The sequence below is a fragment of the Corythoichthys intestinalis genome, chromosome 1 (assembly GCF_030265065.1).
Source record: "Corythoichthys intestinalis isolate RoL2023-P3 chromosome 1, ASM3026506v1, whole genome shotgun sequence".
Lineage (NCBI taxonomy): Eukaryota > Metazoa > Chordata > Actinopteri > Syngnathiformes > Syngnathidae > Corythoichthys > Corythoichthys intestinalis.
Genome location: NC_080395.1, coordinates 4,288,873 through 4,569,016, shown reverse-complemented (window position 1 = coordinate 4,569,016; position 280,144 = coordinate 4,288,873). Strand labels below are relative to the sequence as shown.

At 41.8% G+C, this 280,144-nt stretch overlaps 10 protein-coding genes and 1 non-coding gene across 21 annotated transcripts; 4 read left to right on the top strand and 7 right to left on the bottom strand.

Annotated features, from left to right (window-relative positions):
• Positions 1–4,941: 4,941 nt before the first annotated feature.
• On the bottom strand, positions 4,942–21,673 carry LOC130927744 (NACHT, LRR and PYD domains-containing protein 12-like). The gene is made up of 8 exons (XM_057853740.1): positions 21,418–21,673; positions 16,783–18,622; positions 9,219–9,389; positions 6,837–7,004; positions 6,498–6,671; positions 5,951–6,124; positions 5,440–5,613; positions 4,942–5,119 (listed from the first exon to the last, which is right to left on the bottom strand). The coding sequence occupies exons 1-8, from the start codon at positions 21,671–21,673 to the stop codon at positions 4,942–4,944; spliced, it is 3,135 nt and encodes a 1,044-aa protein (XP_057709723.1).
• Positions 21,674–31,447: 9,774 nt separating this feature from the next.
• On the top strand, positions 31,448–66,543 carry LOC130920779 (NACHT, LRR and PYD domains-containing protein 12-like). 2 transcript variants are annotated; one of them, XM_057844238.1, is made up of 8 exons: positions 31,448–31,512; positions 34,898–35,197; positions 54,213–56,034; positions 57,218–57,391; positions 60,164–60,337; positions 60,676–60,849; positions 61,978–62,151; positions 62,225–66,543. In XM_057844238.1, the coding sequence occupies exons 2-8, from the start codon at positions 34,942–34,944 to the stop codon at positions 62,232–62,234; spliced, it is 2,784 nt and encodes a 927-aa protein (XP_057700221.1). In that variant the 5' UTR covers positions 31,448–31,512; positions 34,898–34,941; the 3' UTR covers positions 62,235–66,543. The 2 variants fall into 2 exon arrangements, with proteins under 2 accessions (XP_057700221.1, XP_057700229.1); XM_057844246.1 differs by lacking the exons at positions 60,676–60,849; positions 61,978–62,151; positions 62,225–66,543 and having other exon boundaries at positions 57,467–60,314.
• Positions 66,544–71,815: 5,272 nt separating this feature from the next.
• Positions 71,816–88,004, bottom strand: LOC130920756 (NACHT, LRR and PYD domains-containing protein 3-like). Of its 6 annotated transcripts, none has more exons than XR_009064214.1 (11): positions 87,869–88,004; positions 84,080–84,352; positions 81,732–83,667; positions 80,900–81,070; positions 80,577–80,750; positions 80,045–80,215; positions 78,890–79,030; positions 78,643–78,816; positions 72,683–72,729; positions 72,485–72,618; positions 71,816–72,394 (listed from the first exon to the last, which is right to left on the bottom strand). XR_009064214.1 is itself a non-coding variant. In XM_057844202.1 (11 exons), the coding sequence occupies exons 3-10, from the start codon at positions 84,108–84,110 to the stop codon at positions 72,720–72,722; spliced, it is 2,808 nt and encodes a 935-aa protein (XP_057700185.1). In that variant the 5' UTR covers positions 84,111–84,160; positions 84,231–84,352; positions 87,869–88,004; the 3' UTR covers positions 71,816–72,618; positions 72,683–72,719. The 6 variants fall into 6 exon arrangements, 5 of the variants coding, with proteins under 5 accessions (XP_057700185.1, XP_057700176.1, XP_057700167.1 ...); XM_057844202.1 differs by having other exon boundaries at positions 71,816–72,618; positions 84,080–84,160; positions 84,231–84,352; XM_057844193.1 differs by having other exon boundaries at positions 71,816–72,618; positions 84,080–84,191; positions 84,280–84,352.
• Positions 88,005–88,582: 578 nt separating this feature from the next.
• LOC130920850 (ADP-ribosylation factor-like protein 8) lies at positions 88,583–89,406 on the top strand. Its single transcript, XM_057844359.1, has 2 exons — positions 88,583–88,668; positions 89,087–89,406. Exons 1-2 carry the CDS (start codon positions 88,606–88,608, stop codon positions 89,297–89,299), a joined length of 276 nt encoding a protein of 91 aa, XP_057700342.1. The 5' UTR covers positions 88,583–88,605; the 3' UTR covers positions 89,300–89,406.
• A 4,835-nt stretch (positions 89,407–94,241) lies between these two features.
• Positions 94,242–124,135, bottom strand: LOC130920727 (NACHT, LRR and PYD domains-containing protein 12-like). 3 transcript variants are annotated; one of them, XM_057844132.1, is made up of 9 exons: positions 124,053–124,135; positions 120,323–120,625; positions 117,945–119,856; positions 113,331–113,501; positions 112,780–112,950; positions 110,835–111,005; positions 101,352–101,522; positions 101,105–101,278; positions 94,243–95,062 (listed from the first exon to the last, which is right to left on the bottom strand). In XM_057844132.1, the coding sequence occupies exons 2-9, from the start codon at positions 120,576–120,578 to the stop codon at positions 95,026–95,028; spliced, it is 3,063 nt and encodes a 1,020-aa protein (XP_057700115.1). In that variant the 5' UTR covers positions 120,579–120,625; positions 124,053–124,135; the 3' UTR covers positions 94,243–95,025. The 3 variants fall into 3 exon arrangements, with proteins under 3 accessions (XP_057700130.1, XP_057700115.1, XP_057700124.1); XM_057844147.1 differs by lacking the exon at positions 124,053–124,135 and having other exon boundaries at positions 94,242–95,062; positions 120,323–120,613; XM_057844141.1 differs by lacking the exons at positions 94,243–95,062; positions 101,105–101,278; positions 101,352–101,522 and having other exon boundaries at positions 110,936–111,005; positions 112,760–112,950.
• Positions 124,136–127,600: 3,465 nt separating this feature from the next.
• Positions 127,601–135,861, bottom strand: LOC130920804 (NACHT, LRR and PYD domains-containing protein 12-like). The gene is made up of 7 exons (XM_057844261.1): positions 134,691–135,861; positions 131,621–131,791; positions 131,276–131,449; positions 130,939–131,112; positions 130,596–130,769; positions 130,251–130,424; positions 127,601–129,785 (listed from the first exon to the last, which is right to left on the bottom strand). Exons 1-7 carry the CDS (start codon positions 135,704–135,706, stop codon positions 129,773–129,775), a joined length of 1,896 nt encoding a protein of 631 aa, XP_057700244.1. The 5' UTR covers positions 135,707–135,861; the 3' UTR covers positions 127,601–129,772.
• A 10,522-nt stretch (positions 135,862–146,383) lies between these two features.
• LOC130927716 (uncharacterized) lies at positions 146,384–201,152 on the bottom strand. The gene is made up of 26 exons (XM_057853687.1): positions 200,945–201,152; positions 198,468–198,770; positions 196,096–198,007; positions 191,583–191,753; positions 191,073–191,243; positions 189,601–189,771; positions 189,096–189,266; positions 187,232–187,402; positions 186,985–187,158; positions 184,590–184,717; positions 183,320–183,494; positions 179,209–179,406; positions 174,491–174,779; positions 174,258–174,446; positions 173,297–174,132; positions 169,051–169,373; positions 164,323–164,583; positions 162,471–163,861; positions 161,743–162,191; positions 160,605–160,775; positions 160,080–160,250; positions 159,527–159,697; positions 158,429–158,599; positions 148,595–148,765; positions 148,348–148,521; positions 146,384–146,462 (listed from the first exon to the last, which is right to left on the bottom strand). Exons 2-26 carry the CDS (start codon positions 198,721–198,723, stop codon positions 146,384–146,386), a joined length of 8,544 nt encoding a protein of 2,847 aa, XP_057709670.1. The 5' UTR covers positions 198,724–198,770; positions 200,945–201,152.
• Positions 201,153–209,729: 8,577 nt separating this feature from the next.
• Positions 209,730–231,300, top strand: LOC130920705 (NACHT, LRR and PYD domains-containing protein 3-like). Of its 3 annotated transcripts, XR_009064205.1 has the most exons (13): positions 209,730–210,587; positions 212,504–212,806; positions 216,437–218,273; positions 220,916–221,086; positions 222,153–222,326; positions 222,658–222,831; positions 223,167–223,340; positions 223,883–224,056; positions 224,390–224,563; positions 225,506–225,679; positions 225,753–227,488; positions 230,304–230,477; positions 230,551–231,300. XR_009064205.1 is itself a non-coding variant. In XM_057844098.1 (11 exons), exons 2-11 carry the CDS (start codon positions 212,551–212,553, stop codon positions 225,769–225,771), a joined length of 3,327 nt encoding a protein of 1,108 aa, XP_057700081.1. In that variant the 5' UTR covers positions 209,730–210,587; positions 212,504–212,550; the 3' UTR covers positions 225,772–227,874. The 3 variants fall into 3 exon arrangements, 2 of the variants coding, with proteins under 2 accessions (XP_057700081.1, XP_057700091.1); XM_057844098.1 differs by lacking the exons at positions 230,304–230,477; positions 230,551–231,300 and having other exon boundaries at positions 225,753–227,874; XM_057844108.1 differs by lacking the exons at positions 224,390–224,563; positions 225,506–225,679; positions 225,753–227,488; positions 230,304–230,477; positions 230,551–231,300 and having other exon boundaries at positions 223,861–224,050.
• A 713-nt stretch (positions 231,301–232,013) lies between these two features.
• On the bottom strand, positions 232,014–232,154 carry LOC130928390 (small nucleolar RNA SNORD71). Its single transcript, XR_009066675.1, has one exon. It is a non-coding gene; the product is annotated as a small nucleolar RNA SNORD71 (small nucleolar RNA).
• A 2,324-nt stretch (positions 232,155–234,478) lies between these two features.
• Positions 234,479–248,096, top strand: LOC130920753 (NACHT, LRR and PYD domains-containing protein 3-like). Its single transcript, XM_057844170.1, has 9 exons — positions 234,479–235,717; positions 236,364–236,611; positions 236,978–237,280; positions 239,533–241,354; positions 244,411–244,584; positions 245,907–246,080; positions 246,426–246,599; positions 246,875–247,048; positions 247,295–248,096. Exons 3-9 carry the CDS (start codon positions 237,025–237,027, stop codon positions 247,473–247,475), a joined length of 2,955 nt encoding a protein of 984 aa, XP_057700153.1. The 5' UTR covers positions 234,479–235,717; positions 236,364–236,611; positions 236,978–237,024; the 3' UTR covers positions 247,476–248,096.
• Positions 248,097–256,796: 8,700 nt separating this feature from the next.
• On the bottom strand, positions 256,797–272,958 carry LOC130927675 (NACHT, LRR and PYD domains-containing protein 12-like). The gene is made up of 12 exons (XM_057853632.1): positions 272,882–272,958; positions 269,599–269,898; positions 266,209–268,042; positions 263,024–263,197; positions 261,130–261,303; positions 260,617–260,790; positions 259,908–260,081; positions 259,463–259,567; positions 258,886–259,059; positions 258,376–258,549; positions 257,116–257,289; positions 256,797–257,042 (listed from the first exon to the last, which is right to left on the bottom strand). Exons 2-12 carry the CDS (start codon positions 269,852–269,854, stop codon positions 257,012–257,014), a joined length of 3,444 nt encoding a protein of 1,147 aa, XP_057709615.1. The 5' UTR covers positions 269,855–269,898; positions 272,882–272,958; the 3' UTR covers positions 256,797–257,011.
• Between the last annotated feature and the right edge of the window lie 7,186 nt (positions 272,959–280,144).

The window sequence follows — 280,144 nt, the reverse complement described above, 5'->3', positions numbered from 1 at the left end:
TTCATCCACCACTGCCTTTTGGAACTCCCTTGTTAGTTTGTTTGCCACAGTTGTGGCTCAAAGTGACTTGTTTTAATATACAAAATACCCAACAATATATTTAAAGACAAAAAATACCAGAATCATATACCAAAATATACCCGAGTGGTAGTAACGCGTTACATGTACTGTTACATTTACTTGAGTTACTTTTTGAGGAATATTTACTTCTAACAGTAGTATTATTAAGTTTTAGTTTTTACTTGTGTGATTTGTGAAGAAAAAACGTTACTCTTACCTTGCTAATTTGGACTACACAAGAGTCGTTACATTTTTCCTCGTTAGTCTACATATTAGATTTTAATATGGTCATGTAATGTGTTATTGTACAGTATTATAGCAATACTTGATATAGATAACTTTGTGCTCAGAAAAAATACCATTGTTTAAAAAAAAAAAAGAACCAAACAAAAATAAGCAGTTACTCAAAATGTTACTCTTACTTAAGTACTCTTTTCACCAAATACTTTTTTACTTGTACTTGAGTACATTTTTTGGATGACTATATTTACTATTACCTGAGTATTATTATTTTGAAGTAACACTACTCTTACTTGAGGAATATTTTTGGCTACTCTACCCTGAGTTAACTTGAGTTCGGTTCAGACGGCAAGTCTTAGGCTACGTTCATATTAAAGGTCTTAATGCACGAATCCGATTTTTTCGTGTTTTTCCGACTCAAGTGAGGCATTATCTTGACGGTCTGAACTGGACAAGTCGCATAGGAGTGGACCATTTCAAATCCGATCTGGGTCACTTTTGTATGTGGTTTAAATCCGATCTGGGCCACATTTTTCCAGAACGTCGTGCGCGGTCTGAACTGGCAAGTCTCCCAAAACGGAATTCATGCAGCAATTACGTCATCAAAGAGCGAGAGAGACGGCGCGCTACGGTAGCGGTGGAGCAGCGCGTTAGCGCCTAGCTTGCCTAGAACACGCGATCGATCCATATAAACGTTGAATATAAGCCAAAATGGGGATTATTTATGTCTGTTATTTGTGACGCATTGACGTCAGCAAAGAGCTAAAGCGGCAGGCAGGACCGCAGCGATGTGTGGATTGTCTCGCCCTATGTTCGTATATTTGTATTTGTTGTTAATAAAGTTGAGAAAAAAAAAACGACAGGAGCGATGTAACTGTGCATTAGCTTCTAGCTTTAACTCTGCTTTTAAGCACGAAGCGGGCTGACCACAGTCATAAAAAAATAAAATGAAGAAAAGGATAAGCCTGACAATTTAGGATTTTCATTCTGTGCGCTGAATGAGCAATATTTCATTATTGCTTACATGGCCGAGTTGGGGCAAACTGACGCACCCACGTCATTTCACGCACAAACGTCAAGTGCGTTCTATAAGTCCATTTAAAAACTTTGAATATAAGACTAAACGGGGATTATTAATTTCTGTTATTAGTTTCCTGTTTTTAGAAATCAAAATATGATCACCCTGGAATGACATACAGTAAATGCGGGTCACTTTGCTGAGCGCATCTCGGACTGCCAATTAGTGCGCATGCGTAATACTTGAACAGGCTCAATGAACGAAGGCAGTCTGAACGGGCACGCCAAACAAAAAGATATGACAAAAAAATATGAATTTTGCATTAAGACCTGCGGTTTGAACATAGCAACAAGGAAATCCATTCCAAGCGGCGCCAGTGAGACGTGACACAGCTTCTACATACCATAATAAATTTTGGAACCTGCTTAAGGAACCATGTCTTTAAAAAAAAAAAAAAGATGTCAATATTCTTCAAAGTCTGCAGCTTTGCTTGTAAACAAAGGCAGAAGATTATGCCTTGGGCAAAGTATAAGTGGGTATTTCAAGGCAAAAGTTTAGGTGCTGTGATAATTCACACGGTAAGCTGACCAAAGGAGCAACCTTTGAACAAACTTTGGAGCAAACAAACTAGCAACTATTTTTGTTTCCGTGCCTTTCCGTTCAATTTCTTAGAAAACCTACACTTCCTTGTCGTCTCCTCATATCCTCTCGTCTGAGTAACAACTGTCCCAATCCTCCTTGACGCAGCACCCTTGGTGTGTCCTTCTGTGACGCCCACACCGCCCGTGTGTGCAGTGTTGCCAACAGTGTTGCACAATTCTATTCTCAAAGACTTGGCGCGGGAGAAAAATGCACTGAGCAGCTTGATCAAATTTGGGCTACTATTGACAAAATTCAGCGGTTTAGGAAGGAATCGTTTTAACACTTAATTTTTTAACAGTTTTAACTGTTAAACTCGGACATCAACAGGGGCAGACTTGAGGGGGGCGGGTTATTACAGTGCAGTTGCACCTGGACAGAGTTGGGTAGTAAAGCGTTGCGTTTACTCTGTTAAATTTACTTGAGTAACTTTTTCAAAAAAATGTACGTCTAAAACAATGGTTCTTGACCGGGGCTCGGTGAGTAAGCCTCAGGGGTCAGTGATATATTAATGACGGCGTTCTGGCCGAATTAACCCTGTGCCCCTGTTTAACACACCAATATCCCTGTCTACTCTAGATATGATACTACAGGATAGATTAGAATGTCGTCATAGAAATCGATTGATTGGACTGCTAGCAGTACATCTTGTTTTGTGTGTATAATATATCTATGGGCGCTTGTCCTTGATAATAATGTATTACAAGGCTGCAGGCGCAGCACATTTGTTCCCGGAAATAATTAGCCCCCACACGAGCGAAGATGACTGGAAAACAGACGCCTTTGGAGATATTTTTTATGGCGAAAAGGGCACCTGACGAGCCAGAAGATGAGCCTACAACCTCGAAGACCCACGAACGGTGAAGGAGTGGATTCGTAACCCGTTTGTGAATAAACCGAGTGATTCGAGCATGTCTGTGCAACAGGAGGATCAGCTTATAGAGATCGCAAATGACGTCGACCTTAAACGTACATTTGAAACAACAACTCAACCGAGGTCCTGGATTTAAGTCATTCCGGAATATCCTGACACCGCAACGAGAGCACTGACAACCTTGCTACAATTTCCATCATCGTATCTTTGTGAAGTGGGCTTCTTAATTAATGCTTAACTACAAGGCGAAGTCGTTAATGGTGAGAGAGCGGTGTGGAGTTGTTGTGTGCAGCTAACATGGCAGGATGTATCTGAGGCAGGGGTCGCGTTAACCGAATATTTTCCGTCCATCCGTCATTTTGACAGGTTGCAATTCCCACCCCAGACCACAGGATGGCGAGTGAGCGTATTAATTAGCTATTGTCTCTCTTGATGCATGACGTCGTTGGCCTTACTCGGAAAAATGTCCGAACTAGCATTCAGGTGTAGCAAACACGGAAACGTTAGGAAGCTTTGGAGAGCATTGTCTAAGGCTGCGTTCATTCTACAGGTCTTAATGCACGAATCCAATTTTTTCGTGTTTTTCCGACTCGAGTCAGGCATTAACTTGACGGTCTGAATGGGACAAGTCGCATAGAAGTGGACCATTTCAAATCTGATCTGGGTCATTTTTGTATGTGGTTCAAATCCGATGTGGGCCACATTTTTCCAGACAGTCGCGGCGGTCTGTACCATCCAGTGTCCCAAATCCGATTTCAGCTGTGCGTTATTAGCGCCTAGCTTGCAGTGAACACGGCTTTTAGGGAAGGGCCGGGCTTGACAACAGTCATAAAAAAATAAAAATGGGTTGAGGATATGCATGAGAATGATCGGTTTTCTCTCTGCTCTATGTGAGCTATATTTCAACATTTCCTACACGGCCGAGAGTCGGGAGAGGGGTCTGGCTGCAGCCCGTCTTGGAGAGTCGGGGCTAACTGCCCGTATGCATGTGTGACATGCACGGACAGTGCGTACATGCTATTGATCCATTTAAACTGTGAATATAAGCCTAAAAGGGGATTATTTACGTCTGTTATTTGTCTCCTCCTTTTGAAAAGCAAAATATGATATCCCTGGAATGACGGATGACTTGTCATTTGTTTTGATGCTTCTGCGCACCGGCGCGTGTCGGACTGCGAATTAGAGCCCATGCGTAATACTTGAATGGTCTCAATGGACAAAAGCAGTCTGAACGGGCACGCCAAAAAAAATGGATATGACAAAAAAATCGGATTTGTGCATTAAGACCTGTAGTATGAACGTAGCCTAATTGAATGAGCAGGGACAAACAGCTTGGAGTCAGAAGTACGTGCGCTATTCTCCAACCTGAACGCACCCCGAGTCTTGGATGACAAATCAACAGAGCAGAGAGTAGACACAACATGGCTGGTAGTTTCTTCAATTTATTTAGAGTTGAGTAAGTAACGCACCGCTTTTGACCAACACTGCTATTGAATATGTCAATATTATCATTTTAAAAATTTAAGTGACGGGTAAAAATAGATTAGGACCGGATTTTTATGACCCTGTCAGTCAAAATGACAGACAACGAAAAAGTGCAAAAAAAAAAAAGCGCAACCTCTGATCTGAGGAGAACTTTTCTACATGTCCTTCCATGATCAAACGTAAGTTATTCCTTTCTTTAAAGAAAGTTTGTAGTGTTTACTTTGGAATGGCTGCATTTGCGACCATGCTCAGAACCACATTGTTGCAATTTTTGATGGGTTGCAAAATTTGTCAGAACACCGGTCCGTGAAAAAAAGACCCAAATAACACCGGTCCATGGTGCAAAAAAGGTTAGGGACCCGGGACCCCTGATCTAATGGGAAGATAGATCGGTTTGCTCGACGGAAGGTTGACTCGCACTTGGTATGAGGAAGTATAACAGACCTAGAGGCAGCATGATCTGCATAGATATAGATACAGTATATGTTTTTTTAATTGCGTCATTTTACGTCTTGAAAATAGTATGTGATGCAATAATGTTACAATAAAATGAGAAAGTAGACATGAAAACAAAAAAAGGAACAGTGTGAAACTGTCGAAATTGATAAGCAACATTGTTTGGATCCTACCAGACAGTCTTCAGGCTATAGCTGGGATCCTCCTTGATCTCCAATAAGACCCTCACTCCTCTTTTTCCTATTTGATTGCCCTTAAGGTCCAGCTCTTCAAGATGTGAAGGGTTTAACTTGAGAGCCTCAGCCAATGACACACATCCCTCACCTGTGATCTTGCACTTTAACAGCCTGCGACAAATGAGGTAATTGCCTGAAGTCAAGAAGGGAACCAGGTTAACGTGACAAAGGTTCTGCTGAAAGTAGCATCGTGTCTGCCTTTTCCTTGACTAATACAGGGTTTATTAAAAAGCATGGAAAGTCATTAAATGGATTTTGTTAAACTTCAGGCCCTAAAAAGCATTAAACTAAATGTTTGAGGCATTAAAAATTATGTTAACTTGACTTTTTTTTTCTTACATAATTTATTAAAGTTTCTGTTAATAGCAGCAGTACTCGTTTGATTAGTCGACCGGCTCCGTGGAAGATTACAAACTGGATGAGGTACTTACTTGAGGACTTTTACATTGCAGTGTGGGCAGGCCAGTCCTTTCGAGAGGATCTTAACCCCCTCGTCCGACAGATCGTTGTAACTCAGGTCCAGCTCTTGAAGCTGGGAGGGGTTTATCTTGAGAGTCTCAGCTAACGAAACACATCCTATGCTGGTGATCCCGCAGTCGGACAGCCTGCAACAATTGAGATAATTGTCCAGAAAAAAGTCCAGAAAGGAAACTTGTTAAAGTGATGAAGGTTCTGCTAAGGTAACATTGTGTCCGCCTTTTCCTTTGCTAATACAGGGTTTATGCAGCCCATTAAAAGGCATTAAGTCATTATAAAGATTTTGTGAAAATTCAGGCTTAAGCATTAAACGAAATGTTCGAGGCATTAAAAACTATGTCAATTTGATTGGGAAAAATAACTATGTTTGACATAATTTATGCGAGTTGCTGCTAATAGCAGTAGTGCCTCTTTTGATTAGTTGACCGGATCCACGGAAGATTACAAACTGGCGGAGCTTCTTACTTGAGGAGTTTTAAGATGCAGTGTGGGCTGGCCAGTCCTTTCGAGAGGATATTGATACCTTCGTCCAACAGTTTGTTCTCGCTCAAGTCAAACTCTTGAAGATAGGAGTTGTTTAACTTGAGAGCCTCAGCCAATGAAACGCATCCTCGATTCGTGATCCAGCACTTGGACAGACTGCAATAAATGAGATAATTGACTGAAGTCAAGAAGGGAACCTGCTTAAAGTGATGAAGGATCTGCTGAAAGTAACATTGTGTCTTCCTTTTCCTTGACTAATACACGGTTTATGTGGGTCAATAAAAAGCAGTTAAAGTCATAACATTTTTTTTTTTTTAAATTCAGGCCTTAAAAAGCATTACATTTATCAAACATTTAATAACCGGATTTTGTGAAAATTCAGGCATTAAAATGCGTTAAACAATGTTTGAGGCACTTGAAAATTATGTAAACTTGACAGTTAAAGAACTTTTTTTTTTTTTACATAACTTATTAGAGTTGCTGGAAATAACTGCAGTGAATATTTCTACAAACTGGATGAGCTCCTTACTTGAGGACTTTTAAGTTGCAGTGTTGGCTGGCCAGTCCTTCTGAGAGGATCCCAACCCCCTCGTCCGACAGATTGTTTTTGCTCAGGTCCAGCTCTTGAAGATGGGAGGAGTTTAACTTTAGAGCCTCAGCCAATGAAAGGCATCTTCGCATAGTGATCAGGCACGCTGACAGGCTGCAACAAAAGAGATAATTGCCTGAAGTCGGGAAAGGAACCTGGTTTAAGTTATGAAGGTTCTACTTTAGGTAAAATTGTGTCTGCATTATCCTTGGCTTGTAGCAGCAGTGATTCTTTAGATAAACGATGCACAGAAGATTACAGAGTGGAGGAGCTGCTTACTTTAGGACTTTTAATTTGCAGTGTGGGCTGGCCAGTCCTTTCGAGAGGTTCTCAACCCCCTCGTCCGACAGATCGTTGTGACTCAGGTCCAGCTCTTCAAGATGGGAGAGTTCTAACTTCTCGGCCAATGAAAGACATCCTCGCTTCGTGATCTTGCAGTTTTTCAGCCTGCAAAAAAATGAGATAATTGCCTGAAGTCATGAAGGGAACCTGCTTAAAGGGTATGAAAACGCAAAGGGGGTGTGAGACATCAATAGAACTGTTATGTGCCAAGATAACAAATATTGATAAAGTTAACAAAAAAATCAATCACATTATTGAGCAATTATCGAAAATAGATCGAAAATGACGAACATTTCCGAAAGTGTTCCGGAAACAGCCGAATGGGGCGGAGACGTCATAACAAGGAAACAAAAGGTCGAGGCAGGTGCCATCGTTGTTTATCAACGAGAGAGTTGCGTTCGTGTTTTATCAAAAAATCGCTAATATGGCTCAAACCTGTCATGCTATGTGGTTTACAAATAGCCATTTGTCGCAATGTAGTACCCATGAGTTGCCGAACGCGAGAAAAAGAGCTGGACTAAGCAGACAATGAGTAAAGTTCGTCAGTGCTAAGAGGGCTGATTTTGCAATTTTACAGGGAAACGGGAACCTGACGAGCCAGAAGATGTGCCTACAACCTCAAAGAAAACAAAATTTATGCTACTTCCCAATCAGAAAAGACCCATGAACTGCGAAGGAGTGAATTCGTGACCCGTATGTGAATAAATCGAGTGATTCGAGCATGTCTGTGGAACAGGAATATCAGCTTGTAGAGATCGCAAATCACGGCGACTTAAACGTACATTTGAGACAACAACTCTACCGAAGTTCTGGATTAAAGTCATTTCGGAATATCCCGACATCGCTTGGAGCGCGCTGAAAACTGTGCTACAATTTCCAACATCGCTAGCTTGATGCTAGCTTCTCTCACTCTCCCATCTCGTCTCAACGAAACAAACTCAGCCCTCCCACTGATTCAGCCGGTGAGTTGTATTTTTTCCCTGCACTTAACACGACGGGGCTAAAAACAAATGCTATTTTATATTTGCTGTATTTTTCTGCCGCACATTGCCGATGTTCTGACAAAGTTGGCATGCGCGTAACGTTAAAAAGGACCGCGAATGCAGTGATTCCTAAGTACACACTACAAACTTTCTTTAAAGAAAGGAATATTAACTTACGTTTGCCATGTTTGGCGCACACAACAACTGCACGTAGCCCTCTCACTTAACGACTTCGCCGTGTCGTTAAGCGTTAATTAACGCCATTTTCGCGTTGCACATGTATGTTTGTGATGTAAATAGTTTTTTAGCACCATTGGATAACATTGAGAGTCCAACTGAATATAAAAGAGGGACACCGGTCCGTGAAAAAAGACCCACATCACACCGGGACCCCCTGCTCTAATCCCATTCATATTTGTGTCGGTTGGCAGGGCGAAACCGATGATAGCATATTAAATGATAATTATTCTATACATTACTTTATTTTGCGATCACGGTGTATCAGCTTCACAAAAAGAAATGCAAAACATACCATTTGGTGTTTCCCACACGAACCGTTGTCGGGGTTTCATCAGTGTGATTGCTCCCCTCAATGATCCTTTCATTAGGCTGCATTGGCTTTCGTTTGGGCTCAAACTGATAACCCAAAACACCAAAGAAAGGTTCATAACTCTCCTCGTCACCATTAGAAGAATGTTCGTTACGTCGGATTCGTCGCTGCAACTAGAAACGTAACTGTCCGCCATCATCGCCGCCATTCAGTACTAAAGCACCGAGCCGGTTGTTTCCTTGTTTTGATGTCACGCCCACAATCTGCCAGATTTCCGGGATCTCGGGGGCGGGTCTTTTTTGCTTGAAATTGACCCAAATTTCTCTCATTTTCTTGGTGTTGTGACATGATATGAATCCAAAAGGCATTCGTTTATGGATAAATGATGGAATATTAGCATTTCCCCAGGTGTTGACATACACTTTAAAGTGATGAAGGTAACATCGAAAGTAACAATTTGTCTGCCTTTTCCTTGATCAATACAGGGTTTAAACAGGTCATTAAAAAGCATTAAAAGTCATTGAATGGATTTTTTTTTAAAAATCATACTTTATATATATTACATTTATTCAAACATTAAATTTAATTGATTATGTGTAAATTCAGGCCTTAAAATGCATTAAAGTAAATGAGGCATTTGAAAATTATGTATCAAAACTTTGAGGTAAAAAAAAACAATTTTTTTTTTTTACATAATTTATTAGCGTTACTGGAAATAGCAGCAGTGATTATTTTCTAACCATCATGCAGATCTATGGAAGTTTACAAACTGGAGGAGCTCCTTACTTAAGGACTTGTAAGATGCAGTGTGGACTGGACAATCCTTTTGAGAGGATCTCGACCCCTTCGTCCGACAGTCTGTTGTAGCTTAGGTCCAGATGCCTGAGGTTGGCTTGAGAGTTGAGAACGGAAGCCAGCAGGTGACAGCTGCCTTTGTCCAGCTTACAATTGGCCAGACTGAAGCAAACAAGCAGGAGGAAGTCGTGAGAGCGAGCCAAACCTAATGGCTTCTGACTTAAGTATGGTGCCGTAAATAACAATAATAATAATAATAGATTTTATTTCAAGATGCAAAACAAGACAACAAAAAATAAAGAGCAAATTACAAATCCCAAAGATATTATGCCATAGACTTCACTATTAATTGACGGGGCATGGGCCGATTCATAGGAGGCCTTTTTAAAAAAATATATACAGTGCCTTGCAAAAGTATTCGGCCCCCTTGAATCTTGCAACCTTTCGCCACATTTCAGGCTTCAAACATAAAGATATGAAATTTAATTCAAGAATCAACAACAAGTGGGACACAATCGTGAAGTTGAACAACATTTATTGGATAATTTAAAGTTTTTTAACAAATAAAAAACTGAAAAGTGGGGCGTGCAATATTATTCGGCCCCTTTACTTTCAGTGCAGCAAACTCACTCCAGAAGTTCAGTGAGGATCTCTGAATGATCCAATGTTGTCCTAAATGACCGATGATGATAAATAGAATCCACCTGTGTGTAATCAAGTCTCCGTATAAATGCACCTGCTCTGTGATAGTCTCAGGGTTCTGTTTAAAGTGCAGAGAGCATTATGAAAACCAAGGAACACACCAGGCACGTCCGAGATACTGTTGTGGAGAAGTTTAAAGCCGGATTTGGATACAAAAAGATTTCCCAAGCTTTAAACATCTCAAGGAGCACTGTGCAAGCCATCATATTGAAATGGAAGGAGCATCAGACCACTGCAAATCTACCAAGACCCGGCCGTCCTTCCAAACTTTCTTCTCAAACAAGGAGAAAACTGATCAGAGATGCAGTCAAGAGGCCCATGATCACTCTGGATGAACTGCAGAGATCTACAGCTGAGGTGGGAGAGTCTGTCCATAGGACAACAATCAGTCGTACACTGCACAAATCTGGCCTTTATGGAAGAGTGGCAAGAAGAAAGCCATTTCTCAAAGATATCCATAAAAAGTCTCGTTTAAAGTTTGCCACAAGCCACCTGGGAGACACACCAAACATGTGGAAGAAGGTGCTCTGGTCAGATGAAACCAAAATTGAACTTTTTGGCCACAATGCAAAACGATATGTTTGGCGTAAAAGCAACACAGCTCATCACCCTGAACACACCATCCCCACTGTCAAACATGGTGGTGGCAGCGTCATGGTTTGGGCCTGCTTTTCTTCAGCAGGGACAGGGAAGATGGTTAAAATTGACGGGAAGATGGATGCAGCCAAATACAGGAACATTCTGGAAGAAAACCTGTTGGTATCTGCACAAGACCTGAGACTGGGATGGAGATTTATCTTCCAACAGGACAATGATCCAAAACATAAAGCCAAATCTACAATGGAATGGTTCAAAAATAAACGTATCCAGGTGTTAGAATGGCCAAGTCAAAGTCCAGACCTGAATCCAATCGAGAACCTGTGGAAAGAGCTGAAGACTGCTGTTCACAAACACTCTCCATCCAACCTCACTGAGCTTGAGCTGTTTTGCAAGGAAGAATGGGCAAGAATGTCAGTCTCTCGATGTGCAAAACTGATAGAAACATACCCCAAGCGACTTGCAGCTGTAATTGGAGCAAAAGGTGGCGCTACAAAGTATTAACGCAAGGGGGCTGAATAATATTGCACGCCCCAATTTTCAGTTTTTTATTTGTTAAAAAAGTTTAAATTATCCAATAAATTTTGTTCCACTTCACGACTGTGTCCCACTTGTTGTTGATTCTTGACAAAAAATTAAAATTTTATATCTTTATGTTTGAAGCCTGAAATGTGGCGAAAGGTTGCAAGGTTCAAGGGGGCCGAATACTTTTGCAAGGCACTGTAAATGTATATATCCGAATGGTCTGAACAGTTTTAATGTTTCACATTGAGAGTATGATATACTCCCATTGTGAACATTCAACATACCTCGTTTATTATGACAAAGCAGTGAACAGGAAGGGGCTTTAGGTGAACCGAAGAATAGAAGAGAAACACAAGAAAAGAATGAAAAGAAACACAAAAAAAAGAAATACTTTGAACGCCTACACTCACAATCCCGGCACCGGGGCCCCCCACCCTAGCGCGCCCAATCACATCCAGCCCCATGCGAGCTCCACCAAACACGCGATAGCCGCGCAGACGAGCGGAGACCCAGGGCCCCGGCCCCCACTCAGCGCAGCTAATCCCTCCTCCCACAGCCCAGCAAAGGAGCCATCGTCTCCCCCGCGGGTTCCAGGGTAGTCCCTCGGGCCACCTGTACCCCCATCAACCGGCCTTCAGGGATAGAAAGAGTGGACGCACCACCAACCCCAGGCCTACCCCCACCCCGTCCGCCCACCCGGTCCAAGAGCCACAGCCGCAGCCGCAGCCCCCCCAATCAGCACAGCACGCCACGGGACCCCCAGCGGTCCTCAGGCCAAGAGCGACACCCAGCTGATACGCCGGCGCCCAGCCAGTGACCCACGACGGCGTGCAGGGCGGATACCCAAGCAGAGAAGAGAGGGGAAGGTGGAAGCAGGAGAACGCTGAGGAGCTGCCACGAGATCGGAGGCCCGACCTCCCTCCACTCCCGCGGCCGCCAGCCCAGGCGGAGGGGAGGCCACGCCCCAGGAGCCATGCCATAGAGAAAAAGTGTGGGACCCACCTACCACCCTATAACTGTGGCTGCCAGGTCCTCGGCTGGCAGCTATTACCCAGCACCGTGATGGGATTGTGTGGGTAGGGTAGTGCAATGTATGCATTAAAATAGGAGAGCTCGGCTTAGGGCAGTGGGACCGCTGCATGAAATTTCTATCCAGCTGCCTGTCCCACTGCCCTTTGCCAGAGCTCTCCCATGGATTATGATGTGTGTGGTGCGTTAAAAAAGATACAGGAATAGCTAGGCCTGCTGTGAGGAGGTAACCATGAGGCACCTCCCCAACAGGTCCCATCCATCCAACAAACTTGGTGTGTGATTAAAATCAGGGGGGAGCCGGGCCGCAACTGTATGGCCCTGTCCCAACTCTCCCCGGGGGAATGAATGAATATATAGGTGCCAGGGTGAAATATTTACAGTGCAAAGTGAGGAGTGCGTGAATTAAGAGGCAGGCGTGGCCCCGTCCGCCAGAGCCACCTGCCGCAGGGCAGGAGAAGCACCAGGGCCCCAATCAACCCCCCACCCCAGGCCACCCCCGGCGCACCCACTACCGCCCACCCCTCCCCCCGCTGCCCAAGCACCCACCCCGATCAGGCGCTACACCAGGCGCCGGAGACCGGGGGATGTCAACCCCACAGGCAAGGGACAGAAAACCCCACCCAAGGCCCCCAAGAGGCCCCGCCGACAGGAGGGCAGCGGCAGCAGCCGCGGTCCAGAGAGGCGTACAGGGCCGGAGACAGACCAAGGGGACGGAGGCGCGACCCCTCCAACCCACCCCCGGGCCAGGAGGGGTGCGCGGTATAACACCAGGGAGCACCTCCCTGGTACAAGGAAACGTGGCTCCGGCCGGGCCGACCCGGGAGGGCACTGTGCCCGCAGCATACACCCTCTCACCCCGGCCGGCCAGGAAAGGGCCGGGGCGGCACCCGTGCGGCACCCCCACCCGCCCGCAGGACCATCGCCCGCCCGATGAGATCCACGCAGGACCAGATGCAACCAGACAAGCCCAAGCTGAAAACCCCGGGGCCAGCACCAGCGACGGGACAGCACAGGGCAGGACGCCAATTCAAATATTTTTAAAACCAAAGCTGCTGCCGACCTAAAACCAAAACAGGCATCTACCTTAGGCATTTATGAATCTCTATGAGCAGCAGCATAAAAAAATTCAAAGTCGTTCAGGAATAAAATCCTGATTAATTATTTTTTATATAGCAAAACTGAAAATGGCTTAACAATTCTCAGATTTTACACAAGATGCACAAAAATCCTCAAATGCAGATTTAATCACCTATATGTTCAGGATCAATAGCAATATTTTTCAAATAATCTTTAACACGGAATAGTGATTACGTTTTTTTTTTTTATTTAGTGCAAATTAAGAAATACGTTTTTGACGGCTATTAAACTACTCAATTTTCACATCAGAAACGCAATAGTCTTGGAAAGCATGCAGAATCAATTATAAATGGCGATGGCGTGGCTCAGTGGTAGAGTAGTTGTCCCCCAACCCAGAGGTTGTGTGTTCGAATCTCTGCCCTGATGAACTCGCTTAAGTATCCTTGAGCAAGATACTGAACCCCACATTGCTCCTGGTGCTGCGTCACCAGGAGGTAGATGCCAATGTAGTGTAAAGCGCTTTGAGCACCTTGAGAGGTGGCAAAGCGCGATACAAGTATAACACCATTTCAATAATCTTCAAATAACTTATAAATTCTATATACAATCACAACTTATTATTTATTGAATTCAGAGGTCACTATGGGTCATGGGGATAGATGGCCGCATGAGGACAGCCCGGCCCGTCTCCAGCTATCCCCTGTCCACCAGCTCCACCAGGGCATCGAACATCACAGAGGGCGGGTCACCCCTCTTGAACTCTATGGCAATCTTCATGTTCTCTTGCTGGGCAAGCTCCTCGTTCGTCTGTGGGTCCAGCTGATCGTCAGCCAGCTCCCTGGCAAGCTCGGTGAAGATCTCCTCCTCATCCTCTTTCTCTTCTAACTTGGCGCGGTCTAGGTCGGCCTGCACGTCCCTGGGGAAGAACTCGACGAGCTTTAGCAAGTGCAGGCGCTGGGCTGGCCTACTGCTGACCATGAAGTTCTTTACGCTGATCCAGTAATTGATGCGAACACATGTCGTGGCGCTTGCCAAAAGAATGCTCCATTGTGTCAGAGTTGGCCTTCCCCATTCACACATACTTGACCCAGGGGATCTTGCGGAGGATGATGTCCCTGAAAGAGACGGGCATTGCACATAATGTGCAGAGTAGGCGTCAGCAGCCTGTTCCTCTCTTCTTTTTCTTCTCCTTGCTGGCCCAAACCTGGCACATTTTATAAAATAAAAAAAAATTAAAACTGAACAAGCTTGCTGTCGATTGAATTCAATTTAATCAACTAAAGTGTGGTTAGATACCTTACAAATCTCCTGGATTCACTTGCATATTTTAAACTTTTGAACAAATTACGTCAATTTCGCACAAATCTCCTGGATTCACTTGCATATTTTAAACTTTTTTACGTCACAATGAAAAAATTGGCGTCTGTAAAAAAGTCATGGATATCTACCTCATAACTGTCCCTTAATTGTATTATTTTTCATTACTGTCGCATACTCCCCGATATCTTAGACGATAAATAATCCAAACAAAGAAAAATTGAAAAAAAAAGTTTAAAAGGGTAAATATATGAAAATGAAAATCTCGATTACTCCTTGATGTCTGCGATTTCTGCATCGCGACCCTTGCTATATGACCATGTTTCACCCATAAAATCCCCCCTGTGGCCATTCACAGCTGCGTGATATATGCTACATGGAGTTTCTGGATCAAAAAGAGGTAAGTACCCTAATAATATCTCGTTAAAATCATGGCGTCTTCAATAATGCTCTCGCGTGCTCTCACTTCAAGTTAGGGTTTTGCTGTTTATTTTTTAAATGCCCTCCAGTTCAAAATTTTTCTTCGCTCAGAAAATTGAGATTTTAAGCTTTCCAATGATGTATCACACATGCATATAGGACAATTTCGAAATTTGTCCAAATTGGGGGTCTCAGAGCAGAACTTCAAGTCACCTGAGTGTTTTCCGCCATATACATAAAACAGTCTAGATCAGTGGTCTCCAAACTATTCCTAATAGGGCCGCAGTGGGTGCAGGATTTCACTTCAACAAAACAAGACCACACCTTTTCACCAATCAGGTGTTTTATCAGAGTAATCAGTTGATTGCAGTCAGGTGCTGCTTGTTTTAGTACAAACCACATTGGTTAAAAAGGTCTGTGCTTGATCGGTATGAACAAAAACCAGGACCCACAGCGTCCCTCGAGGACCGGTTTGGAGACCCCTGGTCTAGATTCTTGGATAACAGCAAAACAACAGGCAGTTGTCATACATTTTACGTAAATATTTCAAAGTATAACACTAGTGTGCAATCCAATGTGGCGGCCGTAGCGGCTAACTTTTCCCATTCATTGTATTTGTGACGCTTCAAAATGCATGTGGTGCGAAAAATATAATAATTACCTTGAATCCTCGACCAAATCACTCTTGAGAAACTCCGAGGCCTTGTTCTTGTTCAACTTTCGTCCTGTTTCAACGTAAATCCGGCGTTAGAACGCGACGTGTGTTTGAGGATATCAGCTCTCCCTGCCTGGGCCATCGGCCTCATTCGAGAAGGCGTGGCGCAATGTCTAGGGAAATTGTCCCGTCAATTAGTTATGAAGTCTATGATTATGCATTTTATTTTCTTGTAGTAATGTCACCAACATATCTTGTGCTGGACGTGACGCAGTCTTTGTTTCGGATGTCATCAACAAGGACTGCCATCTCGTACGACCTCAATGAGTAAATACTATTCTTTGTTTTTTCTTCAAGATTATAAATTGGAATTAACTCATGTTTTTACGCATTTGAGATTTTTCAAGACTTTGGATTTGCCACTTTTTCAGGACGAACTTTAGGCAAACCCGTTAAACTGGACCAGCTTTTGTTTGCTCGCATAGAGAAACAATTTCTTACCGTCCTTACTGATGTCATTAACTTAATTGGAGGTTTACACATATTGAAATTAGGGCTGGGCAGCAATGAAAACTGTTCATCTGAATTACTAGCATGCAATCCTTGCAATTAATAACACAAAGTCATCATCAACTCAAAAGTGGCAACGCAGAGACAAAGAGGCCACTGGAATAGCATCTTTCCTCTCGTCCTAACAGCCACGAGTCAGCTTTGGCACCAGTGCCAAACATTTCCGGTTTCCTAACTCATTTGCTCCCATCCATTTTTCAGAAGCCATCGCCTTTTGTTCATTTGCAATGATTTTGGCGGACCAGTCAAAAGCCAAAGAATATTGTCTTTGATTGCTATACGGACTTAAAAGAAGAAGATTCCATCTTTCATCATGAAAATAAGTTTTTCTGCTCATTTTATGTTCTTCAGTAATGAGCAGTTGAAAATCAGGAAGTATTGTTTTCATACATCTTTGACAGTGAATCTAATTATTCCATAAAACAAATCTTTGGGAGTGAATGAGTTCATTCCATTTTGTTTTCAGATTTGTTGTGAAGTTTTGTTAGAAGTCATTTATTTTTTATTTGTTTTTTAATTATATTTTTTGTGATTTGCATTTTTTTAATTCATCTGCTTTGTGATTTTTAGTTGTGCTGTTTGTTTTTTCTGCACTTGTTCTTGGATTTGACATTGTGCTTTTGGAATTTTTGCACTTCAGGAAGACTTTAGAGCACATACTCTGATTTTTTAGAAGCTTTGACCACCACCAACAGCTTCTCGAGGCCTAACCGCGATGGGGAGTAGCTGGCAAGATTAAAGGACTTCATGGTTTTGTCATCTGTAAGCAAGAAGAAGGCCAGGGCCGACCACATTTCATTTGACATTTGACTCCTGGACAAACGTCCTGACTCCTGATTTAGTTCCTGCTGGATCTGCTTCTGCAAGGAGTTGTCCTTCAGCTCGTTTAAGCAGTAGAACAAGTTGACGTTCTTCTCTGGAGTGTTCCGTTTGATCCTTTTCCGGATCAACTTGACTGTCTTTGACTTGCTTTGCCCGCAGTCCTGAGGAGCCTTCAGCAGATCCTTCACTAATTCATTGTTGCATGGCAAGGAAAGGCCTAAGAGGAAGCGTAGGAACAGGTCCAGGTGTCCTTCACTCTCCGAGGCTTTCTGGAGAGCTGACCGGTGGACCTGAGTGATTTTCTTCTGCTTCCAAAGCTTGACACAATTTTCCAGTGACCATCCTGAATCATCCAGTATGTTCTTCTTGTCGTGGAAGAAACACATCATTACGTAGAATGCGGCCAGATATTCCTGGATGGTCAGGTGGATGAACTGAAACATCTTTTGTTTCTTGCTTTTGAGCGGATCGACCTCCTTAAACACCTCTGTGAATAAACCGCAGTGTTTTGCTGCTTGGCCGTAATCAAAGCCGCTGTCCTCCAAGTCCTTGTCATAGAAGATCTGATTATTATTCATGGTGTGGTGAAAGGCCAGCTTTGCTAGCGCTTTCATGTCAAGTTTGTACTCTGTTGTATTTCTCTCCTCGGAATTTACCAGGTGGCGACCAACAAACGCTGAATACATGTCGGTCAGCGTTGTAGGAAGCTCTCCCTTCTTCCCTTTTTTCAAATAATCCTGAAGAACTCTGGCGATGAGCCAGCAGAAGATGGGCATGTGGCACATGATGAAGATGGTGTGAGATTTTCGAATGTGCTCAATGACATGCTCGTCATTTGGGAACTTTTTCCTGAAGTACTCCAGCCTCATGGAATCGCTGAATCCTCTCACCTCTGTTCTGCTGTCTATGAGGTTGGAGGGGATCTTGCGGGCTGCCCCGGGCCGCGTGCTGATCCAAACCCTGGCGCACGGAAGCAGGTTCCTATTGATGAGATGCGCCAGCAGTACGTCCAGCGGGTAGGTTTCCCCCACGTCCATGTCCACTTTCCCCGTATTCTCCAAGTCGATTTTGAAGTTGCACTCGTCCAGTCCGTCGAGGATAAACAAGATCTTGAATCTGCTGCTTTCGTAGTCCTGCTTGTCAGACATCTGCAGTTTGGCAAATATATTGTTCAGTCTCTCCTTGCTCATGTGCCTGTTTTTGCAGACATAACATCGTATTAGCTCGGCCAGCGTAAAGCTCTTCTCTTTGTCCATGTTTAACTCGCGGAAGGTGAAGGGAAATATGAAGTGCACGTCCTGGTTTTTTTCACCAGTGGCCCAGTCCCACACAAACTTTTGAATCAGGAAGGTTTTTCCTATTCCCGCGAAGCCGACAGTAAGCATCGTGCGTATCGGTCGCCGCTTCCTGTCAGGGCTTTTGAAGATGTTGCATGGCAGGATAGACTCTTTGGCCGTGGTGGCACACGTCTCCATCTGGAGGACCTCGTGCCGCCCGTCTGGGCTGACGTCTGCCCCGTAGGTGACATCCAGCTCTGTGTAGACATCCGCCAGAGGCCGATCCTCCCAGCGCTCGGCGGTGTCCTCGGAAGCAAACTTGTATGACCCCTTCAAGTGTTCTTGCAGCTCCCCCTTCAATCGGTTAATCTGATCATCATCATCGACGGAGAAGACGGCGCCTGCAAGAAAGCAACATGGACAAAACATTATGGACAAAACACCTTGCGACCAACTGCAGGGCACACAGCCACCAGAGACATGAATACGTAAAAGTCCCACCCTCACCTAACAGACAATGAGACACTTTCTGTGATTATATAACTCAAGGCAGATTCTCTTCATAAATACCTCCATGATTGAGTTATTTAGTGATGTTTTAATGTTTTATTAGTGTTTAACCCTTTACACTCCGCGCTATACAATCGGGGATGCTTGCGTCCCCTTGATTTCTGTGGCCAATAACGTCTGTTGTACTCGTCATAAAGACCTCATTTAGACCAGAACAGTGGTACCTCTACATATGAATTTAATTCGTTCCAGGACCTTGTTTGTAAGTCGAAATGGTCGTATGTTGAGCAGGATTTTCCCATAGGAATACATTATAATTCCATTAATTCGTTCCAAAGCCCAAAAACCTACACTAAATTCTGAATAAATACTGCTGGCACTGTTACAAATGGCAATTAAACATAGAAAAACAAATAAGTTATAAATAAATAAATCATAATAATAATAATTAATAATTATTCCTGTAAATAATGTAACGAATCGGATTCTAATATGGCGGACACTTTTTAATGTACCTGAAGGCACCGCGGGGCTGACGTCACAGTGAGATAGGTTGGTGCAGTAGGGATAATTCTTTCGTTTTCTTGAGAGCACAGTCAACTTCGGAGGACAATGGGCGTTTTGTGTTGGATAAGTTCTTAAATAAATGATAAAAACGTGACGAAGCTGACGATTTCCTTGGCAATGTTACCATAATAATAATTGTCACCTTAACTTATAAGTACTGGCGAACGGTGGTCGGAAGAGGACCGTGGAGCTGTATTGTTGAGCCAGCTCACGGATGCGCACCCCACGCTCATATTTTTCTATAACTTGAATTTTCATTTCAAAGGTAAGCATCACTTTCACCAACTGTATCAACTTTTTTGAAAACGGTTGATTTCTGACACAAGAAAATCCGCCGTGTGTTCGTTTGCGGTGCTGTCATGTCGTCGTATTTCGAGCATGTCGTCGGATGTAGAAACAAATGGCGAGTCAAATTTTACGTCGGATGTTGAAAAGATCGTGTGTCGAAGCGATCGTATGTCGAGGTACCACTGTATATAGATAAATAATCACTCTGTCATTGCAGCACTGTCGCATGTTAACTAAATGAATTTTCCTGAGGTGACTTGAAGATGTTGAAGTTCACATCAGTGGCCGCCATCTTGCATCCGCGATGTTTTATATCACGTCTCTGCTGAAATAAATGGAATCACAACGACAAGACAGGATTAGAATAAGGTGTAGAACACCAGTAGAAGAGCATCTAGTTCTTAGGAGGCAAGTAGAAGCAGAGAATTAAACCGAGTCGGAAGAGAAGTCCACAGAAAGAGGGGGCATGGATTCGGAGGAAGACAATGCGATCAACGTTGACATTGATCTCCTCCAAGAAGGTCATAAAATGAAAAAATATAGCCATTTATCATAAACTTATTGAAGATCAAGTCATATTAGGTAAGTTTTGAGCCCCAGAGAACTACTTTGAACAGAGTTACCCTCCCTGCTGAATCAATAACATCTTGTATTATTGGCCATGTAAACAATGACAAAAAAAAATGTGTTTTTGTCTGTTTGTAAACAGCTATATTCCATTACACACCAAAAAATTCTTTGATAGACTATGAGATGTTATTGTTGTATTTGACTTTTATATCATACTCACGTGTGAATTTAAAAATAGTGTGAAAATGGCTATTCCAGTGTTTCTTAACGTGGGTTCGATCGCGCCCCAGGGGTTCGGTGAGCAAGTCTATGGGGTTCGGCGAAGGTAAAGACAACCAGATCCCTATTTTTGTATGCTGATTAAAATCAAGGCAAAGTGGCTTTTTAGACCAAGTTTTGGACTTGTTTGCTCCCAATTTACATGCTTAATCCATTTATTTTATCAGCAAGTCCTCGATCAGGTAGGAGGTTCTTCCCCAGGGACTGGTTTGCTCAGTGGAAGGTTGGCTCGCACTTGGCATGAGGGAATACAACAGACCGATGGCCAGAGTGGTCTCAAATATTGACCCGTATATTAAACAAGCTGTCAAAATGAAGAATTTTGAACAGGAGTTTGCTAAATTATTCGCTCGCTAGCTTAGATAGATAGGTTTTGAATTAGAAATAAACTGCTTTATTATCTAATTCCGAAGGGATCTGTGAATCCACATGTGAAACTTGTGCGGTTTGGTACCTTTAGCAAGGTTAAGAACCACTGGGCTATTTGTAAACAATAGAATGTATATATATATATATATTTTTTTTCACTTTTCAGATCCACCCTCTGCCAGAGCTCCAAAGGCTGAGAGGGTGAGAGGTAGAGCCAGAGGCATGAACAGACCCCTCCCAGATGTAAAAGATGACGTTTCATTTCGTTGAAATGAATAGAAAATGTTGGTTTTCAAGTTTCGTGACAATAATGTGGATTGTTTACAAACTACTGTACTGTCAAAAAGTGCCATTTTTGGAATGCAAATGACACCGTGCTTATTTGCTCAACCTTGATGTGCAGTATGCCAAATCGAAGCTAAGATGTTCAATTTTTTTTTTTTTTATCAGTTGTCAAAACCTTATTGAGATTTATAGTTTATCAGTCATCAAGCAATGTGTGTGATTTTCCATATTTAGCATGTGAAATTCTTTTGACTTAAGCTGGTGATGACACTTTCAAAAATGTGAGAAATTTTTTCAAGTCACCTGCTTTCTACCACGGCAAGCTAACCTTCTATTTTCAGCATGTTGCTCCGCAGCTTCTCGGCCAAATTGATGTTACCGATCTTCTCCAGAAGCAAGATGGTCTGGTACAGAGTGTTCTGGCCGTGCTTCTTTATCAGCTCGTCAGCAATGTACGCCTGGCGGGTGTTTTCACGCACACTTTGAGGTAGGTCCGTGTGGAACCTGAAGGACTCGAAGTCGTCCTCCCCCAGCTCCCTCAGCGTTTTCCACAGCAGATCCCTACATCCGCTGTCCAGAGCCATCCTTCTGACTTACGTACGCGTGAGGGAGGTGACCGTGGATGAGGTATCTGCGGACAAAAACTTTTATTGACTTATTGTAACTTGAGCTCGTAAACCGTTTGAGTGATGTGACGGCCCTGTTAGCTACATTGTGGCACTACATGACTTGTTTTGATATTGAAAATACCTGACTATATCTTTCATTACTGTACATAAGTACATTTTTGTGTTTATATACTTGAGTACAAATATGAAGTAGTACTTTTTACTTCAATACATTTTACGTCACATGTATGTACTTTCTACTCCACTACTTTTCAAATTATCGGCTGTGTTACTCATTGTGAATTGATCGTTTTCATGCCTTCGGAGCAATCAATAAGTTCAGTGCAACTATACCTTAACTGAGCACTAGAGGCAGCAACAGCGTTTCCAACAGCAAACTTTCTGTCCGCTGTCTCGAACCATCCTTCCTCCTCGTTAATGTGTGAGCGGGATGACCATCGATCGGGCATCTGTGAACGACAACTTTTCATCGCTTATCGTAACTTCAGCTTGTAAAACATTTGAGTGACATGACACAAAAGACATTTCCCAGGAAAGTGACACGACATGAGGTTGGAACTCACTGCTAACTTTTTTTGAGCTACAAAATAAACTGTTTTGACGTAGAAAATATTTGAAATGAATGAAGACAAAATGACCAGTCATTCTATATTTTCTATTGCAAAGAGGTTTGATCGCAAAATTTCTGAGCAATTGCTGTATTTATGATCAGCTATATGGCGAGATATCAGCACAGGCTAAAGTCTATAGTTTTATTATCGCAGTCCAATTCCACTCATAACAGAACTTATGAGTTTATGTGACTCAATATCTGGTTAGATATCAGCCAAGGTCAAAGTCAGTTTCTTTTTTTTTTTTTTAATCACCCCACCACTTGACACACCCTTAGCACTGACGACAAAGATCAGCACAAACTATTTCCTGGGACCTAAAATTGGTTGCTTGCCTAAGCCTTTATTGGGTAAGCTCCTAAGGATTCACCTACTTTTTAAGTCAAAAAACTGAATCATCTTCCTGACCCGACGGTACAATTGATCAACTAGCGAAAAGCTGACCACCATTTGACCATTCAAACTAAAATGAGAGCACATGTAATCATCGCTAAACAACCAAACCCAGTAACTGACATATCTATGAACAGACTTAAGCTAACGATTCACTGACTATCCAACTACTAAAAGTACTTACGCGAGCTTATCGTCTTGTCCTTGTCCTCGTCTCTTCGCCGTATGAGTAACTTAAATACTGTGCGCTCAGGACCAAAGTCCTCAACGACCGAAGTACACACCCACACCGCGTGCGCGTCTCTGTGCGTATGTTTGCACAAAAAAAGCTAAGGAAAAGCATCTAGTAAATTTTGATGGTCTACATTTCCATTATATTTTAGTGATACTTTTAATGTTGAACTTAAACATTATTAAGTAACTGTTTTTGAAACAATCAGCAAATGCGAGTTGAATGACCAATCTCCAAGTAGCTCTCCAAAATAATTAGAACCAATGTTGAACAATATACATTCAAGTACAGATACAGAGGTGAAATGTCGCTTCTACGGGGACATTGGAATTGCTGGTCGTCGAGTATGTTAGGAAAGAAGTTGATGAAATAGCTACCTCATTTGAACTTTAAACTGTCTAGATTTGATCAGAGGTTGATGAGTTTTAACATGGCCTAGTTACTGTTTATAGTAGGGTTGGTCGCTTTCTGTTGATATCGGGCCACCTTCTGTTGATTACAGGTCACTTCCTGTTAATGGAATTGACGTATTTGGCAGTCAACTGCTTATTGCTGTCAATGTGATCATCAATGAGAATTGTCATTTGCTTCACCAAACCCTAAAACATCGACCTCCTGTAACCCGTACCACAGTCGTAACCCAAGTGTTGAAACAGCACAGGAAAACACACGGGAGAAAAACTTTTCTCCTGCTCAGTTTGTGGTAAAAATTTGTTCATAAAAAGGAAGCTTAAAAAGACACACCAGAACGCCCACTGGTGAGAAACCTTTCTGTTGCTTAGTTTGCGGTAGAAAATTATTTCAAAAGGGAACCTTCAAAAGCATACACTGGGGAGAAACCTTTCTCCTGCTCAGTTTGTGACCAGAGATTCCCTTTATAGGGAACATTAAAAAGGGAACGTACGAGGGTGAGAAACCTTTGTCCTGCTCAGTTTCTGTTGTTCCAGGCTACGTAACACAAGTGTGTTGGTGCGGAAAGCAGTGACGGTTGAAAGCTTTGCCTGTTACCCAAGCTGACGTTGTCGCTTTGTTTACGTGGGATGATTGCATTCTGTGCTCGGGTCCTTCTTTTAGCCCTCCTGCGGACTTGTGTGGAGAATTATTTACTGGTCTGGCGATGAACATGACTGATTCAAACTAATGGACATTCCTTTTGCTATCTTACATATAATATTACATATAATATTCGCATGTATTGGCTTTGTTGTATCATGTTATGTACCTGAGCAGACTACAAAGATGTTAACTGTTTATTCCTCTTCTTTTTTAAACTTATATTTTAACAAAAATACACAAATATATTGAAAAAATAGAAAATATTTCCTTTTTTCCTTTAAAAAAAAAATTTCTAAACAAAAACAGGTAGTTCCTGGGTTATGACGTACCCGACATACGTTATTTCGACTTTACGACGCCGATGTCTCGTCTGCCATTTTGTCTCCAGTCTTTTTTTTCTCATAGCACTCTTATGGAAACTAGAGGGTTTAGATGACACGATGCCTCGTGAGATGGCAGCAGAGGCTAAAGTCTATCGTTTTATTATTGCAGTCCAATATCACTCATAACAAAACTAGCGCATTTATAGAAATAGATATCTTGTGATATATCAGCACAGGCTAAAGTCAGTTGTTTTAAAACCTCCCACTTGACACACCCTTTGGACTGACAACAAATGTCAGCAGAGTAACAATATACAATTTTCTGAGGACCTAGAATTGGAGCTTAGGTTTAGGGTCTCACAGCAACTCGGAGCACAGTATAACGAATATACTGTAGTTTATCTATATATCATATAGAGAAATATAGTCAGTATTGTTAATCTTACTTTAAAAAAGTAATTACCAGTAATTACAGTTAGAAATTACTCCTCCCAAAATGTAATTGCGTTAGTAACTCAGTTACCTGAATGTAAAAGTAATTAATTACTTGGCAACGTAACAGGTAATAATTTTCTTTTTTGTTGTTGTTGTTGTTTTTTTTTTTTTTTTTGGGGGGGGGGGGGGGGGTGTCTGAATCAACCGTTAAGGTTGTTAAAATAGCTCCCGTTATTGCATTAGTTTCGTTCTGTCTACTTTCGACTTGTGGAAGTTTAAAACTGTTTCATTATTTAAAGATGGAGTTATGTCAAGATTTTGCCAATTTAGGAGCATTTTAAATAAAAAGTTATTTAGCTTCGCTAAGAAGGTTGTCTACAACAGAGCCTTCCTGAGAGGTCAACTGCTTTAAGATGGCGGCTGTTTACTAACGCATCTAGTTCTAAATGTATATATTTTGCTTATGCCAATGTGTCTGTCATTTGCATCTCGTTCTATAGTATGTGATATCTAACGTAGCATCATATGGGCGTAGTTTGTAGGCTATGGGCTACAGTCAGATATTATTGGAGCCACCTAGCATCGCGTTTGCAACGGCGTCCCCACTCCTGCTCTGCTCTCTCGTCTCCGTGAGTCAGTATCTCTGAGACTTTTCTCGCGTCATTCAACCAACATAGTAATGTACGCCTTTCCTGTCACAGTAACGGTGTTGCCAAGATGCGAAAAGTAATTAATTTGATTACTCACAACTGAAAAAAATTATGCCGTTAGCAGTGTTGTTAATCTTACTGAAAAAAAGTAATTAATTATAGTTACAAATTACTTCTCCCAAAAAGTAATTGCGTTACTAACTCAATTACCTGAATGTAAGAGTAATTAGTTACTTGGCAAAGTAATTGGTGATAATTACTTTTTTTTTTTTTCCCTCAAAAAAAAAAAAAAAAAAAAAAAAAAAAAAAAAACATTGGCCACACTATATGAAGTTTTTTGTGGAGGTTTTTGGTACAATTGGCCCGAGCCCAATTCTTTACCCTAATTTACCCTTTACCCTGAATCAACTGTTAAAAGTTGTTAAAATTGCTCCCATTATTGCATTAGTTCCCTTCTCTCTACTTTCGACATATGAAAGTTTTAAAACTGTTTCATCATTTAAAGATGGATTCAAGTCAAGATTTTGCCGATTTAGAAGTATTTTAGATAAAAAGTTACTTAGGTTCGCGAGGAAGGTTCTCTACAACAGAGCCGTCCTAAAATGCCTACTGCTTTAAGATGGCGGCTGTCATTTTGCATCTAGTTATATCTATATACAGTACATCTGATATCTACCATGTCTACCATATCTACAATAACATGCGGGCGTAGTTTGTCGGCTATCGGCTACAACATGTATTATTGGAGCTACCTAGCATCGCGTTTGCTCGGCGTTACAACTTTCTTGCCTCCTCCCCGCTCCTGCTCTGCTCTGTCGTCTCGGTGAGTCCGTCTCCCTTAGACTTTTCAACCAATATAGTAACGCATAGTAACGCATGCCTTTCCGTCCTCAGTAACGGTAACGGCGTTGCCAAGATGAGAAAAGTAATTAATTAGATTACCCACTACTGAAAAAAATAACGCCGTTAGTAACGCCGTTATTTTGTAACGCCGTTACTAACAACACTGGCCGTTAGTAACGTCGTTATATTCTAACGTCGTTATTAGCAACACTGTATATAGTGTGTGGTGTGGGGTGGGGTGGGGTGGGGTGGGGTATAACGAATGCATAATGTAGCCCCAGCCTCTACAGTAGCGTCTATTCTATGCACCTTATAATGTTGTACGAATATACTGTATACACAAAAATGAGTACACTCCTCACATTTCTGCAGATATTTAAGTATATCTTTTCATGGGACAACACGTACAAAATAACACTTTGACAATGAAAAGTAGTCTGTGTGCAACTTATATAATAGAGTTAATTAATATTCCCTTCAAAACAACTCAAAATATAGCCATTACTATTGGAACCCATGGCAACAAAAGTGAGTACACCCCTTAGAAACTAAGTACATCCCTAAAGGTCCAAATTGAGTGCTGCTTGTCATTTTCCCTCCAAAAAGTGCTGTCAGCATTGCTGCAGAGATTGGAAAGGTGGGGGGTCAGCCTGTTATTGCTCAGACCATACGCTACACTCGATATCAAATTGGTGTGCATGGCTGTCACCCCAGGAGGAAGCCTCTTCTGACGACGGTACACAAGAAAGCCCGCAAACAGTTTGCTGAAGACATGTCAACAAAGCACATGTATTACTGGAACCATTTCCTATGGTCTGATGAGACGGACGAAAATGCAAAGGGTGTACTCACTTTTGTGATACACTGTGAATATGAAAAAAAGTTTTAAAAAAGGCCATTCATAGAAAGTGCATCTTACGCCTTTGTTTTCAGAAAATGCGGCAACTGAATCCTCCTCCTTACCGACGGTACAATTGATTGACTAGCGAAAAGCTGACCAACATCCGACCAATCGAACTAAAACGAGATCACGTGAAATAAACGCTAAAAAAACAACCAACCGAAGTGAACGACCGACTAACCTATGAACAAACCTGGACCGATGGAGATACTGACAATCCAACAACTGACAGAACGAAGTTGTACTTACGCGAGGTTCTCGTCTCGTCCTTGTTGTCGTCTTTTCGCCGTGTGAGTCACTTTAATACTGCGCTAAGGTCCAAAGTCCTCGACCGACAGACACACCCACAATGCGGGCACGTCTTTGTGTATATGTTTGCGCACATCCGTGTGCAAATGTTGAAAAAGCTAAGGGGATTCTAGCATATTTTTACTGTGTACATTTGGTATATTTTTAGAGATGATTTAGATGATGAATACATTATTAAATAAGTGTTGTGGAGGTTTTTTTTTTAAATCAGCAAAAGTGAGGTCCATAACCTATCTCCATGTATTTCACCCGAATAGTTAGAAGCAATGTTGAGCAATATAGAGTCAAGATTCGTTATAGATGTAAAACGACGCTTCTACTGGGACATTGGAATTGCTGGCAGTCGAGTACGTTCGTACAGAAGTTGAATAGCTCTTTTACTCTTTTGAACTTTCAACTGTCTAGATTTAATCAGAGGCCGTTTTATGATAAGCTTTAACGTGGCCTAGTAACAATATATAAGATTGGTGGAGTGGTCCATCTCATAGTTTCATTTCGGTTGGGTTTCTTGAAGAGCTTGTTTTAGTGTACAACACACAAAAAAGGCAGTACCTGAAATGCTTTTGTTTTGAAAAATCTAACCAATAAAACTTGTGTAAATAAATCAAAGTTACCCATTAAGGTGATATTTCAAATAAATGACACTTTTTTACTTCAAAAATGAATGAATGAATTGAAAAAAAAATACAATGGTACGAAAAAAAAAATACAATGGTATGAAAAAGTAGCTGAACCCTTTAGAATTTTTCTCACATTTCTGCATAAAATCACCATCAAACGTGATCTGATCTTTGTCAAAATCACACAGATTAAAAAGTAGCGTCTGCTTGAACTAAAACCACCCAAACATCTATAGGTTTTCATATTTTAATGAGGATAGTATGCAAACAATGACAGAAGGCGTGAACCCTGATAGCAAAATATAACTGTCGCGGACATGGGCCAGATGTAGGGCAAATTTTGGGCCCAATTTCATAAAACAGTTTGCTCCAGTGTCTTTTTGAAACATGGGCCAAACTCAATAGAGAGTCACTTGCCGGATCAGCAACCATTTTGGGCCAGAACTGGTCCAAAGTAGCGGACATTGCATCACAGTTTTTCTCAATTGCTTTGGTACGTTTTTCAGATCACAATTGAAATTCTCAAAACTACTTGTTCAACCTGCGAAACATCGTATCACGAGTGCACATCAAACAAGCAGTTTCTCATTTCTTTAAGCAAGTTGAGGATGTTTTTGTGCAGGGATCAAACATTGTTCTTCGGTGTACAATTAAAAGCTGAAGAAAAGACACACCCCAAAAAAAATCCAAATTCGACGTGAAAATCTCTGAAAAGCAACATAGTTTGAATCCTACGTGAGTCTTCGAGCAATAACTGGGATCCTTTTGGACGGCTACTAATGCCCTCTTTCTTTCTTTTGTGATACGATTGCTTTCTAGAATCAGCTGTTGAAGATGGGAGGGGTTTAACTTCAGAGCCTTGGCCAACGAAATGCCTCCTCGCTTCGGGATGTTGCACTTTGAAAGCCTTCAAAAGAGATAGTTGCCTGAAGTCAGTGCGGGAGCCTGTTAAAAGTGATAAAGCTTCTACTGAAAGTAACATTGTGTCTGCCTTATGCTTGGCTCGTAGAATTAGTGATTCTTTTGATGAGTCGACCAGATCCCCAGAAGAATACAAACTGGAGGACTTCCTTACCTGAGGACTTGAGCAACAAAATATGAGACATGAATTAATGATTCTAAGCTAAAAACGACAGACATTTTGAATAATCAATTACTTTCGTTTTATGGCTGGGTTGAAACAGAAGCGGTTGCGCGACGTCTGTAAATGGGGGGTTTTCAGGGTAAAACGGACAAATTAAAAATAGTTCGGGGGCTTCATGCGCCCTGAATCTGCTATGGCAGCATATAGACATATTGTTCTATCAAACACAACAGTTGTTTTGGCTTAAAATACAGCAGTTTCTTTTAAAGAGGAGTGCAAGAGCAGAAAACTGCAGAAACTGCTTTTTCAGTCTTGTCTGTGTTTTCAGCTATATACAAATATAAATAAATATATATATATATATATATATATATATATATATATATATATATATATACATACATACATATAAATCAGAGGTTGCGCTAGACATTTTCGTTGTCTGTCATTTTGACTGACAGGGTCATAAAAATCCGGTCATAGTCTATTTTTACCCGTCGCTTAAATTTTTAAAATGATAATGATGACATATTCAATAGTATTTAGTTTTCATTCATTTTTAATTAATATTGTAACACTTGCTTGGCGGCGAAAAATTAGACACGGAAGTTGTGGTATTTTTCTCCCATTTTACTCTGCTTACCAACAACTCCGCCCCCAAAGAAAAAGAGGCAACGATATAGACCCCAATCACCAATGTCACACAATGATCTTAATTGTGGTTGTCAGCCCAAAATCTTCTAAATATATATTAAATGCATCTTACCAGATATAAAAAGACTACTACATAGTCTGTGGTGATCGTTTGGTGCCCAGATTTCTTGTCGAATTACAGCAGTCCATCTCGCTCTCATCTTCGCGTCTCTCAGAATACGGTAGAACTTCAAGTCTCTCCGTCTATCTTCCCAGGTCGTCCCCTCCCTTTCGTTGAGTGCGGACGTGGTTTGTGTTTGATAGACATTTTGGACCATATTGAGTGTACTTTTGCTATTATGGGACCGAAAAAGACCCCACCACAGGCTAGTGTTAAGCCTAAGAAGACATTAAAGAAAATTACGATCGAGCAGAAGAAGGAGATCACTGAAAAACACGAACGAGGTGTGCGTTTGTGTGACTTAGCGTCCCAGTACCAGTGCGCTAAGTCTACCATTGCTACCATCCTTAAGAACAAGGAAGCTATTAAGGGTGCGTGTGTCCCTCCCTCCTCCTCCCACTCCATTCCATCAAGCCATCAACTACCATCACAAAGGTAAATAAAACTTTATTATACAGTACTGTTTATTTCTTTAATTACAATACAATAGCACATTTATTATACATAAAATAAGGTAGATTTTTGTGTAGTTTTAAGGCTTATTTAGTAGAAAATTATGTTTTATGGGGACCTGGGAACGGATTATTGTCATTTTAATGGTTTCTTATGGGAAATAAATGTTCGGAAGACGAACTTTTTGCCTTACACACACTTTCTGGGAACCAATTATGTTCGTGAGCTGAGATATCACTGTAAATATATATATATATATTTATATATTAAAATCCGTGCTGATATATATGTACAGAATATAAAAAAATCCTTGCTGTTCGACGTCCTGGTCAAGCTGGTGGACAGGGGAGAGCTGGACATGGGAGAGCTGGGCTGTCATCAAGCGGCCATGAACCATAGTAACATCAAAATTCAATAAATAATAAGTTGTGATTGTATATAGGATATCTAATTTATTTGAATATTATTGATAATTGATTCTGCATGCTTTCCTCAAGTATGACGTTTCTGATGTGAAAATTGAATAATTTATTAGCTTGGGAAAACTTATGTCAAATTTGCACTAAATTAAAAAAAAAAGTTGCTATTTTGGGCAAAAACTTTAATTATATCTTAAATATTGCTATTGATCCTAAAAATATAGGTGATTATCTTTGCATTTGGTGATTTTTGTGTATTTAGTGTAATATCTGAGACTTTTAAAGCCATTTTATGTTTTGTTATACTTATGTACATAAAAAATAAATAATCAGGATTTTATTAGGGAACAACTTTGATTTTTTTTAAGCCACTGCTCATGGAGACTCATATATGCTTAAGGTAGGTGCCTGTTTTAGATTTAGGTCGGTAGCAGCTTTGGTTTTGAAAATATTTGAATTTTAAATTGTTTTTCAAAAAATAGGCCCCCTACTATTCAGCCCCGATTCCCGTCCATATGTTATGAAGTCTATGGTGCGGCACACAACAGATACACGTGCTCCCTTCGAAACCTTTGCTGCCGATTCGGGTCACCGGACCGGACAGACAAGTCATCACTCAGACGGGAGGCGACGAGGTGACAACAAGGCTTCGTAAGTTTTCTCTTATACTGAAAAGAAAATTACTAAAAACAAAAAAAAGTCGCAAGTTTGTTTGTTTTAAAGTTTTTTCTTGTTTTTTTTTTTTTTTTTTTTTTTTTTATAATTTGCTCCTGTGGTAAGTTAGCCGACTGTTTCATTTATCGTGCCGCAATTCTATCATGCGCGTAACGGGAAACACTGAAATAACTTTTAAGCCATACAGTACATTTTGTGGCCAAAACCGAAATGTCTTTTGGCTTGAAATACCTCATCATATTTTGCGTAAAACGGAATTTTCGACGCTCAGTTACTGACATTGGAGGGTTTTTTTATTTTTCAGAAGGACATGGGTGCTTAAGCAGGTTCGACAACTTCTTGTGGTATGCAGAAGTGGCAACTCGCCTCAATGACACTTGGAATGCATTTCCTTGTTGCCAGCTATTATTTGATGGTTGGAAATCTTGCCTTTTGAAAAAGAAAATTTAGACCAAATTTGGTTTATTATGTCTTTAACTATATTGTCAGGTATTTTCAACATCAAACAAGTCATTTAGCGCCACAATATAGCTAACAAAGCAACAAGGAAGTTCCGACATGAATGAAAAAGCTTGATCTGACGTCCAGGCTTTGCGTCGTGTCACTCAAATGGTTTACGAGCAGCTCAAGTTACAACAAGGTGTCGTCCGTAGATACCCGATCAACGGTCATCTAGCTCACACGTTTACGAGGTAGAAGGGTGCCTCTGGACACCGAGCGTAAGGAGCTGCTGTTGAAAACGCTGATGGAGCTGGGGGAGGACGACTTCCAGTCCTTCAACAGTTATGAAGTCACGATAAGCCATGAAAAGTTGTCGTTCACAGATACCTGATTGACTATCACCTCGCTTACATGTTAAAAAGGAGGAAGGATGGCTTTAGACAGCGGGCAGAAAGAACTGCTGTTGTAAACACTGTTGCTCCCTCTAGTGCTCAGTTAAGGTATAGTTGCACAGAGTTTATCGATCAATTCACAATGAGAGAGAAAACAATCAAAAGTAACATGTAACGCAGGCGACAATTTGAAAAAGTAGTGGAGTAGAAAGTACATATTTGTTATGTAAAATGTATTGAACAGGCATGAAAATCTCTCACCTTTCGGCGAAATTCGCCGTTTTGAAGTCAAAAAGGATGACCTACGTGAATCGTGTAGATCCGAGGAGAAAACTTTTAAGGGGGGTGGGGGGGGGGTTCGGGTGTAGGCATGTGCCGGTTACCTTCACGGTTTACCATGCTATGAAAACGTGGCGGTTACAAAACCACTAAAATTTTCCGTCATACAGTAGTACGTATTCGTTATTTTTCATGTGTCGAAAATGCAGCCAGAAGTGGCTTGGCGCGGCAGCACTTACCCCTTCCTCTGTTTGATGGTGCGAGTGTCAGTGACGCTATTCCAGCAAACCCAAAAAGAAACACTCCAAATGCAAGGCGTAAATTCTTCAATTTATTGATCTCTCAAATCGTGGTAACTGAAATATACCAAATGAATACATTTAAAACGTTGTACAATCGTATTTTTCCACGTGTGAGTCGCTTCAACAGTTTAGCTTCATGAAAAAGTTCGCCAAAAACAAAACACACATTTTCCTTTCAAATTCAATACACAAAGTTACTAAAAACTTACAAAGACGAATGATAGGCAAGGCTTTGTTAGGAGAGCAACTTCATTGGGGTTAATCACAGCCGCTGAGAGAGAATCAAGTTTGTATGTGGGGAGGAGAAAAAGAGCGTCAAAGATCGCTAATTGCGACAGATGATCTTGTCCTAAGAACAAATTCACGTTCGCTGGACGAGGTGAGGTCTCACTCCCAATTTTTTTTTTTTAGATGAATGCATTCGCCAGCATATTGAATTTGGTGAGTAATGGTTTTAATCGTTTTCATATTTTGCGGTATGACAAAGTTACTGCCGTTTGTCGCAGCTTGCGTTGAACACTGCCAGAGCGTCCAGTGAAAAAATAGCTCCCGTCAAGGTAGCGTCAAGCTTGTGTATTTAACGGTAATATAAAAGCAGTGTTGTCAGTAACGTGTTATGTGAGTAATGCGTAACTGTAATCTGATTACTTTCTTCAGTAAAGAACAATCTAACGCGTTCATTTTTCTAAATCAGTAATCTGAGTAAAATTACTTTCCTTGATGCCTGTGCGTTACTATTTTGTTATTGCCCCATAATGTATGTAGAATGAAGAATACTGTAGTCATGGGAGTGACATCACATGTCACATTTTCTAATCAAGGATGGGAAAAAAAGGGTCACGTGTATTACCATGATGCGTGAGCCGTGAGCGCTGGGAGTTTGCGGCCAAAACAACACAGCCTTGCTTCCCCTCCAGGATGCAATGAAATAGGCAGGAGATATACTACAAACGGCTGCATTTGCACACTGGAAACACAGCCATTACGTCACATTTTTGTCCAGTAAAGATGACAAAAATATCTCCGTGCGCTGCAAACTTTGCGCTGGTTCAAAAAGACTGTCGACCGCTATAAGCATCCAATTCAAGCACCACTTGGAATTACAGCACAACAGGTAACACGAAAGCCAGGACTTTTTGATACTGCTCGTGCTCAATCCTCGGTTCAAGCTCAGTTGTTGTTGAAAGTTTTGAAAGCTTAGGTTTAAAGAAATTCTAAATATCCATCTTGCCTCCTCAGCTGTAGTTTTGGCTCAGCAATGCAAACGGCTGTCTCTAAGGTGCTGTAGTCACATGATCTGTTCGAAAAATAATTTGGACCCATTATGAAATAGTTTGAAGGATTCTTGTTCATTTCATTCATTTTTGTTGTTTATTTTATTGCTCTAAAACTTTTATAGACAACATTTTAATGGCCATAGTCAATGGTCTTTATTTTAAAGGGGAAGTTCAGAATTTTTACATTAGGCTTAATCTTTGAGCTAGTCGTTGGAGTTGATTTGAACAAATTCTGTGCAGTTTGCCAGTTATTTGTTAGTTTCAGGGGTCCGGAGTGGCTAAGCTAGTGCGAGTCAATGGTGGTTCAAATCAACTCCTTCAACTAATTAAACCCCCGCTCGAATATTAAGCCTTATGTGAAAAATTAAAATGGTCAAATTCGCCACATGTAGGACGTTTCGCCGACAGAGGACATTTTGGCAGAACGCCGGAACATATTTCCTCCACACCTTTCTCACCTTTTTAACCCCTGACCCATTTTCATGCCTGATTGAAGTAAAAGTAAAAAGTACCACTTCATATTTGTACTCAAGTCAAGTATAGATACACAAAAATGTACTTAAGTACAGTAATGAGAGATAGAAGACCTGACATCTGTGTTTTGCGTCACGTCACTCAAATGGTTTATAAGATCAAGTTACAATAAGTCAAAAAAAGTTGTCGTCTGCAGATACCTGTTCGACGGTCGCCTCCCTCACGCGTATAGTCTGAAGGATGGCTCTGGACAGCAGACGGAAGGAGCTGCTGTGGAACACGCTGATGGAGCTGGGGGAGGACGACTTTGAGTCCTTCAGGTTCCACACGGCCCTGCCTAGAAGGATGCGTGAAAACAACCGCCTTGAGTATATTGCTGACAAGCTCTTGATTAAGCATGGCGAGAACACTCTGGACGAGACCGTCAAGATTCTGGAGAAGATCGGGAACAACGAATTGGCCGAGAAGCTGCGCAGCGACATGCTGAACATAAAAGGTTAGTCCCTGACGGAGCTTCCCATGGTAGAAAGCAGGTGACTTGAAAACTGTGGAAGTTAACCATGAAACAACCCGTAGCAAAAATGTTGTTGCTCATCTATTTCCCAATATCACCTCCTGAGACATAACTATTGCTCCTCATTCATTTTGTGATCATTTGTTGCTGCTCTGTTGCTCCTAAGAGGCCCTTAGGAACAATAGACAGACTTTGTTTCTCTTTGTCATCGAAGACATATCTGAGAATGGTGAGCTCTTATCAAAATCTCATCAATAGCACTTCCTCATCTCATTTATGTCTTTGGAATGCATCACCCGAGCAATAGATGAAGTCAATATTGTCATAGCAGACAATCATAGTGACTCCCTTTTTGTTGAGATAAGTGGTAAAAACCGGAAGAACCTTATTATCGGCGTGATCTATCGTCCCCCAGACGCGGACCTAGAAATCTTTAGGACCAGAATGGAGGAAGCATTATTCTATATAAACAGCAAAAGCAAGAACTGTATCATCCTTGGCGACTTCAATATTGACCTCTCTAGGCATGCTACTGCTCAGACTGAATTTATAAATGTATTATATTCTTCATCCTTCTTCCCTACAATTAATACCTATACCAGAGTCACTCAATCCACAAAGTCAATTATTGATAACATCATCACAAATATTCAAAACTCTACACTTATGTCTGGAGCCGTACTCTCTGACATTTCGGATCACTACCCCATTGTATTATTTGCTGACCTTCATATTAAATCATCACCCATACAACATGAAATAAAAATAAAAATATTAAATGAAGAAACTATGTATAATTTGAGTGAGGATTTGAAGGACAAGGCATGGAATGAAATATACAGTTGTAGTGATGCTAATACCGCATTTGAGACTGTTACGTGCCAAAGATGGCTCGCGAAAGGCGTAACATAAAACAATCCACACAAAAAGTACAAGTGGACACAAATTTATTTACACAATAATCAAACTCGCAATGAATATGTACAAAATGCCGAGGAAGCGTGACTACAGGGTAAGCCCAGGCCAAAACAACAAACAAAAGGAATTACACTCAAACCCCACCCGCTAACTAAGCCCTGATCATGTAAAAGAAACAAAGAAAAGACAGCTTCTAATCTAACTTCCTACTCTATACAAAACAGGAGAAAACGGGTTGAACAGAAATGGCGACTTACCCTTACTTGCTTCAGTGCTCTTATATACAGTGGTGAACAAAAACGATCCAATAATGAATAAACACAAAAGACCTCACCGAAAAAGCGGGAGTGTATCAAACTAGCGATCAAAATGCAAACGAGCGTGAATGGCGAGCAAACAGCTAGCGAGGAGGAACGCGACAGAATACTGCCAAAGTGCGACCTCCCAGAATGTTGACAGCGGCAGGTTTAAGAAGGTTGGCGCCTTTTTCTGTTATGAACGGCAAGCCGTTGATGTGGATCCCAAAAACAGACAAGGAGATCAGGTAGAGCTAATGTTTGTATTTAATAAGTACAACAAAAGGGAGCACGCCAAAATGCGAGTAGAACTGAGAGAGCACGCCAATAAACGCGGATATAATAAAATACAACAAAGGGAGCACGCCAATAAACGCGGATATAATAAAATACAACAAAGGGAGCACGCGAAAAATGCGAGTTTAACAAAGTACAACTAAGAGAGCACGCTAGAATGCATGAATATAACACAGTACAAGAATCTGACTACAAAGCCCAAAAGAGCACTAAAGTAAAGATGACCAAACCAGAATACGACCGTAGAACGTCGGGAAACTCGAAGGATGACGATGAACACACAGGCGGTAAGCAAGGCAAATAGCAAGCAATAGTCCGACACTTGCAGATGGTGACAAGCTTCCTTAAATACTGAGCTTTCCTAATCAAGCACAGGTGTGTCGCATTACCCCGCCAATCTGGCTCAATCAGGTGCTGCATAAAGGAAAGAAAAAGAACTGAGACACACACAAATATGACAGAACCCCCCCCTCAACGGACGCCCCCTGGCGGACCACCTGGTTTCGTGGGATGAAGGGAGTGGAAATCCCGCAGCAGCGACGGATCGAGGATCCAGGAGCGGGGGACCCATTGGCGTTCCTCTGGGCCATAACCTTCCCAGTCGACCAGGTACTGCACCCCCCTACCCCGCCTCCTAGAATCGAGAATGGAACGCACCGTATACACTGGCCCACCGTCGACCACACGAGGAGCAGGAGGAGGCACTGGCGGGGGGTTCAAGGGACTGGTGGAGACCGGCTTGAGCAGGGAGACGTGGAAAACCGGGTGGACCTTCATGGAGCTCGGAAGCTTCAGCCTGACAGAGACCGGATTCACCACAGCATCCACAGCGAACGGACCGACGTATCTCGGGCTCAGCTTCTTAGAAGTCCCAGCGAGGTGCAAATCTCGTGACGAGAGCCAGACCATCTGGCCCGGACGATAGACCGGAGCAGGCCTTCTGTGGCGGTCAGCAATCTGGCGGTTGCGGGCTGCCGTGCGGACGAGTGCATCCCTTGCGTTCCTCCAGACTCTATGGGCCCTCCGCAGGTGGACCTGGACAGACGGCACAACTACCCCCGCTTCTTGCGACGGAAACAACGGGGGTTGGAACCCGTACGCGGTCATGAATGGCGACCTCCCAGTGGCTGAGCAAATGAGGGTGTTGTGGGCATACTCCACCCACGGGAGATGTGATGACCAGGAGGCCGGATGCAGCTGACAAACACAGCGAAGGGCGGCCTCCAGCTCCTGGTTGACCCGTTCAGTCTGTCCATTCGACTGTGGGTGATAACCGGAAGACCGGCTCGACGTGGCCCCCAAGGCCTTGCAGAACGCTCCCCAAACTTTCGACACGAATTGTGGCCCCCTATCGGAGACAAGGTCACTCGGAATGCCATGACTCCGGAATACGTGCGCCACCAACAGGTCAGCAGTCTCCAAAGCAGAGGGCAACTTGGGGAGTGCGATGAAATGCGCCATCTTTGAGAACCGGTCCACGACGGTCAAGATGACAGAATGACCCTTTGATCGCGGGAGTCCAGTGACGAAGTCCAGTGCCACATGGGACCAAGGGCGAGATGGGACAGGCAGTGGATGCAGCAATCCAGCTGGAGGGCGGTGAACCGCCTTGCCTCGAGCGCAGATGGTACAAGCAGCAACATAGTCAATGACGTCTTTGCGCATACCCGGCCACCAAAACCTCTGTGAAACGAGGAAGAACGTGCGGGACACACCCGGGTGGCAGGCGAACTTGGAAACGTGACCCCACTTCAGCACTCCTGCACGTTGAGCATCTGGAACGAATAACTTGCCCGTGGGGCAGCCTCCAGGCACAGTTACACCCCGCAGGGCCTCCTCCACCAGACGTTCGATCTCCCACCGTAGTGCCCCTACAATCAGGTTGTCAGGAACGACCGGCTCGTCGGAAGGCCCTTCCTCCACTGGCTCATGGATCCTCGAGAGTGCATCGGGCTTCCCATTCCTTGACCCTGGACGGTAAGTAATAATGTAGTTAAAGCGGGTCAGGAACAATGACCAACGGGCCTGACGAGAGTTGAGGCGCCTGGCTGCCCGAAGGTACTCCAAGTTTTTGTGGTCCGTGAGTATCTGGAACGGCTCTTCTGTCCCCTCCAACCAGTGCCTCCATTCTTGCAAAGCCTGCACAATGGCGAGCAGCTCCCTGTTGCCGACATCATAGTTCGCTTCCGCCGGGCTGAGGCGGCGGGAGTAGAAAGCGCAGGGGTGCAGTTTCTGGTCGACCGAAGACCTCTGGGACAGGATGGCCCCCACTCCGGAACTCGATGCGTCAACCTCGACCACAAAAGGAAGATTAGCATCAGCATGGACCAGGACAGGTGAACTCGTAAACGCTCGTTTTAGGCCTACAAATGCGGCCTCTGCCACCGATGACCACATAAATGGCCGTTTGTTAGAGGTCAGCCTAGTAAGAGGCTCGGCCCTCATGCTATAATTACGGATGAAACGTCTATAAAAGTTGGCGAACCCGAGAAATCTTTGTAATTGCTTACGCGATGTCGGAGTTGGCCACTCGGCCACTGCCTGGATTTTAGCGGGATCGGGCCTGAGCTGTCCCTTTTCCACAATGAACCCCAGAAACTGTATTGAAACTCTGTGAAATTCGCACTTCTCTGCCTTGACAAACAATCGGTTTTCCAGAAGTCTTTGGAGAACAAGGCGAACATGTTGCCGATGTTCTTGCAGGCTTCTTGAGAATATTAAAATATCATCCAGATATACGAAACAGAATATGTTCAACATGTCACGCAGTACATCGTTTATGAGACTCTGGAACACGGCAGGTGCATTTGTGAGACCGAAAGGCATAACAAGGTACTCAAAATGCCCGAGCGGGGTTTTAAAAGCGGTTTTCCACTCATCTCCCTCACGAATCCGGACCAAGTGGTAAGCACTGCGCAAATCTAATTTTGTGAAAATGGTGGCTGATTTCAATGGGGCGAAAGCTGAATCTAACAACGGTAGCGGGTATTTGTTTTTAATAGTAATGTCATTGAGACCCTGGTAGTCAATGCACGGCCTAAGACCCCCATCTTTTTTGCCAACAAAGAAAAACCCCGCCCCCAACGGAGAAGATGAAGGGCGAATAAGGCCAGCAGCCAAGGAAGAGGAGATGTATTCCCTCATTGCCTCCTGCTCTGGTTTAGAGACCTGGTATAACCTTGAGTTGGGCAGCGTGGCATTGGGCAGCAAGTTAATGGCACAGTCGTAAGGGCGGTGCGGCGGTAAGGTTTTAGCATGCTCTTCACTAAAAACGCGCTTGAGATCATGATAATCAGAAGGAACATTGTCCAAATTAACTGGCTCTGTAGCAGTGTGTGCTTGACTGGGAAGCAGACACGCCGACCGTAAACAGTGTGCATAACAAAAAGTACTCCAAGTTACGATTTGCGTTTTAGCCCAGTCAATATTGGGGTTATGTACTTTCAACCAGGGGAGCCCCAGCACTACTGGAGCAGATTTACACGGCATTACCAAAAAGCTACGGACCTCAAAATGATTTCCGGACAGTTTTGTTTTGAGCGGAGGCGTAATAAACCTCACGTCCGCCAGGGGTCGCCCATCGAGATCTAAAACCCGTTTGGGCCTAGCGAGTCTTATTAATGTACATTTAAGAGCGTCCACAACACTCTGGTCAACAAAACAATCATCAGCCCCCGAATCGATTAGAGCAGAAAACTTAATATTAACCCCACCGTGTGACAATTCACCCGGCAGTTGCAGTCTCATAACACCTTGGGGGTCGCTGGGTTCCTTTATCACGTCGCGGGGCAATTCACTTGACTGATTACTGTCATGTACGAACCTCGGCCCCCCTCGGGCAAGGGGAACCCCTGGGACCGAAGATCCAGATAGACGCGAAGGGACAGCGTCACAGGCGGCGATATGGTGCCCCGGCGAGCCACAATAAAGACACAAGCCTGCCTCCAACCGCCTCCGTCGCTCCGCAGCAGAAAGGCGCCCGCCACCGAGTTGTGTAGGCTCCCCTCCTATCGGGACCGGACTCCGCGTCGGCGTAGAAACGAACGGCGGTTTGACGAAGCTGTCCCCATGGACCGCAGTCGGACCGCTCCGCGGCGATGACCAACGACGTCTCCGAGGCTCCATGGCACGTTCCCTCTCACGCGCTTTCAGGCGATTGTCCAAAAGCACGGACAAAGAAATCAGGTCTTCCAGATTCGATGAATCATCCCGAACCGCCAACTCGTCCTTCACCGCAGAAGACAGCCCACGCCGAAAAATCCCACACAGCGCCGCTTCCCCAAAACCGCACTCAGCAGCCAAAATGCGAAACTGAATAGAGTAGTCTGCAACAGTTAGATCGCCCTGAAAAAAATCCAACAGGCGGCTGGCTGCCTCCTTGCCTCTAACTGGATGATCAAAAACTCTTACAAACTCAGTCTCAAAAGTTTCAAAAGAATTACGGATCGCGGGCCTTGTGTTGCTTACCGCCATGGCCCATGTAGCCGCTTTACCGGCGAGGAGACTCATTACATAAGCTACACGGGATCTGTCACTCGCAAACGTACAAGGCTGCTGGTCAAAAATTAGGGAGCACTGATGCAAAAACTGTCGGCAAGCACCTGGCTCTCCCTCATAACGATGAGGGTGTGGCAACATCGGCTCCCGAAAAGAAGCCGGCGGGCTCATCGGGGGCGGGGCGGGTAGATCGGGCGCCGCAGCAGCGTCAATTATACCACCGGGCTTTACAGGCGAAGCCATATTCGCAACTCTTGTGGTGAGCGAGCCGATCACATCCACTAATTTGCGTATCGATTGCTCGTGTTTACTGATCATATGGTAGTGACCAACGAGAGCACGGCAAAGACCCTCCGAGTCCGTGGGATCCATGTGGTCGGACTATTCTGTTATGAACGGCAAGCCGTTGATGTGGATCCCAAAAACAGACAAGGAGATCAGGTAGAGCTAATGTTTGTATTTAATAAGTACAACAAAAGGGAGCACGCCAAAATGCGAGTAGAACTGAGAGAGCACGCCAATAAACGCGGATATAATAAAATACAACAAAGGGAGCACGCCAATAAACGCGGATATAATAAAATACAACAAAGGGAGCACGCGAAAAATGCGAGTTTAACAAAGTACAACTAAGAGAGCACGCTAGAATGCATGAATATAACACAGTACAAGAATCTGACTACAAAGCCCAAAAGAGCACTAAAGTAAAGATGACCAAACCAGAATACGACCGTAGAACGTCGGGAAACTCGAAGGATGACGATGAACACACAGGCGGTAAGCAAGGCAAATAGCAAGCAATAGTCCGACACTTGCAGATGGTGACAAGCTTCCTTAAATACTGAGCTTTCCTAATCAAGCACAGGTGTGTCGCATTACCCCGCCAATCTGGCTCAATCAGGTGCTGCATAAAGGAAAGAAAAAGAACTGAGACACACACAAATATGACATTTTCCCTGGCCAATCAGCGGCGGTGACGTCCTCGGTCCGTCCTGCATCGATCAGCTGTCGTCACAGGGGGAGGGGATGCAGCCAGCTGGTGGAGGCGACGATCAGCTGACTGGAAGAATCTCAGAAGTTAACTGTTAAACGGCCAGAGGCCGTCACAGAGACGCTTACTAAAGAAATAAGTGACTCGATTGAAAGGACAATTCCTGAAAAAACCATCAAATGCAGCACATTCAATCAAAATCCATGGATTACCAAGGGTATACTAAAATCGATTAAGCACAAAAATAAATTATACAAAAGATATATAAACACACCTAATTATAATAATAAAAATGAATATATTAATTATAGAAATAAACTTACACACATTATCAGGAAAAGAAAGAGTAACCATTATGCAGAATTGATAAACGCATCACAGGGTGACTGTAAGAAATGTTGGAGAGTACTACACAAGGTCCTAAGCAAAAAAACAAAAAACTCCTGTATTCCCTGCCCATGATAATAATATAATTACAGCCACCACAAATAATAGTCTTACTGACAAATTCAATGATTACTTTGCCTCTATTGGTAGTAATATATCTAGTAAAATCAGTCAGCCTCAAGATGCCTCCTTTGAAGATTATTTATCAGGTAATTACCTGGGCTCCTTCTTCCTTAATCCAACTACCTATGATGAAGTCTATAAAATAATCATGACCATGAAGAATTCAAATTCAGCTGCAGCAGATGGAATTTCTAACATAATTCTGAAACACATTTCCAACATTATCACTGCACCTCTTACCCACTGTATCAACTTATCACTACTCTCTGGAGTAGTGCTGTCAGGAATGAGCGGGCAGGCAGGTGGTGTGGACCCAAATGCAGGGAAACAAAAAAAGGCAGCAAGGCAGTGAACTCAAAAAACGTTTTAATAATAACTAACAAAAATCACAAAGTACGAACAAAAGGACTATGGATCAACAAAACTTACTTAAACGGATGGACAGGTACGCGAGGGCTTGGACGGGTCTTGACTTTGGTAAAGACAGACATAGACAATGACGCAACAAGGAGTGACAAGAAACTGGGTCATTATATACGCAGACAAGGGGTAACGAGACGAGGAACAGCTGGGTAACACAGGTGGATGCATATTGCAGGATACACTGGGAAAACACACACAGGTGAGAGCAATGGGTAATCACAGGGACAAGTCACACAAGGAGAAACCAAACACAAAACCTAACAGTACCCCCCCCTCAAGGGACGGATCCCAGACGTCCCGAGGAAACAAAAAGTCAGAAGGTTGCTCGGAGGAGGGAGCAACACCAGCCCGTCACGGCCAGTGAGGCGGACGTTCAGGACGCCAGACGTGGGCCGATCGCACGGGTCGATCGGGAGGGCGACCGGGGCGCCAGACGTTGGGTGACCGCACGGGCAGATCAGGCGGGCGTCCCAGACGAGGTAGTGCTCGGTCGTCCATACCGCCACGTTGTGGCAGGAAACGGGGAGCAGCATCGTCGGGGCGAGGGTCAGGAACAGAGTCTGAGTCGTCGTGCGAACCAGGAACAGAGTCGGAGTCGTCGTGCGGACCAGGAACAGAGTCGGAGTCGTCGTGCGGACCAGGAACAGAGTCGGAGTCGTCGTGCGGACCAGGAACAGAGTCGGAGTAGTCGTGTGGACCAGGAACAGAGTCGGAGTAGTCCGCTGGCGGAACAGCTTTTGGTTCGTCTGCTGGCGTGACAGCGTCTGGGTCGTCTGCTGGCGTGACAGCGTCTGTGTCGTCGTCGTCTGCTGGCGGGACAGCAGCGGAGTCGTCGTCGTCTGCTGGCGGGACAGCAGCGGAGTCGCAGGAGTCTGCTGGCGGGACAGCAGCGGAGTCGCAGGAGTCTGCTGGCGGGACAGCAGCGGAGTCGCAGGAGTCTGCTGGCGGGACAGCAGCGGAGTCGCAGGAGTCTGCTGGCGGGACAGCAGCGGAGTCGCAGGAGTCTGCTGGCGGGACAGCAGCGGAGTCGCAGGAGTCTGCTGGCGGGACAGCAGCGGAGTCGCAGGAGTCTGCTGGCGGGACAGCAGCGGAGTCGCAGGAGTCTGCTGGCGGGACAGCAGCGGAGTCGCAGGAGTCTGCTGGCGGAACAGCTGCGGAGTCGCAGGAGTCTACTGGCGTGACAGCAGCGGAGTCGCAGGAGACTGCTGGCGGAACAGCAGCGGAGTCGCAGGAGTCTGCTGGCGGGAGCACAAGACCGTGGGGAGCCGGCGCTGGAGGAACTTGACTGCGGGGAGCCGGCGTTGGAGGAACTTGACTGCGGGGAGCCGGCGTTGGAGGAACTTGACTGCGGGGAGCCGGCGCGGGAGGAACTTGACTGCGGGGAGCCGGCGCGGGAGGAACTTGACTGCGGGGAGCCGGCGCGGGAGGAACTTGACTGCGGGGAGCCGGCGCGGGAGGAACTTGACTGCGGGGAGCCGGCGCGGGAGGCACTTGACTGCGGGGAGCCGGCGCGGGAGGCACTTGACTGCGGGGAGCCGGCGCGCGAGGAACTTGACTGCGTGGAGCCGGCGCGCGAGGAACTTGACTGCGTGGAGCCGGCGCGGGAGGAACTTGACTGCGTGGAGCCGGCGCGGGAGGAACTTGACTGCGTGGAGCCGGCGCGGGAGGAACTTGACTGCGTGGAGCCGGCGCGGGAGGAACTTGACTGCGGGGAGCCGGCGCGGGTCCATGCCGTCGGCGTGGACGAGCACGCTGAGGCTTCCGGACGATTTTCTGTGGCAGACTGGGTGGCACATTACATGGTGAAGGAGGGTAGTAGGAACCACGGCCCTTACCTGGGTGCCCCCGCTGGCCACCACGCGGAGGTCCAGTGTAGATAGCCAAACGGGAACCCAAGTTAGGGTCCAGGGAAAAAGGCTGGGAAGGGGACGTGGTATGACCGAGGCGTGAAAAAAACAGAGGGTGAAGAATAGGGCATGGCATCAAAATCTGGGTAGGAGTCGGTGTCAGAAAGAAAATCATATGAACTGTGATATTCTTCAAAATCAGAAAAATCGGAATCTAAAAAAACATGGTGAGGCAGAACATAATCAGGGGAACGGGCGGATGAACGTCGGCGTGCACGCCGGTGCCGGATCTTTCCCGCTGGGTCCACAATTGGTTGCGTCATTATGTCAGGAATGAGCGGGCAGGCAGGTGGTGTGGACCCAAATGCAGGGAAACAAAAAAAGGCAGCAAGGCAGTGAACTCAAAAAACGTTTTAATAATAACTAACAAAAATCACAAAGTACAAACAAAAGGACTATGGATCAACAAAACTTACTTAAACGGATGGACAGGTACGCGAGGGCTTGGACGGGTCTTGACTTTGGTAAAGACAGACATAGACAATGACGCAACAAGGAGTGACAAGAAACTGGGTCATTATATACGCAGACAAGGGGTAACGAGACGAGGAACAGCTGGGTAACACAGGTGGATGCATATTGCAGGATACACTGGGAAAACACACACAGGTGAGAGCAATGGGTAATCATAGGGGCAAGTCACACAAGGAGAAACCAAACACAAAACCAAACAAGTGCCTCAAATAGCAAAAATTGCACGAATCACACCAATTTTTAAATCTGTAGATAAAAATGATCTGAGCAATTACTGACCAATATCTATTCTGCCTACCCTTTCCAAGGTATTGGAAAGAGTAGTCTACAACAAACTCAGTAACTTTCTAGACAAGCTAGACATCATTGTACCATTGCAGTATGGATTCAGAAAGAAAAATAGCACATATATGGCAGTACTTGATCTAACAGAAAAAATCCACGATACAATTGACAAAGGTGACTACGGAGTCGGCGTTTTTCTGGACCTATCCAAAGCATTTGACACTATTGAGACCGATATATTAATTAAAAAACTACAACATTATGGGATTAGAGGCCTAGCACTAGAGTGGTTCAGTAGCTATCTATCTGGAAGACATCAGTATGTCAAGATTAACAATTCCGAATCATCATACAAACTCCTCAATCATGGAGTCCCCCCCAGGGCCACTCCTCTTCATCCTTTACATTAATGACTTTGTTAATTCCTCATCTGTTTTTTATAAAGTACTATTTGCTGATGATACAAATGTATTTTTTTCCCATAAACATCCCTCTGCACTTGAGCAAATCATAAATAGTGAACTAAAGAAAATAGACACATGGTTCAAATGTAATAAACTCTCTCTAAATATCAATAAAACAAATTACATTGTGTTTCACTCCAATAAAAAACAGCCCATCACACAAATCTGCTTAAACATAAATGGAGAAACCATTGAAAGAGTCTGCTCTACAAAATATTGATGAGTACCTTAATTTTAAAAAACATATTGAGCTCACAAATAAACTGTCGAAATATGCTGCGCTGTTTTTTAAACTGCGACATTATATCCCACTATCTGCACTTCTCACCCTGTATAAATCTTTATTTGAGCCACATTTACAATATTGTAATATCATATGGTGCAACACATTTCCAACCTATCTAAAAAAGCTTGAAATCCTACAGAAAAAAGTCATACGTGCCATAACATGGTCTGGGTTCAATGCTCCTACTAAATTAATATTTCACCACCACCACCTTCTGAGGCTAAAAGAACACAACTACTTTCAAAATGCTTGCATAATGTATCAGGTCATCCATAAACTAAACCATAAATTAAGTGATCTCATCCCAATCAGTACTCCTCAGCACACATATACTACTAGAAGAAAAAATCACATCACAGGAAAAACCAGAAGTCTAAAGTCTACAAGCTTTGGCATTGTATGCAGAGGACCACAGATCTGGAATGAACTGGACGAAACACTTAAAATGTCACACTCCATCTCTATTTTTAAGAAAAAACTGAAAACTCATCTCCTTGCTATGTATGTTTAATATGCTGTCTTTGAATAACATTCCTAAGGTATCACATGTCAAATCCGATGTAATCAGAATTTTGAAATTTCCCATAGTTAATTGCATGTATGTGTGTGTTGTTTGACTGGGCCCCTACTAAAAGCTTTAAATAGCTTATTCGGAGTGTCCCTTTCACACATCTTGTCAGATGAATTGCTTGTATATATGACCATGTTCATGTGTGTACCATGATACGATGTGTGAATAAACTAAACTAAACTAAACTAAACTAAACTAAACTAAACTAAACTAAACTAAACTAAACTAAACTAAACTAAACTAAACTAAACTAAACTAAACTAAACTAAACTAAACTAATTTGAGCCACACATGAGAAACATGAGAAATGATTCAGAATTAAAAATAAATCCTTAGTTCTTGGGAAAAAAAATGCCATTGATCAGTGTAACAGTACACTGATTTTTTTCAGCACATGACAGTAGTTTTTATGACTTTAACGGATGATTCACAACAGTTTAAAGCTGCTGATACAGAAAGGGGATTTGAGTATATTATTTATCGTTTTTAACTGTTAACTTGATACTGAAATAGTCATTTATTTAAGCCTGCGAGGCATTATTATTATTATTATTTTTTTTTTTTACAGTTTTTGTAACTAATGTACAAAACATTAAAAGCATCTAACAGCGGGGGGTGGGGGGTCATCAATAATTGATTTAAAATTGAATCGTAGCCTCTGAATCGTAATCGAATCGTTAGGTGCCCAAAGATTCCCACCTCTAGTAGCAATATTCACCTCATCTGTGCACAGGAAAATGACTATTTAGTACCTCTGGCAAAATGTGCTACATCGGCGAAATGTCCTATATGAGACGAATTTGACACCCAAAGTACTACCGTGTGCTCTCAACTTGTTTTGTTTAGATGTATACAGGCAGAACGTACTAAAAAAAAAAGAAAAGACAAATGTAGTTATATCAGATAAGGACGGTTTAAATACGCAACGTGACTAACGGGGTATGGCAATGTAGTGTAAAGCGCTTTGAGAGCCTTGAAAGGTGGAAAAGCGCTATATAAGTATAACACCATTGAACACCATAACTGTGTTTAGGGCAAGATCATCTGTCGCAATTAGCGAACTTTGACGTGATCCTATTTTCCACTTCAAGCTTTTTTTCACTCAGCGGCTTTGAGACTTAAAACTTCGACGAAGTTGCTCTCCCAGCTAAAAAAAAAGTTTCTCCTCGGATATACACAATTCACGTAGGTCACTCTTTTTGACTTGAAAACGGCGAATTACGCAAATAAAAACAGAATTCGAAAGTTTAATTTCGAATAACTTATTAGAAATTAAACTTTCGATTTCTCTTATTTGCGTGACGGCAAGCGTGTCAGGCAGGCTTGTAGCGGCAATTGTAATTGTATATGTTATTGAGATCACGCAGGAGAACGTCTGTGCGCCCCCACCCCCATTCCCCAAAAAAGGCCCATAGAAATATGACAGACGACAGGGAAGCTCTCCCTCGCTATTGCAGCGGGGTGGGGAGTCAGACGAGGCGGCGAAAACAGAATGATATAGACCCTACTCACATGACATCACAACCACGCCCTCGCGCCATATTGTCCGTCAACTCGTCACTGTTGATGCATTACCGCTACGTAAATTCCTCCTATTATGGCGCATTTTTCTGCTCGTTAACATTAATAATCAAAATGGTGAAGGCGTGTGCGGCGGTCGGTTGCAATAACAGAGAAGATAGACGGAGAGACTTGAAGTTCTACCGGATTCCGAGAGACCCGGAGAGGAGAGCGAGATGGGCTTCTGCAATTCGATGAGGAAACTGGGCTCCAAACGATTACCACAGATTATGTAGTAGTCATTTTATATCTGGTAAGATGCATTTAATATATATTTAGATCATTGCTAGGCTAATCGCCGACAACATACACTCAGACGTTGTGAATGAACTACCTGAAAATATATAATTATAAGGGGATAATAAGACAGTTGTCATACAATTAATGTACAATTTCACTATTGAGGTCAAAAGCCAAAAAATAAATTCAACTAGGGACAATCTGGAGTAGTGCTATTGCACTTCATATTTATTATATATTATATATGTATGTAGTGAGAGTGCTATCGCTAAACCATATAAACATTAAAAGCCCTAGCTCCATTGACAAATGACATGAAATACATTAGACTTGACAGTGGATGTTAGCAAGAACAAAAGATTTTGAATTGAAAATTTCGTAACTCACCTTTCCAAGCACAAGATAGATTCCTGCCGAATTATCGTGGACGAGGACCTGTTTCACCCAACCAGCAACGAAGTATTTATAAGCCTCCAAGCTCTTAAAGTTTTTCAAACTTTCGTGAGAATAGGCTGATTTTGTGTGGACAAGATAGTTGTAAATATCAGGGTAGCTAGCAGATGTCAGGCAAAGACGGCGAAGACAGCGGGTCGAAAAACATCGATTTAAGCATCAAATATGGATCTGGCGAATGGACAAACTGAAGCTTTTCCACATAACGCCTTTTATGCAACGCATCCAATGAGTTTACAGCGTCAGATAACACCGGGGCTTCCATGAATTGCTCTATAAATTGCACGACTAATGGAAACCATTGAGAATAGGGTTAAAAAATGACAGACAATATGGCGGCCATATACAGCGACACGTCATTTTGTGACGTAGGTGAATAGGGTCTATAGTCTATTCAATTCAATTATATTTTATTTGTATAGCCCTCAATCACAACAGACGTCTCAAAGGGCTTTACAGAGGCAATATGATACACAATTAGAAATGAAGCAACAAAGATGAATAGATGCAGTTCAAGTCCTGGGTATCTCCTATCCTTAAGACCCTCCATGCCGCAAGGAAAAACTCCAAAAACTCCATAGTCAATTGGGAGAAAAATGAGAAACCTTGGGGAGTACCACAGTCAGGAGAGATCCACTCCCAGGACGGATAGACAGGAACCCCAGAACGGCTAGTGGAAATTAGCAAGCGAAATTATAGTCCATAAAAATACAGTGGAGTAAAGGAGCAAGAAGAAGTCCCTCTAGTCAGATGAGACGGGGGTAGCAGCGAGGACGTCTATCCAGCCAGGGGTCCGGACAGTCAGGAGGCTGCAGCTGAAAAATAGCCCCTCCCCAGAGGGGAGGGGGGAAAGGGGACACCGGGTGACTAGTGATGAAGAGACTAGACAACTAGATATTAACATTGGAAAATAGAAATAAAGTAAGACAAGTGGTAGGTAGAGTAAGAAAAGGAGATAGAACTCAGCGGCTGTACTGCCCCCAGCATTATAGCTTCTTGTGCAGCTTAGACTAAACAGTGAGTCTACTCCGACTTCAACTAGCCTAACCATAAGCTTTGTCGAATAAGAACGTTTTTAATCTTATCTTAAATGTGCAGACTGTCTCGGCTTCTTTAATACTAGCTGGAAGCTGATTCCATAAAACAGGGGCTTGGTGGCTAAAGGCTCTAGCTCCGACAGTACTTTTATAAACCCTGGGAACTACCAGTAGACCTGCATTCTGAGATCGGAGTGTTCTGTTGGGGCGGTATGGAACCAGAGCATCGGTGAGATAAGGTGGCCCCAACCCATTAATGGTCTTAAATGTAAGAAGGAGTATTTTAAATTTAATTCTAAACTCGACTGGAAGCCAGTGAAGTGCCTGGAGCACAGGGGTGATGTGCTCTCTTCTATTGGTTCCTGTTAAAAGTCTTGCTGCTGCGTTTTGGACTAGCTGAAGACCTTTTAGAGCGCTTTTAGGACAAGCTGCAAGTAGGGAGTTACAGTAATCCAATCTCGATGTAACGAACGCGTGAATTAATTTTTCCGCATCGCTTTTAGATAAAATATTTCTAATTTTGGCGATGTTCCGCAGGTGAAAGAAAGCCGTTCTACAGGTTTGTTTAATGTGTGCTTTAAACGACAAGTCAGGGTCAAATAAAACTCCTAGGTTTTTAACTGTGGTGCTGGAGGCTACAGTTACATTGTCCAGAGTGACTATCTGGGCAGCTAAAGAGTCTCTAACACTTTTCGGGCCTATTATAAGGACTTTTGTCTTTTCAGGGTTAAGTAGAAGATAGTTAGTGCTCATCCAGGTATTTATATCTTGGACGCAGGCGCTTAGTTTTTCTACTTGCCTGACCTGCTCAGGTTTAATTGATAAATACAGTTGTGTGTCGTCAGCGTAACAATGAAAGTTAATGCTATGTTTTCTGATGATATTACCAAGAGGAAGCATATACAGCGTAAACAAGATGGGCCCGAGGACAGATCCTTGCGGCACACCATAACTAACTCTAGAGTACGAAGATGATTGCTGGTTTACATTGACAAACTGGTACCTATTAGATAAATATGATTTAAACCAGCAGAGGGCTGCTCCTCTAATGCCTTTGTCACATTCTAATCTCTGCAATAAGATATTATGGTCGATTGTGTCAAAGGCTGCGCTCAGGTCCAACAGAACCAGGATCGAGACTAATCCAACGTCAGCGGCAAGTAACAAGTCATTAGTTACTTACTAATGCGGTTTCAGTGCTATGATGAGCTCGAAAGCCAGACTGGAACTGTTCAAATAAACTATTGTCCTGTAGGTACTGACAGAGCTGTTTGATTACCACTCTTTCAAGGACTTTGGAGAGAAATGGTAAGTTAGAAATAGGTCTACAATTGGCCAAAATATCAGGATCAAGAGTAGGTTTTTTCAAGAGCGGTTTAATAACTGCATATTTAAAGGACTGCGGCACGTAGCCAGTTAGTAATGAGGTATTTATTATATTTAAGATAGTTAGAGGCAGTTAGTGTCAATAGTTAGAGGCAGGGTCTCTTTAAAAAGTTTGGTTGGGATTGGGTCGAGGAGGCACATTGATGGTTTGGAGGACATTATAATTGAAATTACATCAATTTGGTCTACAGTGGTAAAGTTATTTAGTATTTTAGAGGGGTTTATAGGAGATTCCGAATTCTTTGTCTGCACTTTATCAGACCTAATAACTGGAAGTGATTCATTTATTTTATTTCTAATAGTTGCGATTTTATTGTTAAAAAATTTTAGGAAGTCATCACAGCTAAGGGTGGTTGGGATATAAGGTTCTATTGAGCTGTGACTGTTTGTCAGCCTTGCTACAGTGCTGAACAGAAACCTAGGATTATTTTTGTTTTCATCTATTAAGGATGAGTAATATCTGGTTTTAGCCGTACGCAAGACCTGCTTATATGTCACTAAGCTGTGTTTCCGGGCAGAGAGGGTGTGCTCTGTGTTGGAACGGCGCCAAAGTCTTTCTAATTTACGTGTCAATTGTTTAAGAGAGCGTGTTTCAGCATTATGCCAGGGAGAGGCTCGTCTCGGGTTGACAAACTTTAATTTGGAGGGAGCGACGACATCGAGGGTAGTACGAAGCGTAAACATAACACGATCAACAAACTCGTCATTAACAGCAAGGCCGGACATTATTCCTTCATAATTAGATGACATGGAGGCAAATATAGGCTGAATTATCTGTTTATACTCTGAAACAGAGCGATCACCTAATGTCCTTTTCATCTGAGTTCTAGTCACTAGTGGCGGATTATCTTGAAGCACAAACTGAAAAGTAATTAGAAAATGATCAGACAGTACGGGGTTGTGGGGATGGACACTAAGATCACTAATCTCCGTACCGTAGGTTAAAATCAAGTCCAGGGTGTGCTTGTGACTATGAGTTGGTTTATTTACATTTTGAATGAAGCCAGTCCCAACTAGTAGGTCATTAAAGGCCTTACCAAGCCTTATCGTCAACATGTATATTAAAATCCCCTACAATTATAATTCTATCCCAGCTTAGAAAAATACTAGATAAAAAGTCAGAGAAATCTAACAAAAACTGTGAGTAGGGACCAGGGGGACGGTAAACCACTATGAAAAGAACTGGTTTTTGGTTCTTCCAGTTAGCGTCTATAATTGATAGTGCTAGACTTTCAAAGGAGTTATAAATGTAATTAGCTTTACTTTTTGGGCTCATACCTAAACAAGAGTGTGATATTACTGCCACCCCCCCTCCACGGCCCGTGCTTCTAGCTGTGTGAAAATTCACGTGACTTGGGGGTGTGGATTCATTAAGTCTAACAAAGTCATCCTACTGAAGCCAAGTTTCAGTCAGGGCCAAAATATGAATATTATAATCCCCAATTAAGTCATTAACTAACAGAGATTTGGGCGAGATTGACCTGATGTTTAATAATCCGCATTTTATATATTTATTAAGAGCTATTTTATTTTCACTGCTATCAGGGGCTATATGTATTAAATTCTTTGGTCTCGTTCCTATAGTACTCTGTTTTCCCCTGTTCACTATACGAGGCACGGACACAGTCTCTATCTTCTGTCCTGAATTTTGGATTTGTGACAGCTCGGAAAGAGGCAAGTGGTCACTACTAACAGAGTTGTGTTTTACACTACAACACTGCGCCCGGGCCCCCACTCTGAAGTGTCACTTTGGGAGACTTAGTTTGGCGGCCAAATTTCGAGTTAAGAGAGCAGCACCGTCCCAAGTCGGATGAATGCCGTCTCGGCGCATGAGCCCGGACTTGCCCCAAAACGCGTGCCAGTTATCAACAAAGACTATATCGTTTTCTGTCAGAAGTCTGTCACTCACTTCTTAATCTACGACGAGTGGCCAATGAGGAGCCTGCGTGCAAGATAGGGAGGAACCAAGTAATGTCATTTGCCGTTCAGTTATATTGCTAAGCGGTCTTTGGTGATCCGTTTGTCAACGTCACTTCCCGTTCACTCACCAAATTATTCAATTTGGCGGGTGTGGAAGGGGAGATGAGGGGGGCGAACGATTCGGCGAACAATTTGTTTGAACGAGTCTTTTGACTGAACGAACCGGAATGGATTCGTTTCCTCATGTGAACGACATATCCCGTCACTACTTGGAGCTCTGGCAGAGGGTCGATCTGAAAAATGAAACAAAATATATATTCTATCGTTAACGAATAGCCATTTTCAAACTATTTTTAAATTTACACATAAGTATCACATAAAAGTCAAATATAATAATGTAATGTCATAATCTATCAATAAATATTTAGGCATGGAATGGAACTGTTTTGTCCTAAACTGCTGTCACTGCTGCTTTCTTGCAGGCGCCGACTTATCCGTCCACGATGACGATCAGATTGCCAGATATAAGAGGGAGCTCCAAGACAACCTGCGGCGTTTATACAGCTTTGCTTCCGAGGGCAACACCGAGCGCTGGCAGCAGCAGCCCTTGGAGGACGTCTACACGCAGCTAGACGTCACCTACGGAGCAGACGTCAGCCCAGACGGGCGGCATGAGGTCCTCCAGATGGAGACGTGTGACGCCGCGGCCAAGCAGTCTATCCTGCCGTGCGACATCTTCAAAAGCCCTGACGGGAACCGGCGACCGATGCGCACGATGCTCACCGTCGGCTTTGCGGGAATAGGAAAAACCTTCCTGATTCAAAAGTTTGTGTCAGACTGGGCTAGCGGTAGTACTAACCAGGACGTGGACTTCATATTTCCTTTCACCTTCCGCGAGTTAAACATGGAGAAAGGTGAGAGCTTTACATTGGCCGAGCTGATCCAAACTTTTGTCTGCGGAGACAGGCACATGAACGAGCGACTGAACAATATATTTGTCGGCCTGCAAACTTCTGGGAAGCGGGACTTTGAAAGCAGCGGGATCAAGATCTTGTTTATCCTCGACGGACTGGACGAGTGCAACTTCAAAATCGACTTGAAGAAAGTGAGGAAAGTGGACATGGACGTGAGGGAAAGCTACCCGCTGGAGGTACTTCTGGCGTATCTCATCAAAGGGAACCTGCTTCCGTGCGCCAGGGTTTGGATCACCACGCGGCCCGCGGCAGCCCGCGATATACCCTCCGACCTCATAGACAGCCGAACAGAGGTGGGAGGATTCAGCGATTCCCGGAAAATGGAGTACTTCAGGAAAAGGTTCCCAAATGAGGAGCGCGTCACTGAGCACATTCGGAAATCTCGCACCATCTTCATCATGTGCCATATTCCCATCTTCTGCTGGCTCACCGCCAGAGTTCTTCAGGTTCATTTGGACAAAGGTAAGGAGGTAGAGCTTCCCACAACGCTGACTGACATGTACTCAGCGTTTATTGGTCACCACCTGGAAAACTCCATGGAGAGAAATACAGCGGAGTACATCCCTGACGTGAAAGCGCTCGCCAAGCTGGCCTTTGACCACACCATGAATCAGCGTCAGATCTTCTACGAGAAAGACCTGGAGGACAGCTGCTTTGATTACAGCCAAGCAGCAAAACACTGCGGTTTATTCACAGAGGTCTTTAAGGAGGTCCATCCGCTTAAAAGCAAGAAACAAAAGATGTTTCAGTTTATCCACCTGACCATCCAGGAGTATCTGGCCGCACTGTACGCAAAGATGTGTTTCTTCCACGACAACAAGAACGTACTGGATACATCAAGATGGAAAAAATTGTTCATGCCTGTTAAGCGGAAGACAATCACTGAGGTCCACAAGTCAGCTCTCCAGAAAGCCTCGGAAAGTGAAGGAAACCTGGATATGTTCCTCCGCTTCCTCGTTGGCCTTTCATTGCAGTGCAACCAGGAAATAGTGGGGGCACTGCTGAAGGTTCCTCATGACTGGGAGCAAAGCAAGTCAAAGACAGTCAAGTTGATACAGAAAAGGATCAAACAAAACACTCCAGAAAAGAACGTCAACTTGTTCTACTGCCTAAACGAGCTGAAAGACAACTCCTTGCTGAAGCAGATCCAGCAGAAACTAAGTTCTGGAGTGTACTGGCCTAAAATGTCGAATGACATGTGGTCGGCCCTGGCCTTCTTCTTACTTACAGACGACAGAACCATGAAGTTCTTTGAACTTGACAAGTACTCCAAATCGCCTTTGGGACTCAAGAAGCTTCTGGTGGTGGTCAAGGCTTCTCAAAATTCATAGTAAGTTCTCTAAATGAAAGTGGACTCTGAAAATTCCCAAAGCACAATGGCAAATCCAAGAACAAGTGCACAAAACACAAACAAAACAATTAAAAATTATGAAACGATCAAAAATCACAAAACAAGTGAATTTAAAAAAAAATAAAACGAATGCAAATCACAAAAAAAAAAAAAAAAAAAAATTAAGAAACAAATGCTTATAAGAAAACGCGACAACAAATCGGAAAACAAAACAAAATCCCCTCATTCACTTCCAAAGATGTGTTCATAAATTTTTGGAACACCTAAGTTTACTCCCAAAACGTATAGAAACAATAATTGAGGATTTTTAACTGCTCATAACTGAAGAATGGAAAAGTGTAGAAAAACGTATTTTACTGATGAAAGATTGGAATTGATTTGTTCTTTTTTAAGTTCTAGTAGCCATGAAACACAATATTCTGTAGTGCTTGACAGATCAGCCAAAACCATTGTAAATGAAGAAAAAGCGATGGTTTCTGAAAAATGTCTGGGAGTGAGTAAGTTAAGAAACCAGAAATGGTTGGCACTGATGGCGAAGTTGACTCATGGCTGTTTGGACGAGTGGAAAGATAACTATATAACCACGTCTATTGCTACTTTTGAAGTGATGATGACAGTGTGATTCATTGCAAAGATTTCATGCTTTTACTCGATATGAAGAAATTTAATTGTTGCCAAACCCTAATTTCAATGTGTGTAATGCTCCAACTTAGTCATTGAAATAAGTAAAGACGGTAAGAAATTGCAAACAAAAAGCTGGGTCAGTGTAACAGGTTTACCTAAAGTTCATGCTGAAACAGTAGGAAATCCAAAATCTTGAAAAATCTCAAATGGGTCAAATTGTGGGTTAAATCTAATCTATAATCCTGAAAAAAAAAAAAAGACTACGATTCACACATCATGGTTGTACGAGATAAACATCCTTCTTGACGACATCCAAAACAAACACTGTGTCCATCCAGCACAAGTAATGTCGGTGATATTAACTCGGGAAAACAAAATGCATAATGTCTTTGGATTTTGTCATTTGCTCTTTATTTTTTATTGTCTTGTTTTGTATCTTGAAATACAATCTATTATTATTTTTTAAAGCACCATACTAAAGTCAGCAGAAGTTAGGTTTGGCTCACTATCACGACTTCCTCCTTCCTGTGTTCCCCAGTCTAGGGGATTGTAACCTGGACAAAGGCAGCTGTCACCTGCTGGCTTCCGTTCTCAGTTCTCCATCCAACCTGAGGCATCTGGACCTGAGCAACAATTACGGGCTCATGGACGAGGGAGTCGAGATCCTCTCAAAAGGACTGGCCAGCCCACACTGCAACTTAGAAGTCCTCAAGTAAGGAACTTTTCCACTTAGAAATCTACCTCCAGTTTGTAATCTTCCTTGGATACGTTTGACTTATCAAATCAGACACTGCTGCAACTCGCCAACGATAAGGGCCAAAATATACCGGACGCGTCTTCGGTCCGGATCAGGCAAGATATAGCGCCGGAGCCAATCTGTTTCCATTTTATTCTATTGTTCAAAGTATAGAGGACTCGTCAGTGCTCCGGATGTCTGCGAACCATCTCCGGCGTGCCGAAACCTGCCGGATGGTTTAGGCTATTTTCTGTTTTTGCCGGAGACACATCCGACAAAATGGGCGGAGCAAGGCATGGAATCAACAGCCCAGTTGCTTATACAAGGTCAAAACACCTGAGAACACGGACAAAGAACGCTTCATCATGGAGGTGGAAAGTCACAATGTGATTTATGATGCAGCAGATCATTTTATAAGGACAGCATTCAAAAGGAAGCTGCATAGAGTCTTACTTTGTGTGTTTTTCTGGCAAAGATATCAAAGCCACGACGTGCTGACAACTTTGTTTTTTATTAACACACGGCGATAACAAAAAAAACTTCCACAACCTCTCTCGGAAGGCTGTGTTTCTCTCCCTCACTCCCGCATCACATGACCAAAACAAACAAACATTCCCGTTGCGTGCAATTCAGGGTGCCTGGTGTTGAAATTCGCCCCCCCGGCGGCCCAGACGCATCCGGGGACAGCACCAGCCAAAACAAGTGCCGCTCGGCTGAAGCTGCCCCGTGTGCGCCCGCCGGGAAGGCCGAACCTCGCGCGTCCTCTTATTTTAACCCTTTGTACTGACTCCATGTTTCAAAAGCTTGAAGAACACTCACCGAAAACAGGTTGACAATTTATTCGTCGACAATGTTAAAAACAAGGCAAAAACAAACGACGGAGGGACAATTCTGGATCCAAAACAAGGCTACATGTTTCCGAGCAGAAAAAATCTGTCTTATCTCAGTGTCCAGTCTTTTTAAAGTCTTTGCTGACGCGGGTCATCTCGAAGGCGTGTCCGAAGGTGGGTCAGGGCGTTGCTTTTGGGTCTTCCCCTTGGTGGCCGGTTTTAGGCGGCTTAGGTTCGTGCGCGGATTGGGACGCCCGCTATCAACTTTGCTGTCCGGGCTGGTTGTACTTGTTTTAGGACAAAGCGCTTTGTCCTTGGAGTTTGCTGGGAGAGCTGATTGCAAGAGTTGGTGCGTCAATCTTGTGATAAGACGGCATTGTGTATCTCTTCTATTTCTTCTCATTAAACTATGGTGTGCTATTTATTTTATATTAGTAGTGTAGCCCTACCGTAAATATGAAAATGATACTATTTCCTGATTTATTATATTACGTGTGTTAGACTAATGCAAACAGTTAGACGGTGCCTACGAGAACCTGTACCATATGTATGTGTTAGACTATATATGTGTTAGACTAATGCAAACAATTATATGGTGTGTGCGAAGACGATATCTTTTCCCCTTCACTGGGAAAACATTCAATCATAATATTACACATGGAACACCACAGCAGATGCTATGAGGATGGACGGTGAGTTATTATGCAAATTATGAAATTTATAACAGAAATAGTGTCACAAACTCAAAAAAAAATTGGGAACAAATTGTTCAGTCAAATCAAGTCCACTTCTCTCTCTGCCTCTCTGATGACTACAGACTCCGTGTGTTTGTCGTTGTTTTTAATGCCATATTTTCGTGCGCGATTACCCGAGAGCTCACGATGGGACAGGGTTGCCGGACCGCAGCTGTGTGCAGCCGGTATATTTTGCCCATTTTTGACATACTGCGTCGTGCGCAGTCAACGCGGCCGGTATATTTTGGCCCGACGACAGACACAATTTTACCTTGAGTAGAACCTTCATCAATTTAACCAGGTTCCTTTTCCGACTTCAGGCAATTATCTCATTTTCATAAAAAAAAAAAAAAAACATTTCCATCAAGTTTACATAATTTTTCATTCCTCGAAAATTTAGTTGAATGCTTTTGAAGCCCTGAATTTTCACAAAATCCATTTCATGACTTTTAGTGCTTTTAAATCACCCGAATAAACCCTGTATTAGTCAAGGAAAAGGCAGACACGATTGTCATGCCTTTGTGTTAAAATGATAAAGAATTAATTAGTTAAAATTGTAAAAGTTAGTTAAAATATGAATATTGCTGTCCAAAGGTTTCATCTGAAAAGCGTTGGGAGTGCGGCCTCTCCTTTACCAGCGAACGTGCATTTATGCCGAGGGGCAGAGCTTCTGTCGCAAGGAGCGATCTTTGACGCCAACCTATTTTCCTCTTTTCAAGCACGTTTGTCAGCGCCTGTGAGGCTTAAAAGTAACTTCGAAGAACTTGCTCTGCCAGCTAAGCCTGGGCTAATCTTAGTCTTTGTAAGTTTTTAGTTAGTTTGTATATTAAGTTTGAAAGAAAAATGTATTTTTTGTTTTAGGCGAACTTTCTCACAATCCATTGATTTCACTGAGACATTCTGTTGTGTTTGTGCTAAGCTACTCACCCGCAGGAAGATATTAATGTATTACATTTTGAATGTATTCATTTGTATTTTAGTTACCAACAAACAATTTGAGACCTCCATAAACCCAAGAAAAGTACGCCTTGTCTCTGAAGAGTTTCATTTTTTGGTTCGCTGGCTGTCGAGCAACACATGTCACGTGTTATGAGGACAGCACAATGATGTTACTTCCAGCAGAACCGTCATCATTTTAAGCAGGTTCCCTTCTCGACTTCAGGCAATTATCTCATTTGTTGCAGTCTTTCCAAGTGCGGGATCACCAGTGAAGGATGTGTTTCATTGGCTGAGGCACTGAAGGTAACCCCCTCCCATCTTCAAGAGCTTGACCTGAGCTGGAACACTCTGTCGGATGAAGGGGTTGAGATCCTCTCGAAAGGACTGGCATCTCCAAACTGCATCTTAAAAGTCCTCAAGTAAGGAGGTCCTTCAGTTCGTAATCTTCCATGAATCCGGTCAACTAATCAAAAGAATCACGGCTGCTGTTAGCAGCAACTCTAATAAATTATGTAATTAAAAAAAAAAATCTCATCAAGTTTACATAATTTTAAATCCCTCAAACATGTAGTTTAATGCTTTTTAAGGTCTGGATTTTCACAAAGAAACAGTTAATGAGTTTAGATCCTTTTTAATGACCTGCATCAACCCTGTATTAGTCAAGGAAAAGGCAGACACAATGTTACTTTCAGCAGAACCTTCATCACTTTAAGCAGGTTCCCTTCTTGACTTCAGGCAATTATCTCATTTGTTGTAGCCTGACAAAGTGCAGCATCACTCAGCGAGGTTGCATTTCGTTGGCTGAGGCACTGAAGGTAACCTCCTCCCATCTTCAAGAGCTGGACCTGAGCTGGAACAATCCGTCAGACGAGGGGATTGAGATCCTCTCGAAAGGACTGGCCAGCCCACACTGCATCTTAAAAATCCTTAAGTAAGGAGCTCCTTCAGTTCGTCATCTTTCGTGGATCTGGTCGAGTAATCGAAAGAATCACTGCTGCGATATGCATAACTATAATCAATTATGTTAAAAAAAATCCTGTCAAGTTTACATAATTTGAAAGGCTTTGAAACATTTCGTTTAATCCTTTTTAAAGCCCCAATTTTCACATAATCCATTTAATGACTTCATGCTTTTTAATGACCCGCATCAACCCTGTATCAGTCAAGGAAAAGGCAGACACAATGTTACTTTCAGCTAGAGGCGCACGATACTTATCGGTCCGATAATAGGAATTATGACATCATCCCAATAAATCCGATAATAATATATGTTATCGGATGCTATTAATAATATTTTTGGCACAGTGTCGAATTGGGATCTGTGCGTTTCCAGTCCTGTTTTGCCAGTAAGCAAAGTTTTATTACTGTTCTAGAGGCAGTGTTTTTCCTTTACTGAGTTATAAACCTTACTATGGCAATTAGCAAATGTTTGCAACTTACAGTGTTATTTCTACACGTTCTCGAGAAGTCTTTTGGTTATTGATATGTAATTGCCAGATTAATTAAGTTGTTCCATGGACCAAGATGACAGAAGTCTCCTCTCCTGTTGCACCAAATGTTTTATCTGCTGACAAAGCACAATACCTGTTGGGTTTATGTTTGTTTAGCATCGGTGTTCATTGTTCAGGGGAACACATCGTCAATGATATTGACTGATTGTGAATGACTCAAATAATATTTATAATTATATATTTATTATAATTTTACATAATATATAATATATATAATTTTTTGAAAAATTAATATGGACAGTTTATTTGGAGTCAAAACTGTTCTTGTTTTGTTCATTATGATAATGTTCATGTCATCATGAAAATTCTGGTTCAGTAAAGGCAAATCTATATTGAATCAATCATTAGTATTTTTTACCTACATTTGTTCAAAAACTCAGGTGAATATACATTGAAAAAATGTACATATATTATCGGTATCGGCCTTGAGGAGCAGGAAGTTATCGGTTTCAAAAAATGGATATTGTGCACCCCTACTTTCAGCAGAACCTTCATCACTTTAAGCAGGTTCCCTTCTTGACTAAAGGGAATCATCTCATTTGTTGCAGCCTGTCACTGTGCGAGATCGCAGATAAAGGAGGCATTTCATTGGCCAAGGCTCTCAAGTTAAACCCCTCCCATCTTCAAGAGTTGAATCTCGGGGCAAATCGAATGGAGAAAGAAGGAAAGAGGGTCTTATTGGAGATCAAGGAGGATCCCAGCTATAGCCTGAAGACTGTCTGGTAAGATCTAAACAATGTTGCTTATCAGAGTGTAAATTCATGTTCAATACCTATTGTTTGTGTCTTTCTTCAGGTTTAAATGAGATTAAGAACGTTTGGTCCTTGGCGTCAAGAAGGGCGAGTCATTCCAAATGTTCATTTTTAGAAGACGTCGAGTCCATTAGGTCTCCTTCAGATTTAGTTCGGTCTCATGTACTCTCCGACGATCGCAAGAGGACCGGGTGTCGGCGCTACGGGCAAAGCGGCCTCGCTCACAGAATTCGGGGAGGTCGTCGTCGGGTTCTTTGCAGCCACATGGAGGTGGAGTTCAAGGGGAAGGTCTACGACGTTCCCACCAAACTGCTGGCAGTTGTATTCATCCATTTATTTGTACTGGAAGAAATGATAAGCAGTATATGAGTTCTTTTAACCAAATATGTTTTACTTGAGTGCATTTAATGGATGACCCCTTTTTCTTTAACTTGAGTCATATTATTTGGAAGTAATGCTCATTCTTGGGTACAATTTTCGGCTTCCCTACCCAACTTTGGAAAAGTAACAAACGACTGGTGTATGCCAAAGTAGCAAGAGTAGCATATTTTCTTCACACATCTATTCAAGTGAAATGTTTGGTGTGGTGAAACTACTGTTAAAAGTACTTTTTTTTCCTCTCCAAATTTCAATGTCCCGGAAAAAAAAAATATGCATCACTACCCGCCTCATTGACGTCGCCAGATGAGCCCTTTCAGTGCAAAGGGTTGGGTCTCCTCTAATGTCCCAACAGGATGGATAGGAAAAGAAAACATAATTTTTCAAAATATTTGTTCGTCAATGGCAGCAAATGCGATCACAGAGACATTATTGGAGTGGAAAAAATTGGTAGCAACCTGTTGGTTTCTTTTTTATTGTTATTAATTAATTAAAACATATATGCAAATAACAAAAAAAAAAACGAGAAAAAAAAAGAAGAAAATGCAACAACAGATCTCAAAAATAATAAATTCATTCACTCCCAAAGATGTTTTATAGAACACTTAGGTTCGCGTTCAAAAGTGTATCAAAAAAATACTTGCTGTTTTTCAACTGCTCATAACTAAAGAATGGTAAAGAGTAGGAAAAATGATTTTCATGATTCAAGATTGCAATCCAATTGTTCTTTTTTGGGGTTTGTGTAGCCATCAAACACAATATTCTGTGGTGCTTGACAGATCAGTTAAAATCAATGTAAACTAGAAACTGCAATTTCGGGAGAAATTACACCTGGGTCTTTCCTCAGTGGAGATACAGATCTTCGCCCCACTCAGGTGTAGCAATAGAATGGACAATAAAGCCAGTCATTGGCATTAAACAAAGTAAACGCCATTAGAGATGATTGGGAGAATTGGACGTCCATGGCCGTCAATGGCGGCACCCTTCATAAGCGTCAATGGAATTGGGGAAGTTTGGGGGACACCTCCTATTGATATCTGGTCATTTTTTGTTGATTTGGGAAAAAAAAAAAATTCCCATTGAAAATGAATGGGAAAAATTTTGGACGTCCATGGAAGTCAATGGTATCAACTTACATAGGCGTCAAGGGAATCCAAGTAAATTGGCATCAATAGAATGAAAAAACATAATTAAATGCCATTAGAAATGAATGGGAAATTTGGACGTCCATGGCCGTCAATGGCGGCGCCCTTAATAAGCGTCAATGGAATTGGGGAAGTTTGGGGGACACGTCCTATTGAGATGTGGTCGTTTTTTGTTGATTTGGGGAAAAAAAAAAAAATTCCCATTGAAAATGAATGGGAAAAAATCTGGACGTCCATTGACGTCAATGGTATCAACTTACATAGGCGTCAATGGAATTCAAGTACATTGGCATCAATAGAATGAAAAAACATGATAAAATGCCATTAGAAATGAATGGGAAATTTGGACGTCCATGGCCGTCAATGGCGGCGCCCTTCATAAGCGTCAATGGAATTGGGGATGTTTGGGGGACACGTCCTATTGATATCTGGTCATATTTTGTTGATTTGAAAATTTAAAAAAAATTCCCTTTGAAAATGAATGGGAAAAATTTTGGACGTCCATGGACGTCAATGGTATCAACTTACATAGGCGTCAATGGAATCCAAGTACATTGGCATCAATAGAATTAAAAAACATGGTTAAATGCCATTAGAAATGAATGGGAAATTTGGACGTCCATGGCCGTCAATGGCGGCGCCCTCCATAAGCTTCAATGGAATTGGGGAAGTTTGGGGGACACGTCCTATTGATATCTGGTCACATTTTGTTGATTTGGGGAAGAAAAAAAAAATTCCCATTGAAAATGAATGGGAAAAATTTTGGACGTCCATGGACGTCAATGGCATCACCCTCCATAAGCGTCAATGCTATCGGCGACGTTTGGGGTATAGGTCCTATTGATATCTGGTGATTTCCTACTGATTTGGGGACATTTTTTGTTTTGCCATTGAAAATGAATGGGAAAAAAGTTGGACGTCCATGGACGTCAATGGAAGCACCCCCTATAAGCGTCAATGGAGTTGCGGACGTTTGGGAGACATGTCCTATTGATATGTGGTCATTTTCTGGTCATTTTCTGTTGATTTGGGGAAATTTTGTTTTTTCCCCATTGAAAATGAATGGGAATCATTTTGGACGTCCATGGCCGTCAATGGCATCGACATCCATATAGTCATTTGAATCCAAGTACATTGGCATCAATAGATTCGACATGCGTGTCCGTCAATGGCATCAATGATGTAAATTCCAATGGAAATCCCATTGAAAGTGAATGGGAAATTTTCCCATTAGAAATGAATGGGATAGTTTTTAGCAAATTTCCGGGCAACCGTAAATGTTTGCCAAATTCTGTATACAACTTTTATGCCCCTCACCGTCCCGGAATTTTTGATACCCAAATTATGTGATTTGGTCAAAAATTGTAACACTAGATACATTTTGAAACTTTTTTTTTTCTCCGGAAAATTGCCGTTTACGGGCAAATGGAAAATTTTTCGGGACTGTTTGAAAAACTTCCCTGCGTCCCGCGAAAATTCCGGTCCTGCCGATACTTGAATGGTGCCGATCGGTCAAACGGTTCGGGCTGTGCAGCGCGCCGTATTTTTCATTAACAATGAATAGGAATATTTTTTGCAAATTTCCAGGGAACCGTAAATTTTTTCCAAATTCTGTATACAACTTTTATGCCCCTCAACGTCCCGGAATTTTTGATGCCCAAATTTTGTGATTTGGTCAAAAATTGTCGGACTAGATACATTTTGAAACTTTTTTTTTTTCCGGAAAATTGCCATTTACGGGCGAACGGAAAATTTTTCGGGGCCGTTTGAAAAATTCCCATCGTCGCGCCAAAATTCCGGTCGTGCCGATACTTGAACGGTGCTGATCGGTGGTATGGTTCGGGCTGCGCGGCGCGCCGAAAAAAACGTCAACAATTATTGAATAATAATAAAGAAAGAAACAAGGCTATCACTAGAATGGACAAACATGCCAATCAATGGCATTAAACAAATTAAATGCCATTAGAAATGAATGGGAAATTTGGACGTCCATGGCCGTCAATGGCAGCACCCTTCATAGGCGTCAATGCAATCGGGGACATTTGGGGTACACGTCCTATTGATATCTGGTCATTTCCTGTTGATTTAGGGAAAAAAAAAATTTCCCATTGAAAATGAATTGGAAAAATTTTGGACGTCCATGGACGTCAATTGTATCAACTTACTTAAGCGTCAATGGAATACAAGTACATTGGCATCAATAGAATGAACAATCATGAAGAAATGCCATTGGAAATGAATGGGAAGTTTGGACGTCCATGGACGTCAATGGCAGCACCCTTCATAGGCGTCAATGCAATCGGGGACATTTGGGGTACACGTCCTATTGATATCTGGTCATTTCCTGTTGATTTAGGGAAAAAAAAAAATTCCCATTGAAAATGAATGGGAAAAATTTTGGACGTCCATGGACGTCAATTGTATCAACTTACTTAAGCGTCAATGGAATACAAGTACATTGGCATCAATAGAATGAACAATCATGAAGAAATGCCATTGGAAATGAATGGGAAGTTTGGACGTCCATGGACGTCAATCGCATCACCCTCCATAAGCGGCAATGCAATCGGGGACATTTGGGAGACACGTCCTATTGATATTTAGTCATTTTCTGTTGATTTGGGGGGAAAAAAAATTCCCATTGAAAATGAACGGGAAAAATTTTGGACGTCCATGGACGTCAATGGTATCAACTTACATAAGCGTTAATGGAATCCAAGTACATTGACATCAATAGAATGAACAAACATGAAGAAATGCCATTGGAAATGAATGGGAAGTTTGGACGTCCATTGACGTCAATGGCATCACCCTCCATAAGCGGCAATGCAATCGGGAACATTTGGGGTACACGTCCTTTTGATATCTAGTCATTTTCTGTTGATTTTTTTTTTTTGGGGGGGGGGGGGGGGATTCCCATTGAAAATGAACGGGAAAAATTTTGGACGTCCATGGACGTCAATGGTATCAACTTACATAAGCGTTAATGGAATCCAAGTACATTGACATCAATAGAATGAACAAACATGAAGAAATGCCATTGGAAATGAATGGGAAGTTTGGACGTCCATGAACGTCAATGGCATCACCCTCCATAAGTGGCAATGCAATCGGGGACATTTGGGGTACACGTCCTTTTGATATCTAGTCATTTTCTGTTGATTTGGGGGGGGGGGGGGAATTCCCATTGAAAATAAATGGAAAAAATTTTGGACGTCCATGGACGTCAGTGGTATCAACTTACATAAGCGTCAATGGAATCCAAGTACATTAGCATCAATAAAATATAAAACATGCTGAAATGCCATTAGAAAATGAATGGGAAATTTGGACGTCCATGGCCGTCAATGGTGGCACCCTTCATAAGCGTCAATGAAATTGGAGAAGTTTGGGGGACACGTCCTATTGATATCTGGTCATTTTCTGTTGATTGTGGGAAAAAAAACATTTCCCATTGAAAATGAATGGGAAACATTTTGGACGTCCATGGACGTCAATGGCACCGACATCCATAAAGTCAATTGAATCCAAGTACATTGGCATCAATAGATTCGACATGCATGGCCGTCAATGGCATCAATGCAATGTCAAAAATTCAATTGGAAATCCCATTGTAAGTGAAAGGGAAATGTTCTCATTAGAAATGAATGGGAAAGTTTTTGGCAAGTTTCTGGGAAACCGTAAATTTTTTACAAATGCTGTATACAACTTTTATGCCCCTCACCGTCACGGAATTTTTGATGCCCAAATTGTGTGATTTGGTCAAAAATTGAAGGACTAGATACATTTTGAAACTTTTCTTCGTTTCCCATTAAAAATGAATGGGCCAGTTTTTGGCAATTTGCCGGGAAACCGAGGGGCATAAAAATGACCGTAAATTTTTTCCAAATTCTGTATACAACTTTTATGCCCCTCACCGTCCCGGAATTTTTGATACCTAAATTATGTAATTTGGTAAAAAATTGTAGGACTAGATACATTTTGAAAATTGCTTTTTTTTTCGGAAATTTGCCGTTTACGGGCAAAAGGAAAATTTTTCGGGGTCGTTTGAAAAATTCCCATCGTCGCGCAAAAATTCCGGACGTGTCGGTACTTGAATGGTGCCGATCGATCAAGCGGTTCGGGCTGCGCAGCGCGCCGAAGGATTCCCATTCAAAAAAAAAAACACAATAACATATAGGGGGGAGGCCGTACAATCTCACTACCTGATCTTTCCAGAGGAAAGACCAGGTAATGAACAAAAGGAAATGGCTTCTAAAAAATGGATTGGAGTGAATTTTTGTCCACAAACTGAGTAGGAGTTTTTCTCCAGTGTCTCCCAGTCAATATACATTGGACTTCTAGCGCCATCACTGGCAGCCAATGAGTTCAATTTAGGGAGGGAATCACAATTCATGCATTAAAGGTTAAATTTTTTTTTTTTTTTTTTTTTTTACAAGAAAACTCATTTATTTGAAATATCAGCTAAATGGGCCACTTTAATATACAGGCATGAAATTGGGAAGGGGGTAAAAAAGGTGGGAAGGGTGTGGAGGAAATATGTTCCGGTACACCGTCCATCCCAAACGACTAATTTTCTCCCGATTAGTCAGCCAACAATTTTTACGATTAGTCGACCAATCTAATAATCCCCCCCCCCCCCCCCTTTTTTTTTTTTTTCTAATTTGCCAATGAAATTGTTGATGGCACTTATTCATTAAAAAAAAACATTTTGGAACACTTAAAGTCTTGATTAAAGTACAAATAAACACAAATATATAATAAGGTCAAATGCTCATATAATTAATTAGTGAAAAAGAAAGGAATGTAAATAGATTCAGAACACTGACTTTGCCTTTCCAACATGATTCAAAACAATCTTTAAAAAAAGATCTAGCATTAATTTTTCTACTACAATATATAATAGTAGCACAATAATTATTCATTGCCAATCAGATTTTTTATAAAGGGTGTCATTTTAAAGCTACTCTTAGTGTAGAATCTGAATTCTGAAGTATGTGGGAATAACTCCAGAAATCGTTATTTATCCGTATCGGATTTGTGCGTGTGTATGTGCGTGTGTATGTGCTGGGTTGTGAAACTTCCAACACGTCACACGCATTGACACGACGCCAAGTCAGAAAATTGTGAAGGAACTAGAGAGGATACGGCAGAGGGTCGTAAATCGGGTCTTCCTTGACATCGCACGTCTGCCGCGGAAGCATACCTCAGCCTTTATGATGAATCTGCCTCCGGTTAGAACCCGATTGGTCAAATCTCCTCAGAATAATGTTCTTCGGGACTTACTTCCTCCTCTGACCCACTTTCAATTAGGAATTCCGACTCGTGGCACGAGCAAGTAGACGAGTCTCAACTGCCGTTTTCCCGCAAGTCAAATGCCCTCTGCCGGAATCCTTACCTTTGATGACGTCATCGGTTTGAACCATGCAGAGGCAAAAAATTGATTTATTACACAATTTTAATAGTTACGGATCCGTGCAAGTCTTGATCATTGATTTTTGAATACTCTTTGACAAGATCCAAACATTTAATTCATGTGGGGGGGGGGAACGGGATCACTCTGTTGCATTTCTCATCATTTAACACTAGCTGAAGTGAGTCACTGAATTGGTGCTTCTCCATGTGCTCAAGAGTTAAACCATTACAACATGTTGAAATCAATGTGGGAATCTTCAGTATGTTGTTTTACATAAATGAAGATGAAAAAATAACCAATGTGATGAATTGAGCTTCAGTAGCGTAAACTACATTTATATATTAAGGTAATGACAATACAGTGCCTTGCAAAAGTATTCGGCACCCTTGAATCTTGACACCTTTCGCCACATTTCAGGCTTCAAACATAAAGATATGAAATTTAATTTTTTTGTCAAGAATCCACAACAAGTGGGACACAATCGTGAAGTGGAACAACATTTATTGGATAATTTAATTTTTTTAACAAATAAAAACTGAAAAGTGGGGCGTGCAATATTATTCGGCCACTTTACTTTCAGTGCAGCAAACTCACTCCAGAGGTTCAGTGAGGATCTCTGAATGATCCAATGTTGTCCTAAATGACCGATGATGATAAATAGAATCCAACTGTGTGTAATCAAGTCTCTGTATAAATGCACCTGCTCTGTGATAGTCTCAGGGTTCTGTTTAAAGTGCAGAGAGCATTATGAAAACCAAGGAACACACCAGGCAGGTCCGAGATACTGTTGTGGAGAAGTTTAAAGCCGGATTTGGATACAAAAAGATTTCCCAAGCTTTAAACATCTTAAGGAGCACTGTGCAAGCCATCATATTGAAATGGAAGGAGCATCAGACCACTGCAAATCTACCAAGACCCGGCCGTCCTTCCAAACTTTCTTCTCAAACAAGGAGAAAACTCATCAGAGATGCAGCCAAGAGGCCCATGATCACTCTGGATGAACTGCAGAGATCTACAGCTGAGGTGGGAGAGTCTGTCCATAGGACAACAATCAGTCATACACTGCACAAATCTGGCCTTTATGGAAGAGTGGCAAGAAGAAAGCCATTCCTCAAAGATATCCATAAAAAGTCTCGTTTAAAGTTTGCCATAAGCCACCTGGGGGACACACCAAACGTGTGGAAGAAGGTGCTCTGTCAGATGAAACCAAAATTGAACTTTTTGGCCACAATGCAAAACGATATGTTTGGCGTAAAAGCAACACAGCTCATCACCCTGAACACACCATCCCTACTGTCAAACATGGTGATGGCAGCATCATGGTTTGGGCCTGCTTTTCTTCAGCAGGAACAGGGAAGATGGTTAAAATTGACGGGAAGATGGATGCAGCCAAATACAGGAACATTCTGGAAGAAAACCTGTTGGTATCTGCACAAGACCTGAGATTGGGACGGAGATTTATCTTCAATGATCCAAAACATAAAGCCAAATCTACAATGGAATGGTTCAAAAATAAACGTATCCAGGTGTTAGAATGGCCAAGTCAAAGTCTAGACCTGAATCCAATCGAGAATCTGTGGAAAGAGCTGAAGACTGCTGTTCACAAACACTCTCCATCCAATCTCACTGAGCTCGAGCTGTTTTGCAAGGAAGAATGGGCAAGAATGTTAGTCTCTCGATGTGCAAAACTGATAGAAACATACCCCAAGCGACTTGCAGCTGTAATTGGAGCAAAAGGTGGCGCTACAAAGTATTAACGCAAGGGGGCCGAATAATATTGCACGCCCCACTTTTCAGTTTTTTATTTGTTGAAAAAGTTTAAATTATCCAATAAATTTTGTTCCACTTCACAATTGTGTCCCACTTGTTGTTGATTCTTGACAAAAAATTCAAATTTTATATCTTTATGTTTGAAGCCTGAAATGTGGCGAAAGGTTGCAAGGTTCAAGGGGGCCGAATACTTTTGCAAGGCACTGTATGTCGGATGGTGATATATCACCTTATGGTCTCCCCAAAGGAAGCAGTAGGTTGCTAGCCACAATAATGTCTATTACGTCATAGGTTGCCATTGATGTCTAAGTGATTGAAACTTTTGAATTGGTGTCCACAAGTTTTCTTTTCCCCTTCATCCTGTCAGAACGCTAGAGGCTGGTTCGGCAACATCAAAGAGTTCTCTTTCTTCTCAGGGCCAGAGGTGGGTTGGGATGCGTCAAATTCATTCCGTTACATTTACTTTTCGACTAACTTTTGAAGGAAAATGTACTTGTAGGATGAAGCGGTCTGCAATGTTTTTAGAGTCTTTAGCTCAATTGCTGTATCCAGCTCTGTAACTCTCGTGCACTCTCTCTCTTTCTCTTATGAGCCGGAACGCGCGCGGCTCTTTATAGTGTCTGTCACATGACTGTGACGCAGCCGGTAACGCGCACGGCCAAATGGACACTCAAGTACGGTGGGTGAATTGTGCCAAACAAAGGGTCACCACAAGTAGTAGTTTCACCACGCCATCCATTTGACTTTTTCTTGAGTCGAAGAAAAAAATGCTACTCTTACTCTGCTAATATGGCCTAAGTTAGTTGTTTGTTACTTTACCAAAAGTAGGTGGCCAAAATTGTACTCAAGTCAGAGTAGCATTACTTCCAAATAATATTGCTTCAGTAAAAGTAGTCCTCTAAAATTATTCACTCAAGTAAAAAAGTACTTGGTGAAAAGAATACTGAAGTACTGAAGAATTATCCTTTTTACTATTACTATCATGACTATTTAAAATAATGTCATCAGAGTAGCGTTTTTTTCATTGTAATTATGATATTATGACTTTATTCTTGTTTGTCACAAAAATAACATGGACATCTGTCCAGGTAAATGTAAAGCAACATCATCATCTTTGAAATTGTCCTCCTGCTGTGATCAGGACCTATTTTTCTTTACCATTAGGAATACTTGCTTAGTGGATGAAACATTTCCAGTGTATTTTTTTTCAGGTTTTGGTGGATTGTTTGGTGATTTTCGATCTTTTATTTCAGGTCAGGGTTTTACTGTTCTCATACAAAACAACATTTAATCCTCTTTTATACATGAAGATGTGAAATCGATCCATGTTTGAGCAAAATAGGCAAAACAATTTCAAGTGTACGTGTGACGTTTTTCTTTTTAATTTGTGAAAAACATAAGTTAAACTTTCAAAGGGTCCTAATTGAACTCATTGGCTGCCATTGACGGTGATGAAAGTCCAATCCTTTTGGTCAGCCCCTCCCAGTCCAAATGGATTGGATGTCTACTCGTGACAAACATATTTCAATGCAGGTCAGAAAAAAAATGCCAGCATTTTGGCGGGAGCATCGTAGACCTTCTCCTTGAACTCCACCTGCCAATAGCGGCGTCGCAGCAAAACACCCGACCCCAGCTGGTGAACCTCCTCAAATTGTGAGTGGGGCCGCTTTTGTCCGTAGCGCCAACACCCGATGCTTTTGAGGTCGTCGGACAGTAGGTAGGTCCTGACTAAATCGGAAGGAGATCAAATGGGCTCAACGTCTTGTGATAACAAATATTTGGAATGACTCACCCTTCTTGACGTGTGGGATCAAGCGTTCTTAGTCCGACTAGTCAAAGCTAAAGAAAGACACAAAGAATCAGAATTGAACATGAATAAACACCAGGGTTTCCCCTACACATAAAATACTGAGGCGTCCCGTCACGTGTTGCAAATGAGATTTGTTTGGGGGGGAAAATTTAAAGATATATTCCAATTCATAATTTGGATAATTGAACAAATGTCTATATGAATATATATAGCTAAATAATCACGCACTATTTGCCGTAAGTCATCTGAAATAGCACGTCAAATACAAATTGTTCCTTTACACTTTTTATTTTGAAAATCACATCATTTCTCCTGTTGTAAACTTGCGCCTGATGTAGGCGCGGACTCCGCGGAGTTGGAAATCGGGGGGAAAAAAAATCCACAGAAAGGTATTTCAATTTAATGAATGTAATTTCGGTGTTTAAGCCTTTCTCTATTGAGTCCAGACTCCCACTTCGGTCCTCTTCGCAAGCCCGCCTATAGAGGCTATCCTCGGCTTGGCATCGGACAGCCACGTGCGCCGACGTTGGTCGGTTTGTCCACTGAGATTGCTCTATTTTCGGCGTTCATTCCCCTCTGCGTCCCCGGTGACGAGCACCGCCTGCCCGCCGGGGCTGCAGCAGAACGACGAGCCGAAACTTGCTCGCCACCGGGGGCTGGACAATCGGTAAGGACAATCACCCCCGCTGCCTTGTGTGACACAAGCCGGGGTAGTTTTGTATGATTTTTCATTTTTTTAAAGGCGAGAAAGAGACTTGACAGTGTCGCTCGGCTCGGGTTAGCATGTCGCCTAGCTGTCACGCCTTCTGTTTTTTTTTGGCTCTTTCCTCTGTCTCCGACGCTGAGACAGGGAAATGACAAAAGCCGGACTAAGTCCGGAGGCATAACATACCGTTCGGGAGGTTTAAGAAGTCGGCAGTTTTGACCATTATGCAGTAGTTTAGCCCTGCCGTACTGAGCAAATGCATTTTTATTATTTCATATTCCATTTAGCACAAGACTGTTATTTGTCATAACCATACCATTTATTTAGCAATTGGGGAAAATACTTAATTAAAACAAATATCCTGTAAAAATATTGGAGTAGACAGATTAAAACAATGATGAAATTTTGCTGCTATCTTTCGCATTTTCCTCGTTCTAGCTCTTCCCCCTCAATGGGCGGAGGTCTAAATCAGCTGAAATCGTTACTCTGCTGACGTCACCACCCAACTCTAGGCGCTAGAATGACAGGCGTGGCTAAACAGCAGATTGAAAGACTCATTTGTCGTCATCTGTGCTTTGCCAAATTGTTGTATCGTCATGTATGAGTCATATCGTCTCAATATATTAGAAGATATCAAACAATATATTTCCAATAATTATGAACGGTGGCCAAGTGGTAAGCACATCCGCCTCACAATTCTGATATCAAGGGATCAATCCCGGGCTCCGTCCTTCCTGTGTAGAGTTTGCATCTTCTCCCTGTGCCTGCGTGGGTTTTCTCCGGGGACTCCCGATTTCCTCCCACATCCCGAAAACATGCGTGGTAGGCTGATTGAAGACTCTAAATTGTCCATAGCTATGAGTGTGCGCGTGATTGGTTGTTTTTCTCAGTGTGCCCTGCGATTGGCTGGCAACCAATTCAGGGTGTACCCTGCCTACTGCCCGTAGTTCGCTGGAATAGGCTCCGGTACCTCCGCGACCCTCGTGAGGATAAGCGGCATGGAAAATGAATGAATGAATAATAAAGCTATTTAAGATTTTTTTTTATCGTGTCACAGGCACTTTTACCCTTTAACACCGAACGTGTCGGCTGCGACACTTTACCCATATCATCTTTGAAGCCTCGGCACGCTGTAGTTACGTCACCCACGTGCAACTGCCTGGTCACATTTGAAAGTGCAGAAGTTGAGGTCCACGTCAGTTTTCAAGTCAAGTAAAACGGGAGATAATGTCATTTGCGTTTAACTGCACTCATAAATAAGCATTCAAACGCTGCATGGACCATGTGTTTATGTCCATATTTCCATCTTTTCTTGTCCTTTTTCAAAACCGAAAGCACCACCAAAGAGCCGTTGTGGGGTCAAGAAGGACGGACGTAACGTGAAAAAATTGCCGAGCGAGGCGGCGGCCGGTTGGATTGAGCGAGCGACTTTGAAACGTGCGGAATGAATCAAAAACTAAATTTAGCGCAAGCTTATGCATTATTTCATCAGCTTATTCTGCAAACCCTTTGTATATTAGATATAAAAATGTTAGATGATACACACACACATATATGTATGTACAGTGGGAAGAACAAGTATTTGATACACTGCCGATTTTGCTGGTTTTCCCACTTGCAAAGCATGTAGAGGTCTGTAATTTGTATCATAAGTTCTCTTCAACTGTGAGGGACGGAATCTAATACAAAAAAACAGAAAATCACATTGTATGATTTTTAAATAATAAATTTGCATTTAATTGCATTAAATAAGTATTTGATTCATCACAAAAATCTAACTGAATATTTGGTACAGAAACCTTTGTTTGCTATTACAGATACCAAAAGTTTCCTGTAGTCCTTGACAAGGTTTGCACACACTGCAGCAGGGATATTGGCCCACTCCTCCATGCAGATCTTCTCCAGAGCCTTCAGGTTTCGGGGCTGCTGCCGGGCAACACGGACTTTCAGCTCCCTCCATAGATTTTCTATCGGGTTCAGATCTGGTGACTGGCTAGGCCACTCCAGGACCTTAAGATGCTTCTTACGGAGCCACTCTTTAAATGCCTTGGCTGTGTGCTTTGGGTCGTTGTCATGCTGGAAGACCCAGCCACGACCCATCTTTAGGGCTCTCACTGAAGGAAGGAGGTTGTCAGCCAAGATCTGGCGATTCATAGCCCCATCCATCCTCCCCTCAATATGGTGCAGTCGTCCTGTACAGAGAAGCAGCCCAAATAAATGATGTTTCCTCCTCCATGTTTCACAGTTGGGATGGTGTTCTTGGGGTTGTACTTATCCTTCTTTTCCCTCCAAACACGACGAGCCGGATTTAGACCAAAAAGTTCCATTTTGGTCTTGTCCGACCACATGACCTTCTCCCATTGCTCCTCTGGATCATCCAGATGGTCAGTGGCAAACTTCAGACGTGTCTGGACATGCACTGCCTTCAGCAGCGGGACCTTGCGTGCGCTGTAGGATTTTAATCCATGACGGCGTAATGTGTTTCCGATGGTTTTCTTTGAGAATGTGGTTCCATCTCTCTTCAGGTCATTGACCAGGTCCTGCCGTGTAGTTCTGGGCTGATCACTCACCTTCCTCATGATCAGTGATGCCCCACGAGGTGAGATCTTGCACGGAGCCCCAGAACGAGGCAGACTGACCGTCAACTTGAACTTCTTCCATTTTCTAATAATCGCTCCAACAGTTGTTAGCTTCTCACCAAGCTGCTTGCTTATTTTCCCATCCCACCTTTGTGCAGGTCTATTAATTTATCCCTGATGTCCTTACACAGCTGTTTGGTCTTGGCCATTGTGGAGAGGTTGGAGTTTGCTTGTTTGAGCATGTGAACAGGTGTCTTTTATGCAGGTAACAAGTTCAAACAGGTGCAGTTACTTCCGGTAATGAGTGGAGAACAGGAGGGGTTGTTAAAAAAGAACTAAGAGCCGAAATATTTACTAGTTGGTAATGTATCAAATACTTATTTCATGCAGTTAAATACAAATGTATTATTTAAAAATTATACAATGTGATTTTCTGGATTTTTGTATTAGATTCCATCCCTCACAGTTGAAGAGAGTTTATGATACAAATTACAGACCTCTATATGGCTTGCAAGTGGAAAAACCAGCCAAATCGGCAGTGTATCAAATACTTGTTATCCCCACTGTATATATATATTAGGGCTGTCAAAATTAACGCGTTAACGTGCGGTAATTATTTTTTTAAATTAATCACGTTAAAATATTTGACGCAATTAACGCATGCACGGGACGACCTACTCATGCATTGCCGCAAACAGACTAAATGGCGCCGTTTTATGTATATTGGGAGCAAAGAGGTAGAGACAAGTGAGTGGGGTAAACTCCTGTACAAAGAGTGAAGTGAACGATGAGTGCCGCCCATTCGAAGCGGCACTCAGAGAGACGCGAAGAGAAAGGGGAGGGCCGAGGGGCTTGATGCTAGGTACGCTGAGCACATGTCTGTCTGCGCAGCCACAGACAGATACAGGAGGAGGAAAGGACGACACACGAACGAGGTTTGTATGTATGCTAAGAATAGTGGCAGCAATATAACCCGGTATGTATGCCTTCAAGAGAGGGGCTGCGCTACTTATTGGCATATGCGTTGGCATCTCTTTCACAACAATTATAACTATTGTGGTGAGCGACGTGGGGAAAAATAACAGTAGATCAACTTTTTCTAAACACCCTGTATTGAACATAACGCAGAGAAGATATACCATTTGCAGCCACCACTGACATTCATTTTGCCCAAAATTTTACCAATATATTAAAACGAAAACATACAGAGGGGTTTTACTTTTAATATAAAATTACTCTAACTTGTACTCACATTTATCTTTTATAAAGAATTACAAGTCTTTCTATCCGTGGATCCCTTTCACAGAAAAATTGTTAATGTTAATGCCGTCTTGTGGATTTATTGTTATAATAAACAAATACAGTACTTATGTACAGTATGTTGAATGTATACAGTATATCCGTGTCGTCTTATCTGTTCCAAAAATAATTTGCAGAAAAATATGGCATATTTTAGAAATGGTTTGAATTGCAATTAATTATGATTAATCAATTTTTAAGCTGTGATTAACTCGATAAAAATGTTTAATCGTTTGACAGCCCTAATATGTATATATGTTTATTTTCCATATTTTGCGCTGTATATAACCTATTTTGACCATAGTATGTGTAAAGGCCAAAAACGCCTATGACCATAACTGCTGTTTCTGTTGAATTATCAAACGTAAAACTATTCAGTCTTAGTTTATCCTAACAAGTTGAATAAATATTATCAAGCTTCAAAACGAGCATGTTTGGTTGTCAATGGGACGAAGGCATTACAAATTTTCACAAAAGATTTTGAGATTTTTTTGTCTTTTTGGGTCCAAAATGTTGATTATAATTGGTCAGTCAAGAAAACAACAGTTTGGACTTGAAGATTATGGTGTCCAGAAAAAAGGACCCAAGGATCATCCCATCCCGATATACTGTAAAGGCAACATTAAAGGCATGCAAATTCGGCCAAAAAAGGCTTAGGTTTTAAAGGGTTAAGTTACGGTGTTGAAAAAGGTTTGTTTATAACTTGGCATACTCCTCGTCCCAAAAATTACAAAGCAGATAGCGAATTTGCATTGAAATATGTATTTTTCATCTCATTGAAACAAATATATTTTTATATCAGTTTGCACTAGGGACTAACTCGAAAACAATCAAAAAAGTAACTCCCTCAAAGACACTTCAGTTTTGACTTAAATTGAATTGGCTAATCTTTGAAAGCATGGATTTGAAACACTGTCGTCCTGATGGCTAATCCAGTTTATGTGTATGTAAGTTAGAGATGCGCGTGTGTCTTCATTTCCTACATCTTTTTTTGGGGGGGGGGCGGGGGGGGGGGTGAAGACAGACCTGAGGAAACGGTTGGGGACAATCTGGTAGCACGCATCACATTGACTATATATGGGCCACCTATTGCTGATTTCCTTCATGAAAGAGCCCTCAAATTGTTTTTTAAAAATCATGTGCAGGCAGGATGCAAATTTTGCAAATAGATCTTGGCTGTGGGTCGTCTTGGAAAAAATAAATGTTTTAAAAAAAGAAAAAATCCTATTTGGCATGATATGAAAACATTTCGCCACGGCACGCTGTCTGAATCCGATGCAGCCCGCCACCACCACAGCTTAAAAAAATCCTAGGGGAAACCCTGAACACTCAGACAAGCAACATTGTTTTGATCCTACCTGACGATGTTCAGGCGATAGCTGAGATCCCACTGGACGTCCAATAAGACCCTCTCTCCTTCATATCCTATTTGATTGTCCGTCAGGTATAGCTCTTTAAGATGGGAGGGGTTTAACTTGAGCGCCTCGGCCAAAAAAACACATCCTTTATTGGTGATCTTGCACGATGACAGCCTAAAGCAAATGATACAACTGCCTGAAGTCAGGAAGGGAACCTGAAAGATTACCAACGGGAGGAGCTCCTTACTCGAGGGACTCTAAGATGCAGTGTGGACTGGCCAGTCCTTTCGAAAGGATCTCCACCCCTTCGTCCAACAGATCGTTCTCGTACAGGATCAGATGCTTCAGGTTGGATGAAGAGCGTAGAACGGAAGCCAGCGGGCGACAGCTGCCTTTTTCCAGGTTACAATCATGTAGATTGGAGAAGACAGGCAGGAGGAAGACGTGAGGGCAAGTGAAAAATAACGTCTGCTGACTTTAGTATGCTGCCTTGAATCATAAAAATATATTATAAAATCTGAAAAAAACATGTTTTATCGAAGGGCTTAGGTTTGCATTGGGACGATGGGGACAAAACACGACCAACTTTTTAGGATGCTCAAATTGTCCCCATCAACTTTTAAGCAACCTTATTTGCATTATATAATGTGTTCAGTTATATAGCTCATTTAGATTGTGTTCCCATATATTGAAACGATGGAATTGACCCTACCATTATTAAGTGAATTATTTTTTATGATCATCAGACTTACATTTACCCCTTTTTCACTTGCTTTGATTGGCTGATTATTCCCACCTCCCACCCTCATTCTCTCACAGTACAAAATTATGTTCCATGTAAGTGGAAGAATCTGACAGATTCATCTGTTAATTAGCCTTGAAAACTCAAAACAAGATGAAGAAAATTATTCGACTAGATTGAAGAAAAATGATCAGATTAACACATTGTACTGTAAATTTGCAGTGTGTAATTTAGTATACATCAATACAGATTTATTTTGCATTTATCATTTAGCCTATCAATTAAATAGCTTGTTATTGGTGAGAAATGCAGCCCTGACCGCAGTTCACGCAGTCTGCTTGGTCTTATGATGATGTCCCGTCCCAAGCAAAAAGTGTACCTGCAGGTTGTGCTGTTTTATCATCCCTACCAATATTGAAACCAAACCTACGCCTTTGGTTTTCTCGATATGATGTATTGTATTTTCTTGTGATGATGTCAACAACAGGAACGCTCATGTGCTGGCTGTGACGGTCTTTATTCGTTTTGGATATCGTCAACAAGAACGTTCGTCTCGTACCAGCACATTCAGTGAATCGTTCTTTTTGCTAATAACAGCAGTGATTCTATTGATTGGTCGACCAGAACCACAGAAGATTATGAACAGGAGGAGCTCCTTACTTGAGGGACTCTAATTTGCAGTGCGTACTGGCCAGTCCTTTAGAGAGGATCTCTATCCCCTCGTCAGAAAGATTGTTCTCGCTCAGGTCCAGATGCTTCAGGTTGGATGGAGTGCTGAGAACGGAAGCCAGCGGGTGACAGCTGCCTTTTCTGAGCTTACAATTCCATAGACTGGAGCACACAGACAGGAGGAAGACGTGAGCTAAACATCAGGCCTGCTGACTTGAGTCCGCTGCGTTGAATAATAGTAAGAGATTTTAATTCAAGATGACAAATAAACAAAAGAGCAAATTACAAAACAAATCAGAAAAAAACAAATCGTTTGATTGATATGACGTATTGTATTATGTAGTGATGACGTCACCAACAGGATGCGCTGCTTCGGTCTTCATTTGTTTTAAATGTCATCAACACGGACGTTCGTCTGGTACGACCACGATGAGTGAATCGTTCATTATGCTAATAACAGCAGTGATTCAATTGATTGGTTGAACGAAACCACAGACGATGAAGAATAGTAGGAGGTCCTTACTCGAGGACCTGTAAGATGCAGTGTGGGCTGGCCAGTCCTTTTGAGAGGATCTTCACTCCCACGTCCGACAGATGGTTGCCGCCCAGGACCAGCTCTTGAAGACGGGAGGGGTTTAACTGGAGAGCCTCAGCCAAAAAAGCGCACCCTCGCTTCGTGATTCCGCAGTTTATCAGCCTGCAACAAATGTTTTTACCTGGTTAAAGCTGTGAAGGTTCTACTGAAAGTAACGTTTTGTCTGCCTTTTCCTTGGATAACAACAGAAGTGATTCTATTGATTGTTTGACTGCAACCACAGAAGATTACGAACAGGAGGAGCTCATTACATGAGGAACTCTAAGATGCAGTGTGGGCTGGCCAGTCCTTTCGAGAGGATCTCCACACCTTCGTACGACAGATCGTTCCCGCTCAGGTTCAGATGCCTCAGATTGGATGGAGAGCTGAGAACGGAAGCCAGCAGGTGACAGCTGCGTTTGTCCAGGTGACAATGGCTTAGACTGGAGAACAAAGGCAGGAGGAAAACGTGAGGGTGAGCGAAACATAACGCCTGCTAATTTTAGTACGCTGTCTTGAATCCTAATAATAAATTATATTTCAAGATGAGGAATAAAAGAGAGCAAATCACAAAACCCAATGACAAATCTGAAAACTAAACGTTTTTGCGATATTTGGATGTCGTCAACAACGACGTTCGTCTCGTACCACGACGATGAATGAATCGTTCCTTTTGTTTATTATTCAAGATCAAACCTTTGAATTAACCCGACTTTCGACGCATTTGACATTCTTAAAGATTCTGTATTTGCCAGTGTTTAAGGATGAGCCTTAGGTCAACATTTTCTTTGTTGTCATACAGATATCAAAGACTTAGTTGGGAGCATAATATACATTGAAATTAGTGCTGGCTAGCAATTAAATTAAATTAAATGTTAGCGAGCCTAAGTGTTCCAAAAACATCTTTGGGAGTTAATTCGTTCATTGTTGGGTTCTGTGAGATGCAATTGTTTTGGGCTTTTGTTGTTGTCGTGTGTTTTGTAATTTGCAGTTGTTTTGTTTTTTGTTTGGTCGTCGTGTTTGGTGACTGGTATCGCTTGTTTGGGGATTTGCCATTGTACTTTCTGATTTTTTACGTATTTTGAAGGACTTTAGAGGACTTACGCGGATTTTTGAGAAGCCTTGACCACCACCAACAGCTTCTTGAGCCCCAAAGGCGATGGGTTGTATTCAGACAGGTCAAAGGACTTCATGGTTTCGTCGTCTGTCATTAAGAAAAAAGCCAGGGCAGACCACATGTCATTTTGCATGTTGTCCCAGTCAATATATTTTGACTCTATTTTCCTCTGGACCTGCTTCAGCAAGGAGTCGTCCTTCAGCTCATTTAAGCAGGAGAACAAGTTGATATTCTTCTCCGGAGGGTTCCGTTTTATCCTTTCCTTGATCAACTTGACTGTCCATGACTTGCTTTGCCTGCAGTCCTGGGGAGCCTTGAGCAGTTCCCCCACTAGTTCTTGGTTGCACGGCAAGGAAAGGCCAAAGAGGAAACGGAGGAACAGGTCCAGATTTCCTCCACTCTCTGCGGCTCTCTTCAGGGCAAACCAGTGGATCTCAGTGATTTTCCAACCACCTTCATCGTCATCTTCTGATTCTGTTTCAATTTCTTCCTCTGTACCTTTTCCTTCATCTTCTGATTCCCTTTCAACTTCTTCCTCTGATTCTGGTTCTTCTGATTCTTCCTCTTGGAAAATGCCCTCCAGTGCCAGCTCTGAATCAGCCAGAATGTTCTTGTTGTCGAGGAAGAGGCAAATCATCACGTGGAATGCGGCCAGATACTCCTGGACGGTCAGGTGGACGAACTGAAACATCTTGCTCTGTTGGTTTCTTTTGAGCGGACGTACCTCCTTAAACACCTTGGTGAATATTCCACAATGTTTGGCGGCTTGGCTGTAATCAAAGCCACTGTCCGTCAGGTCGTTTTCGTAGAAGATCTGACTCTTGTTCATGGTGTGGTGAAAGGCCAGCTTCGCTAGCGCTTTCAGGTCATGGATGTAGTCCGTCATCTGTCTCTCCTCTGAGCTTTTCAGTTGCTGAAACACATACTGTGAGTACATGTCGGTCAGCGTTGTGGGAAGCTCTTCCTCCTTTCTTTTCAAATCCAAATGATCCTGAAGAACTTTGGCGGTGAGCCAGCAGAAGATGGGCATGCAGCACATGATGAAGATGGTGCGAGTTTTCCGGATGTGCTCAATGACACGCTCCTCATTTGGGAACTTTTTCCTGAAGTAATCCAGCCTCCGGGAATCACTGAATCCTCTCACCTCGATAATGCTGTCGATGAGGTGCGAGGGGATATCGCGGGCCGTGGCGGGCCGAGTGGTTATCCAAACCCGGGCGCAGGGAAGGAGGTTCCTTTTTATGAGGTGCGCCAGGAGCATCTCCAGCGGGTAGGCCTCCGTCACGTTCATGTCTACTTTCATCTCATTCTTCAAGTCCATTTCGAAGTTGCACTCGTCCAGTCCGTCCAAGACAAACAAGATCTTGATCCCGCTGCTTTCATAGTCCTGCTTCCCGGACATCTGCAGTTCGGCAAATATATTGTTCAGTGTCTCCTCGCTCATGTGCCTACTCTCGCAAACGTAGCGTCGGATCAGCTTGGCCAGCGTAAAATTTTTCCCTTTGTCCGTGTTCAACTCACGGAAGGTGAAGGGAAATATGAAGTGGACATCCTGATCGGTATTCCTGCTGGCCCAGTCGCACACAAACTTTTGAACTAAGAAGGTTTTTCCAATTCCTGCAAAGCCAATGGTGAGAAGTGTGCGTATCGGGCGGGTCTTCCCGTCATGGTTTTTGAAGATGTCGCACGGCAGGATAGACTGATTGGCCGCGGCTGCACGTGTCTCCATCTGAAGGACCTCGTGTCGCTCATCGGGGCTGACGTCGGCTCCGTAGGTGACGTCCAGCTCTGTGTAGACGTCCGCCAGAGGCTGTTTCTGCCAGAGCTCGATGTTGCCCTCATGAACAAAGCTGTATACACCCCGCAGTTTGTCTTGCAGGTCATCCTTGAATATGGCAATCTGAACATCATAATGGACAGTGCCTGCAAAAAAGCAGCAGTGAAACCTTTTAGACAAAAAAACAACGCCCTTGTGCCAACCCTAGAGCACATGGACACCAGAGACATGAACAGAGAAACGTCACACCCAGAAAGAGAAGAAGCATTTTTGATGAAGGCTCTTCCTCAACTCATAGTCCACCTAGCTTTTGTGCAAAATGTGCTTAAGAAGCAAAACATGCAATTTTTCAGAAAACTGATAAGGCTCCAATCATTTTACAGGGTACAGGGAGCAGGTGGGGGAGTGTTTCAGAATGGAGGTCCAACCAAATCTGTCCAACCTGAATTTCATGCAGACTAGATCGGGGTTTCAGGATAACTCATTATTCCTCGTCTCACGGTTAACAGTTTTCAAGTCTCTGTGGTTCTAACACCAGAAGCTACTTTGGGGACTAACCTCTTATTTCCAGCATGTTGCGACGCAACATCTTGACCAAGTTCTTGTTGCCTATCTTCTCCAGAATCTTGATGGTCTCATCTAGAGTGTTCTCGCCGTGCTTGATCACCAGCTTGTCAGCAATGTACACACGGCGGGGGTTTATACGTACCCTTTTAGGCAGGTCCGTGCAGAACTTGAAATGCTTGAAATCATCTTACCCAAGATCCATCAGCCTTTTCAACAGAAGCTTCTTCTGCTCACTGTCCAGAGCAATCCTTCCTCCTGGTAAACCTGTGAACGAAGTGACAAACGATCGGGTTTCTGAGATCAACAATTTTTATTAACTTGAGCTCATAAACCATTTGAGTGATGTGACTAGTGGCGTTGCTTAAGCTCCTAGCAAGATATCCCAGGGGCCCCCGTCATTGCACGCCGTAAAAAAAATTGTTTTTTGCACACATGAATGCACAATGAATAAGTAAACCATGTTTAAGACCAGATCCAAAGAAATAGTTAGCGGACAATATTTTTATCAAACATGTTGATAACGCGGCAGCACGAGCGGGACTTTAAAATTTTTGCCGGACAACTCCACTGGGTTGTTACCAGGGAAATTATAACTATTAAAGGTGAGCAAGGCGCCAAGGTCCATGCTACAGGGAGAAAAATAGGGATTTCTGTGAGGTACAAATTATTCAAAAAACAAAACAAAAAAAAGATAATGAATGAATAAATTGGTAAAATATTGACTCACTGTCCGCCATTATTGCTACTTGTGCCCCACGGACTCTTAAGAGGACGCCAATGAACGTGTTTGTCAAGTCGGGTCCTTGCCCAACCTCGGATTCAAAGACTGCTCTTGAAAAGAAGCGGCAAAGTCAAAGACCACCTGTATCTTTTTCTTCTGGTGGTGTCACACCCTATTGTGTGGGATGTAAGATACTCTGCCATCGCCTCTGTTTCGTCATCTACAACTTGAATATCATTGCCCTTTTGGATGACTTTGTCCATGAAACCCTTGAGGTCCTCATAGATTTGAGGGTTCTTCTTGGGCTTCTGTGACAAACTAGTAATGTGCTGCTGCCCTATGCATCGGTTGTTGGCCATTGGCAGTTTTTCATTCTTAATAGGTAGTCTGATGCAGTGACAGCTGTTCACAAAGGTTGTTGTTTGCCCCATAGACTACATGAGCCACTAATCTTCTTGAGACATCTCTTCCTCGTCATCGTAGTTCCTCTAGGGAAAGTCAGTGGTATATGGCTGAACAAGGAGCTCTTAATTTCCATCACTGTGATCTCACTGCATAATGAGTGTTAGGTTTTGTGTTTGTTTTCTCCTAGTGTGACTTGTCGCTGTGATTGCCCATTGATTTCACCTGATGTGCCTTCTCCCAGTGTATCCTCCTGTGCTCACCTGTTCCTTGTTGTCTCGTTACCGCTTGTCTGCATGTGTGTATATAAGCTCCCATTTTCTTTTCACTCCTTGTTGCGTCATTGTCAAAGTCTGTCTACGTCCATGTCCACGCTCTGGTCAACATTCTTGCGTCTCTCCAAGCCCTCATGTTTCCCTCAGTAAGTTTTGATACCCAGCCTTTTGTTAGTAACCTGAGTTTTGTTTTCCGCTGTGTTTTTTGGAATCTCGTCATTATTTGTTGGTATTTTGTTTTTCGCTTGCCATAATTAAATCATTTTGCACCGTCAATCTGCCTCGTCTCCCATCCCTGCATTTGGGTCCACACACAACCTGCCTGCCCGCGTTCCTGACAATGAGGTGTTTTGTTTTCACTGTCATAACATGCCCCTGGTCCATAAAAGTGTCAAAACATATTTGTCACTCTTTCTTGATTTAATTCTCACCAGTACTAATAATGACACATATTCAGATTCGCTGGCCTCAGTGATGCAGGTGGCTTCTCGTGTGACAATGTTGTGTCAATCGTTGGGGAAAACTCATGTTTTGTGTGGGGTTGCTGAATGTTAAAGTTCTACTATTGTGTTGGTAGTTAAAATTACAAAAGGAGAAAATATAGTGGATTCATGCTACCATAATAGGCCCGGCTCTCGGCTGACTTATATAATGGCCTTCTCATACACCGTTGTTTCAGGCTACCATTAAAGGTCCTGCAAGACTGCTTTCTTTGATGTTCCTGATGACTTCACCAATAAATTGTATGAATCCTTGCCGAAGCCCATGCAAGTCATACAAAATATTCAATTTGGATCTCACAGCACCACTACTTAATTCGCTGATGTTATGCAACATATTTTTGCATTTCAAGTACATTTTTTGTTCAATTTTCACACTACTTTCTGTCGATGACAAAACGTTTGTCTTGCCAAAATTTGACCTTTATGTCTTCATTAAATGATCTATCTTTTTTTCAGTGAAACAAATATATTTTCGTACATTCAACATCATTTGGAAGGGTCTTAGCTTTCATATGAGCCATTTCTGCAACCAACTGAATAATTAAAAGTCAGATTATTAGCAATTATTTCTACAAAATGGATAAGCGACAAGACTTATGTCAGGGACTGTACAGCGTGACGAGTTTTCGGAGATTAAATGTGTAATTGTGTTGGCGGCATTAAACAACGGAATGTCCTTTGTCGATAGCTAAGATAGCCCCTGTCATATTCTATTTTTGTAGAACTTTTAGCATATTGTCCTCATTGGAAACATTTGTTTGGACTCTATTTTGTGGTTTATGGTTACACTGACTTGGGTTTTGTATTATTTTTTTGTTTTGGGAATGGCTTGAGGCGAGAGGGGAATTCTATCCAGTTTCCTTCCACTTCTTGACCCTCTCGTGTTGCTAGTCCCACCAACGTCTAATCTTTCATATTCGCTGATCACTTTCAGTTTTGGACTACTTTCGGCCTACGCGGTCTCCATCTCGAGCTCCTCTTTTTTAACTTTTACTCCGGCTATTTCCATGCAATGCTGCTGCTTGGCTTCTAGTTCCAAACGTTGCAAATTCAGCTTCTTTTAGCTCTAGTTGCTGCCTTTTCCTCATTGCATTTGACACATGCGCAGCAATTATCTGTGCTTTAGTTGCTCTCATAACGTCTTTGATGTGTGCCATTTTATGTTCAAACCAACTCTGTTGGTCAAGCAATTGTTCATCTTCAAAAAAAAGATTCAATATTTCTTTGTAAAGACGCTTGAATTCCTCAATACACTCATTTTGGATTCCATAGTGCACCAAACGCCCCTTTTGTTCATTCCTCATCATGGCTTCTATTACATTCATTGGATTAGACATAGCTTTCATTCTTTGTCTTCTCAATCAAATGCGTCTTTGTAATTTTTTCTTCTCATCCATTCTCAGTTGGCCTACGACACCTTCCTTGTTCCATACTTGTCAAATGACTCCCTTCCTCTCCTCCTTCCATCATGTTAACTGCTGAGTGGATTATTTTATCTGAGTTCAAAGGTGCTTCTTTACAAAAGTCAACTTTCTTAATTAAACCAATGCAAAACAGCTTCTCATATTCTGATGCCGAACTGCATGGATGAGTAAAAGTCTTGACGTAGTCAGCGCAGTCAAAGTTTAGATTCTCTTTCATGTTCACTCAAACCTTAGCTACCTGTAGCCGAGCTAGCACATTAGCGTTATTTAGCATTAGCTTCTGAAGTTAATGCGGTCTCTCTTTGCCACATTTATTGCGGGCATAGCTAAGATTCGAGATTTTTAAAGTTTGTCTTCCTCTATAAGCTTAGCCTTGGCCAATTTGTGGCGCAAGCAACTACTTAGCTAGATCTTTTTTTTTTTTCCTAATAATGGTGCAATGAACCAACACGTACCTTGAAGCCAGGCAAACGATAAGTTTTGGCGCAGAAGACGAGAGGACGACTTTGTCTTTGAACTTTGTAATGCTGCTGTAGAGCTGCTGTTAGTAATGCTGGTCAAAAAAGCTGTCACACTTCCACATCGGCTGGCTTTATCCGCCTGATGACTTGGAAGAATGCTGCTTTTGAACTGCTTACTTGAAAGCATGCTCATTTCTCTCTATGACTAATCATATGACACTGCTTAATTTGCTCCCTCACAATCAAATGATCTTCTTGATGTTCATTTCACATCGTTACATATCATCATTGTCTCATAGCATTGCGTTTTGTCTGTTGTGTGAATACATTAGACGAGTGTACTGTTTTCTTTACTGGCACGTGCATAGGGGTCAGACCTGTTAAGTTTCACGATTTGGTCGGGAGACTCCCGATTTTGACCCCAATGCTCACGCCTCACGATTAGAAAGCCAAATCACCCGATTTTCCAAAAATGTCAATTTTTTTTTTTTTTAACGTTTTTGTTTGTCACCGTTTTGTAACGATACCATTCGGCCCGATTCGGAAAGTGACCAACAACGAATAGCCTGGCCGTCTCCGACTTCCCTGCCCTCCCTCCCCTTCAGAGCTGGAATAGCCCAACCAAACATCTGACAGGGAGGGAAGAGGCGAAGCACCACCGACTTCCCAAGATGCTGGCACTAATAAACCGGCTTTTCGACTGGTTCAAGTCTTTATTTTGGAAGGAAGAGATGGAGCTGACCCTGGTCGGCCTCCAGTATTCGGGAAAAACGACGTTCGTCAACGTAATTGCCGTAAGTCTTACCTGCCAGCGATAGCTAACTAGCCTAATGCTAATAGCATTAGAGCTAATGATGGGAGAACGATGACGAGGAAGAAGTCGCTGCTTTACTCTGTGTTTTCGTGGATCAAACATCGTGGAATATTAAACCACTGCGGTCCTACCCCCACAATATATGAATTTAAGTGAGAAAGCGTATCGTTACTTACTTGAAGTTTAATCATTTAGATTCGCTATTATTCTAAAGCTAAAGTGTATACTATACACTTTATTACATTATATCATTATTACTGTGCTGAAACAAAAAATATAAAGTTTCAATTCTAGGTTACAATTCAATTAAAAAACTGCCATGACAAAGATACTTTTAAAAACAAATATGATTAATTTTCTAAATGATGTAATTCATGTTTTTAATCTTGCTGATTTAGTCTGACGAAACCCTAATTGGAGTGATGGTTGATGAGATGAAGAGGCTGCTGAGGAAGCTGATGTCCAAATTTGTGCAAATGGATGTGATCAGGAAAGCTGGGGATATCCTTAATGTTGATTACAGGAACAAGGAGAACTGGCATGACACAGGCAACATAGCAGTATCACATGATGCCAGACAATACATGGAGCAAGTTGAAGACTATCTCTGATGCCACCAAAAAGAGGTTCTTTGACAGTGTAGTTAATTTTTACACAAGTGTTGTGACCAAAATGAACTTGGAAAAAAAATGGTTGCATTTTGTCTTAGCGATTGTCGCGCGCACGCGTCATCGGGGTTGGCAAACAGAAATCTCCCTATTTGCAATTTCTACAACTTAACAGGTATGAGGGGTGGGGGCGCGAAAGGTGCTTGTTTACTGTTATGTACTCATATTTATATGTTCACTTGTGTGCATTATGTACCCTTTTATTCTCAGTAAAAGCAACGATACATTCACATTTTGGTTAGTTTGAACATATACCATTTGGTGTCATAAGTGTTTGCAGGGTCGCCGCAGGATTGATAAATCTAAATTCAAGTAGAGCTGTCCCGACTAGTCGACGTTGTCGATGACGTAAATGCGTCGACGGGCAAAACATACCGTCGACGGGTTAAAAAAAAAAATACATGCAGATAAAGTTTAGAATGGCAGGCGTTTGCGATACAAACGGTTGTTACTGGCACCCCCAAGGGGGCCGCTGTTATTTCAATGTGACCGGCGTTGTCAGATTGAGCAAAGAGGAAGAAAGTGGGCGAGAGAGAGGGAGCGAGATCGGCGAGTTGGAAAAGTGCGTGGGTCGCGCCGAGTTGAGTGGCTACATCCCCCACGTTTTTGTTTTGGTCAATAAAAGTATCCTTAAAGAGCCATCCGACGCCTCTCGGTGATTTTATGCACGCCGCCGCCTTCCCGAGGAGGAAATCGGACGAACCCAGACGAACCGACGACAACGAGCCAAGTGAATCGCCGGTGAGGAGTTGAAAACACCGCCAATTTCCAAAAAGGGCAGAGATGGTTACACGTGAAAGCGGCATAAAGCCAAAAAAGCGGAGCAGAATAACCAGAGCCTGGAATTATTTCAAGGAAAATATGGAGGGTGCCACAGTGTGTACTCTTTGCTAAGCTGAGCTCGCATAAGCATACCATGGTAGCACTTGAACACTTGAAGCGCCGTCACCCAAGTGTAATTTTCGAAGACAACAAGAAACAACAAACTAGCGGATTATAGGTCCATACAACTCTCTAACGATATTTTAAAAGGAAGTTGCCTTTATGTGCGTCGTGTCAACGCGCATTTTTATTTAATAAAATAATTAATATAATTATATATTTTTAAAAAATTATTATTAATTTTATTAGGATCATGGAAGCTCCCACTTAGGGAAAATATATCCATATATCCTATATATACAGTGGGGAGAACAAGTATTTGATACACTGCCAATGGGTCCCGTTGGCAGTGTATCAAATACCTGTTCTCCCCACTGTACATAATATAAATAATATATATGGAAACCACTGGTCTGCTTACTGTAATCCATGACTGCACTAATTAAACTAGTTATTTAATATTATATATATATATTATAATATAATATATAACAATAATATATACAGTACATTATATATTATATATTTACATATAGTAGTGTACTATAAAATTAATACTATATACTTAATTTTTGTTACTGTGGGTATGTGTGCCTTTTATTCAAAATAATTGTGGTAATATTTCAGTGTGCCCTCTGCGTTATCTTCAAGTTAAAACAAACAAAAGTTGAACAGTTTTTTCCTTCCCCCAAAAATGCGGAATGCACACCGGAAAGAGCATCTGAACTCACACAACGTATTCTGAAAATGATTGTCCGGGACATTGCAATTCATTTTAACATTTAGAACAATATAGACAATGACATACCGCAAAAAGAGTAAGAATTGTTTTGACTCCTATTAAAAAGGTGAAATCACAGTGCTTCCTTTTACATTTTTTTTTGCACCAGTTAATGCCAGCAGCATTTGCCCTCATTGTTTGTGATTTATTATTGATATTTATGTTATTTATTCATACATTAATAAAGAATTTAGGTGTTCCAAAATGGTTTTTTGTGAATTAATAAGCTTTAACAAAAATTTCATTATTAAATTAGTAAAACAAAAAAATTTAAAAAAGATTGATCGACTAATCGTAAAAATAGTCGGCTGACTAATTGGGAGGAAATTAGTCGTTTGGGACAGCTCTAGTATTATGGTGATCATACTCAATATTTTCCTGTGCACATATGAGGTAAATTTCGCTGTCATGAATCCTCTATACAGTGACAGTTCTTTCCCCCCTGCACTGCCGTCACGCGACCGCAGCTCAGCTTTTGCTTGCTTTGTAGCCACTCGCGGAAGTGTTTTAAACTACTGTAAATTTGATAGTATGTCGTCATATGTAGTCCTGAGTAGTACACTAAACCATGCTAGCTAGGTTTGTGTGGTGTTTTTGTCTGTTTGAGCAGCATAAGATAGGCTCGCCATTAACAAATACGTGACAAAGTCATTTCCTTTCATTTTTTGACTCGTTCTCGGCGTGACTGGAAAGTCATGTTAGCAAACTCGGTCAGGAGCCGGAGGACCGCGTAAGTCAGACATGTCCAAAGTCCGGCCCGGGGGCCAAATGCGGCCCGTGGACAAATTTCATCCGGCCCCCAGCCTCTGTCATATAATCAATAACGTCTGGCCCGCACACAGACTTAATAAATTGGTCATCAGTACTGCAACCAGCATATGAAGTAGCTTACACACAAAACGCTGCTCCTCATTTACCCACTAAAAGGCAGCAGCACTTTAACCCTTTGTTCCAAATGCCACATTTGATACACCTAAAATTTCATGATTTTGAGACTAATTTAGAATTTTGACATTTCTTTTGGAAAAAAAAAAACAAAAAAACAATGGATGCAAGTCAACACATGCATTTGCAGGTTCTATGAGAAAAAAAAACATGATGTAGCATGAGTTATAGATATTAGAGCGCTTATTACACATATTCATTTTGACTTTTCGTTTTACAAATTTTTCAAAAAATTGTTTCATTAGGACGTTATTTTTCAAATTTTGGGATTCTCTGATAATTGCTTCATGTTGCAGGTAGTGAAGGGCTACGCAACATTACCCGTGTGACCCATTACTTCCATTTTCTAAAATGGCGACAATCAACAAAAAAAAAGAAAGTTGACTGTGACGGCCGACGCTTCAAGGATAGGTGGAAATTGGACTATTTCTTCACTAAAATACACAACAACTGTGTCTGCCTCATCTGCAAAGAGAAAGTCGCTGTTTTTAAAGATTTCAATGTTAGCCGATATTACCAAACAAGACAGGCTGACATGCACGGCAGGATTACAGGGAAGATCCGCAGCGAGAAATTGAAGCAACTTGAAGCTAGTTTAATTTCACAGCAGCCGTATTTCGCAACAGCCCGAGAGTCGAAAGAGAACACCAAAAAGGCTAAGAGTAAGATTGTTAAAATTATTCAATTTAAAAAAAAATAATAAAGCAAATGTGACACACTGAATGGCTTGCTAAAAGTTGCTTAAATATATTGTTCTACATAAAGGACGTCAGCCAAGGTCGGCCCCCCACATTTTTACCGCACCAAATTTGGCCCCCTTTGCAAAAAGTTTGGACACCCCTGGCGTAAGTGAACGGGAAGTGACATAACTCAGTCTTGCCCCATGCCTGCACGCTGGCTGCTTATTGGCCACACGTGGAGGTGAGTGACAGACGCTCTGATTCTGTTTTCGCTCCCTCCCCTGCCGCGATGAGGGTGGCGTCTGATTGGTCGCGCGCGATGTAAGAAGACTCTGCCGCTTGCTCAACGCCCAGCTTCCTAGAACTAATCGGCGCAGAAGGTGATTAGTTCAGTCTCGTTCACCCAAACAATTCGTTCAAAAAGAATGAATCATTCACGACCGATACAACAGTAGGTCAGAGGTGGGTTGGAATGCGTAATATTAATTCCGTTACATTTACTTTTCGACTAACTTTTGAAGAAAAATGTACTTCGAGGAGTAGTTTCACAACGCCATCCATTTGACTTTTTCTTGAGTCGAAGAAAAAAAATGCTACTCTGCTAATTTGGCCTACGATACTCATTTGTTACTTTACAGAGAGTAATTGGTCAAAAATTGGACTCAATAAGCGTAGTGTTACTTCCAAATAATATAGCTAAAGTAAAAGCAGTCATCTGAAAATATTTACTCAAGAACAAATAAAAAAATAAAAGTATTTGGTAAAAAAAAAAAAAAAAAACTCAAGTACTGCGGAATTACCGATCATGACTATTTCAAATAATGTCATCAGAATAGCGTTATTTTTCATTGTGATTATGATATTGTGACATTATTCTTGTGCTCATATTTTTTTTTCTTTGTTTGGCCATAATATTGTTAATAAATGTCATAAAAAACACATGCACATCTGTCCAGGTAATGGTAAAGCATCATCATCTTCCTTAAAATTGCCCTCCACTGGTGATTAGTAGCTATTTTTCTTTACCATTAGGAATACTTGTTAAGTGGATGAAACATTTCCAGTGTATTTATTCAAGTTTTTGTTGATTGTCAAGTTCAAAAATATCCAAAATAGACCCTTAGGTAGACATTTATAAAATTACCCAGAAATAAGGAGAGAAGACACTCAGTTTTCTTGGCCAAGGAGAGCAAAAGAGTGACTAGCCAGAGGAATGCTAGATTTCGCTGTCCAGTCACCAAAATTGATCTAAAGAAAAATCCTCCTTGGTATTTTTATTTAGGTGTTTGTCCTAATACGAAATGGGTGCCGCCCTGAGGGAGGAGGAAGCAAACTGGAGACACCCATGTGATTTTGATTGGATATGTGTGTGCATGTAGGTGGAACTAAGTGAGTACACGTGTGTAAGCAAAGGCTCATGTAAACAATGGTCAAAATGACCCAGACACTTCAGTTATGTAACGCTGCAGCCATGGAAGATGTCCTCGGATGGAAAATTGTCCAATTGTCGAAGGTCTAGACGAAAGTCCAGACGCCAGGTGCTGAAGATGTCTCGGAAGGTCTAGTTACGCAATGATGCGGCCATGAAACAAGGCAGTTGTCATCCCGACCCTCTTTGACTCTTTGTAATACTTAAGCATTATACTACAACCTAGTATAGCAAGCAATAATCATTTACTGGTTATATCAATAAGAAAAATATGGCAATATGTATTATTTATGGTATATATGAGCACAAGCAAATATTCAATCAATCAATCAAGCAAGCAAATATTTAATCAATCAAACCCCGATAATCACCTCAACATTGATTGTTCATGGTGATTTTTCAACTTGTTTCAGTTTAGGGTTTAACTGTTCTTGTACAAAACAACATTATTTCCTCTTTTTTGACATGAAGAGAAAACCATCATGTTTAATACATTGATGTCAAAATGAGCAAAACAATTTCAATTTCGAGTGTGCATTTTTTTATTTTGTGAAAAACATCAAACTTTGATTGGGTACTCATTGAACTCATTGGCTGCCGTTGACGGTGCTGGAAGTCCAATCTTTTTGGTCAGCCACTCCCCGTCCAAATGGATTGGACGTGTACTCGTGACAAAAATTCATGTTAGAAAAAAACTGCCAGCATTTTGGTAGCACCATCGTAGACCTTCCCCTTGAACTCCACTTGCCAGCAGCAGCATTGCAGCAAAACACCCGACGCCGGCGAGCGAACCTCCTCAAATTAGGTGAGCGTGGCCGCTCTTGCCCGTAGCGCCGACACCCGGTGCTCTTGAGGTCGTCGGACAGTACAACTAAATCTGAAGGAGGCCAAATGGGCTCAATGTCTTCTAAAAATGAACATTTGGAATGACTCGACCTTCTTAACGTCTTGATCAAACCTTGTTCTTAGTCATCTGCTGACTGTTCAACCTGAAGAAAAACACAAAAAAATCACAATTAAACGTGAATAAACACCAGGGTTTCCCCTACACAAAAAAGATTGTGGCGCGCCGCCACGCCTTGCAAATGAGATTTAAAAAAAAAAAAAAAAAAAAAAAAAAGATTTAAAGATACATTCTAATTTATAATTTGGGTAATTCATCAAGACGTCTAAATGAATATATATATATATATATATATATATTAGAGCAGGGCGGTAAACCGAAAATTTACCGTTACCGAAATTCTTCACGATGACCGACGTAATTTTGACCATGTCGGTAAATTCGGTAATTTAATAAAAGAAGAAAATATAGTCTTTTCATCCCGCTTTGACTCTGTGTTGTTCGGCTATGTTCATTCCCCTTTAAGGAAGCAGACAGTGTGCTTACGTTTGGAGTCACATGGTTTTCAGGAAGCCAATCAAACAGAAGCCCGGTAGGCTAACGCTAGCTGCTAACGCTAGCGGCTAACGCTACAAGTAAACGGAAGAATTCTTATTGTTTTCCAAGATTTTTATTAATACTTAATGTTTAGACTGCATGTGCAATTGTTAAATTGAAAGCTGGTAAATAAATTTAACGAGAAACTGTTAATTTGTCTTCCATGCATTCATTCAAATTTTCAAATTATATAACAGTTTGCTTGGGCGAATTTATCGTCATTTATCGTTATCGAGGTAAATCTGCTCAATTTATCGTGATATGTACTTAAGGCCATATCGCCCAGCCCTAATATATATATATATATATATATATATATATATATATATATATATATATATTCTGTTGCTAATTAATTACGCAGTATTTGCCGTTAGTCATCTGAAAGAGCACGTCAAATACAAATTGTTTCTTTACACGCTTTATTTTGAAAATCATCGGTTCTCCTGTTGTAAACTTGCGCCTGACGTTGGCACCGACTCCGCGGAGTTGGAAATCATGAAAAAAAAAAAAAAATCCACATAAAGTTCTTTCAATTTAAGAAATGTAATTCTGGTGTTTGAGCCTTTGAAAACAACCTTAATATTGACATTGGACATAACGTTGAAGTTCTTTATGGCCCGAATCGTCGGGTCCTAGTTGCACATTTGCCTCAGGCTAGTGAAATGAGGAGTAGAAATAACCAAATGGCTATGGCTAACGTTATGGATAACGTCTTCAAAAACAGAATGATGCAAGATCACATCTTGAGGCTCCGCTCAGGAAGACACACTAAGTCCAGGGAAGGAGAAATGAAAGCGAACACAGGCAATCGAGCTGGGACCCAACATGGACAGAAATGGAGAAGTTCAAGCCCTGGCTGTCCCACATAAATCAAGGTGAGTATTAAGATTTGTGCAACTATTATCTTTATTCATATTAATTGTATTGTTTTAACTTCAAGTGCCTGTGACACAAAAAACCATGTTTATTTCATATTTCACGCAGTATTTTATGCTCCTGAATGAAAAGGACCGCTTGCATGTATGTCGAAGCAATCGATATATTTATTCAATTTTTTTAATCCCGCACTACCAAAATGAGATTTATGTGAAACACTGGGATCATGGCACACGTTTTAATAAAGAGGTGGCTTGCATTTTGTGGGTGACTGTTAGGAAAATGTTAGGAAGAAAAAGGGAATTGCATTTATCCTAGTTAGTGGTTTTATTAAATTGTAACCCATATATTTACTATGAGTCTGAGTTGTAACTGTATCCAGGGGAAAGAGTCGCAGGTCACATTCCATTACCTCCCCTGGGGAAAACTTTACGAGAAACAGACGTTCGCTGAACAAAAGGTATTTCTTAAATTGCTTAAACTGCTTAGGGGAAGATAACAGTGTTATCTGACACCACATACCACATGGGGGAGAGGCATGTGACCCAGGACGATTGAAGAGGAGGGCCACTCACTTTTACCTGATTTGAATACAACCAATAGACCATTGCCATGTTTGAATGTTTATTCTGCTTCATGAATATGTATCCATGTTGCTTAAAAGGAGAATTTGCCCGGAAATAAATGAGTTTGGTCTGTAACGCATATCAAGTGCCTTATTTTCCTTCTCCCATGCGCATATCCCCGGCGACGAGCACTGCCAGCCTGCCGGGGCCGCAGCAGAACGACAAGCCGGGGGCTGGTCGATCAGTGAAGACAATCACCGCCGCTGCCTTGTGTGACACGACTCGGGGTAGTTTTGTGTGATTCTTCCTTTTCGAAAGGCGAGAAAGAGACTTGGAAGTGCCGCTCGGCACGGGTTAGCATGTCGCCTAGCTGTCACGCCTCCTGTTTTGTTTACGCTCTTACCGCCGTCTCCGAAGCCGGGACAGGGAAATGACAAAAGCCGGACTACGGTGGCATGAAATACTGTTCGGGAGGTTTAAGAAGTTGGCAGTTTTGACTATTATGCAGTAGTTTAGCCCTGCCATACTGAATAAATGCATTTTTATTATTTAATATTCCATTTAACACAAGGCTGTTATTTGTCATGACCATACCATTTTTTTAGCAATTGGGGAAAATACTTAAATAAAAAGAATATCATGTAAAAATATTGGAGTAGAGAGATTAAAACAATGATGACATTTTGCTTCTCTCTGTCGCATTTTCCTCGTTCTAACTCTTCCCCCTCAATCGGCGAAGTTCTATATCAGCTGAAATCATCTGCTGACGTCACCACCCAGCTGGAGGCGCAAGAGCGCTATAATGACAGGAGTGGCTAAACTGCAGATTAAAAAACTCATTTCTCGTCATCTGCGCTTTGCCAAAGTGTTGTATTAAGTCAAATTGTCTCAAAATATAAAAAAATATGAAACATTTTGATTCCAATAATGATGCACAGTGGCCAAGTGGCACATCCGCCTCACAGTTCTGAGATCCAGGGAAAAATCCCGGGCCTTCCTGTGTGGATTTTGCGTGTTCTCCCTGTGCCTGCGTGGGTTTTCTCCGGGGACTCTGTTTTCCTCTCACATCCCAAAAGCATGGGTGGTAGGCTGATTAAACACTCTAAATTATCCATAGGTATGAGTGTGCGCATGATTGGTGGTTTTTCTCAGTGTGCCCTGTGATTGGCTGGCAACCTATTCAGGGTGTACCCTGCCTACTGCCCGTAGTTCGCTGGGATAGACTCCAGCACCCCTGCGACCCTCCTGAGGATAAGCGGCATGGAAAATAAATGATTGAATGAATAAATGCGATTTAAGAATTTTTTTATCGCGTCACAGGCACTTTAACCCTTTAACACCGAACGTGTCGGCTGCGACACTTTACCCATATCATCTTTGAAGCCTCGTGCCGCTGTAGATACTGTACCTCACCCACGTGCCACATCTTGGTCTCATTTAAAAGTGCGAAATTTGAGGTGCACGTCAGTTTTTACTTCAAGTCAAGTAAAACGGGAGAAATTGTCTTTTGAGTTTTATTGCACTCATAGATAAGCTTTAAAACGCTGCATGGACCATGTGTTTATGTCCATATTTCCATCATTTCTTGTCCATTTTCAAAACCGAAAGCACCACCAAAGACTACATATCCCAAGAGCCATTGTAGGGTCAAGAAGGACGGACGTAATGTTAACATTTTTCATAAATTGTCGAGGGTGGCGCCACCTAAGGAGATGGAGGCGACGTCGTAAGCGATGGCCCGTAGGATTGAGCGAGCAACTTTGCAGCGTGATTAATGAATTGAAAACTAAATTTTGCGCAAGCTTATGCATTATTTCATCAACTCAAGGAAGAGCATGAGCCGGGTTTGCCGTTGTTTTACTCGGATGAGCCGGCGTCTCGGTGAGTGACAGCAGCGCGCAAATGGCGGAAGAGTGGCGAGTGGGCTGTCTGACGTAGCTCCGTGTCCTGTTCAAGAGCAAACTTTCTTAAGTCGCATGCCTGAAAAATTGAATTGGACTAGGTTATTGTCAATATTTTTTTCAGGACTTTTTTTTTTCAATGTTATATTTGAGTTTTTTTTCTTCACTATCAATCTTTTCCATTTTCATATACTGTATATGTGTGTGTTCGAGAAGGTTAATTGCATGTACCTGTGTATACTTTTGATAAGATGATGGGTACAATTCCTCACCTCACAAAGAGATATCTTCCAAACCCTTTTTATGTTAGATGAGATATATGTTAGATGATACACACACACATATATATATATATATATTCCCCACTTTACACTGTATATAAAGGCCAAAAACGCCTATGACCATACCTGCTGTTTGTGTTGAATTGTCAAACATAAAACTATTGTCTTATTTTGTTCTGTTGAATGTTTATCCTAGCAAGTTGAATAAATATGATCAAGCTTCAAAACGGTTGGTCGAGCATGTGTGGTTGTCAATGGGACCTCAACATTACAAATTTTCTAAAATGTTGATTATCATTGGTCGGTGAAGAAAACAACAGTTTGGATATGAAGATTTTGGTGTCCTGAAAAAAGGGACCCAACCTGGCCATTGAGAACATTTTTTTCTTTGAAATTAAAGGCAACATTAGAGGCATGCAAATTCGACCAAAATAGGCTTAGGTCTTAAAGGGTTAAGGTACGGTGTTAAAAAAGGTTTGTTTATAATTTGGCACAGCCCTTGTCCCAAAAATTACAAAACAGATGGTGAATTTGTATTGAAATAACTATTTTTTTATCTCATTGAAACAAATATAGTTTTATATCAGTTTGCACAAGGGACTAACTTTATAACAATCAGAAAAGTAACTCCCTCAAAGACACTTCAGTTTTGACTTAAACTGAATTGACTCACGTAATCTTTGAAAACATGGATTTGAAACACTGTCCAGATGGCTAATCCAGTTTATGTGTGAATGGAGAAAAACACTTGTACCTTTCTTGTGACCTTTTTGTGACCCGAATTGTGTTCCACATATATAAATACACACATATAGCAATAACTGCACACACATATAGGAGTAACTGTGTATTGCTGTTTTTATGTGCACACGTTCTTTTGGACTGACTGTACAACTTCTTATCAGGTTATGCCCGCTACTTTGACGCTGTTTAGCTCATTGCTATGGTTACCAAGTTACCTGATACGAACCATCTGCTGCTAAAAAGTACAACGAGTGAACCAATCATATTTGGACACGAGACTCATCTCCTTAAGAGGTTGAGCAAAACATGTTAAGATTGCCATTTTTGGGCAGGCAGCGTGCATCCTGAGAGCAGGAGCTGGCCATCTCTGTTCTCACGTGGCATGTGCCAATAAAGAGCCGGACATTTCCGGGCCATGCCAGAGTCTGCCAGAGGATTAACGTGATCGCTTGGCGTGGTTCCTTGAATGCTCAGACCCGGAGCGTTTGGCTCTCCGCTCATTGTCGACAGGTAGGAGCTTGATTCATCATCAGGGAACTCGTTGTGCTTTAACTGTGGCGTGGGGGTGTTTTAGCTTCGACAATGAATATATCTAGTGCCATTGTTTCTTGTGCTTGTGTGTATTTTAACTGCATCGTGGGGGTCTTAGGTGATGACAAGTGACAATTTAGACCTAGCGTTGTAGTTATTCTGTGTTATGCTTGTTTTTTGCTTGCCTTTGTGGGATTGTAATCAATAGACTTCATTTATTTGGAATTTCTAATCAATAAACATTGTCTATTTCGCAAAAGTGTGCCTATAGCCGACTCACTACGAACCTTGACATTTCGTAAAACAATGTGTATGTACATTAGAGATGCTTGTGTGTCTCCATTTCCTATATCTTTTTTTTGTGTGTAGGTGAAGACAGACCTGAGGAACCAGCTGGGGACAATCTGGTAGCACGCATCACATTGACTATATATGGACCACCTATTGCTGAATTTCTTCATGAAAGAGCATTCAAATTGTTTTTAAAAATCAAGTGCAGGCAGGATGCAAACTTTGCAAATAGATCTTGGTTGTGGTTCTTCTTGGAAAAAAATAAATGTTATTTAAAAAAAGAAAAAATCCTATTCGTCATGATATGAAAGGATTTGCAGCACACCACCACCACAGCTTAAAAAAATTCTAGCGGAAACCATGAACACTCGGACAAGCAACATTGTTTTGATCCTACCAGACAGCCTTCAGGCAATAGCTGGGATCCTCTTGGACGTCCAATAAGACCGCCTTTCCTTTTTTTTTTATTTCATTGACATTTAAATTCAGCACTTGAAGATGGGAGGGGTTTAACTTGAGCGCCTCGGCCAAAAAAACGCATCCTTTATCCGTGATCTTGCAATATATCAGCCTGCAACAAATGATATAACTGCGTGAAGTCAGGACGGGAGCTTGGAACATTACCAACAGGAGGAGCTCCTTACTCGAGGGACTCTAACTTGCAGTGTGGACTGGCCAGTCCTTTCGAGAGGATCTCTACCCCTTCGTCCGACAGATTGTTCCCGCCCAGGTCCAGACTCTTCAGGTTGGATGGAGAGCTGAGAACGGAAGCCAGCGGGTGACAGCTGCCTTTTCCCAGCTTACAATTCCATAGACTGGAGCACACAGACAGGAGGAAGACGTGAGCCAAACATAACGCCTGCTGACTTTAGTATGCTGCTTCGAATAATAATCATAGATTTTATTTCAAGATGACAAACAAAACAGCACATCACAAAACCCTGTGACTAATCAGAAAAAAAACTAATCGTTTTATCCAAGGGCGGAGCTTTGCATAGGGATGGTAGGGACAAAACGCTACCAACTTTTCAGGATGCTCGAATTGTACCTACCAACTTTTAAGCAACCTCATTTGCATTATATAATGTGTTCAGTTATATAGCTCATATAGATTGTCTTCCTATATGATGTAACGATAGAATTAACCCTACCATTATTAAGTGAATTATTTTTATTATTATCACTTACATTTACCCCAACATTTACCCCTCACTTGTTAATGAGCCAGTCCATGTTTTTTTCCTCAAACGCACGTTTGATTGGCTGATGATTCCCACTCTCTCACAGTACAGAATTACGTTACATGTCAACATGTGTCCGCCTCCTCTGCCCGCTTTGAAGAGGAGGGATATTAGGCTAAGTTCTTAAGGTCTTAATGCACGAATCAGATTTTTTCGTGTTTTTCCGACTCGAGTGAGGCATTATTAGGTTGACGGTCTGAACGGGACATGTCGCATAGAAGTGGACCATTTCAAATCCGATCTGGGTCACTTGCGTATGTGGTTTAAATCTGATCTGGCCCACAGTTTTCCAGAACGTGGCGGCGGTCTGAACTGTCAAGTTTCCCAAGTTAGAATTCATGCAACAATTGCATCAGCAAAGAGCGACAGGCACGGAGGACGGCAGCGACGTAGGCTTTAGCGCCTAGCTTGAACTCGGCTTTCTGGGAAGAGGCGAGCTTGACAACACTCAGGAAAAAAAAATAAAATCATGGGTCAAGGCTGAGAATGCTCAGTTTTCTTTCTGTGTGGTAAATGAGCAGTACTCTATTTCAGTATCGCTTCCATGGCCAAGAGTCGGGGCAAACTGACCGTATGTGTGTGCGTGCACGAAGTACACACACACAGTGCATGCGTTTAATCAATCCATATAAACGTTGAGTATAAGACTAAACAGGGATTATTTATGTCTCTTATTTGTGTCCTCTTTTTGGAAATAAAAATATGATCACCCTAGAATGATGCAGAGCCAGCATGTATAGTCATTTGTTTTGATGCTTCTGCGCATGCGGGTCCTTTCGCTCAGCGCCTGTCGGACTGCGACTTAATGCACATGCGTAATACTTGAATGTGCTCAATGGACAATGGCAGTCGGAACGGGCACGCCCAAAAAAACAGATATGACGAAAATTCAAACTCTAATTGTGCATTAAGACCTGCTGTATGAACCTAGCCTAATTAGAAGTTGTTTTTTTTCCAGCCGGCAGCCGCTGTAAGTAATTTCAAAAGTGAAAAGGTGGGATAACGCAGCACTAATTTTGCTACTGAAAGTCCGACCTGCATCTCAGTTTAGCATTACCATTACATTAAACTGTGTGAAGTTGCCAAACTGATAAGGAAACTGCTTCAGTATGGAGGTAGATTTGTGTCTATTATTTTATCCCAAAAAAAGTCACTTCAATCAAAATATATTTTCAATCAAAATAAAAGTCACTTCAATCAAAAAAAAAAAAGTGTTTGAATGCAAAAATAAATTCGAAAGAAAAAATATGCATTTAAAGGGTATTACAACACCTGGGTAAATGCTAATATTCCATCATTTATCCATAAACGCATGCCTTTTGGATTCGTATCATGCCACTATGTGTAATTACTAGTGTACTGCTCATTGATTTCAAAGGAGGCTTCAGTTCCATTCACTGATGTTTATTGCTCTTCAGAACACCAAACAACGTAGAACTAAATAAAAACAAACATATATTCAATTTGAACAACGCTAGCATAGCAGCAAAGACGCTAATGGCAAAATACAATACAAAGTTGCACTGACCACTTTAGCCTGCATTCAACCAATGGCAGTCTTCTCAAACGCACTCTTCTCAGTCAAAGGTGATGCTTCAACATTAAACTTGCATGAAACTGTTACATTTACAACATTGTTAACGATGAGAAAATTATAAAGATATACAATATGCATCACATGCGTGAGAAACCCGAACGCACCTGCTCTCTTTCGCTCCAAAAATGTAAAGCTTCCGGTTAGCGTCGTAGCGTGCGCACTTCTGGTTAGCGTGTCAAAATAAAAGCACGACGTATTCAAAAACGAATGCAGATGCCTGCAGCTACAACTAGGGCTGTCAAAATTATCGCGTTAACGCGCGGTAATTAATTTTTTCAATTAATCACGTTAAAATATTTGACGCAATTAACGCACATGTCCCGCTCAGAAAGTATTCTGCCTTTTGGTAAGTTTTACAGCAAGGCTTTTTGCGCTGTCCAACAGTGAACTCTTGTGGTCGCTTTGCGACATGGTTTATTATTTTCTTCTTTTCTTTCTTCATTATGGCTGCACGACGTCTCGGGCTGATAATGTTGTGCTTATATGATCCTTGGACAACATTTGTCCGTAAGTATGGTTGTTGTAAAGAATGTACATATTATGTTAGTAAGCGAAATGTTATATTTTTTGTATGAGACGCTTTTTGTTTATGTTTAGTGAACCTGTATAGCGTGCTAAGCTAACGTTGTTGCTAATGCAATGCTTGTGTACTTTTATTTTGTAGTTTTACGACGGTCTAAAGAGGACAATGGTTTGAGGCCATTTTATTAATAAATCAGATGAAAAAGGAAGACGTCTAATTATTAAGGCGTCGTTCACTAGCTGTCTAGCTTTGGAAAAAGTAGACGCTTCGGAGTTAGGACAGCATAGACAGATTTAAATGGCAGTAGAGTAAAATGCCCACTACAGTCCTTATGTACCGTATGTTGAATGTATATATCCATCTTGTGTCTTATCTTTCCATTCCAACAATTTATTTTACAGAATATATATATAATTTATAGAAAAATATGGCATATTTTATAGACGGTTCGAATTGCGATTAATTGCGATTAATTACGATTAATTAATTTTTAAGCTGTAATTAACTCGATTAAAAATTTTAATCGTTTGACAGCCCTAGTAATTACACACATCACAACACCAAGAAAATGATAGAAATTTGGATCGATTGTCATGCTAAAACGACCAGCGCACGAGATCCCGGAAATCTAGCATATTGTGTGCGTGACGTCACAACAAGGAAACACCCGGCTCAGTGCTTAGTACTGAATGGCAGCGATGATGGCGGACAATTTTGTTTCTCGTTGTAGCGATGAGGTCCCGAGGAGAGTTATGAACCTTTCTTTGGTGTTTGGGTTATCAATTTGAGCCCAAACGAAAGCCAATGCAGCCTAATGAAACGATCATTGAGGGGAGCAATCACACTGATGAAACACCGGCGACAGATTGTGTGGGAAACACCGAAAGGTTTGTTTTGCATTTCTTTTTGTGAAGCTGATACACCGTGATCGCAAAATAAAGTTATGCATTGAATAATTATCATATATTGTGCTATCATCGGTTTTCGCTCTGCCAACAGACACAAATATGAATGGGATAAGAGGATTTGTTCTATATATTTTACGAGCGATAATTTATGCACCGCATCTGCTTTCAGCAGCAATTTCTTAGCAAAACCCGATTTCATTTGTCCATAGTTCGAATAGCTTTCAGGTGTAAAATGCGCACCACACAAAACCGTGCCGTAGGCCGGGTCTGCAAAATTAGCCCTCTTAGCACGGACAAACTTTACTCATTGTCTTCGTGGTCCAGCTCTTTTTCTTGCTTTTAGGAACTCATGTGTACTACATTGCAACAAATGGCTATTTGTACAGCACATAGCAGAACAGGTTTGAACCATTTTAGCGATTTTTTTATAAAACACAAACACAACTCTCGTCGATAAACAACGATGGCACCCGCCTCGACCTTTTGTTTCCTTGTTGTGACGACTCCGCCCCAGTCGGCTGTTTCCGGAATACTTTCGGAAATGTTCGTAATTTTCGATAATTGCTCATGAATGTGATTGATTTTTTTGTTAACTTTATTAATATTTGTTATCTTGCCATATAACAGTTTTATTGATATCACACAACCCCTCAGTATTAAAACTTTTTCTTTGATTGAATTTTCTTTTTTTGATTGAAACAACTTTTTTGATTGAAGTAATGTAGTTTTGCGTTTGGGCTAGAGCAGGGCGGTAAACCGAAAATTTACCGGTACCGAAGTTCTTCACGATGACTGACGTAATTTTGACCATATCGGTGAATTCGGTAATTTAATAAAACAAGAAAATGCTGCCTTTTTATCCCGCTTTGACGCTGTGTTGTCCGGCTATGTTCATTCCCCTTTAAGAAAGCAGTCAGTGTGCTTACGTATGGAGTCACAGGTTTATCAGGAAGCCAAACAAACAGAAGCCCGGTAGGCTAACGCTAGCAGCTAATGCTACAAGCAAACGCGATGGAGTGCGGCTTAAGGGCGGTTCGCCAAACTTTCACCCGACACTAAGTAGACTCTTGGCGGCATCCAGACGGGGGTTCACCCACTGTCCTCCCTTGTTCTCACGATTTCCAGACAGGGTGCTTTCAGTGCTTTCTACTGGTAGCCACGCCACAGGCTAACGCTAGCGGCTAACGCTAGCGGTTAACGCTACAAATGAACGTGATGAAGTCGGATAGCACCTCTAACCTCGTCGAAACGGCTAAACTTAATGAGTGGATTGGGCACGGACTGCATCTAGCAATTAGTAAGTCGCGTTATTTTGTATCTCTATGTGTGATTTCTCCGATAGCTTTTGTGATGGTAAAGCATTTAGCATAAAGTACAATCCAACAGTAAAAATTATAATATGACCGTTTAATGGCCCCAGCTATTTTTCTGTATGTGCTTAATTCTGTGTCATTACTCCCATCGTAAAATCTTATATATTTCCTTTGCAGAAGATCATTATAGCTTTAATGTATGTGTGTCTGTGTGGGGGTTCATGTGTGCTTGCATGAATTAAAAATGCACTGGGGGAAAAAAAAACCTGAAACCTTGAAGTAAACACTTGTGTTGAGTAATTATGTCACTGCAGCCATTAACAACAAATTGTCTTTTTGAAGTGTACTGTTCAAGCTGTAATTTATTTGTGTTACAAAGACATGTTTGCACAGGCATATTGATTTTGACAATGTACATTGTTCAAGCCATAAAAGCTGTTAGAAATGTTCATACATGAATTCTTATTGTTTACAATGAATTTTTATATACTTAATGTTTAGACTGCATGTACAATACGAAACGGTTCATCAGTATTTCATGAATTTATTCAGATCTTCAAATTATATAACGGTCCGCTTGGGCGAATTTATCATCATTTATCGTTATCGAGGTAAATCTGCTCAATTTACTGTGATACGTGCTTAAGGCCATATCGCCCAGCCCTAGTTTGTGCCATATTTTGGCTAGGACATTTGTGTCTTTATATTCAATCAAAAAATAAGTTGCTTCATACAAACAAAAAAAAATTTTTTTTAAAAATCATTTCAATGGAAAATGAAAAATTTCCAATCATAGAAAAAAAGTTTTTGTATGCGTAAAATATTTGAAACTCAGAAATTTGCATTTGAACACTTCATTTTTCATTGAAACTGCTTTCTTTGATTGAAGCAATCCTTTTTGCGTTTGGGCTATGTTGCGGGTAGGACATTTGTGTCTAAATCATTCAATCCCAGAAAAAGTTGCTTCAATCAAAAAAAACTATTTTCAATCAAAGAAAAAATCATTTGCAAAAATAAAATTGCCCTTACCTCAAAATATATATATTTTTTGAAAATATTTTTTTAATTTGAAATATATTTTTTTTTTTCTTGAAGTGTCACATTTTTGTAGAGCATAAAGTTTTGAACTCATTTGAAGTACTAAAAGTTTTGAACGTACTTTTTTTTTTTGAAGTAGAAAAAGTTTTGATTCAATCATTTTCACACAAAGATCCAACTTCGCCGCTACTTCCGACATGTTTGAGTGACAAGTGACTCCGCCAATGGCGTAAGCCATAAAAGCATGATGACCATTCCGCGACACGGGACCCTCCAAGGAGGTGATCTCGGGGTCCCACCAGTGTGCCGCAACAGGGCACCGTACTGTCGCGGGCACTCTGGTGAGATACCGATGTTACACCCTCGCCCCGGCGGTCGGTCGCTTAAGACACGAGGCTTTACACCCCTGTACCGGCACGTCACGTCCCGGTTGAACGCCGATTGCCATCCGTCACGTCAGGGCAGCGGGTCAAGTTTCCCGTGTTGAATCACATTAAGCAGCAGGCTCCGAGCAGAGCCAAGTCCGATGGCTGGCTGGAACCCTGGTGGCCATTATTCTTGCTTCATCATGCTTTTATGGCTTACGCCATTGGCGGAGTCACTTGTCACTTAAACATGTCGGAAGTAGCGGCAAAATTGGATCGTTGTGTCAAAAAAATTCAATCAAAACTTTTTGTACTTAAAAAAAGTGCATTCAAAACTTTTAGTGCTTCAAATAAATGAGTTCAAAACTTTTTGCTCTCCAAAAAATGTGACACTTCAATAAAAAAAAAAAATATATATATATTTCAATTAAAAATATCATATATATTTTATAAGTTTTTTTGTTTTTTTTTTGAAGTGTCACATTTTTGGGAGAGCAAAAAGTTTTGAACTTAAATATGTCGGAAGTAGCGGCAAAATTGGATCGTTGTGTCAAAGTGATTCAATCAAAACTTTTTGTACTTAAAAAAAGTGCATTCAAAACTTTTAGTGCTTCAAATAAATGAGTTCAAAACTTTTTGCTCTCCAAAAAATGTGACACTTCAATAAAAAATAAATAAATATATATATATTTCAATTAAAAAAAATATATATATATATATATATATATATATATTTTTTTTATATATATATATATATATTTTTTTTTTTTTTTTTTTTAGGGGAGGGCAATTTTATTTTTGCAAATGATTTTTTTCTTTGATTGAAAATATTTTTTTGATTGAAGCAACTTTTCCTGGGATTGAATGATTTAGACACAAATGTCCTACCCGCAACATGGCCCAAACGCAAAAAAGGATTGCTTCAATCAAAGAAAACAGTTTCAATGAAAAATGAAGTGTTCAAATGCAAATTTCCGAGTTTCAAATATTTTTTCGCATTCAAAAAAATTTTTTTATGATTGAAAATTTGTCATTTTTGATTGAAGTGCTTTTTCTTTTGAAAATATTTTTTTCTTGTTTGAAGCAAATTATTTTTTGATTAGATAATAAAAACACAGATGTCCTAGCCAAAATGTGGCCCAACCCCAAAACTACGTGACTTCAATCAAAAAAGCTGTTTCAATCAAAAAAAAAAAAAAATCAAAGAAAAGGTTTTTTTGAGTTTCAAATTTAGTTTTTGCATTCAAACACCTTTTTTTTTTTTTTTTTAATCGAAGTGACTTTCTTTTAATTGAAAATATATTTCGATTGAAGCGACCTTTTTTGTTGTTGTGGCAGCTTTTTTTTTTTAATTGAATAATAAAGACACAAATCTACCTCCATACTTCAGGAGAAGTGTCTTCCTGTATGTGTATTCGACTATCCTAACGTTAATTAAACTGAGAAATAAGGTGAACTCTGCTCAGCTGTAAGAAATGTAGTGAATCAAGGTTTGCCCCTTTCTTCCCAATTTTTATCTTGCTTATGTGGTCTTAAGCAGCCCAAGGGAGCTTTCATTTTTTTGTTGAGTTTGGCTGTGCTTGTGGACAAAAGCAGTCGTGCTTTACCGAAAGGAAGGCTCCTTTTTATTTATTTTTGTTGTTCCCTGACTAAGAATTTTTGTTGTATTTGGTCTATTTATACAGACAATTTTGAATGGTATTAAGTCAAATGTTTATTTTTTGGCATTCCTGGATAGTTAAGAGATGATTAACAATTTTGTATTTTTGTATGTTAATACACAAATTTCTGTTCAGATATTGCAATTTAAATTTCCGAATGAAATCCAGACATTTATTCTGGAAGTTTTCAAAATGTTTCTTTTGTAGTTTTTGAAAACAAAGGTTTAAAACAGTGTAAATGTCAGGGAATGCGCGGGAAGGCAGGTTGTGTGGACCCAAAAGCAGTGAAACAAAAATGCAAGGCAGGAGGCAGTGAACTAAAAAAAACGTTTTAATAATAACTAACAAAAATCACGAAGTTTAAACAAAAGGACAATGGATCAACAAAACTTACGTAAACGGATGGACAGGTACACGAGGGCTTGGACGGGTCTTGACTTTGGCAAGGACAGACATAGACAATGATGCAACAAGGAGTGACAAGAAACTGGGTCTTTATATACACACACGCAGACAAGGGGTAAAGAGACGAGGAACAGCTGGGTAACACAGGTGGATGATGATTGCAGGATACACTGGGAGAACACACACAGGTGAGAGCAATGGGCAATCACAGGGACAAGTCAAACTAGGAGAAAACAAACACAAAACCTAACAGTAAATCTACGAGAAATGAGTGAAATTATCTGCCAGTGCTTCAAGTAAATTTTAATCAGATTTTCTAAAATAAGTAAAATAGCTAGCTGAAAATAAGCTTAACAGACTTATTTTAAGCAAAAAGCGTCTATATTTAATCTTTAAAAAACTTGTCAGAAATGTTCTTCATTCATTTATTGTTCAAAACATTATTTGAAAGCATTTTTTCTTGATTTAGGTGAAAAATGACCGACTGATTGGCCTAATAGGAACAAGTGGTAATATTTTCTAAAGGTAAATGTAAGAATCTGACACATTCATCTGTTAACTAGCCTTTAAAACTCAAAACAAGATAACGAAAATTTTTCTACTAGATTTCAGAAACATGAACAGATTAACACGTTATACTGTCAATTTGCAGTGTGTAAGTTAGTCTCAGTCAATACAGATGTATTTTGCATTTATCATTTAGCCTATCAATTAATTTGATTCTTATTGGTGAGAAATGTAGCCCTGGCCGCCGTTCACACAGTCTGTTTGGTCTTATCGTGTCACGTCCACAGCAAAAAGTGTACTGTACATGCAGGTTGTGTTGTTATATCATCCCTACCAATATTGAGACCATACCTACGCCAAATCGATATGATGTATTCTATTGTCAATCACCAACAGGAACGCTCATGTGCTGGCTGTGACAGTCTTCATTTATTTTGGATGTCGTCAACAAGAACGTTTGTTTCGTACGACTACACTGAGTGAATTGTTCTTTTTGCTCATAACAGCAGTGAGTCCATTGATTACTGGACCGGAACCACAGAAGATTATGAACAGGAGGAGCTCCTTACCTGAGGGACTGTAATTTGCAGTGTGGACTGGCAAGTCCTTTAGAGAGGATCTCTACCCCCTCGTCTGAGAAATCGTTCCGGCTCAGGCTCAGACGCTTCAGGTTGGATGGAGAGCTGAGAATGGAAGCCAGCAGGTGACAGCTGCCTTTGTCCAGGTGACATCTGGTTAGGCTGGAACACACAGACAGGAGGAAGACGTGAGCCAAACATAACGCCTGCTGACTTTAGTCCGCTCCCTTGAATAACAATAATAGATTTGAATTCAAGATGACAAATATACAAAAGAGCAAATTACAAAACCCTGTGACAAATCTGAAAAAACTAATCGTTTTATTGATATGATATGCTGTCATCAACAGGAACGGCTGTGACGGTCTCAGGGCCCAGCCTATAGACCCTACCCACGTGACGTCACAACTCCTTCCTCCTGACTGGTGCCGCTCAATTGTCCGTCAACACATCATGTTTACCTGTTACGGCTACGTACATTCCTCCTATTTACGACGTGTTTTTCTGCTCGTTAACATTAATAATCAAAATGGTGAAGGCGTGTGTGGCGGTCGGTTGCAATAACAGAGAAGATAGACCGACGGAGAAGACTGAGAGACTTGAAGTTCTACCGGATTCCGAGAGACCCGGAGAGAAGAGAGCGAGATGGGCTGCTGCAATTCGACGAGAAAACTGGGCTCCAAACGATTACCACAGATTATGTAGTAGTCATTTTATATCTGGTAAGATGCATTTAATATATATTTAGAGGGTTTTGGGCTGACAACCACAATTAAGATCATTGCTAGGCTAATCACCGACAACATACACGTATGTATGTAGTGAGAGTGCTATCGCTAAACCATATAAACATTAAAAGCCCTAGCTCCATTGACAAATGAAATGAAATACATTAGACTTGACAGTGGATGTTAACAAGAACAAAAGATTTTGAATTGAAAATTTCGTAACTCACCTTTCCAAGCACAAGATAGATTCCTGCCGAATTTTCGTGGACGTTTCACCCAACCAGCAACGAAGTATTTTTAAGCGTCCAAGCTCTTGAAGTTTTTCAAATTTTCGTGAGAATAGGCTGATTTTGTGTGGACAAGATAATTGTAAATGTCAGCGTAGCAGATGTCAGGCAAATACGGCGGAGACAGCGGGTCAAAAAACATCGATTTAGGCATCAAATATGGATCTGGCGAATGGATAAACTGAAGCTTTTCCACATAACGCCTTTTATGCAACGCATCAAGTGAGTTTACGGCATCCGAAAGCACCGGGTCTTCCATGAAATGCATTATAAATTGCTCGATCAATTGAGACCATTGATAATACAGACAAAAAATGACGGACAAGGGGGCGGAACCATACAGCGAGCACGTGATTTTGTGACGTCGGTGGGTAGGGTCTACACGCAGACTATGCAGCTGCTTAGGGCCCCTGACCACAAGGGGGCCCCCTATCTGGCAATTGTTTAATTTCTATTTGGTTTACTACAGTTTGCTTCATTTGATTTTTGTGAGTTTTGATACTTGATTACAAGCTTAAAAAATAAAAGTTCTTCCTTAACTTCTTTCTTTCCTCTTTTAGAAAAAGGTTTGGCACTATCTACTGTAAGTACTGACAATCATTTGGGGTGAGAAGTTTGAAGTATGCAGTGCAACAAAATCTGACAAAATATGGACGTTTGGGTTGGATTGCATGTATGGGTTTCACAGTACACTGTGACGAAATGGTGGCCCAAAAAATGGGTTCCTTTGCATTATTTTGCTTACGGCCCCCAAATGGCCTGGGCCGGCCCTGGACGGTCTTTATTAGTTTTGGATGTCGTCAACAAGGATGTTTGTTTCATACGACCACATTGAGTGAATCGTTCTTTTTGCTAATAACAGCATTCCATTGATAACTGGACCGGAACCACAGAAGATTACCAACGGGAGCAGCTCCTTACGTGAGGGACTCTAAGATGCAGTTTGGGCTGGCCAGTCCTTTCGAGAGGTTCTCCACCCCTTCGTCTGACAGATCATTCTCGGACAGGTCCAGATGCCTGAGGTTGGATGGAGAGCTGAGAACGGAAGCCAGCGGGTGACAGCTGCTTTTGTCCAGGTTACAACCGACTAGACTGGAGCGAAGAAGGAAGAGGAAGTCGAGAGCCAAACATAACACCTGCTGACTTTAGTCCGCTCCCTTGAATAACAATAATAGATTTGAATTCAAGATGACAAATATACAAAAGAGCAAATTACAAAGCCCTGTGACAAATCTGAAAAAAACTAATCGTCTTATCGATATGATGGATTGTATTTTCTAGTCATGATGTCACCAAGAGGAACGCTCATGTGCTGGCTGTGACAGTCTTTATTAGTTTTGGATGTCGTCAACAAGGATGTTTGTTTCGTTCGACCACATTGAGTGAATCGTTCTTTTTGCTAATAACAGCAGTGATTCTATCTATTGGTCGACCGGAACCACAGAAGATTATGAACAGGAACAGGTCCTTACGTGAGCTCTTCTAAGGTGCAATTTGGGCTGGCCAGTCCTTTTGAGAGTATCTCCACCCCTTCGTCAGACAGATCGTTCTCGGACAGGTCCAGATGCTTCAGGTTGGATGGAGAGCTGAGAACGGAAGCCAGCAGGTGACAGCTGCCTTTGTCCAGGTGACAATCATATAGACTGGAACACACAGACAGGAGCAAGACGTGAGTATAACATAAAGCCCGCTGACTTTAGTATGCTGCTTTGATTAATAATCACAGATTTTATTTCAAGATGACAAATAAAAAACCAAAACCCAATGACAAATCTGAAAACTAATCCTTTTATCGATATTTTGCATTTTATTTTTAAGTGAGGAAGTGAGCAACAGGAACGCTAATATGCTGGCTGTGATGCAGTCTTCATTTGTTTTGGATGTCGTCAACAAGGCCGTTCATCTCGTCCCACCGCGATGAGTAAATCGTTCCTTTTGGGGTTTTTTTTACTTTCAAGATTGACATTCGGAATTTCCTCGAATTCCGACGCATACAAGATTCTGAATTTGCAAGTGTTTCAGGATGAACTTCAGGTCAACATTTTCTTTGTCGCCATATACATTGAAATTAGGGCTGCCCAGCAATGAAAAATGTTCATCTCTATGAGCAGCATGAAATCCTCGCGATGAATCACACAAAACCATTATCAAATCAAAAGAAAGCAAGAGACCCGAATATAAAGAGGCCTCTCGAAATGAGTTTTTCCTCTCGTCCAAACAGCTGCGAGTCAATTTCGGCACCAGTGCCAACTATTTCGGGTTTCCTAACTCATTCACTCCCAGCCGTTTTTCAGAAGACATCGCCTTCTGTTCATTTGCGATGATTTTGGCCGACTTGTCAAGCACTACAGAGTATTGTGTTTGATGGCTACACAAACTTTTTTTTTTTAAACTCTTTTCCGTTCTACAGCAATGAGCAGTTGAAGATCAGGAATAATTCCTTTTTCTATACGCCTTTGGTAGCATTCTGGAAATCTGTAGATTCTGTTCAGTTACAAACGGTTGAAAGTAAAGATGCACGATAATATCGGTTACCGATAAATATCGGCCGATAATGGCAATTATAACGTCAATCCGACCAATAATGGAATCCGATAATTAGATACTTGATTTGGCCTCCAATTGTGCGCAATTGAAGCAGTTTTGTCCAATTCTGCATCGCCGCCTCCTCAACTCCTCCTCCCTCGGAAGCCCCTGATGCATGAGTGACGCGACATGTTTGAGGTAGTTGGATGTCATGGCGGCTCTGTCACCAGCGTGGGTTGATTTTTCCGTGTGCGAAACAAACGGCGCTCTCGCCATCTGCAAAAACATGCACTGCAGAAGTTCCACGAGGCGGAAAGAAAGCGTCCTCATGCAACACCACTAACCTGATCAGACATTTAAAGATGCATCACAAAGATATTTGGAACGAATACGAGGCTGCTGCTAGCGCGAAGGCTAAAGTGAACGTAAACAAACATAAACTAGGCTAAGCTACAGGGCTTGTGACGATCGAGAGACGCTTTTGGCGGCTCGGTCTCGGGGAGCCCCGCCCCACTCATCTCCGGTTCAACTCATTAAGCACCACGGCCAGACTGAGGCCTGGCGCTCCGGCTCAGGCGCTTCAGAGATATTTGTAAGCTATCAAAAGCAGTCTGTAAATGAGTCAGAGTTAGGGATGGGGAAAAACCGGGCGCATATAGAATACAATCATCAGCAAAAAAGTGGACATTACAATATTGATTAGGAAGAAAAATATTAATGTTTAACGTAAAAAGGAGTGGTCCAAGGACAGACTCCTGTGGCACCCCATTTTTAATAGTAAGTGGACTTGATTGAACATCGTCAGCAGCCCGGGGGCCAAATGCGGCCCTTGGTCAAATTTCATCCGGCCCCCAGCCTCTGTCATAATAATCATTAACATCTGGCCCGCACAGACTGGGTGGTATTGGTCAGCTGTACTGCTACCAGCATATGAAGTAGCTTACACACTAAGTGCTGCTCCTCATTTACCCACTAAAAGGCAGCAGCACTCTAAGCAACATTACCCCGTGTGACTCTTTACTCCCAATTTTCTAAAATGGCGACAATCAACAAAAACTGTTGACTGCGACGGCCGATGCTTCAGGGATAGGTGGAAAAAGGACTATTTCTTCACTAATATACGCAACAGCTGTGTCTGCCTCATTTGCAAAGAGTGCGCTATTTTTAAATAGTTCACGCTGTCATGTACGAAAAGATTACAGGGGAGAGAAATTGAAGCAACTTGAAGCTAGTTTAATTTTACAGCAGCATTATTACATTACATATAAGAGCAGTATTTCGCAAGAGCCCGAGAGTCGAAAGAGAACGCCACAAAGGCTAGTTGCGAGATTGTTGAAATTATTCATTTTAAAAATTAGGGCTGCAGCTATCGATTATTTTAGTAGTCGATTAATCGATGAACTAGTTAGTTCGAATAATCGAGTAATCGGATAAGGAACACGAAAAATTAAAATACCTGAGCTGAGCCTCAAATGGTATAAAAAAATAAATAAGGATCGACAAAAGAACAATGGCTAACTTACATAGCAAATGTCTGCTAACTTAAGTGCTGTAAAACACTAACGGTTTTTTGTTTTTACAATGCTCTTGACAAATGGTTGAGAAACATATTCCCACAAAAAAAAAGAAAAAAAACAACTGTTAAATATACCAATAAACTAAGTTACGAATGCATAAAAAAACCATTAGCTCAAACAAAAACTTGGCTTATGTTGGTTTTAACATGGAGCAGCTGGATTCAGACATCTGAAATAAGGCAGACTAGAGGGCAGTTTCTCACTTTAATTAAACGAATACTCGAAGCAGCAAAATTTAATTTGAATCTTTTTTCTTTAATCGAATACTGAAGTTAATCGATTAATCGTTTCAGCACCAAAAAATAAATAATAAAGCAAATGTGACACACAGAATGGCTTGCTAAAATTTCCTTAAATATATGGACGTCAGCCAAGGTCGGCCCCAAACATTTTTACCACACCAAATCTGGCCCCCTTTGCAAAAAGTTTGGACACCCCTGGTCTAAACCTATGGCCTGTAGTTTATGGAGTAGAATTTTATGATCAACGGTATCGAATGCTTTTGAAAGATCAATGAAAAGAGCAGCACAGAACTGTTTATTATCAAGAAAGGAGACAATGTTATTTAGGACAGAAACAAGCTGTAATTGTACTGTGACCTGGGCGAAAACCAGATTGTTGCGGCTAAAGTATGTTAGATGAGTCAATAAAAGAACGTAGTTGAGAATTGATCAATGATTCAAGAATTTTGGATACAAACGGAAGCTTGGATATTGGACGGTAATTATTGAGGTCTGAGATATCACCATTTTTATGTAGCGGGATTACAGTAGCAGTTTTCCAAGGGGATGGGATGATGCCGGAAAGAAGGGTTTGGTTAAAAATGTGAGCTAAACATGGACTGATAAAATGAGCACTTAATTGAAGAAGATATGGATCTAGATGGTCTGCGCCAGCATTTTTGGAAGCCTTCCCTTTCCTCAAAAATTTAAAAACATCAGAACTTTGAAATAAGGAGAACGAAAATTTGGGTTGAGAGTTGATTTGCGAACGTTATGATAATTGCTTTGAGTTGACATGGAGGAGTGATGAAGAGGAGATGATGAAGTCGTCATAAATTTTCAAAAAACTTTGTCATTTTTCACCTAAATCAAGAAAAAAATGCTTTCCAATAATGTTTTGAACCATACCTATTATTGAATACAGAACATTTCTGACAGACACGTTTTTTAGGATGATATATATTAATGTATTGCTTAAAATAAGGCTGTTAAGGTTATGTTCAGCTAGCTATTTTTCCTTATTTCAAGAAATCTAATTGAGTGAAATGTACTTTGAAGCGCTGGCAGATAATTTCACTTATTTCCAATAGATTTATACTGAAAACACAGGAATTTAACTGGTTTTAAGGAGGTGTGCTTTTGCAGTGTAGTAATGTTTTAGATGCATGTTAGGAATGGCTTACTTTTAAAAGCATTTTTGTGCAACATAGGTATTTACTCTGTAAGTAATTGTTGCCAAAGGTTTACCATTACACAATGTCAGACAATCTGTCATGATTTAGATGTTGGAATTTACAACTTGTTCACATTTGATGTTGAAAAAACGAGCAAAAAAATTCTGTTTTTACACAGTAATATTTGCTCTGGTGTATACTTTAACATTTTACATATAACGTTTAATAGAATTATTGGCTTGACATTATCGATCATCGGCTGGGAAGAGGAGGAAATTGTCGGTTATCGGTTGAAAAATGTATTATCGTGCATTACTAGTTGAAAGAACCGGAAGGATTGTTTCTATAAGTCTTTGGTAGCAAACCTTGGGAGTGAATGCGCTCATTTCCTTTCTTTTTCGGATTTGTTGTTGGGTTCTGTGATATGCAATTGTTTTTAGATTCTTTTTTTTTTTTGTTGCCGTTTTATGATTTGCAGTTGTTTTGTTTTTCTTGAGTCATTATGTTTTGTGAATTATTTCACTTGTTTTTGGATTTGCCATTGTGCTTTTGGATTTCCCAGTGCAAAAAGACTATAAACCACGCACATTGATTGTTGAGAAGCCTTGACCACCACCAACAGTTTCTCGAGCCCCAAAGGCGAACGGGAATAATTCGCCAGGTAAAAGGACTTCATGGTTTCGTCGTCTGTCAGTAAAAAGAAGGCCAAGGCTGACCACATGTCATTTGGCATGTTGTCCCAGTCAATATCGTATGAACTATTTTCCTTCTGAAACTGCTTCAGCAAAGAGTCGTCCTTCAGCTCGTTTAAGCAGTAGAACAAGTTGATATTCTTCTCTGGAGTGTTCTGTTTAATCATTTTCTTGATCAATTTGACACTCTTTGACTTGTTTTGCCTCCAGTCCTGAGGAGCCTTCAGAAGTTCCCCCACTAGTTCCTGGTTGCACGGCAAGGAAAGGCCAAGGAGGAAGCGGAGGAACATGTCCAGGTATCCTTCACTCTCTGAGGCTTTCTGGAGAGCTGACCGGTGAACCTCAGTGATTTTCCAATCCCATTCATCTTCTGTTTCTTCTTCTGATTCTTTTTCTCCATCTTCTGATTCTGTTTCTTCCAATACTTTGGATTTTTCTTCTTCTTGGGAAACACATTCAAATGCATGCTCTGAATCATCCAGTATGTTTTTGTTGTCGTGGAAGAGGCAAATCATCACGTGGAATGCGGCCAGATACTCCTGGATGGTCAGATGGACAAACTGAAACATCTTGCCCTGTTGGTTTCTTCTGAGCGGACGGACTTCCTTAAACACCTCGGTAAATATTCCGGAGTGTTTTGCGGCTTGGCTGTAATCAAAGCCGCTGTCCGCCAGGTCCTTGTCGTAGAAGATCTGTTGCTTACTCATGGTGTGGTGAAAGGCCAGCTTTGCTAGCGCTTTCACGTAATCAGTGTATTCGGTTGTCTGTCTCTCCTTGGACTTGTCCAGCTGGTTAGAAGCATACTCCGAGTACATGTCTGTCAGCGTTGTGGGAAGCTCTCCCTCCTTCCCTTTGTCCAAATGATCCTGAAGAACTGTGGCGGTGAGCCAGCAGAAGATGGGCAGGTGGCACATGATGAAGATGGTGCGTGTTTTCCGGATGTGCTCAATGACACGCTCCTCATTTTGAAATTTTTTCCTGAAGTACTCCAGCCTTTGGGAATCACTGAATCCTCTCACCTCGGTTCTGCTGTCGATGAGGTCGGAAGGAATATCGCGGGCCGTCGCGGGCCGCGTAGTGATCCAAACCCGGGCGCACGGAAGCAGGTTCCTCTTGATGAGGTGCGCCAGGAGTATCTCCAGCGGGTAGGCCACCGTCACGTCTATGTCTACTTTCTTCTCATTCTTCAAGTCCATTTTGAACTTGCACTCGTCCAGTCCGTCCAAGACAAACAAGATCTTGATCCGGCTGCTTTCGTAGTCCCGTATCCCGGACTTCTGCAGGTCGTCTAATATAATGTTCAGAGTCTCCTCGCTCATGTGCCTGCTCTCACAGACGTAGCATCGGATGAGCTTGGCCAGCGTAAAGTTTTTTCCTTCGTCGGTGTTCAACTCGCGGAAGGTAAAGGGAAATATGAAGTGTACGTCCTGGTTTTTATTCCCACTGGCCCAGTCGCACACTAACTTTTGAACCAGGAAGGTTTTCCCTATTCCCGCAAAGCCGACGGTGAGCAGCGTGCGTATCGGTCGCGGCTGCCCGTCATGGCTTTTGAAGATGTCGCACGGCAGAATAGACGTCTTGGCCGCGGCGGCACACTTCTCCATCTGAAGGACCTCGTGTCGCTCGTCGGGCCTGACGTCGGCCCCGTAGGTGATGTCCAGCTCCGTGTAGACGTTTGCCAGAGGCTGCTGCTGCCAGCGCTCAGTGTTGCCCTCAGGAACAAAGCTGTATAAACTATGCAGCTTTTCTTGCAGGTCTGCCTTCAATCTATCAATCTGTTCATCATCATGGATGGAGAAGACGGCGCCTGCAAGAAAGCAGCGGTGAGCTGTTATGGACAAAAAACAACAACCCTGCAAACAACCCAACCCCAGGGCACACAGCCACCAGAGACATAGATGTTACAATTTGAAAGAAACATTTTTGATGAAAGTTCATCAGCTAAAAGTCTACTTTGCTTTTGTGAAATATGAGTTTAAGAAGTGAAACACATTATTTTTTTAGGAGCTCTACATGCTGCTTGACAAGACAAACAGGCTTTCCAAATGTCTTTGACTTTGATCAAAACTGATAAAGCTCCGATTGTCTGCCAGGGTAGAAGGAACACCCGGGGGAGCATTTGAGAATGAGGCTCTACTAAATCAGTACAACCTGAGGTTCATGCAAACCAGAACAGAATTTTAGGACAAGTCATTTTTCCTCGTCTCACGGTTGACTTCCACAGTTTTTAAGTCACCGGCGTTCTAACCCCTGAAGCTACTTTGGGGACTAACCTTTTATTTCCAGCACGTTGCCACGCAGCATCTCGGCCAAGTTCTTGTTGCCGATCTTTTCCAGAATCTTGATGGTCTCCTCCAGAGTATTCTCGCCATGCTTCTTCACCAGTGCGTTAGCAATGATCACCCGGCTGGGGTTTTCTTGTACGCTTTGAGGCAGGCCCGAAAAGAACTTGAATTCCTCGAACTCGTCCTCCCCAAGCTCCTTCAGCGTTCCCAACAGCAGCTCCTTCCGCTTGCTGTCCAGAGCCATCCTTCCTTCTTGTAAACGCGTGAGCGAAGTGACCGTCTATCGGATATCTGCGGACAACAACTTTTATTAACTTGAGCTCGTAAACCATTTGAGTGATGTGACCAGTGGCATTTCTTGGGGCTCCAAGCGAGATATCCCTGGGGTCCCCGTCATTGCGCGCCGTTAAAAATTGTTTTTTCCACACAAGAATGCGCAAGAAATAAGTAAACGGTGTATAAGACCTCATCAAAAGAACAAGGTAGCAGACAAGTTATATACAGTGTATCACAAAAGCGAGCGCACCCCTGTCATTTCTGCAGATATTTAAGTATATCTTTTCATGGGACAACACTGACAAAATGAAACTTTTACACAATAAAAAGTAGTCTTAAGTGAAGCTTATATAAGAGTTCATTTATTTTCCCCTCAAAATAACTCCAAATATAGCCATTAATATCTAAACCCCTGGCAACAAAAGTGAGTACACCCCTTAGAAACTACTACGCACATCCCTAAATGTCCAAATTGAGTACTGATTGTCATTTTCCCTCCAAAATGTCATGTGACTCGTTACAGGAGTGCTGTCAGCATTGCTGCAGATTTTGAAGGGGGGGGGGGCAGTATGTTAGTGCTCAGACCATACGCCGCACTCAACATCAAATTGGTGTGCATGGCTTTCACACCAGAAGGAAGCCTCTTCTGAAGACGGTACACAAGAAAGCCAACCCGTCTCATCAGACCAAAGGACATGGTTCCAGTAATCCATGTGCTTTGTTGACATGTCTTCAGTAAACTGTTTGCGGGCTTTCTGCAGGGTGCGCCTGCATTTGCACAAACTACACATGCGTAGAAGGGAGCAGCCTGATATGTTACTTCATCCTCCGCGCGGTTTGCCTATGAACCGGAAACTCATTTCTCGCCGGCGGGAAATTTTGAAATGATTACACCTTCAAGACCAGGGGTCGGGAACTCCGTTTTGTGATCACTGTTTTTTTGTGCATGTGTTTGAAAGCATCTAGCGCACAGGTGTCAAACCGATTCCAGAAAGGGCCTAGTAGGTGCAGGTTTGCTTTCCTACCAATGAAGAGGACACCTTTTGACCAATTAGATCTTTTACATGTGTAAAAAATTAAACTTTGTCAGGTGCTGCTTGTTTCAACAGGAAGTTCATTGGTTAAACTCTCTGCACGTTATCGGATGGAACAAAATCCAGCTCCCACTAGGCCCTTTCTGGAATCGGTTTGACACGTGATCTAGCGGGAGCTAGAGTGAAGGGAGAGCATGCTTGGTTTTTACGAGCAGTCGCCAGGTTGTTACTGATATGAATCTTTAGAAAACAACAAAAGTCTGATCTTGTTACTTTGGATCTTACTATCGATGCTCAGTTGCGCACTCACCAGTAGGAAAATAACAAATAGAAACATATGGTGTGGCGCTGCGTATATTTCCTGGAAGTCGCAACCATGAGTGCTAGTGCATCACGGTTGAGGCAGTTTTGACAGGCGTAAATGTCATGAAAAAACTGATTGTGCACCTCTGTGACTGGGGGTACCACGCAGTTCACTTTTTGTGGTTTCATTTTCCCTTATGCATTTTTATATACGGTACTCCAGTTCAGTCGGCATTGACTTGGGAGGGGCCAGCCGCGCAGCCGACGTTATGCGGTAGACGAGCTCTGTCATAAAACGCTCATTTCCGTGTGATCCACGATCGCGATCGGAGGACCAACAACGGGTACCAAATTGAAGCATATTATTGCGACGCACGTTTGAAAGTACAAGAAAAATGTGTGAATGCATTATCAGCGCTTCACGTCGATCGAACGAGCCGGCTGGTACCACATTTAAAATTATGGGGTGGAGGAGAGGCAGATGCCTTCATCAAAAGAGCCAGAAATGACTCGCGAAAACATACACTACAGATGATAAACTGTAAACAATGATTGTGGAAAAGAAAAGAGGAGTGGGAATGCCAGTCTTGATCGTCCGCCTCCATTATTTACCATGCTAACGTGCCGCACTAAAAGACGTCACTTCCTTAGTGTCCAATTTTTGTATGGAGACAGCAGTCCATATTAAGCAGTGGGTAATATTACCCGCCCAAATTATCCGTGTAACAACGTATCCGGACAAGTGTTGTACTAGTGTGGCCGACATGGCCAAAGTTTAACTAATTACACGTTTAAAGCCGTTATCCGTCTTAGCATAGACGTAGCCTCAAGCTTTTGTTTCTTGTTTGACCGCACCTTGAGACTCTCAGTATTTGAGACTGACTTATTGAGCTTGTAAACCATTTGAGGGACGTGACGCAAAACAGGGACGACAGGTTCATCTTCATTCCTGTCGGAACTGCCATGTCGCATTGTTAGCTACAATTGTGGCACAAAATGACTACCGGTACTTTGGTATCGAAAACAACTAGTTTTGATGATGTAGAAAATACTGTACCTGACAATATACAGTATAGGCCAAAGTTTTGGATGCACCTCATCATTTGTGCGTTTTCTTTATTTTAATGTCAATTTACATTGTAAGTTATCAATTTAAATTGAATTGCAAATGCCCACCCCTGATATAGAATCTCCGTAAAGTATCGCCCTTCCCTACCCCCCGGTCAAAATGGATTGGACGTCTGGAAGCCCATGCTACTTTTTCAAATTCTCCAATGACTCGCGTATATACATATTCAACCAAGTATTTTATTTAAAAAATATGGGAATGAATGGCAAACGCCAGTGAGCTGAGTCATACTTCTGAAGACAACGGGAAGTTGTGTAACCGCAAGTGAAACCTTGTCTCTCTAAAAAGATGAAAAGGAAAAGGGTATTTAAGCACACAATCGTAATCACACACGACAGGAGGCTAACTGACTAAAGGAGCAAACTATGGGCAAACTTTGGAACGACTAGCGTCTTTCCTTTCAGTTCAAGGGAAAACTAACCCGGCCAGCCTTGTCACGTCGACTCTTCCAGTCGTAACGACTTGTCTCAGTGCCCTCGTGTTGTGTCGATCGTGAATGAATCGTTTGGAGGAACAAGACCAAACTAATCACCTTCTGCACTAATTCATTCTGAAGGAAGTTGGGTCTTGCGTGGGAGAGTGTTGAGAGTTGAGACGCAAGCTGCAATGTCTGACATCGCACACGACCAGACAGACGCCAGCCTCATCGCTGGCAGGGGAGGGACAGAGATTGCTGCTCACAAAGCGTAACTTGACTTCCTAGTATTGCTGTGAACAGGTCAAAAACTGAAAGGAAAGGGCTTTGTCACATATTCTTCAATGTGGAACCTATCATATGCTAGTCAAACGCACATAAACACCACGCAAACATAGTGAGCAATGTTTAGTGTACTACTTTTCTCAACTTAACTCGAGAGTACATATGCAACATACTTTCATCTTTTATCAACGTTTAAATGAACAAACTTTGGAGCGAACAAACTTGCGACTTTTTTTGTGTGTGTGCCTTTTTGTTCAGTTAAAAGACAAAACTTACGCGGCCTTGTCGTCGCCTCGTCTCCTCCTGTCAGAGTGACGACTTGTCTGTCCGGTTCTCCCAGACACGGCACGCTGGGTGTGACCTTCGGTGACACCTACAACGCCCATGTGGGCAGATTGGGTAGCTTTGTTCCCGGTTGGTCTATTTTTGAAGACTCGGGGCGGGAGAAAAACTCTAAACAGTCTGTATTTCTGTTTTTATTCATTTTCAGTTCATTTTATTGTTGATGTTGCATTAATTCCTAAATTCATTTACAATCATAAAAAATTACAATAATGAATTACTTTAAAAAAAAATTTTTTGAATGACCCAAAATAGTTCCTTCTCTAAAAAGGGTGCCTGTCATGAAATGGACTTGCAACGAAGATGAGATATAGCAACAAGCTCTTTATTAGCATCCACTCAGTAACTGCGTACATTTAACAACTCGTATTTCCTCATACGTCACATCACTCATGCTTTGCTACGGCAAGCTAAATGGAACACTAAACCATTCTCATCACAGTGCCAATATCTTAAGTGGCCACTTTTGCTGTCCACTGCTGTACCTGAAAGGGTTAAAGTGTCTTTTACTGCTTTTGCTCACATGATGTTCCAGCTTGGAGCAAAATTTGTGCTAAAATGATATTACTGAATAAGTGACAATAACTTTAGAGGTACAAGCAGGCAGAAGTACTGTAAATACAGTGGTACCTCTACTGAAGAACGTCTCTACCCACAGAATTTTCGGGTTAAGACACGCCTGAAAGGGAAAATATTGCCTCTTGTTAAGAAAGAAATTTTAGGATAAGAAAAGCTTAAATGGCTTGGACTCACTGCTCCCAGAGTTTACTGAACGTGGCATACATACATAGCTGCTCTGCCATTGGCTAATGGCTAGCATCTTTCTGGCATCCATCCAATGGCGTACCGCGCGCAGGCTATTTTTAGACCGTAACATCGCATCATAAAGCGGAAGTAAAGCCGAAGTGGGACATTATAAACCCGCCCTCGCATAGACACAACGTAATTTGTGCTACTTTTCTCCGGTAATCTTTCAAAAACGAACATGCCACTCACGCATTGCTTTTTTGGAACTTGTAGAAACGACTCTGGACATTACAACACATGAAGGATGTTTTCTTCATACGTTTCCGGAAACCAAAAACTCGGGAGGAAAAAATGTGAAGACCGAATCCACTTGCGCTGACTTTAACACCAGCTCGGTGAATCCATTCACATTTCATATGCAGTAAACATTATGTTGGGTTGGCATGGTCTTTCAGAGGACAAAGAGGTAAGCCATTTTTATATTTTTAACTTATTTTTTTAGCGTAACGCTGTGCTGTACTGCTTCTGTCTGACAATGAATGACCTGAAAAGAATTACAATGGTATCTGACTGCCACTGTTACCGTTTCTGTTTTATATATATATATATATATATATATATATATAAATATAAACTAGATTTTAAACATTGAAAAAATTATGTTTTTGAATAATTTTATATCAGAACAAAAAGTCCACAAGCAACCTCATTCACTCATTCATTACTACTTAGATTTTTTACATTATAATATATGTTCACATAATTTAAAGATATGGAATAATGCGATATGAAATCAAAGACTTGAATGAATGATGAATTGAATGATTTTATTTTACATGCAAGGTCATCAATTCTGTGCCAGGCCATGTCCACACCTAGCAGGGTTTTTTTGTTTGTTTTTTGTTTGAAAACGAGGATTTCTACTGTAATACGCCAGGAAAAAAATAATTACGTCCACAACTGCACGTTTGTAGAAAAAATAAAGCATCCACAGCCAACCGCATTTTTTTATTTTAAATACATTCATAACAATGCCAGGCCTCAAGGTGGCAGCAGATCCCCAAATCCCATTCAATCAGAGTAAGCTTCCCTTCTCGCGACGTCACTTCTTCAAATTGGAAAACATGGCGTCAGTCTCATACGCCGACACATAATTGTCAGTAATCCCGTCCTCCGCTTGTGTTCCTCTATAGACCCTACTCACGTGACGTCACAGCCACGCCCCCGTGCCATGTTGTCCGGATACTAGTCATTTTAATGCATTAGCGCTTCGTAAATTCCTCCTATTATGGCGTGTTTTTCTGCTCGTTAACATTAATAATCAAAATGGTGAAGTCGTGTGTGGCGGTCGGTTGCAAAAACAGAGAAGATAGACGGAGAGACTTGAATTTTTACCGTATTCCGAGAGACCCGAAGAGGAGACCGCGATTGACTGCTGCAATTCGACGAGAAAACTGGGCTCCAAACTAGTGTTGTATCGGTCGCGAACGATTCGTTCTTTTTGAACGAATTGTTTGGGTGAACGAGACCGAACTAATCACCATCTGCACTGATTCGTTCTATGAAGTTGGTGGCGCTTGTTCGCTGCGTGGGAGGGCGTTGAGCAAGCGGCAGCGTCTTCTGACATCGCACACGACCAATCAGACGCCAGCCTCATCGCGGGCAGGGGAGGGAGCGGAAACAGAATCAAGGCCTCTGTCACTCATTTCCACGTGTGGCCAATAAGCAGCCAGCGTGCAGGCAGGGGGGAAAGACTGAGTTTTGTCACTTCCCGTTCAGTGATTCGGTCCTCCGGTTCCTGACCTAGCTTGCTGCTAACTTGACTTTCCAGTAATGACTATGCGGTGAACGAGTCATAAAATGAAAGGAAACGACTTTGTCACATATTTGTTAACGTGGAGCCTATCAAATGCTGCTCAAAAAGACAAAAACACCACACAAATCTAGCGAGCATGGTTTAGTGTTCTACTTTTCTCAACAGACTCGGGACTGTGCCTATGACGATATACTATCAAATTTACAGTAATTTAAAACACGCGTAGCTGCGAGGCAAGCAAAACCTGAGCTGCGGTCGCGTGACGGCAGTGAAGCGGGCAGAGAACTGTCACTATATGGAGGCTTCATGGCAGCGATATGTACCTCATATGTGCACAGAAAAAAAATAATATTTAGTATGATCACCATAATACTGATTTGCAATGAAACTGTATATACATGTCAATTTTTTCCGAGTGTTTTTTTTTTTTTTTTTTCGTGTCAGAGGGTGTCGGTTGGTTTGACAAATTATGTCAATCCGTCCATCATGTGCTACTCAAGCGCCCCAAAAACAAAGCGCGCGGACACGGGAGATGTCGCAATATGTCTACATTTTTCTTAACAGACTAATGAGAGTAGAAAGGCGAAATCATAAAGCAAACAATTATTTCTCGTCAGCATTTGACGATCTGAGATGCGGGGACGACAGGGGAGCTGACCGGATTATTTTATTTATTAATACCAGTGCAAAAATTCAAAACGATCATCTTAATAATAAAAAACAAAAATACAACAGAGCGAGAGGTTAATATGATGTGTTGGCCGTTCCATAATTAGAAATTAAACTTTCGATTTATTTTTATTTTCGTGACAGCAGGCATGCCGCGTTGGCTGTTAGCAGCAGCATTGTATATGTGAGCAAGATCATGCTAAAGAAAGTCCGTGCGCCCCCGACCCCAAACCCCGACTTCCCCCTCAAAAGGAAAATGTTTAACCGTGTCCTAATTCGAAATGCAAGCACGAGCCATGACTTTGAGCCCATAGAACTAGGACAGACGACGCGGAAGTTCTCCCTCGCTTTTGCAGCAGCGGGAGGGAGACGAGGCTGTCTCTGAGAGCAGAATGATATCGCCTGTCACTCATTTCTGAAACTACGACGAGTGGTCAATGTGCAAGAGAGGGAGGGACCAAGCAATGTCACTTCCCGTTCAGTTATACTGCGAAGCGGTCTTTGGTGATTCGTTCGGCAACGTCACTTCCCGTTCACTAACCGAACGATTCATTTGGGTGGGGAGGGAGATGAGGGGGGCGAACGATTCGTTGAACGATTCGTTTGAACGAATCGTTTTACTGAACGAACCGGAATGGATTCGTTTACTCAAGTGAACGACAGATCCCGTCACTACTCCAAACGACTACCACAGATTATGTAGTAGTCATTTTATATCTGGTAAGATGCATTTAATATATATTTAGAGGGTTTTGGGCTGACACCACAATTAAGATCATTGCTACGCTAATCGCCGACAACATACACGTATGTATGTAGTGAGTGCTATCGCTAAACCATATAAACATTAAAAGCCCTAACTCCATTGACAAATGACATGAAATACATTAGACTTGACAGTGGATGTTAGCAAGAACAAAAGATTTTGAATTGAAAATTTCGTAACTCACCTTCCGAGCACAAGATTCCTGCCGAATTTTCGTGTACGAGGACCTGTTTCACCCAACCAGCAACGTAGCATTTATAAGCCTCCAAGCTCTTAAAGTTTTTCAAACTTTCGTGAGAATAGGCTGATTTTGTGTGGACAAGATAGTTGTAAATATCAGGACATCAGATGACAGGCGAAGCCAGCGGGTCGAAAAACATCGATTTAGGCATCAAATACGGATCTGGCGAATAGATAAACTGAAGCTTTTCCACGTAACGCCTTTTATGCAACGGATCCAATGAGTTTACAGCGTCAGATAACACCGGGGCTTCCATGAATTGCTCTATAACTTGCTCGACTAATTGAAAACAATGAGAATAGGTCTGAAAAAGAGGTACAATATGGCGGCCGGAAACAGCGACACGCCCATTTTGTGACGTAGGTGAGTAGGGTCTATATGGAGCAATTCAAGAGTTTGTAAATAAATGGTTGCCAACACTACCCGTCTAATAATTAGATCTAAACACAGCGACAATATCCATGTTGACTCCAGATGTAAACGTTGGTCTCATGTGTGACGTGGGGACAAAGTTTGTCGCAGCCAGTGACATTTCCATGGTTAAATCTTCGGTTATCAGTGTCCACATGATGGTGCCACAAACGCAGAATTCGCACTTATTCACTTTCCGCATCGTTCTTGCGAACTCCGGTTTAGGTGTGCGTGTGGATGATAGGCCAAACTTGTCCCGCCCCTGTCGGCCTCCAATTGGCTTAGTCCTCAGTCTATTGAGAATGGCCACAGTGCTACAGGTGTTCTAATTGGGGTCATTTAGGCTGGAGGTTCAACTAAACACTACAAGCAGTAAATACAAAAAGCAAAACATCCCAAAAACCCCCAAAACAATCAAAATAATATAACAACACTTCTACCCTGTGACATTTACTCTCGACTGTGTTTTAGTTCCGCTTTCCTTGACATATTTCAGTAATCGAAAAATGGATGTATGTGAATCAATCTCAAATCTTCTACGGCCAAATCGCGAATAATCAAAGAATCGGAAATTTTGCACGCCTCTAGTACTTACTGAACTCATTGGTTGCTGTGCACGGTGCTGAAAGTCCAATCCTTTTGGTCAGCCCCTCCCAGTCCAAATGGACTGGACGTCTATTCGTGACAAACCCATTTCAATTCATGTCAGAAAACAACTGCCAGTAGTTTGGTAGCAGCGTCGTAGACCTTCCTCCTTGAACTCCACCTGCCAGTAGCGGCGTTGCTGCAAACAATCCCGACGCCGGCGGGCGGACTGCCTCAAATTCAGTGAGCGAAGCTACTTTTGCATGTTGAGCCGACACTCGATGCTCTTGAGATCATCGGATAGTACGTAGCACCGAACTAAATCTGAAGGAGATCAATTGGGCTCAACGTCTTCTAAAAATGAACACTTGGAATGACTCGCCCTTCTTGGCGCCAAGGACCGAACGTTGTTCTTCGTTTCACCCGGTGAAGCTGAAGAAAGACACAAACAATCAGAATGGAACGTGAATAAACACTTTTTTTGATCAAGGGCATAGGTTTGGTCTCAACATTGGTAGGGACGATAAAACACACTCTTCCGCTTGGGAGCCCTGAATCAAAGGTTTGGCTTTCCATTTTTGCTGTCACCATATACTGTAAAGGCGAGGCCATTCCGTAACACAATTGCTGTGTCTTGGTGTTGCAGCGTCACCATGTAAACGGCCCTTAAGTCTGAACATAAGAAAAATAATTCACTTGCTAATATAATAGTAGGTTCAATTCAATCCTTACAACATATTGGAAGACAATCTAAATTTCCTCTTTAACTGAAGTCATGATATAATGCAAAGAAGGTTGCTTAAAAGTTGGTGAGGGCAATTTAAGCATCCTAAAAAGTGGGTTGTGTTATGTCCCTTCAGTCTCTATCCAAACCTACACCCTTGGTTTTGATCCTACCACACAGTCTTTAGCTGATAGCTGGGATCCTCTTGGACGTCCAATAAGACCCTCTTTCCTTCTTCTCCTATTTGATTGCCCCAAAGGTACAGCTCTTGAAGATGGGAGGAGTGTAACTTCAGCGCCTTGCCCAAGGAAACGCACCCTTTATCCGTGACATTGCACCATGAAAGCCTGCAACAAATGAAATTACTGCCTGAAGTCAGAAAGGGAACCTTTTTAGAGTTAAGAAGGTTCGACTGAAAGTAACAGTTTGTCTGCCTTTTCCTTGGCTAATAATAGCAGCGATTCTTTTGATTGGTTGACCGGAACCAAATACGATTTTTAACTGGAGGAGCTCCTTACTGGAGGACTTTTAAGCTGCAGTGTGGACTGGCCAGTCCTTCCGAGATGATCTTGACCCCCTCGTCCGACAGATGGTTCCGGCACAGGTCCAGCTCTTGAAGATGGGAGGGGTTTAACTTGAGAGCCTCCCCCAATGAAATGCATCCTTGCTTCGTGATCCCGCACTCTGACAGCCTGCAACAAATGAGATAATTGCCTGAAGTCGGGAAGGGAACCTGGTTAGTTATAAAGGTTTGATTGAAAGTAACATTTTGTCTGCCTTTTCTTTGGCTAATAATAGTCGTTATTCTTTTGAGTGGTCGACTGGATCCACGGAAGATTTCTAACTGGAGGAGAGTCTTACTCGAGGACTTGCAAGATGCAGTGTGGACTTGCCAGTCCTTTCGAGAGGGCCTCGACGCCCTCGTCCGTCAGATTGTTGAAGTTCAGGTGAAGCTGTTGAAGTTGAGAGGGGTTTAACATGAGAGGCTCAGCCAAAGAAACGCATCCTCGCCCCGTGATACCACACTGTGACAGACTGCAACAAATGAGATAACAGCCCGAAGTCAGGAAGGGAACCTGGTTGGAGTTATGATTGAAAGTAACATTTTGTCTGCCTTTTTCTTGGCGAATAATTGCAGCGATTCTTTTGATTAGACGACCGGATCCACGGAAGATTTCAAACTGGAGCAGATCCTTACTTGAGGACTTGTAAGATGCAGTATGGACTGGCCAGTCCTTTCGAGAGGATCTTGACCCCCTCGTCCGACAGATTGTTGAAGTTCAGGTGCAGCTCTTGAAGATGAGAGGGGTTTAACTTGAGAGACTCCGCCAACAAAATGCATCCTTGCTTCGTCATTCCGCAGCATTGTAGCCTGCAACAAAATAGATGATTGACTGAAGCCAGCGAAGGGAAACTGGTGAAATTTATAAAGGTTGTACTGAAAGTAACATTTTATCTGCTTTTCCTTGGCTAATGACAACAGTTATTCTATTGATTTTTCGACCGGAACAACAGAAGATTATGATCAGGAGGAGCTCTTTACCCCAGGAATTGTAAGATGTAGTGAGGACTGGTCAATCCTTTCGAGAGGATCTCGACCCCCTCGTCCGACAGATCGTTCAGACTCAGGTCCAGATGCCTCAGGTTGGAGGGAGAGCTGAGGACGGAAGCCAGCAGGTGACAGCTGCGTTTGTCCAGGTAACATTCGACTAGCCTGGAGATCACATGCAGGAGGAACACGTGAGAGCGAGCCAAACATAATTTTTTGCTTTAAACCAAGACTCTAGACTTTCTACACTTTGTACTTATTTTTATTCATTTATGTAAGGCTACTTATTTATTTCCTTATAATTAAAAAAAAAAGTCAATGTTTGCTTTGTCTTCAAAATATATTCCATTTCACTGTGCATAATGTAAGTCATTTGTACTGATTTTGTACAGAAAAAAAAAAGTCAATGTTCACATCCTGTGTTCTTGAATAGTTAAAATTGAGGTTTTGCTTTTAGATTTGAAGAAATAAGGGGAAAATATGGCGAAAAACACAGACAAAGCTAAAAAAAACAGTGTCTGCTCTTGCACTCCTCTTTAAAAGAAACTGCTGTATTTTAGGCCAAAACAACTGTTGTGTTTGATAGAACAATATGTCTATATGCTGCCATAGCAGATTCATGGCGCATGAAGCCCCCAAACTTTTTTTAATTTGTCCGTTTTACCCTGAAAACCCCCATTTACAGACGTCGTGCAACCGCTTTTGTTTCAACCCAGCCATAAAACGAAGGTAATTAAATATATTTATTATTCAAAATGTCTGTCGTTTTTAGCTCACAATCATTAATTGATGTCTCATATTTGGTTTAAAAAATAAATAAATAAAACTTTAAAAAATTATTCACTCACATATTTTAAACTTTTAAACAAATTATGTCACAATGAAAAAAAAATGGCGTCTGTAAAAAAGTCACGGATATCTACCTCATAACTAACGCTTAATTTTATTTTTTTTGTTATCGTTGCATTTTGTCCGATGTGTTAGATGATAAATCATCGATCCAAAAAAAGAAAAATTGAAAAAAAAATGTTTAAAAGGGTAAATATATGAAAAAGAACATCTCGACCACTGTTTGATGCCTGCGATTTCTGCATCGTAACCCTTGTTATATTACGATGTTTCACCCAGAAAATCCCCAAAAAATCCATCCAGCTGAGGCCATTCACAGATGTGTCTTGACACTCAGTGATACATGCTACATGGAATTTTTGGATCAAAACAAGGTAAGTATGCGATAATATCTCGTTAAAGTCGTGGCGTCTTTAATTCTGCTCTTTCATGCTCTCACCTCCAGATAGGGTTCTGCTGTTTTTTTTAGAAATGCCCTCCTGTTCAAAATTTTTCTTCCCCCAGAAAATTGAGATTTTAAGCTTTCCAATGATGTATCACACATGCATATCGGACAATTTTGAAGTTGGCCAAATTGGGGGTCTCAGAGCGGAACTTCAAGTCACCAGAGTGTTTTCCGCCATATACATTCGGTGGCATTTTAGATGGAATTTTGTGAATCAGTGAAAAAATACAATTTTGCATGGATATCAGTTTCTCATTTATGCCTTGATCCAGTGTAATGCAGTAGCCTAATGCATGTGTGAAACCTTTCATTCATTCATGATTTTTCCGAGCCGCTTATCCTCAAGAGGGTCACGGGGGTGCTGGAGTCAATCCCAGCTAACTAAGGGCAGTATACGGGGTACAGTCTGAATCGGTTGCCAGCCAATAGCAGAGAACAAGGAGATGAACAACCATTCGGGCACACAGTCATACCTGGGGACAATTTAGAGCAGTGGTCTCCAACCCGGTCCTCAAGACCCGCTGTCGGTGCAGGACTTTATTCCAACCAAACAAGATGACTACTTTTTCAACAATCTGGTGTTTTACTAGTGCAATCAGTTGATTGCAGTCAAGTGCTGCATGTTTTAGCAGAAAGCTCATTGGTTCAACTATCTGTGCTGGATCGGCAGGAACAAACACCACGACCCACAGCTGGCCATTGAGGACCGGGTTGGAGACCACTGATTTAGAGTGTTCGATCTGCCTACCATGCATGTTTTTGGGATGTGGGGAGAAACCGAAGTACCCAGTAAAGAACTCACGCAGGCACGGGGAGAACATGCAAACAACATACAGGAAGGCTGGAGCCCAGGATTGAACCCTTGATCTGTTGTGTTTTAATGTGTATTACATTTATAAGAGTGCCAAAAGCAGTTTTTACATTTCTGTGGTTTTAGGAGGTTTACCCCCAACCCCCCAAAAAAGGGCTCTGTGTCGAATTTTATGTCAGGGAGTTCTAGCACGAAATTCTAGCCACTTTTACCCCTGATCACAACAGAAAGAGATTGCAGCATTGCAACAACATACAACTATGGTGTCACCAATGGGAGCGTCGCGTTGCCGTATCGAGCGCACCAATAGGAGTGTCGCGCTTACAAATCCCTCCGCCTAAGGTGCCAACAGTAGTCTTACTAAAGCTACAATATGTTTTCGTTGAATTTTTCCTGTGCACTAAGTATGTGCAAGAAATGCGCCAATGCGCACGTGTGCAGCTTACAGGGAACATTGGTACCAGTGCCAACTATTTCCGGTTTCTTAACTCATTCATTCCCAGCCATCTTCACAAGACATTCTGTTGATTTGCGAAGATTTTGGCTGTTCCGTCAAGCGCCACAGAATATTGTGTTTGATGGCGAAACAAACTTAAAAACGAACAATTAGATTCCCATCTTTCATCATGAAAATAAGTTTTTCTAATCTTTTCGGTTCTTCAGTGAAAGATTAGAAACTCCTGTTTGTATATGCCTTTGGTAGCGAACCTAAGTGTTCCAAAAAAAAGTACAAACACATCTTTGGGAGTGATTGAGTTATTTTCATTTTGTTTTTGGGTTGGATGTTGAGATATGCAATTTTTTTTGTATTTGTCTTGTTTTGAGATGTTTTTTTTTTGGCTAGTTGCAGTTCTTTTGTTTTTTTGTCATCGTGTTTTGTGACTTGTTGGACTGGTTTTTGGATTTGCCATTATGCTTTTGGATTTTTCGCACTTCAGAAAAGATTTTATAGCACTTACTCTAATTTTTGAGAAGCCTTGACAACCACCAACAGTTTCTCGAGCACCAAAGGTGATTGGGCGTATTCCGACAGGTAAATGGACTTCAAGGTTTCGTCGTTGGTAAGTAAGAAGGCCAGGGCTGACCACATATAATTTGGCATGTCTTCCCAGTGAAAACTTATGACTATTTCCTTCTGGATCTGCTTCAGCAAGGAGTCGTCCTTCAGCTCGTTTAAGCAGTAGAACAAGTTGATGTTGTTCTCTGGAGTGTTCCGTTTGATCCTTTCCTTGATCAACTTGACTGTTTTTGACTTGCTTTGCCTGCAGTACTGAGGGGCCTTCAGCAGTTCACCCACTAGTTCCTGGTTGCACGGCAAGGAAAGACCAACGAGGAAGCGAAGGAACAAGTCCAGGTTTCCTTCACTCTCCGAGGCTTTTTGGAGAGCTGACCTTAGGACCTCAGTGATTTTCCAAGAACCTTCATCTTCTTTTTCTTCTTCTGCTGATTCTGTTTCTTCGTCTTCTGATTCTGTTTCTTCTAATTCTTCTGATTTTTCTTCTTCTTGGAAAACACCTCCCGGTTCCAGCTCTGAATCAGTCAGTACGTTCTTGTTGTCGTGGAAGAGGCTCATCATCACGTAGAATGCGGCCATATACTCCTGGATGGTCAGATGGATGAACTGAAACATCTTGCCTTGTAAGTTTCTTCTGAGCGGACGGACCTCCCTGAACACCTCGGTGAATATTCCGCAGTGTTTTGCGGCTTGGTTGTAATCAAAGCCGCTGTCCGCCAGATCCTTCTCATAGAAGATCTGACGTTTACTCATGGTGTTGTGAAAGGCCAGCTTTGCTAGCGCTTTCACGTCACAGGCATACTCCGTCGTCTGTCTCTCCTTGCTCTTGTCAAGGTGGCGAAAGGCATGCTCTGAGTACAATTCGGTCAGCGTTGTGGGAAGTTCTCCCACCTTCCCTTTGTCCAAATGATCCTGTAGAATTGTAGAGGTGATCCAGCAAAAGATGGGCAGGTGGCACATGATGAAGATGATTTCATTTCATTCGTCATGTCCATTTTGAAGTTGCACTCGTCCAATCCGTCCAAGACAAACAAGACCTTGATCCTGCTGCTTTCGTAGTCCCGCTTCCCGGACGTCTGCAGTTCGGCAAATATATTGTTCAGCGTCTCCTCGCTCATGTGCCTACTCTCGCAAACGTAGCGTCGGATGAGCTTGGCCAGCGTAAAACTTTTCCCTTTGTCCGTGTTCAACTCGCGGAAGGTGAAGGGAAATATGAAGTGTACGTCCTGGTTTGTATTCCCGCTGGCCCAGTCGCACACAAACTTTTGAACCAGGAAGGTTTTTCCAATTCCCGCAAAGCCGACTGTGAGCAGCGTGCGTATCGGTCGCGGCTTCCCGTCAGGGCTTTTGAAGATGTCACAAGGCAAGATAGACTCCCTGGCCGCCGCGGCACGAGTCTCCATCTGAAGGACCTCGTGCCGTTCGTCGGGACTGACGTCGGCCCCGTAGGTGACATCCAGCTCCGTGTAGACATCCACCACAGGCTGCTGCTTCCATCGCTCGGTGTTGCCCTCGGGAACAATGCTGTATAAACTATGCAGGTTGCTTTGCAGGTCTGCCTTCAATCTGGCAAGTTGATCATTGTCATCGTGGACTGAGAAGACGGTGCCTGCAAGAAAGCAGCGATGTCCCGTTATGGACAAAAATCAACAACTTCACAGCCACCAGAGATGGTTGTCTTCCACAGTTTTTAAGTCACCAGCGTTCTAACCCCACAAGCTACTTTTGGGACTAACCTCTTATTTCAAGCACGTTGCAACGCAACATCTCAGCCAAGTTATTGTTACCGATCCTCTTTAGAATCTTGATGGTCTCCTCCAAAGCGTTCTCGCCGTGCTTCTTCACCATCTCGTAAGCAACGTCCACCTGGCTGGGGGTGTCAAGTACCCTTTGAGGCAGGTCCGTGAAGAACTTGAAGGCCTTGAAGTCGTCTTCCCCCAGCTCCATCAGCGTTTTCCACAGCAGCTCCTTCCGCCCGCTGTCCAGAGTCATCCTTCTTCCTCTTAAACGCGTAAGCTAGGTGACCTATGATCGGGTATCTGCGGACGACAACCTTTATTGACTTACAAAGTTAGCTAGAGTAAAGTGAGCTAGGAAACAGTTTGAGTGACGTGATGCAAAACAGGGACGTCAGGTCAATCTTCTTCATTCCTGTTGGAAGTCCCTTGTCACTTGGTTCTTTACAATTGTGGCACAAAATGACGAGATTTGATATTGAAAATACCTGACAATATACTGTACAGTACAGGCCAAATGTTTGGACACACCTCATCATTTGTGCCCTTTCTTTTCATGTCTATTTACATTGTAAGTTGTACATTTAAATTAAATCAAATTGATATGATATGGAATCTCCGTAAAGCGTGGTCATGCGCATCCCTACCTCCCAGTCAAAATGGATTGAACGTCTGGCAGGCCATGAGTCCTATGCTACTTTTTCAAATTCTTCAATGACTGTTGTACATACTTGTACACTGCTGGCCAAAAGTACTGGCACCCCTGCAATTCTGTCAGATAATGCTAAATTTCTCCCAGAAAGTGATTGCAATTACAAATGCTTTGGCAGCAATATCTTCATTTATTTTGCTTGCAATGAAAAACCACAAAAGAGAATGAAAAAAATAATAAATCATTTAAATTTTGACAAAACTCCAAAAATGGGCCGGACAAAAGTATTGGCACCCTCAGCCTAATACTTGGTACCACAACCTTTAGACCACAGGTGTCAAACCGATTCCAGAAAGGGCGTATTGGGTGCTGGATTTTGTTCCAGCCATAAACGCGCAGAGTTTAACCAATAAACTTCCTGCTGAAACAAGCAGCACCTGACAAAGTTTAACTGATTACACATGTAAAAGATCTAATTGGTGAAAAGGTGTCCTCTTCATTGGTTGAAAAGCAAACCTGCACCCACTTTCCCTTTCCGGAATCGGTTTGACACCTGTGCTTTAGACAAAATAACTGCGAACAACCACTTCCGGTATACAATGAGTTTCTTACTATGCTCTGCTGGAATTCTAGACCATTCTTCTTTGGCCAAATGCTCCAGCTCTCTGAGATTTGAAGTGTGTCTTCTCCAAACTGCCATTTTCAGATCTCTTCACAGGTGTTCTGTGGGATGCAGGTCTGGGCTCATTGCCGGCCACTTTAGAAGTCTACAATGCTTTCTCTCAAACCATTTTCTAGTGCTCTATAAAGTGTGTTTTGGGTCATTGTCCTGCTGGAAGACCCATGACCTCTGAGGGAGACCCAGCTTTCTCACACTGAGCCCTAATTTATGCTGCAAAATGTGTTGGTCTTCAGACTTCATAATGCCATGCACACGGTCAAGCACTCCAGTGCCAGAGGTAGCAAAGCAACCCCAAAACATCAGGGAACCTCCTCTATTTTTGACTGTGGGGACAGTGTTCTTTTCTTTGAAGGCCTTGTTTTTTTCCCTGGAAACTTTATTTTGATGCCTTTTCCCAAAAAGCTCTAATTTTTTCTCATCTGACCAGAACACATTCTTCCAAAATGTTTTTGGCTTTCTCAGGTCAGTTTTTGCAAACTAGCCTGGTTTATTTACGTCTCTGGGTCAGAAGTGGGGTCTTCCTGGGTATCCTACCATAGAGTCCCTTTTCATTCAGACGCCAAAGGATAGTACGGGTTGACACTGTCGTACCCTTAGACTGCAGGACAACTTGAACTTGTTTGGATGTTAGTCGAGGTTCTTTATCCACCATCTGCACAATCTTTTGCTGAAATGTCCACATCATAGCCACAGTGCCATGGGCTCTACACCTATTGATGACACTACGCAAGGTAGACACAGGAACATTGAGGTCTTTGGAGATGGACTTGTAGCCTTGAGATTACCCATGCTTCCTCACAATTTTGCTTCTCAAGTCCTCAGACAGTTCTTTTCTCCATGCTCAATGTGGTACACACAAGGACACAGGACAGCGGTTGAGTCAACTTTAATCCATTTTAACTGGCTGCAAGTGTGATTTAGTTATTGCCACCACCTGTTATGTGCCACAGATAAGTAACAGGTGCTGTTAATTACACAAATTAGAGAATCATCACATGATTTTTCAAAGGGTGTCAATACTTTTGTCTGGCCCATTTTTGGAGTTTTGTGTCAAACAATAATGATTTAATCCCCCGCCCCCATTCTGTGTTTTTCATTGCAAGCAAAATAAATTAAGAAATAACTACCAAAGCATTTGTAATTGCAATCATTTTCTCGGAGAAATTGAGCATTATCTGACAGAATTGCAGGGGAGCCAATACTTTTGGCTAGTACTGTAGAATCTCCGTAAAGTGTTGTATCACCCATCCCTACCTCCCAGTCAAAGTGGATTGAACGTCTGGCAGGCCATGAATCCTATGCTACTTTTTCAAATTCTCCAATGACCCTTGTACATACTTTGTATGCAAGTATTTTATTCAAAAAATAAGGAAATGTATGGCAAGCACCAGTGAAGTGAGTCACACATCTGAAGACAACAGGAAGTTGTGTAACTGCTAGCGAAACCTTGTCTCTCTAAAAGAAGATGGAAAGGAAAGCACTATTTAAGCACATAATAGTCATCACACAAAACAGGAGGCTAACTGACCAAAGGAGCAGCCTATGGGCAAACTTTGGAACTAGCCACTCATGTGTTTCCTTTCAGTGAAAGAGAAAACTTACCCGGACAGCCTTGTCGCGTCGACTCTTCCAGAGTGTGCGAGTGGCCACTTGTCTCAGTGCTCTAGTGTTGTCTTGAACAAATTGTTTGGACGAATGACACTGAAGTAATCACCTTCTGCAATGATTCATTCTTAAGGAAGTTGGGTCTTGCGTGGGAGGGCGTTGAGAGTTGAGACAGCCTCATTGCAGGCAGGAGAGGGAGCGGAAACAGAATCAGAGCGTCTGCCACTTACTTCCACGTGTGGCCAATAAGCAGCCAGCTTGCAGGCAGGGGAAAAACCCGAGTTATGTCACTTCTCGTTCACTTATTCTCGGTCCTGACCAAGATTGTTGAGATGATTCGTTCTGCAACGTGACTTGACTTCCCACTACTGTTTTTCAGTATCGTTTGATTATAAGTTTTTGTTTCAGAGCAACAAATTTGAGAACTAGCTATACACACACTTTAAACGATAGCACCAAAACATAAATACAACGGCGCGTCAGGTAAATCTGATGTGCTGGTTGTTCCATATTTGGAAATTAAAGTGCCTGTGACACGAAAAAGCATGTTTATTTCATAATACACGCGGTATTTTATGCTCCTGATTGATATGGACCGCTTGGATGTGTGTGGAGGCGATCGCTATATTTATTTAGTTTTTTGAATCCCGCGCCAGGAAAATGAGTGACTTCCGGCTTTGGTCTCGCATTGAGGAGGAGGGCGCTGTGACGTGTACGGTAGAAGACGTCCTCTTCACTATACAGCGTACTGTTGTGTATGGGAAGACGAATGATTCAGCTGATTTTGCGGATTAATACGTTTATTTTTCGCATCACGCCAGCCAAACGGCTGCAGAAAAATCATTCTGTATGAGGGAGAGGCGTATGCGCCTTTTTGGAGTTTCAAAAGGTTCCCATTCACCGTGGATATTTACTGTGGGACCATTGGACTTACGAGGAAGTGAGTGAACATCTTGTTTTGTATTATGTCAAATACGAATACAGCGATTACAAAGTAAACACTACAAACTTCCTTTAAATGAAGGACTACTTACGTTTGATCATTGATAGGCATGTAAAAAGCTGTCCTAATGGTCATTAGCAGCAGCCCGTTAGCTGCACCACAACTCCAGCCACCCTCCTCCGGGGAACGAACTGTAAATTGCTCTCCGCCGGGCGGTTTGCCGATCCGCAACGACAATAGACAACCGGGTCGTCATGTCGAATAATCCAGGATAGTTATGTGTGATTTTCCGCTTTGAAGACTTTGAAACATCACTCGGTTCGGGTTAGCATGTCGGCTAGCTGTCACATCTTCTGGTTTGTTTACATTCTCCGAAGCCGGGGAAGGGAAATGACATATGTCCGATTTAGGTGTCATAAAATATAGTTCGGGAGGTGCGACATTAAAGGTGAAGTCGACAGTTTTGACCATTATGGAGTAATTTTGCCATGTCGTCCTGAATAAATGCATTTTTATTATTTCATATTCCATTCAGCACAAGACTGTTATTTGTCATGACCATGCCATTTATTTAGCAATTGGGGAAAATACTTGGATAAAAAGAACATCCTGTAAAAATATTGAAGTAAAGAGACAGAAACAATGACATTTTGCCGCTCTCTTCGTTGCGTTTTCCTCATTGTGAATATTTCAGTTCCCCCTCGACGGGCTGACTGGTCCTTCTCAAGCCATTTATATAGCTATTGGGGAAAAATACTTGGATAAAAAGAATATCCTGTAAAAATATTGAAGTAAAGAGACAGAAACAATGACATTTTGCTGCTCTCTTCGTCGCGTTTTCCTCGTTCTGAATAGTTCTCCCTCGACGGGCTGACTGGTCCTTCTCAAGCCATTTATATTGCTATTGGGGAAAAATACTTGGATAAAAAGAATATCCTGTAAAAATATTGGAGTAGAGAGACTGAAACAATGACATTTGGCGGCTTTCTTCGTCGCGTTTTCCTCGTTCTGAATAATTCCCCCTCAATGGGCTGAATAGTAAAATCAATGAGACCAGTCTACCGCTGACGTCATCCACCTGTTGGGGTCGCTAAAGCCCTATAATGGTAGGCGTGGCTAACTGGCAGATTAAAAGGCTAATATCTCGTCATCTGTGCTTTGCTAAATTGTTGTATATAGTCGAATCGTCTCAAAATATGATTCTAATTCACATAATAATGCCATTTAAGACTTTTTCTCGTGTCGTATGCTCTTTTAAAGGTTCGGTCTCTCTTTTTATTTCAGGTACACAGCAGCAAGCGTGTCACACAGAAGCATGACTTTGATCCCATGAAAATACGTGTTACGATCGTGAGCAGAGAACCCTAAAGCAGGTACATGAGATGGCGTGGTTAGGAAGTCAAAAAAGTTTATTTGTTCCAGAGCCATGGTGTTCTTCCATGTAGAGAGCCTGGGCAGAGGTAGTAAAAGACGTGAGGCGTTGGCGGGATCCTAGGACAAGGCAAAAAGGTCGATGATCAGATAAGGTCACTCAGAAACATTCAAAATGGGAGAAGGCACTAAGAGTATACTGAAAGAGACGATCCAGCGACGTGGTGGAGCTCTGGCTGGCTGATGTAGGCTGGTGATGGTGATTGCTGACAGCTGCCGTCGCTCTACCCGTCAGGTGCTGGGCCTGTAAATGAATGACACACACAGCCACACACCTGGCCAGCCCTAGGCCTGACCGACGACGCGGCGGAAGTTCTCTCTCACGACTGCAGCGGCAGGGGAAGGAGAGAGTGGAAACACAACAATAGCGTCGGTCACTCAAGCCCTTTTCACACACATATCCAGGGAAATTCCTATGTAAGGTGACGCGGGATTTACTCGGGATGTCCCGAGAATGACGCGGGTTGGACGCTTTCACAGACTTGTCCAGTGTTGCCCACTGGTGCCCTATGTGTGGGGAGGGCTGCTGGCGCGATTTTATAACCCGGACATGAGGTCATTTTTGGTCAGCGTCGGCTGTCACAACGTTGGTCAAATTGTGTTTTATTCCAGAGTGCGCGTTCCCTACGTCATCAATGCAGCCAGTTCAAGCTTATCAAGACTGTATTTCAGACCAGACAATCCAAGAGAAGATTCCTGTCGACCTACTGTCACAGACTCATTGTGTTATTCCCCCTTTTCTATCTGCAGGGCAGCAGAGGGGAGAGGCTCGCTCTCGCGGTGCGCACGGAATTCTCGGGCGCAGGTGCGAGTGGAGCCGCCGCAGGTGCAGATCTTGGTGGCGAATATGTATTTAATGGACACTTGAACGCATCTCTTCCTCCGCTCAACCATCCCGTAGCAATTTAATTTAGTTGTTTTCAGTTTAATTTAGCTATTCCCAGCTATGTTTGTTTACCACTTTTCTTCTTACTGCGAAGAGAGATGAAGTGGCGATTGCCCCGCGATGATATTAACGTCATCAGCCATCGTGCTGTGACCCAGGTATTTAAGGCCTGCTTTCACGCACATCGCTTCCCGAGAAAGTCCCTGACATGAAACTAAGACTCGACCAGTGAAATGTCCGCGTAATCTTCTTGTCAGTCCACACGGGAAATTGTTTTCACACACAACTGCTGCACAGGTTTGGCCAAGAGTCAAGAATCTGCATTGGACAAGGTGTCAAGAGTCAAGAATCTGCATTGGACAAGGTGATGATGCAAGAACTTTTGTTTTGTAATGTTCAAGTGAGATTTACAAAGATGACTGCCTGAAGAAAACATCAAAATTCCCTCAGTCCTTGATGATATGGGGCTGCAAGTCAGGCAAAGGCACTGGGGAGATGGCTGTGCTTCAATCTTCAAAAAATGCAAGTTTGCACATTGAAATTTTAGACAGCTTTCTTATCCCTTCAATTGAAAATATAATTGTCAGTGCATCATGACACAAAGCTAAAACTGTTAAGGCATTCCTTGGAGAAAGACTCATCCAGTCAATGGCATGGCCTGCAAATAGTCCAGATCTCAATCCTATTGATAACCTGTGATGGAAATTGAAAACAAATGGTCCACAGCAAGGCTCCGAACCTCAAGGATGATCTGGCAACTGCAATCAGAGGGAGTTGGCACCAAAATGATGATGAATACTCATCAAGTCCATGCCTCAGAGACTGCAAGCTGTCATAAAAGCCAGAGGTGGTGCTACTACAGATGTGTTTTGATTATTTCTTTGTTTGTTTCTTATGATTCCATGTTTTTTCCTAGGAATGGAGTGATTCCATATATATTTCCCTGCACTTGCTCGATAAAATTAACATTTCCTGACTACCACAATGTTTTTTCTTCATTTCTTTTAGTATTTCTGAATGCTAAAGAGTTGCACTTTTTGAACAAATTCATTATTTTTTTCAAGCTATTTATCTGAATTTGTTCTACATGATAAAATGTCTGAGTGAGTGCTCGTCCGAGACTGGGGATTCCATACTTTTTGCTAGGGGTTGTAGAAGATGTGGTGTGTACTTTCCAGTAAATTCCTTACAAAAGGGAACAATTTTTAACTTCAAATATCCTATGTAGAAACTCCCCAGAAGGGTAAACACCATTTATACTTTCAAAATGAATTTCTTTTGCTTTTGGTGCAATCAAAAATCTGAGAAATTTGCATCTTAAAGTTTTCGCATCCTTGGCCGGGAATGGAAATACTTGATGATAACATATATCTTGAATGCAATTGCTTCTAATATTAAAGTTTAGATGATTTCAACTGTTCACCGTGAGTGTAGGCACTTCCTGTTCTATTAAGTTGCTGATTGGTCTTTGGTGATGCGATTGGCAACGTCGATTACCGAACCATTCATTTGGTCGGGTGGGGGGCAAATGATTCGTTTGAACGAAACTTTTGACTGAACAAATCGTACTGGATTCGTTCCCTCAAGTGCAGGGTTGTCAAACCAATTACACAAAGGGCCCAGAGGGTCCTGGATTTAATTTCAACCAAGACTACGCAAACAGATTGTAAGACAAGGCCCCAAAGCCTTATATAAAGGAATGTTGTTTTTAACCTCATCAACTGACATCAAGCTGCAAGGTAATTGTTTTCAACCTTATCAAGCTGACTCATGCGAAAAGGGGAGCAAGGTACCGCCGATACCGCAAAATAGTGAACATAACATGTTTTCTCGAAGGGAATGTGTTATTCTCAACCTTATCAAGCTGCAAGGTACAGCCTGACCGCAAAATCAAAAGGGGAGTAAGGATTCTCGAAGGCCGTAAACCGTGCGAAACGTCTAAGGGAGATCCAAACATTCTCTGAAGCCGTGTGAAACTCGAACGGGAGGGGAAGTTACGAGGCGCGGTACTTGCTATAAAGAAGCGACGGCGACAAGTACACTTAGAGTCTACTGAGAGTTCACGCGCGCGGACGTCCAGTTTTGGTGTTTCCTTGCTCACTTTACCGAGGACGCCCCGGCTCTCCGTCCTTCCAGCACACGGTAATGAGATTTATGTTATTGCATGTAATCTATGAGCTGAAACACAATTGTTGCTTGCTTGCTTGTACACTTTATACTGTGGGTTAAATAAAATGTGCCGCTTGTTTAACGCAGTGAAGTGTTATTGTTTGCTGTCCATGTAAGTCGCCGACGATCCGCGATCCTGAAGTTAATAATAAGTCATAGCAATTGATTATGAGTTGTGACTATTGTATTATTTGATACTGTAATTGATTATAAGCAGTGTCTACTCGAAGAATACTTGTCTGATTGGATATAACAGACAAATTAACCCATTGTAGCCTGGTGATTGGGTATCAGCCTCGCTACTATTCATTTTCATTGATACTGTGATTGATCATAAGCAGTATCAGAATTGTTTCAAAACACAGATTAACCAATGAAATTTCTGCTGAAATAAGCAGCACCTGACTGCTATCAACCAATTACACTTGTAGGAGATCAGATTAGTGAAAAGATGACCTCTTCATTGGTTGGAACGGAATCCAGGACCCTCTTGGCCTTTTGTGGAATTGGTTTGACACTCCCGCTCAAGTAAACTGTTTATTCCGTCGCTAGGGACCACTGATGTGGCATCATGAAAGCGCTGCAAAAATGAAACTATTTGACATGGAGTCAACATGGCTGGATGTCAAACTCTCTCCCAGTTTTTATTTGACACTGAAAGACCATGGGGAAGCCAAAATGTGATCATTTTAGTTTCACGGTAGAAAATGTGTTTTTCTCCACGAGATGGCACTCCTGGTCAGGTGATAGTTCTAGTCTGAATTTGATTCATTTTGTGTATTTGTTTGGTCTAATATAGTCATGTAATGGGTTATAGTACAGTATAATAATAACTCTTCAAATAGATAACGTGCCGAGAAAAACAGTACACCATTGTTTAAAAAAAAAAAAAATCAGACACTGTAAGGAATTACAATGTTACTCAAGATATGATTTTTATTTCGGGCAGTCATAAAAGAAATACAACAAGGAAAGAAAAACAATAATGATAATAAAAAAGTATACATGCATAAATGTAGCTCGAAAAGGGGTGCGAGGAAGCCGAGCTTTTAGGCCCCACACCCTATTTCCTTCAGTATTCTTTTCAGCAAATACATCATTACTTGTACTTGAGCACATAATTTAGATGACTACATTTACTTGAGAACTATTGTTTTTTTTTTTATGTCACGATAGTCAAATTTTTGGCCACTCTATCCAACTCTGGTATTCTGTTGTTTTGATCAAAACATTTTACCGCTTTGACCAAGTGGCAAATGACGTGTTGCCAATGAAGAGTTGTTAACGATGATATTTAGAACTGAAACTTTGTTGGTCAAAAGTGCACCAGTAAAAAATCTTGCTTTAAAATTGTTTTAGATTGTAATGATTAGTTTCTCAATCGCTAGCCGTGCTGTCGTGTGGCGACGAGGGTGTCAATGGAAGATATTTACCATTCAAGCGCCTGAGATCTGATGTTAATGGAATCCAAGTTGCTTGTGTGTCAGGTGCTTACGGTTATGGTGATTCTGCCTCCGGTTAGAACCTGTACGGTCAAATCTCCTCAGAATCATGTTCTTCGGGACTTTCTTCCTCCTCTGATTCGCTTTCAGTGTCGGATTCCGACTCGAACCTAAGGGAGTTCCAAAAAATCGATTATTACATGCATCGCGATTCGGCACGTGACATTTCGATTACGATTCATAAATGTTCAAAAACGATAATTATTCCTTATAACTTTATGACAGCCGTTCGTAGCATAGCAAAATTCAAGACACGTCTGCCGCCCGGAAACCTTTAACGGACGCACGCACAAAGTTATGATGGATGCTGTCGGCTAATGAGCGAGATATTTACTCCGTTTCGAAAGACTGGGAAATAAGTTTGTGTTTGAGACAGGCAGGTATGAGACAGGCGGTTGCGCTTCTGTGCGCGAGTTATTTTTTAGAGAGAGAGGGGAAGAGAGATCGTTCGTTGCTCCTCGTCTTTCAGTTGTGCAGCAGTTTTAAATCATGTCAATTGAAAAATGTCCTGAGTGTGTTGCTAAGACCCGTGTGCGTCTATAAGAGGTTAGTACACGAACCCTCTTGAAGTGTTTAGCCTTTATTTTTGTTGTTTTTGAGATTTTAATAGTTTGTGCCGAGCGCTAACCTAATTCGCTAACATGTATACCATATGCAGAACGTGTAAAACCACTATTAAGTACAGCGGTAATACGACAAAAATGAGAAATAGTGCAGAAATCTGTGAAAACAAGGTATATTGGTTAAAAGTCTTATTTTTAAAGATACTTTGAAAGAAAATGTGGAATTCATTCCACCTGTGTAAATTTTATTGTACTTTTTTCGAGAGGATCTCCACCCCCTCGTCTGACAGATTGTTGAGGCTCAGGTCCATCTGTTGAAGATGGGAGGGGTTTAACTGGAGAGCCTCAGCCAAAAACGCCTATGACCATACTTGCTGTTTGTGTTGAAATGTCAAACATAAAACTATTCAGTCTTATTTTGTTCTGTTGAATGTTTACCCTAACAAGTTGAATAAATATGATCAAGCTTCAAAACGGTTGGTCGAGTATGTTTGGTTGTCAATGGGACATCAACATCACAAATTTTCTAAAATGTTGATTATCATTGGTCAGTGAAGAAAACAACAGTTTGGATATGAAGATTATGGTGTCCTGAAAAAAGGGACCCAACCTGGCCATTGTGAACAATTTTTTCTTTGAAATATAAAGGCAACATTAGAGGCATGCAAATTCGGCCAACATTGGCGTAGGTGTTAAAGGGTTAAGGTACGGTGTTGAAAAAGGTTTGTTTATAACTTGGCACACCCCTTGTCCCAAAAATTACAAAACAGATGGTGAATTTGCATTGAAATAAGTATTTTTCATCTCATTGAAACACATATATTTTCATATCGATTTGTACTAGGGACTAACTTTCAAACAATCAGAAAAGTAACTCCCTCAAAGACACTTCAGTTTTGACTTAAAGTCAATTGACTAATGTAATCTTTGAAAACATGGATTTGAAATACTGTAGTCCTAACGGCTAATCCAGTTTACGTGTATGTAAGTTACAGATGTTTGTGTGTTTTAATTTCCCAAAGCTTTTTTTTTTTTTGTATGGGCGAAGACTGAGACAGACCTGAGGAAACCGGCTGGGGACAATCTGGTGGCACGCATCACATTGACTATATATGGACCACTTATTACTGATTTCCTTCATGAAAGAGCCTTCAAATTGTTTGTTTTTTTTTTAAATCAAGTGCAAGCAGGATGCAAACTTTGCAAATAGGTCTTGGTCATGGTTCTTCTTGGAAAAAATAAAATATATTATTAATAATCAATTATTTAATAAATTGTTTCAAAAAAAGAAAAAATCCTTTTTGTCATGATATGAAAAAATTTCCACCACGGCAAGCTGTCTGAATCCGATGCAGCCCACCACCACCACAGCTTCAAAAAATTCTAGCAGAAACCCTGAACACTCTGACAAGCAACATTGTTTTGATCCTACCTGACAGTCTGCAGGCGATAGCTTGGATCCTCTTGGACGTTCGATAAGAACCTCTTTCCTTTTTCACCTAATGGATTGTTCCTCAGGTCAAGCTCTTCAAGATGGGAGGGGTTTAATTTGAGCGCCTCGGCCAAAAAAACGCATCCTTCATTGGTGATATGGCACCATTCCAGGCTGCAACAAATGATATAACTGCGTGAAGTCAGGAAGAGAACCTGGAAGATTACCAACCGGAGGAGCTCCTTACTCGAGGGACTCTAAGATGCAGTGTGGACTGGCCAGTCCTTTCGAGAGGATCTTCACCCCTTCGTCCGACACATTGTTACATGTCAGGTTCAGATGCTTCAGGTTGGATGGAGAGCTGAGAACGGAAGCCAGCGGGTGACAGCTGCCTTTTTTCAGGTCACAACCATGTAGACTGGAGGAGCACAAAGGCAGGAGGAAGACGTGAGGGCAAGTGAAAAATAACGCTTGCTGACTTCAGTATGCTACCTTGAGTCATAATAAGAAATTATATTTCAAGATGAAAAAAAAAGCAGCACATCACAAAACCCTGTGATAAATCTGAAAAAACTAATTGTTTTATCCAAGGGTGTAGGTTTGCATTGGGACGGTAGGGACAAAACACTACCAACTTTTTAGGATGCTCAAATTGTCCCCACCAACTTTTAAGCAACCTTATTTGCATTATATAATGTGTTGGGTTATGTATATGGCTCATTTAGATTGTCTTCCTATATGATGTGACGATAGAATTGACCCTAGCATTATTAAGTGAATTATTTTTAATATTATCAGACTTCTATTTACCCCTTTTTCACTTGCTAATGAGCCAGTCCATGTTTTTTTCCTCAAACGCACGTTTGATTGGCTGATTATTCCCACCTCCCACCCCCACTCTCTCACATCACAGAATTACGTTACATGTCGACATGCCGCCGCCTCCTCTGCTGGCTTCGAAGAGGAGGGATATTAGGAGGAGGAAGTTCATACCGCAGGTATTTATGCACAAATCCGATTTTTTTGTGTTTTTCCAACTCGAGTGAGGCATTAAGTTGACGGTTTGAATGGGACAAGTCGCACAGAAGTGAACCATTTTAAATCCGATCTGGGTCACTTTCGTATGTGGTTTAAATCCGATCTGGCCCACAGTTTTCCAGAACGTGGCGACGATCTGAACTGTCAAGTTTCCCAAGTCGGAATTCATGCAGCAATTACGTCAGCAAAGAGCGACAGGAACGGAGGACGGCAGCGATTTAGGCGTTAGCGCCGAGCTTGAACTCGGCTTTCTGAGAAGAGGCGAGCTTGACAACAGTCAGAAAGAAAAAATAAAATCATAGGTCAAGGCTGAGAATGCTCGGTTTTCTTTCTGTGTGGTAAATGAGCAGTACTCTATTTCAGTATCGCTTCCATGGCCGAGAGTCAGGGCAAACTGACCGTATGTGTGTGCGTGCGTGCACGACATACACACATACGGTGCATGTGTTCAATCAATCCATATAAACTTTGAGTATAAGACTAAACAGGGATTATTCATGTCTCTTATTTGTGTCCTCTTTTTGGAAATAAAAATGTGATCACCTTAGAATGATGCAGACCCAGCATGTGTAGTCATTTGTTTTGATGCTTCTGCGCATGCGGGTCCGTTCGCTCAGCGCCTGTCGGACTGCGAGTTAATGCACATGCGTAACACTTGAATGTGCTCAATGGACAACGGCAGTCGGAACGGCTACGCCAAAAAAAAAAAAAAACATACGACAAAAAATCGGAATTGTGCATTAAGACCTGCGGTATGAACCTAGCCTAATTAGATGTTGTTGTTTTTTCCAGCTGGCAGCCACTGTAAGTAATATCAAAAGTGAAAAGGTGGCATAACGCAGCACAAATTTTGCCACTGAAAGCCCGACCTGCATCTCAGTTGAGCATTACCGATAAATTAAACTGTGTGAAGTTGCCAAACTGATCAGGAATCTGCTTCAGTATGGAGGTAGATTTGTGTCTATTATTCATTCCCAAAAAAAGTCGCTTCAATCAAAAAATATATTTTCAATCACAAAAAAAGTCACTTCAATCAAAAAAAAAATGTGTTTGAATCCAAAAATCAATTTGAAAGGCAAAAAAATGCATTTCAAAACTTTGATTGAATTTTCTTTTTTGATTGAAACAACTTTTTTTGATTGAAGTAATGTAGTTTTGCGTTTGGGCTAGAGCAGGGCGGTAAACCAAAAATTTACCGGTACCGAAATTCTTCACGATGACAGATGTAATTTTGACCATGTCGGTGAATTCGGTAACTTAATAAAACAAGAAAATACAGTCTTTTCATCCCGCTTTGACGCTGTGTTGTTCGGCTATGTTCATTCCCCTTTAAGAAAGCAGTCAGTGTGCTTACGTATGGAGTCACATGGTTATCAGGAAGCCAAACAAACAGAAGCCCGGCTAACGCTAGCGGCTAACGCTACAAGCAAACGTGATGGAGTGTGGCTTAAGGGAGGTTCGCCAAACTTTCACCAGACACTAAGGCTACGTTCATACTACAGGTCTTAATGCACAAATCCGATTTTTTGTCATATCCGTTTTTTTGGCGTGCCCGTTCAGACTGCCTTTATCCATTGAGACTGTTCAAGTATTACGCATGCGCACTAATTCGCAGTCCGACACGCGCAAAGCAAGAAGACGCGCATGCGCAGAAGCATCAAAACAAATGACAGACGTCATCCGTCATTCCAGGGATATTATATTTTGTTTTTCCAAAGGTGGACACAAATAACAGACAAAATAATCCCCGTTTAGGCTTATATTCAAAGTTTATATGGATCGAGAGCATGCACGCACTGTCCGTGCACGTCACGCACACATACGGGCAGTTTGTCCCGACTCTCGGCCGTGGAGGCAATGTTGAAATATTGCTCACTTGGAACAGAGAGAAAACTGAGCATTCTCAGGCTTATCCTCAACCCATTTTTATTTTTTATGACTGTTGTCAAGGCCAGCCCTTCCTCAAAAGCCCTGTTCACTGCAAGCTAGGCGCTAATAACGCACAGGTGCATCGCTACGGTAACGACTCTCTCGCTATTTGATGACGTAATTGCTGCATGAAATCCGATTTGCGGGACTGGACAGTACAGACCGCCGCGACAGTCTGGAAAAATGTGGCCCAGATCGGATTTAGACCACATACGAAAGTGACCCAGATCTGATTTGAAATGGTCCAGTTCTATGCAACTTGTCACGTTCAGACCGTCAAGTTAATGCCTCACTCGAGTCGGAAAAACACGAAAAAATCGGATTCGTGCATTAAGACCTGTAGTATGAACGTAGCCTAAGTAAACTCTTGGCAGCATCCAGACAGGCGTTCACTCGCTGTCCTCCCTTGTTCTCACAATTTCCAGAGAGGGTGCTTGCAGTGCTTTCTACTGGTAGCCAGGCCAAAGGCTAACGCTAGCGGCTAACGCTAGCGGTTAATGCTACAAATGAACGTGATGGAGCCGGATGGCAGCTCTAACCTCGTCGAAACGGCTGAACTTAATGAATGGATTGGGCACGGACTGCATCTAGCAATTAGTAAGTCGCGTAATTTTGTATCTCTGTTTGTGTGTGATTTCTCTGATAGCCTTTTGTGATGGTAAAGCATTTAGCAAAAAGAACAATCCAAGAGTGAAAATTATAATATGACCGTTTAAGGGCCCCAGCTATTTTTCTGTATGTCCTTAATTCTGTGTCATTACTGCCGCCATAAAATCTTAAATATTTCATTTGCAGAAGATCAATATAGCTTTAATGTGTGTGTGTGTGTCTGTGTTGGGGTTCATGTGTGCTTGCATGTATTAAAAAATGCACTGGGAAAAAACCCTGAAACCTTGAAGTAAACACTTGTGTTGAGTAATTATGTCACTGCAGCCATTAACAACAAATTGTCTTTTTGAAGTGTACTGTTCAAGCTGTAATTCATTTGTGTTACAAAGACATGTTTGCACAGGCATATTGATTTTGACAATGTACATTGTTCAAGCCATAGAAGCTGTTATAAATGTTCATACTTGAATTCTCATTGTTTACAATAAATTTTTATATACTTAACCTTTAGACTGCATGTACGATTGTTAAATAAAATTTAAAGCTGGTAAATAAATCAATGAGAAACAGTTAATCTGTAATCCATGCACTTATTCAGATTTTTTCGAATTATATAACGGTCCGCTTGGGCGAATTTATCGCCATTTATCGTTAAATCTGCTCAATTTACCGTGATACGTGCTTAAGGCCATATCGCCCAGCCCTAGTTTGGGCCACATTTTGGCTAGGACATTTGTGTCTTTATATTCAATCAAAAAATAAGATGCTTCAGCCCAAAAAAAAAAAAAAAAAATCAAAAGAAAAAATCACTTAAATCGAAAATGAAAAATTTTCAATCATAGAAAAAAGTTTTTGTATGTGAAAAAATATTTGAAACTCAGAAATTTGCATTTGAACACTTCATTTTTCATTGAAACTGTTTTCTTTGAAGCAATCATTTTTGTCTTTGGGCCATGTTGTGGGTAAAGTTTCACATTTTTGTCGAGCAAAAAGTTTTGAACTCATTTATTTGAAGTACTAAAAGTTTGGAACGCACTTTTTTTTTTTGAAGTAGAAAAAGTTTGGATTGAATCATTTTCACACAAAGATCACACTTCGCCGCTATTTCTGACATGTTTGAGTGACAAGATACCGACGTCACACCACCGCCCCGGCGCGGAGGCCGGTCGCTTATAGTGTTGTATCGGTCGTGAACGATTCGTTCTTTTTGAATGAATTGTTTGGAGGAATGAGACCGAACTAATCACCTTCTGCACTGATTAGTTCTTAAGGAAGCTGGGAGTCGGGACTTGCGTGGGAAGGCATTGAGCAAGCGGCACCGCCTGACATCGCGCACGACCAATCAGACGCCAGCCTCATCGCGGGGAGGGAGCGGAAACGAGCAGTGAGCAGTGAAAGCAGTGAACGAGTCAAAAAGTGAAAGGAAAGGACTTTGTGGCATATTATATAACATAGCTGTTCACCAAATTGTTGCCAAAATGAATCACACACAGTGCCTAGCTCTTCCAGTCACACGCTTTCACTGGGTGTGACACTGTCTCTGCATTCGCTGGCCGAGGAAAGAGGACTGCCTGGGAGACTTTGGTTAAGTCTTTTCCAGAGGTCAATGATGCTTTCCTTGAACTCCTGTCTACGCCAAGTGAGGTCAGTGAAGAATCAAGGTTACTGCTCGAACTATCAAATATCAACAATCTCAAAAGTATCCCCAAATGAATGGGCATCCCTAACTTTGTTGGAAATGACACCTTAAGTGTCTTCCTACTCTGTTTGGTTCCAAAATGATGTGTGTTTGAACATTAGATACGCTGGACTGGCAGCCATTTTGAATTTGACCTCTCCCGGGCCTCAGGGGTCAAATCAGAAATACCTCCACATCTGAAAATAAATCTTACGGTGTGTACTAGCTATGGTAGAAATGTCATGCTTTTCTCAAAAAGTGCATAATAATATGAGAGCGAGGCCGCTGTACTATATATTTATATATGTTTTTTTTTTTTTAGGGAAGGGCAATTTTATTTTTGCAAATGATGTTTTTCTTTGATTGAAAATAGTTTTTTGATTGAAGCAACTTTTCCTGGGATTGAATGATTCAGACACAAATGTCCTACCCACAATATGGCCCAAACGCAAAAAGGATTACTTTAATCAAAGAAAACAGTTTCAATGAAAAATGAAGTGTTCAAATGCAAATTTCCGAGTTTCAAATATTTTTCGCATTCAAACATTTTTTTTCTATGATTGAAAATTTTTCATTTTTGATTGAAGTGATTTTTCTTTTGAAAATATTTTTTTTTTGTTTGAAGCAAATTATTATTTTTTTGATTAAATAATAAAACCACAGCTGTCCTAGCCAAAATGTGGCCCAAACGCAAACCTAAGTTACTTCAATCAATAAAAAGTTGTTTGAATAAAAAAAAAAAATTCTAAGAAAAAGTTTACAAATGCATTTTTTGAGTTTCAAATGTATTTTTGCATTCAAACACGTTTTTTTTTTTTTTTTAATCGAAGTGATTTTTTCCCTTCAAATTGAAAATATTTCGATTGAAGCGACTTTTTTGTTGTTGTAGCAGCTTTTTTTTTGCTGTAATAATAAAGACACAAATCTACCTATGTGTATTCGACTATCCTAACGTTAATTAAACTGAGAAATAGAGTGAACTCTGCTCAGCTTAAAGAAATGTTGTGGACTAAGGTTTACCCCCTTCTTCCCAATTTTTATTTTGCTTATGTGGTCTTAAGCAGCCCAAAGGAGCTTTCTTTTTTTTGTTGTTGAGTTTGGCTGTGCTTGTGGACAAAAGCAGTCGTGCTTTTCCGAAAGGAAGGGTCTTTTTTTATTTATTTTTATTATTCCCTGACTAAGAATTTTTGTTATATTTAGTTTATTTATACAGACAATTTTGAGTGGTATTAAGACATTGATTTTTTTGCATTCCTGAATAGTTAAGAGATGATTAACAATTTTGTATTTTTGTATGTTAATACACAAATTTGTGTTCAAATATTGCAATTTAAATTTCCGAATAAAATCCAGACATTTATTCTGGAAGTTTTCAAAATGTTTCCTTTGTAGTTTTTGAAAACAAAGGTTTAAATCAGTCTAAATCTACTGGAAATAAGAGAAATTATCTGCCATTGCTTCAAGTAAATTTTAATCCGATTTCCTAAAGAAAAATAGCTATCTGAAAATAAACTTAACAGACTTATTTTAAGCAAAAAGCTTCTATATTTAATCTTTAGAAAAAACTTGTCAGAAATGTTCTTCAATTATATATTGTTCAAAACATCATTTGAAAGCATTTTTTTCTTGATTTAGGTGAAAAATGACCGACTGATTTTTGGGCTTAATTAGAACAAGTGGTAATATTTACTAGAGGTAAATGTAAGAATCTGACACATAAACCTGTTAACTAGCCTTCAAAACTCAAAACAAGATGACGAAAATTATTCGACTAGATTGAAGAAAAACGATCAGATTAACAAATTATACTGTAAATTTGCAGTGTGTGAGTTAGTGTCAGTCAATACAGATGTACAGTGGGGCAAATAAAGATTTAGTCAACCACTAATTGTGCAAGTTCTCCCACTTGAAAATATTAGAGAGGCCTGTAATTGTCAACATGGGTAAACCTCAACCATTAGAGACAGAATGTGGGGGGAAAAAACTGAAAATTGCATTGTTAATTTTTAACGAATTTATTTGCAAATCATGGTGGAAAAGAAGTATTTGGTCAATACCAAACGTTCATCTCAATACTTTGTTATGTTCCATTTGTTGGCAATAACGGAGGCCAAACGTTTTCTGTAACTCTTCACAAGCTTTTCACACACCGTTGCTGGTGTTTTGGCCCATTCCTCCATGCAGATCTCCTCTAGAGCAATGATGTTTTGGGGCTGTCGTTGGGCAACATGGACTTTCATCTCCCTCCGCAGATTTTCTATGGGGTTAAGATCTGGAGACTGGCTAGGCCACTTCAGGACCTTGACATTCCTCTGACGAAGCCACTCCTTTGTTGCTCTGGCTGTGTGTTTGGGATCATTGTCATGCTGAAAGACCCGGCCACGTCTCATCTTCAATTCCCTTGCTGATGGAAGAAGATTTTCACTCAAAATCTCTCGATACATGGCCTCATTCAGGCTTTCCTTTACACAGATCAGTCGTTTATTTCCACCAAAAAGTTCTATTTTGGTTTCTTCTGACCAAAACACATTCTCCCAGTCCTCTTCTGGATCATCCAAATGCCCTCTAGCAAACCGCAGATGGGCCTGGACGTGTACTGGCTTCAGCAGGGGGACACGTCTGGCAGTGCAGGATTTGAGTCCCTGGTGGCGCATTGTGTTACTGATAGTAGCCTTTGTTACTGTGGTCCCAGCGCTCTGTATGTCACTCATTAGGTCCCCCCGTCTGGTTCTGGGATTTATGCTTACTGTTCTTGTTATCATTTTGAAGCCACGGGGGGAGATCTTGCATGGAGCCCCAGATCGAGGGAGATTGTCAGTGGTCTTGTATGTCTTCCATTTTCTAATAATTGCTCCCACAGTTGATTTCTTTACACCAAGCAGATTCAGTCTTCCCAGCCTGGTGCAGGTCTACAATTTTGTCTCTGGTGTCCTTCGACAGCTCTTTGGTCTTGGCCATAGTGGAGTTTGGAGTGTGACTGACTGAGCTTGTGGACAGGTGTCTGTTATAATGATGAGTTAAAACAGGTGCCGTAACGAGTGGAACCCTGTTAGACCTCGTTAGAAGAAGTTAGACCTCTTGACAGCCAGAAATCTTGCTTGTTTGTAGGTGACCAAATACTTATTATCCACTCTAATTTGGAAATAAATTCTTTAAAAATCAAACAATGTAATTAAAATTTTTTTTTTTTTTTCCACACTCTGTCTCTCATGGTTGAGGTTTCCCCATATTGACAATTACAGGCCTCTCCAACCTTTTCAAGTAGGAGAACTTGCACAATTGGTGGTTGACTAAATACTTATTTGCCCCATTGTATTTTATCATTCAGCCTATCAATTAATTCAATTCTTATTGTTCACACAGTCTGTTTGGTCTTATCATGTTCCGTCCACAGCAAAAAGTGTACTGTACATGCAGGTTGTGTTGTTATATCATCCCTACCAATATTGAGACCAAACCTACACCCTTGGTTTTATTGATATGATGTATTCTATTTTCAATCACCAACAGGAACGCTCATGTGCTGGCTGTGACAATCTTCATTTATTTTGGATGTCGTCAACAAGGACGTTTGTCTCGTACGACTACACTGAGTGAATTGTTCTTTTTGCTCATGACAGCAGTGATTCCATTTATTGGTTGACCGGAACCACAGAAGATAATGAACAGGAGGAGCTCCTTACCTGAGGGACTCTAAGATGCAGTTTGGACTGGCCAGTCCTTTCCACAGGATCTGCACACCTTCGTCCAACAGATCGTTCAGGCTCAGGTCCAGATGCCTCAGGTTGGATGGAGAGCTGAGAACGGAAGCCAGCGGGTGACAGCTGGCTTTGCCCAGGTCACAATCACTTAGACTGGAAAACACAGGCAGGAGGAAGACGTGAGCCAAACATAACGCCTGCTGACTTTAGTATGCTGCCTTGAATAATAGTAATAGATTTTAATTCAAGATGACAAATAAAAAAAAGAAATTACAAAACCTCATCGATAAAACTAATCGTCTTATCGATGGATTGTATTTTGTAGTCATGATGTCACCAACAGGAACGCTCATGTGCTGGTTGTGACAGTCTCTATTTTTTGGGATGTCGTAAACAAGGATGTTTGTTTCGTTCGACCACACTGAGTGAATCGTTCTTTTTTGCGAATAATAGCAGCGATTCTATTAATTGGTCGACAGGAACCACAGAAGATAATGAATAGGAACAGCTCCTTACGTGAGCACTTCTAAGGTGCAGTTTGGGCTGGCCAGTCCTTTCGAGAGGATCTCCACCCCTTCGTCTGACAGACCATTGTCGTACAGGTCCAGATGCTTCATGTTGGATGGAGAGCTGAGAACGGAAGCCAGCAGGTGACAGCTGCCTATGTCCAGCTCACACTTGACAAGGCTGGAGCACACAGACAGGACGAAGACATGGAGCGAGTGAAAAATAACGCCTGCTGACTTTAATCCGCTGCCTTGAATAACAATAATACACATACAGACAGGAGGATGACGTGAGCCAAACATACAACTTGCTGACTTTAGTATGCTGCTTTGAATAATAATCATAGATTTTATTTCAAGATGACAAAAAAAAGGCAAATTACAAAACCCGGTCGTTTTATCGATATAATGGATTGTATTTTCTAGTCATGATGTCACCAACAGGAACACTCATGTGCTGGTTGTGACACTCTCTATTTTTTTTGGATGTCGTAAACAAGGACGTTTGTTTCATTCGACCACATTGAGTGAATCGTTCTTTTTTTGGCTAATAATAGCAGTGATTCTATTGGTTGGTCGACCGTTACCACAGAAGAATATGAACAGGAACAGCTCCTTACGTGAGCTTTTCTAAGGTGCAGTTTGGGCTGGCCAGTCCTTTCGAGAGGATCTCCACACCTTCGTACGACAGATGGTTCTCGGACAGGTCCAGATGCTTCAGGTTGGATGGAGAGCTGAGAACGGAAGCCAGCAGGTGACAGCTATCTTTGTCCAGGCCACAATCACTTAGACTGGAGAACACAGGCAGGAGGAAGACATGAGAGCGAGTGAAAAATAACGCCTGCTGACTTTAATCCGCTGCCTTGAATAACAATAATAGATTTGAATTCAAGATGACAAATATACAAAAGAGCAAATTACAAAACCCAGTGACAAATCTGAAAAAACTAATCGTTTTATATCGATATGATGGATTGTATTGTCTAGCCATGATATCACCAACAGGAACGCTCATGTGCTGGCTGTAACGGTCTTTAATAGTTTTGGATGTCGTCAACAAGGATGTTTGTTTCGTACGACCACATTGAGTGAATCGTTCTTTTTGCTAATAACAGCAGTGATTCTATCTGTTGGTCGACCGGAACCACAGAAGATTTTGACCAGGAGGAGCTTCTTACTCGAGGGATTCAAAGTTGCAACGTGGGCTGCCCAGTTCTTTTGAGAGGATCTCCACCCCTTCCTCCGACAGATCGTTCAGGCTCAGGCACAGATGCCTCAGGTTGGATGGAGAGCTGGGAACGGAAGTCAGCAGGTGACAGCTGCTTTTGCTCAGGCCACATCTGATTAGACTGGAGCACACAGACAGGACGAAGACATGAGAGCGAGTGAAAAATAACGCCTGCTGACTTTAGTCCGCTGCCTTGAATAATAGTAATAGATTTTAATTCAAGATGAGAAATAAAAAAAAGAAATTACAAAACCTCATCGATAAAACTAATCGTCTCATCGATATGATGGATTGTACTTTCTAGTCATGATGTCACCAACAGGAACGCTTATGTGCTGGCTGTGACAGTATTAGTTTTGGATGTCGTCAACAAGGATGTTTGTTTCGTTCGACCACATTTAGTGAATCGTTCTTTTTTTGCTAATAATAGCAGTGATTCTATCTATTGGTCGACCGGAACCACAGATTATGAACAGGAGGAGCTTCATACCGGAGGGATTCTAGGGTGCAGTGTGGACTGGCCAGTCCTTTTGAGAGGATCTCCACCCCTTCGTCCGACAGATTGTTCCCGCTCAGACTCAGACTCTTCAGGTTGGATGGAGAGCTGAGAACAGAAGCCAGCGGGTGACCGCTGCCTTTGTCCAGGTCACAATTGAATAGACTGGAGAAGACAGACAGGCTGAAGAAGTGAGCCAAACATACAACCTGCTGACTTTAGTATGCTGCTTTGAATAATAATCATAGATTTTATTTCAAGATGACAAAAAGGCAAATTACGAAACCTGATTTATTGTTTTATCGATATGGTGGATTGTATTTTCTAGTCATGATGTCACCAACAGGAACGCTCATGTGCTGTCTGTGACAGCCTTTATTAGTTTTGGATGTCGTCAACAAGGATGTTTGTTTCATTCGACCACATTGAGTGAATCGTTCTTTTTGCTAATAATAGCAGTGATTCTATTGATTGGTTGACCGGAACCTCAGAAAATTATGAACAGGAGGAGCTCCTTACTCGAGGGACTTTAAGAACAGGTCCTTACGTGAGCTCTTCTAAGGTGCAGTTTGGGCTGGCCAGTCCTTTTGAGAGGATCTCCACCCCTTCGTTCGACAGATCATTCTGGGACAGGTCCAGATGCTTCAGGTTGGATGGAGAGCTGAGAACGGAAGCCAGCGGGTGACAGCTGGCTTTGCCCAGGTCACAAGCGCCTAGACTGGAAAACACAGGCAGGAGGAAGACGTGAGCCAAACATACAACCTGCTGACTTTAGTATGCTGCTTTGAATAATAATCATAGATTTTATTTCAAGATGACAAAAAGGCAAATTACAAAACCTGATTTATCGTTTAATCGATATGATGGATTGTATTTTGTAGTCATGATGTCACCAACAGGAACGCTCATGTGCTGTCTGTGACAGTCTTTATTAGTTTTGGATGTCGTCAACAAGGATGTTTGTTTCATTCGACCACATTGAGTGAGTCGTTCTTTTTGTTAATAATAGCAGTGATTCTATTGATTGGTCGACCGGAACCTCAGAAAATTATGAACAGGAGGAGCTCCTTACTCGAGGGACTCTAAGATGCAGTTTGGGCTGGCCAGTCCTTTCGAGAGGATCTCCACCCCTTCGTCCGACAGATCATTCTGGGACAGGTCCAGATGCTTCATGTTGGATGGAGAGCTGAGAACGGAAGCCAGCAGGTGACAGCTGCCTTTGTCCAGGCCACACTCTCTTAGACTGAAGAACACAGGCAGGAGGAAGAAGTGAGCCAAACATAAAACCTGCTGACTTTGGTATGCTGCTTTGAATAATAATAATAGATTTTATTGACAAATGAAATAACAAAACCCAATGACAAATCTGAAAACTAATCCTTTTATCGATATTTTGCATTTTATTTTCATGTGAGGATGTGAGCAGCAGGAACACTCATGTGCTGACTGTGATGCAGTCTTCATTTGTTTTGGATGTCGTCAACAAGGCCGTTCATCTAGTCCCACCGCGATGTTTTTTTGTTGTTGTTTTTTTTTAATTCAAGATTGAAACTCGGAATTTCCTCGAATTTCGACGCATTTGACATTCTTCAAGATTCTGAATTTGCAAGGCATTTTTGTGCAACATGGGTATCTACTCTGTAAGTAATTGTTGCCAAAAGTTTACCATTATACAATGTCAGACAATCTGTCGTGATTTAGATGTTGGAATGTTCTACTTGTTCACATTTGATGTTGAAAAAACGAGCAAAAAAATTCTATTTTTACACATTAATATTTGCTCTTGTATATACTTAAAAATTTTACATATACCATTTAATAGAATTATTGGCTTGACATTATCGATCATCGGCTGGGACGAGGAGGAAATTGTCGGTTATCGATTGAAAAATGTATTATCCTACATCGCTAGTTGAAAGGACTGGAAGGATTGTTTCTGTTAGTCTTTGTTCGCAAACCTAAGTGCTCCCAAAAAATGTACAAACACGTCTTTGGGAGTGAATGCGTTCATTTGCTTTCTTTTTCAGATTTGTTGTTGGATTCTGTGATATGCAATTGTTTTCAGATTCTTTTTCTTTTTGCCTGTTTTGTGATTTGCAGTTGTTTTGTTTTGTTGAGTCATCATGTTTTGTGACTTGTTGCACTTGTTTTTGGATTTGCCGTTCTGTTTTGGGATCTTTCCCACTTCAAAAAGACTTGAAACCACGCACACTGATCTTTGAGAAGCCTTGACCACCACCACCAGCTTCTCGAGCCCCAAAGGCGATGGGGCGTATTTCCGCAGTTTAAAGGACTTCATGGTTTCGTCGTCTGTCAGTAAAAAGAAGGCCAAGGCTGACCACATGTCATTTGGCATTTTCTCCCAGTCAATAAGGGATGAGCGATTTTTCTTTATCTGAAACTCCTTCAGCAAAGAGTCGTGCTTCAGCTCGTTTAAGCAGTAGAACAAGTTGATGTTCTTCTCTGGAGTGTTCCGTTTTATCCGCTCCTTGATCAACTTGACTGTCTTTGACTTGTTTTGCCTGCAGTCCTGAGGAGCCTTCAGCAGTTCCCCCACTAGTTTCTGGTTGCACGCCAAGGAAAGGCCAAGGAGGAAGCGGAGGAACATGTCCAGGTATCCATCACTCTCCGAGGCTTTCTGGAGAGCTGACCGGTGAACCTCAGTGATTTTCCAATCCCCTTCATCTTCTGTTTCTTCTTCCGATTCTTTTTCTCCATCTTCTGATTCTGTTTCTTCTTCTGATTCTTTTTCTCCATCTTCTGATTCTATTTCTTCTTCTGATTCTTTTTCTCTATCTTCTGATTCTGTTTCTTCTTCTGATTCTTTTTCTCCATCTTCTGATTTTGTTTCTTCTAAAACTTCTGATTTTTCTTCTTCTGATTCTGTTTCTTCTTCTGATTCTTTGTCTCCGTCTTCTGATTTTGTTTCTTCTAAAACTTCTGATTTTTCTTCTTCTTCTTGGAAGACACACTCCAGTGCCTGCTCTGAATCAGCCAGTATGTTCTTGTTGTCGTGAAAGAGGCATATCCTCACATGAAATGCGGCCAAATACTCCTGGATGGTCAGATGGACGAACTGAAACATCTTGCCCTGTTGGTTTTTTCTGAGCGGACGGACCTCCTTAAACACCTCGGTGAATATTCCGGAGTGTTTTGCGGCTCGGCTGTAATCAAATCCGCTTTTCGCCAGGTCCTCCTCGTAAAAGATCTGTTGCTTACTCATGGTGTGGTCAAACGCCAGCTTTGCTAGCGCTTTCACGTAATGGATGTACTCTGTCGTCTCTCTCTCCTCTGACCTTTTCAGCTGATTAAACAGATACTCTGAGCACATGTCTGTCAGCGTTGTGGGAAGCTCTCCATCCTTCCATTCGTCCAAATGATCCTGAAGAACTGTAGCGGTGAGCCAGCAGAAGATGGGCAGGTGGCACATGATGAAGATGGTGCGAGTTTTTCGGATGTGCTCAATGACACGCTCCTCATTTGGGAACTTTTTCCTGAAGTACTCCAGCCTCCTGGAATCGCTGAATCCTCTCACCTCTGTTCTGCTGTCAATAAGGTCGGACGGGATATCTCGGGCCGTCGCGGGCCGCGTGGTGATCCAAATCCGGGAGCAAGGAAGCAGGTTCCTTTTGATGAGGTGCGCCAGGAGCACCTCCAGTGGGTAGGGCTTTTTCACATCCATGTCTACTTTCATCTGATTCTTCAAGTCCATTTTAAAGTTGCACTCGTCCAGTCCGTCCAAGATGAACAAGATCTTGATCCTGCTCCTTTCATAGTCCTGTTTCCCGGACTTCTGCAGGTCATCGAATATAATGTTCAGAGTCTCCTCGCTGATGTGTCTGCTCCCGCAGACGTAGCGACAGATAAGCTCAGCAAGCGTAAAACTTTTCCCTTTGTCCGTGTTCAACTCACGGAATGTGAAGGGAAATATGAAGTGCACGTCCTGGTTGGTATTCCCGCTGGCCCAGTCGCACACAAATTTTTGAACTAGGAAGGTTTTTCCGATGCCCGCGAAGCCAACAGTGAGGAGTGTGCGTATCGGTCGCAGCTTCCCGTCAGGGCTTTTGAAGATGTCGCAGGACAGGATAGACTCCTTGGCGGCGGCGGCAGCACGCGTTTCCATCTGAAGGACCTCGTGCCGATCGTCGGGCGTGACGTCGGCCCCGTAGGTGATGTCCAGCTCCGTGTAGACCTCCGCCAGAGGCTGCTGCTGCTTCCAGGGCTCGGTGTTGCACTCGGGAACAAAGCTGTATAAACTCCGCAGGTTGTCCTGCAGGTCCGCCTTCAATGTGGCAATCTGATCATCATCATGGGCAGAGAAGACTGCGCCTGCAAGAAAGCAGCAGTGAGCTGTTATGGACAAAAAACAACATCCTTGCAAAAAAACCCAGGGCACACAGCCACCAGAGACATGAATGCATAGATGTTGCACCTTGAAAGAAACATTTTTGATGAAAGTTCATCAGCTAAAAGTCTACTTTGCTTTTGTGAAATATGAGCTTAAGAAGTGAAACATTATTTTTTTAGGAGCTCTACATGCTGCTTGACAAGACAAAAAGACTTTCCAAATGTCTTTGATCAAAACTGATAAAGCTCCGATTGTCTGCCAGGGTAGAAGGAGCACCCGGGGGAGCATTGAGAATGGAGGCTCAACTAAATCAGAACAACCTGAGGTTCATGCAGACTGGAACAGAATTTTAGGAAAAGTAATTTTTCCTCGTCTCACGGTTCACTTCCACAGTTTTTAAGTCACCGGCGTTCTAACCCCTGAAGCTACTTTGGGGACTAACCTTTTATTTCCAGCATGTTGTGACGCAGCCTCTCGGCCAAGTTCTTGTTACTCATCTTTTCCAGGATCTTGATGGTCTCCTCTAGAGTATTCTCGCCGTGCTTCATCACCAGCTCTTCAGCAATGTACACATGGTCGGGCTTTTCACGTACGCATTTAGGAAGATCAGTGTAGTACGTGAATTCCTTGAACTCTTCCTCCCCAAGCTCCTGCAGCGTTTTCAACAGCAGCTCCTTCTGCTTGCTGTCCAGAGCCATCCTTCCTTCTTGTAAACGCGGGAGTGAAGTGACTGTTGATCGGGTATCTGAGGACAACAACTTTTTTTAACTTGAGCTCGTAAACCATTTGAATGATGTGACTAGTGTCGTTTCTTGGGTCTCCAAGCTCTTGCACTCCTCTTTAAAATAAACTACTGTATTTTAAGCCAAAATGCGTTTGATCGAACAATATGTCTATATGCTGCCATAGCAGATTCATGGAGCATTAAGCTCCCGAACTATTTTTAATTTGTGCCTTTTACCCTGGAAACCTCCGTTTACAGACGTCACGAAACCGCTTTTGTTTCAACCCCCGCCATAAAAAGAAGGAAAGTAATTATATTTATCAAACAAAATGTCAGTTATTTTTAGCTTAGAATCATTAATTGATGTCTAATATTTTGTTTAAAAAAAGGGGAAAAAAACGACTTTAAAAAATTATTCACTCGCATATTTTAATCTTTTAAACAAATTATGTCACAATGAAAAAAAAGGCGTCTGTAAAAAAGTCACGAATATCTACCTCATAACTATCGATTAATTGTATTTTTTTGTTGGTCACATTTTCCCCAACATGTTAGATGATAAATGATCGATCCAAACAAAGAAAAATTGGAAAAAAAACAATGTTTAAAAGGGTAAATATATGAAAAACAACATCTCGACCTTTCCTTGATGTCTGAGATTTCTGCATTGGGACCCTCGGTATATTACCATGTTTACCCATAAAATCCCCCCAAAATCTGGCTATGGCCATTCACATCTGTGTCTTGACGCTGGATGATGCATGCTACATGGAGTTTTTCGATCGAAACAAGGTAAGTACACGATAATATCTGGTTAAAATTATGGCGTCTTTAATTCTGCTCTCGTGTGCACTCGCCTCCAGTTAGGGTTTTGCATTTTATTTTATTTTATTTTATTTTATTTTTTAAATGCCCTCCTGTTCAAAATATGTCTTCCTCCAGAAAATTGAGATTTTAAGCTTTCCAATGATGTATCACATATGCATGTCGGACAATTTTGAAATCTGGTCAAATTGGGAGAGCAGAACTTCAAGTAACCTGAGTGTTTTTCGCCAGATACAAAATTTATTTGTATTATTATTTTACTGTATGTTATGAATTCACGTTTGTATGTTCACTTGTTTGCATTATGTAGCCTTTTGTCTTTAGTCAATGCAATCATGCATTCACATTCTGGTTAGTTTTAACATGTACCATCTGGTGTCACAGAAGTAAGCCCAGTTATCTTAAAACTTTGAAGAAGACAAAGGAGTCACAAGACTCTCCTTAGTCGACTCAAGTCTTTGATCATCAAATAGGGGAAGTCAGATAACCCCCAGAACTGTTAAACAATTTCTTTGAATGATTCAAGTAAATGCCCAATAAATTGGAGTCAGACTCTGAAATGTCTGTGCATCCTTCATTAAGGCTTCGTCTACACTAGGACTGATCTCCAGGGTATTTTTCCAACTATTTTATACCTCTCCACACTTACGTTTAAGGTGCATTTCAGGCCCCCCCTGTATATAGTATCTGAATAACTTAATAGCTATGGGCACGTTCGTACGGAGCCCCCTGGGTGCCAGGATTGAAAAAGTAAAAAAATCATAGCTAATCTGTACCCACAGATTAGTAAACTGTACCCACAGTTTAGCAATCTGTTTGCCTGGTACACCAGACTCACTGCTGTTCCAGCTATTGAGTCTGGCCACCATTCACACGGATACAATTTCCAGGGCGGAGCAAGCCACAGCAAACAGACAGCGGAGTGGACCAATCAGCGACGGGCAGACGTGACGTTAGTGAAACGACGAGGGCAGGACGAGGGACTTGCGCGCGAAAGGAAATATACGAGGAGAGCGGAGTTTATTTACCATGGCTAGCGCGAGACAGACTGTTGTCAATGACTCGTGTCGATGTGTTTTTGGTCATTTAAAACGGATTTTTACCGTGGATTGGAACATATTCTCGGCTCTCCCATTCACCATCTGTGTCGGAGACGACTTTCGACGCGCAAGAGTGACGTTGCTCGTAAAGAACACGTCACGCAAATAAACGAATCTGATTTGTCGATTGATTTTGTACCTGCTCGAGAGGCTGTTAATCGGCTGGTTCCCAGACTATACTCTCAGTGTTTGAAAAATACAGGGAGAATAGTCTGGCAGAGCCAGGCAAGCAGTCTGTACCCACAGTTTACTAAACTGTACCCACAGATTACTAAACTGTACTCACAGTTTACTAAACTGTGCCCACAGTTTACTAATCTGTACCCACAGTTTAGCAATGACCCGGAAACAGTAGTCACCAATGTTTGGCGGGGACTCCGAGCCCAAACGCCGAGGGACCGACCGAGCAAGCATCCGCATCATTTGCCCTCGGCGAACAAAGGGGTTTTAAAAGGTGGGTACAGATTAGTAATCTGTGGGTACAAATTGCTAAACTGTGGGTACAGTTTACTAATCTGTGGGTACAGTTTAGAAATCTGTGGGTACAGATTAGTAAACTGTGGGTACAGATTAGCTATGATTTTTTATTTTTTGTCACGTCTGGGTGAGGGTTGTCATGTTATGGTATTATTGTCTCTTCCTGCTTTATTTTGTAGCCTCACTGTCCTGTTTCCACCACTCACCCTTCCTGCAGTCTCACCTGCCTCTGATTATGATTACCTATTTTTCCCACCTGTGCCCCATTCCTCATGTGCTTAAATTGTTTGCCTCTCCCTTGTCTCGTGCCAAAGTCTCTTCGCCCTTCGTTGCCACCAAAGCCAGACCATAGCCGAGATACAGTATTCTAAGTTGTAAGTTGCTCATAGTGTTTTGCCATAGCTCTTTGTTATTTCGTGCCTCATGCATAGCCCTTCGTTGTAGTTGTAAACTCCAGTGCATTTTGCCTGGCTCTCTTGTTTCTCGTTTGTATCATTTTATTTTATAGCTCGTTATTCCCTCCTTCTGGAGCGCCCTCAGTTTGTTCCTCCTTCTTATTGTTTGTGTTGAATAAAAGACTGAACTGAATTCTGCACGTGAGTCCGCTCCATTAACCAACCTAACCAAATCGCCCTGAGAGGCCCCCTCCCCGGGCATCTGAGCATCCCGAGAGGTGCCCCCCTTCTCTGCATCCTGCCCCATCGCAACGAGTAGATGTCGAGCTCATGCAGCTAGGGCCGACCGGTCTCTCCAGAGAGGAGCGCAAGCGCCGCCAGCTGGTGGGATGCTGCTACTACTGCAGGGCCTCAGGACATCTGGTGGCCGCCTGTCCTTCCCGCCGCGACCGACCTAAAGAAATGCAACGTACTCGGCAAAGTACACCACGCTCGACCACCCCTATCATGGTAACGCACAAGGCTAGAACCAACACACTCCAGGCACTCATAGACTCGGGAGCAGATGAAAGCCTGATGCCTTGGGGGGTGTGTAAACTGTTGGGACTGCGGGCTGTTCCTATCAAGCGACCTCTGGTGGCCAGGTCCCTCGACAGCACCAGTCTTTTCACAGTAACCCACGCTACCGAACCAGTGGGGGTGGGGGTACAAGGACATACCGAGACCATGAGCTTTCACCTGTTCTCAGCATCAACACATACTGTGGTTCTGGGGTTTTCCTGGTTATGTAAACACAGCCCGCAAATTGAATGGAGAACTGGGACAATTACGGGTTGGGGTAGTGACTGTGCAGGGAACTCTGGGAGGGTGTGTGATACGAGAGCTAAGAAGGTTGATGTTAATAACGTGTCTCTCTCTACCTCCTCAGGACCGGAGATCGACCTGAGCGCAGTCCCCCCTTGTTACCATCATCTAAGCCAGGTCTTCTGCAAGACCAGTGCAATGTCCTTACCTCCTCACAGACCCTACGATTGTGCCATCGACCTCATTCCTGGGTCCACCATTCCAAGGGGACGGCTCTATTCGATCTCTGGCCCCGAGAGACAAGCCATGAAGGACTATATTCAGTCCTCGTTAAAGGCAGGTTTGATCCGCCCTTCGTCCTCTGCCGCTGGGGCAGGCTTTTTCTTCGTAGGGAAGAAGGACGGAGGCCTGCGTCCATGTATTGACTATCGACAGCTGAACGATATCACGATTAAGAACCGTTATCCACTCCCGTTAATGTCATCAGTTTTCGATCAGTTGCAGCAAGCCAAGGTGTTCACAAAGCTTGACTCAAGAAATGCCTACCACCTAGTTAGAATACGAGAGGGGGACAAGTGGAAAACTGCTTTTAACACGCCAGATGGCCATTACGAGTACCTTGTGATGCCGTTTGGTCTTACCAACGCGCCGGCTTTTTTTCAGGCTATGATTAATGATGTCCTACGTGACTTCTTAGACCGCTTTGTATTCATTTATTTAGATGATATTCTTATCTACTCACCCGATTTAGCCACCCACCGGCAGCATGTAGCCACAGTTCTAGAAAGGCTCTTGGCTAACAAATTGTACATTAAGGCAGAGAAAAGTCAATTCCATGCCGACACCATCTCCTTCCTGGGCTTTATCGTAGCCCCTGGAAGGGTTCAGATGGATCCGGCTAAAATCAGCGCTGTGGTTAACTGGCCAACCCCCGATAGCCCCAAGAAGCTCCAGCAAATCCTGGGATTTGCTAACTTCTACAGGCGGTTTATCCGAGGCTTCAGCGCAATAGCGGCTCCCCTCCATGCTCTCACTTCTCCGCAGGTGCGGTTCTCGTGGACCCCTGAGACACAGACCGCCTTCCAGACCCTCAAGACCCATTTCACCACAGCACCCATACTGAACATGCCTGATCCCCTCCGACAGTTTGTGGTGGAGGTTGATGCTTCTAATGAAGGTGTTGGGGCCATCCTCTCACAGCGCTCCGAACAGAATGGAAAGATTCATCCCTGCGCTTTTCTTTCACGGAAAATCTCCAAAGCTAAGCGAAACTATGACGTGGGAGACCGAGAGTTACTGGCCGTGAAGACAGCTTTGGAGGAGTGGCGTCACTGGTTGGAGGGGGCGGAGCACCCTTTTCTCGTCTGGACAGACCACAGGAACTCGGAATACCTTAAGACCGCTAAGAGACTAAATGCTCGTCAGGCCAGGTGGGCGCTCTTCTTTAACCGCTTTTCGTTTTCCATCTCTTACAGGCCGGGGTCCCTAAACAAGAAGGCAGATGCACTCTCTCGCCTCTACGACCCTGAGCCTGTGGCCAAGGAACCTGAACGCATCCTGCCACTGAATTGTGTGGTAGGGGCGGTGACTTGGCAAATAGAAAAGGAGGTTAAGCTGGCTAATGGGAAGGCTCCGTCACCACGGGGGTGCCCAGAGAACCGGCTGTTTGTCCCGATCGACTTACGCCCCCGGGTGTTACAATGGGCCCACACCTCGCCGCTTTCCTGCCACCCGGGAGTTCGGCGGACTATTCATGCCATTTGCCGGAGGTTCTGGTTGCCAGGGATGGAGCCGGAGGTCCGGGAGTACATTAAGGCATGCTCGGTCTGCGCCCAGAACAAGAACTCCAACGTCCACGCATGGGACTGCTACAGCCACTGCCCATCCCCTCCAGGCCATGGGTAGAGATATCCATGGACTTCGTCACGGGGCTCCCAGTCTCACAAGGCAACAACACGATCCTCACAGTGGTCGACAGATTCTCAAAGATGGTTCGTTTTATTGCTCTGCCAGCCCTGCCCTCCGCCAAGGACACCGCCGAGATCATGATGAGGCAAGTGTTTCGGGTTCATGGGTTCCCCAAGGATATAGTTTCAGATCGAGGGCCCCAGTTTGTGTCCCGATTCTGGGGGGCCTTCTGCAAGCTGAGCGGAGCCAAAGCCAGCCTCAGCTCTGGATATCACCCGGAATCCAACGGCCAGACCGAGCGCCTGAACCAGCAAGTGGAAACCGGCCTCCGGTGCCTGGTTTCCCAGAACCAATCAACATGGAGCAACCACCTGGTCTGGGTTGAGTTCGCCCATAACACGCTGCCCACCTCAGCTACAGGTATGTCACCGTTCAAGTGTGTGTTTTGCTATGACCCTCCAGTTTTCACGTCCCAGGAGCCGGAGGTCTCAGTCCCCTCCGCCCACGCCTTAGTCCGCAGATGTCGGCGCGTCTGGGAGGCTGCCCGTCTGGTCCTTGCTCGTCAGGGGGACCGAATGAAGAGGATGGCAGACCGTCGACGACGCCCGGCGCCTTCGTACCGGCCGGGGCAGCGGGTCTGGCTCAACACTCGGGACCTCCCCCTTCGAGCCTCATCCAAGAAGCTGGCACCCCGCTTTGTTGGACCGTTTCCCATCTCCAAAGTGGTGGGACCGGCGGCTGTTCGACTACGCCTTCCCCGCACCCTTCGAGTCCACCCCACGTTCCACGTGAGTCAAGTGAAACCTGTGGTGGAGAGCACCGTGCTGCCGACTCCGCCCCCGCCACCCCCGCTGGAGATTGACGGTAGCCCCGCCTACAAGGTCAAGCGGCTGTTGGCGGTCCGGTCCAGGGGCAGGGGCCGACAGTATCTTGTGGATTGGGAAGGATACGGCCCCGAAGAGAGACAGTGGGTCCCCTCCCGCTTTATTCTTTGCCCTAGCCTCATCAAAGACTTCCACAGGGACCATCCTGAACTGCCTGGTCCGTCTCGGATCCGGTCCTAGAGGGGGGGGTTCTGTCACGTCTGGGTGAGGGTTGTCATGTTATGGTATTATTGTCTCTTCCTGCTTTATTTTGTAGCCTCACTGTCCTGTTTCCACCATTCACCCTTCCTGCAGTCTCACCTGCCTCTGATTATGATTACCAATTTTTCCCACCTGTGCCCCATTCCTCATGTGCTTAAATTGTTTGCCTCTCTCTTGTCTCGTGCCAAAGTGCCTTCGCCCTTCGTTGCCACCAAAGCCAGACCATAGCCGAGATACAGTATTCTAAATTGTAAGTTGCTCATAGTGTTTTGCCATAGCTCTTTGTTATTTCGTGCCTCATGCATAGCCCTTCGTTGTAGTTGTAAACTCCAGTGCATTTTGCCTGGCTCTCTTGTTTCTCGTTTGTATCATTTTATTTTATAGCTAGTTATTCCCTCCTTCTGGAGCGCCCTCAGTTTGTTCCTCCTTCTTATTGTTTGTGTTGAATAAAAGACTGAACTGAATTCTGCACGTGAGTCCGCTCCATTCCATCCAAGTGTGACATTTTTTTCTATCCTGGCACCCAGGGGGCTCCGTACGTTCGCGTTCTGCCTTTGGCAATGTGTGTTCAATTGTAGTATTCTTTTTTATATTGAAATGCATGCTTTTAGTTCGTGGCACTTTCACGCCCAAGTGGAGACGCACTTGCACTTGTTTGCGCGAAGAAGAGCGCTCACACGCTAGAAGAAGACGGACAGCTATGAGGCATCTGAGCGAGTGAGCGAGAGAGAGAGAAAAACACGGCTGCGAACCTACGTTCATTGTTTATGCATGTAAAATATCTCTACAGAGGCAACGCCTGTGTGTATGTTTTCTGTTGTTGTTGTGTGTTTTCCACCCGCGATCGGACACTTACAGCCAGTTGTGTGGTTGTTTGAGCGATGTGCTAATGCTAGCGAATGCATGCTAACCATTTGTGTCATTGCTGTAATATCAGCTAATTATCATTTATTTACGGTGATGTGAACCTGTTTGGTATCGAGGACGAAATTTATTTGTAATATTTCTATTTTTAGTTTCGCTCTTCAAATGATGTCATAACGACAGCCAAAATGAAGTCAGCCAATTATACGGGCGTCCAGCATAGTCATTTGGGAGTTTAGCTCGCTGTTTAGCCAGGACCGAGCCGTAGCATCCTGGTGAGGACAGTATATTCGCATTTCGTTGTTCATGCATCATGTAACATTATCATACTGTACACTTATTCAGCATGTTGTTCTCAATAGTATTTTTATATTAAATTGCCTTTCAAGATGACATACAGTATCTGTTCTATGTGTTGGATTTTATCAGGTAAATTTCCCCCCAAAATGCGACTTATACTCCGGTGCGACTTATATATGTTTTTTTCCTCTTCGTTGGGCATCTTATGGCTGGTGCGACTTATAGTCCGAAAAATACGGTACTCGGTCCAGACAGAGATTGCTGCACACGACGTGTAACTTGACTTCCCAGTCTTGCAGTGAACAGGTCAAAAACTGAAAGGAAAGGGCTTTGTCACATATTCTTTAATGTGTAACCTATCATATGCTACTCAAACGCACAAAAATACCACGCAAACATAGTGAGCAATGTTTAGTGTACTACTTTTCTCAACTAAACTCGAGACTACATATGACAACATACTTTCAACTTTTATTAACGTTTAAAACTCTTTCGCCAGTAGCTACAAGGCGAGCATAAGCTAAGCTACAGATACGTCATGGCAGCGCGGGGGAAAGAGAGCTGTCAGTCAATGGTGACTTCGCGGCAGCGATATTCACCTCATTTGTGTACAGGAAAAATGAATAACCCTAAGAATTTTGCTTTTGGTACACCCCTATTAATAATATACTGAAGCGGTTTGCTTGTTAAGAGTCTTTATTGCTCGAATCTCGAATTGCTGTGTCCAGCTCTGTAACTCTCGTGCACTCTCTAATGAGCCGGAACGCGCGCGGCTCCTAAGTGTCTGTCACGTGACTGTGACGCAGCCGGTAACGCGCTCGGCCAATCAGACAAACAAGTACAGTGGGTGAATTATGTCAACAAAGGGTCACCACACAGGTCCCCCCAGAATTCACCCAAACAGGACGCCAGGCGCAACCCGAATCAACAGTACGGAACGGAAGGGTTGCGCAGCCTGGGCGACTGTGGAAGACGACCGATCGGACAGTCAGGAGGCCGTCCAGGATGCCAGATGCGGGACGCCCAAGCAGAACAGTCTGGAGGACGCCCAGGATGCCAGGCAGCGGGCAACGGAACGCGACGATCAGGCGGCCGTCCAGGACGCCAGAAGCGGGACGTTCGAGCAGAACGGTCTGGAGGACGCCCGTGACGAGGAGCGCGCCGTGCAGCACCGCGCAGGCGAGGCTGGAGAAGCGGACGCCGAGAGAGGCGGCACGAGGTGCTCAGCAGCGGTCGAGGAAGAGGTCGAGACGTGCGACGAGCAGCACCACCCAGTCGAGGCAGCAAACGAGGGTGACGGGCGCGGCGGTCGGAATGGACTGGATGAGGCCGGAGACGAGGGCGACCGGCGTGGCGGTCAGAGTCGCCCGGCCGTGGACAAGGGCGACAGGCGAGACGAACCAAGTCGACCGGTCGTAGCAGGAGCGGGGGAAACGCCGAAACCGGAGCGACGCCATCGTTGTCCAAAGGCGGCGGACGAGGAGAGACGTCGGGGACGACGTTCGCTGGCGCTGGCCGATGTGCAACCTCGGAGACTTCCTGAGGCGCCGGAACAGCAGCGGGGCTAGCGGCGATGGCCAGCGGCGTAGGCTGAGGACTGACCTCGGAGACACCCGGAGGCACAGGGGCCAGGTCAGAGACAGCGGCGTCCAGCGGCGCCGGGAGAGGGGTGACCTCGGAGACTTCCAAAGGCGCAGGTGCTGGAGCGACGTCAGCAGAGGCCAGAGACGCAGGCACAGGAATGACGTCGTGAGGAAGGCCAAGAGCAGGCTCAGTGTCGACAAGAAGACCAGGGCCGGACGTGACGCCGTCGAGAAAACCAGGGCCGGACGGAACGCCGTCGAGTCGGCCCGAGGCGGACGGGGCGTCGTCGAGTAGGCCGCAGGCGGGCGCACCGTCGTCGAGTAGGCCGCAGGCGGGCGCAATGGCGCCACTGCCGGGAAAGCCAGGGACGGGCGCAGCGGCGTCGACAGAGAGCCGAGGCGAGCGAGAGCGGGGCCGGAGGCGAGACAGCAACGTCGGCGTCGGGAAGAGCCAGAGTGGAAGCGCGCGGCGGTGGCGTGGGTACTGGGACGGGAGGACGTCTGCGAGGAAACGGGGCGGAAGGGCCACCAACGCAGGCGTGAACCTCGGGCAGTCGGGCTTTCGTGGCGGGCCTTTTGGGCGCCATTGAAGTCGATTTGTACGACGGTTCAAAAAGTCTGAGGAGGTGCGCCTTGAGCCCCGTGTACTTGCCCACCTTCGGCGGATAGACCACGAAGCGCTGTGGTCTAACCGCCGTAGAGTACCCGAGCGCGGCCACCACGTGGTAGAAGCGCATGGTGTCGTCGGAAACACCACGGAGGACGAACTGCTCCTCCGCGTTAGCGAACCACGCGGCCGCAGAAGACTCGGAAAACATCGGAAGCTCGAAAAAGCTAATAGCCGCCATTGCCGAAAGTGTTCAAAATGCCTCTGAGACTTCAGCGAGGCAGTCGGGGTCACCAGTGAAGCGGTTTGCTTGTTAAGAGTCTTTATTGCTCCAATCTCGAATTGCTGTGTCCAGCTCTGTAACTCTCGTGCACTCTCTAATGAGCCGGAACGCGCGCGGCTCCTAAGTGTCTGTCACGTGACTGTGACGCAGCCGGTAACGCGCTCGGCCAATCAGACAAACAAGTACAGTGGGTGAATTATGTCAACAAAGGGTCACCACAATACGATGCTATTAGTATCATCATTGCCAAAATTCTTACCAAATAAAAACTGAAAGTTTAAAGTCCGCTCTTTTGAGTAATAGGATCATAGGATTCACGGAAGTTAGGTAGTACCTGTGTTTATCTCTACGGAGTCAGTAACAATGACACAACCAATCAGTAACAGTTGACAGCAATTCACCTACCATTATCTCTCTTTCTTTTTTCTTCCGTTGCCGTTTCAGCTCCAAAAGGATGACTCCTCTTCATTTTTTCAACCAGAAAAGTTGGAAAGTCATATACATAGGAATGGTTGTAATTCACATGCTGTCATACCCTCTTCCGGGTTTGTATCCCTCTGTGAAACTCCATTGGGTTTATATGGACCACCAGGATCTACTAGGGGGAAAAAAACCATTCCATTTTCAAAAGGTATGAAGATGAATAATTTCAACAAGGCAATATGTTGTCTTGCTAAAGGTATACATATTTCGAATGGCACCAATGTAATGAACATTTTTAGATGAGGTGGGAATGGAAGCTAAGTAACGCTAATAATGCTACCAACCTACCTGTGTATAAAGCCTATCCAGTGTGTTTGTGTCCAATCCTAATTCATTTTTTGCTTCAACATAAATTGAATCTTCCTAATTGTAATGCCTTCTTGGGAAACTGTAACAGGTTACATTTGTTTGGGAAACTGTAACAGGTCCTAGGCATGGATACTCGTTTGCCAGTTGATGTTGATTCGTGTCTGAAAATACAGGAATGGAGAAAAGAAATGCGTTGTTGCAAGAATCATCCAATAGTAGTTTTCAAAAACAAAGGTTTGAATGGAAGAGTGTATCACCTGAACCAACACACATGAAGGTTACTATAAGTCAATACAGATTTAATTTGCATTGATCATTTAGCCTGGGGGTCGGCAACCTGTGTTTTGAGAGCCGCATGCGGCTCTTTAGCGCTGCCCTAGTGGCTCCCTGGAGCGTTTCAAAAATGTTTGAAAATGGAATAAGATGGGGGAGGGAAATATACTTTTTGTTTTAACATGGTTTCTCTAGGAGGACAAACATGACACAAACAATCTTTACATTTTCCAACGCTGTAAAAATGTGTACAATAATTATTAAATTTCAACATTTTTGTCAACGAAGATTTGCGTCATAGCCTGCTACGCACGCTCCTATCAGCAGGGCGGCTGTGGTAAACGAAACGGCGGCTCTATGATGTGACATGGATTCCAAAGAGGAAAAGAAAAACGGAGGACAGAGGATTCAGCGTTTCTTGGGCCGAATCAATTGCATTCATTCATTCATTCATAGTCCAAATGATAGGTTACGCATTGTTCCGGGGCAGACCGTGCAAACCGGATGCGCTCGAAATCATTAAGTAGGACATTAAATAGGAGAATACGCAGGAGGAGGAAGAGAAACCATATTAACTCATTCACACCCATCCATTTTCACCGGAGCAAGGCCCTTCGCTCCCGGCCGTTTTCCTGGATTTTAAATGATTTGCAAGGCCCACAGAAAATTATGTTCTATTGCTATATAAACATGGAACCCCCCAAAAGAAAGATTAGACTCTTCTTTCAGCAGAAAAAAAAGTTTGGTTCATATCTTTTTCCATTCTTTAGAAATCAGCATTAGAAAATAGCTTAGTTTGAGCAATTTTCCAATTTCTGATGAAAAAACGGAGAAATTGAACTTTTTGTTAAAGCATACATTTCAAACATAACTTTGACTTTAAAGGGTATGAAAACACAAAGGGTTGTGAGACATCAATAGAACCGTTATGTGCCAAGATAACAAATATTGATAAAGTTAACAAAAAAAATCAATCACATTAATGAGCAATTATCGAAAATAGATCGAAAATGACAAACATTTCCGAAAGTGTTCCGGAAACAGCCGAATGGGGCGGAGACGTCATAACAAGGAAACAAAAGGTCGAGGCGTGTGCCATCGTTGTTTATCGACGAGAGAGTTGCGTTCGTGTTTATCAAAAAATCGCTAAAATGGTTCAAACCTGTCATGCTATGCGGTTTACAAATAGCCATTTGTCGCAATGTAGTACCCATGAGTTCCCGAACGCGAGAAAAAGAGCTCGACTACGCAGACAATGAGAGAAGTTCATCAGTGCTAAGAGGGCTAATTTTGCAGACCCAGCCTCCGGCACGGTTTTGTGTGATGCGCATTATACACCTGAAAGCTATACGAACTATGGGCAAATGAAATCATGTTTTGCTAAGAAATTGCTGCTGAAAGCAGATGCAGTTTCCGGTGAAAGAGGACGATGACTGGCTCTGATGAGACCACCTCACCACCCCAGGCAAAGCAAAGGAGGGACATGGCCAGAGTGAGTACTCGTTTATAATAAAAACATATCACGCATTGGATATAGGACTGGACACATGTATAAATTATTGATCGTAAAATATATAGAACAAATCCTCTAATCCCATTCATATTTGTGTCGGTTGGCAGAGCGAAACCGATGATAGCATATTAAATGATAATTATTCTATATATTACATTATTTTGCGGTCACAGTGTATCAGCTTCACAAAAAAAAAAAAAGCAAAACAAACCATTCGGTGATTCTGTTGCCACCGGTGTTTCATCAATGTGATTGGTCCCCTCAATGATCCTTTCATTAGGCTGCATTGGCTTTCGTTTGGGCTCAAATTGATAACCCAAAACACCAAAGAAAGGTTCATAACTCTCCTCGTCACCATTAGAAGAATGTACGTTACGTCGGATTCGTCGCTGCAAATAGAAACAAAATTGTCCGCCATCATCGCCGCCATTCAGTACTAAACACTGAGCCGGTTGTTTCCGTATAGTGACGTCACGCACACAATAAGCTAGATTTCCGGCATCTCGGTGGGGGGGGGTCCTTTTAGCTTGACAATCGACCTAATTTCTATCATTTTCTTGGTGTTGCGATGTGTGTAATTACACGAAGGCATGCGTTGATGGATAAATGATGGAATATTAGTATTTCCCCAGGTGTTGTCATACCCTTTAACTGAGCTCTAGAGGCAGCAACAGCGTTTCCAACAGCAGTTCTTTCTGCCCGCTGTCTTGAGTCATCCTTCCTCCTTGTTAACTTGTGACCGAGGTGACCGTCGATCGGGTATCTGTTAACGACAGCTTTTCATGGCTTATCGTTACTTAATAACTGTTGAAGAACTGGAAGTTGTCGTCCCCCAGCGCCATCAGCGTTTTCAACAGCAGCACCTTACGCTCGGTGTCCAGAGGCATCCGTCCACCTTGTAAACGCTTGAGCGAGATGACCGTTGATCGGGTATCTACGGACGACAACTTAAGTAACTTGAGCTTGTAAACCATTTGAGTCACGCGACGCCAGAGAATATACCAGAGAATATAGTTAAAGACATAATAAACCAGATTCGGTCTAAATTTTCTTTTTCAAAGAGGCAAGATTTCAAACAATCAAATAATAGCTGGCAACAAGGAAATGCATTCCAAGTGTCATTGAGGCAAGTTGCCACTTCTTCAAACCACAGGGAGTTGCCGAACCTGCTTAAGCACCCATGTCTTTCTAAAAAAGAAGAAAAACTCCAATGTCAGTAAATGAGCGTTGAAAATTCCGTCGTACGCAAAATATGATGAGGTATTTCAAGCCAAAAGACATTTCGGTTTTGGACACAAAATGTACTGTATGTCTTAAAAGATATTTTTGTGTTTCCTGTTACGCACATGATAGAATTGCTGCGCGATAAATTAAACAGTCGGCTAACTTACCAAAGGAGCAAATTATATTAAAAAAAAACACAACTTTAAAGCAAACAAACTTGCGACTCTTTTTTTTGTTTGTAATTTTCTTTTCAGTATAAGAGAAAACTTACTAAGCCTTGTTGTCACCTCCCGTCTGAGTGATGACTTGTCTGTCCGGTCCCCCGAGACAGGGCACACTGGGTGTGACCTTCGGTGACACCCACAACACCCGTGTGTGCATTATTGCCACCAGTGTTTCCAGATTGGGCGGTTTTGTGCCCAGTTGGTCTATTTTTAAAGACTGGGGGCGGGAGAAAAACTTTAAACCATTGTTGTTTTCAACAAAAATGAAAGTAACAAAAATATTTCGTTGACAAACAATTTTTTTCGTGATGATGACGTGTCAAGATAAAAACGTGTCTTGGTGTAACTGGTCTGTAGGGAGCCGCGCCGAACGATGTGATCTGTCTTCCTGGTCCAGGTCAGGACTCGTGCCCGCGTGTAACCTCCCTCCTGATTCCTTCAAGAGCGTGCGCTGGCAGCTGAAGCTGCTAGCTTGGGCTTTTGGCTTAGTGGTCAGCACGCTCGCCTTGATGGATGTGTCGTGCAGTGCAGTTAGGACTCCTGGCCTAGATGAGGGGGACAGATCGCGTCATGCGGCGTGGCTCCATGCAGACCAGTTACATTGGTGCCGCGACCCGGATCGGCAGTAAAGGTTTCGAGGGGAGCACGTGTGTCTGTTGTGTGCTGCGCCATAGACTTCATAAAATATGGGCGGGACACGGGAATCGGGGCAGAATATTAGGGGGCCTATTTAAAAAAGAAAACTTAAAATTCAAATATTTTCAAAACCAAAGCTGCTACCGACCTAAAACCAAAACAGGCACCTACCTGAAACATATAGGAGTCTCCTTAAGCAGTGGAATCAAAAAATTCAAAGTTTTTCGCTAATAAACTGCAGATTAATTATTTTTTAAGTACATAAGTATAACAAAACTTAAAATGGCTATAAAATCCTCAGATTGTAAACTAAATGTACAAAAATCACCAAATGCAGAGATAATCGTCTATATTTTCACAATCAATAGCAATATTTAACATATAATATACGCTTTTGCCCAAAATAGCAACTTAATTTTTATTCAGTTCAAATTTTACATAAGTTTTCAAGAGCTAATAAATTACTCAATTTCCACATCAAAAACGTAATACTTAAGGAATGCATGCCGAATCAATTATCAATAATATTCAAATAAATTATAAATTCTATATACAATCACAACTTATTATTTGATAAATTCTAATGTTACTCTGAGTCATGGGTAGAGATGGCCGTTTGAGAACAGCTCAGCTCTCCTGTGTCCAGCTCTCCCCTGTCCACCAGCTTGACCAGGACGTCGAACATCATGGATTTTATGATATAAAATCATCGTCTCGCCCACCCGGGCGGTATGGTCTCTCCTTTCAAGCTCTATGATATAAAATCGTCGTCTCGCCTAGCCTGGTACTCCAGACTCATCGCTGTTCCAGCTATTGAGTCTGGCCACCATTAAGCGGATAAAATTTCCAGGGCGGAGCAAGCTACAGCAAACAGACAGCGGAGTGGACCAATCAGCGACGGGCGGGAAGAGGGACTTGCGTGCGGAAGTAAACATACTAGGAGAGCGGCGTTTATTCAACATGGCTAGCGCGAGACAGACTGTTGTCAGTGACTTGTGTCAATGTGTTTTTGGTAATTTAAAACTCATTTTACCGTGGATTGGAACATATTCTCGGCTCTCCTCTCCTCCTGTTCGCCATCTGTGTTGTTGTGGACTGTGGAGATGACTTCCGACGCGGAAGAGTGACGTTGCTCGTTAAGACACGTCACGCAAATAAACAAATCTGATTTGTCGATTGATTTTGTACTGGGCCGAGAGGCCGTTAATGGGCTGGGTCCCAGACTATACTCTCAGTGTTTGAAAAACACAGGGAGAACAGTCTGGCCGTGCCAGGCAACGTCTCACCCATCCGGGCGGTATGGTCTCTCCTTTCAAGCTCGGGTCCTCTACCAGAGGCCTGGGAGCTTGAGGGTTCTGCGCAGGATCTTAGCTGTCCCTAGGATTGCGCTCTTCTGAACAGAGACGTCGGACGTTGTTCCTGGTATCTGTTGGAGCCATGCACCCAGCTCTGGGGTTACTGCCCCTAGTGTCCAGATCACTACTGGCACCACTCTTACCTTCACTCCCCACATTTTCTCCAACTCTTCCTTCAACCGTTGATATTTCTCCAGCTTTTCGTGTTCTTTTTTCCTGATGTTGCCATCGCTCGGGATGTCTACATCTATCACTACTGCTGTCTTTTGATGTTTATCCACCACCACTATGTCAGGCTGGTTAGCCATCACCAGTTTGTCTGTCTGGATCTGGAAGTCCCACAGGATCTTGGCTCGTTTGTTCTCAAGCACCTTTTGAGGTGTCGCCCACCTTGACTCCGGGGTCGCCAGTCCGTACTCGGCACAGATGTTCCTGTACACTATGCCTGCTACCTGTTTATGTCGTTCCATGTATGCCTTGCCTGCCAGCATCTTACACCCTCCAGTGATGTGCTGGACAGTATCAGGGGCCTCTTTGCATAGCCTTCCCGCTATATGCCTATAATATAAAATCTCAACCACTCCTTGATGTCTGCGCTTTCTGCATCGCGACTCGTTATATTACTGTGTTTCACCCATGAAATCCCCCCAAAAAACCTGCTATGGCCATTCCCAGCTGTGTCTTGACACTCAGTGATACATGCAACATGGAGTTTCTGGATTGAAACAAGGTAAGTGTGCGAAAATATCTCGTTAAAGTCATGGCGTCTGTAATTCTGCTCTTGCGTGCTCTCACCTCCAGATAGGGTTTGGCTGTTAAAATTTTCTTCCCCCATAAAATTGAGATTTTAAGCTTTCCATTGATGTATCACACATGCATATCGGATCATTTTGAAAGTTGGCTAAATTGGGGGGTTCAGAGCGGAACTTCAAATCACCTGAGTGTTTTCTGCCATATGCATATTTGTAGCTCCAGAAGGGGTGTGAAGAAGCCCAACCCCTATTCCCTTCAGTATTCTATTCAGCAAATACATCATTACTTGTACTTGAGTAAATTTATTGGATGACTACTTTTACTTAAGAACTATCTTAAGTCCAATTTTTGGCTTCAGTACCCACCTCTGGTATTCTGTTGTTTTGATCAAAACATTTTAAATTATTATAATTAATAAATATAATTATCATAATAAATTGAGCTTCAGTAGTGTAATGTACTTTTATATATTATGGTAATGGAAATATATTGGAATGGTGATAAATCACCTTGTGGTCTCGCCAAGAAGGCCTATATTGTTTTCAAAAGGTGACATGTTTAAAAAAGGAAGCTGGAGGTTGCTAGCCAATTTTACAACTACAATAATGTCTCTATTACCTCATTGGCTGCCATTGACGTCCAAATGATTGAAACATTTGAATGGATGTCCACAAGTTTTCTATTTTCCTTCATCCTTTCAGGACGCCAGAGGAGGTGGGGCTGGTCCGGCGACATCAGAGTTCTCCTTCTCTCAGGGCGAGAGGTGGGTTGGGATGCGTCAAACGAATTCCGTTACATTTACTTTTCGACTAACTTTTGAAGAAAAATGTACTTGTAGGAGTAATTTTACCACGCCATCCATTTGACTTTTCTTTGAGTCGAAGAAAAAAATGCTACTCTTACTCTGCTAATTTGGCCTACGATAGTCATTCCTGACTTTATAAAAAGTAGGTGGCCAAAAATTGGACGCGAGTAACGTTACTTCCAAATAATACTGCTTCAGTAAAAGTAGTCTTCTGTAAAGATTTAATCAAGTACAAATTTAGAAGAAAAAAAAGGATTTGGTAAAAAGAATACTCACGTACTGAGGAATTACTGATCATTGCTATTTAAACTCATGTCATGAGAGTAGCGTTTTGATTGTGATTATGATATTAAGACTTTATTCTCATACTCTTTTTTTTTTCTGTTTGGCCATTATACTGTTCATAAATGTCATCAAAATAACATGGACGTCTTTCCAGGTAATTGTAAAGCATCATTATCGTCTTTAAAGTTGCCTTCTTGTTGTGATTCGTACCTATTTTTCTTTACCATTAGGAATTCTTTTTCAGTGGGTGAAACATTTCCAGTGTATTTATTCAGGTTTTTGTGGTATGCTTGGTGATTTTTCAACTTTTATTTCAGGTTAGGGTTCTGCTGTTCTCGTACAAAAACACATTAGATCTTCTTATTTGACATGAAGAAGTAAAAACGATCATGTTTAAAACATTGATGTCAAAATGAGCAAAACAATTTTAAGTGTTCGTGTGACTTTTTTTTGAATTTGTGAAAAACATGAGTTCAACTTTCATAGGGTACTTATTGAACTCATTGGCTACCGTTGACGGTGCTCAAAGTCCCATCCTTTTGGTCAGCCCCTCCCAGTCCAAATGGATCGGACGTCTACTCGTGACAAACATATTTCAGTTCATGTCAGAAAAAAACTGCCAACAGTTTGGTGGCAGCATGGTAGACCTTTCCCTTGAACTCCACCTCCCAGTAGCAGCAAAACACCCGATGCCAGTGGGTGAACCTCCTCAAGTTAGGTGAGCAAGGCCGCTTTTGCCCGTAGCGCCGACACCCGGTGCTCTTGAGGTCGTCAGACGGTACGTAGGACTGAACTAAATCTGAAGGAGAACAAATGGGCTCAACGTCTTCTCATCACAAACATTTGGAATGACTCACCTTTCATGACGTCAGGGATTACACGTTCTTAGCGCCACAATTCAAACCTGAAGAAAGACACAAAGAATCAGGGTTTCCCCTACACATAAAAGACTGAGGCGCGCCGCCATGCCTTGCAAATGTTTTTTTTTTTTTTTAAGATTTAAACATATAGTCTAACTTATAATTTGAGTAATTAAACAAGACGTCTATATGAATATATATAGCTAATTGATTACGCACTATTTGCCATAAGTCATCTGAAATAGCACGTCAAATACAAATTGTTCCTTTAAACACTTTATTTTGAAAATCACATCGGCTCTCCTGTTGTAACTTACGCTTGACGTCCGCGCGGACTCCGCGGGGTTTTAATTCGGGGGGGTCCACAGAAAGCTATTTCAATTTAATAAATGTAATTCTGGTGTTTAAGCCTTTGAAAACAACCTTATTTTGGACATAACGTTGAAGTTCTTTATGACGTGTCAATGACCCGAATCATCGTGTCCTAATAGCGCATTTGCCTCACCCTAGTGAAATGAGGAGTAGAAATAACCAAATGGCTATGGCATTTTAATGTTGCGATAACGTGTACAAAAACGGAATGGTGCAATATCACAGCTTGAAACTCAGGTCAGGAAGACGCACTAAGTCCAGGGAAGGAGAACTGAAAGCAAACACAGGCAATATGGCTGGGACCCAACATGGACAGAACTGGCAATGTTCAAGCCCTGGCTGTCCCACATAAATTAAGGTGAGTATTGAGATTTGTGCAACTATTATTTTTATTCATCATAATTGTATTGTTTTAACTTTAAGTGCCCGTGACAAAAAAAGCATGTTTATTTCATATTTCATGTGGTATTTTACGCTCCTGAATGAAATGGACCGCTAGGATGTGTGTGGAATATAGTTATTCAATTTTTTGAATCCTGCGCTACGAAAATGAGATTTATGTGAAATAGTTGGATCACGGCACACATTTTCATCAGGAGGCGGCTTGCAGTTTGTGGGTGACAATGCTCCCTGTCCACCAAGAAGGCCACTCGGCCGACGACCTGCGGCTCGTCGCACACCATGGTTGCCGGCCGATGAGTGTCTGTGCTCGGGCAGCCACACGCTCTTGTCTGTGGTTCTCAATTGTGTCCAGACTTCCACCCTACTCCGGTGCTCTTCACAAGCCCGCCTATACAGTGTATCACAAAAGTGAGTACACCCCTCGCATTTCTGCTGATATTGAAGTATATATTTTCATGGGACAACACTGACAAAATGACACTTTGACACAATGAAAAGCAGTCTTTGTGCAGCTTATATAATAGAGTTAAGTCATTTCCCCCTCATAATAACTCAAAATATAGCCATTAATATCTGAACCCCTGGCAACAAAATGAGTGCACCCCTTAGAATGTACATCCATATGTTAGGTTTTGTGTTGGTTTTCTCCTCGTGTGACTTGTCCCTGTGATTGCCCATTGATTTCACCTGTTGTCTCTGCTCCTAGTGTATCCTCCTCCTGTGTTACTCAGCTGTTCCTCGTTGTCTCGTTAGCCCTTGTCTGCATGTGTGTAAAAAAGCACCCAGTTTCTTTTCACTCCTTGTTGCGTCAATGTCAATGCCCATGTGTTCGTCAGAGATTGTTCTAAGTTTTCGCCGTCCAAGCCCTTGTGTTCCTCAGTAAGTTTTTGATACCCAGTCTTTTGTTAGTAATAGTATTTTGTTTGCCTCTGTACTTTCTTTGGATCATCACAGCCTTTGTTTTGCACTTTGTTTTTGTTGGATTTCATTAAATCGTTATTGCACCGCCTTTTTTGCCTCGCATCCCTTTTCCTGCGTTTGGGTCCAAACACCACCTGCTTGTCCGTTCCCTGACATCCTAAATGTCCAAATTGAGTACTGCTTGTCATTTTCCCTCCAAAATGTCACGTGACTCATTAGTGTTACTAGGTCCAGGTGTGCACAGGGAGCATGTGTAAGTTCAAACTTGTAGTGCAGCTCTCACACGCTCTGATATTGGTCACTGAAAGTTCCCACATGGCACTCTCTGAGGATCTTAAAAGATGTATTGTTGCGCTACATTAAGATGGCCAAGGCCACAAGAAGATTGCCTACCCCCTGAAACTGAGCTGCAGCACAGTAGCTAAGATCATCCAGCGATTTTAAAAGAGAAGGGTCCACTCAGAACAGGCCTCGGGTTGGTCGTCCAAAAAAGCTGAGCGCACGTGCTGAGCGTCACATCAAATGCTTTCTTTGAAAGATCGTCGCAGGAGTGCTCTCAGCATTGCTGCAGAGATTGAAGAGGTGGGGGGTCAGCCTGTTAGTGCACAGACCACACGCTGCACTCTACGTCAAATTGGTGTGCATGGCTGTCACCCCAGGAGGAAGCCTCTTCTTAAAGGGTATTAAAACACTAAGGGGCTGTGAGATATCAATAGAACCGTTATGTGTCAAGATAACAATTAATAAAGTTAACAAAAAAAATTAATCGCATTCATGAGCAATTATCAAAAATAGATCGAAAATTACGAACATTTCCGAAAGTATTCCGGAAACAGCCGATTGGGGCGGAGACGTCATAACAAGGAAACGAAAGGTCGAGGCAAGTGCAATCGTTGTTTAGCGACGAGAGAGTTGCGTTCGTGTTTTATCAAAAAATCGCTAAAATGGTTCAAACCTGTCATGCTATGCGGTCTACAAATAGCCATTTGTCGCAATGTAGTACCCATGAGTTCCCGAACGCGAGAAAAAGAGCTGGACTACGCAGACAATGAGTAAAGTTTGTCCGTGCTAAGAGGGCTAATTTTGCAGACCCAGCCTCCGGCACGGTTTTGTGTGGTGCGCATTTTACACCTGAAAGCTATTGGAACTGTAGACAAATGAAATCAGGTTTTGCTAAGAAATTGCTGATGAAAGCAGCCACCAAATACGTGCAGCCACCTAAATGTCCCGAGATATCAAGAAAGAGGACGATGACTGGCTCTGATGAGACCACCCCAGGCTAACCAAAGGAGCAGAGCAGCCAAGCTCGAAATGGCCAGAGTGAGTACTCTTTTATAATAAAGACATATCACGCATTGGATATAGGACTGGACACATGTATGAATTATCGCTCGTAAAATATATAGAACAAATCATCGAATCCCATTCATATATTTGTCTGTTGGCAGAGCGAAAACCGATGATAGCACAATAAATGATAATTATTCTATACATTACATTATTTTGCGGTCACTGTGTATCAGCTTTGCAACTTTGCAAATAGATCTTGCTAATGGTTCTTCTTGGAAAAAAAATGTTGTTTTAAAAAAAGAAAAAAATCCTATTTGTCATGATACGAAAAAATTTCGCCGCGGCACACTGTCTGAATCCCATGCAGCACACCACCACGACAGCTTCAAAAAATTCGAGCGGAAACCCCGAACACTCGGACAAGCAACATTGTTTTGATCCTACCCGACAGTCTTCAGGCGATTGCTGGGATCCTTTTCGACATCCGATAAGACCCTCTTTCCTTCTTCACCTATTGGATTGCCCCACAGGTACAGCTGTTTAAGATGGGAGGTGTTTAACTTGAGCGGCTCGGCCAAAAAAACACATCCTTTATCCGTGATCTTGCAATATATCAGCCTGCAACAAATGATATAACTGCTCGAAATCAGGAAGAGAACCTGGAAGATTACAAACAGGAGGAAATCCTTACTTGAGGGACTCTAAGATGCAGTTTGGACTGGCCAGTCCTCTCGAGAGGATCTCCACCCCTTCATCTGACAGATTGTTCCCGCTCAGGTCCAGAAGCATCAGGTTGGATGGAGAGCTGAGAAAGGAAGCCAGCGGGTCACAGCTGCCTTTTTCCAGGTTACAACTAGATAGACTGGAGAACAAAGGCAGGAGGAAGACGTGGAAGCAAGTAAAAAATAACGCCTGCTGACTTTAGTATGCCGCCTTGAATCATAATAAATTATATTTCAAGATGAAAAAAACAGCACATCACAAAACCCTGTGACAAATCTGAAAAAAAAAAATATATATATATATATTTATATTATAGGGCGTAGGTTTGCCTAGGGACAAAACACTACCAACTTTTCAGGATGCTTAAATTGTCCCCACCAACTTTTAATCAACCTTATCTGCATTATATAATATGTTCTGCATTCAACACATTTTCTTTTTCTTTTTTTTGATTGAAAATATATATTTCGATTGAAGCAACTTTTTTTTTTTTTTGGGAATAATAAGGACACAAATCTATCTCTATACTTCTGGAGAAATGTCCTCCTGTATGTGTATTCTACTATCCTAACGTTAACTAAACTGAGAAATATAGTGAACTCGGCTCAGCTGTAAGAAATGTAGTGAACCAAGGTTTACCCCCTTCTTCCCAGTTTTTATTTTGCTTATGTGGTCTTAAGCAGCTCAAAGGACCTTTCATTTTTTGTTGAGTTTGGCTGTGCTTGTGGACAAAAGTGGTCATGCTTTTCCGGAAGGAAGGCTCCACTTTTATTATTCCCTGACTAAGATTTTTTTCAAAATATATATTTAGTTTATTTAGACAGACAATTTTGAGTGGTATGAAGACATTTGTTTATTTTTTTGCATTACTGGATAGCTAAGGGATAATTAACAATTTTCTATTTCTTTGTATGTTAATACACACATTTGTGTTCAAATATTTCAATATAAATTTCCTAATAAAATCCAGACATTTATTCTGGAAGTTTTCAAAATGTTTCTTTCGTAGTTTTTGAAAACAAAGGTTTAAATCAGTGTAAATCTACTAGAAATAAGTGAAAATATCTGCCAGTGCTTCAAGTAAAATTTACTTAGATTTCCTAAAATAAGAAAAATAGCTCGCTGAAAATAAGCTTAACAGACTTATTTTAAGCAAAAAGCTTCTTTATTTAGTCTTAAAGGAACGTTTTTTTGTCAGGAATGTTCTTAATTCAAGAATAGATATTGTTCAAAATGAATGATTTTTGGGCCTCATAAGAACAAATGGTAATACGTCCTAAAGGTAAGTGGAAGAATCTGACACGTTAATCTGTTAACTAGCCTTTAAAACTCAAAACAAGATGAGGAAAATGATTCGACTAGATTCAAGAAAAATGATCAGATTAACGCGTTATACTGTAAATTTGCAGTAAACTAGTAAAAGTCCATTCAGATTTATTTTGCGTTTGTCATTTAGCCTATCAAATAATTAGGTTCTTATTAGTGAGAAATGTAGCCCTGACCTCCGTGCACACAGTCGGCTTGGTCTTATCATGTCCCGTCCCTCATCAAAAAGTGTTCATGCAGGTTGTGCTGTTATATCATCCCAACCAATATTGAGACCAAACCTACGCCCTTGGTTTTATCGATATGATGTATTCTATTTTCAATCCCCAACAGGAACGCTCATGTGCTGGCTGTGACAGTCTTCATTTATTTTGGATGTCGTCAACAAGGACGTTTGTCTCGTACGACTACACTGAGTGAATAGTTCTTTTTGCTAATAAGAGCAGTGATTCTATTGATTGGTTGACCGGAACCACAGAAGATTATGAACAGGAACAGCTCCTTACGTGAGCTCTTCTAGGATGCAGTTTGGGCTGGCCAGTCCTTTCGAGAGGATCTCCACCCCTTCGTCCAACAGATCATTCTGGGACAGGTCCAGATGCTTCAGGTTGGATGGAGAGCTGAGAACGGAAGCCAGCAGGTGACAGCTGCCTTTGTCCAGGCGACATTCATTCAGACTGGAGAACACAGGTAGGAGGAACATGTGAGAGTGAGTGAAAAATAACCCCTGCTGACTTTAGTCCGCTGCCTTAAACAATAATAATACATTTTAATTTAAGATGACAAAAAAAAAGGCAAATTACAAAACCCGATCCTTATGATGGATTCTATTTTCTAGTCATGATGTCACGAACAGTAATGCTCATGTGCTGGCTCTGACAGTCTTTATTTGTTTTGAATGTCGCCAACAAGGATGTTACTTTCGTACCACCACATTGAGTGAATCAGCAATGATTCTATTGATTGGTCGACCGGAACCACAGAAGATTATGAACAGGAGGAGCTCCTTACTTGAGGGACTCTAATTTGCAGTGTGGACTGTCCAGTCCTTTCGAGAGGATCGCGACCCCTTCGTACGACAGATTGTTCCCGCCCAGGTCCAGATGCCTCAGGTTGGATGGAGAGCTGAGAAGGGAAGCCATCAGGTGACAGCTGCTTTTGTCCAGCAGACAGTGACTTAGACTGGAGAACACAGGCAGGAGGAACACGTGAGAGCGAGTGAAAAATAACGCCTGCTGACTTAAATCCGCTGCTTTGACTAATCATAATAATTAGGGCTGTCAAAATTATCGCGTTAACGGGCGGTATTTCATTTTTTGGATGAATCACATTAAAATATTTAACGCATGCGCGGAATGACCCACTCACGCATTGCCGCGAACAGACTACAATGGCGCCGTTTTATGTACATTGAGAGCTAAGAGGCAGAGACAAGCAAGTGGAGTGGATACAGGCATTGATTGGCGCCGTGCCGTTTATTGGTATAAACTTTGGCATCTCTTCCACCATAAATATATCTACTGTGGCGGCAGATGTGGGGAAGATTGACAAGAGATGATCTTTTCTTAACACACTGTATTGTACACAACGCGGAGAAAGTATACAATTTGCAGCCATCACTGACAGTCATGGTTGCACAACTTCCCATCATGCATTTGGGCAGTTAAGAACAGTTAAGTCGCTACAGTGTCATTTTTGTGAAAGCACAACAAAAATAATATTCCTATCTCTCTCTCTCAAAAAAAAAAATAAAATAAATCATGTTCACAAAAAGAAAAGCGCTCAATGCGAAGAGAACTGGCATTCCCAATCAAAATAGCTCTGCAAAATAATACTTGGTCAAACTATTCAAATATTTTGTTTAGCTCAACAAATACACTAGATGGCAATATTTAGTCACAATATACAAACTATCAAAATTACTATAACTTGTACTCACATTTATATTTTAAGAATTACTTTCTATCCATGGATCCCTTTAACAGAAAGAAAGTTATTGCCATCTTGTGGATTTATTGTTATAATAAACTAATACAGTACTTATGTACAGTATGTTGAATGTATACATCCGTCTTGTCTTATCTTTCCATTCCAACAATAATTTACAGGAAAAATATGGCATATTTTAGAGATGGTTTGAATTGCGATTAATTACGATTAATTCATTTTTAAGCTGTGATTAACTCGATTAAAGATTTTAATCGTTTGACAGCCCTAATAAAAATACAATTTAGTTCAAGATGACAAATTTAAAAAAATAGGCAAATTACAAAACCCGATCGATATGATGGATTCTATTTTCTAGTCATGATTTCACCAACAGGAACGCTCATGCGCTGTCTGTGAAGGTCTTCATTTGTTTCGGATTCGTTTGTCTCGTACGACTACATTGAGTGAATTGTTCTTTTTGCTAATAACAGCAGTGATTCCATTGATTGGTCGACCGGAACCACAGAAGATAATGAACAGGAGGAGCTCCTTACGTGAGGGACTCTAATTTGCAGTGTGGACTGGCCAGTCCTTTTGAGAGGATCTCCACCCCTTCATCCGACAGAGCGTTCCAGCTCAGATTCAGATGCCTCAGGTTGGATGGAGAGCTGAGAAGAGAAGCCATCAGGTGACAGCTGCGTTTTTCCAGGCGACACAATCTTAGACTGGAGAACACAGGCAGGAGGAACACGTGAGAGTGAGTGAAAAAAAAACTTGAATAATAATAATAGATTTTAATTCAAGATGACAAATAAAAAAAAAAGGCAAATGAAAAACCTGATCGATTTATCGATATGATGGATTCTATTTCCTAGTCATGATGTCACCAACAGGAATGCTCATATGCTGGCTGTGACAGTCTTTATGTGTTTTGAATGTTGTCAACAAGGATGTTTATTTCGTATCACCATATTGAGTGAATCGGTTTTTGCTAATAACAGCAGTGATTCTATTGATTGGTCGACCGGAACCACAGAAGATTATGAAAAGGAAGAGCTCCTTACAAAAGGGATTCTAAGATGCAGTTTGGGCTGATCAGTCCTTTCGAGAGGATCTCAACACCCTCGTCTGAGAGATCGTTCTTGCTCAGGTCCAGATGCCTCAGGTTGGATGGAGAGCTGAGAACGGAAACCAGCAGGTGACAGCTGTCTTTGTCCAGGTAACAAGAGCTTAGACTGGAGAACACAGGCAGGAGGAAGACGTGAGAGGGAGCCAAACTTTCGCCTGCTGACTTACTATAAGTATGCTGTCTGGAATCATAATTATATATTTCAAGATGACAAATACAAACAACAGCAAATTACAAAACACAATGGCAAATCTGAAAACTAATCGTTTATCGATATTTTGCATTCTATTTTCAAGTGAGGATGTGAGCAACAGGAAAGCTCGTGCTGGCTGTGATGCAGTCTTCATTTGTTGATGAGTGAATCGTCCCTTTTTTTTTTTTTTAATTCAAGATTGAAACTAGGAATTAACTCGAATTTTGATGCATTTGACATTCTTCAAGATTCTGAATTTGCCAGTGTTTCAGGATGAACTTCAGGTAAATATTTTTTGACTGCCATACAGATATCAATGACTTCGTTGGAGCAAAAGATACATTGAAATTAGGGCTGGCCAGCAATGAAAAATGTTCATCTCAATGAGCAGCATGAAATCCTCGCGATGAATCACACAAAACCATCATCAAATCATAAGAAAGCAAGAGACCCGGGGAAAAGAGGCCTCTCGAAATGAATTTTTCCTCTCGTCCAAACAGCCAGTCAACTTCGGCACCAGTCCCAACCATTTCCGGTTTCCTAACTCATTCACTCCCAGCCCTTTTTCAGAAGACACATTTTGGCCAATTTGTCAAGCACCACAGAATATTGTGTTTGATGGCTTTTCCGTTCTTCAGCGATAAGCAGTTGAAGATCAGGAATAATTCTTCTTTCTATCCAGCTTTGGTAGTATTCTGTAGATTCTGTTCAGTTACAAACGGTTGAAAGTAAAAATGCACGATAATATCGGTTACCGATAATGGCAATTATGACGTCACACGGATAATACAGATTTTTAAAAATTCAACCGATAATGAAATTCGATTATTAGAGACTGTATTTGGCCTCCAATTGTGTGCAGTCGAAGCAGTTTTGTCCAATTCTGCACCGCCGCCTCCTCCCTCGGAAGCCCGTTGCATGAGTGACGCGTTACACGACATGGTTGAGGCAGTTGGATGTCATGACTGCTATGTCACCAGCGTGGGTTGATTTTTTCCGTGTGTGAAACAAACTGCGCGCTCGCCACCTGCAAAACATGCACTGCAGAAGTTCCACGAGGCGGAAAGAAAGCGTCCTCATTCAACACCACAAACCTGATCAGACATTTAAAGCTGCGTCACAAAAATATTTGGAATGAACATGAAGGCTAAAGCTAATGTAAACAAACATAAACTAAGCTAAGCTACGGGGCTTTTAACGATCGAGAGACGCTTTTGACGGCTCGGTCTCGGGCAGCGCCCCCGCCACTCATTGAAGAGCACAGGCGGGAGGAGATACTAGGCTCGGTTGGGCGAGAGACGTTTTTTTTACCTAAGTGAAGAGCCAAAGCCCTGAATGAAAAAATATTGCAGTTTATACGACAACCATTCTTTGTGAAAAACATGCCGATCACATCAGTTTCACCACAGATATTTGGACACATGACGTCAAGTAAGCATGGTTATCGTGACGGCACAGTGGTTAGATGATCATTTCAACATGGACCAAACCACACTCTCAAGAAGTCAATCAGTGATGCATTCATTATGCTATAAATTTATGACGTCTTCATCAGATCATTTTTCTTAAATCTAGGCAAATAATTTTTTCTCCATCTTGTTTTGAGTGTCAAAGACTAGCTAACAGATGAATGCGCCAGATTACTCCACTTACTTGTGTCACATCTTGCTGCTGGTTAGATTTTGTTGTGTTACAGAGCCGGCGGCGTGGGCGTTCCCATCATCGCACCTGCGGCTAATTCCAGCAAATCATCATTAGTATATAACGCCGGCGATCCAAGCCAACGTTGCCGAGATATTTGCTTGCTGTTCGCCATTTGACACTTGTACTTTCGAGGCTCATAGATTTGCTAGTTTATGCGTCAGCTGTTTTTTTTCGTTTGGTGATTCCTCTACCTTGTGCAGTTATTGAGTGTGATTATTTTTGTCATCTTATTGGCTCGCTGCCCACCGCTTAGTTAAGTGTTATTCGATCCCCGTCCACCTCTTGTCACGGACTCCTTTTGTTATTCTCCCTTTTTCCACGATCGCGGGTTTTTTGGTTGTATGTATTAATAAACCCTTGTACTATTCCACCAGTTGTTGTCTGCTCTTGGGTCCAATCTTGTTTTCCGTGTTCGCGGACCGTAGCAACTTGAAGTCAACATTACCATTTATTCTTATTAAGCCCATACATCCAAAAAATTGTGCATTTTTCACCTAAATCAAGAAAAAAATGCTTTCAAATAATGTTTTGAACCATACCTATTCTTGAATAAAGAACATTTCTGACAAATAAGTTATTTTAGGGTTAAATATAATAATTAATTGCTTAAATAAGGCTGTTGATCTTATTTTCTGTAGCTATTTTTCTTATTACAAAAAATCTAAGTGAGTGAAATGTAATTGAAGTGCTTGCAGATAATTTCCAATGGATTTATGCTGACAATAAGGGAATGTAACTGTGTTAAGGCGGTGTGTTTTTGTAGTGTATTAATATTATAAGCGTATGTTAGGAATGGCTTACTTTTAAAGGATTTTTTTGCAACGTAGGTATTTACTCTGCAAGTAATTATTGCCAAAGGTTTACCATTACACAATGTCAGACAATTTGTCATTATTTAGATGTTGGAATTTACTACTTGTTCACGTTTGATGTTCAAAAAATGAGCAATAAATTCTATTTTTGCACAGTAATACCGTATTGGCCCAAATATAAGACGGCGTTTTTTGCATTGAAATAAGACTGGAAAAAGTGGGGGTCGTCTTATATTCGCGGTGCAGAACTTATACCCGTTCACGACGCTAGATGGCGTCAGATATCACTGAAGCGAATGCTGAACTTGAGGAGTAATGTTCTGTCGTGACAGATCTCAGCTTCTCTCAAGTTTAACCAGTTTGCATTATCTTATTGCAATGTTTTTCCTTATTCAGATTTGTTTCAAGACTACAGTTACAGTTAGACTTCACTTTGATGATTAATGCAATTACTGCAATTTTTGTTGTTTTATCACAGTAGATTGGTTAATTCACATTTCAAAAACCAAAAGCCATTGATTTATGAATATGATTGCAAAAATGTTCTGTTATTAAGATTCGAATGAGGCAAAATAACATTTTTCTCTCGAATATGTTTTTATAATAATTTTGGTTTCGGATGTACTGTAATCAGACACGGCGCTCCGCATATGCATAACAAGCACTGCGCATAGGGCACCAACTGCCTGAAGGGCCAAAAAATTAAGTTTGTAAAAAAAAAGATTTTTTTTTTTTTTTTTTTTAAACGTTTATTTATTATCAGCTACGTTTACATGACCACAATAATCTGATAACTGGGAATAACCAGGTCATGACAATAATGAGATTTGACACATTTAAGTGCACTTCAGTGATGTGATAGGAAAAACCTGGTTTACATGTTAAGTCAATAGTTCGATTTCTTTCCCAAGTACATGACGTAAAACTCTTGGTCTCAGCATAGGCCTTCCTCCATGTCTACCAAAAACCCATGCTTGCTTGAAGTTGTCCCACTGAACCTCTTCAAATGCGAGTGTGGCGATTGCGTTACACAAGCTCGCTAACTGCAGAACCATAGGCTGAAAGCGAATCAGTTTGGTGTCCCTAAGGCCTCTGTAGTGACATCCGTTTTTCCATTTGTACACATGCTCAGAGATGTAAAATAGCGGTGTTTATTCGATAAAGGATAGCGGATCATGCTCTTTACATGACCACTTGAATAATCTGGTAACTCCAGAAATCGGGTTATGATCGGTTTATTAGTGTGCACAACCAAAAAAAAAAAACCCACTCCAAAACGCGGGGGGGGGGGGGGGGGGGGGGGGCACCACAAAACATTTATGCCTAGGGCACCAAGATAGCTAGCGCCGGCCCTGACTGTAATTATTTTCTCTATAAAAATTAATTTGGTGTTCAAAAAGTCTTTTTTTCAAACTTGAGTCTTGAAAAAGAGGGGGTCGTCTTATAATCAGCGCCGTCTTATATTCGGGCCGATACGGTACTTGACCTTAATCAACCCACGTGTCCCTTAACTAAGAAATTATAAATGCTAAGTAAACGAACCCTAAATCTGGATTACTAACCTTGGATTCGTTGTTGGGTTCTGTATTACGCAATTGTTTTTAGATTTTTTTTTCATCGCCCGTTTTGTGATTTGCAGTTTTGTTTTTGTTGAGTCATCATAGTTTGTGACTTGTTGCTCTTGTTTTTGGATTTGCCATTGTGCTTTTGCATCTTCATAAAGACTTTAGACCACGCACTCTGATTTTTCAGACGCCTTGACCACCACCAACAGCTTCTGGAGCCCCAAAGGCGATGGGTTGTAAATCCTCAGGCAAAAGCTCTTCATGGTTTTGTCGTCTGCAAGTAAGAAGAAGGCAAAGGCTGACCACATGTCATTTGGCATGTTGTCCAAGTCAATATCGTCTGAAGTATTTTTCTTCTGAAACTGCATCAGCAAAGAGTTGTCTTTCAGCTCGTTTAAGCAGTAGAACAAGTTGATGTTCTTCTCTGGGGTGCTCCGTTTTATCCTCTCCTTGATCAACTTGACTGTCTTTGACTTGCTTTGCCTGCAGTCCTGAGGAGCCTTCAGCAGTTCCCCCACTATTTCCTGGTTGCACGGCAAGGAAAGGCCAAGGAGGAAGCGGACAAACATGTCCAGGTGTCCTTCACTCTCTGAGGCTTTCTGAAGAGCTGACCGGTGAACCTCAGTGATTTTCCAATCACCTTCATCTTCTGTATCTTCTTCTGATTCTGTTTCTTCTAATACTTCTGATTTTTCTTCTTCTTCTTGGAAGACACGTCCCGGTGCCTGCTCTGAATCAGCCAGTATGTTCTTATTGTCGTGAAAGAGGCAAATCATCACGTGGAATGCGGCTAGATACTCCTGGATGGTCAGATGGACGAACTGAAACATCTTGCCCTGTTGGTTTCTTCTGAGCGGACGGACCTCCTTAAACACCTCGGTGAATATTCCGGAGTGTTTTGCGGCTTGGCTGTAATCAAATCCGCTTTTCGCCAGGTCTTTCTCGTAGAAGATCTGTTGCTTACTCATGGTGTGGTCAAACGCCAGCTTTGCTAGCGCTTTCACGTAATCGGCGTACTCGGTCGTCTGTCGCTCCTTGGACTTGTCCAGCTGGTTAAAAGCATACTCTGAGCATATGTCTGTCAGCGTTGTGGGAAGCTCTCTCTCTGTGGGAAGTGCTCCCTCGTTCCCTTTGTCCAAATGATCCTGAAGAACTGTGGCGGTGAGCCAGCAGAAGATGGGCAGGTGGCACATGATGAAGATGGTGCGAGTTTTTCGGATGTGCTCAATGACACGCTCCTCATTTGGGAACTTTTTCCTGAAGTACTCCAGCCTCATGGAATCACTGAATCCTCTCACCTCTGTTCTGCTGTCAATGAGCTCGGAGGGGATATCACGGGCCGTCGCGGGCCGCGTGGTGATCCAAACCCGGGAGCAAGGAAGCAGGTTCCTCTTGATGAGGTGCGCCAGGAGCACCTCCAGCGGGTAGGGTTTTTTCACATCCATGTCTACTTTCATCTGATTCTTCAAGTCCATTTTAAAGTTGCACTCGTCCAGTCCGTCCAAGACAAACAAGATCTTGATCCTGCTGCGTTCATAGTACTGTTTCCCGGACTTCTGCAGGTCGTCTAATATAATGTTCAGAGTCTCCTCGCTTATGTGTCTGCTATCGCAGACGTAGCGACGGATAAGCTCAGCAAGCGTAAAACTTTTCCCTTTGTCGGTGTTCAACTCACGGAATGTGAAGGGAAATATGAAGTGCACGTCCTGGTTGGTATTTCCGCTGGCCCAGTCACACACAAACTTTTGAACCAGGAAGGTTTTCCCTATTCCCGCGAAGCCGACAGTGAGCAGCGTGCGTATCCGTCGCGGCTGCTCGTCATGGCTTTTGAAGATGTCGCACGGCAGGATAGACTTCTTGGCCGCGGCGGCACGCGTCTCCATCTGAAGGACCTCGTGTCGCTCGTCGGGCCTGACGTCGGCCCCGTAGGTGACGTCCAGCTCCGTGTAGACGTCGTCCAGAGGCTGCTGCTGCCAGCGCTCGATGTTGCCTTCGGGAACAAAGCTGTATAAATCCCGCAGGTTGTCTTGCAGGTCCGCCTTCAATCTGGCAATCTGATCATCATCATGGACGGAGAAGACGGCGCCTGCGAGAAAGCAGCGGTGAGCCGTTATGGACAAAAAACAACAACCTTGCAAACAACCCCAGGGCACACAGCCACCAGAGACATAGATGTTACAACTTGAAAGAAACATTTTTCATCAAAGTTCATCAGCTAAAAGTCTACTTTGCTTTTGTGAAATATGAGCTTAAGAAGTGAAACAAATTGTTTTTTAGGGGCTCTACATGCTGCTTGACAAGACAAACAGGCTTTCCAAATGTCTTTGGCTTTGATCAAAACTGATAAAGCTCCGACTGTCTGCCAGGGTAGAAGGAACACCCGGGGGAGCATTTGAGAATGAGGCTCAACTAAATCAGTACAACCTGAGGTTCATGCGAACCAGAACAGAATTTTAGGACAAGCCATTTTTCCTCGTCTCACGGTTGACTTCCACAGTTTTTAAGTCACCGGCGTTCGAACCCCTGAAGCTACTTTGGGGACTAACCTTTTATTTCCAGCACATTGCCACGCAGCATCTCGGCCAAGTTCTTGTTGCCAATCTTTTCCAGAATCTTGATGGTCTCCTCCAGAGTATTCACGCCATGCTTCTTCACCAGTGCGTTAGCAATGATCACCCGGCTGGGGTTTTCTTGTACGCTTTGAAGCAGGTCCGAAAAGAACTTGAATTCCTCGAACTCGTCCTCCCCAAGCTCCTTCAGCGTTCCCAACAGCAGCTCCTTCCGCTTGCTGTCTAGAGCCATCCTTCCTTCTTGTAAACGCGTGAGCGAAGTGACCGTCTATCGGATATCTGCGGACAACAACTTTTATTAACTTGAGCTCGGAAGCAGGGGTGAAAGTGGTTAGAATTTCTTGCCGGAACTCCCCGAAGTGAAGGTCACCACGGAGCCAGAATTTTTATTTATTCCTTTATTTGGGGGGGCTAAAAACTACTGAATTGCAAAGAAACGTTTTTTTTTTGGGGGGGGGGGGGGGTCAAAACTACTGAAATGCAAAGAAAACTTTTTTGGTCAGTTATTTCTATAACACATACAAACACTGATTTTCATTAAAAATGTTAATTTTTTCATTGATTTGAAAAATAAAAGTTAACAAAAACAGCTATAACCCCAACCTCCATCTCCTAATTTCTATTTTCCCTCACTTCCTCACATACTACATACCAAATCTCAATTTTAACTACTTAAGAACATAAGATGTATATTGAAATTGAAGATAATGTAAACATTTACTTTTTTTTGTGTTTTTTAACAATAAAGATACAAGTAACATACATTCAGAAAAAATACGTACAAATGACTTGTATTATGCAGAGTGAAATGGAATGGAAGGAATTGAAGATTGCACAAACATTTACTTTTTTAAATCATAAGGAAATGAATAGGTAGCCTAACACAAATGAACAAATATAAGTCCAAAGTGCACATTGACAGCTAAGATGTTCTGAACCTCCCCATCAGAGCAAATAAAACAAAGAGCTAACTATCTCTGGTGATCACATGTCAGTGTGTCAGCCAACTGAACGGATAAATGAGTCCAGGCGTTTTGCTTTGCTGCGTGGATTCTTCACACATAGATAACTGCAGCAGCTGGGGAAACCTCCATGCCGTCCGTTGAATAAAATAAATAATAAATATCGGTGGAAACGGATTACCCTACACAGCTCTTTATTATGCTTGTTATTAACACTTGTGTATATAAATTTGATGTTTGTAGATTGTTTTCTTCTTGGAGATGAAATGCATGTGTGGCAGCTTTGTATTTTTCTTTTTTTACATAGCGTTTTGAGAGTTGCCGTCATATTTTCATTCCGGAACAGTGTTCCTGCCCTGAATCTTCCTGACCGTTCCCGCTCACTTTCACCCCTGCTCGTAAACCATTTGAGTAATGTGACCAGTGGCATTTCTAGGGTCTCTTAGGGCTCCAAGCAAGATACCCCTGGGGCCCCCGTCATTGCACGCCGCTAAAAAATGTGTTTTTGCAAACATGAATGCTCAAGAAATAAGTAAACAATGTATAACAGGGTCCCCCCAGGATTGATAAATCTAAATCCAAGACTTTTAAGACCTTTTTTAATGCCATTTCAACTGAAAATGAATACTTTTCTCGCACCCATTATTTAGATAATATTGAATCATATTAGAAAAATAAAGCACTGAACATCAAACTTAACCTCAATTACTAAGTGTGTTTGACAAAGGAATGCACATTTGTTGAAGATACAATTAAAACCCATTTAAATATAAGGTCTTTCAGAATTTTTTTCCCAGGATAAAATGGATTTTACACTATTTTTGTAAAGCAACTTCAGAAATTACATTTGCAATACAACAGGTTTCCCTTTTAAGGGGACCTAGTCAAGGCGGTAGGTAGGTGATTGGCCAAGTTGGCCACCTTAACTGTAAAGTGCTTGGGAAAATCTTGCAATTGGCAGTGAAAGTTTAAAAAACACCCACTAAATGGCAGTAGTTTACCATTAATTACCACCAAAAAAAAAAAGCCACACATGACCATTTCCCTTGGTAATTTGTTTTTCTGATCGCATTACAAGAAGTATACTAACCACATGTTAATCCTTTGTTACCTATTGAAGACATTTCTTTTAATCAGATAGAGAAAATCCATACTCTTATTCAATCAAAAAAAACATTTAAATATACCAGGAGGTGTTTTACTATCAACTACATTATAATTTGCCTATCACCATGCCATGTTATTCAGATCAACGTTACCCCGCACTCGTTCCAATAATAGACCGTGTCAACCGTGTTGTGTATCTGAGGGTGATGGTGGATCTACGACTCCGGTTTATCCATGCTAAGGCTAGTACACCTGCCAATACCCCATTGAACATGGCTAACTCTTGAGTTAAAACGGCAAAATTCACATTCATTTGAAAGGCAAACCGTGCAGAAATACATTATAGCATCCAACACATTTTAATTGGAGATATTGGCAACTTACTTTGAAATGTTAAGCAGGTCCACTGCCTTCGCATGACCCATAAACTGCGACCCCATCTGGATGCGACTTGGTCGCCAATCCAATACCTGACATGCAGGTCCAACTGTTTGGACTTGGTTGTCTTGTTGAGGCTTTCGTCGAACATAACAACTATGAGATCTGAGCAGTTCCTTGCGTTAGCACACAGTACTGTGCGATTGCCTGCTGTTGTGATGTTGAAGCTAATGATGCTAACGGCGCGAATGCACGAGATGCGTTTAGATTTGTAGTGCAGTGCATCGTATAAATTCTACGCGTCATCATGGATAAAAAAAAAACAAACTTCGTCACGGATGTAATTTAGGTTGCACTGAGATGTTCTTGAAAATTAAAACCACTGTGAAAAAATTCCAGACTTACGACAGCTAATTTAATACTTTTAATACCTTTAATGATGGAAAACTAAATTCAATGCTTTTTTTTAACACTTTTAATAAACCGCGGGTTCCATGTATAAGACCTCATCAAAAGAAAAAGTTGGCAGACAAGTTAGATAAAACATTTGATAATATAAACCATTAACATAAAAAAAGACAACATTTGGCTTGGCTAGTGCAAAATCCACTGAAGAATGGCAGCAACGTAACATTTGAACTCTCATGGTATCCACAGGTACACTGATTTTAAAAAAAAAAAATTGCTTGCGAACATTTGGATTGTTCAAAAACATCCACAAAATAGACCAGATCCAAACATCAGCCCAAAATGTTTTCACATCACAATTCAACATGTTTTAAGTTTAAGTGTTCTCCTTGGTACATATATTTATACAAAATGTGATTTATTAGTATTCTTATTATACTGTGTGTTATGGACTCACATTTATATGTTCACTTGTATGCATGACGTAGGTTTTTGTCTTTAGTCAATGCAATAATGCATTCACATTCTGGTTAGTTTTAACATATACCATCTGGTGTCACAGAAGTAAGCCCAGTTATGTTAAAACTTTGAAGAAGACAAAGGTGTAACAGGACTCCCCTTAGTCGACTCAAGTCTTTGATCATCAAATAAGGGGAAGTCAGACAACCCCCAAAACGGCTGAACAATTGTTTGAATGATTCAAGTAAACACGCAATAAATTGGAGTCAGACTCTGAAATGTCTGTTCCTCCTTCATTAAGGCTACGTCTACACTAGGACTAATAATTTTCTCCAGGGTATTTTGCCAACTATTTTTATACCTGTCCACACTTACGTTTAAGGTGCGTTTCAGGTCCCCCCGCCGCTTCTGCAAGGTACACCTGCATTTGCGCAAACTACGCATGCGTAGAAAGGAGCATCCTCATATGTTACTTAATCGTCCGCGCGGTTTACCTATGATCCGGAAACTCATTACTCGACGGCGGGAAATTTCAAAATGATTACACCTTCTAGACCAGGAGTCGGGAACTGCATTTTGTGATCACTGTTTTTTTGTGAATGCATCTGAAAGCATCAAGCGGGAGGTAGAGTGAAGGAAGAGCACGCTCGGTTTTTACGAGCAGTCGCCGCGTTGTTACTGAAATGAATCTTTAGAAAACAACAAAAGCCTGACATCGTTACCTGGGATGTCAGTTGTGCACTCACCAGTAGGAAAATAACAAATAGAAACATATGATGTGGCGTTGCGTTTATTTCCTGGAAGCCGCAACCAGGAGTGCTTGTGCTTAACAGTGGAGGCAGTTTTGACAGGCGGAAATGTAATGAAAAAAACTGATCGCGCACCTCTGTGACTGGGGGTACTACGCAGCTCACTTTTCGTGGTTTCATTTTCCCCTACGCATTTTATAATTTTATATACTGTACTCCAGTTCGGTCGGCATTGACTTGGGAGGGGCAAGCCGCGCAGCTGACTAAACGCTCATTTCCGTGTGAGCCACGATCGGAGTACCACCAATGGTATTACAGTATGAACCTAGCCTAATTAGAAGGTTTTTTTTTCGCCCAGCAGCCGCTATAAGTGACATCAAAAGTGAAGAGTTGGGAAACGCAGCACTAATTTTGCTACTGAAAGTCCGACCTGCATCAGAGTTTAGCATTAACATTACATTAAACGGTGTGAACTTGCCAACCTGAGTAGGAAGAAGCTGCTTCAGGAGCAGTGTTCTGCTGTAGGTGTAGGTGTTAATGTTAATTAAACTGTGAGAAATATAGTGAACTCTGCTCAACTTTAAGAAATGTAGTGGACCAAGGTTTACCACCTTCTTCCCAGTTTTCATTTTTACTTTGCTTACGTGGTCCTAAAGCAGCCCAAAGGAGCCTTCATTTTTTTTGTTTTGTGAGTTTGGCTGTGCTCGTGGACATTAGGAGTCGTGTTTTCCTGAAGGAAGCCTCCATTTTTATTCATTTTTGTTATTCCCGGAGTAAGAAGTTTTTTTTGTCATATTTAATTTATTTAGACAGACAATTTTGAGTGGTATTAAGACAAATGTTTATTTTTTGCATTCCGGGATAGTTACAGATGATTAACGATTTTGTATTTCTTAGTATGTTAGTACACAAATTTTGTGTTCAAATATATAAATTTGCTAATAAAATCCAGATTTATTTTGAGTTTTCAAAATGTTTCTTTTGTAGTTTTTGAAACGTTTGAATGAGTGTAAATCTACTAGAAACAAGTGAAATTAGTGCTTCAAGTAAATTTTACTCAGATTTCTTGAAATAAGAAAAATAGCTACCGTAGCTGAAAATAAGCTTAGCAGACTCATTTTAAGCAAAACGCTTCTACATTAATCTTATTTAAAATAAAAAAAAAATTGTCAGAAATGTTCTTAATTCATAAATAGATATTGTTCAAAACATTTGAAAGCATTTTGTTTTTCTTGATTTAGGTGAAAAATGACTTTTTTAAATTTAAAACTCAAAGAAAATTATTCAACTAGGTTTAAGAAACATCATCGGATTAACACATACTGTAAATTTGCAGTGTGAAAGTTAGCATAAGTCAATACAGATTTATTTGGCATTTATCATATAGCCTACAGTATCCATTCATTACAGGCATGCAAACTGGTTAGGGGTGAAAAAGGTGATAAAGTAACATGGACACACGCACGGTATGTCCCATTTGCATTAAGCAGAGAACAGCTGTACTCCCGTCTCTCAAAATTGTCAGTCATTTGTTGTCTCGAGAAGAGAGGCGCGGTGATAGGTCTCGGTCATCGGACTAGAGCAGGGGTCCCCAACCTTTTTTGCACCACGGACCGGTGTTATTTGGGTCTTTTTTTCATGGACCGGTGTTCTGACAAATTTTGCAAACCATCAAAAATTGCAACTATGTAGTTCTGCGCATGCGCGTAACGTTAAACATAGCCACAAAATGCGCAAATGCAGCGATTCCAAAGTAAACACTACGCAAACTTTCTTGAAAGAAAAGAATATTAAATTACGTTTGATCATGGAAGGACTTGTGGAAAAGTTCTCCACAGATACATCCTGCCATGTTAGCTGCACACCGCTCTCACCATTAACGACTTCGCCTTGTCATTAAGCATTAATTAAGAAGCCCACTTAAAGATACGATGTTGGAAATTGCAGCAAGGTTTCAATGCTCTCGTAGCGATGTCAGGATATTCCTGAATGACTTAAATCCAGAACCTCGGTAGAGTTGTTGTCTCAAATGTACGTTTCATAAGGTCGCCGTCATTTGCAATATCTACAAGTTCATCCTCCTGTTGCACAGACATGCCCGAATAACTCGGTTATTCACAAACGGGTCACGAATCCACTCCTTCGTCATTCGTGGGTCTTCGAGGTTGTAGGCTCGTCAGGTGCCCTTTTTGCCGTAAAAAAATCTCCAAAGACGTCATCTTTGCTCGTGTGGGGGCTAATTATTTCCGGGAACAAATGTGCTGCGCCCGCAGCCTAGTAATACGTTATTATCGTGGACAAGCGCACACAGATACATTATATACACAAAAAAGATGTACTGCTAGCAGTCCAATCAATGGATTTCTATGACGACATTCTAATCCATCCCGTAGTATTATATCTAGAGTAGACAGGGATATTGGTGTGTTATGCAGGGGCACAGGATTAATTCGGCCAGAATGCGGTCGTTATTAAATGATTATTTCTGTCCGGCCCGGTAGCAAATGCGCACCGGAACCGGTCCACGGCCCAGCAGATGGGGACCCCTTGACTAGAGTGTAGTTTTGAGCATGGACTACGGTTATGAAGTTAACGGTTTCACTCGCTCGTTGACAGACACCCCGCCCCATTTTTTTTCTCCTCGGATCTATGTGATTCAGAACAATGACCCATTTTGATTTGAAAACGGCGAAATTTCACTGAAAAGTGGCAAGTTTGCATGCCTACATAAGGCTCTTATTAGTGAGAAATGTAGCCCTGGTGAAACGTTTACGCAGGTTGTGCTGTTATATCGTCCCTACCAATATTGAAACCAAAACCAAACCTACGCCCTTGTGTTCAACCAAGTATTTCATTCAAAAAATAAACTGCTATCAAGGAAATGCACGGGGAAGTGCCAGTGGGGTGAGTCACCCTTCTGAAGTCAACAGGAAGTTGTGTAACTGCTAACGAAACCTTGTCTCTCTAAACAGTAGACGAAAAGGAAAGGAATATTCAAGCACATGATCGTAATCACGCATGACAAAAGGCTACCTGACCAAAGGAGGAACCTGTGGGCAAACTTTGGAACTAGCGACTCGTGCCTTTCCTTTCAGTGAAAGAGAAGACATACCCAGCCCGCCTTGTCCCAACGTCTTTTCCAAAGCGTGCGAGTGAAGACTTGCCGCAACTCGTCGACGCCACACCGCACCTTGTGTGTGTTGCATTCAGGGGAGGGGAGTCAAATCTATCCAACTCGGATAATACCAGTTCTTGTGTACTTGCCTTAACCCTTCATTAGTAATGCTGTAATGAGGTGCGCCCGAGCCTTCAAAGTGCGTGTCAAGTCATGAAGGGAAGTTTCCGTGAAGTGCTTGCTTCATTTACAGGAGGTTTCGAAAACAAAGAAGTCCGAAACTCGCTGCCCCTATGTTGACAGCTAGCTACAGGATATCAAGGGCGTAGGTTTCTTCTCAAAATGTGGCATCGTTTGGGGTGTTTTAAAATTTTAAATTAAATTATAAATTTAAATTTAAAAATTTTCTTAAGCCTCCCTAAATAATTTGGTGTTTTATTTAAATGAAAAAAATAATGTTACAAAAATTGCTACCATTTTCACTATGAAGTTGCCGGAATATTAATTGAAATCAATAATCTTCAGTGTTGTCACGGATTACTTGAAAAAGTAATTTAATTACTGATTATGCCTCAAAAAAGTAATCTAGTTACTTTACTGATTACTTCATTTTCAAAGTAACTCAGTTATTTTTAAAGTAATCTATTAGTTACTTTTTCTCACTTTAAGAATGACAGCAGGAAAATGTCATCGCAAGGATTTGATTTACTGATAATTGAATTTAAAGTGGGAGATCAGAATTTTTGATATAAGACTTAATCTTTGAGTTCGCGGAGGTTTAATTAGTCGATGAGTTGATTTCAGCCACCATTGATTCGTGCTAGCTTAGGAGCCCTGAAACTAACAAATAACTGACCAACTGCATGGATTTGTTGAAATCAACTCCAACCAACGAATTAAACCGACGCTAACTCGAAGATTAAGCCTAATCTCAAAAATTCAGAATTTCAGGTTTAGGGTTATCAACATATCAATGCCAATGTAAAACAATTCAAATTGACTGCATAATAATGAACTACGCATTTATGAATTGCACAGTCCAATAAACACAAAGATGAGGGCGGGAGCGGATGCGCGTGCACAATCCGGAAGTACGCCGTACACACACGCGGTCAATTTGGCCACAAAACGTGGCGGCAACTGAGCACTTTACACTCAATCGGACTGACAACAAATCCCAAAGATGCAAAACGAACACGTCACCTCACGGCATAAAAGTGCAAAACAAATATGTAAAAAATTCTTGCCAGTCGTTGAAACAAAAGCTACGGAACGGCCGCACATTAAGGGGGTCCAAACTATCGCTGATACCCTCGAGAATGAAGGAAAAGTACTCACATTTATTCGTGGATGTACACAGATCAACATTCCCTCGCACATCTCAACACACGGCGCAAATGTGCAACCGCACTGGCAGCCTGGGCCGCGCCTTTCTCAGTCTCGACTCCCAAAACAATTAGCGCGTGCGACTCGAGACCAAAACAGGAAGCCGTTAGAACGGTTACCATGGAAACACATACCGGGGACGTTTGGAGCATTTTCTATTCAAAATGCTTTTGAGACATGACTACAATATTCTTCATTCTACAACCATTATGCGGCAATAACAAAATAGTAACGCACAGACACTAAGGAATCGAACTTTAATCAGATTACTGGTTTAGAAAAATGAACGCGTTTGATTACTCATTACTGAAAAAAGTAATCAGTATGCGTTACTCACTAATGCGTTAGTGACAACACTGATAATCATATAACCTGTTATTATTAACTTAAATATGATCATCATAAATCTGTCAATTTCCCCATAGAGTAAGGTAGAGAGTCCCTTCAGTGCTTCGCTGTCCAATCCACTTGTTCAAATAAAGAACGCCCACATCTCTGAAAATCCAGTTCGCGTTTTCCCTGTGACCTAACTAGCAGTAGGTACTACCTTTATATTTTTTCCGCAGTTGATCTCTGCGCACGTCTTTTACCTTTTGTGTTTTCCGATCAAAAGTCACATCCCAGCTGTAAAAAAAAACGCTGCTACTAAGCTGCTGCTCGCTAGTTAGTCTAAAATGCTAGTAGAGTTAAGTGTGCACTCTTGTTACCACTATCTTTGGGGTGACTTCCTTCGGGAGAATCAGCTGTGTTTCTCACTTTATGCAGATTAGTACAGGAGCTGAGCTCATTCACGTATGATTATCGTCAGTGGATAGTCATAATAATACATTAATAATAATCACTCCACTAACTATATTGAACTGTTGCAGTCAGAGTAGAGGAGGAAAAGGTGAGTAGGAGAGTAATGATTAGAAAGTAGAGAAAGCCAAGACGATTATTATATATAGCATAAATAGACACCCCCACCCCATATACATGTGTCTTAACACTCGGTGATCCATTTTCTGGGGGGGAGTTTTTGTATCGAAACAAGGTAAGTATGCGATAATATCTCGTTCAAGTCAGAGCATCTTTAATTCTGCTCTTTCACGCTCTCACCTCCAGATTGAGGTTTGCTGTTTAATTTATTATTAGTATTATTTTTTTAAATGCCCTCCTGTTCAAAATTTGTCTTCCCCAAGAAAATTGAGATTTTAAGCTTTCCAATGATGTATCAGACATGCATATCGGGCAATTTTGAAAGTTGTGGCAGAAAACACTCAGGTGCAGTGTTGTTTTCGTCAAAAAAGACTAACAAAAATATTTCGTTGACGAACAACTTTTTTCATGACGATGAAGAAACGATAACGAGCTATAAATGTATCTTGGGAGACTAAAACTTAACGACAATAATGCCAGTTTTTGTCCGACGAGACAAAAATGCGCAATAGTTTCGTCGCATGTTCACAATGTGTGACATTTATTGTGTCATTAGCCTGCCTGGTTGTCTCACTCATGTGACGTGCTGCGACCTCTCAACTCACCCACTAGCCTAGTGTCCTCTCCAGTCTCCCCATTGCTTGTTTTGAGACACACACAGTAAGATTTGTCTTCTTATCTTGGCAGCAAAGAATATGCAATGTTGTTTTAGCCTAGTAAGGTCTGTGCTGAGTGCTAAATGTAACTCGTTGCGTTAGCATAGCATTCACATCAACGTTACCATTAGGCTATTGCTAACGGCGGGCGTCCTCCTCAACTCTCGGACAACTTTTTTACATACAGGTTGTGGCGTCCAGGTGGGTATAACTAATTGAAAATAATGTAGCCTACCGTTTTCCTGCTGAGTGTGTATTATCACGTGATAGATTTGTAGATGCTACAATATGTGCTCGTATGTCATTTTTCATTGTAAATCTTCCTTATTTCTGGAGTGAAACTTTTGAATTTTACATACGAAAATATTGAGTTAAAGTCGACTAAAACTAGATGAAATTAGTATGAGTTTTCGTCAACAAAAACTAGACAAAGACAAACACATTTTGAAATGACCAAATTATGACTAAGACTAATAAGTATTGTCGTCCGAAAGGCGAAAACTAAGATTGAAATTAAAATGGCTGCCAAAAACAACACTGCTCTGGTGACTAAGAGTTCTGCTCTGAGACCCCCAATTTGACCAAATTTCAAAATGGGTCGGACAAAAGTATTGGCACCCTCAGCCTAATACTTGGTAGCACAATCTTTAGACAAAATAACTGTGAACAACCGCTTTCGGTATCCATCAATGAGATTCTTACAATGCTCTGCTGGAATTTTAGATTTTTGGAGCCAACTGCTCCATGTCTCTGAGATTTGAAGGGTGCCTTCTCCAAACTGCCATTTTCAGATCTCTCCACAGGTGTTTCAGGTCTGGACTCATTGCTGTTCACTTTAGAAGTCTCCAGTGCTTTCTCCTAAACCAATTACTAGTGCTTTTTGAAGTGTGTTTTTAGGAACGCCACTGGCAGTGACATTTGGACCCAGAGGGTGACATGTGGCCCCTGTTTCAGAAAAGTCCCACAAATGCCACTGGCTCAAAACACCCATGTAAGGTGATGCTCCATTGTTTGACTTCTCTCCAAAGGAAGGAACTGTAAAAAAAAAAAAAAAAAACAGAAAAGCCACTCCTCTCGGGGGAAACGCTATCATACCAACTCTACTCTCTGTCAGTGTTTTCTACAACTGCAGTTTGTAATAAAGAAACCTCCTCATTGTACATAGATTTTCGATGTCTTGGTTTCCCTGGGTAATACCGAGGGCAACATTATAAATCATGTCTCAAAATATACCAAATTCAGACGGTAAAAATATACTCGACGCCACGGAGCTTTTGCTTCACATGCACGCATGTGTACGCAAACATGCACACAGCGATGTGGGTGTGTCCTTACAATGCAGGGTCATTCGAGGTTTTTTCAGCTTTTTTTCCTTTCTTTTTGCAAAGAATGCAGTGAGTCAGTCAGACGGTGAAGAGACAACAACAAGGACGAGACGAGAAGCTCGCGTAAGTACAGCTTCTTCCTTCAGTCGGTCACTTCCTGGGTTGGTTGTTCAGCTATTATTTCATGCGATCTCAGTTTAGTTCGATTGGTCAGATGTTGGTCAGCTTTTGCTAGTCGATCAATTGTACCGTTGGTAAGGAAGTTGATTCGGTATCTCCCCAGATACCAAGTCATATAAACATGCTAGTTTCGTTATGAGTCGTAATGGACTGCGATAGTAAATCATGAAACGATAAATCGATAGTAAGACATGTTGTTATTTGAAATATTTTCTACATCTTAACAGGTCATTTTGTAGCTAAAAAAAAGTTAGCAATGTGTGTAGTTTTCCCGGCAAATGCCTTTTGCGTCATGTCACTCAAATAGTTTACAGGCTGAAGTTACGATAAGCGATGAAAAGTTGTCATTCACAGGTCTCCTCGCTCACATGTTAACAAGGAGGAAGGATGGTTCTCGACAGCGAGAAGAACTGCTGTTGGAAAGGCTGTTGCTATCTCTAGTGCTCAGTTAAGGTACAGTTGCACGGGGCTGATCGATCGCGCCGCGATCAATTAACAATGAGAAAAAAAGAAAACAATCAAAAGTAATGCGTCACCCAGGCGACAATTTGGAAAGTAGTGGAGTAAAAAGTACATACAGTATATGCGATGTAAAATGTATTGAAGTAAAAGTAAAAAGTACTACTTCATATTTGTACTGAAGCATACAGTGGGGAGAACAAGTATTTGATTCACTGCCGATTTTGCTGGTTTTCCCACTTGCAAAGCATGTAGAGGTCTGTAATTTGTATCATAAGTTCTCTTCAACTGTGAGGGACGGAATCTAATACAAAAAATCCAGAAAATCACATTGTATAATTTTTAAATAATAAATTTGTATTTAACTGCATGAAATAAGTATTTGATACATTACCAACTAGTAAATATTTCGGCTCTTAGTTCTTTTTTATGAACCCCTCCTGTTCTCCACTCATTACCAGAAGTAACTGCACCTGTTTGAACTTGTATAAAAGACATGCTCAAACAAACAAACTCCAACCTCTCCACAATGGCCAAGACCAAAGAGCTGTGTAAGGACATCAGGGATAAAATAATAGACCAGCACAAGGCTGGGATGGGCTAGAGGAAAATAAGCAAGCAGCTTAGTGAGAAGGTAACGACTGTTGGAGCTATTATTAGAAAATGGAAGAAGTTCAAGTTGACGCTCAATCTGCCTCGTTCTGGGGCTCCATGCAAGATCTCACCTCGTGGGGCATCACTGATCATGAGGAAGGTGAGGGATCAGCCCAGAACTACACGGCAGGACCTGGTCAATGACCTGAGGAGAGCTGGAACCACAGTCTCGAAGAAAACCATCGGAAACACATTACGCCGTCATGGATTAAAATCCTACAGCGAACGCAAGGTCCCGTTGCTGAAGCCAGTGCATGTCCAGACACGTCTGAAGTTTAACCCTGACCATCTGGATGATCGAGAGGAGCAATGGGAGAAGGTCATGATGAGACCAAAATTGAACTTTTTGGTCTAAACTCGGCTCGTCGTGTTTGGAGGAAAAAGGAGGACGAGTACAACCCCAAGAACACCATCCCAACCGTGAAACATGGAGGAGGAAACATCATTTTTTTGGGGCTGCTTCTCTGCCAAGGGTACAGGACGACTGCACCGTAGTGAGGGGAGGATGGATGGGGCTATGTATCGCCAGATCTTGGCTGACAACCTCCTTCCTTCAGTGAGAACCCTGAAGATAGGTCGTGGCTGGGTCTTCCAGTATGACAACGACCCAAAGCACACAGCCAAGGCAACTAAAGAGTGGCTCCGTAAGAAGCATCTTAAGGTCCTGGAGTGGCCTAGCCAGTCACCAGATCTGAACCCGATAGAAAATCCATGGAGGGAGCTGAAAGTCCGTGTTGCCCGGAAGCAGCCCCGAAGCCTGAAGGCTCTGGAGAAGATCTGCATGGAGGAGTGGGCCAAAATCCCTGCTGCAGTGTGTGCAAACCTTGTCAAGGACTACAGGAGACGTTTGGTATCTGTAATAGCAAACAAAGGTTTCTGTACCAAATATTAAGTTGGATTTTTGTGATGTATCAAATACTTATTTCATGCAATTAAATGCAAATTTATTATTTAAAAATCATACACCGTGATTTTCTGACAGTTGAAGAGAGCTTATGATACAAATTACAGGCTTTACATGCTTTGCAAGTGGGAAAACCGGCAAAATCGGCAGTGTATCAAATACTTGTTCTCCCCACAGTATATACACATGAATGTACTTATGTACAGAAATGAAAGATACTTTTTCTTCGTTTCATTCGACCACTGCTAAGAGGAATGAAGAAGACTGACCAGACATTTGTGTTTGGCGTCACGTCACTCAAACGGTTTATGAGCTCAAGTTACAATAAGTCAATAAAAGTTGTCGTCTGCAGATATCTGATCGACGGTCAACTCCCTCACGTGTATATAAGTCCGAAGGATGGCTCTGGACAGCAGACATAGGGAACTGCTGTTGAACACGCTGAAGGAGCTGGGGGAGAAAGACTTCGAGGAATTCAGGTTCCACACGGACCTGCCTCTATGCATACGTGAAAACGCCTGCCGGGTGTACATTGCTGAAGAACTGATAAAGAAGCACGCCGAGAACACTCTGGATGAGACCGTCAAGATTCTGGAGAAGATCGGGAACAACAATTTGGCCGAGAAGCTACGCAGTGACATGCTGAAAATAAAAGGTTAGTCCCCGACATATCTTACCGCGGTAGAAAGCAGGTGATTTTAAAACTGTGGAAGTTAACCATGAAACGACCCGTCGTGAAAATTTTGTTGCTCATCTATTTCACAATCTCAACTCCTGAGACATAACTATTTCTTCTCATTTTGTGATCATTTGTTGCTGCTCTGTTGCTCCAAAGAACCCCTTAGGAACAATAGATACTTTGTTCAGTGTTTTTCAACCTTTTCTGAGTCACGGCACGTTTTTACATGGGAAAAAATCTCGCGGCACACCACAAACCAAAACTGTTCCCAAATTACTTTCTGTACAGTATATTTAATTATGAAATCATTTAATATTTATACTTACTCAGTGTGAAACTTGAGCCTGTATGGATGAACACAAAGCCGATATCCTTCCAAGAATCTTCGTCAACAGCTCTTAGTCTCTGTTTTTATTTTTTATAGCAGTTAGGCTTGAAAAGCTCAGAATTGTCAGACGGGGACTTTAGAAATGTCTTTAATCGCAAGCATTTCACTGACAATGGCTTTGCAGGCAGGTAATATTGCCTCTTTTTGGATTCAGCAACAAGTTTAAGAACAAAGTAACTGGCTTTGAGGGCTTTCTCATTTACCTTTATAGTGTTTCTCAAAAAAGTTGCCTTTTTTCTCTCTGTGCTTTCATGGAGGCGAACAAAATAGTCAATAGAGAAAGTTGGACATCCGGGGATTAATGACGTCACCGGCCACAACAAAGCGTCACCATATTGAAATAGGGGCAAAAGACCAGTCACAAGCAGTTATTTTGTCGTGCGTTGTAATACAAACGTGTTGAACTTTCGTCGTATTTGCGGTCTTTTTTACGTCGGAATGACTAAAAGTTACTGTGTTGCGGGTTGTCACACAAGGAAGAGTTCGAAGCCGCATTTGAAGTTCTTCATTCTTCCGAAAAACAAATGGCTTAAAGCAATTAATCGAGGAACAATAAAAGAAGACGGTTCCGTGGACTATTCTACCCTGTGGGAACCTAAATCCAAGCACATTTACGTTTGCAGCCGACATTTTATTACCGGTGAGTAAACGTTAATCGATTTTTTTTTGCCCTAATTAGCTGCTAGGAATCAATAGACTGGGCAGTGGTTATTATTACCGGAACCGACAACTCGCAAAGTTATTTTTCTTTTGCCGTGAACTGCTCTGATCGGTCAATCGGTATATTATTGGCCTGGTGGGAATTGGTTATTTTGCCGTGACGTGCTCACGGCTAAATAATGCTGGGATAATCACTCCATATATACTACCAGTTTTCTTAGTTTCACAAAGTACATATTCCACGTAATTGATAAAGGTCAACTTACTGAGTGACTTTATGAGATAGTTGTAGATGTTTCCGAACTCCACTACAGGCAATTCCTTTGGATTTTTTATCCGGCTATCAGCTGCGACTTTGTAAGGGCAGATTCGCAGGCCAGTACACGCAAATTTTAAGTTGTATCGCCTCCTCGCGTCTGTCGGCAGTGACTCGTGATAATAGTAAGCCGTGTTTATGACGTTTTTATGAAAAATGACGCAGAACACACCTGAAATATATGAATTTCAGACGTTTTTCTATGAATGTTTACCTGTGCGTGCCCCCTTCTCAAAATGGCGACACGTTGCTAAGCGAGATGACGTTATCGTGACATCACGCCGACTTCTTCCATCGGCATGGTTTGAAAGGAGAGCAAATGCAACTGCTCGCATCACGTTCAAGGACTGCTAGGATTTTTAACCATCAGCTACCTTGCTGTCCTCAACAATATGTTGGAATAAAACACGGGGAGGATTGACGGTCTCAAATGGATGAAATGGAAGGGACACTTCCGTGTATATCGGCACTAGACGACTTTAATCAAATGATGTAAAGTCGACGTGCTGGGGTCCACATTTTTGCGGACAGCAAGGTAGCTGATTGCTAAAAATCTGAGCAGTCCTTGAACGCGACACCAGCAATACATTGCTCATTAGCACACGACCACAAGCTTATACCTACTCCTCCTTTCATACTGCAACTTGTACTTGTTAAGTAGGATGCGTGCATAAAAGTAACAAAAAGGGAAGAAGCTTCCACTTATGCACATTTATTCACAAAAAAATAATAATAAATCCACCTTGACCACTCGTGACTCGGGAGCTGAGCGGTTTGCACACACGCGCCAACATAAAAGTAAGCAGCAAGCCAGCAACAGAAGAAGGACATATTCAATGTAAATAAAGCAGCGCCACCACGTGGTGGATGTCGGGAGGAAGACCATTTAAGGAGGTGACTGTTACAAACTCCACCCGACGACGTAAAAAAAAAAAAAAATGCGATATTGGATAACTTTTCGCGGCACAACTGACCATCTCTCACGGCACACTAGTCTGCCGCGGCACACCGGTTGAAAAACACTGATCCAAGACATATCTGAGAATGCTAAGCTCTTATCGAAATCTCATCAATAGCTCTTCCTCATCTCATTTATTTCTCTGGAATGCATCACTGGAGCAATAGGTGAGGTCATTTTGAGCCACACATGGGAAACATGAGAAATAATTAAGAATTTAAAATAAATCCTTAGGTTCTTAAAAAAAAAAAAAAGTCATTGATCAGTTCAAACAGTACATTGATTTTTTTTTCAGCACATGACAGCAGTTTATATGAATTAAAAACAGTTCACTTATCATAAAAATTACATCATAAAATTAAATTGCTACTCCAACTAATCATTGGCGTGGTGTTTGTCTCCGCATCTCAAAGAACGGGAGGGATTTATCTCATTTTTAACCTTTTACACTCCGAGCAATTTTTGTGAAATTAGGGCTTGATTTTTCTATCAGTATTTATAAACCACCCCCCAAAAACGGTGCCTTGTTGCACATATTTTAAATCTTAAATCATCAAATGTCATGAATTTTTTTCCCAGAAATTTCTTACATTTTTGAAAGTGTCATCACCAGTTTAAGTCGAAGAAAATTTTCACATGCCAAATATAGAAAATCACACACATTGCTTGATGACTGGTAAACTATTAATCTCAGTAAGGTTTTGACAACTAATCATTAAAATTGAACATCTTAGCTTCGATTTGACGTTGCACATCGAGGCTGAGCAAATGAACACGGTGTCATTTACATTCCAAAAACGACACTTTTTGACAATATTGTGTAAACAATCCACAATATTATCGCAAAACTCGAAAAATCACACTCTCTATTCATTTCAATGAAATGAAACGTCATCTTTTACATCTGGGAGGGGTTCTGTTCATGCCTCTGGCTGTACCTCTCGCCCTCTCAGCCCTTGGAGCTCTGGCAGACGGTCGATCTGAAAAATGAAAAAAATATATATATTCTATTGTTAACGAATAGCCATTTTCAAACTATTTCGAAATTCACACATGAATATCACATAAAAGTCAACCTATCAATTAATTTTTAGATGTTCAGTGGAATTGTTTTGTCCTTAACAGATAGGAAGAGAAAGTGCCTTGATTCACACATAGAAACTGTCTGTCATTGTCTGTGATGTGAGGGTGGGACATTTACCTATTCATGTCACTTGTGGCTGTGTGCTTGGTTGCAAGGTGTTTATATTTTTTCCATAATGGGTAACTGCTGCTTTCTTGCAGGTGCCGTCGTCTCCGTCCATGATGATAATCAGATTAACCGATTGAAGGGGAACCTGCAAGAACACTTGAAGGGTTTATACAGCTTTGCATCTGAGGGCACCACTGAGCGCTGGAAGCAGCAGTCTCTGGAGGATGTCTACACGGAGCTGGACGTCACCTACGGGGCCGACGTCATCCCCGACGAGCGGCACGAGGTCCTTCAGATGGAGACCAGTGCCACTGCGGCAAAGGAGTCTATCCTGCCATGCGACATCTTCAAAAGACCTGACGGGAACCGGCGACCGATACGCACGATGCTCACCGTCGGGTTTGCAGGAATAGGAAAAACCTTCCTGATTCAAAAGTTTGTGTCGGACTGGGCAAGTGGTTGTACCAACCAGGACGTGGACTTCATATTTCCTTTCACTTTCCGCGAGTTAAACATGGAGAAAGGGGAGAGCTTTACGTTGGTCGAGCTGATCCAAACTTTTGTCTGCGGAGACAGGCACATGAGCGAGAGACTGAACAATATATTTGTCAACCTGCAAACTTCTGGGAAGCGGGACTTTGAAAGCAGCGGGATCAAGATCTTGTTTATCCTTGACGGACTGGACGAGTGCAACTTCAAAATCGACTTGAAGAAAGTGAGGAAAGTGGACATGGACGTGAGGGAAAGCTACCCGCTGGAGGTACTGTTGGCGTATCTCATCAAAGGGAACCTGCTTCCGTGCGCCAGGGTTTGGATCACCACGCGGCCCGCGGCAGCCTGCGATATCCCCTCTGACCTCATAGACAGCAGAACAGAGGTGAGAGGATTCAGCGATTCCCGGAAGCTGGAGTACTTCAGGAAAAAGTTCCCAAATAAGGAGCACGTCGTTGAGCACATTCAGAAATCTCGAAATATCTTCATCATGTGCCACATTCCAATCTTCTGCTGGCTCACCGCCACAGTTCTTCAGCATCATTTAGACAAAGGGAAGAAGGGAGAGCTTCCCACAACGCTGACTGACATGTACTCAGCGTTAATAGGTCACCTACTGGAAAACTCCAAGGAGAGAAATACAAATAAGTACATCCTTGACGTGAAAGCACTCGCAAAGCTGGCCTTTGACCACACCATGAATAACTGTCAGATCTTCTACGAGAAAGACCTGGTGGACAGCGGTTTTGATTACAGTCAAGCTGCAAAACACTCCGGAATATTCACTGAGGTCTTTAAGGAGGTCCCTCCGCTCAGGAGAAAGAAACAGAAGATGTTTCAGTTCGTTCATCTGACCATCCAGGAGTATATGGCCGCATTACACGTGATGATTTGCCTTTTTCATGACAACAACAACATTCTGGCTGGTTCAGAGCAGGATTCAGTATGGAATAAAATATTCATGACTTATAAGCAGAGGACAATCACTAAGGTCCACCAGTCAGCTCTCCAGAAAGCCTCGGAGAGTGAAGGAAACCTGGACCTATTCCTCCGCTTCCTCTTTGGCCTCTCCTTGCCGTGCAACCAGGAACTCGTGGGGGAACTCCTGAAGGCTCCTCAGGACTGCGGGCAAAGCAAGTCAGAGACAGTCGAGTTGATCAAGAAAAGGATCAAACGAAACACTCCAGAGAAGAATGTCAACTTGTTCTACTGCCTAAACGAGTTGAAGGACGACTCCTTGCTAAAGCAGATCCAGCAGGAACTAGATTCAGGATGTCTGTCCTGGCTTAAAATGTCAAATGACATGTGGTCGGCCCTGGCCTTTTTCTTACTGACAGACGATGAAACCATGAAGTCCTTCAATCTTGCCAGCTTCTCCCAATCGCCTTTGGGGCTCGAAAAGCTACTGTTGGTGGTCAAGGCTTCTAAAAAATCAAGGTAAGTTCTCTAAAGTGAAATGAAGTGGAGTCCGAAAATTCCAAAAGCACAAAGGCAAATCCAAGAACAAGTGCACAAAACACAAACAAAACAACTAAAAATGACTAAACGTTAAAAAATCACAGAACAGATGAATAAAAAAAAACAAACAAATGGAACACACACACACACAAAAAAAATCAAATAAAAAAAGAATTGCTTATAGGAAAACGCGACAGCAAATCTGAAAACAAAACAAAATTAACTCATTCACTCCCAAAGATGTGTTTATATATTTTTCGGAACACTTACGTTTACTATCAAAAACATATAGAAACAAGAATTGAGGATTTTTAACTGCTCATAACCAGTGTTGTTAATAACGGCGTTACAATATAACGGCGTTACTAACGGCGTTATTTTTTTCAGTAATGAGTAATCTAATTAATTACTTTTCTCATCTTGGCAACGCCGTTACCGTTACTGAGGCGGGAAAGGCGTGCGTTACTATGCGTTACTAAGTTGGTTGAATAAAAAAAAAAGTCTGAGAGAAACGGACTCACGGGGACGAGAGCTGAGCAGGAGTGGGGAAGACGCCGTTGCAACCGCGATGCTAGGTGGCTCCAATAATACCTGACTGCAGCCATAGCCGACAAACTACGCCCACATGACACGGTAGATATCATATTATAGAACTAGATGCAAAGGACAGACACTGCTGCATTGCCAACATGTTTTAAGGACTACATGCGTTTGTAAACAGCCGCCATCTTAAAGCAGTAGACCTCTCAGGAAGGCCCTGATGTAGAGATCCTTCCTAGCGAACCTAAGTAATTTTTTTTTTAATCTAAAATGCTCCTAAATCGGCAAAATCTTAACTTAAATCTATCTTTAAATGATGAAACAGTTTTAAAACTTACACATGTTTAAAGTAGACAGAAGGGAACTAATGCAATAACGGGAGAAATTTTAACAACTTTAACGATTGATTTACAACTTTAAATGACTTCCACACATAGCAAAGGTTACTAGCTAGTTATCGCAATACCCTTGTGTCTAGTTAAGCGGAGGGTAAAGAATTGGGTTAGGGCCAATTGTCCCCCAAACCCTTTAAGCTTCACATTGTGTGACCTGTGTTTTTTTTTTTTTTTTTTTTTTGAGAAAAAAAAAATATATATATATATATATATATATATATATCACTAGTTACTTTGCCAAGTAACTAATTACTCTTACATTCAGGTAACTGAGTTACTAACGCAATTACTTTTTGGGAGAAGTAATTTGTAACTGTAATTAATTACTTTTTTAAAGTAAAATTAACAACACTGCATGGCACTAAATGCGTTAGTAGACAGCCGCCATTTTAAAGCAGTAGACTTTTTAGGACGGCTCTGTTGTAGAGAACCTTCCTAGCGAACCTAAGTAACTTTTTATCTAAAATACTTCTAAATCAGCAAAATCTTGACTTGAATCTATCTTTAAATGATGAAACAGTTTTAAAACTTTCATATGTCGAAAGTAGAGAGAAGGGAACAAATGCAATAATGGGAGCAATTTTAACAACTTTTAACAGTTGATTCAGGGTAAAGGGTAAATTAGGGTAAAGAATTGGGCTCGGGCCAATTGTACCAAAAACCTTCACAAAAAACTTCACATAGTGTGGCCAATGTTTTTTTTTTTTTTTTTTTTTTTTTTTTTGAGGGAAAAAAAAAAGTAATTATCACCAATTACTTTGCCAAGTAACTAATTACTCTTACATTCAGGTAATTGAGTTACTAACGCAATTACTTTTTGGGAGAAGTAATTTGTAACTATAATTAATTACTTTTTTTCAGTAAGATTAACAGCACTGCTCATAACTGAAGAATGGAAAAGTGTAGAAAAACTTCTTTTACTTATGAAACATTGGAATTGACTTGTTCTTTTTCAAGTTTTTGTAGCCATGAAACAATATTCTGTAGTGGTTGACAGATCAGCCAAAATAATCGTAAATGAACAAAAAACGATGGTTTCTCAAAAATGTCTGTGAGTGAGTAAGTTAAGAAACCGGAAAAGGTTAGCACTGATGGCGAAGTTGACTCGTGGCTGTTTGGACGAGTGGAAAGATAACTATATAACCACGTCTATTGCTACTTTTGAAGTGATGATGACAGTGTGATTCATTGCAAAGACTTCATGCTATTACTTGAGATGAACACATTAATTGTTGCCTAACTCTAATTTCAAACAAAAAGCTGGGTCAGTGTAACAGGTTAGTCCTGAAACAGTAGGAGATGCAAAATCTTGAAAAATCTCAAAAGGGTTAAAATTTGGGTTAAATCCAATCTATAATCTTGAAAAAAAAAAAAACACTACAATTCACCCATCGTACGAGATGAACGTCCTTCTTGATGACATCCAAAACAAACACTGCCTCCATCAAGCACAAGTAATGTTGGTGACGTGAAAATAAAATGCATAACGTCTTTGGATTTTGTAATCTGCTCTTTATTTTTTGTTGTTTTGTTTTGTATCTTGAAATAAAATCTAACTTTATTTTTTGTTGTTTTGTTTTGTATCTTAAAATAAAATCTGTTATTATTATTCAAGGCTGCGGACTAAAGTCAGCAGAAGTTAGGTTTGGCTCACTCTCACGACTTCCTCCTTCCTGTGTTCTCCAGTCTAAGTAGATGTCGCCTGGACAAAGGCAGCTGTCACCTGCTGGCTTCCGTTCTCAGTTCTCCATCCAACCTGAGACATCTGAATCTGGGCTTGAACCATCTGTCGGACGAGGGGGTGGAGATTCTCTCAAAAGGACTGGCCAGCCCACACTGTAACTTAGAAGTCCTCTCGTAAGGAGCTCTTCCACTTAGAAATCTACCTCCAATTCGCCGGACCACAGCTGTGGGCAGCCGGTGTATTTTGCCAATTTTTTACATACTGCGTAGTGCGCAGTCAACACGGCCGGTATATTTTGGCCCTAAGGCAGGCACGATATTACTTTGAGTAGAACCTTCATCAGTTTAACCAGGTTCCTTTCCCGACTTCAGGCAATTACCTCATTTTCATTCAAAAAAATGTTTTCCCGCCAAGTTTACATAATTTGTCATTCCTCGAACATTTAGTTTAAAGCTTTTCAAGGCCTAAATTTTCACAAAATCCATTTTATGACTTTTAGTGCTTTTGAATCACCCGAATGAACCCTGTATTAGTCAAGGAAAAGGCAGACACGACTGTCATGCCTTTGTGTTAAAATGATAAAGAATTAATAAGTTAATAGGTTAGTTAAAATTGTATACGTTAGTTAAAATATAAATATTGTTGTCCAAAGGTTTCATCTGAAAAGCATTGGGAGTGAGACCCCTCCTTTTCCAGCAAACGTGCATTTATACCGAGGGCCAGAGCATCTGCCGCAATTAGCGATCTTTGACACCAACCTTTTTTCCTCTTTTCAAGCACGTTTCACAGTGCCTGTGAGGCATAAAAGTAACATCGACGAACTTGCTCTGCCAGCTAAACCTAGGCTAACCTTTGTCTTTGGAAGTTTTTCGTTTGTATATTGAGTTTGAAAGAAAAATGTATTTTTTGTTTTAGGCCAACTTTTTCTCTATCCATTGATTTCACTGAGACATTCTGTTGTGTTTGTGCAAAGCTACTCACCTGTAGGAAGATATTATCGGATTACATTTTGAATGTATTCATTTGTATTTTAGTTACCAACAAACAATTTGAGACCTCCATAAACCCAAGAAAAGTACGCCTTGTCTCTGGGGAGTTTCATTTTTTTGGTTCGCTGGCTGTAGAGCAACACATGTCACGTGTTATGAGGACAGCACAACAATGTTACTTTCAGCAGAACCTTCATCACTTTAAGCAGGTTCCCTTCTCGACTTCAGGCAATTATCTCATTTGTTGCAGTCTGGAAAAGTGCAAGATCACCAGTAAGGGATGTGTTTCATTGGCTGAGGCACTGAAGGTAACCCCCTCCCATCTTCAGGAGCTGGAGCTGAGGTGGAACGATCTGTCGGATGAAGGGGTCGAGATCCTCTCGAAAGGACTGGCCAGCCCACACTGCATCTTAAAAATCCTAAAGTAAGGAGGTCCTTCAGTTCGTAATCTTCCATGAATCCGGTCTACTAATCAAAAGAATCAGTACTGCTGTTAGCAGCAACTCTAATAATGTATGTAATGAAAAAAACAATAAATTCCGGTCAAGTTTACATTATTTTTAATGCCTCAAACATTTAGTTTAATGCATTTTAAGGCCTGAATTTTCACAGAATCCATTAATGCTTTTTAATGACCCGCATCAACACTGCCTTAGTCAAGGAAAAGGCAGACACAATGTTACTTCCAGCAGAACCTTCATCACTTTAACCAATGTTCCATTCTGGACTTGAGGCAATTATCTCATTTGTTGCAGTCTTTTCAACAGCGGGATCACCCACAAAGGATGTTTTTCATTGGCTGAGGCACTGAAGGTAACCCCCGCCCATCTTGAAGAGCTGGACCTGAGCTACAACGATCTGTTGGACAAGGGGGTCGAGATCCTTTCGAAAGGACTGGCCAGCCCACACTGCATCTTAAAAATCCTCAAGTAAGGAGGTCCTTCATTTCGTAATCTTCCATGAATCCAGTCAACTAATCAAAAGAATCACTGCTGCTGTTAGCAGCAACTCGAATAAATTATGGAAAACAAAAAAAAAATCCCGTCAAGTTTACGTAATTTTTAATGCCTCAAACATGTAGTTGAATTATTTTTAAGGCCTGAATTTTCACAAAACAGTTAATAAGTTTTATGCCTTTTAATGACCCGCATCAACCCTGGATTAGTCAAAGAAAAGGCAGACACGGTGTTACTTTCAGCAGAACCTACATCACTTTAACCAATGTTCCATTCAGGACTTAAGGCAATTATCTTGTTTGTTACAGGCTGTACAAGTGCGGGATCACCAGTAAAGGATGTGTTTCATTGGCCGAGGCACTGAAGGTAACCTCCTCCCATCTTCAAGAACTGGACCTGAAATACAACGATCTGTCGGACAAGGGTGTCGAGATCCTCTCGAAAGGACTGGCCAGCCCAAATTGCATCTTAAAAGTTCTCAAGTAAGGAGCTCTAACAGTTCATAATCGTCCATGGATTCCGTTGACTATTCAATGGAATCACTGCTGCTATTACCAGCAACTCTCATAAATTATGTAAAAAAAAAAGACGTTTTTTTTAACAGTCAAGTTTCCCTAAATTTTAATCTTTTAGGGTGTGGCGTGGCTCAGTATTAGAGTAGTTGTCCCCCAACCCAGAGCATGTGGGTTCAGTTCTCTCACCTGATGAACTCGCCTAAGTATCCTTGAGCAAGATACTGAACCCCAAATTGCTCCTGGTGCTGCGTCACCAGTAGGTGGATGGCGATGTAGTGTAAAGCGCTTTGAGAGCCTTAAAAAGTGGAAAAGCGCTATACAAGTATCACACCATTTACGCTTTTTAAGGCCTGAATTTTCACAAAAAACAGTTTTAATGCTTTTTAATGACCCTCATCAAACCTGTATTAGTCAAGGGAAAGGAAGACACAATGTTACTTTCAGCAGAACCTTCATCACTTTAAACAGGTTCCCTTCTTGATTTCAGGCAATTTTCTCATTTGTTGCAGCCTGTCCAAATGTGGGATCACCCATAAAGGATGTGTTTCATTGGCCGAGGCACTCAAGGTAACCCCCTCCCATCTTCAAGAGCTGGACCTGACCCGGAACAATCTGTCGGATGAAGGGGTTGAGATCCTCTCGAAAGGACTGGCCAGCCCACACTCCATCTTAAAAATCCTCAAGTAAGGAGGTCCCTCAGTTCGTAATCTTCCCTGAATCCGGTCAACTAATCAAAAGAATCACTGCTGCTGTTAGCAGCAACTCTAAAAAATTATATAATAAATAAAATAATAAATTCCCGTCAAGTTTACATTATTTTTAATGCCTCAAACATTTAGTTTAATGCATTTTAAGGCTTGAATTTATACAAAATCCATTCATACTTTTAATGCTTTTTAATAACCCGCATCAACCCTGCATTAGTAAAGGCAGAAACGATGTTACTTCCAGCAGAACCTTCATCACTTTAAGCAGGTTCCCTTCTCGACTTCAGGCAATTATCTCATTTGTTGCAGTCTGGAGCAGTGCGAGATCACCAGTAAAGGATGTGTTTCATTGGCTGAGGCACTGACGGTAACCCCCTCCCATCTTCAAGAGCTGGACCTGACCAGGAACGATCTGTCAGACGAAGGGGTTGAGATCCTCTCGAAAGGACTGGCCAGCCCACATTGCATCTTAAAAATCCTCAAGTAAGGGGGTCCTTCAATTCATAATCTTCAATGAACCCGGTCAACTAATCAAAAGAATCAGTGATGCCGTTAGCAGCAACTCTAATCAGTTATGTTAAAAAAAAAATCCTGTCAAGTTTACATAGTTCGAAATGCTTTGAAACATTTAATCATTTTTAAAGCCCCAATTTTCACAAAATCCATTTAATGACTTAATGCTTTTTAATGACCCGCATCAACCCTGTATCAGTCAAGGAAAAGGCAGGCACGATAATTATCGGTCCGATCATTATTGGTTCGATAATAGGAATTATGACGTCATCCCAATAAATCCGATAACAATATATGTTATCGGACCTATTCATAATATTTTTGGCATTGTCGGATTGGGATGTGTGCGTTGGTTTCCACTCCTGTTTTGCCAGTGTACCAGTATATCCAGTATTTTTCCTTCACTGAGTGATAAACCTTACTATGGCAATTCGCAAATGTTTGCATTTTCTTGCAAGTTCTTGAGAGGCCTTTTAGTTATTGATATGTAACTGCCAGATGAAGAAAGTTGTTTCATGGACCAAGACGAAAGAAGTCTCCTCTCCTGTTGCACCAAATGTTTTATCTGCGGACAAAGCACAATACCTGTTGGGTTTATGTTTGTTAAGGATCGGTGCTCATTGTTCCGGGAAACACATCGTCAATGATATTGACTGATTGATTGATCAAAGGCAAATCTATGCTCAATCAGCCACGAGTATTTTTGACCTACATTTGTTCAAAATCTCAGGTGAATATACATTGAAAAATTAAATATATAGATTATCGGATATCATATCGGCCTTGAGGAGCAGGAAGTTATCGATATCGGTTTCAAAAAATGGATATCGTGCACCCCTACTTTCAGCAGAACCTTTATCACTTTAAGCAGGTTCCCTTCTTGACTAAAGGGAATCATCTCATTTGTTGCAGGCTGTCCTACTGTGGGATCACCAGTAAAGGATGTGTTTCATTGGCTGAGGCTCTCAAGTTAAACCCCTCCCATCTTCAAGAGTTGAATCTCAGCAACAACCAAATAGAGGAAAAACAAAATAGGGTTTTATTGGAGATCAAGGAGGATCCCAGCTATAGCCTGAAGACTGTCAAGTAAGATCTAAACAATGTTGCTTATCAGAGAGTAAATGCATGTTCAATATCTATTGTTTGTGTCTTTCTTCAGATTTAACCTGTGGGTCTAAGAACAACGTTTGGTCCTTGGCGTCAGGAAGGGCGAGTCATTCCAAATGTTCATTATTAGAAGACGTCGAGTAAGCCTGTCGCAATATGCAATAATTCCATTTATCGCGCGATATATAAAAATGAAGGCGGTAATTTTCCCGCTGCGATTTATCGCCTCACGTGCACGTGTGTGCGCGCGTGCGGCAGACGTGCTGTTAAAAGTTCGTTACCAACTGCGCAAAATGCATCTTCGTTCCAGGTCCGGCAAAAACTAGTGCCAGAGCCAATCGTTCCCATTATATCCTATTGTTCAACGTATACCGGCCGCGTCAGTGCCCCGGAGTGACTGTGGACCATCTATGGCGCGCCGGTGTTGTTGACGTGTGGGCGCTCCCGTCAGGAGTGACATTTCACGCGGGGCGGCTATTTTTCGGCACAACGCTGGATATTTACAACGAAGTCCGCCAAAACATTGTTACCGATTTGGCTGCTACGAATAACCTCACTTTGACAACGAACAGCTGAATGAAATTAAGAGCGCTGTGCTTCAAACTCGTCCTGTTTATGAAAGCCGTCATATGCTTGCGCGCACACACTAGATATCATGAAATGGCAAACTAGATGTGCTACGTTCCATGCCATTGGCTACGTGAGCCCAGAGTGATTATGGGACGTGTAGTCCATATACTACATCGCTGAATTCTAAACTGTCATTTGTCACATGAGGTTAAGAAGGCCAAATCAATCCATACCAGTGACTATAGATAATGTTGCAAATATTGTTAATTCAGTACGTGACACAGATGGATTCGGACCATAAATAGGATGTCTTGCTCATGTAGTAAACCTAGCTGCTAAGAGAGCTGTAGAAATCAACGGTGTGCCCTGCCTCACTTTACAAACAGTAAAGATTGTTCTCAGCACTTTTATACAATTTTTTTTCATATCAGTAAGAAGTAAGCACGTAAATATTATGCACTAAAATGCATGTTTATATGACGGCAATTTAATTTTTGCTCATTAGCAAAAAAAAAAAAAAAAAAAAAAAATACAATTTTTTTTTTTTTTTACAGAGTATTAAATGTATTGAATCGGCTCAAAATTCGTGTCCCCCATATCAAAATTCGTATTAAATGCTTAAGTTATTAAGTGCAATTTTTTTTAATTAAACACATTTTATTTATTCTGTGTTTCTGTGCGGTATCAATATTGTTGTTTTTTACTTAAGAGGCAGGGTCTATTGTTTTTAGTTGTGATTTCTTAAAAAGTATATTTGAATTTAAGAGTAAATATTAATTGTGTTTAAATGGGTGTACTTGATCTATTAATATATACTGTATTCGCACTGTGTTATTGTAAATTGGTTAAAAAAAATTGGGGGGGGGGGCGCAATAATATCGCATATCGCAATAATTTATGAGAATAATTATCGCACACTAAAATTTGTTATTGCGACAGGCCTAACGTCGAGTCCATTTGGTCTCCTTCAGATTTAGTTCGGTCTCACGTACTCTCTGGCAATTGCTAGAGGACCGGGTGTCGGCACTACGGGCAAAGCGGCCTCGCTCACAGAATTCGAGGAAGTCGTCGTCGGGTTCTTTGCAGCCACATGGAGGTGGAGTTCAAGGGGAAGGTCTACGACGTTCCCACCAAACTGCTGGCAGTTGTATTCATCCATTTGTATTGGAAGGGGCTGTCCAAATGGATTGGACTCTAGAGCATCATCAATGGCAGCCAGTGAGTTCAATAAGTACCCTTTAAAGGGTTAACTTATGTTTTTTCACAAATTTAAAAGAAAATGTCATCTGTACACTTGAAAGTTTTGCTCATTTTGAAAGTTGTTTTAAATTAGATCATTTTCACTTCTTTGTGCAATATGTTGTTTTGTACAAGAACAATAAAACCCCAACTTGAAATAAAGGTTTTAAAAAATCATGTTACAATGAAAAAAGAACTTAAATCAATACACTGGAAACGTTACATTTTGTTGACTTGATTGAACTGCAGGAAAATCAGGAGGTCGAGTCTCCAATACAATGAGAAGAATTACAATGCCAAGTAACACGACTCTGATATGACTTTTAAAAAGAAATGATAAGCAGTATTTGAGTATTAGTGACGGGATCTGTCGTTCACTTGAGTAAACGAATCCATTCCGGTTCGTTCAGTAGAAAGATTCGTTCAAACAAATCGTTCAACGAATCGTTCGCCCCCCTCATCTCCCTCCCCGCCCAAATGAATCGTTCGGTTAGTGAACGGGAAGTGACGTTGCCGAACGAATCACCAAAGACCGCTTCGCAGTATAACTGAACGGGAAGTGACATTGCTTGGTCCCTCCCTCTCTTGCACACTGACCACTCGTCGTAGTTTCAGAAATGAGTGACAGGCGATATCAGTCTGCTTTCACAGACAGCCTCGTCTCCCTCCTGCTGCTGCAAAAGCGAGGGACAACTTCCGCGTCGTCTGTCCTAGTTCTATGGGCTCAAAGTCATGGCTCGTGCTTGTGTTACGGGTCCCAAAAATGGTACCAGACAACAAATACAATAGTCTGTGGAACAGACAAAAGTGCATGAGGAACGACGACACGATGTTGCTCACGTGCTGTCCAAATTCAGTCTTTTTAATTTCCACATAATGACTCAAACATCACATTCACATCCGCTTAAATTGAATGTCTTCATGCTCAATAAAACGAAAATCTATTCAAAATAATATTTGCATTTACAAGAATACATATTCTTCCAACCAATAACAGTCTTGCTTTACTGTGATGGATACAACTGACATTTGTTGTCCTTTTCAGCTGTACAACATACTTTCGCCACAAGGGGACGCGCGCGGACGAATATAACGGTTTCATTGTCAACTCTTTTCTTTTCACATCAACAAATAATCATTTTACACGTTCTTGAACAACACAGATAATGTACAGAAAGTTCGCTAAATACCTTTACTAAACAACATGTCCGCTATATACATTTATTAAACAAAGGGGGGAGAGTAGTGACTACAAGTTTTGTATGACGCAATCGACATCGCAATCTACAATTCTACAGCAGAGGGCAAAATAGCCGTTGCTACCACTTCGCCATGAGAACGCAGTTTCTTTTCACTTTCTTTTGTCAATTAAACTTCTTAAATGACCATCATACTTGCTCTTAACATACAATCAATACAACAAAATTACATTTGACTCAAAATTAGTCAACATTGGTGAATACTGACCTGTGGAACAGACAAAAGTGCATGAGGAACGAGGACACGATGTTGCTCACGTGCTGTCCAAATTCAGTCTGAAATATGGGCGGAAGTCCACATCTAAGACGAGGCCAGACAGCAGCATTTCCGGTGTCAAAAGTTCCACTTACTTTTTCCTTTTAATTATACAATTAATAACAAAATGAACCTAAGGGTGAATTTTGTTAATTGTGAACCCACAATTTATCATAATATGATTACATATTTTTGTAGTTACTACACTTGCATTTCGATTTAGGACACGGTCAAACATTTTCCTTTTGTGGGGTAGTGGGGGTCGGGGGCGCACAGACTTTCTTTAGCATGTTCTTGATCACATATACAATGCTGCTGCTACCAGCCAACGCAGCATGCTTGCTGTCACGAAAATAAAAATAAATCGAAAGTTTATTTTCTAAATATGGAACGACCAACACATCATATTTACCTCTCGCTCTGTTGTATTTTTGTTTTTATGCTCATCACTATTATTTTTGGTCACTATTGTTAAAACTATAAGTGTAAATAGCTAGTTGTCAAATGTGCTGCTCTGAAATAAAAACAATACTATATTTTTATATTTGACAGTTTAATTGCACATCAGTATTAAGATGATCGTATTGAATTTTTGCACTGGTATTAATAAATAAAATAATCCGGTCAGCTCCCCTGTCGTCCCCGCATCTCAGATCGTCAAATGCTGACGAGAAATAATTGTTTGCTCTTTACGATGTCGCCTATCTACTCTTATTAGTCTGTTAAAAAAAAGGTAGACATATTGCGACATCTCCCGTGTCCGTGTGCATTGTTTTTGGGCGCTTGAGTAGCACATGATGGACGGATTGACATAATTTGTCAAACCAACCAACACTCGACACGCTCTGACTCGAAAAAAAAATAAAACACTCGGAAAAAATTGACATGAAAATACGGTTTCATTGCAAATCAGTATTATGGTGATCATACTAAATATTCTTTTTTTCTGTGCACATATGAGGTAAATATCGCTGCCATGAAGCCTCCATATAGTGACAGTTCTCTGCCCCCTTCACTGTTGTCACGCGACCGCAGCTCAGCTTTTGCTTGCCTCGTTGCTACCCGTGTTTTAAATTACTGTAATTTTGATAGTATGTCGTCATAGATAGTCTGGCTGCTAAAGCAGCTAGCTTGGGCTTTTGGCTTAGTGCTCAGCGCGCTCACCTACCGTGCTGGATTAGTCAATAAAAAGCAAGAAACAATGTTACTTTCAGCAGAACCTTCATCACTTTTAGCAGGTTCCCTTCTTGACTTCAGGCGATGAATTCATTTGTTGCAGTCTGTCCAAATGCGAGATCACCATTAAAGGATGTGTGTCTTTGGCCGAGGCTTTCAAGTTAAACCCCTCCCATCTTCAAAAGTTATTTCTCATCAACAATCGAATAGAGGAAAAAGAAAAGAGGGTCTTATTGAGGATCGAAGAGGATCCCAGCTATAGCCTGAAGACTGTCAAGTAAGATCTAAACAATGTTGCTTATCAGAATGTAAGTTCATGTTCAACACCGATTGTTTGTGTCTTTCTTCAGATTTAAATGGGAATAAGAACAACGTTTGGTTCTTTGCGTCAACAAGGGAGAGTCGTTCCAAATGTTCATTATTTGAAGACGTTGAGTCCATTTGGTCTCCTACGGATTTAGTTCGGTCTCAGGTACGCTCCGATGATTGCAAGAGAACCAGGTGTCGGTGCTAGGGGCAAAGCAGTCTCGCTCACAGAATTTGAGGAGATCGTCGTCGGGTTCTTTGCAGTGACGAGGGGAAGGTCTATGACGTTCCTACTAAACTGCTGGCAGTTGTTTTCATCCATTTGTACTGGGAGGGGCTGTCCAAAAGGATTGGACTTTAAGCACCCTCAATGGCAGCCAATGAGTTCAATAAGTACCCTTAAAAGGGTTAACTTAGGTTTTTCACAAATTTAAAAGAAAATGTCATGAGTACACTTGAAATAGTTTCGCTCATTTTGACATCAATTTTTTTAAATTTGATCATTTTCACTTCTTTGTTTAAAATGTTGTTTTGAATGAGAACATTAAAAACCTAACTTAAAATAATTGCCTTTAAAAATCATCGAACAATTAAAAAAAACTTGAATTAATACACTGGAAACGTTTCAATTGTTCTCACTATTGCAGCAGCGGGGGAGAGACGAGGCAGCGAAAAGAGTTCTGAATCTACGACGAGTGGCCAATGAGGAGCCTGTGTGCTAGAAGGCGAAGGACCAAGCAATGTCACTTCCCGTTCAGTTATATTGCCAAGCAGTCTTTGGGATTTGTTTGGCAACGTCACTTCCCGTTTACTCACCGAACGATTCATTTGGGCAAGTGGGGGATGGGGGGGGCAACGATTCGTTTAATGATTTGTTTGAACGAGTCTCTTTACTGAACGAACCGGAATGGATTCATTTCCTCAAGTGAACTGTTTATGCCGTCACTACTGCTCTCCTGGAAGTAGTGACAATTTGACAGTACAGAAAGTCACGAAAGTGAAAGTAATTTCGTGACTTTGGGTACGCCACGGTTCCCTTTAGTTGTTTACTTTTCCCCTATACATTTTATATACCCATCGGCGGTCCTCCCGTCGTGGCTCGTGCGAAGACGGGAGATATCACCCTCGCGCATTTTGTCGCCGCTCGGGCAGTGGTGGGGTCAGGCCCTCCTGACTCGATGGCGAGTGAGAGGGAGGTGAATCAATCAAGCAAATAAATAAACTGCCATGGCCATCACAAGAGGACACCGGTGGGAGGGACTGGGGGAGTGCAGCACGTCAAATGAGTGACACAACCAAACACGGATACTACCCAGGCTGAGAAAATGTCACACATCGTGAACATACGACGAAAATGATGGCGCATTTTGGACTTGCTGTACTCACGTCAGACGAAAATTGTTTTCGTCTCTCAACATAACCAGTCTGCATGGAGCCGCGCCGCATGACGCGATCCGTCCCCGTTGTGTGCGGTGCATAGAAACTTCCTTCCTGATGCCTTCAAGAGGGTGCGCTGGCAGCTAAAGAGTTTTGGCTTAGTGGGGGAGCACTGCAAGGAGCCGCGTCATATGACGCATCTAGCACGGCAGGCAAGTGCATGACCACAAAGCCAAAAGCCCAAGCTAGCACCTTTAGCTTCCAGCGCACATTCTTGAAAGCATTGGGAGGGAGGTTTCACGCAGGTACAAGTCCCGACCTGGACAAGGAAGACAGATCGCGTCGTTCGGCGCGGCTCCTTGCAGGTTGACTACACCAAGACACATTTTTAGCTCGTCACGTCATCGTCATGAAAAAATGGTTTGTCAACCGAACGGGGCCGGATGTATGGGGGGGCCAGGGTGGGCACGGCCCACCCAGACGTGAGTCGTGCCCACCCAATCAAAATGACGGTGTTCTGTTATGCATAAAAGATTGATGGGTTTTGTGATTGAATACCTGAGTTTCTTTTACGTCTTATTAGCATCATCTAGTGGACGCCTTAATTTACTGCATCTCATACGCACTTTATTTGAATGAAACTGCAACACGGAAGGGACGTTTTTCTATGGGGTTATATTGCTGACACTATTCTGAGCGAGCAATAATGGAACTTGAGTAAAAATAACCTAGATTTCGAGCGCAAAAAACTATATTGAGCGAGCAGTTAAAGATTTTAAGCGAGCAATCGTAGATTTTGAGCACAGAAAAATAATATTGAGCAAAAAAAATCTACTCTGTGCAGGTCAATTTCCCCCCTCCTGCTCTCGCTACGTATCTCGACTCCGCTCAATTACCCCCTCCTGCTCTCGCTCCGTATTTCAACTCCTCTGCGCGTCGGTTTCTTTTCTCTGCGCGCTCGCCGCGCTGAGTTGTAGGGATGGACGGATCGATACCAAAATATCGATATTTTGATCCAGTGTATGAAATTTTAGGTATCGATCCCTAAGCAAAAATATCGATATCTAGAATTAATATATTATATTTTCTTTGTCAATTTTTGAGCGTATTTTTGTGCACACTTTTTGTACTAATTTTCCCTTTCGCATTCTACACGCACGTAATGAGTGCACACACACAAGCAGTGCACCGGCGTGAGCTCCCGCCCCCATTCACGTTCCTATCCTGTGTCCAACGGCATGCTTTTCCTCCGCCCCCTCACGCCTAATTTCTTACTTAACCTTTTTATTATTTCTTATTCATTTATTATTATTTCTTGTGAATTTTTGTTTCATAATTTTATTTTTTCATGAAATGTTTGTCCATATTTTTTTTATGTTACAAACAATTAAATGCTTGATTTCTTATGTTTTGTTGCTACTTATTTTTATTTTGTTAAAGGTCTGTTTCACTTATTTCAAGATCTGTATTTTTTAAATTTATTTATTTTTTATTTTTTATTTCAAAATCTGTTTGAAAATTGTGTTAGTAAAATAACATTCAAAAACGGAAAGTGACTATTGATTATTGGATTTGTTTTTAGTGATCTACCATTTGAGGGCGGTAACATGCTACTATTAATTTGTTATTTAATTAGATCAACAATATTTAATTTAGGTAGATTAAAATTTGATCAAATACAACGTGTAGCAGGGAAATGTTCTGTGCATATGAATTTAAGGGTCATGGTTAAAGAGTGAGACTGACTAATCAGAGTTTGTTGTTGATGGATTGGTTTGTGAGTTTGAGGGAAACTGCTTTGCTCGTTATTAAAAGCAGCAGTTTTCCTTTGCAAAGCATATTTGACACAAATAGACAAAATAGTTTTTGAGTGCTTGATGTAGTTGTACATTAGATATCATCAGAATGGCTGAGAACAGCCTATATATATATATATATATATATATATATATATATATATATATATATATATATATATATATATATATATATATATATATATATATATATATATAAAATATTAGCTTCCGGTTTCAATATCGGATTGGGATCGCAATATTTGGCCTTGGTACTACTTGGTATCGGATCGAATCCAAAATCACTGGTATCGCCCATCTCTAATCTCGACTCCTCTGCTCGTCGGTTTCTTTTCTCTGCACGCTGAGTTGAGCACATGCGTCACCAACGTGTCCGAAGCCAACCAATCACAGAGCTGGCGGAAATACCGCCAGCTCTGTGATTGGTTGGCGGAAATACCGCCAGCTCTCTGATTGGTTGGCTTTGTGACATGTTGGTGACACATGTGCTCAACTCAGCGCGCAGAGAAAAGAAACCGACGCGCAGAGGAGTTGAAATACGGAGCGAGAGCAGGAGGGGGTAATTGAGCGGAGTCGAGATGCGTAGCGAGAGCAGGAGGGGGGAAATTGAGCGGCACAGGGTAGATTTTTTTTGCTCAATATTATTTTCTGTGCTCAAAATCTACGATTGCTGGCTTAAAATCTTTAACTGCTCGCTCAATATAGTTTTTTGTGCTCGAAATCTAGGTTATTTTTGCTCAATTTCCATTATTGCTCGCTCAGAATAGTGTCAGCAATATAACCCCATATTTTTCAGTAAAGAATCAGACGACGACGGTCGCAGTCAGTTCGCACCGTCTCTGCGACCACTTAGCCTTGAATTTGAAGTTGCATCGCCAGTATTTTTTGTTTAAATGTGTTGAAAAACGTAAATGTGTGTACTTCAGTGCAAGAAAAGGGAGACCGATTCACTTAGCATGAAACTTGTGATATGCTGGTAATTACACACGAGTTAGAGGGTCGGCAAAACGGCGTCTCGGGCGCTCTGCTAATTGTTTATTCATATTTTCATATGCAGTTTGCTACAGATAGTGCAGTAAATATGCGATTTCATATATTGTGCATATTTGAGGTGGTTGCAGCTCAACGTTGCATTCGTAGGAAGAATTGACGGAGAATGAGTTGTCTTTTAGCCAAAACTTGGCTTGTTTAAATTCCACTGACATGCGGATACATCCTCTCTCATTGCTGTCTTCACAGGCAATCCCACAATTCCTTATGAGGTAGTTGTAGATGTTTCCGAACTCCACTGCAGACAATTCCTTAGGATTGTTTATCCAGCTATCAGCTGCGACTTTGTATGGGCAGATTTGCAGGCCAATACACGCTAATTTTAAGTAGTATTGCCTCCTCGCGTCTGTCGGCAGTAACTCGTGATAATAATAAGTCATGTTAAGACGTTTTTATGAAAAAAGACGCAAAACCCAGCTGAAAATTATGAATTTCAGACAGCGTTTGTCTACGGCTGTTTACCCGTGCGTGCCCCCATCTCAAAATGGCGACACGTTGCCATGCGAGATGACGTCATCATAACATCATGCCGACTGCGAAAATAAATAGATAGATGAAGAAGAAAAAAAAATAAAAAATAATGCAGCCTCAACGGGACACAAGCCAGTGTCCTACTTGTGCCGGTCCCACACCCAGAGAAATGCAGAGGGTAAAAAAAAAAAAAAGCCTGCATTGTGGGTGCCCCCCCAAGTTTTCTTAGTGCCCACTCTGGTGGGTCAACCTAGATCCGGGCCTGCAACCGAATATTTTTCAACAACACTGGTTTAAAGTTTTTCTCCCGCCCCCACTCTTTAAAAAGATACCAACTGGTCACAAAGCTGCTCAATCTGAACAAAATGGTGGCAATAATGCACATATATGGTGTTGTGGGTGTCACCAAAGTTCACACCCAGCATGCCCTGCCTAGGAGGACCAGAAAGACAAGTTGTCACACGGACGGGAGAAGAAGAGGCAACAACAAGGCCGCGTAAGTTTTCACTTTAACTGAAATGAAAAGGTGAAATAGTCCTAACTTTATTCACTTTAAAGTTTGTTTATAGTTTGCTCCTTTGGTCAGTTTGCCTACCGGTTCATTTATCGCGTCACAATTCTATCGTGTGTAACGGGAAAGACAAAAATATCTTTTAATTGCACAGTACATTTTGCGTCCCTCAAAATGTCTTTCAGCTTGAAATACCCAGTTATATTTTGCGTAAGTCAACATTTTTGATGCTCGTTTACTGACATAGAAGTTTTTCTCCTTTTTAGAAAGACATGAGTGCTTAAGTAGGTTAGGCAACTTCATGTGAAATGTACAAGTGGCAACTCGCTTCCTTGTTGCCAGCTATTATTCGATTGTTTGCAAACTGGCCTCTTTGAAAAAGGAAATTCAGACTGAATCTGTTATACCTTTTCTTTCAATATATTGTTAGGCATTTTCAATATCAAAACAAGTCATTTAGTGCCACACTGAAGCTAACAAAGCAACAAGGGAGCTCCAACATGAAGGAAAAAGATTGACCTGACCTCTATGCTTTGTGTTGCGTCATTCAAATGGTTTACGAGCTCAAATTACAATAAGTTGTCGTCTGTAGATACCCGATTGACAGTCATCTCGCTCACTCGTTTACAAGGTGAAATGATGCCTCTGGACAACAAGCGTAAGGAGCTGCAGTTGAAAACACTGATGGAGCTGGGGGAGGACAGCTTGCAGTCCTTCAACAGATTGAAGTTATGGTAAGCCATGAAAAGTTGTCGTTCACAGATACCCGATCCATGGTCATCTCGCTCATGCGTTTACAAGGTGGAAGGATGCCTCTGGACACAGAGCGTAAGGAGCTGCTATTGGAAACGCTGTTGCTGCCTCTAGTGCTCAGATAAGGTATAGTTGCATGGGGTTTATCGATTGCGCCAAGGGCATGAAAGCGATCAATTTATAATGAGAAAAAAAAGAAAAATCAAAAGTAAGGGACAACCCAGGAAACAATTTGGAAAGTAGTAGAGTAAAAAGTAAATATATGTGCTGGAAAATGTATTGAAGTAAACGTAAAAAGTACCACTTCATATTTGTACTTAAGTAGAAATTCGCAAAAATGCACGAAAGTACAGTAATGAAAAATACCTTTTCTTCGTTGTATTCGACCACTGCTTAGAGGAATGAAGACCTGACATCTGTGTTTTGCATCACATCACTCAAACGGTTTATGAGCACAAGTTACAATAAGTCAATAAAAGTTGTCGTCCGCAGATACCTGATCTACAGTCACCTCCCACACACGTATGTAAGTCAGAAGGATGGCTCTGGACAGCGGAAGAAAGGAGCTGCTGTGGAACACGCTGAGGGAGCTGGGGGAGGACGACTTTGAGTCCTTTAGGTTCCACACGGACCTGCCTCAAAGCGTACGCGAAGACCGCCGCCGGGTGTACATTGCTGACGAGCTGATAAAGAAGCACGGCGAGAACACTCTGGACCAGACCATCATGCTTCTGGAGAAGATCGGTAACAACAATTTGGCAGAGAAGTTGCGCAGCGACCTGGTAGAAATAAAAGGTTAGTCCCTGACGTAGCTTCCCGTGGTAGAAAGAAGGTGACTTGAAAACTGTGGAAGTTAACCATGAAACGACTCGTAGCAAAAATTTTGTTGCTCATCTATTCCCCGAGACATAACTATTGCTTCTCCATTTGTGATCATTTGTTGCTGCTCTGTTGCTCCTAAAAGGCCCTTAGGAACAACAGATAGACTTTGTTTCTCTTTTTCATCTAAGACTCATCTGAGAATGATGAGCTCTTATCGAGATCTCATCAGTAGCTCTTTCTCATCTCATTTATTTCTTTGACATGCATCCCCGGAGCAATAGATGAGGTCATTTTTAGCCACACATGAAGAACATGAGAAATCATTAAGAATTAAAAATAAATCCTTAACTCTTAACAAAAAAAAAAAAAATCATTGATCAGTGTAACAATACATTGATTTTTTTTTTCACAACATGGCAGCAGTTAAGGCAAGGCAAATTTATTTATATAGCACAATTCAACACAAGGCAATTCAAAGTGCTTTACATCACATGAAGATCATAAAAATCACATTTAAATCAACACAACGTAGAAACGAAGACAAAAGATCACATTTAATCACAGAATAAAAAGAAATAAATAAAATAAAAATAAAACAAAAACTACTACCACTAATAATGATTGAAATCAGCAATGGAGATAAGCACAAGAGGAATAGAAAGCAGGTAGATTGCAATATATAGACAGTTATTGATATGCAGTGCTAAACAAAAGCATTTTTAGCCCTGATTTAAAAGAGCTAACAGTTTGAGCATACTTCAGACGTTCGGGTAACTTGTTCCAGAGGTGAGGAGCATAATAACTAAATGCTGCCTCACCCTGCTTGGTTCTTGTTCTTGGAACATGCAGAAGACCGGTTCCAGATGACCTTAGGGGTCTAGATGTCTCATGGGACTCTAACAAGTCAAGCATGTATTTTGGTCCAAGGCCATTAAGTGTTTTGTCGACGAGCAGTAGTATTTTATCGTCTATCCTTTGACTCACTGGAAGCCAGTGTAGCGATTTCAAAACCGGTGTAATGTGGTCCAGCTTCCTTGTATTTGTGAGGACTCTGGCTGCAGCATTCTGTACTAGCTGCAGCTTCCTGACTGATTTTTTATCAAGACCTGTAAATATACCGTTGCAATAGTCCAATCTGCTGAAAATGAATGCATGCATAAGTTTTTCCATGTCTTGTTGAGTCAGAAGCCCCTTAATTCTGGTTATATTTTTTAGGTGGTAATAAGCGGATTTAGTGACGGACTTTAGATGGCTATCAAATTTTAGGTCTGAGTCAATAATTACGCCAAGGTTTCTGACTTGATTTGTAGCTGAAAGTGACATTGTGCTAAGTTGGTTGCTTATCTTTGACCTTTCCTTTTTTGGCCCAAAAATGATCACCTCTGTCTTCTCCACATTTATCTGGAGAAAATTCTGGCACATCCATTCATTGATTTGATGAATGCATTTGCTCAGGGAGACTAAGGGACTATAATTATGTGGGGACAAAGAAATGTACCGTTGTGTGTCATCTGCATAGGCGTGATAGGAGATTTCATACTGTTACATTATCTGAGCTAACGGAAGCATATAGATGTTAAATAAGAGTGGTCCAAGAATTGACCCTTGAGGGACTCCACACGTGAATTTGGTTCGTTCTGACTGATAGTTTCCAATTGACACAAATAAATCCCTATCATGTGAATAGGATGTGAACCACTGAAGAATAGTGTCAGTAAGCCCTACCCACTTTATTCTACCACTGCCTTGTCGTTGTGATTTCATTTGTTGATGTAATTGTGAGGAAAAATTGGTTATTCTAGCAGAGCCGTGATATAAAATTTTGTCAAGTCACCGCAGGGAAACTCATTTAGTTACGATGCGACAGTGCTGCCATCTGGTGTTGAATGAAAGAGCGACTATTCCTCTATATACTGGCCAAAAATGATGTCTTAATGACGAGTAAAACAGGCGTTACGGCCCACAGAAAACAAGGGAATGCGATTGTACAGTGGGGAGTGGAAAGTGAAAGACTAATAAAACAAAGACATCGCTGAACAACTCAACCATGGAGGTATCTATGAAGAGAAAGTGCCTTGGGTCACACAACCACAGAAACTGCCACATTGTCTGTGATGTGAGGGTGGGACTTTTACGTATTCATGTCTCTGGTGGCTGTGTGCCCTGGGTTTGCTCACAAAGTGATTGTGTTTTGTCCATAATGGGTTACTGTTGCTTTTGTGCAGGTGCAGTCTTCTCCGTTCATGATGATAATCAGATTAACCGATTGAAGGGGGAGCTGCAAGACAACCTGCGGCATTTATACAGCCTTGCTTCCGAGGGCACCACCGAGCGTTGGCAGCAGCAGCCCCTGACAGATGTCTACACGGAGCTGGATGTCATCTACGGAGCAGAAGTCAGCCCCGACGAGCGGCACGAGGTCCTTCAGATGGAGACGTGCACCGCGGTCAAGGAGTCTATCCTGCCATGCGACATCTTCAAAAGCCCTGACGGGACGCAACGACTGATACGCACACTTCTTACTGTCGGCTTCGCGGGAATCGGAAAAACCTTCTTGGTTCGAAAGTTTGTGTTGGACTGGGCCACTAGAAATAGCAATCAGGATGTGCACTTCATATTTCCCTTCACCTTCCGCGAGTTGAACATGGACAAAGGAAAAAGCTTCACGTTGGCCGAGCTTATCCGACTCTACCTGTGGCACATGAGCGAGGGGACGCTGAACAAAATATTTGCCGACCTGCAGATGTCCGGGAGGCGGGACTACGAAAGCAGCAGGATTAAGATCTTGTTTGTACTGGACGGACTGGATGAGTGCTGCTTCAAAATGGACTTAAAGAACCACACCAAAGTGGACATAGATTTGAAGAAGGCTTACCCGCTGGAGGTGCTCCTGGCGCACCTCGTCAAAGGGAACCTGCTTCCTTGCGCCCGGGTTTGGATTACCACGCGGCCTGCGTCGGCCCGCGATATCCACTCCGACTTCATCGACAGCCGAACAGAAGTGAGAGGATTCACCGATTCTCAGAGGTTGGAGTACTTCAGGAAAAGGTTCCCAAATGAGGAGCGCGTCATTGAGCACATTCGGAAATCGCGCACCATCTTCATCATGTGCCACATTCCCATCTTCTGCTGGCTCACCTCAACAGTTCTTCAGGATCATTTGGACAAAAGGAAAGAGGGAGAGCTTCCCACAACGCTGACTGACATGTACTCAGCGTTTTTAGGTCACCTACTGGAAAACTCCAAGGAGAGAAATACAGCGGAGTACATCCTTGACGTGAAACCGCTAGCCAAGCTGGCTTTTGACCACACCATGAATAAGTGTCAAATCTTCTACGAGAAAGACCTGGTGGACAGCGGTTTTGATTACAGCCAAGCTGCAAAACACTCCGGAATATTCACTGAGGTCTTTAAGGAGGTCCCTCCGCTCAGAAGAAACAAACAGAAGATGTTTCAGTTCCTTCATCTGACCATCCAGGAGTATCTGGCCGCACTGTACGTAATGATGAGCCTCTTCCATGACAACAAGAACGTACTGGATGATTCAGGATGGTTACTGAAAAAAGTGGCTGAACTTTTGAAGCAGACCACAATCACTGAGGTCCAGCAGTCAGCTCTGCAGAAAGCCTCAGAGAGTGAAGGAAACCTGGACCTGTTCGTCCGCTTCCTCTTTGGTCTTTCCTTGCCGTGCAATCAGGAACTAGTGGGGGAACTGCTGAAGGCTCCTCAGGACTATGGGCAAAGCAAGTCAAAGACAGTGGAGTTGATCCAGGAAAGGATAAAACGGAACACTCCAGAGAAGAACGTCAACTTGTTCTACTGCCTAAACGAGCTGAAGGACGACTCCTTGCTGAAGCAGATCCAGCAGGAATTAGCTTCAAGACGTTTGTCCTGGCAACAAATGTCAAATGACATGTGGTCGGCCCTGGCCTTCTTCTTACTTACAGACGACAAAACCATGAAGTCCTTTCATCTTGCCAGCTACTCCCCATCACCGTTGGGGCTGGAGAAGCTGCTGTTGGTGGTCAGGGCTTCTCAAAAATCAGAGTATGTGCTCCAAAGTGAAATAAAGTGGAGTGTGACAATTCCAAAAGCAATGACAAATCCAACAACAAGTGCACAAAACACAAACAAAACAACTAAAAATAACTAATCAAAATTCACAAAACAGATTACAAAAAAACTAGTGCAAATCAAACAAAAAAAACATATTAAAAAACAATTGCTTTTCGCAAAACGCAGCAACAAATCGGGAAACAAAACAAAATTAACTCATTCACTCCCAAAGACGTGTTAAAAAATGATCTTCAACTGCTCATAACTGAAGAACGGAAAAGGGTAGAAAGACATCTTTTTATGAAGAAAGATTGGAATTAGTTTTTCTTTTTTTAAGTTTTTGTAGCCATCAAATTCAGTATTCCGTGGTGCTTGACAGATCACCCAAAATCATTACAAATGAACAAAAGTCGATCACTTCTGAAAAATGAGTTAAGACACTGGAAATAGTTGGCACTGGTGGCAAAGTAGACTCGTGGCTGTTTGGATGAGAGGAAAGACTTTATAACTGCGTCTATTGCTACTTTTGAAGTGATGATGACTTTGTGATTCATTGCAAAGATTTCATGCTATTACTCGAGATGAACAATTTTCATTGCTCCCTGTCAAGTTCAAAAATAGACCCTTAGGTAGACATTTGTAAAATTACCCAAAAATAAGGAGAGAAGACACTCAGTTTTCTTGGCCAAGGAGAGCAAAGAGGGATTAGACAAAGAAATGCTAGATTACGCTGTATAGTCACCAAAATTGATCTAAGGAAAAAACCCTCCTTGCTCTTTTTATTAGGGGTTTGTCCTAACACAGAAGGGTGCCGCCCTGAAGGGAGGGGGAAAGCAAGCTGGAGACACCCATGTGATTTTGGTTGGCTATGTGTGAGCATGTAGGTGGAACTAACTAAATACACGTGTGTAAGCAAGGGCACAGGTAAAGTGGTCAGAATGACCCAGACACTTCATTTATGGAACGCTGCGGCCATGGAAGATGTCCTCGAATGGAAAATTGTCCTCGAAGGGCTAGACGAAAGTCTAGACGCCAGATGCTGAATATGTCCCGGAAGGTCTAGCTACGCAATGCGGCCATGAAGCAAGGCAGTTGTCATCCCGACCCTCTTTACTCTTTGTAACACTTAAACGTTATACTACAACCTAGTATAGCAAGCAATAGTCATTTACTGGTTATATCAATAAGAAAAAATATGGCAATGTGTGTTATGTATGTAATAGGTATGTATGAGCACAAGCAAATATTCAATCAATCAAGCAAATATTCAATCAACCCTCGATAATTAACTCAACACTCCCCAACCCTAATTTCAATGCTCCAACCAAGGCTAGGTTCATACTACAGGTCTTAATGCACAAATCCGATTTTTTGTCATATCTGTTTTTTTGGCGTGTCTGTTCAGACTGCCTTCGTCCATTGAGACCATTCAAGCATTACGCATGCGCTTTAATTCGCAGTCCAACACGCGCTAAGCAAGAAGACCCGCATGCGCAGAAGCATAAAAAATGACACAGTCATCCATGATTCCACGGATATCATATTTTGCTTTTCAAAAAGAGGACACAAATAGCAGACATAAATAATCCCATTTAGTCTTTTATTCAAAGTTTATATGGATTGATAGCATGCACGCACTGTCCATGCATGTCACACACACATTTGCCCCGACTCTCGGCCGTGTAGGCAATGTTGAAATATTGCTCACATAGAGCAGAGAGAAAACCGATCATTCTCAGGCTTACCCTCAACCCATTTTTATTGTTTTATGACTGTTGTCAAGCCCGGCCCTTCCCCAACAGCCGTGTTCACTGCAAGCTAGGCGCTAATAACGCACAGCTGCACCGCTACCGTAGCGTCTCTCTCGCTATTTGATGACGTAATTGCTGCATGAATTCCAATTTGGGAGACTGGACAGTACAGACTGCCGCGACAGTCTGGAAAAATGTGGTCCAGATCAGATTTGAACCACATTCGAAAGTGACCAAGATCGGATTTAAAATGGTCCAGTTCTGTGCGACTTGTCACGTTCAGACCGTCAACTTAATGCCTGACTCGAGTCGGAAAAACGCAAAAAAATTGGATTCTGTAGTATGAACCTAGCCAAAGTCATTGACATAAGTAAAGACGGTAATAAATTGTTTCTCTATACGAGCAAACACAAAGCTGGGTCAGTGTCACAGGTTTAACTAAAGTTAATCCTGAAACAGTGGAAAATCCAAAATATTGAAAGATCTCAAAATTTGAGTTAAATCCAATTTATAATCTTGGGGGAAAAAAAACAAAGACTACGATTCACACATTTTGGTCGTACGGGATGATTGTCCTTGTTGACGACATCCGAAACAAAGGCCACGTCCACACGTAGCAGTATATTTGGCAAAAAGAAGACATTTTTCTGTGGTTTGGCCTATCATCCACACGCACACGCACATTTAAACCAGGGTTCTTAAGAACGACAGGGAAAGTGAAGAAGTGCGAAGTCTGCGTTTGTTGCGCCATCATGTGGACACTGATAACTGAATATTTAAGCGTGGAAACGTCACTAACTGCGACTAACTTTTTCCTAACGTCACACATGAAACTAATGTTTACGTTTGGAGTCAATTAAACAGGCGCTTTTTTGCTTCCATTTATTTTTCACAAACTATTGCTGAGCTTCTTATTGAAGAATTGGTATGATAGACCATTATTTTTATTGTTATGAATGTACTTAAGAATGAATGAAAGCTGTTAGCTGTGGAAGGTTTTTTTTTTTTTTTTTTTTTTACACAAACGTGCAGGTGTGGACACAATTATTTTTCCCCAACGCTAGGTGTAGACATGGCCAAAGATTGCGTCCATCCAGCACAAGAAATGTTAGTAATATTATCACAAGAAAATAAAAGCTCTTTCTATCTTTGGGTTTTGTAATTTGCTCTTAATTCTTTTTGCTGTCCCTTTTTTAATCTTGAAATTAAATCTATTATTATTATTCATAGCACCATACTAAAGTCAGCAGAAGTTAGGTTTGGCTCACTCTCACGACTTCTTCCTGTGTTCTCCAGTCTAAATCAGTGTTGGCTGGACAGAGGCAGCTGTCACCTGCTGGCTTCCGTTCTCAGTTCTCCATCCAACCTGAGGCATCTGGACCTGGGCTGCAACCACGATGTGTCGGACAAGGGGGTCGAGATCCTCTCAAAAGGACTGGCCAGCCCACACTGCCACTTAGAAGTCCTCAAGTAAGGAGCTCTTCCAAGTTGAAATCTACCTCCAGTTCGTAACCTTCCTTGGATACGGTTGACTTATCTAATGAATCACTTCTGCTACTAGCCAACGATAAGGGTCAAAATATACCAGAAGCATCTTCCGTTCGGGTCTGGCAAGATATAGCACCGGAGCCAACCTGTTTCCATTCTCTACTATTTTTCAAAGTATAGTGGCCGCGTCAGCGCTAAGGACTGACTACGGACCATGCACCCAAGAGCCCGCCGGACGGTTTAGGCCACAGGTGTCAAACCGATTCCAGAAAGGGCCAAGTGGGTGCTGGATTTTGTTCCAACCGATACCGTGCAGAGAGTTTAACCAATGAACTTCCTACTGAAACAAGCAGCACCTGACAAAGTTTAGCTGATTACACATGTAAAAGATCTGATTGGTGAAAAGGTGTCCTCTTCATTGGTTGGAAAGCAAACCTGCACCCACTCGGCCCGTTCTGGAATCGGTTTGACATCTGTGGTTTAGGCTATTTTCTATTTTTGCCAGAGATGCATCCGTCAAAATGGGCGGAGCAAGGCTTGGATTCAACAGCCCAGTTGATTATTCACGGTTAAAACACCTGCGAACATGGACGAAGAACTCTTCATCATGGAGTTGGAAAATCACAATGTGACCTATGATGCAGCAGATCATTTTTATAAGAACAACAAACAAAGGTAGATGCACAGTGTCTTAGTTTGTGCGTTTTTCTGGCAAAGATATCAAACAAACGACCTGCTGACAACTTTGTTTTCTATTAACACACGGGAAAAAAAAATAAAAACTACTTCCACAACCTGTGTCTCTGGGCAGGCTGTGTCTGTCTCCCAAACTCCCACGTCACTTGACCAAAACATTATCCCCATTGCGTGCACTTCAAGGTGCCTTGGAAAACATTCAATCACACATGGGACGTCACAGCAGAAGCTATGAGGATGGACGGTGGGTTATTATGCAAGTTACGTAATTTAAAACAGAAAAAGTGTCACAAACTCATAGTAAAAGCAAAATAAGAATTCGGCAAAAATGTTTGGTCAAATCAAGACCACCTCCCTTTCTGCTTCTCTGATGAGTACAGTGTTTGTCATTGTTTTTAATGCCACATTATCGTGCGCGGTTAAGTGAGAGCTCACGACGGGACGGAGTTGCCGGAGCGCAGCCGGTATGTCTTGCCGATTTTTTACACACTGCGGAGCACGCAGTCAACGCGTCCAGTATATTTTGGCCCTTTTTTACTTGAGTAGAACCTTCATCAATTTAACCAGGTTCCTTTCCAGACTTCAGGCAATTATCTCATTTGTTGCAGCCTGTCAATGTGCTGGATAACAAGAAGAGGATGCATTTCATTGACTGAGGTTCTCAAGTTAAACCTCTCACATCTTCAAGAGCTGTACTTAAACGGTAACAAACTGTCGGATGAGGGGGTTGAAATCCTCTCACAAGGACTGTCCAGCCCAAACTGCATCTTAAAAGTCCTCAAGTAAGGAGCTCCTTCAGTTCGTAATCTTCCATGAATCCGGTCACCTAATCAAAAGAATCACTGCTGCTGTTAGCGGCAACTCTAATAAGTTATGTAAAAAAAAAAAAAATGTTTTTTTCCTGTCAAGTTTTCATAACTTTTAATGCCTCGAACAGTTAATTTATTGCTTTTTAAGGTCTGAATTTTTCAAATAAATCAATGTAATGACTTTTAATGCTTTTTAATGACCCACATCAACCCTGTATTAGACAAGGAAAAGGCAAACACGTTGTCACTTTCAGCAAACCTTCACCACTTTTGCTAGGTTCCCTTCTTGACTTCAGGCAATTATCTCATTTGTTGCAGTCTAAGAAAATGCTTGATCACAGAGCGAGGATGTGTTTCATTGGCTGAGGCTCTCAAGTTAAACACCTCCCATCTTCAAGAGCTGGACCTGAGCCTGAACGATCTGTCGGATGAGGGGGTTGAGATCCTCTTGAAAGGACTGAGCAGCCCACACTGCATCTTAAAAGTCCTCGAGTAAGTAGGTCCTCCAGTTCGTAATCATCTATTGATCCAGCCGACCAATCAAAAGACTCACTGCTGTCATTAGTAGCAACTCTACAAAATTACTTAAAAGAAGAAAAAAAAGCTTTACAAACAAGTTTAAATAATTCTTAAATACTCTGTCATAAATTAAAGAATCACTGCTGCTACTAGCCAAGGATAAAGTAGACATTTGACTTTGGGTAGAACTTTCGTCACTTGAACCAGGTTCCCTTCCTGACCTAAGCCAATTATTTCATTTGTTGCAGCCTTTCAGAGTGTAAGATCACAAAGCGAGGATGTGTTTCATTGGCCGAGGCACTCAAGTTAAACACCTCCCATCTTCAAGAGCTGGACCTGAGCTGTAACAATCTGTTAGATGAGGGGGTTGAAAACCTTTCGAAAGGACTGGCAAGCCCACACTGCATCTTAAAAGTCCTCAGGTAAGGAGGTCCTCCAGTTCGTAATCTTCCGTTGATCCGGCCAACTAATCCAAAGAATCACTGCTGCCATTGGTAGCAACTCTACAAAATTCTTTACAAGAAGAAAAAAAAACCCATCAAGTTTAAGTATTCTTAAATAATTTGTCATAAATTAATCACTCCTGCTACTAGCCAAGGATAAAGTAGACATTTGACTTTTAACCAGGTTCCCTTCTTGACTAAAGGGAATCATCTCATTTGTTGCAGGCTGTCACGGTGCGGGATCGCAGATAAAGGATGCATTTCATTGGCCAAGGCTCTCAAGTTAAACCCCTCCCATCTTCAAGAGTTATTTCTCATCAACACTCGAATAAAGGAAGAAGCAAAGAGGGTCTTATTAGAGATCAAGGAAGATCCCAGCTATAGACTGGAGACTGTCAAGATCTAAAAACAATGTTGCCTATCAGAGTGTAAATTCATGTTCAATACCGATTGTTTGTGTCTTTCTTCAGATTTAACAAATGGGAACAAGAACAACATTTGGTCCTTGGCGTCAAGAAGGGCGAGTCATTCCAAATTTTCATTATTAGAAGACGTCGAGTCCATTTGATCTCCTTCAGATTTAGTTCGGTCTCACGTATTGTCTGATGATTGCTAGAGGATCGGGTGTCGGCGCTACGGGCAAAGCGGCCTCGCTCACAGAATTCGAGGAGGTCGTCGTCGGGTTCTTTGCATCGACATGGAGGTGGAGTTCAAGGGGAAGGTCTAGGACGTTCCCAACAAACTGCTGGCAGTTGTTTTTATCCATTTGTACTGGGAGGGGCTGTCCAAAAGGAATGGACTCTGAGCACCGTCAATGGCAGCCAATGAGTTCAATAAGTACCCTTTAAAGGGTTAACTTATGTTTCTCACAAATTTAAAAGAAAATGTCATACGTACACTTGAAATTGTTTTGGCAAGCAAGTAGGATTTGGTAAATTATGATGGAGTGTGTTGTTTTCTTGATATAGTATCGCAATTTTGTAAGCCCGCTTTTGTTCGTAAATTGTATAATTGTGTTCATAAATTTTTTTTTAAAAACTTGAAATTGTTTTGCTCATTTTCACATCAATATTTTAAACTTGATCATTCTCAGTTCTTTGTGTAAAATGTTGTTTTGCATGAGAGATATGCTGCTCTGTTTTTAAACTGCGACATCACAACCCCTCTGCACTTCTCACTCTGTATAAATCTTTATTTGAACCACATTTACAATATTGTAATATCATATGGTGCAACCAGAGGCGTAGCGTCCCATTAGGCATACGTGGGCAATTGCCTAGGGCCCCCAGCCAGCAGGGCCCCCCAGAGGGCCAACAGATTTAGCACACACAGCTTTACTGCACTGTCGCAGCGACAAGTGTTGGGAGTGTTTCAATACCATGGAATCATTTGGCAGATTATCTAACGATTCTGTTATCAATCCCAATCAGCATTAACCATGTCATGTAGATTACACATGTTTAAGAAAGTCCAACCAGCTATTAACACCACATGATTGTTTAAAGAGTGACTCACCAAGTACTCTCTGGAAAGTCCTTGCTGAGTTGTTTTACGTTGATTTTCACAGGCCACCTCATTATTCATGTGACTACTTAAATAAATGATTTTTCCAAGACAGTCTATTAATGAGTCTATCGTATTCCTTGTGGAATACTCTATAAGAAAAATATAACATATGCATCTAAAATAATCATAAACGATTTTATTAGCAATTTTAATACTCCTTTAGCAAGGTTCCTTGGGTATGCGTACGTTCCCATAGCAACCGGTCCTGTTATTGTCTTACGTCACAAGCGCTTCGTATTCTGGGAGCGAGAATAGGCGTAAGGCATTTCGAGCAGAGGACGCCCACTTGATGTGTGCGTCCATGAACCAGTGTAAGTACATCCATATGAGTCAGTGTAAAGTGCTTAGTTTTCACACTTTTATGGCCAAGATGACCGCACGAGTATGTATGTGTATCACGTGACTCAGAGTGAGAGTGGGTGGCGATCTGGCCTATTCTAATTGGCAAAATGAAGAGAAGTTATCCTTCTGGAAGCAAAAAAAGAAAGGAAAAAAAACAGGAGAAAAGGAAGCAAGACAGCGGTGAATGTACTATGTTACAGTAGTTTTATGTCCTAATGTAGTAGAAGCACTGCAGAATAGTAGTAGTAGTATTTTTATGTCCTAAACCAATTAACTGCCTTGACTTGTTGTAACTAGCTTGTTAGCGTTTGCTAACAGCATTGCAGTATGCTAGCGTTTCTTCATACATAAAGATGTCACCTAGAACATAAAATCAGTGTTTAGAATCAACATACATACCGATCAGCCAAACTGATAAGATGTTACATGATTCACTTTTGTGCCAGAATGTTATCCTTACTAAGTAAAAGCAATATAACTTACCAGCTAGTCAGTAGAATACGGTATGTGTAAAGCCTTTACGCATACACATGTGCAAGTAAGGGGGACAGTTGGATTTGGAGCAAGGGCCCCATGTTGCTTGTTGCCTGGGGCCCCGGGGACCCTTGCTACGCCTCTGGGTGCAACACATTTCCAACTCTAAAAAAGCTTGAAACACTACAGAAAAAAAGTTATACATGCCCTAACGTGGTCCGAGTTCATTGTTCCAACTAAATTAATATTTCACCACCACCACCTTCTGAGGCTAAAAGAACAAAACTACTTTCAAAATGCTTGCATAATTTATCAGGTCATCCATAAAATAAACCATAAATTAAGTGATCTCATCCCAATCTGTACTCCTCAGCACACATACAGTATATGGCGGAAAACACAGACAAGACTGAAAAAGCAGTTTCTGCTCTTGCACTCCCTGCTGTCTTTTAAGCCAAAACAACTGTTGTATTTCATAGAAAAATATGTCTATATGCTGCCATAGCAGATATAAATTTTAAGCACCCCAAACTATTTTTAATTTATCCATTTTACCCGTTTACAGACCTCGCCCTACCGCTTTTGTTTCAACCCAGCCATAAAACGAAGGTAATTATATTTATTATTCAAAATGCCTGTCATTTTTATCTTAGAATCATTAATGATGCCAAATATTTTGTTTAAAAAAAAAAAAAAAAAAAAATTCGCTCGCAAATTTTAAACTTTTAAACAAATTATGTCACAATGAAAAAAATGGTGTCCGTAAAAAAGTCATGGACATCTACCTTATAACTATTGCTCAATTTTAGGGCTGTCAAACGATTGAATTTTTTAATCCAGTTAATTACAGCTTAAAAATTAATTAATCGTAATTAATCGCAATTCAAACCATATTTTTCTGTAAATTATTGTTGGAATGGAAAGATAAGACACAAGATGGATATATACATTCAACATACGGTACATAAGGACTGTATTTGTTTATTATAACAATAAATCAACAAGATGGCATTAACATTATTAACATTTTGTTAAAGCGATCCATGGATAGAAACACTTCTAGTTCTTAAAAGATAAATGTTAGAAATTTTATATTAAAACCCCTCTTAATGTTTCATTTTAATAAAATTTGTCAAATTTTCAATCAAAAAATAAACTAGTAGCCTGCCATTATTGATGTCAATAATTACTTACACAATGCTTACGGGTGCTGAAGCCTATAAAATCAGTCACACCCAAGCGCCAGCAGAGGGCGGCAAAACTTCATAAAACACAATTAACAAGTGGGCATTCAACTATACTGTCATTTAAATCTGTCTGAGTGGGGCATGTGCGTTAATTGCGTCAAATATTTTAACGTGATTAATTTAAAAAATTAATTACCGCCTGTTAAAGCGATAATTTTGACAGCCCTACTTAATTGTTTTTTTTTTGTTTTTTTTTGCTACTGTTGCATTTTCTCCGATATGTTAGATGATAAATAATCAAAGAAAAATCGAAAAAAAAAAAAGTTTAAAAGGGTACATATTTCAAAAAAAAAATCTCGACCACTCCTTGATATCTGCGATTTCTGCATCGCGACCCTTGTTATATTACCATTACCAACTTGTTATAGTTCCCGAGACTAGAAAATGCAGGTTGACTTAGACCACAGGTGTCAAACCGGTCCTCAAAGGGCCACAGTGAGTGCAGGTTTTTATTCAAACCCATTATGAGGACAGCCTTTCACCAATCTGCTGTCTTATAAGTATAATCAGTTGATTGCAGTCAGGCGCTGCTTGTTTTAGTAGAAACCTCATTGGTTGAACTGTCTGTGCTGGATCTGTTGGAACTAAGACCAGGACGCACTGTGGCCCTTTGTGGAATCGGTTTGACACCCCTGACTTAGACCAAAAACGCATCTTCCCGCCTGAGATCAGTACAACCAGCTTCAGGCCGGACCTGGTCTTGTGGTCATCCTCCCAGAAAACTGTACTCATACAATTAACTGTGCCATGGGAAGCAGCAGTTAGTGAAGCATGTGAGCTCAAACGACTGAAGTAGGCGGACATTGCAGCCGGGGCAGAGCAACGCGGCAGGCGTTCCCAGGTGCTTCTAGTTGAAGTTGAGTGCAGAGGCTTTGTTGCCACGTCCACAACCAAGCTTTTGAAAGGAATGGGAGTGAGAGGTCAAGCCTTCCGGCGGGCTGTCAAATCGTTGTCAGATCTAGCCAAACGAAGCAGCAGGTGGATATGGATTAAGAGAAAGGGCCCCATCTGGGGTTCAAAATAACATCCAGGGGTAAAGACGGAGGGGGGGCACACCTGGGACGCCTGATGTCGCCGTTGAGCCCTCTGGAGGTGTCGTGGGCCTATCAATGAAACACCAATGTCCTATGAGCTCAACCATGTTTCAACCATAAAATCCCCAAAAAACTCCAACTGTGTCTTGACACTCAGTGATACATGCTACATGGAGTTTTTGGATCGAAATAAGGTAAGTACGCGATAATATCTCGTTAAAGTCATGGCGTCTTGAATTCTGCTCTTTCATGCTCTCACCTACAGATAGGGATTTGCTGTTTAATTTTTATTTTTATTTTTTTCTTTTAAATGCCCTCCTGTTCAAAATCTTTCTTCCCCCAGAAAATTAAGCTTTTAAGCTTTCCAATTATGTATCACACATGCATATCGGACAATTTTGAAAGTTGGCCAAATCGGGGGTCTCAGAGCAGAACTTCAAGTCACCTGAGTGTTTTCCGCCATATATATGGCCTAAGTAGAGAAGCTATGATGATCAGGTGTGCAGTACAGCTGAGTAGAATGAGTACTAATGACTGGGATTTTTTTTTTTTTTTTTTCCAAAAAACACACAGGCCTGCTGCAGTGCCCTAACAGGCCTAGTAACTGTAAACAGGAGGGGTGGAGTGGTACATCTCGTGGATTCATTTCGATTGGCTTTCTTCAAGCAATGCTTTTCAGTACAGAAAAAGGAAGTACTTGAAATGCTTTTATTTTGAGAAATTTCATCAAGAAAAGTTGAGTTAATATACAGTATATTCAGGCATGAAAATCTCTCACCTTTTGGCGAAATTCACCATTTTGAAGTTAAAAAGGGTGACCTATGTGAATTGTGTATATCCGAGGAGAACATTTTTAAGGGGGGGGGGTCGGGAGATTTTTTTAATGTCGGACGCTTGGTATGCAAGCGGGAGATTTTTTTAATGTCGGACGCTTGGTATGCAAGCGGGGAAGGCGGCACAAAGCCAAAAAAGTGCACCACAGTGGCCAAAACATTGACTTATTTCATCCAAACAAAGGAGGGTACACTGTTGTGTCCTGCCTCTAAAGTGCCAAGCTTGAATGAATGAATACCTGAAGCACCGTCACCTAGTTGTAATTTTGGAAGACGACAGGAACTGGCTGATTGCAAATCCATTCAGATTCAGAATATTTATTGTCATTGTTACAAAAAAGCACAACGAAACTTTTTTGGGAGCATCCATCCAGCTCATACAGCTAAGGTGGTAAAGTGCAAACCCATAAAATAAATACCCATCAGTACCAAGTGTAAACATTGACACAGTTTTGGACATATGTACAGCAAAGATTCAACAGCAGCATGAGGTCGTGTCAATGCTAAAGTGCAGAGCAAAAATATACCAGTTGAAAACAGGCAAAAATCAGTGCAAAACCCAGATAAGTTAATCAAGTATAATCAAGTACAGCCTACTGGTTGACAACCAATGGGTAAGTGTCAGGGAGAAGGAAATAGTGGATAGTGACATACTGCAACAATGCAAACCAGCTCAGAGTTATTGTTGTTGGTGGATGTGGATTATTGTCCGTAAGAGGGGGGCAGAGAGGGGAGAGGGGCAGAGTTCAGTAGCCTCACAGCCTGTGGGTACAGACTGTTGGACAGTCGTGATGTTCTGGCCTGTATGGATCATCTAACTAAGGCTACGTTCATACTACAGGTCTTAATGCACGAATCCGATTTTTTCATGTTTTTCCGACTCGAGTCAGGCATTAACTTGACGGTCTGAACGTGACAAGTCGCATAGAACGGGACCATTTCAAATCCGATCTGGCTCACTTTCGTATGTGGTCTAAATCCGATCTGGGCCACATTTTTCCAGACTGTCGCGGCGGTCTGTACTGTCCAGTACCGCAAATCGGATTTCATGCAGCAATTACGTCATCAAATAGCGAGAGAGTCGTTACCGTAGCGATGCACCTGTGCGTTATTAGCGCCTAGCTTGCAGTGAACAGGGCTTTTGAGGAAGGGCTGGCCTTGACAACAGTCATAAAAAATAAAAATGGGTTGAGAATAAGCCTGAGAATGCTCAGTTTTCTCTCTGTTCCAAGTGAGCAATATTTCAACATTGCCTCCACGGCCGAGAGTCGGGACAAACTGCCCGTATGTGTGTGTGACGTGCACGGACAGTGCGTGCATGCTATCGATCCATATAAACTTTGAATATAAGCCTAAACGGGGATTATTTATGTCTGTTATTTGTGTCCACCTTTTGAAAAGCAAAATATAATATCCCTGGAATGACGGATGACGTCTGTCATTTGTTTTGATGCTTCTGCGCATGCGGGTCTTCTTGCTTCGCGCGTGTCCGACTGTGAATTAGTGCGCATGCGTAATACTTGAACGGTCTCAATGGATAAAGGCAGTCTGAACAGGCACGCCAAAAAAACGGATATGACAAAAAATCGGATTCGTGCATTAAGACCTGTAGTATGAACGTAGCCTAACTAACGTCATGTTTTATTGCCTGTCGCGATATGCCATGAGTCCATTTATCGCACGGTAAATAAAAATGAGGGTGGTCATTTTCAAGGCTGCGTTTATTGTTGGGTGCGTGCTTGTACACTTGCGTGTTGATGGCATATGAGCCTCCAGTTCTTTTCACAGATGTTTATTGGTCATCAACACGCCATAGAATTAAAGTTCAGACATACAAAATAATGAAACATCTATATTGAACACTGTAAACATTAGCATTGCTACATTGAGGCTGATAGGGGAAAAGGACAACCTACTTTAGCCTGCTATAAAACATTGGCAGTCTTCTCCAAATCGCAAACTTGCGGTTAAAAGGTGACACTTCAGATATGAAAAATCGCTGCTTAACAGCATTTGCAAACGAAAAATAAAGGGGAAAAAAAAGATTACTGACAGTACATGCAATGACAAAAAGAGCTTTTTTTTTTGCAGAGTGTAAATCTGCCTGTTAGCGGTTTAGCGAACGTACTTCTGGTGAACATTTCAAAATAAAAGCACGTCATGTTCGTCACAACCCAGCACATACACACGCGCGAATCCGATACTGATAAATAACGATTTCTGGAGTTATTCCCACATACTTGAGAATTCAGATTCTACACTAAGAGTAGCTTTAAAATGACACCCTTTGTGAAAAATCTGATTGGCAATGAATAATTATTGTGCTACTATTATATATTGTAGTATATATATTAATGCTAGATCTTTTTTTATAGATTGTTTTGAATCATGTTGGAAAGGCAAAGTCAGTGTTCTGAATCTGTTTACGTTCCTTTCTTTTTCACTAATTAATGCTTGAGCATTTGACCTGATTATTTATTTGCAATTTATTGTTATTGACGTGTTTATTTGTACTTCAATAAAGAATATAAGTGTTCCAAAATGTTTTTTTGAATGAATAAGTGCCATCAACAATTTCATTGCTAAATTAGAAAAAAAAAAAAGGGGGAGGATTATTAGATTAGTCAACTAATTGGGAGAAAATTAGTCGTTTGGGACAGACCTAGTTGTACGGTGTACTGGAACATATTTCCTCCACACCCTTCTCACCTTTTTTACCCCTGACCCATGCCTGTATATTAAAGTGATCCATTTTGCTGATATTTCAAATGAATTAGTTTTTTTTGTTAAAAAATATTAAACCTTTCATGCATGAATTGTGATTCCCCCCCCTAAATTTAACTCATTGGCTACCACTGATGGCGCTGGAAGTCCAATCCATATTGACTGGGAGACACTGGAGAAAAAACTCCTACTCAGTTTGTGGTCAAAAAAATTCACTCCAATCCATTTTTTAGAAGCCATTGCCTTTTGTTCATTTACATTGATTTTAGCTGATCTGTCAAGCGGCACAGAATATTGTGTTTGATGGCTACACAAACCCAAAAAGAACAACAACTGGATTCCAATCTTGAATGATGAAAATCATTTTCCCCATCTTTTCCGTTCTTTAGTCATGAGCAGTTGAAAATCAGCATTTTTTTTTTTCCTATACATTTTTGAACGCGAACCTAAGTGTTCTATCAAACACATCTTTGGGAGTAAATGAATTTATTATTTTTGAGATCTGTTGTTGCGTTTTCTTATATGCAATTATTTTTGGATTTTCTTTTTTTTTTTTTTTTTTTTTGTTATTTGCATATATTTTTCTAATTAATTATTAACAATAATAATAAAGAAACCAACAGGTTGCTACCGTTTTTTCCACTCCAATAATGTCTCTGTGAACTCATTTGTTGCCATTGACGAACAAATATTTTGAAAATTTGAACAGATGATTTCTTTGTCAATGAGGCGGGTAGTGATGCATAATTTTTATTCCGTTACATCGACTTTTGGGGGGGAAAAATGTACTTTTAACAGTTTCACCACACCAAACATTTCCCTTAAATAGATGTGTGAAGAAAAAATGCTACTCATGCTACTTTAGCATCCACGAGTCGTTTGTTGCTTTTCTAATGTTGGGTAGAGAAGCCTAAAATTGTACCCAAGAAAAGAGTAGCTTTACTTCCAAATACATGACTCAAGTTAAAGTAAAAGTGGTCATCCAATAAATGCACTCACGTAGAACGTATTTGGTTCAAAGAATACTCAAATACTGCTTATCATTTCTTTTTAAAAATCATATAATCAGAGTCGTATTACTTGGCATTGAAATTCTTTTCATTATATTGGCGACTCGACCTCCTGACCTTCCTGCATTTCAAATAAGTCAACAAAATGAAATGTTTCCAGTGTATTGATTCAAGTTCTTTTTTCATTTTTAGATGATTTTTAAAAACTAGCAAGTTAGGATTTTAATGTTCTCATCCAAAACAACATTTTACACAAAGAAGTGAAAACAATCAAAATTAAAACATAGATTTCATAATGCGCAAAACTATTTCAAGTGTACGTATGACATTGTCTTTTAAATTTGTGAAAAACATAAGTTAACCCTTTAAAGGGTACATATTGAACTCATTGGCTGTCATTAAAGGTGCTCAAAGTCCAATCCTTTTGGACAGCCCCTCCCAGTACAAATGGATGAAAAACAAATGCTGGTGGGAACGTCATAGACCTTCCCCCTCCATGTCGCTGCAAAGAACCCGACGACTGCCTCCTCGAATTCTGTGTGCGAGGCCACTTAGCCCATAGGGTCGACACCCGGTCCTCTTCCAATCGTCGGAGAGTACATGAGACCGAACTAAATCCGTAGAAGACCAAATGGACTCAACTTTTTATAATAATAATCAACATTTGGAATGACTCATCCTTCTTGACGCCAAGGACCAAACGTTGTCGGAATTACGGAATCATTCCGTCAAACCATTCAAATCTGAAGAAAGACATAAACAATTGGTATTGAACATGAATTTACACTCTGATAAGTAACATTGCTGAGATCTTACTTGACAGTCTTCAGGCTATAGCTGGGATCCTCCTTGATGTCCAATAAGACCCTCTTTCCTTTTTCCTCTATTCGATTGTCCCTGAGATTCAACTCTTGAAGATGGGAGGGGTTTAACTTGAGAGCCTTGGCCAATGAAATGCATCCTTTATCTGCGATCCCGCACTCTGACAGCCTGCAACAAATGAGATGATTCCCTTTAGTCAAGAAGGGAACCTGCTTAAAGTGATGAAGGTTCTGCTGAAAGTAGGGGTGGACGATATCCATTTTTTGAAACCGATACCGATAACTTCCTGCTCCTCAAGGCCGATATCGATACGAAATCCGATAATATATTTATAATATTTCAATGTATGTACCTGAGTTTTTGAACGAATGTAGGTCAAAAATACTAGTGGTTGATTCTGCCTGATTTGCCTTTGACCGTACCAGAAACATGAACATTATTATATAGAACAAAAAAAGACAAGAACAGTTTTGACTTCAAATAAATTGTCCATATTAATGTTTTCAAATAAATCTGAGTCAATCACAATCAATCAGTCAATATCATTGACGATGTGTTCCCCTGAACAATAAACACAGATGCTTAACAAACATAAACCCAACAGGTATTCTGCTTTGTCAGCAGATAAAATATTTGGTGCAACAGGAGAGGAGACTTCTGTCATCTTGGTCCATGAAACAACTTTCTTAACCTGGCAATTACATATCAATAGCCAAAAGACCTCTTGAGAACTTGTAAACATAACACTGTAAAATGCAAACATTTGCTAATTGCCATAGTAAGGTTTATAACTCAGTGAAGGAAAAATACGGCCTCTAGAACAGTAATAAAACTTTGCATACTGACAAAACAGGAGTGGAAATGCACACATCCCAATCCGACACTGTGCCAAAAATATTATGAATAGGCCCGATAACATATATTGTTATCGGATTTATTGGGATGACGTCATAATTCCTATTATCGGACCGATCATTATCGTGCACCTCTAGCTGAAAGTAACATTGTGTCTGCCTTTTCCTTGACTGATACAGGGTTGATGCGGGTCATTAAAAAGCATGAAGTCATTAAATGGATTTTGTGAAAATTAAAAAGGATTCAACTAAATGTGTCAAAAGCATTTCAAATTATGTAAACTTGACAGGATTTTTTTTTTCTTAACATAATTGATTATAGTTATGCTAATCGTAACAGTGATTCTTTCGATTAGTCGACCGGATGCACGGAAGATGACGAACTGGAGGAGCTTCATACTTGAGGACCTTTAAGATGCAGTGTGGGCTGGCCAGTCCTTTCGAGAGGATCTCAAGCCCTTCATCCGACAGATTGTTGTCGCTCATGTCCAGCTCTTGAAGATGGGAGGGGGTTACCTTCAGTGCCTCAGCCAATGAAACACATCCTTGCTGTGTGATCTTGCACTCATCCAGCCTGCAACAAATGAGATAATTGCCTGAAGTCAAGAAGGGAACATTGGTTAATGACGGTTCTGCTGGAAGTAACATTGCGTCTTCCTTTTCCTTGACTAATGCGGGGTTGATGCGGGTCATTAAACAGCATTGAAAGTATGAATGGATTTTGTGAAAATTCAGGCTTTAAAATGCATTAAACTAAATGTTTGAGGCATTAAAAATAATGTCAACTTGACGGGAATTTATTTATTTTTATTATTACATATTTTAATAGAGTTGCGGCTAACAGCCGCAGTGATTCCTTTGATTAGTCGACTGGATCCAGGGAAGATTACGAATTGTGGGAGCTTCTTACTTGAGGATTTTTAAGATGCAGTGTGGGCTGGCCAGTCCTTTTGAGAGGATCTCAACCCCTTCATCCGACAGATCGTTCCTGGTCAGGTCCAGCTCTTGAAGATGGGAAGGGGTTACCTTGAGAGCCTCAGCCAATGAAACACATCCTTTACTGGTGATCCCGCAGTGTTCCAGACTGCAACAAATGAGATAATTGCATGAAGAAGGGAACCCGGTAAAAGTGGTGAATGTTTGCTAAAGGTAACATCGTGTCTGCCTTTTCCTTGACTAATACAGGGTTGATGTGGGTTATTAAAAAGCATCAAAACTCTTCAACTGTTTTTTTTTTTTTTTTGGTGAAAATTCAGGCCATAAAAAGCATTAAAAATGGTAAATGGTGTTATACTTGTATAGCGCTTTTCCACCTTTCAAGGTTCTCAAAGCGCTTTACACTACATCGCCATCCACCTACTGCTGATGCAGCACCAGGAGCAATGTGGGGTTCAGTATCTTGCTCTAGAGCTCCTTACTTGAGGACTTTTAAGATGCAGTTTGGGCTGGCCAGTCCTTTCGAGAGGATCTCAACCCCATCATTTGACACATGGTTCTCACTCAGGTCCAGCTCTTGAAGATGGGAGGGGTTTAACTTGAGTGTCTCAGCCAATGAAACACATCCTTTATGGGTGATCCCACAGTTGTGCAGCCTGTAACAAATTCGATGATTGCCTGAAGTCCAGAATGGAACATTGGTTAAAGTGATGCCGATTCTGCTGGAAGTAACATCGTGTCTTCCTTTTCCTTGACAAATGCAGGGTTGATGCGGGTTGTTAAAACGCATCAAAACTCATTAACAGTTTTTTGTGAAAATTCAGGCCTTAAAAAGCATGAAACTACATGTTTGAGGCATTTAAAATTATTTAAACTTGACGAGATTTTTTTTTTTTTAATTAAATAATTTACTAGAGTTGCTGCTAACAGCAGCAGTGACTCTTTTGATAAGTTGACTGGATCCACGGAAGATTACGAACTGGCAGAGCTTCTTACTTGAGGATTTTTAAGATGCAGTGTGGGCTGGCCAGTCCTTTCGAGAGGATCTCAACCCCTTCATCTGACAGATCGTTCCTGGTCAGGTCCAGCTCTTGAAGATGGGAGGGGTTTAACTTGAGTGCCTCAGCCAATGAAACACATCCTTTACTGGTGATTCTGCAGCGGAACAGCCTGTAACAAAAGTCCAGAATGGAAAATTGGTTAAAGTGATGACGGTTCTGCAGGAAGTAACATCGTGTCTTCCTTTTCCTTGACTAATGCAGGGTTGATGCGGGTTATTAAAAAGCATCAAAACTATTTAACTTTTTTTGTGAAAATTCAGGCCTTAAAAAGCATCAAAAATGGGAAATGGTGTTATACTTTTATAGTGCTTTTCGACCTTTCAAGGCTCTCAAAGCACTTTGCACTACATCGCCATCCACCTACTGGTGACGCAGCACCAGGAGTAATGTGGGGTTCAGTATCTTGCTCAAAGATACTTGGGTGAGTTCATCAGGGGAGAGAACTGAACCCACATCCTCTGGGTTGGGGGACAACTACTCTACTACTGAGCCACGCCACCCCCTAAAAGATTAAAGTTTAGGGAGACTTGACTGTTAACATTTTTTTTTACATAACTTACGAGAGTTGCTGCTAATGGCAGCAGTGATTCCTTTGAATAGTCAACGGGATCCATGCAAGATTATGAACTATTAGAGCTCCTTACTTGAGGACTTTTAAGATGCAGTGTGGGCTGGCCAGTCCTTTCGAGAGGATCTCAACCCCTTCATCCAAAAGATTGTTCCCGGTCAGGTCCAGCTCTTGAAGGTGGGAGGAGGTTAGCTTCAGTGCCTCAGCCAATGAAACACATCCTTTCTTCGTGATGCTGCACAATGACAGCCTGCAACATGAGATAATTGCATGAAGTCAAGAAGGGAACCTGCTTAAAATGATGAAGGTTCTGCTCAAAGTAACATTGTGTCTTCCTTTTCCTTGACTAGTACAGGTTTGATGAGGGTCATTAAAAAGCATCAAAACTCATTAACTTTTTGGGGGGTGAAAATTCAGGCCTTAAAAAGCATTAAACTACATGTTTGAGGCATTTAAAATTATGCAAACTTGACGAGATTTTTTTTTTTTTTATTACATAATTTATTAGAGTTGCTGCTAACAGCAGCAGTGATTCTTTTGATTAGTTGACCAGATTCATTGAAGATTACGAATTGAAGGACCTCCTTACTTGAGGACTTTTAAGATGCAGTTTGGGCTGGCCAGTCCTTTCGAGAGGATCTCAACCCCTTCATCGGACAGATTGTTCCACCTCAGGTCTAGCTCTAGAAGATGGGAGGGGGTTACCTTGAGAGCCTCAGCCAATGAAATACATCCTTTCTTTGTGATGCTGCACCTTGACAGCCTGCAACAAATGAGATAATTGCCTGAAGTCGAGAAGGGAACCTGCTTAAAGTGATGAAGGTTCTGCTGAAAGTAACATCGCTGTGCTGTCCTCACAACACGTGACATGTGTTGCTCTTCAGCCAGCGAACCAAAAAATGAAACTCTCCAGAGACAAGGCGTACTTTTCTTGGGTTTATGGAGGTCTCAAATTGTTTGTTGGTAACTAAAATACAAATGAATACATTCAAAATGTAAAACAGTAATATCTTCCTACGTGTGAGTAGCTTAGCAGAAACACAACAGAATGTCTTAGTGAAATCAATGGATAGTGAAAAAGTTCGCCTAAAATAAAAAATACATTTTTTTTTTCAAACTCAATATACAAACTAACTAAAACCTTACAAAGACGAAGGTTAGCCTAGGCTTAGCTGGCAGAGCAAGTTCGTCGATGTTACTTTTAAGCCTCACAGGCGCTGAGAAACGTGCTTGAAAAGAGGAAAAAAGGTTGGCGTCAAGGATCGCTAATTGGGACAGATGCTCTGGCCCTCGGCATGAATGCACGTTCGCTGGAAAAGAAGAGGTCTCACTCCCAACGCTTTCCAGATGAAACCTTTGGACAACAATTTTTATATTTTAACTAACTTATTAACTTATTAATTTTTTTATCATTTTAACACAAAGGCATGACAAACAGTAGTGGCTTGACAGTCGTGTCTGCCTTTTCCTTGACTAATGTAGGGTTAATCAGGTGATTAAAGAGCATTAAAAGTCATGAAATGGATTTTGTGCAAATTCAGGCCTTAAAAAGCTTTAAACTACATGATTGAAAAATTATGTGAACTTGACGGGAATTTTTTTTTTTTGGAATGAAAACGAGATAATTGCCTCAAGTCGGGAAAGGAACTTGGTTAAATTGATGAAGGTTCTACTCAAAATAAAATGATGTCTGCCTTAGGGCCAAAATATACCGGCCGCGTTGACTGCGCATGACGCAGTGTGTCAAAAATTGGCAAAATATACTGGCTGCCTACAGCTGCGGTCCGGCAACTCCGTCCCGTTGTGAGCTCTCGGGTAATCGTGCACGACAATGTGGCATTAAAAGCAACGACAAACACACAGAGTCTGTACTCATGAGAGAAGCAGAGATAGAGGTGGACTTGATTTGACTGAACAAATTTTTCCCGAATTTTTTTTTTGCTTTTACCATGAATTTGTGACACTATTTCTGTTTTAAATTTCATAACTTGCATAATAATTCAACGTCCATCTGCTGTGGACACCATGCAGCTTCCTTTTCATTGTTGTCTTAGAAAAATGATCTGCTGCATCATAAATCACATTGTGACTTTCCACCTCCATGATGAAGGGTTCTTCGTCCATGTTCGCAGGTGTTTTCACCGTGAATAATCAACTGGGCTTCTGACTCCGGGCCTTGCTCCGCCCATTTTGACGGATCTATCTCTGGCAAAAATAGAAAATAGCCTAAACCCATCCGGCGGGCTCCGGGACGCATGGTCCACAGACAGTCCGGAGCACTGACGCGGCCACTATACTTTGAACGATAGGATAGAATGGAAACTCATTGGCTCCAACGCTCGCCAGACCCGGACCAAAGACGCGTCCGGTATATTTTGGCCCTTATCCTTGGCTAGTAGCAACGGTGATTCATTCGATAAGTCAACCGTATCCGCGGAAGATTACGAACTGGAGGTAGATTTCTAAGTGGAAGAGCTCCTTACGTGAGGACTTCTAAGTTGCAGTGTGGGCTAGCCAGTCCTTTTGAGAGGATCTCGACTTCCTCGTCCGACACGTCGTAGTTGGAGCTCAGGTCCAGATGCCTCAGATTGGATGGAGAACTGAGAACGGAAGCCAGCAGGTGACAGCTGCCTTTGTCAAGCCAACATTTACTTAGACTGGAGAACACAGAAAGGAGGAAGTCGTGAGAGTGAGCCAAACCTAACTTCTGCTGACTATGGTATGGTGCTTTGAAAAAATATAATAGATTATATTTCAAGATACAAAACAAGACAACAAAAAATAAAGAGCAAATGACAAAATCCAAAGACATTATGCAATTTATTTTCCCGTGATAGTATCACCAACATTACTTGTGCTGGATAGACGCAGTGTTTGTTTTGGATGTCGTCAAGAAGGACGTTCATCTCGTACAACCACGCTGGGTGAATCGTTACCTTTTTTTTTTTCAAGATTATAGATTGGATTGAACCCAAATTTTGACCCATTTGAGATTTTTCAAGATTTTGGATCTCCCACTGTTTCAGGATGAACTTTAGGTAAACCTGTTACTCTAACCCAGCTTTTTGTTTGCAATTTCTTACCGTCTTTACTTATGTCAATGACTTAGTTGGAGCATTACACGCATTGAAATTAGGGTTAGGCAACAATTAAATGTGTACCCCTCAAGTAATAGCATGAAGTCTTTGCAATGAATCACACTGTCATCATCACTTCAAAAGTAGCAATAGACGTGGTTATATAGTTATCCTTCCACTCCTCCAAACAGCCACGAGTCAACTTCGCCATCAGTGCCAACCTTTTCTGGTTTCTTAACTTACTCACTCCCGGACATTTTTCAGAAACCATTGCTTTTTCTTCAGTTACAATATTTTGGCTGATCTGTCAAGCACTACAGAATATTGTGTTTCATGGCGACACAAACTTGAAAAAGAACAAGAATATTCCAATCTTTCATCAGGAAAAGAAGTTTTTCTACACTTTTCCATTCTTCAGTTATGAGCAGTTAAAAATCCTCAATTCTTGTTTCTATACGTTTTTGGTAGTAAACTTAAAGTGTATGTCAACACCTGGGGAAATGCTAATATTCCATCATTTATCCATAAACGAATGCCTTTTGGATTCATATCATGTCACTTCGTGTAATTACACACATCGCAACACCAAGAAAATGAGAGAAATTTGGGTCAATTTCAAGCTAAAAAGACCCGCCCCCGAGATCCCGGAAATCTGGCAGATTGTGTGCGTGACATCAAAACAAGGAAACAACCGGCTCAGTGCTTTAGTACTGAATGGCGGCGATGATGGCCGACAATTACGTTTCTAGTTGCACCGACGAATCCGACGTAACGAACATTCTTCTAATGGTGACGAGGAGAGTTATGAACCTTTCTTTGGTGTTTTGGGTTTTCAATTTGAGCCCAAACGAAAGCCAATGCAGCCTAATGAAAGGATCATTGAGGGGAGCAATCACACTGATGAAACCCCGACAACAGTTCGTGTGGGAAACATCAAATGGTATTTTTTGCATTTCTTTTTGTGAAGCTGATACACCGTGACCGCAAAATAAAGTAATGTCTAGAATAATTATCATTTAATATGCTATCATCGGTTTCGCTCTGCCAACCGACACAAATATGAATGGGATTAGAGCAGGGGTCCCCAACCTTTTTTGCACCACGGACCGGTGTGATTTGGGTCTTTTTTTTACGGACCGGTGTCCCTCTTTTATATTCAGTTTGACTCTCAATGTTATGGTGCTAAAAAACTATTTACATCACAAACATACATGTGCAACACGGAAATGGCATAAATTAACGCTTAACGACACGGCAAAGTCGTTAAGTGAGAGGGCTACGTGCAGTTGTTGTGTGCGCCAAACATGGCAAACGTAAGTTAATATTCCTTTCTTTAAAGAAAGTTTGTAGTGTATACTTAGGAATCGCTGCATTCGCGGTCCTTTTTAACATTACGCGCATGCCAACTCTGTCAGAACACCGGCAATGTGCGGCAGAAAAATACAGCAAATATAAAACAGCATTTGTTTTTAGCCCCGTCGTATTAAGTGCAGGGAAAAAATACAACTCACCCACTGAATCAGTGGGAGGGCTAAGTTTGTTTCGTTGAGACGAGATGGGAGAGTGAGAGACGCTAGCATCAAGCTAGCGATGTTGGAAATTGTAGCAGTTTTCAGCGCGCTCCAAGCGATGTCGGGATATTCCGAAATGACTTTAATCCAGAACTTCGGTAGAGTTGTTGTCTCAAATGTACGTTTAAGTCGCCGTGATTTGCGATCTCTACAAGCTGATATTCCTGTTCCACAGACATGCTCGAATCACTCGATTTATTCACATACGGGTCACGAATTCACTCCTTCGCAGTTCGTGGGTCTTTAGTGATTGGGAAGTAGCATACATCTTCTGGCTCGTCAGGTTCCCGTTTCCCTGTAAAATTGCAAAATTAGCCCTCTTAGCACTGACGAACTTTACTCATTTTCTGCGTAGTCTAGCTCTTTTTCTCTCGTTCGGGAACTCATGGGTACTACATTGTGACAAATGGCTATTCGTAAACCACATAGCATGACAGGTTTGAACCATTTTAGCGATTTTTTTGATAAAACACGAACGCAACTCTCTCGTCGATAAACAACGATGGCACCTGCCTCGATCTTTTGTTTCCTTGTTATGACGTCTCCGCCCCATTCGGCTGTTTCCGGAACACTTTCGGAAATGTTAGTCATTTTCGATCTATTTTCGATAATTGCTCATTAATGTGATTGATTTTTTTGTCAACTTTATCAATATTTGTTATCTTGGCACACAACGGTTCTATTGATGTCTCACACCCCCTTTGCGTTTTCATACCCTTTAAGTGTTCCAAAAAACCTATGAACACATCTTTGGGAGTGAATGAGTTAACTTTTTTTGTTTTCAGATTCGTTGTCACGTTTTCGTATAAGCAATTCTTTTTTAATTTGATTTTTTTTTGTGTGTGTATATGTGAGTTCCATTATTGTTATTATTATTTTTTTAGTTAATCTGTTTTGTGATTTTTTTAATGTTTAGTCATTTTTAGTTGTTTTGTTTGCGTTTTGTGCACTTGTTCTTGGATTTGCCATTGTGCTTTTGGAATTTTCGGACTCCACTTTATTTCACTTTGGAGCACATACTCTGATGTTTGAGAAGCCTTGACCACCAACAGCAGCTTTTTGAGCCCCAAACGCGATCGGGAGTAGCTGGCAAGATTAAAGGACTTCATGGTTTCATCGTCTGTCAGTAAGAAAAAGGCCAGGGCCGACCACATGTCATTTGACATTTGACCCCAGGACAGACGTCTTGAAGCTAATTCCTGCTGGATCTGCTTCAGCAAGGAGTCGTCCTTCAGCTCATTTAGGCAGTAGAACAAGTTGACATTCTTTTCTGGAGTGTTCTGTTTGATCCTTTCCATGATCAACTCGACTGTCTTTGACTTGCTTTGACCGCAGGCCTGAGGAGCCTTCAGCAGTTCCTCCACTAGTTCCTGGTTGCATGGCAAGGAAAGGCCAAAGAGGAAGCGAAGGAACATGTCCAATTTTCCTTCACTCTCTGAAGCTTTCTGCAGAGCTGACTGGTGGACCTCAGTGATTGTGGTCTGCTTAAAAAGCTCAGCCACTTTTTTCAGTAACCAACCTGAATCATCCAGTACGTTCTTTTTGTCATGGAAGAGGCTCATCATGACGTACAGTGCGGCCAGATACTCCTGGATGGTTAGATGAACGAACTGAAACATCTTCTGTTTGTTTCTCTTGAGCGGAGGGACCTCCTTAAAGACCTCAGTGAATATTCCGGAGTGTTTTGCAGCTTGGCTGTAATCAAAACCGCTGTCCACCAGGTCTTTCTCGTAGAAGATCTGACAGTTCTTCATGGTGTGGTCAAAGGCCAGCTTTGCGAGTGCTTTCACGTCAAGGATGTACTTATTTGTATTTCTCTCCTTGGAGTTTTCCAGTAGGTGACCTATTAACGCTGAGTACATGTTAGTCAGCGTTGTGGGAAGCTCTCCCTTCTTCCCTTTGTCCAAATGATGCTGAAGAACTCTGGCGGTGAGCCAGCAGAAGATTGGAATGTGGCACATGATGAAGATATTTCGAGATTTCCGAATGTGATCAATGACGCGCTCCTCATTTGGGAACCTTTTCCTGAAGTATTCCAGCCTCCGGGAATCGCTGAATCCTCTCACCTCTGTTCTGCTGTCGATGAGGTCGGAGGGGATATCGCGGGCCGCCGCGGGCCGCGTGGTGATCCAAACCCTGGCGCACGGAAGCAGGTTCCCATTGATGAGATACGCCAGCAGTACCTCCAGCGGGTAGGCTTCCCTCACGTCCATGTCCACTTTCCCCGTATTCTTCAAGTCGATTTTGAAGTTGCACTCGTCCAGTCCGTCGAGGATAAACAAGATCTTGATCCTGCTGCTGTCGTAGTCCTGCTTGTCAGACATCTGCAGGTCGGCAAATATATTGTTCAGTATCTCCTTGCTCATGTGCCTGTTTCTGCAGATATAACATCGTATTAACTCGGCCAGCGTAAACCTTTTCCCTTTGTCCATGTTTAACTCGCGGAAGGTGAAAGGAAATATGAAGTCCACGTCCTGGTTGCTACTACCGCTGGCCCAGCCCGACACAAACTTTTGAATCAGGAAGGTTTTTCCTATTCCCGCAAAGCCGACGGTGAGCATCGTGCGTATCGGTCGCCGGTTCCCGTCAGGTCTTTTGAAGATGCCGCATGGCAGGATAGACTCCTTTGCCGCAGTGGCACTGGTCTCCATCTGAAGGACCTCGTGCCGCTCGTCGGGGATGACGTCGGCCCCGTAGGTGACGTCCAGCTCCGTGTAGACGTCCGCCAGAGGCTGCTGCTTCCAGCGCTCGGTGGTGCCCTCAGATGCAAAGCTGTATAAACCCTTCAAGTGTTCTTGAAGCTTCCCCTTCAATCGGTTAATCTGATTATCATCATGGACGGAGAAGACGGCACCTGCAAGAAAGCAGCAGTGACACATTATGGAAAAAATACAAACACCTTGCGACTAAGCACACAGCCATCGGGGACATGAATAGGTAAATGTCCCACCGTCACATCACAGACAGTTGCCACGTTTACATGGAGCCAAATATTCCAATTACAATCGGAAGATTTGTTCAAACCGAATAAATGTGTTCCATATAAACACCTAATTCGGAATGAACAGGCCCAAACCGAATGGAATTTCATTCCGATTCACAGGGGTGGAATATTCCTTTTCCCAAACCGATTAGAAGTAAAATTATATCATGTAAACAGGGAAGCGGAATGGTGGCTGGTTGCGTTCTTTCTGCGCATGCTCCGTATTGACGTGGTGACGTCACTTGGTGACGTAAGTAACGTCACTTGCAACATGGCTTCCAAGCACACGCACAGCGCACCCACACAACTTTTTAAATGAACAGCGTATCATTCTGAAGTTTTGTTTCCACTCGAAAAGTTAAAACAGCAGCCGATCTGACGATCGATCTCCATGTTTTGCAACGTGACGCTTTGTTTTGATTAATCTGCGCATGTCAGACGGCAGTTGTCAAACGTCCTTTCGGAATAAAGGCAGACACATGTAAACGCTGGATCGGAATAGATGAAGTGCCATGTAAACAGCTGATGTGAAATTTCCATCCGGAATGATTTGAATCGGTATGAATAAAAGTCAGCATGTAAACGTGGCTAATGACAGACAGTTTCTGTGATTGTGTAAATCAAGGCACTTCCTCTTCCTATCTGTTAAGGACAAAACAATTCCATTCCACACCTCAAAATTCATTGATAGGTTATGACGTTATATTTGACTTTTATGTGATATTCATGTGTGAATTTCAAAATAGTTTGAAAATGGCTATTCGTTAACAATAGAATATATATATTTTTTCACTCTTTAGATCGACCGTCTGCCAGAGCTCTCTCCCGTCCTTTGAGATGCGGACACTCCTTTCAGTGTAAAAACTCCGCGCCAATGATTAGTTGGAGGAGCGATTCAATTTTATGAAGTCCCACATGTAATTTATTTTTATCTTAAGTGAACTGTTTTGTATTCATATAAATTGCTGCCGTGTGCTGAAAACAAACAAACAAAAAAACAATTTACTGTTAACACTGATGAATGAAAATTTTTTTAGAACTAAGGATTTATTTTAAATTCTTAATCATTTCTGATGTTTCTCATGTGTGGCTCAAAATGACCTCATCTATTGCTCCGGGGATGCATTCCAAAGAAATAAATGAGATGAGGAAGAGCGATTGATGAGATCTCGATAAGAGCTCACCATTCTCAGATATGTCTAAGATGAAAAAGAGAAACAAAGTCTATCTATTGTTCCTAAAGGTCTCTTTGGAGCAACAGAGCAGCAACAAATGATCACAAAATGAGAAGCAATAGTTAGGTCTCAGGAGTTGAGATTGGGAAATGGATGAGCAACAAAATTTTTGCAACGGGTTAATTCATGGTTAACTTCCACACTTTTCAAATCACTTGCTTTCTACCGCGGGAAGCTATGTCGGGGACTAACCTTTTATGTTCAGCATGTTGCTGTGCAGCTTCTGGGCCAAATCTTTGTTCCAGATCTTCTCCAGAATCTTGACGGTTTCACCCAGAGTGTTGTCACCGTGCTTACTCAAGAGCTTTCCAGCAATGTACTCACGGCTGGTGTTTTCACGCTCGCTTTCAGGCAGGTCCGTGTGGAACCTGAAGGACGCGAAGTCCTCCTCCCCCAGCTCCATCAGCGTGTTCCACAGCAGCTCCCTAAGTCTGCTGTCCTGAGCCATCCTTCAGACTATACACGTGAAGGAGGTGACCGTCGAACAGGTATCTGCGGACGACAACTTTTATTGACCTATGGTAACTTGAGCTCATAAACCGTTTGAGTGAGGTGACGCAAAACACAGATGTCAGGTCAATCTTCATCTTTCCTCTTAGCACTGGTTGAATGTAACGAAGAAAAATCGTCTCTCATTACTGTACTTCAGTACTTTTTTGTCTATATTTGACTTGAGTACAAATATGAAGTGGTACTTTTTACTTTTACTGTAATACATTTTACATCACAAATATGTCCTTTTTACTCCACTACTTTTTCCAAATTGTCGCCTGTGTTACACGATACTTCTGATTGTTTTTTTTCTCATTGTGAATTGATGGTTTTCATGCCTTCAGCGCAATCGATAAGCCCTGTGCAACTATACCTTAACTGAGCACTAGCTGGAGCAACAGCGTTTCCAACAGCAGTTCTTTCTGCCAGCGTTCTAGAGCCATCGTTCCTCCTTGTTAACATGTGAGCGAGGTGACCGTCGATCGGGTATCTGTGAACGATAACCTTTCATGGCTTAGATTGACTTAGTAACTGTTGAAGCACTGGAAGTGGTCCTCCCCCAGCTCCATCAGCGTTTTCAACAGCAGCTCCTTACGCTCAGTGTCCAGGGGCATCCTTCCACCTTGTAAACGCGTGAGCGAGATGACCGTCGACCGAGTATCTACGGACGACACCTTATTGTAACTTGAGCTCGACTTGTTACTAGCCGCTGATGATGGATTAGTCTCGATCCTGGTTCTGTTGGACCTGAGTGCAGCCTTTGACACAATCGACCATAATATCTTATTGCAGAGACTAGAATGGGACATAGGCATTAGAGGAGCAGCCCTCTGCTGGTTTAAATCCTATTTATCTAATAGGTACCAGTTTGTCAATGTAAACCAGCAATCATCACCGAATTCCAGAGTCAGTTATGGTGTGCGGCAAGGGTCGGTCCTCGGGCCCATCTTGTTTACGCTGTATATGCTTCCTCTAGGCAATATCATCAGATAACATAGCATTAACTTTCATTGTTACGCTGATGAGACACAACTGTATTTATCAATTAAACCTGAGCAGATCAGGCAAGTGGATAAACTAAGCACCTGCGTCCGAGATACAAATACCTGGATGAGCACTAACTAACTTCTACTTAACCCTGAAAAGACAGAAGTCCTTATAATAGGCCCAAAAAGTGTGAGAGACTCTCTAACAGCCCAAATAGTCACCCTGGATAATGTAAGTGTAGCCTCCAGCACCACACCTCGGATTTCTATTTGACCCAGACTTGTCATTTAAAGCTCATATTACACAAACCTGCAGAACAGCCTTCTTTCACCCGCGCAACATAGCCTAAATTCGAAATATTTTGTCTAAAAACGATGCAGAAAAATTAATTCACGCGTTCGTTACATCTAGATTGGATTACTGTAACTCCCTACTTGCAGCTTGTCCTAAAAGTCCTCTAAAAGGTCTTCAGCTAGTCCAGAACGCAGCAGCAAGACTTTTAACAGGAACTAATAGAAGAGAACACATCACCCTTGTGCTCCAGGCCCTTCACTGGCTTCCAGTCGAGTTTAGAATTAAATTTAAAATCCTCCTTATTACATTAAAGACCATTAATGGTTTGGGGCCGTCTTATCTCACCGATGCTCTGGTTCCATAATGCCCCAACAGAACACTCCGCTCTCAGAATGCAGGTCTACTAGTAGTTCCCAGGGTTTCTAAAAGTACAGTAGGCGCTAGAGCCTTTAGCTACCAAGCTCCTGTCCTATGGAATCAGCTTCCAGCTAGTATTAAAGAAGCCAATACAGTCTGTACATTTAAGATTATACTAAAAACGTTCCTATTCGACAAAGCTTATGGTCAGGCTAGTTGAAATCGGACTAGACTCACCGTTCTGTTTAAGCTGCACGAGAAGCAATAATGCTGGAGAAGTACAGCCACTGAGTCCTATCTCCTTTTTCTCACTCTACCTACCACTTGTATTGTTCAGCCGCAGCCTTCTGATTATCCGGACCCCTGGCTGGCTGGATGGACGTCCTTGTTGCCCAACCCCAAGTCTCATCTGGCTAGATGGACCTCCTCTTGTTCCCTCACTCTATTGCATTTCTAGAAACTGTAACTCCGTCTGCTAATTCCCCTTAGCAGTCCTGGTGCATCTTGTCTATCCGTCCTGGGAGTGGATCTCTCCCGACTGTGGTTCTCCCTAAGGTTTCTCATTTTTTCCTCAGAGTTTTCGGAGTTTTTTCTTGCCAACATGGAGGGTCTAAGGATGAGGCATGCCCAGGACCTGGACGAGAACTTTATTTAATCTACATCTACTGCTTTTGACTGTGTATCATACTGCCACTGCAAAGCCCTTTGAGACAACCTTGTTGTCATATAGAGCTATACAATAAATAAATAAATAAACCATTTGAGTGACTCGACGCAAAGCATGGACGTCAGGTCAATCTTTTTCATTCATGTCGGGACTCCCTTGTTGCTTTGTTTGCTATATTGTTACACTAAATGACTTGATATTGAAAATACCTGACAATATACTGTAGTAGAAGACACAAAATACCAGATTGGGTTCAAATTTTCTTTTTCAAAGAGGCCACATTGCAAACAATAGAATAAAAGCTGGCAACAAGGAAATGCATTCCAAGCAACATTGAGGCAAGTTGACACTTCCACAAGAAGTTGTCGAACCTGTTTAAGCACCCATTTCTTTCTAAAAACAACTTAATTGTCAGTAAATGTGTGTCGAAAATTCCATATTACACAAAATATAATTGGGTATTTCAAGCTAAAAGACATTTTGGTGAACACAAAATGTACTGTGCGCTTAAATGGTATTTTTGTGTTTCCTGTTACGCACCTGATAGAATTGTTGCGCAATAAACGAAAGAGTCGGCTCACTGACAAAAGGAGCAAATTATAAACAAACTTTAAAGGGAAGGAACTTGCGACTCATTTTTTTGCTCATGAGTTTCATTCAGTATAAGAGAAAACTTACGCGGCCTTGTTCTCTTCTCAACTCCTCCCGTCCAAATGACTTGTTTTTCTGGTCCTCCTAGACAGGGCACACTGGGTGTGACCCAGTGACGTGCGGTGAGGTTCATGGTTGGTGAGGCACTGACTCCTTTAGTGTCAGATTTCGAAATACATAAACCAAAAAGGGTAGCTTATTCAATTGGCTACTGCTTATTTCATATCTCATCAGCATTCTTCACAAAACACGCACACACGGTACATATTACAGATACATAAAAGTAAGAAAATAACATGCATTTGCTCCACACCCTCCATGGGTTGGCCGCTGCAGTTCTATAATTCATGCAAACGTCCGTGAAGTTGGCCCCCCATCAGACGCAAATTTATATAAAAATTATGTCAATCGTTTGTGCTATGATTGTGCTCGTTTGTGCTACAAAAAGTTTCGTTTGTGCCATCATCGTTTTGCAGTTATTAAACATTGTTTTTTAGGTCATCCAGAGTTCACCCAGCCCCCCATCTGCGGCGGAATGGAACCCCGGTGGTGTCATTTGATTCTGCCTCGTTAGTGCTGGATTGTGCTGCAAAAAGTTTTGTTTGAACTGCTACGGTTTTCGAGATATTCATAAAAATGTCTCGTGATGACGTCACGCGCAGCCCCCCATCTGCGGCGGAATGGAACGGCGATGATGCCATTTTTTTCTTCGTCGTTAGTGCTGGTTTGTGCTGCAAAAAGTTCTGTTTGTGCCATCATTGTTTTGCAGTTATTAAACATTGTTTTTTAGGTCATCCAGAGTTCACCCAGCCCCCCATCTGCGGCGGAATGGAACGGCGATGATGCCATTTCTGTCTTCGTCATTAGTGCTGGATTGTGCTGTAAAAAGTTTTGTTTGAACTGCAGTTTTCGAGATATTCATATTATATGAATAGCAAGGTTATCCAGTCTCTTGATCTCCTCAAGTTCATGTCTTCGCTTCCACCCTGTACCTGTCACACCCGACAGGTACCAGGGGAAGATGGCAACAAACCAACCAGCCCCCCCTGGAATTCTCTCGGGGCAAAGCCAAAGCACTACAACTCTGGAACTACACGGTATTATCCTTCTATGGAGGAAGTAGAGCCTAGTTCGGGCCCAAAAAATCCAGCCCGACCCGACACGGCCCGCTGGTATTAAGGCCCGACCCGGCGCGAGCCCGATCAATTAACTAGATTTGCAGGCCCGAGCCCGAAAAACCCGATTTTTTAAATTTATATTTTTTTGTTGGAGTGACACGGGAAAAAAAACGCAGCAGCAATTTATTTTCATTTCTTCGAGTTGGCAGAAAAAACGCAAGTTTTCTTAATGTTTAAATAGTTTACATATTTTTACGATCATTATAAAAACATTACACAACGAAATAACGCAGGGAAAGTTTAATATTAAAAACAATATATGCAGTTTTGCAGACACACAGAGGAGAAGATTCAAAAGGATCACATTTGTCTTGCCTTTGTGTGCATAAATAAAAGTGTCTTTCGTAATGAATTCACAGTTGTCCAAAAAAATGCAAGTTTACTCAATATTTAAATAGTCTACATATTTTTATGAGAATTATAAAAACATTTACACAACGAAATAACGCTGGGAAAGTTTGTTAAATATATTTCTGACTGTGTAGGATATTGTTCTCATATGGACGCGCCTCTCTGACAAGGAGAGGGAACAGCAGGAAAAAAATAAATAAATAAAATTTTAAAAAAAAAACTACAAATGCTTTGAAATAACATTCTTTATTGTAATGACAACAATACCAAAAATTAATTATAAAAAAAATAAAAATGAAATAAAAGCTTTTAAACTGCGGGCCGGCCTTGACTGCAGTCTGCAATTTGCGGTCTCATGTCCTGCTCTTTATTCCTGTGAAATAAGGGAAATAATTAGACCGGCTCGGACTAAAAATGGCGATTTGAACAGCAGGATATTATGGCTTACTTACAGTGTTTATATTTTTTTGGTCGTCGTCGTGCAGGAATAAGATTGCGTCCACTGGCAGGTTTCAGTGACGTTCTCTGCTAATCTATTGTGCGGCCTGCAGCGCTGAAAACTGACGTCATCACTTTACATTATTATGAATATCTCGAAAACCATAGCAGTTCAAACAAAACTTTTTGCAGCACAATCCAGCACTAACGAGGCAGAATCAAATGACACCACCGGGGTTCCATTCCGCCGCAGATGGGGGGCTGGGTGAACTCTGGATGACCTAAAAAACAATGTTTAATAACTGCAAAACGATGATGGCACAAACAAAATTTTTTGCAGCACAAACGAGCACAATCATAGCACAAACGATTGACATAATTTTTATATAAATTTGCGTCTGATGGGGGGCCAACTTCACGGAGGTTTCATGCAACATAAAAGAGAGTAAAGAGTGGTGTACAAAACCACAGAATTCATGACATATTCTGACCTTCAATGAAATATTCAGTAGTTTTTAAAATGTTTAATTCTGAAACTTTAATCAATTTAATACAGATTGTTCAACAAAAAGCATGGGAAAAAAAATAAATATTTAAGGTCAAAATGTTGTTTTTTTTAGTCTTGCGCCTGTCCTTCGCCACAACAACCTCCGTTACTTTGCAAGGTCGTAGGTTTCTCAACTTTGCTAGGGACGATATAACAGCATAGGTACACTTTTTGCTGGGGACCAGGGGTCGCGTTAACCGAATATTTTGCGTCGTTGACCGTTTTTTTTTAAACGGTGACGGAAAAAACTGAAGTCCGTCCGTCATTTTGACAGGTTGCAATTCACACCCCAGACCACAGGATAGCGAGTGAGCATATTGTAGCGTCGCCGGGGCTGTCATCAATGGGTTAATTTGTGCACCAACGCGGGGCTGTCATTGGTGTGCTGGTGCACCAGCGTGACGGCGGGAAGTTAATAAAGGAAAAGGGAAAAAGGCTCGTGTGTTGTTTTCGCGGCCAAACTTCCGTTTAGCAAACACTACAATATTAATAAGCTATTGTCTCTCTTGATGCATGACGTCGCTGGCCTTACACGGAAAAATGTCCGAACTAGCATTCAGGTGTAGCAAACATGGAAACGTTAGGAAGCTTTGGAGAGCATTGTCTAAGGCTACGTTCATTCTACAGGTCTTAATGCACGAATCCAATTTTTTCGTGTTTTTCCGACTCGAGTCAGGCATTAACTTAACGGTCTGAACGGGACAAGTCGCATAGAAGTGGACCATTTCAAATCCGATCTGGCTCATTTTTGTATGTGGTTCAGATCCGATTTTTCCAGACTGTCGCGGCGGTCTTTACCCTCCAGTGTCCCAAATCCGATTTCAGTTGTGCGTTATTGGCGCCTAGCTTGCAGTGAATACGGCTTGACAACAGTCATAAAAATATAAAAATGGGTTGAGGATAAGCATGAGAATGATCGGTTTTCTCTCTGCGCTATGTGAGCTATATTTCAACATTTCCTTCACGGCCGAGAGTCGGGAGAGGGGTCTGGCTGCAGCCCATCTTGGAGAGTCAGGTATGTGTGTGTCTGCCCATATGTGTGTGTGACATGCACGGACAGTGCGTGCATGCTATCGATCCATATAAACTGTGAATATAAGCCTAAACGGGGATTATTTATGTCTGTTATTTGTGTCCTTTTGAAAAGCAAAATATGATAGCCCTGGAATGACGGATGACTTGTCATTTGTTTTGATGCTTCTGCGCACCGGCGCGTGTCGGACTGCGAATTAGAGCGCGTGCGTAATACTTGAATGGTCTCAATGGACAAAGGCAGTCTGACCGGGCACGCCCCAAAAACGGATATGACAAAAAAATTAGATTTGTGCATTAAGACCTGTAGTATGAACGTAGCCTAATTGAATGAGCAGGGACAAACAGCTTGGAGTCAGAAGTACGTGCGCTATTCTCAAACCTGAACGCACCCCGAGTCTTGGATGACAAATCAACAGAGCAGAGAGTAGACACAAAATGGCTGGTAGTTTCTTCAATTTATTCAGAGTTGAGTAAGTAACGCACCGCTTTTGACCAACACTGCTATTCAATATGTCATTATTATCATTTTAAAAATTTAAGTGACAGGTAAAAATAGATTATGACCGGATTTTTATGACCCTGTCAGTCAAAATGACAGACAACGAAAAAGTCTAGCGCAACCTCTGCTGGGGACGGTACATTAATAAGACCAAACAGATTGGATGGATGGATTCTCATGAATATGAACCTAATTAATTGATGGGCAAAATGACCAATGCAAAATAAATCCGTATCTACTGAAAATTACTTTCACGTGCATTGGACAGGTGATACGCTGTTCGATTCAAACCTTTGTTTTCAAAAACTACTAAAGAAACATTTTGAAAACTTCCAGAATAAATGTCTGTTTTTTATTAGCAAACATAAACATAATGAAAATAATTCTCTTAATAATGGTAGGGTCAGGTCTGTCCTTACAACATACTGTATGGGAAGACAATATAAATTCCCTATGTAACTGAACTCATTATATAACGCAAATAAGGTAAGGTTGCTTAAAAGTTAGCATCCTGAAAAGTTGGTAGTGTTACGTCCCTACCGTCCCGATGCAAACCTACGCCCTTGCTTTGTTGTAAAAGTCCTCCTTATTTTCCTTTATTTTTAAAAGTCTCTCCGCCTCATTGGAGACGATTGCTTCAATTATATCGTTCTGTATTCTATTTGACAAGCCAGAAAACACAGTGGATGTGTCCAAATGTCTAGTTAACCTTTCATCTTTCTCAGCAAAAGCATGCAATAGTTCTACATAACTGCCACGTTTAGAAGAGCTTGCCCTCTCATCGTTACCACGAAATGTTAACTCCTGTTTAGCTAGGAAGCAGGCTACATTAATGAGGTCTTTTAAAATCTTTCGGTTTGCCTTTACCTTAGTGTTGTAGATGCTAACGTTGAGCTTCCGCTGTTCGTTTAAAGCCAAGTCGATCCTTGAGCTTCCAAAGATTTTTAAAGCAATCTGGCTTTGAATGTGAGTGGTCGAGCTCTTGTGTTTGCTGAGGCTTCGTGGTCGTTTTTTAATGTCACAATATCCCGTGTTAGTCCAGACATTGGCACAAGTTGAGAAGGCAGGATAAGCAGTAAAGGCGATTTTTCGAAGGACAGCCACATAGTCTTTTATGGTTTACCACTCCGTTTGAAAAGCGCGAGTTATCTTCTGTCCCGTAGTCTGAAGCAAACCTTTAGCTCCAGCGTTGTGTTAATCAGTGATTAATAATCACGTCCACTTTTGAAGGGAAGTCCAGTTTCACGTACGCTCCCTTTCAGTGCGGCAGAGTACTATCTGCCGCAGCCTGTGCCTTTTCACTGCGGTTTTATTTCCCATCCGCAAAACTAACTATGTGCTAACAAATATTAAACTTTAAGGGTTAAAGACATTAGCCAGACTGTGGAAAATCAGGTCAAATAAACGTATCTGCAAACATTTTAATGTACAGTGGTACCTCTACATACGAATTTAATTCGTTCCAGGACCTTGTTTGTAAGTCGAAATGGTCGTATGTCGAGCAGGATTTTCCCATAGGAATACATTATAATTCCATTAATTCGTTCCAAAGCCTAAAAACATACACTAAATTCTTAATAAATACTGCTGGCACTGTTACAAATGGCAATTAAACATAGAAAAACAAATAAGTTATAAATAAATAAGTCAGAATAATATAATAATAAGAAGAATAATTAATAATTATTCCTGTAAATAATGTAACGAATTGGATTCTAATATGGCGGACACTTTTTACTGTCCCTGAACGCACCGCGAAGCTGACGTCACGGTGAGATAGGTCGGTGCGGTAGAGATAATACTTTCGTTTTCTTGAGAGCAGTCAACTGCTTAAGACAATGGGCGTTTTGTGTTGGATAAGTTCTTAAATAAATGATAAAAACGTGACGAAGCTGGCGATTTCCTTGGCAATGTTACCACAATAATAATTGTCACCTTAACTTATAAATAGTGGCGAACGGTGGTCGGAAGAGGACCATGGAGCTGTATTGTTGAGCCAGTTCAGGGACGCGCACACCAAGCTCATATTTTTCTATAACTTGCATCTTCATTTCAAAGGTAAGCATCACTTTTTTCCTTGTTTCTCCAACTGTATCAACTTTTTTTGAAAACTGTGTTGATTTCTCACACAAGAAAATCCACCGTGCGTTCGTTTGCAGTGCTGTCATGTCGTCGTATTTCGAGCAACTCGTCGGATGTAGAAACAAATGGCCGCTCAAATTTTACGTCGGATGTCGAAAAGATCGTGTGTCGAAGTGATCGTATGTAGAGGTACCACTGTATGTAACTAACCCTATGTAACTAAACCCTAACCGGAGTGTGTGCAGTATTATGAACCAAACAAGAGCACAAAGCAAAAAGCACTGGAGATATGAAGAGCTAAGACAAGGAAATAGCACGAAGCATATGTCATCCGCTGACTCTGAATACATTGTGAGATATGGAAGGACCAGTCTGTTGCAGGGGGCAGCAGGAAGCCAAATCAATTAAGACAGGGGTCTCCTAACCGGTCCTCGAGGGCCGCTGTGGGTCCTGGTTTTTGTTTATACCGATCAAGCACAGACCTTTTGACCAATGTGGTTTCTACTAAAACAAGCAGCACCTGACTGCAATCAATTGATGACACTTATAAAACTCCAGATTGGTGAAAAGATGTGGTCTTGTTTTGTTGGAGTGAAATCCTGCACCCACTGTGGCCCTATGTGGAATAGTTTGGAGACCACTGAATTAAGACATGACTTAAATACCCCAAACACATTGATAAGCCGCTTGCTTTTATTTCCATTGAAGACATGCTGAATATTGCCAATATTGCTTTGTTTCGCAGTGTAACATCATCAAACATTGCATACCAAATAAGGTGTTATACCAAGTTGTTACAAGCCGCCGTCAGCGGCATTGATTTAGTCTTTCCATATCCTGTTTTATTTTGGTAGGTTACTTTGTGTTCACTTAAGTCAGCTTTGTCTTCCTCCCCTAATCACCTGAGTGCCGACACCTGTTCCCCATTAGCTATACTCCTTAAATACTCCTCTTGTTTGTTGCCCTTTGCCAGTGCTTTTTCCATGTTTTGGAGATCGGTAGGCCATCACGTCAGCACCATCATTCAAGATTTGCCATTGCCTGTTTTGTGTTGAACTTTGAAGCCTGTTTTTACATTTCCTTTTGTGAATTAAATACTTTTTGGACATTGCAATCCTCTCTTCTCGTGCATTTGAGTTTAGCCGTGTGTGCCCCGTCGT

Bases quoted from the DNA above. Each gene is read 5' to 3' on its own strand.
- LOC130927744 (XM_057853740.1), bottom strand. From the start codon at position 21,673: ATGGCTCTGGACAGCGGATGTAGGGATCTGCTGTGGAAAACGCTGAGG. The intron at 18,623-21,417 runs GTTAGCTTGCCG...GCTTTCTTGCAG, and splicing joins CAACATGCTGAAAATAGAAG to GCGCCGTCTTCTCCGTCGAT. The intron at 6,125-6,497 runs GTAAGGAGCTCA...CATTTATTGCAG, and splicing joins TGCAACTTAAAAGTCCTCAA to TCTGTCCAAGTGCTGGATCA.
- LOC130920779 (XM_057844238.1), top strand. From the start codon at position 34,942: ATGGCTCTGGACAGCAGACGGAAGGAGCTGCTGTGGAACACGCTGATG. The intron at 56,035-57,217 runs GTAAGTTCTCTA...TGTGTTCCCCAG, and splicing joins AAGGCTTCTCAAAATTCATA to TCTAGGGGATTGTAACCTGG. The intron at 57,392-60,163 runs GTAAGGAACTTT...CATTTGTTGCAG, and splicing joins TGCAACTTAGAAGTCCTCAA to TCTTTCCAAGTGCGGGATCA.
- LOC130920756 (XM_057844184.1), bottom strand. From the start codon at position 84,110: ATGTTGCGTCGCAACATGCTGGAAATAAGAG. The intron at 81,071-81,731 runs GTAAGTCCTCTA...TTTGTTCTCCAG, and splicing joins AAGGCTTCTCAAAAATCCGC to TCTAAGCCATTGTCACCTGG. The intron at 80,216-80,576 runs GTAAGGACCTCC...TGTGTGCTCCAG, and splicing joins TGCATCTTACAGGTCCTCGA to TCTATGGAATTGTAAGCTCA.
- LOC130920850 (XM_057844359.1), top strand. From the start codon at position 88,606: ATGGAGCTGACCCTGGTCGGCCTCCAGTATTCGGGAAAAACGACGTTC. The intron at 88,669-89,086 runs GTAAGTCTTACC...TTGCTGATTTAG, and splicing joins CGTTCGTCAACGTAATTGCC to TCTGACGAAACCCTAATTGG.
- LOC130920727 (XM_057844132.1), bottom strand. From the start codon at position 120,578: ATGGCTCTGGACAGCAAGCGGAAGGAGCTGCTGTTGGGAACGCTGAAG. The intron at 112,951-113,330 runs GTAAGGACCTGT...TCTTCGCTCCAG, and splicing joins TGCACCTTAGAAGAGCTCAC to TCTAGTCGGTTGTAACCTGG. The intron at 111,006-112,779 runs GTAAGGAGCTGC...TGTGTGTTCCAG, and splicing joins TGCATCTTAGAGTCCCTCAC to CCTAACCAGATGTCACCTGG.
- LOC130920804 (XM_057844261.1), bottom strand. From the start codon at position 135,706: ATGTGCCACCTGCCCATCTTTTGCTGGATCACCTCTACAATTCTACAG. The intron at 131,792-134,690 runs GTAAGTGCTATA...TGTGATCTCCAG, and splicing joins AAGGCTTCTCAAAAATTAGA to GCTAGTCGAATGTTACCTGG. The intron at 130,770-130,938 runs GTAAGACTCTCC...CATTTGTTGCAG, and splicing joins TGCATCTTGCAAGTCCTCGA to GCTGTCAGAGTGCGGGATCA.
- LOC130927716 (XM_057853687.1), bottom strand. From the start codon at position 198,723: ATGGCTCTAGACAGCAAGCGGAAGGAGCTGCTGTTGGGAACGCTGAAG. The intron at 174,780-179,208 runs GTTACACCAAGA...GGCGGCTATTAG, and splicing joins GCGCGGCTCCCTACAGACCA to CTTTTTCGAGCTTCCGATGT. The intron at 163,862-164,322 runs GTTAGTCCCCAA...GCTTTCTTGCAG, and splicing joins CAACATGCTGGAAATAAAAG to GCGCAGTCTTCTCTGCCCAT.
- LOC130920705 (XM_057844098.1), top strand. From the start codon at position 212,551: ATGGCTCTGGACAGCAGACATAGGGAACTGCTGTTGAACACGCTGAAG. The intron at 218,274-220,915 runs GTAAGTTCTCTA...TGTGTTCTCCAG, and splicing joins AAGGCTTCTAAAAAATCAAG to TCTAAGTAGATGTCGCCTGG. The intron at 221,087-222,152 runs GTAAGGAGCTCT...CATTTGTTGCAG, and splicing joins TGTAACTTAGAAGTCCTCTC to TCTGGAAAAGTGCAAGATCA.
- LOC130920753 (XM_057844170.1), top strand. From the start codon at position 237,025: ATGGCTCTGGACAGCGGAAGAAAGGAGCTGCTGTGGAACACGCTGAGG. The intron at 237,281-239,532 runs GTTAGTCCCTGA...GCTTTTGTGCAG, and splicing joins CGACCTGGTAGAAATAAAAG to GTGCAGTCTTCTCCGTTCAT. The intron at 246,081-246,425 runs GTAAGGAGCTCC...CATTTGTTGCAG, and splicing joins TGCATCTTAAAAGTCCTCAA to TCTAAGAAAATGCTTGATCA.
- LOC130927675 (XM_057853632.1), bottom strand. From the start codon at position 269,854: ATGGCTCAGGACAGCAGACTTAGGGAGCTGCTGTGGAACACGCTGATG. The intron at 268,043-269,598 runs GTTAGTCCCCGA...GCTTTCTTGCAG, and splicing joins CAACATGCTGAACATAAAAG to GTGCCGTCTTCTCCGTCCAT. The intron at 260,791-261,129 runs GTAAGGAGGTCC...CTCATGTTGCAG, and splicing joins TGCATCTTAAAAGTCCTCAA to GCTGTCATTGTGCAGCATCA.